This window comes from Sus scrofa, chromosome 1 (genome assembly GCF_054392235.1).
Source record: "Sus scrofa isolate SSC_HxYL_T2T_F1_AM1 chromosome 1, Sscrofa_HxYL_maternal_Yorkshire_Landrace_v2.0, whole genome shotgun sequence".
Taxonomy (NCBI): Eukaryota; Metazoa; Chordata; class Mammalia; order Artiodactyla; family Suidae; genus Sus; species Sus scrofa.
Window position 1 is genome coordinate 178,812,304 of NC_139383.1, and position 288,358 is coordinate 179,100,661.

The 288,358-nt window shown below is 48.2% G+C and overlaps 1 long non-coding RNA gene across 9 annotated transcripts; it reads right to left on the reverse strand.

The window, feature by feature from the left end:
* Positions 1–87,893: 87,893 nt before the first annotated feature.
* On the reverse strand, positions 87,894–235,524 carry LOC110262000 (uncharacterized). 9 transcript variants are annotated; one of them, XR_014841375.1, is made up of 9 exons: positions 235,298–235,524; positions 187,761–189,574; positions 186,595–186,768; positions 183,041–183,213; positions 182,421–182,519; positions 179,010–179,204; positions 177,641–177,757; positions 175,582–175,703; positions 87,894–88,584 (listed from the first exon to the last, which is right to left on the reverse strand). It is a non-coding gene; the product is annotated as an uncharacterized LOC110262000 (long non-coding RNA). The 9 variants fall into 9 exon arrangements; XR_014841369.1 differs by lacking the exons at positions 87,894–88,584; positions 179,010–179,204; positions 182,421–182,519; positions 183,041–183,213; positions 186,595–186,768 and adding exons at positions 146,325–146,974; positions 147,644–148,268; positions 163,029–163,129 and having other exon boundaries at positions 189,437–189,574; XR_014841370.1 differs by lacking the exons at positions 87,894–88,584; positions 179,010–179,204; positions 182,421–182,519; positions 183,041–183,213; positions 186,595–186,768 and adding exons at positions 170,203–171,186; positions 171,729–171,804 and having other exon boundaries at positions 189,437–189,574.
* Between the last annotated feature and the right edge of the window lie 52,834 nt (positions 235,525–288,358).

Sequence of the window (288,358 nt, forward strand, 5' to 3'; positions counted from 1 at the left end):
CTCTGTCTGTGCTACGGCTGCTGGAAGCAGGGCTTGGAATGCCTTCAGGAAAGGTCCGCGTGAGAGGCCACCCTGGCTGGAACGCTCTGGGATGTAAATGCCACCCACAGACTCCCAGAGACAGCGGGAGCAGGTCCACGCACAGCGGGAGGGAGGGTGTGGGCACCTGACAGTGAAGGTTGTCAGGCCACCAATGGCAGTGCCTCTCTGAGTGGTCCCTGGTGGTCCCAGCGCCTGGCCAGCCAAAGTGCAGCCCTGCCCAGGCAGAGAAGTCATTTCAATCATCTCTGAATGACCTCAGTGGCCAGGTCATTGTTGTAATGATTATGATCACCATGCACAGCTTTAGAGTCAAGTTTAAGATGGAAGTTAATCCTTATAGCAGCCCACGAGGTAGGGCAGGTGCTGTGACCACACTTCCCTTCTCCTGGTGGGGAACTCCCAGTGATAGTTGACCTGCTCCCTAAGGCTGGTCTCCAGGCTGGATCCTCACCTCCTAAAGCCTGTTCTCTGTCGAATATATGTGCCCCACCCCCCCATCCCAAACCTGAACCTCACATAGGGCGGTAGCCCCAGAAGCAGAAGGGGCTTGTTTGAAGCTCCCATGCCTGGGGTCACTACCAGCTGGGTGATCATCACTAAGCCCTGTCACTTGTCTGGGTCCCTGGTGGTTCATCCTAAGAGGGATATAAGGAAAGCCACCTTGAAGGGTCATAAAGAATACACAGAGAGGGAGTTCCCATCATGGCGCAGTGGTTAACGAATCCGACTAGGAACCATGAGGTTTCAGGTTCGATCCCTGCCCTTGCTCAGTGGGTTAATGATCCGGCGTTGCCGTGAGCTGTGGTGTAGATTGCAGACGCGGCTCGGATCCTGCGTTGCCGTGGCTCTGGCATAGGCTGGTGGCCACAGCTCCGATTAGACCCCTAGCCTGGGAACCTCCATATGCCGCGGGAGCGGCCAAAGAAATAGCAAAAAAAAAAAAAAAAAAAAAAAAAAAAAAAAAAAAAAAAAAAAAAGACAAAAAAGAATACACAGAGAGAAGTGACCCTCTCGGCACACCCTAGCACCTGGCAGTGCTCAGTCAATGCCAGCTATTGGTGTGGCTGCTCCGTTAAAACACCCTTTCTGTGGGGACAAATCCTGGACCCTTCTCTGAGGCCAGGCTTGTCCTCCCTGAGGTGTGGATGAGCAAATAACAGCCTCTCTGTCTGTGGGGCTTCTGACTGTCTGATTGTTTTCATGTGCTGGATCTTCTGTCGTCCCCTAGGGAAGCTGATGCAATGGGATTATTTTCTGCACTTGTCGGATAAAGGAGACAGAGGAGCTTGGCAAGGGCATCAAGAGTGGGCCAGCCAGGACCAGAACCAGAGCTTCGGGTGCTGGCTCGATGGGATTTTCCTGCAATACCACCCTGGTTGCCTGTTCATGCTTCACTTGAGCTCTTTTCAAAAACTGAGATCGAGTTCCTAAAAACTCCCCAAAACCATACCAAACAGACAATTGCCCACCTGCCCAGGCCTAGGCTGTTGGCCCCAGATGCCAGTGCTATGTGCTTATTGAAGCTGACCAGGTGCTGGGCTGGCCATCTTTGCCACACTGTACCAGTGGTCTGTGTACCTCTCATCGACCCAGCTGGCCCTCCAACTCTCTGTAATCCAACACTCAACCTTTCGTTTCTGGACCTTGTGTCCCCTCATTCTAGAACCTCTCCAAGGTCTCACTAGCTTTGCTCCTCTGTGGTACCCAGCGGGCAAGGGGGCCACGTGGTCCTGAGGGAGCAGTTTCACCATTTCTACAGCCTGCCGGCCTCCCCTGGGGGTGCCGAACTGAAGCCCGCCTGGTCGGAGGCTCTGAGGAAGCTGCTTTCCTCTCAGTGGCTGGGACCAGCTTCTGATCAGAGAACACCTCTGAGGCCTTTCGTGGTGCCCCTTGCCCTCCTCAAGCAGCAGGGGGGAGGGCGAGGACGGGGAGCTGGGTGGGGCAGGGGGCAGAGAAATGCGCCCCCTGGTTCCAGGGCTACCCTCTTCGCCAGGACCGTTTCTCTCAGAGCCAAGCGGCTCAGGCCCAGCGGCAGCCGGACCCACCTCATTTTCCAGAAGCCTTTAGAAGTGGGGGCTGTAGACACCTGCTGCTTTCTGATTCGCCCCAGGAGAGGCAGCTGGAAACGGCTACCCACACCTTTCTCAGAGGGCCTCCCACAGCCTCCTGCGCTGGTAGGAAAATAAATCAGCCTAATCAAGTCCCTAGGGTCCAGACAGGGCTGGGGAGCTGTGGCAGAGGCTTCTGGGCCTGCTTTGTGGCTCCTGGCCTTTGATGCTCTTGGCTTCTCTTTCTTGGCGCATCCAAGGCAGCTGAGATTCCTGGCTGTGGGGCCAGGCAGGCCCAAGTTCTAGAAAACCCTGTTCGTCCACTTGCTGTGTGACGCTGGGCAAGGTACTCAGCTGCTCTGAGACTGTGTTCCTTGCCTGAAAAATAAGGTTGTGAGGCTAGAATGAGACAAGAAAGCCTAGGGCTGGGCATAGGGTGAGCCCCATAACCAGCAGCTACTTTGTCACCTCCATTTCACAGGTGGGGCACTTGGGGCCAGGATCTATGACCTAATAAGTTTCGTTTCCGGGCTCATTTACAGAAGGCTTCTCTCCCCCTGTGTTGAGTGAGCTTGTGACCACCCAAGGAGTGGGGGCCGGGGGACGGGGGGGCAGCCGTCTGGCCAGGGTGCTGGCAGATAGAGCCCGGATCTCAGTGAGCACAGTTTCAGCCGAGAAGCTGGTCAAAACCAGGGAACAAAGAAATAACTAGTCGGAGAGAAGCTGGGCTCCGATGAAGTGCCTGCACAGTCTGAGAGAGGAGGCACCAGTGTGAGCCCAAGGACTTGGGGATGGCTTCCTGGAGGCTGTGAGCCTGGCTTTATGATCAGGACATCATTTGGGGACCAGAGTACGGAGGCCTCTTCAACAGGGTGGGAATAGCACAAGCCAAGATTTGTTTGGCATACCTGGTACAGGAGGGGAGGGGACATAGGTGACAAGCCTATAGTTCTGGCCTTGAATTCTTGCTCTTCCTGGGCCTCAGAGGGAAGAGGCCTAGGTGGCCCTGGCTTACATTCACTGAGTTCTTTTTGTGGGCAGGGAGATGACTTTATTAACCCCATCACACTCCTATGAGGGATCCACGCTTTATAGGCAGGGAGCTGAGGTATGGGAGAGGATTGGCAGCTTGCCTGAGCTCACACAATTTTCAAGGATGCAGGCAGCCTGGAAGCCCAATGCACAGTCCTGCTGTTCAGGTCCCCCCCATCCCAGCCTAGGGTGTGGTGGGTAGGGGGAGCGGGCAGCAGGAGTAGATCACTGGCAGTGGGAGCTCTGGGGCCCTGTAAACTGTGCTGCCGGCTGGGCTGCACAGAGCTGCCATTAGCTTTGTTAACAATGGCGTCTCCGTGGCAACCTGCTGGGCCTGCCCTTGAGACAGTGCTGGGAGCAGCTCCCGTCAGTCTGCACAGCTGCCTGGTTTCCGCACGGGCACACAGGAGAAAGCCCTGGGTCTTGCATCCAGTGTCTGAGGGAACTGGTGCCACTTAGCCTCCCTGGCCTCTCAACTGTCTCCATCTGTAAGGGGACATGGCATGCCTTCAATACTGGAGACAAGGGATGAGAAATGCTGGCATTGACAGAAGGGCCCAGATGCCAGGAAACATCTGCACTGGGCAGGCACTGGGGTCACATTCAATGTGGACACTGGCTTGGGGTGGGGACCACAGCTCTGGGGGTGCACTGGCCCCTCCTCTCCAAGGCCACAGCCATAGGGGGCAGCAAAGCTGGACTGACTCCCAGAACAGTGCTCGTCCTGCCCCTCTCAGGAAGAAGAACAGTCCTCAGCCTTGGCCTTGAAGAAGCCACACAGACCTCAAGCATGGATCTTGCTTTTGGCGCTTACAGGCCCTGAGGTGCCCACGATGGCCTCCTCATGGGCTGAGGCTGCAAAGAGGAGAGGGAGACAGGTGAGGGATTGAGGGGTCAGAAAGGACCCCGGCAAGTGCTGGATGTCAGGGGCTTGAGGGGGCCTGCCAGGGCAGTGGCCTGGGCTTGGCATGTCTACCTGCTAATTAATTCATTTCATTCTCAAAGTGGAAAATCACCTTACAGCTGGCCCTGGAATCTCTCTAGGGAAGAAAACAATCTCTGTTGAGAAACATGTGTGGAGGAGCCCCTGGGGTAGAAGGGGAGCCCTTCAGCGGAGGGGCAGCTGCTCCGGGAGGAGGGAGGGGATCTGGAGCTGATGGATCAGGTGGAGGGGCAGGATGCCCAGCAGTGGCAGCCAAGTCTGCCTGGGGAGGTGGCGAGGTCGTGGGAAGTCAGAGATGGAGGTCCCAGCCTCCTGCCCCCAGTGAGCACCAGGAGTGAATGGGGATTCAGAGGAGGGCTCTGAGCTCCCTCTGGTCACAGTGTTGGGCCCTAGGGCCCGGGTCTCACAGGGCAGGGAGGTGGGTCATGCTTAATATCTCTCTGCAGATGGATCCTGGCCCAAGCCCAGCTCCGAGCTCCTAAGAGGTGGACTCAGGAGTCAAAGTCAAAGTTCCCTGACTTTAAGCTTACTCACTAGTCTGGTTTGGCCAAGGGTGAAGGGTAGCAATTATCCACGTTCATCTTCAAAGCCACCTGCTCTCTCCTTCCCTTCCTCGGGCTCCTCGATATCTCCGATATCTCCCTCCCCCTGACCCCCATCCATGCCCTGCGTCCCAGTCAGAGGGGAAAGGATGCTATAGACCCATCCCAGTGAGGCTTTGGTGACACCCCTTCTGCCCCCAGGTGGGGTCTACTTTAAAACAGGCCCCTGAAGAGGGCAATGCTGATCCTCAAGGCAGAATTTTCTTGCGGGGGAGGTGATGTGTGGGCAGAGGGGGGTCCTGCAGCTCTGGGCACTGAGAGGAGGGGGACAGAGGATGGGGCAGCCATTCTGACACTGAGAAGCGAAACGCAGGCATGCCAGGATGCCATAAAGCTCAGTCTAGCACAGCAAAGTGGCAAAAAGGAAGAATAAAACAGCCGTCTATTTAAAAGAGTAACGACAGGGAAAAATACATTTTCATCAGCTCGTCTTCTCGCGGCTGAGTCCCCGCAGCAAGCTCCAAATTCCGACGTTAGGAAATAAATCAAAATAACTTTGCAGTGTTTAGCCTCATTTTGCCGCATCGCTCAGCTCTGAGTTAAAAAGCAACAGGTACCGTGGTGTCTCTCCCAGAAACACAGGAACGGTTTTAAAATGCAATTATGGGGGCTGGTGGAAGGGAAGGGGAAAAATGTTTTTCTTCGATTGATGTATGATTGCCCCCATGCTGTTTGGAATCGTATTTTCGCTGAGCTCTGCTAAGAAGTGCTATTTGCAGGGAGCCTGACAGACGGAAGCGATTGGGTTTGGCAGGTCTAAATGTATTATTTTAGCAGGTCTCCAAGGAAAGATTCCGGGAGGGGCGCTGGCCTTTTAAAGTACAGAGGACAAGGGGCTGCTCAGCCTCCATCCTGCTTGTCAAGACCAATCAGCCAGCCTGGAAACAGCCCCTGATCCTTCTGGAGAGGCCTGCCTCCCCTCTTCCCCCCGCCACAGCCTCTTCTTCCCTCCCCTGCAGCCCTTGGCTCCCGCTTGACAGGTCCCATCAGTCATTTGTTCAGCCAGCAAGGACTTCCTGAGTGAATCTGAGGGGCTTGCCACTCTGCTAGGCATGGTGGGGCTGACGAGGGGGCTTGGGTCAGATGGGGGTGATAGAGGCCGGGCCTTCGGGAGGCTCAGGGGAGAGGAGGGTAGTGTAGCCTAGAAGCCTGGAGCATCTGGCACATTGGAATATTCAGGAAGTCATCAGTGACAGTGGAAGGAAGTCACGCTTCTGAGTAGAAACGTCCATGAAGAAATGGGACAACCAGGAGTTCCCACTGTGGCTCAGTGGGATAAGAACATGATGTAGTCTCCGTGAGGACTCAGGTTTTAACCCTGGCCTAGCTCAGTGGGTTAAGGGTCCAGTGTCACCGTGAGCTGTGGTGTAGGCCACAGATGCAGCTTGGGTCCCTCGTTGCTGTGGCTGTGGTGTAGGCCAGTGGCTGCAGCTCCAATTCGACCCCTAGCCTGGGAACCTCCATATGCTGCAGGTGCGGCCGTAAAAAGAAAAACAGAAAGAAATGGGACAACCAGGGGTACCCAAGGCAGGATCATGACATGACATGAGTAGGATAATCATCTAAGGATCAGTGCTAACTGTTTGAGGCCCTACTATGTATCAGGCACTTTACATGTATTCATTCATTTCATCACAAATAGACTTGACTATTATCTCCATTTTACAGGAGAAACAGAGACAAAAGGGGATACAGCCTCTTATCTGAGGTCACTCAGCCTGTGGGTAGCAGAGGCCAGATCGAAGCCCTCTTCTCCACTCAGCAGTGGGAAATCCAGCAGGGGCCAGGCCTGGGATCAGACCCAGGCAAGGCTGGACGAGCAGCCCAGTAGTCTCCTTTACTGGGCTCTTACAGTGCACCAGGCACTGGGCTCAGCTAGGAATAAGGAAATGAATAAAACCCAGCCCCTGCTTTCAAGAAGTCAATGGTCACAGGAGGAAAGTGGCCACGTTAAAAAATCACACACACAATAGAGGGTGATGGTACAATAGCAAAGAGTTTTGCAGGGCACAGAAGTAGCACAGAGGGGTAGCTGATTACATTAGTCTCCTTGGAGGGTGAGGCAGGGAAGACTTCCTGGAGGAAGTGATGTCTAATCTGAGTTTTAAAGGATGAGTAGAAGTTGTTATATGGATAGAAGGGGCAGGTGCACGGAATAGCAAGTGGAAACACTTGGGAGAGAGATGAAGCTGGGGTGGAAGGAGATCATGAAAGGATTTGTAAGCCATCCTGAAGGGTAAGGTGGGATCGGTGATGGGAGAGGTTGTGAGGAGGAGGGAGCGGTTAATTCTAGCTTGGAAGTTTAGGGGTGCTGGGTTAGGAGCCCAACAGTATCTAGTGGAGGCAGGAAAGCCATGTGTTCTCTAGATCTGGATTTCTGAACCTTGGCACTATGAGAGTTTGGACAAGATGGTTCTTTGTTGTGGGGGCTGCCCTGTGCATCATAGGACAGCATTCCTGGACAGCACCCACTATATGCCAGTAGCACACACCCCCTCCCCATTCCCCACCCTCCTGAATCCTAACAACCAAAAATGTCTCCTGACTTTGCCCAAAGTCCCCTGGGTAGCAAAATTGCCCTGATTGAGAACCGCTACACTAGACCATCATCATTTAGGAGAAAAAGAGGAATGCAAGAAACAAAACAGCCACAGTGCTTTCTGTGACAGATCCCTCATTCTAGGGAACATTTGGGGAAAGGAGACTAAGAGGGTTCAGGGGAGAGGACTGAACCCTCTTGTGCAGACAGACAGACATTCAGATCCAGAATGGCAAATACAGTCTATGTGTGTCTTTCGCCTTTGCCCAAGGCAGACATCACAAATCAATCACGGTGTTCTTTCCCACTGTCAGGAATTCTGGAATTCTCAACACAGGGTTCCAGGCAGCCACCACAGTTCAGTGTGGGTAACCCAAGACAAAATCTGTTGCCCTCCCAGAGTGAGTCTTCTCTGAGAAGAATTCTTTTCTCTGACCCAAGGGAACATCCCTATTCAAAGTGCTCCTTTCGCCCTTTAAGCATTCTTGATTCAAACAGGGGAGAGGTGTTTTCTTGGTGAGGCTAAGCATTGTCCCCTCCATCTTCCTCTCTCCAGAGGAAGCACTGGTCTTAGGACTGTAGGGCCCAAAGTGGAGAGGGCACATAGCTGCTTCCTCAGTTCAGGAGGAACCTAGGTGATGAGGGGGTACAGGGCACATGGGAACAAGGGGCAGGAAGTGGTTTTGGTGGGTCCAGAGAGGGGTGATGTGCATAAAGCTTGGCAAGGACTGCTCCAGGGAAGAGAGGGTTAGACTCCATCGTCTCCCAACCCCCTCTGGGCATCTAAGATTCTCTGAGGTATTGGTGAGGGTTGGAGGGGGGGGTCTGCCTAGCTTACTTATCCCAGGGACCATCTGAGGGGCTCAGGCTCAAGTGTCCTTGGTCCTGCATTTCCTGAGCCCCTGCCATACCCCAGGCACCAAGGACTAACAATTTACTGCTCCCACAGTCTCCCTATAGATAGACCTCACTGTCCCATATTGCAGGCGGAGGAAGCTAATGCTCAGAGATGTTACACAACTGCCCAAGGTCACACAGCTAAGAGAAAGCAGCACAGGTGTCAAATCCTAACATCACCAAATATGAGTGGGTTCCTCTAGTACCCCAATCCCTTAACCCCTTGGGGCCCACCTTTCAGAGGGAGAAGTAAGGGGTGCAGAGACGACAAGAGATCTGAGAGGCCACATAATCAAGTAGGTAATGGCTCTGGAGCCAGACTGGGTTCAAATTCTACTTCTGCCACTCATTAGCTAGGTGGCCCCAGGTGAGTTATTTAATTTTTCTTTGCCTCGGTTTCCTCGCCTGTTACTTGAAGTTAATAGCTCCTAACTTGCAAGGTTGTTGCATGGGTTTTAAGAACTGAGAGCTTGGCACAGTGCCCGGCATGTATGAAGGGCTCAGAAAGTGTGAGCCGAAGCCACCTTGGTGCTCAATACACATCAGTCCCCTTGCTCTGTCCTGGTCCCTTCTGCTGCACAGGTGCCTCCCCTTGGAACCCTTCTTAAGGAAGCTTGCTTGGTGGTGTGTGTTTCTGAGTCTGAGGTGTCATGGAAACCGATCTCAGCCCCAGCCTGAGCCAAATGTCACCGGAAAGGCACAGCCTGTGGTTTGCTGACACCCCAATCCCACAAGCCCTAGAAACCTGCCCCAAGGCAGAGGGCCCCCTTGGGCAGATCACAGGGTGCTGGGAAACCAGGAGGGAGGCGTGGAGTGTGGCCACAGGCCTGGGTGCTCAAGGTGGGGCTGGGGAGGCAGCTGGTAGAGCAGGTCTGGGGAAGGGCCTGTGCAGAAGGCGTGGGTAGCCCCAGGTGACTGGCCCTCTGTCAGTCTTGGCTTAGAAGCGCCTCCCCTCTGTCTAGGAACCCCAGTTCTTGTGTCTCTGCCTCCTCCCGGAAATAAGCTAGTTCTCCAGCCTCCTCGGCAGCCAGGATGCAGCCATGGACCCGGCCCAGCCTAGCAGGTGTTCCGCTCCACGAACACGAGGCTGAAGTGAGGCCTGAGCAGAAGCAGGTGCGGTGAGGCCCTGCTTGGCAGAGATGCCTGCTGACCCATCTCCTTTCCAAGGGGCAGCTGCGGGCAGGGCTCAGGGGTGGCATCAAGTGTGCTGGCTGAAGCGTGGCCTCCAGATTTAGTCCTGGCTGTGCAGCCTCCACTTTGGGTCTCTGGTCTCCCCAGAAACTGATTTTGGGATCCAACTAAAAAGCTGTAATAAATTCTGTTTCTCCTTAAAACAGGCTGTTGTTTCCTCTGCCCCATGTGCCCTGACCCCAGCCTCTAATTGCTAATGGATTTTCCTTAGGGGAATCCAAACAGGGTTCTGAAGGACAGCTCTGGCTCTGCTTTTTGTGCCTTTTATTTATACAGGTAAGGTCAAGTTGAAATCAACACAGAGGGCTGCCTTGGCGTGTGTGTGTGTGTGTGTGTGTGTGTGTGTGTGTGTGTGTGTGTGTGTGACTACCAAATGAGGATGTGTAGCCTGAGAATGAGCTTTGGGGAGGTGGGGGCAGTCCCGCTGCCTGGCCTTGGGGACAGGTGGGTTTGGGGCTGAATATGTAAAGCCATGTTCTTCCTGCTCACATGTTTCCTCCTCCCTCTGCGTCCTAGTGCAGGGCCTTTGGCGTGTACCTCCCTATGGCCTATCTGGGCTTGAGTAGCACCAACCATGAGAGGCCAGACAGACAGACAGACAAGGAGCTCAGAGGCTTGGGCTCTGGTCATCTCCAGGTCCCCTCTGGCTGACTGACCCCAGGCCTGTGTCAAGATCTGTGGGAGAACAAGGCAAAGGACTCCTGCCACAACCAGATGCCAGGGATGGAGGGCACCTCTGTGGTCACACACTGTGTTAGCCACCATGCTCTGCTTTACAGTAAAATCGAATGCTGCCCAATCAAAGCCCAGGTGCTCTGGGGGACACCCCTCCAGCTCTTCCTGGGAGAGATGTCCTGAAAAGGAAACTGCAGCCTCTCTCTCTCTCTCAACACACACAGACACACATGCATACGTGCACTCTCAGACTTGAACTGTGCAAAGGGCCTTTATCCCTCGTCACCTACAAAGCCTGCTGTCACCTCTCCTGGTCTGGAGGCTGATCCCACTCATCCCTCAGCCTCCCCTTGAAGGTAACTCTCAGACGGGGTCCAGTATCAGTAAAGTAAAGAACGTTCTGGACGTCGTCCCACATGGCAGTCCCAGAGTGGGAGTTTCACGTGGGTTGGAAAGTCTGGTTCTAGCACAGGAGGAGAGGGACCCAGAGACTGTGAGGGAAGGAGGCTGGAAAGGTCACGAGAGAGGGAACTGAAGAGGAAACAGGGGGACTGCTGGGCGGGCAGAGGAGTGAGCGTGGTGGACTGGGATAGGCTTGAGGCAGCAGAAGAAAGTGGGAGATGGCAGGGGTGAGGCGGAGCACCCCCTCCCCAAACGCAGCCCTGCATTCACCCTGGGTATGGAAATGAAAAGGACCCATTGAGCACTGGGCTCAGCCCTGCAGCGGCTCTCTGGGCAGAAGCCTATAGCCTTCTCCCTGCTCCCTGGTGCTGCTGATGACCCTCGCCCCCAGCAGCCTGCACAGGCTCCAAGCTGCTCTGTGGCCCCGAAACCATGAGGAACAGCTGCCCAAAGCATTCTGTATGTGAGAGAGAGAGCGTGTCCAAGAGATGGTGGGTGACGCTGCGCGTCTTGTGTGTTTGGGAGTGAATGTACATGAGAACCACCGCAGCCTCCCTGTTAGTTCTTGTTACCTCCCTGTAAGATTTTTTTGCTATAAAGCTTCCTTTTTTTTTTTTGTCTTTTTGTCTGTTTAGGGCTGCACCCGCGGCTTGTGGAGGTTCCCAGGCTAGTGATCCAATCAGAGCTACAGCTGCTGGCCTACACCACAGCCACAGCAATGCAGGATCCGAGCCACATCTGTGACCTACCCCACAGCTCACAGCAACTCCAGATCTTTAACCCACTGAGCGAGGTCAGGGATGGAACCCACAACCTCATAGTTCCCAGTCAGATTCGTTTCCCCTGCGCCAAGATGGGAACTCCTGATTTATTGTTCGTGGTACACACCCCTTTCCTTTCTCCAGCCAGCCTCCTCTCTCCCCTCTTCCACCCTGCTCTTGTTCTCTGTCTAACTCACACCCTGGGCTTTTCTCGCACACCCTCTGGTCTGCCTTGCACTGCTCGCTCTTGCATTTCCTCTCTCTAATTCCCCTCTCCCTCTCCCTCTGCTTTGCTAGAGAGATGCTAATTGCACCTGCAATTACCTAATTGCCATGGCAATTAGCCAGTTGCACTCTATTTGGAAGGTGCAAATGGCAAATTGCAGGCATAAGGAGGTAATTTTAGGCACAAAACTGTGCCTAGAGATCTTGGCCTCAGCCCTGGGGGCCAAGCGGAGCCAGGATTGCTGGAGAGAGGGGGTCTGGAGTGTGAAGGCCTCTCCCAGCCCAGGGAGGGTGGGCCCAAGGCGGTGGAGTGGAGTGTGGGTAAGGTCAGAGGGTGGGGAATTGCCCTCTAAGCCATTCACACAAGCTATAGCACTGGGCGAGGCCAACCTGCCAGCTTTAATTGCTGTGCTTTTCATATTATCACCAGTGCTGAATGAGGGTGAATTGCTGATAGTCAGCAAGGTCATTCAAGGTGCTGAGAGAGGGGAGACGCCTGACCCCAATCCCACTGTGGCACGGAGAGCTGACCATGAGCCTTCATTGGTCGGCCACTTTGGGGTGCAGGATGGAGCCCCCCAGGCAGGATGGTGGCTGACCTGTCTCCTGAACAGTGGCATCGTATGACTGGAAGAGTAAATGCTGCCGGATTTCATAGGTGGGACCAGAGCCTGGCCCCTCTCAACCCCCTTCCTCTGGGATTTGGTATTGCTGGGGGACGAAGCATGATCCCCCCACCCAGGGCAGTCTCTCCCATGGGCCCAGGGCCCAGGGCCCAGGGGAGCCACCTTGCTTTGAGATCAGGTGGTTGTAAATCTGGACCGCAGGTCTCTTGGGTGGAGGAGGGCTTAGGCTGTTGAGGGGCTTGTGGGAGGTGACAGGACCTCAGCTCAGCTCTGCCCCGAAGCCTGCACTGAGGTCTGTCTGGACCCTGGGTATGGACAGGATGGGAGCTCCAGGATACAGGGGAGTCCATCTGGGGGGATGGGGCTGGGAGCACATAGAGGAGAAACATTGCTGCTGCTCTGGCAAGGTCAGGGCTCTCTTTCTACATAATTTGTGTGTGTCTGGGGTGGCCTTGGGTGCGCTGGCGGAGAGATGGGGAAGATGGGTGTGGCGCTGGCTGTAGCCCCACCACCTGGAATACCCTTGAGTGAAGAGGTTCCTGAAGGAAAACTGTCCCTACAACGTGCCAGATATGAGCCAGGAGTAGCTCGCTGGGCTCCCCTGAACGTGGGCTCCTGGCTACACAGGGAGACAGACGAAGGTAGCATTGTGAGCACGGCAAGGACAGAACAGGGCAGAGTTCGTCCACTGACTGGGAACTTAATCAAGGTGTGTTGAAGGAACAAAGGGTTGACTGGCTGAATGAGTGAGCAAGATGCTACCTCTCTGAGCCCCAGTCTTCTCATCTGTGAAACAGAGGCTGGGCTTGGAAAATCCAGCCTAAAGTGGTCCCTTGTGCAGTCCTTCTCCCCACCTTTGCTCACAGGATCACTCTGGAGGTGTCCTCCCCTCTCTGCACCAGAATCCCCCGTACCCTAAGCCATCCTCCAAGTCACCCCTGCCAGCGCGATTTGGTACTTAGCTGGGTACTGCTCTGGACCCAGAGAACTTTGAAGCCTGTGTCTTGGGTCCTTGCTTCCCTGCTGAGGGAAGGGGATGCATTGCGGACATTTTTTTTTCCCTTGCTCTATTGTGGAACTCTGCAAATAGGGGTGGATTGACTGGCTTTTAAAACCCCAAACCAGGAGTTCCCATTGTGGCACAGTGGAAATGAATCCAACTAGGAACCATGAGGTTGTGGGTTCAATCCCTGGCCCTGCTCAGTGGGTTAAGGATCAGGCATTGCCGTGAGTTGTGGTGTAGGTTGCAGATGCAGCTCGGATCCCCCATTGCTGTGGCTGTGGTGTAGGCCGGCAGCTGTAGCTCCGATTAGACCCCTAGCCTGGGAACCTCCATGTGCTGCGGGTGCGGCTCTAAAAAAAGACAAAAGACAAAACTAAATATAAAATAAAACAAAACCCCAAACTGCTCAAGCCTCTAAGGAATGAAGCGTGGGTATCAAAGACCCCCTCAATTCCACTCACTGGAGACAGGGATGGTTTGGGGGAGGGCTCAGAGCTGGAGTCAGAGAGGCTGGGCTGGGTTGGGCTGAAGCCAGCAGCCCCACCTTCCCACCCATTCCGGTCCCTCCACGCGCTGGCCTCCAAGGGACACCAAGTAAACACAACAGCAAGTGTCCGAGGCTGTGAGTACAAGCTAATTAATTCACCAGAGGGAAGGAAGGCTATAAATAAATGATGGGAGTGGAGGGGATGGGAGGGGGCAAGTTTATCCACCAGCCGGTTTCACAGAGTCTCTGCTCTGGCAATACAGGTTAATGAGCACAGGCCTCCTTGCCAAGATAATAGCGACTAAAAATAAAAAAAGAGAAACGAGTCACCCTCCCTGGTGAATCAGACGCCTCAGATTGTAATTTCCATGCTGATACTGTAATTTTCCTGTTCCTCTTGCTCCCCTGGGGCTGATGAAAACGGAACCCCTTCCCCCCAAAGGAGGGACAGACCCTATTCTGGTTTATTCTCCCCCACCCCCGCCCCCTGCCCAGGAAGGAGGGGTGGGTAGGCTGGGAGTGGGAAGGCAAAGGGAACCCAAGCCCAGCCCTGGGTGGCCAGCCAAGAGGCTGAAGACAAGTGGCCATCTGCTGAGCGGAGGAAGAAATGAAGTTTGGACTTGTCCAATGACCCGACCCAAGTTGTACGCAGTGGCGGGGGCGGGGGGAAAGGGGCGGCACTGGGGGGGGGCCGTGTGACAGCTATAACTCTGTCTCTCATGTCTCCAGATCCAAGTCACACTCTGGTCTACCTCCTCCCTCCCTCAGATGGGGAAACTGAGGCACAGGGACAGAAAGGGACTTGTCAAGAGCCTCCCAGGGGAACAATGGCAGGGGTCTCAGAGAGTGGGGAGCCCAACGTGGGACTCCTCAGCCAGTGCTGTCATCTGCTCACCACTTCCTATTGTGGTCATGAACTTGTCCTCCTGAATCCTTCCCAGGCCCATGTCTGCCTCACCCTGACTCTACATCCCACCTCCCCGACCTGCCTTTCCAGGGAGCTTGTGAAATACCACCCCCCTATTCCCAACTCTCTTCTGGGCCACCAGAGCAGCAGATGCAGATGGCCAGAAGGTTCTTGTCGCACACCCCAGTCGGTGGAGGTCACCCTTGCTGGGGACAGGTGCAGGAAAGCTTCTCTATACAGCGCCTTCGTGTAAACTGAAAAAAGGCGCCCCCTGTCTGCAGATACAGCCCAGGTGGGGCTTTAGGCTTGGCTAGTGGACCCAGGGTGGGTTTCAGGTCCATTTGCCCCTGTACCACACCCCCAATCTTGTCAGGGTGACTTTGAGCAGTGTACACCCCGCATAATCTTCTCCGATGGCCCCGCCTCTGTCTTCCTGGAGTTCAGCCAAGCTCCCCCAAACTCTCCAGGACAGTAGAACTTTCCTGACAGTAGAAAGCTAAATGTGGCTCTCCCTTCCTCCCTCCCCTAACCTCAGCCCCCTCCCCCTGGCAGATGCTGGGAAAGGAAAAAGACTGAAATAAACACGAATCACATCAACTCTTTCCTAGAGAAGACAATGGAGCTTGGGGACCTGGCCCCTGGGTGGCAAAGAAACCGGCCTTGGGAAGTGAACACAGAAACAGCCACAGCAAGAAGGGCAGCTTCATTCCAGACTCCAGCCAGCTGACCCGGGTCAGGACCTGCCCCTGCACATGAGGATTTGTTTTGTCCCATGGGCCCTGTGTCTTGGTAGCATTTGTGGGAGGAGAGAGGCCTTGCTCTGGACCACAGGCATGGGAGGTGGGCAGGGGGAGGGTGTGCCACCTGCCTGCTTGGGCACTGGGGATGCCCATGGGTGACTCCCTGGGCACCATGACAGGCCAGCCCAGGACAACAGGGTGCCCGTTCTACCACACTCTCATTCCATGGCATTTTGGTGGCAGATGTCAAGCACAGATTAAAAACCAGTCCGTCTTTCTATTATTACCCCTAATTACTCACTCACTAGCTGAAGGCTCCCTGCAGAGGAAACTAGCTCCATCTCAGACCCTGGGCCTCATGGGCCTGTGGAGAAATTCCTTTTTCTGTACTTTTGTGCTTTCTTCAATCCCCTGCAGCAAAACTGCTTTCCTCCAGCCCACCCAAGGTTATGGGCGCACTCGTGTGTGCGCACACCCCCTCCCACCCCATCCCTTCAGAATCCTTGCTGCTTCCTGGGCCCTGGCTCTCAGGAGTGAGGCTAAGGTTGGGCCTGGCTCCACCCACACAGCCTCCACCTCAGCTCCCACCACTTCATCTGGGGCAACGGCCCCCTTGGGGGCTTCCTTGCTGCCCATGTCTGCTGGTCTTACCAGCAAAGCAGAGGGCCAAGGGCCGTGAATTGACTGTCCTTTCACATTCCCTCCCCTCTCAGGGATGGGAGCAGTGGACAGGTTGTGGGGAGCTGGTGAGGTGGGGGAGGACAGTGAGGGGTGCACTGAGGAACTGAGGAACAGGGCAGCTCCGATGGAGGCCCACATGGGGCTCTGGCATAGGTCCAGCACCCCCTGTTGAGAATCCCTGCATAGTGGTACCCACAGCCCTGGTCCTCATCACCCAAACCGCAGATGCATGGGCATCCACGCCCATCCTCTTCTCCCTGTCTCCACCACAGACGTCCCCCTGCTCAGCCTGGACCTGTCCCTCCTCAGACCCCGTTCAACCCACTAGCTCCTCATCTACTGTGTCCTCAACCTCACTCCTGGGCCCTGGCCCACAGCCTCTCCTGTCTTGAAAACATCTCCTTCTTGACCTGCTGGCCTCTTTCAGCCATTGCCCCGCCCTGGCCCTTCTTTCACAGCCAATCCTCTTAACCAGGGGTGTCTGTACAAGCGTTTCCCACTTCCTCCCCTCCCACGTCCCTCAGTCTGACTTCGGCCCCTCCATGCCCCAGAGGCTGGCCTTTCACGGCCACCTCTGACCTCTTTGTTGCTAAATCTAGCGGACACTTTTAACTCCACATCCCACAAGGTCTGTGGACAGGACCTGACGCTGCTGACCACTTCCTCTTCCTAACACACTCGCCTTGGCTGCCGGACACCACAGTCTCCCCGCTTTCCCCACCTTCTGACGCTGGTGGATCCGCTGGACCTCAGGCCCGGCATCCTCTTCCTCAGGCACAGTGGTGTGGCTCAGAGGTCTGCTCTCTGCTGCCCTCCCTCCCGTGCTCCCATATCTCATGTGCCATCTCTGGGCTACGACCCCACTTCTCCTGACCCTCAGGTCGGCATCCCGCTGCCATTCGGACATCTTACTGGGCGCCTCAAATTCAGCACATCATCCTTCCTCCCAAACCTCTTCTTCCTCTGGGCCAGAAATGGGTGCCACTTCCTCCCAGTTGCAAGGCCAGAAACCAGAGCATCATCCTGGATGCTGTCCCACTTTGCATCTAGATCACTCCTGACCCTTTCTCTGCCCCGCCTGCTTCCCCAACCCCAGGTGGGGTGCCCTGTCTTCCTCCCTACCTCACTTATCCCCCCCCACCCCATGTCCCCAAAGCACAGCTGGAACGAGCATTTAAAAATGCCTCCTGGAGTTCCCACTGTGGCTCAGTGGAAACGAATCTGACTAGCATCCATGAAGACGAAGGTTCAATCCCTGGCCTTGCTCAGTGGGTTAAGGATGCACCGTTGCCGTGAGCTGTGGTGTAGGTCGCAGACACAGCCTGGATCTGGCATTGCTGTGGCTGTGGTATAGGCTGGTGGCTACAGCTCTGATGTGACCCCTAGCCTGGGAACCTCCATATGCCCCAGGTATGGCCCTAAAAAAAAAAAAAAAAGACATAAAAATGCCTCCTGACATTTCTTCAAAGAAGACATACAGATGGCCATCAGGCACATGAAAAATTGCTCAAAATCACTCATCATTAGAGAAATGCAAGTCAAAACTCCAGTGAGGTACTACCTCATACTGGTCAGAACAGTTGTCATTAGTAACTCTACAAATAACAAATGCTGGAAAGGGTGTGGAGCAAAGGGAACCCTCCTACACTATTGGTGGGAATGTAAACTGGTACAACCACTGTGAAAAACAGTATTCCTCAGAAAACCAAATATAGAACTACCATATGATCCAGCAATCCCACTCCTGGGCATATATACAGACAAAACTACAATTCAAAAAGATACATGCATCCCTATGTTCATTGCAGCACTACTCACAATAGCCAAGACATGGAAACAACCTAAATGTCCATCCACAGATGAATGGATTAAGAAGATGTGGTACACAATGGAATACTATTCACCCATAAAAAAGAACAAAATAATGCTATTTGCAGCAACATGGATGGAACTAGAGATTCTCATACTAAGTGACATAAGTCAGAAAGAGAAAGATGGAGTTCCTCTTGTGGCTTAGCAGTTAAGGAATCCAATTAGGATCCATGAGGATGAGAGTTCAATACCTGGCCTCACTCAGTGGGTTAAGGATCTGGTGTTGCTATGAGCTGTGGTGCAGGTCAGATGCAGTTCAGATCCTGTGTTCCTGTGGCTGTGGTGTAGGCTGGCAGTTGTGGCTCCCATTTGACCCCTAGCCTGGGAACTTCCACATGCCACAGGTGCAGCCCTAAAAAGAAAAAAAAAAGACAGAAAGAAAGAGAAAGACAAATACCATATGACATCCCTTATATGTGGAATCTAATATATGGCACAAATGAATCAATTCATAGAACAGAAACAAACTCATGGACATGGAGAACATACTTGTGGTTACCAAGGGGAAGGGGGAGAGGGAGGGGAGGGAATGGGATGGGCTGGAAGTCTGGGGTTAATAGATGCAAACTATTGCATTTGGAGTGGATAAGCAATGAGGTCCTGCTGTATAGCACAGGGAACTATATCTAGTCACTTGTGATGGAGCATGATGGAGAATAATGTGAGAAAAAGAATGTATATATATGTATGACTGGGTCACTTTGCTGTAGAGCAGAAATTGGTAGAACACTCTAAGTCAACCATAATAAAAAATTTTTAAAAATAAAATAAAAATGCTTCCTAGATTCTAACACTCTTCTGCCTAAAAGTTCTTGATAGCTCCCTGTCACCTCAGGAACAAGTTCAAAGTTCCTAACATGTCCTGCAGGGCCCTGGGACAGCTGTACTCTCCTGTCCTGCACACAGAAACAGTGCCCACCCTGGGGGTCTCCTGCTAGCTCATAATCTGTCTTTCTTTTTCCTTTTTTTTTTTGGTCTTTTTAGGGCCACACCCACAGCATATGGAAGTTCCCGGGCTAGGGGTGGAATTGGAGCTACAGCTGCTGGCCTACGCCTTAGCCACAGCAACGCCAGATCCGAGCCTTGTCTGCAGCCTACACCACAGCTCATAACAATGCTTGATCCTTAATCCACTGAGTTTGGTCAGGGATTGAACCCGTGTCCTAATGGATGCTAATGATCTGTCTTTCCCACAGAACTCCTGGGACTTTCTTCCCCACTGCTTGTCCTGGCTGGTGGGTACTCTGTCCACCTGTAGCTCCCAGCTCAGCAGTCCCCCACCCCAGGGAATCTGCCTGGAGCTGCCTTCCTGGGCCAGATGCCTCTCGGAGCCCCCATACTGGCTCCCTCCTAACCCTTTCCAGCCTGGACTCAATGCCCTCTTCCCGTGGCCATGGCCTGGGGTCCAGAGCCCTGGCGCTGCATCAAGGTGCTGAAGGGAAGTGCCTCAAATACCTGGGTGCTTGATGCCTCACTATTAGCCGATGGCCACAGTCATGGCCTGAGAAGGAACTCCTACCTCACCCTCATTTTACTTTCCACACCGACTTCAGTGATACAACTGAGGAATACTTATACCAAAAGAACTTCCTGAGCATGTGTGGCATTTGGGCCCCTATGTGGTGCTGGGGTCACAGCCCTGGCCTCAGGCAGCCCCCAGGCCACATGCGTGAGCTGGCCTGTAGAGCCAGCTGCCATGAGTCTGGAGCCAGACAGGGGCGGTGTCATCCTTGCCTAGAGAGTTCCACCCGTCCCCTCTCGGGCCTCCCCCTCCCCCTGAATCTACACCTCTGGAGTGTCCAGACCTCTTCTTGACCAGCTTCTGGGTTGTCCCACTCCCCAGCTGGGGGCAAAGGCCCCTGGGGGCAGAAGCCAGATTCTCTTTCCTTTTAGTCACTCAAAGGGCCCAGAACAGTGCAAGGCCAAGCATCAGGCCCTGCACTATTGGAAAAGCAGGTGTCTTGTAAATAAAAAACAACTCCCCTGAGGGAATGACCAGAGGCACATATTCTAACAGGGTAAGTGTCCCCTTGAACAGGTCCCCCTGCCACCACACTCCCATCTGCTCCTTGTTCTGTAGGGTTCACCAGCCCAAATCATAATCATGATGGGGTGGTGGAAGGGGGGCGATCCTTGTCTGCAAACTGGAAGGAAGGGTGCTGGCTCCTTCAGAAGCTGGTGCCAGGATTCAGTGAGAGGGAGTTCCCTTTGTGACTCAGCAGGTTAAAAACCTGGAACCTGATTTAGTATCTGTGAGGATATGGGTTCGATCCCTGGCTTCGCTCCGTGGGTTAAGGATCTGGCATTGCCATGAGATGATTTGTAGGTCACAGACGTGGCTCAGATCAGTGCTGCCATGGCTGTGGCATAGGCCGGTGGCTGCAACTCTGATTCGACCCTTAGCCCAGGAACTTCCATATGCTGCAGGAGCTGCCCTAAAAAAAAAAAAAAAAAGGATTCAGTGAGAGGATGCATGGGGGTTCTGCATGGCCCTTGGCACCCAGGAAGGAAGATTTCAGCAGACAGCATCTCTCAGAATTTTCATTCACAGTTACAGATATTCCCATTGAGAGGACAGTCAAGCTTGGGGTCTCAGAGTATCTGGGCTTCTGTCTAAGGGAGAAACACATTTTTCCCCCTCAGGGTACTTCTTTTGCCTCCTAAACTCAGCAGCCTTATGGACCTGCAGTGATCCCAGCTCAGGTAATCAAACCCCAAATACATGTCCTGGGGGCCAGGAGTACCACCCCTGCTTGCAGCTGCTTTGGGAACAAAGCTCCAAGACCCCTTCCCTGGCATTTCTCTCCCCGCTCAGACCTGTATGAACCAGAGACAGCTGAACAGTGTCTTGTAAATATGCACAAAGGAGATGGCTGGGGCCTCTGCAAGCTGCCACCCCCTCAATCAATAGCCCTCCCCACCCCCAAGAGATCAATACAGCTAATGCAGCAATCCGGACTGCCGTCAGCCTGGACCATGTGCCCTGTGGACCTGCTGTTTATTTTCCTCCCAATTTCTGTTGGAGCCACCAGCCTTCACTGCTTTCTACACCCACCGCCCCAGGTGGCATCCGGCATGACTGCTGGCCTCCCTGGAGCCATGACCCTGGAGGGCAAGAGGGAGGAGGGTGGGCTGGGGAGCTGTCACCCTTCAGCTGGCTGATGTGGAGGTCTTAATGAATATGAATTGCCTCCCCCTCCACGGAGCCAGCCCCATCAGATTCCTTCACACCTCGCCGAGCCCAGAAAGGTTACTCAGAATTAAATGTAAATCACATATTTACTGGTATGAATCAGATCACAGTGTCACTTTCTCACAACACAGAGTTTAATCACGCCACAGCCCGGAGGGTCTCTGCTCGCCTGTGGCCACACCTGGGCTCACAGGAGATCCGCTCACACCCTTCCGATGTGTGTGGGGAGGTTTGTGTGTGGATGCCCCCAGAGCCTGGGAAAGGGCAGCAGGCACAGCAGGAGACCCAATACTGTGCATCCAACCCTTTGGTGCCCAAGTCACGGCTGCCTTTTAATATCACATCAGTTGGGAGCAGTCACCATGGGTTAGGCTGCGCTTTGCATGCTGTGGCTATTTAATAAATGTTGAAGAATCACAGCAACATCACTGCTAAAAGGCTGCTGGCAATGACCTCCCTGCCCAGGCTCTGGTGTGTTTCAGGAGCCAGGGGAGAAAGGAGAGATGCCAGAAAGGGTTTTCACTGCTGCTGCTCTGTGTTGGGAAGCTGCATGGAAGGACCACTGGCTTTGCAGTCATGAGACCCAGCTCAGAGCCTAGCTTTGCCTCTTGTTCAGCAGTAAGATTGGGGCAATTCGCTCTTCTACAGGTTCGTTGTCTGTAACGGAGACACGACGCAGGCCCTGTGGCTCCACGGATGTGCTGCATGTGGGGGCATTTGCCAGCAGTAGAGTACTCAGCAAATGGGAGGAGCGACCAGCTCAGTGCAAAGACCAATGGACAGGAAATAAGGGGATCCAGGTTTCACCCTGATCCTCCCGCCTAATGGCCATGTGGTCCTTAGAACAGCCTTCAGCTCCGCTCGGCTTCAGGTTTACATGAGCAAAATGGAAATCGTGAGCCTTTCCTGATGGAGAGGGGCTCCACTGAACGCAGGAAAGGCAGGTCTTTGTGCAAACTCTAAAGTGTTGAGCACAGAGAGGGGGCTCTGAGTAGGCTTCTCCCTCAAGGATGTCACAGTCCCTCCCTTCCCCCACCCACTCAATGGGAGGGCTGTCTCCAGTCTGTGGGCTGGGAGAGCTCTTTACAGCAAAGCACTGTGGAGGACCCAAGCTTGCTTGTCCTTTGCTTAGGAGGACACATCAGTGTTGGGGGCTCCTTAGTGGCTCCAGGGCTTCACAAGAACGTTTGATGAAGGAGTTTGTTCCTCTGCCAATCTTTGTGCCAGAGTGCACTTCCCCGCCCCCCTTAGTTAAATGGCCAGATTTCTCAAATGGAGAATTTCCTAACTGGATCACTGTTTCCCAGAAAACTAAGCCCATGATGTCTCCACAGGCAACAAGTTCACATCGTGTGCGTGTGTGTGTGTGTGTGTGTGTGTGTGTGTGTGTGTGTGTGAACCAAGAAAGAGACGTCATTTCTTCATGTATCAGGAAGCCTCTTTTCACCAATTTTAAGGAGCAAAGCTCTCTTGGGCTTAGAGTCAAGACACCTTCTTTTTTATAGTCAGTCTCAGTCTTGGAAAGGCTCTGCCATTGTTTATGGACTCAAGGTTAAGGAAATAACTACTGGATTTAGAACTCATCTGCGAACCCTTAGCTGAACATGAATAGGAAGTGAAATCATGCCGTGAGCTATTTCTCATGAACCCTAAGTTGCTGGGTTGTATCTATAAACAAGATACCTTTGCATCCCATGGTCCCATCAGGCAAGGGATAAAGGGAATTTCATGGGACGAAGCATGGAAATATGGCCATGTTCTTTCAGCAGTGTCTGTGAGTGAGAGCTAACTCTTAGGGATTTGTGCAGAATAGGTTATCATCATCATCTTCTCTACTGCCCTCTCGCTAGGATTTAGGGAGGACAGAATGGATAAAATGGGGGGGGGTCGGTAGGGCGGTACCCTTTAATCTACTGCACAGATGCACAGATGGTGCCGGCATCACATTTGGTCCATCCATTCATTCATGCTCAGTAAATATTTATTGAACATCTATTAGTGCCACACATTGTGCTTGGAACCAAGGAAGCAAGTACACTTACAATCAAGTCTGATCTGATTCCTGCTCTCCTCCTCATTTCTGTGATTATATATTAAGGCATAAGATACAGAGGCTGTGAAAGCCCAAGTAGCTTTAAATCTGACTAGTGACATAAGGCATAAACCACCAGAGTTTAATTAAATAACCTACAAGCAAATTAAAGTACGTTGAAATAATTTTTTTTTTTTTTTTTGCTGATCAAATTGGCAAAGATGAATACACCCACTGAGACTGGTGGTGCACAAAAATGAGCACACATCTAGGACACTGGTGGGAGTGTGAATTGATACAACCCTCAAGTGGAATCAATTGAAAATATCTTTTAAAACTAGACAGGCATGCCTCCTGGGAAGCTGTGTTTTCCTGTGTAGGAATTTATACACTGTGGTCCTCTCTGTGATTCCAAAGGATTGGAAACAACCTACACATCCATCTTAGGAAAACAGTTAAATTGATAATGGCGCATCCATTGAATGGACTCCTAGACAGTTCTAACTTAATGAGGAGATGGTTAGAAGACAGTTCTAACTTAATGAAGATGGTTAGAATATACTGTTGAGGAGTTCCCGTCGTGGCGCAGTGGTTAACGAATCTGACTAGGAACCATGAGGTTGCGGGTTCGGTCCCTGCCCTGGCTTAGTGGGTTAACGATACGGTGTTGCCATGAGCTGTGGTGTAGGTTGCAGACGCGGCTCGGATCCTGCGTTGCTGTGGCTCTGGTGTAGGCCGGTGGCTACAGCTCCGATTCGACCCCTAGCCTGGGAACCTCCATATGCCACTGGAGTGGCCCAAGAAATAGCAAAAAAAAAAAAAAATGACAAAAAAAAAAAAAAAAAGAATATACTGTTGAGTTAAACTAGTCAGGGACAGAACTAAACTACCAATTGTGTTTTAAGAAATGAAGGGAGGTGGGAAGATTCACAGATATGCATGCATGCACATGTGCTTTTATTTGCTCGTGTAAGCATGAAAGTTCTCTAGAAGAAGTTATAAGAAGCTAAGCACAGTAGTTTTCTGCTGGAAAAGAAATTAGCGATAGAAGAGAGGCTGTTTATTGTATACCTTTCTCTATCTTTTTAATATCTTCAGTTTTGGAAGTATTTTAGCATCTTATTTATTAAAAAAAATCAAAAATTTAAAAAAGCAACGAAAAGTTTAATATCCTACTAGATCGTATAAGCTGCACAGGATTAAAGCAAGGTAACATTCTGAGATCAAGAGAGGGCTTTGCTGTGTACTCAGATTGTGGTTTAGCTGCCTGTCACTGGGTCCATCAGTCCTCAAAGGTCCAATGGTGCTTGAGGTCTCCACGGCAGGCAAGGATGCTGAGTGCAAGCATCCACAGAAGACCTATAGGACAGAAACCCTGGGGTTCCAGAGAAAGATAATTATTTTCATGGCAGAGAATGCTTACTCTGGGTACCATGTGAAATTGGCATGGGATGCCAATCTAATGGTACCTGCCCCATTAGATGTGCCAAGTCATAAGGTTGGGCAGTTTAGTTATGAAGGAAATGGTACATTGGGGATCAAGCCCAATTGTGTCCAGAAGGTGTGAGTAAACATGTGACCCAGGCTGTTGCATACATCAGCATTGATTCATCTCATCGCACCCCTATGACCTCCCAGGGAAGGGATTCTCTCTGATCACCTGATAGGGGAGGGGAAAACTTGGGCCTGGTTCACAGATGGATCAACGTGATGTGTCATCATCAGTTGAAAATACACTATTTTCAGACCATGCTACAGACCCAATCTGGATGGTCGGAAGGGACAGACATGAAAGGCACCCCCCCCCCACCCTCTGCGGGCAGAGCTGCAAGGAAACGAGAAATGTGACCTGAGGAAAGGACATACAAAGAGGCAGTGGTAAATGGCTTGGCTGGTTGGTCAAGGCTGGGAAAGAAGGCAATTGGAAGATGGGGGCTAAGAATGTCTGAGGAAAGGTATGTGCAGGAACAGGCACACGGCAGGCAAGTCTTCTGGTCTCACATTAATGCCCACTGGGGGGAGGGGTTAACAAACGGAAGGGCAGGATGTGGGTGCCAGCCACCCTCTCCCCAGACACCTTATCAGCCGCAGTGGTAAGGATGGGAGCCATGAAGAGCCCCAAGAGCATGGGGTCCCTCTCTCCAAGTCATGTGGCATTGCTGCTGCCATAGAATGCCCAACCTGCTAACAGCCCTCAATGAGAAGGCATCCCTGCAGAAGACTAGCCCACTAGTTATTGGTGGGTTGGTGGCATTGGAGCTTTCTATCTCTAAGGGGACAGCGATACATCTTTCCTAGAGATTTATCCTCTCTGCCCTCAACGCCTCCACAAGCACCACCATATAGAGCCTTATCTACCTACAGAGTTTCCCACATGTCAGTGACGCCCATCGAGGGACCCATTGTATGACAAAGGAAGGGTGACAAGTGGCACATGGCTATCACGTACTTACTACCTGGAAGCATGGGCCTGTATAATGGTGAGGTGGCCTGTTAAAGGCTGAGCTACGGTGGTAGCTTGAAGACAACCACCTGTGGGTTTGGAATATTGTCCTTCGGGATGGGGTCTAAGCACCTAACCAACGGGTGGTAAATGGGGCTGCTCCCATTGTTGGAATTCATGGGTCTGGCGGTCAAGGGCTGAAAGGTCAGTGCTGCCATCACTCCCAGTGACTGTCTGGGAGAATTTACACTTCCTATCTCAACAAACCAGGCTCCTTGAGTAAAGGGGTCTTGGTCCCCAGGCAGCTGACATTTCTACTGTGGGACGAATACTTCCTGCAGGTGACCCTGTCAGGGTCCCACAGAACTTAAAAGCTGTGACAGCCAGCTGTCACTTGAGGTGCTCATGTCAGTGGTCCAGCAAGCAAGGAGAGGGGTTTTCATACGGGCAGGGGTAATTTACCGTGGTGACGGTGAGGGGCAGGGCTGTTGCTGCCAGTGAGGACAGGGATACTCTGCGGGGGTCAGGTGGTGGTAGAGGGTATCTTGGTGCCCCCTTGCCTGATGAAAAGGGTTTGCAAATGAGCAATTACAGCAATAACATCTCAATGAGGCCTTGGAGAACTAAGGACTCAGACCCCTTAGGGTAATGGTCTGGATCACCCCATGCACCCCCCGTAAGCAATACAGATCAGCCAAATTGCTGGTTGAGGATGAGGGGCGTGAAGATGGAGCAGTGAAGGGAGGAGGTGGTGCATGTGCACTAGGGCCTCGGGAGCAGCTGCAGCAGCAGGGGCCATGCCCTCTTCCAGTCCCCCTTTTGCCATGTCTTCCCAGAGGCCGAAAGGAGACTCCGTGACTAAACAGACTTGGACTCTCCTCTTGGATGGGACAGAAGTGAGAATATCCTGTTTGCACCAAACACGGCTGCCCCAGGCGCAGCACAGGAGTGGGACAGGGTAGGAGGAAAGAGGCAGATCTGGGGGTTAGAGTGGAGGTGCAGGCACTTGTTAGGCACTACTTCAGCACCTCTAGACTCAACCACCTCCTGAATCTTAGATACTTGTTCCTGCCACATCCCCCATGCCACAGACAGCCCTGTGTGACTCTGATAAACTAGGGTAGACACGACCCCAAATCATTCCATGTCATGTCTGTGCCACACACACATCACTCTTGCTCTGGGAGTTCCTGTTGATACTGTGGCCTGAAATCAACAAGACCCATGAAACACTCATCCCTGTATCACCAGGAAGCTTGGGGGAATAAACACCTCATGGCAGTCCTTTGAGCAATGGGACACAGGGGTGTCTGGGTAGTCTTCTCCCTTCGTTCTCCAGATGGACCAGCCTAAGATGCAGTTACCATATAGTCATTTGAAAGACCTCTTCCTGAGATCAACCAGCCAGTCAAATTTGACACCACGGTGTGGCCCACATTCTCGTGTGAACTTGCAGTCTCTTGCCTTTTCCTCTCTCCAGCTTTGCTATTCATTGACCTCACTCCTCTGTCCCTGGAGTTGCACTCCTTAAAAAGCAGTGGGACACAAGCCTTTCCTAAAAGGATTTGCTTCCCAGGGAACTTCGGTTCAGGCAAAATGTCAGGTCCTTTGAAGATTTACCCCAGAGCTAGGCAGGCAGTACCATGATCATTTCTCCTTTCTGTAGTAGGGGAAATTTCAGCCATTGAAATAGAACCATATAACAAGGAAGCAGCACAAGCAGAACTTGAATCTGACTCTGATGCCAAGTCCAGGCTCATTTCAAGGTGCCTGGACCACTTCCCTGAGCAAGGCTTTGGGTGGGGCAGGCCTGGGCATGGGATGTGTTGGGAAGGAGGCATAGGATCACCTGGGAGGAACTTCTTGGGCTGAAGGGAAGCAAAGGTTGGTTGGGGCCGTGAGATGGGGAATGAAGTTGCCCCTAATAAGAGTATGGTGGTGTTTGGGTCTAAGTCTTAAAGCTAAGAGGATGTCTCAAGAGCTCTCTCTCCCTCTCTCTTTTTTTCATTTTTATTTTTTGTCTTTTTAAGGCTGCACCCTGGGGCAAATGGAATTCCCAGGCTAGGGATCGAATTGGAGCTGCAGCTACCAGCCACAGCCACAGCAATGCCAGATCTAAGCCATGTCTGCAGCCTATGCTACAGCTTGCGGCAATGCGGGATCCTTAATCCTCTGAGCGAGGTCAGGGATCAAACCCGTATCTCCATGGATACTAGTCAGGTTCTTAATCAGCTGAGCCACAACAGGAACTCCTATGAGCTATATCTCCTTTATTCCTTGTCTCTTAGACTTTCAGAAGCCCCAGAGGGTGGAGGTAGAGAGACCTGGCACCTATTTTCAGCAGGGTTTCCATTCTACACTCCTGGGAAGTCTAAGTGCTCCGAAACACATTGACAAATGTGTCACAGAATGATAGCTCCTCCTGGGGGCCATGGGGTGCTGTATTATCATTGTAAAGGCACATGGTACATGTGTGGGCAAACAAAGGAACAACAAAAATAACTTGATTAACTTGAATCCAGCATTATTCAAAGTATTAGACCATGTAATCTTTCCAACATTTTTTCCTTCTGAATAACAAATATTTACATCTCGTGGCATGCTCTGTTTTACAGAGTGGTTTATAGAATAGTGTTTGGAAAAACACTGAGATAATTCAATCCCCTCATTTGACTGTGGAGGAAAACCACAGACCAGAGAGGTGACTCAGCTTGTCCGGAGACACACAGAAGGAGCTGGCAGACACCCTGATTCCCTGGTCAAGGCTCTTTCTTTGACCTGGGAGAGATTTCTGCTGCATGAGGGTTGCCAAGCTATTAGTGAAAATGAGTCCTAAATTAGCTGCAGAAAATAAGGTTTTAGCATTGGAAAGTTTTTGACTATTGAAATTGGGGGTGCAAATGAGTATATGTGCTATAAATTAGAAATCAATTAGCAAGTAAAGGAGCCCAACAAATGCTATCATTATAACTTGTGGCACCTCTTGGGGCCTCAGTTTCCCCTCTTGTGACGGGAGGTGGAGGGGCCAGGCTAGCCAATTGCTAAGCATCCTCCCTGATGTGATGGGATTCTGTGATTTCAGAGACAAGTGTCAAACAGCAGAGAGGTCTGGGGACCTGGGTGGGGGACTCTCTCAGGGCGGGGGAGACCAGCTGGCCCAGCGCACAGTCCCTGGCAGGCTTCTCAGCTGCCCACCAAGGAGGGTCCTTGTCCCCAGATGACAAGTGTGCATCTCACATTAGCTTGCAAGGCAGCACTGATTAGTAATTAAACGGCTCTAAAAAAAAGAAAGCCATTAAAGCTAATGCCATCAAAATCAGAACCTCAGACGCTGGTTCATAATTATGAGTGTACCTCGAGACCCACAGGAGAGGACATTTCCATTTTAATATGCGCACAGCACAGCTATTACTGTCTCCCCTCCCCACCCCTGCTCCCACCATTAGGGGACCTGCTGCTGAATTCATTGATTTTCCAGTTTTACTCTGATCCTGGAGAAAGCAGGTCATCCTGCAGGAAGGCAATGGAGAGGAGTGAAAAAGAGGCTTGGCATGAGGTTGGAATTAGCCATGGGCAAGGTGCTGAATCACCTTGGCGAACTTCCTTTTGCTCCTCTTTAAACTGGGGGTGGGGAGTTCCCATTGTGGCTCAGTGGGTTACGAACCGAACATTTCCAAGCACATGCGTGCTCGATCCCTGGCCTCGATCAGTGGGTTAAGGATATAGCATTGCTGTGAGCTGCAGTGTAGGTCGCAGATGCGGCTTGGATCTGTTGTTGCTGTGGCTGTGGCAGGCAGCTGTAGCTCTAATTCAACCCCTAGCCTGGGACCCTCCATATGCCATGGGTGCAGACCTAAAAAGACAAAAAAAAAAAAAAAGTAAAAAAATAAATAAAATGGGCATGGCAATACCTGTCTTGGAGTGTTGTGCTAGAATTAGATGAGCCAATGCTTTTCTAAATAACACATAGTTGCTGCTCAATAGCAGGTAGCATCATTAGACCAGGTACCCAGTGCTGAACAAACACTTACTCAATGTGTCCTGAATTGAACACCTACATGTGGCCAGCACTATGCTGGACACTGTTGGGGACCTGGGAGGAGAATGGGGGGCTCTAGAGGAAGTTCGTTCTCTATGGGGGATGAGATGAATGAGCACAGACTCACTGGGCTCATTCAAACCAGAGGCTCTGGGAAGCTGGTCTGCACTGAGGGATAGTCACAGCAGTAGGTCTGCAGCCTGGGGAAGAGCTGGCTGCCCTGGAAGGACAGAGGGGACTCACGGCCCCTGGTTCCTGCCTGGCCTCATCCTGGGCGCTTTATACACCTTACCTCATTTGATTCTCATGGCCATCCCCATTCTCATTTGACAGATGAGGACGCTGAGGCTAAGAGAAGCCAGCCGGCTTACTCGGCATCATGGAGCTAGGACGGGGAAGAGCCAATGGTTACAGGCATCTGTGAGGCCCCACCGCCCATGGTCTTTTCATGGCACGGGCTGCCTGCCAGGCAAGAGTGACTTGAATTTACACTGATCCTTGGTGTCGAGGCTGCAAAGGCAGGAAGAACAGGTGACTGAGGTTCTTGAATGCCAGGCTGAGATGCGGACTTGGCTCAGAAGGCTTAAGCAAGAAAAGTCAGCCCCCAATGCTCACAGGACCTCACAGTCTTGCCTCTGAGCCAAGGCAACCCTTCTCTTCCAGAGCTTGGGCTGCCACTGGAAGCAAACCTCCCTGTTAATCATCCTGCCAATTGTTGTGGATTCCAGAATAGGGGATCTCTAGGCTCTCTTTTCAGGCTTTGGAAGAGCGAGCCAGCTAACAGCCTGGTGAACCTGACAGTCCTGCATTCTAGACTTCTAGAACGTGGTTCATTGCTGTGTAACTTTGGGCCAGTCACTCTACCTGTCTGGGCCTCTATTCCCTATTCTGTAGAAGGAGAAGTGGGGTGGGATGGGGATGGGGGAACAAGTCAAGCTCTTCTGCCCCTTCCAGCCTTCATTCTCTGATTCTGTGTGAGCCTCTACATTGGCTGGAGGACTTTCTTTTGTTTTAATAAAATACCTGCCCTTGGTCCATGGGCGTACTGCGATGTTCATTCTAGCTCTTTCCTCCAGAGACTTAACTCTCGAAGAACTAAGAACCAAAAGTTTGGGGGTCTTTTTTTAAAAAAACATAAAATGTCAGGACCAGACAGGCCATTTTCAGACGGTCCCTGAGGCCTAGTCAGCTATTAAAGATGGAAATTATATATTCATAACACAGGATATTGCTGCTTGCTTATTTATAACTTGCTCCATTTCAAGAATATTTATTCTAGACGAGGAGGCTTGATCATTTTCATCCAATCTACTCCTCATAGCTTGGGGCAAGAGAAGGAAACAGCTCAATTGAAGGAGAGGCTTTCTATTATCGGCAGGTAAGGAAAGAACACAGCTCCCCTTCCCGCAGGCCGGGAACACAGCCAGATTGGGGCTGGCGGCCAGAGCCTGGGTCTGCCTCCGCCTCCTGCGACCTCCAGCCAGGACCTCACCACCCCTGGGCAGAATCCGCTCAAACGAGGCAAAGCACAACATGGATGGGGCAAAGCGGCACAGGCTCAGCCCTTTCCTTTGATTGGGAAGAGGCCGAGGCTCAGAAGATGGGTATGTGGTTGCTTAAGGTCACAGGGACAGAAGGACACGGACACACACACACACACACACACACACATACACACAGAGGCATACACACACCTGGGCTGTGATCCTAATCCCCTAGAGTCTCAGGCCAGGACTGGTTCAAAGAGGGAAAGGGAAGCATCGAATGCCCCATATGCACCAGTCTCTGGGCTAAATGCTTACTTAGGCCAACAAGATTTCCTTAAGCACTGACTGTGTGTTCTGCCTTGTGCTGAGCAGTGCTGGGGGATCATGTAAGAGGAGGAGGCAGATGATTGAAGAAAGCTTCCCTTTGAGAAAGTGAGAGCTAAATACTTTGCATCACCAGCCAGTCTGTCCCACCAACTAGAACATACCTCCCCACCTGGTGGGGGTGGGACCCTGACATGCTTGTCCCTGCCCTGGAGGGGTGTCCAGTTTGGAAGGTATGTGGGATGGTTCTCCGGGTCCTGGCTCCCCCACCCCGCTCTCAGGGGGAAGGAAGCTTGTGTGTTGAGAGTGTGGGAGCTGGAGGTCCAGGGAGGAGCAGAGGCTGCCCCAAGGTCACCTAGTGTAAGGGTGAGAGGTGGCTGAGCCCACAACAGAGGCAAAGGGTTCGGCTTCCCAAGGGAGGCTGGAGCAGTGAGCATGGGGGCGCGAGGAAGGGCAGCCCAGGCACTGGGGAGCAGGGAGGGTGAAAAGTCTGTGGGTGAACTTCCAGAGCAGGAGGAGAAGGACAACCTGTCACAGCCTCAGCAGGACAGCTGAGCGTGCCAGTGCCCACTGGGAACCAGAATTCATCTAGTCCTGGACTGTGTCCTCACGGGAGCAGGGGCATATCCAAGGTCACATACATACACACTCACTCAGAAACACACACCTAAACACACACTCACACACACATAGACATGTGAACACACAGACACACATAGACACCAAGATGCCCATGCAACATATACACACTGACACACATATACCCAGACAGCGGCACCCATGAATGCACACAGACACATTCACTCACACACAGAGACATGCACGTGGCATACACACATACAGATGCACACACAACAGATGTGTACATGCACGCACACCTGACATATATACATGTATGCACACAGAGATACACACAACATACACACTCATATACGTAACACACACATACAACATACACAAACACACAGCTCCTTTGTCTTATGACCTCCAGAGCTCTTTTCACATATTGCTTCCTGTCTAAACCTGAGAGTAGTTTATTGATTCTTTGGTATTAAAAAATTTATTTCTGCATTTTTTAAGCCACACTTCTTGCACAGGATATCCTAAACCTTAATATCAGATAAATCATAGTGACATGAGGTCTTGGGCAGGGGGTGATTTTCTTTTCTAGTCCTCTTAATCAATAAATCATTTGTAAATGCCTTTAATAGAGATAAATGAAAACCAACTTTTCCCTTATTCTAAAATCGGTTTTTTCAACCTTTAAATATGGGGTTTGTCAGCCCTGGAGTCTATAGATTCTCTAAAAAACAGAAAGCCCCTCTCTAGGAATTTAAGATTGCCTCGGCTTCCTATCGTCCCCACCTGGTCACAGGGCACCCTTTTGCTGTGAGTCAAGCAGCGTAAGCTCAGCTTTTCTCCTCACCTGGCAAGGTGTTCCATCCTAGAGCCCCTAAGGAGGCATGCTCGTTCTCCTTTGCATCGTGAAGGAAACATACTCTTTCTGATACCCTTCTGGTGAGCAGAGCCCCAGTGAACCTCAGACCAAGCATCAGTCCCCTCTCAGGAATGGCCAGCAGTCAGCAGCGCTGGGCAGGGCCCTAGACGAGAGCTCCATCTTGAAACCACTGTGCAGCCGCAGCCTGCACTTATCAGTCTCAGTCTCAGCACCTCCTACTCCCCAGGGTCCCTTCTGACAGCAGCGGGGTCTGAGGCTATGACACAGGTGCATATGAGGCTCCAGGGGGTTCCCGAATGGTGTTTGCCAGGATCAGGCTAAAATGCATGACAAATAAGCTTTGAAAGGTTATTATTATCTGAGACTTGCCAATCGACTCAAAAGGACAAGACCACATCCTCAAACAGGGGGTGAATGGATTTACCACTTGATATTTGCCTACAACATTGGAATTTAAAAAGCTCTTTTAAGACAAGGCTTTCCCTTGAGGCTCCCAACACCCCTGGGAAGAGCACACATGATATTTTTATCCCAACTCTGCAGATGAGAGGACTGAGATCTCCAGAAAGAGCACACCTTGCTCTAGGTCACGCCAACAAGTGGATGGGCCCAAGGCTCACACCCAATTCAAGGTCTGTGATCTCAGGCTTGGAACATTCCAAAGGGGGTCGGAATGGAGGTGGAATCTTCTAAGTCCTGCCTGGGTGGTGTGAAAAGACTGATTGAGCCTAAACGTGGTCACCCATCTTTTGCCAAAGGCACTGCTGCCCACTCAGGGCACCAGAGGAGGCAGGGCCCATCATCACTCTATTCCTGACACCTGCATGTGCCCAGCACAGGATGGGATCAGATCCTAGTTGCAGAATGAACAGAGGAATGGATGGTGGCAGGTTGGCTGGATACACACATAAGCTGATGAAGAATGGTTAAGGGCTTGGGAGTTGTACAATCTTAACCTGCCTCCAACTTCTTCATTGTGTGCCTTTGCACAAAACACTTAACCCCTCTGAGCCTCAGTTCATTTGTCTGGAAACGGGTAATAGCATCTCACGGGTGTGATGTAAATGATGCTAGAAATCCATGCAAAGCCCACAGCACAGTATCCAGCATGAAGATAGGCTTCCATCATGGAAGTTACTTCTACCTGCTCCTGCAAGGGCTGGGATTGCCCACCAAGCTGCATACCTACTTCAAGTCCTGCCCACTCTTGGTCTCTGCCAGCCTGTGGGATCCTTGGCCAAGCTTGGCAGTGGGCCGGTCATTACTCTGGCCTTGTCTGACCTAAGTAGCTCATGGGCCAGGCCCTGGCTCTCTTTCCCCTGCTGCCAGAAGCAAACCAGACCTCCAGGGCCAGAATGAGTACAATGACTGGGTTCAGTCTTTTAGGATCAAGGCTACTGGGAACATCTGTGCTCTAGGGGAGACCTAACCCTGTGATTAGCACAATGCATTGGAAGAGAAAGAGGAGGAAAATTCTTCCCCATCTCTGCCCTTCTTCACCTCTACTCCTTCAGAAAGCTGGTGAGTGAGGGGAAGGACCCACCCCTCATATGCAGATGTGACAGAGACAAGCAGAGTGGGAGGTCATTTCAACTGTGAGAGAAAACTTCCCCAGACAAAAGATCCTCTTCCATTCACAAACTCAAACCCACAAGACCCAGGCTGGCTGGACTTGGAACATCCTTGAAGGGTCTGTGGCCCTAGGCTGACTTGGGCAGTGGACCCTAGGTAAGGAGTCCAGAGCCCTACTCTTCCTCTGTAAAGGTGATGTAGCCACTTTATTATCTGCTCAATATGTCCTTTGATGGGGACAGACCTGCTGGGCTGGCCTGGAATATTAGCTGGGTTAATTGTCCCTTCAAATGAACAACCAGTTTAATCAAGGACTTAATGCCCTCAGCCTTTCAATTATGCCTTCCTCTGGACACGTGATTCCATTACCGCCCCAGAGCCTTCCATGCAGGGAGAATGAGATTGGCTGGTGTGTGTGTGTGTGTGTGTGTGTGTGTGTGTGTGTGTGTGGTCATTGCCCACAGGCATTTGTTAAGAGCAGACTGTGGGTTCAGAGTCCAAGCTGGCAGACATCAGCTGACCTTGGCTTTGACTGCATGGCCTCATCAGGTATTCTGCCCTGGTCCATTCAACAGGGTTTTGTAACCACATCTCACCTGCAAATGGTGTGTGTGTGTGTATGTGTGTGTGTGTGTGTGTGAGAGAGAGAGAGAGAGAGAGAGAGATGGGGTGTATGTTGGGGGGAGATCTCTGTTGGGTTAATACTCTCTAAATTAAATTATTGAAATCAAATTCAACCCACGAAGACCCACATCGACATAACACATATTCACATAACCAAATTCAGCCACTGTTCACTCCACAAAAATGAAACCAGACCAATCAACTTTACTCCAGGGTTTTTTATAGGACTATATTAGAATGTTCATTTTCCAGCAGAAAAACAAGCTGTGGTTAGAAACAACCCACATGTTCATCACCAGGAGAATGGCTACATGCTTTACAGCACATCTGTACAATACTGTGCAACTATTCCAAAACTGATGTGTATCTCTCTTCACTGACATGTACATGATGTATTATTGTATTGAAAAAAGGAGATTGCAAAACTGCATGCTTACAGCATGAGCTATTGATGGAAAATTGTGCTTATTTAGATCTGTATGAGTATTTCTGGGCAGAGCCTTTGTCTGGAAAAACAGGCCCCCAAATTTTCCCACTGTTTACATCTGGATGGCAAGGTTTTAGATTATTTCGCTCTATTTCCATTTTTCTGCATTTTTTAGCTATTCCACAAGAGCATATATAATTGAGTTAAAGCAATGCAGTAATTTTTATTTGGGGACACTTTTCCACACCTTCCCAGAGTCCCACCCTATAGGTAAAGATCACCCTTCTCTCTTGAGAGATTTAAAGCCCTATGTGGGACCCCGGAGACAGATATGGCCCCAGTTCTGTCACAAACTCCCTTTGGAAACTCTTGGACATAATTTTCTCCTCCAGAAAATGGTAATGCACTTTATTTCAACATCTTGAAAGGACTGTAATTTGCTCATGATGATAAGCATAATACATGCTCACTGATGAAAATGTTAGAACATCCAGAAAAGTATAGGGAAGAAAACACTGCCCCTAATCACACAGCCAAAGATATCTACCCTTAACATTCTGGTGTATTTCCCCCTAGTCTCTTTTTCTAGAAATAATTGGGATAAGGACTTGGAGGCAGGTATGAGCATGTGCGCTGAGGCTGTAGTGAGAAGCCCTGCACTGCCACAGATCAACTGGGTGGCCTTGAGAACACTCCACCCTCTCAGCCCATTTCTTCCTTTGTACCCTGAGAATGACAGCCCTCTTGCTTTTCCCATACAGCATCTCACGAGATGAGAACTACAAAGCTCTAGCTCTGTTCCTGGTACTGGGGAAGCATTATGATTATCCTATAAAGATTTGTTCATAACCCCTCCCCCTCCCTCACCCAGCACCTTCTCCGTTTCTTCCATTTCAGAGGATGATATTCAGGGTAGTCAGTGGTTCCTGGCCCTGACTTTACACTACAACTATCTGGGGAGCTTATAAAATACCCATGTCTAGGCTCCACTCCAGAATAATTAAATAAGAATCATGGGGGTGGAGCTCTGACATTGGTATTTCTGAAAAGGTCCCCAGGGGGCCCTAATGTGAGCAGGGCTGAGAACCACTGGTGTGCATCAAAGTTTAGAAAGGCTAGAGCTAAATAAGGAGAAGGGGTTATTGTAATGAATCCAAAGATTTCTCTAGGGGTGGAAATGGGTTCTCTGACTCCTCCTCACTCTTACATGATCCTGCTAGTGAGGCAGGTTGGCAAAATCATACTGTCTTACTCAGAGTGGGCCTTTAGGGCTCACCAAGCATGTTCTTATGACCTCTGGCGTTCAGGGTTCCATGGTTTTAATGAGTGTTGACTCTGTGCCAGACACTGTGCTAAGCTGGGCACTTAGGAGCAGAACAAGAGAACAGGCGTTCCCTCCCAGTGTGCCAGCCTCTGGGGAGGGTGGTTTGGCCATATCCATCAAAATCAAAATCTACACGCCCATTCCAACCATAGACACCTAGCCAATGGACATAAGTTTTAGAATGTCTCCCCAAAGAATGTATATAGCAGCATTGTGAGTAATAGCCTAATACAGGAAACAACCTAAACACCCATTGAGAGTTGAATGGAGGAATACATTGTGGTATATCCATACAATGGAACACAAATAGCAATGACAAAGAAAAGGCTGAAGCTAAACTCAACAACGAGAACAAGTTTAGACACACTGTTGAACCAAAGAAATCAAGATCAAGAGTATATTCTTTAGTGGAGAAAACTCTAATTTGAAAAGATATCTGAACCTCACAGCAGCATCATTTACGATAGCCAAGACATGGAGGCAACCTAAACATCCATCAACAGAGAAATGGATAAAGAAGATACGGTGCATATAAACAATGGAATACTAACTTATCCATAAAAAAATGAAATAATGCCATTTGTAGCAACATAGATGGACTGAGACATTATCATATTAAGTAAGGTAAGTTGGACAAAAACAAATATCCCATGATATCACTTATATGTGGAATCTAAAAAATGATACAAATGAACTTATTTATGAACCAGAAATAGATTTGGAGACAGAAAACAAAATTATGGTTATCAAAGGGGAAAGTGTGGGGGAGGGAGAAATTAGGAGTTTGAGACTAACAGACACACACAACTATACATAAAATTGATAAACAACAAGGACCTACTGTATAGCATAGGGAACTTTATTCAAGATCTTGTAATTACCTATAATTGTAAAGAATTTGACAAGGAGTGCACAACTGAATCACTTTCTGTATACCTGAAACTAACACAACATTGTAAATCAACTATATTTCAATTTAAAAAAAGAGTACATTCTTTATGATTCCATTTCTGCAAAACTCAGAAACAGGCTAAACCAATCCATAATGATAGATGTCACACTAGTCAATTATCTTGGAGGGTGTGACCAACTAGGACAAAGCATAAGGAGGTGCTGGAAGTGGCCTATGATGACCTATCCCTTGAACTGGGTGTAGTTACCCAGGTGTACACACATGCAAAATTTATTGAGCTCTACCCTTTATCTTTTGGAAGCTAAACTTTGATGAAAAACGATTTTAATGCAAATAAAATTTATATATCCTTTGCCTCATTGATTCTACTTCTGGCAATATTTTTTTCTATAGATGTATTTGAACATGGAAGTTATTATATATGCCTAAGATCATTTATTGCAACATTCAATGTAAGAGCTAAAGATTAGAAAAAATACTGTATAATTACTTAATATGATAATGTCTCAGTCCATCTATGTTGCTACAAGAGGGGCTGGTTAAATAAAGTACAGTTCCTCTTAACCATGCAACATGATGCAGCCTTGCAAAACCAGAAAAGATTGCCAAGATATATCTTTAAAAAAATCAAGATGTAGAGATGAATAAAGATTGTGCTGTCTTTGTACATTAAAAAAAAAAAAGGTACAAGGAGATAAAAAGGGAGAGAGAGAAGGTGGGGAGAGATTTGTTTCTATAAAAACAAAATAAAACGTCTCTAGAATGACACATATGAAGTGAATGAGATTGGTTGACCATGGGGAGGGGTCCTGGGTGGATGGATGGGGTTAAAGGAAATTTTTTACTGTATACCTTTCATGCTTTTTGAATCTTGAAACAGTTACAAATTTTGAATAAATTAAATTAAAACAGTTAGCCCTCACTCATCTCCTTCAAGGCCCATTTCTGAGGGACAGAATTTGAACGTTCACCTTGGCCTGTGACGTAATCCCAAACCTAACTGCCTAACCCGTTCTCTGCCACACCAGACATAATCCATCTCCTGGTGCCTCTCGAAGGTGACATGATTCCCACACTTGCCCTAGACCCTTGCACCAGCCATTCTCACTTTGGGAAATGCTCCTGCTTTGCCTAGTGTCACCTCCTCTGGGAAGCCTTCCCAGATTCCTCCATACTTCTGGGCTCCTGCAGCCCAGCTTTCTCAAGTTTCTTTTTTCATGTATCATTTCCGAGGTACCATTTGTTATGCTGTTCCTAATAATTAATGTCCAGGTCTTTGTGCTCTGCTGTAATGTTGGCATATAGTCCAGTGCCTGGAAACAGTGTCTGAGGAATGAATAGATGGATCATTTTTACCTGCTGGGAGCTGATGAGCAGCTTTGGTTTCTTACAGAACCTCTTTCATTTCCAAATTTTGTATAAGGACAAACTGTGCCTCTGTTTTCTCACCTGCAAAATGGGATTACTAATGATACTTACCTCCTAGGATTACACTGTAGGATTAAACGAGTTACCGTATATAAAGTATGTAGGAGTGTATTTGGTATCACCAGTTATTATTACTTCGTAGCACTGAATTGTGATCAAGGAACTATATCCTTGTACGTGCAAAAAGCCAAGGGCAGCAGGTGTGAATCCAGACTTCCAAGTCTCTGTGACTCACTACTCTTTTCCATGAGTGAGTGTGGGGCAGGTGTGGGGCTCAGGGATGGAGGGGTTGTCACAGCATCTGGCCCTCCATGCCCAGCCCTGCTGCCGGCCCCTCTGTATCCTTCTTCATGATGCAATGTGCATCATGTGGGTGGGAGGGATTTGGTACACAAGGGAGGGGCAGAGGCACATTTTGAATGAGAATCCTGAGTCAGAACAGAGTACCATCCTAACGGCTGGTTGGACAGTTGTATTTCAAACTTCAAACCCAATGATGGGTGGGAAATGGGGGGTAGAGACTTCTCTTTGCATCTCTTCAAGCCCCTCCCCTAAATTACTGCCTGAAATGAGTCTACGAGGATATCTGAACCTTGTTAAGGTCCAGTTTTCTCATCTGCCAAATGCCTTATAATTACTGTAAGGAAGAAAGAAAATGATAATTCAATGAAATCATGTGGAAAAGAACTTGGAACCTGTTATGCATTAGCAGAGGTTGGCAAACAGTCAGCCTGAGGGCCAGACATAGTTTCCTTTGAGTTACATTAGTCCTAGCAGGGCTGTCTATTTGCCCCAGTCCCCACCACTCCCTATTGCTTACTCTAGTCTGTTCCACATTTACCTCATCCCTGAAAGCATGTGAGTTTGCCACTCCCACTACACAATATTAGTTATCAACGTGCCTGCTCTTCTGCCAAATGCCAGCCTGAAGAGCCAGTCAGCAGGGGAGAGATGGTGTGGCTCTTTAATGTCTGGGACCTCCTTGCTCAGCCCAAGTCATCAGACTGCACTGAGGTCTAGGCCAGAGCCCTGTCAATCATTCCTAGTAGTTTTCCATGAGCTGAGAAGCCAGAGCCACATGCTTCCAAGGAGACATGCCTTCCTTTAGCCTTTAGGTACAGAGCATAAATTTGCAGCCTCCTAAACAAGCCAAATTCCCAGTCTGCTGGAGCCTGGAAGACCAGATGCTGACTCCAGAATGCCTGACATTCCAATGTTATCAACACATTCCTCCCCATTAAGCTTAAGTTGCCCTGTAAAGCTGAAGATCTATGGGAGGGGTAGGAGAGGGAGTACAAACTGGGCTGGGGTTGGTCTTTAAGTATAATCTTGGTGGGAAGACTGGTTCTATAAGCTGAAGACAGAGCAGGTGAGGGAGGGGATGAGGGGCTGTGGAAAGAAGGAGAGGGGCAGAGAGGTGCTTGGAGATGAAGTTTCCAACCTTTTATTTTATTTTGGCTATACCCAATGGCAGGCAGAAATTCCTGGGCCAGGGATCGAACCCAAGCCACCAACAGTGACAATGCTGGATCCTTAACCTGCAGAGGCATCAAGGAACTCCATGAAGTTTTTAACCTTTTAGAGGGCAGGAGTGATGGCAGGAGGGAAGAAGGAGAGAAGAGCCTGGAAGCAGGGTGGACACTCAGGCCAGCGGCGGCCCTGGAAAGAAGGTGTGGGCAGCCGGCTCCACAGTCGGGGCCGACAGCATCCTCTCCAACCAAACCTGTAGGGTCAGAGGTGGACAAAGCAGCTCCCAGACCACTTGCCCTGATGCCCTTCTCCTTCTGCTGTCTTCCTCCCAAACCCCCAGAAACTCAAGGAGTAAATGGTAACCTTTCTCCTGCCGAGAGGACTCTGCTCCAACTGGGACAGGGACAAGGGTAAATCAGATCCCTGGTAGAAAATCTAATCTGGTCTGTTTTGTCAAGGCAGGGGGACAGGTGCACAAGACCCAATAGGACACCTCAGGACCTCTGGTCTTATCACCAACTCCCATTCCCCTTAGGGTCAGAAAAAGCCATCTCCTTTAGGGGTAGTTCCAAAGGGAGGGATTCGAGAAGAGTGAGGTAGCGAGACTCTGACGCCTCCAGATCTCTCGCCTTCACTGTGTGAGTCCAGGCAAAACATTTAGCCTCCATCCTCAGGTTCCTCATCGGTAAAATGGGGATATTTATAGCCCTTCATAGGGTTTCCATGAAGATGAAATGAAGGGATTCTAGGGCTGGGTTTGGAGCTGAACCTTTCAGGGTATATCAGACTTTGACAGGTGTTCCAGGCAGGGAACAGAGGCCAGGCGGCAGGCCTGGGGGATAAGGGCATGTTTGTGTGCAGATAAAGAAGCTGGAGCGTAGTCTGTGGTGGGGGGGACTCCTGGAAAGGCAGGCTATGGCTTGATGTGGAAGGGCTTCACAGCACAGCTAAAGACTGGGCTTTATGCTATAAGCAATGGAGAGCTACTGAGAGATCCTTGCATTTAAGAGAGGCCTTCAGGGGCCAGAGAAGTGATTTGCCTCAGGCCGCAGCGGATGCCTGGGTTAATTTCCATCTGGCCAGATCATCCTGCGAAGAAGCCACCTTCTTTAGGTCAGCTCCTTACAGCTGCTCTCGACCTCTTTCCTTTTGCCCTTAGACCCTTTCTGTTTCTATCTCGGGCGAGGACTTGACCTTGAAGTGAGATAGACCTTGTCCAATGTTCCAACGTTAGCAGCTAGGCAACCGGGTGAGACCCCGAGCTACACAAACCCCAGTTTCCTCATCTGAAATGTGAGGGAATAACATGGATGCCCCAGGGTTATGAGGGTGAGATGAACTGGTGTATGTGGGTCCTGGACCCAGCGCCACGCCCACAGGTTCTGGCTGGCACCAGACATGCCCACCTCTGCTGGGGAAGCAGGAGCCTCTGCAGCAGGGGGTGTTGACTCAGCCACCGCAGGCAGCTTCCAGCTCTCACTGCTCACAGTCGCTCTCCTCTGTGGCTCTGAGAGCCGCGAGGGGGCCGATGACCCGTGCCTGGAAAGCTCGAGACCAGACTCAGGCCTATTGGAAAACTATGAAACAATTATGAACCGCAAGGAAACTGACTTTCTCTGTTTGCCTTGGCAGAGGCAGAAAACCCACATCGAGGCTGAATTTAACCTGAAGAGAAGACAGGGAGGAAGCCGCTGTGTGTGCCACAGGTCCTAAGGAAAGAACGGGGGTTTTCTGTGGACCTACTAAGGGCCAGGCATGGCACTTGACACCTTCATCTGTGCAGCAGCAGTTCCTTATGCCTCCTGAGTGCAAGCACTGAGGTAGGAGCAGGGACACAGCCGTGAAGAGACAGACAGGGTCCCTGCTCTGGGTGAGGTGGCCAGCAGATAAGAGGAAGTGAAAACAAACTCATGAATCATCTCAGGTATGGGTGCTGTGTCAAAGGACAGCAGGACAGAAGTGTGAGGAAAGAGGCATATTCAGAAAGGCCTCTGAACAAGGAGAAATGATCTGAAAAAGAGGGAAGAGCATTTTTGGTGGCAGGAACTCTGCCAGAACACTCAACTCGATCCTGTCTGCTCAGCCTCACCACAAGTCTGCGCTTTCCACGTTGTGCCCGTAGTGCAGCTGAAGGAACAGGGTGGCCAAGAGAAAGTGTCTCACCTAAGATTAGGGCAGTGGGAAGAGTCGATCCAGCCCTTCCAAGCCCATGTTCCTCCCTGCGTTTCTGGTCCTCCAGCCCTGGACACAAGCCAAGGGACCCAGCGTTGCACACGTCCTTCTCCCCAGGCTCAGTGAGGTGAAGAAGTGAGCGTGCCTGTCTCAGATCCCCTACTGGAATGACCCATAAGCCCCCAGGGCCCCAGAGCCTGGCACAGTGCCATGCGCAGAGCGGCTGTCTCAAGCACCAAGGTAAATGATGTACACCAGTTCAGAATGTCACCCTAAAAGGTGTTTCCCCAGAACTTCCCCTGTGAACCTGGGTGGCTGGGAGTCACAGGGGAAAGGCAGGCGCCCATCTGCTTGAGCGACAGAACCTGGGAAACGTTCCAGCCTGTATGGCCCCATCTACCAAAGGGCTCTCAGGAGACCCTGCAGAGCTGTTTCTGGTCTAAGAGGGGCAGGAACATCACGAGACTAGTGAGCTGCCATCCTTGTTGCAGAAGGTGACAGGCTGAACACGAAGTCTGTTTGGGCTAATAGCCACCTCTCCTCCCACTCCTCCACAGCCCCCTTTGCAGGCTTAGTCCAGACTTGGAAGCATAGGAGCCCACGAGGCAAGGAGATGTAGGTACAGAGGGCTTTGCAGAACCTGTGGGATTCACGTTGTAGATGAGGTGGTGGGATCCAGGGCCAGGGGTTGGCCAGTTTCTGAAAATTTATTCATGCATTCATTCAAGGACAGTGGGTCTCAGTACTCAGTAACCTCATTAAAAAAAAAACTCTGACTTTTTTTTTTTTTTTTTGTCTTTTTGGGGCCACACCCGAGGCACATGGAGGTTCTCAGGCTAGGGGTCAAATCGGAGTTGTAACTGCTGGTCTACGCCACAGCCATAGCAATGCCAGATCTTTAATCCACTGAGCAAGGCCAGGGATTGAACCTGCATCCTCATGGATACTAGTCAGGTTCTTTAATCACTGAGCCACGACAGGAACTCTGGCTGACATTTTTTTTTTTTTTGTCTTTTTGTTGTTATTGTTGTTGTTGTTGTTGTTGTTGTTGTTGCTATTTCTTGGGCCACTCCCGCGGCATATGGAGGTTCCCAGGCTAAGGGTCGAATCGGAGCTGTAGCCACTGGCCTACGCCAGAGCCAAAGCAACGCGGGATCCGAGCCGCGTCTGCAACCTACACCACAGCTCACGGCAACGCCGGATCGCTAACCCACTGAGCAAGGGCAGGGACCGGACCCGCAACCTCATGGTTCCTAGTCGGATTCGTTAACCACTGCGCCACAACGGGAACTCCTGACATTCTTTATGATAATGAATTGTCCTGATGTATGGGTAATAATTAACTTACTCATACACACGTCCAGTCATGGAGATATTATAAAGTGCATCATCACAAGAGTAGTTTAACACCTTAGTACATCCATAGACCAGCAACATGGGCATCATCCAGAAGCATGTTAGAAATGCAGACCCTCAAGCCCCTCCTCAGACTTGGAATCAGAATCTGCACCTTGGCAAGATCCCCGGGTGATTTGTATGCACATGCGAAATTTTTTAAAGAAGGTATAATTATGACTCACAGAAAACATAAAATGAATCTGGGTCAAAGATTTTATTTAACTCATCAATTAACGAGGAAACCACTAAGATGTTCTAATCATTTATAGGAGAATGCAAAGAGTAGACACAAATTTAGGTCATCAGGAATCTGAATTAATTTACAAATAGATTCAGAACCCGCAAAAAAAATCCAGAGAGTAATAATCAGTTGCGTTGCAATCGGCTATAATTCGCATGTCTATGAACAAGAATCGTTTACATCGCTCTCAGTTTTCTACAACTTCAGGGGTGTAAAACAGCTGAGATAAGGAAAGAATGTGAAAGAACAAAAGCCAGAAGGGGACTCTGGATAGGATACCAAGTAATCTGTTTCTTTTTCTCCCCTTTCTTTCTCTCCCTCCCTCCCATCCCATCTTAATCTTTCACAGTTTTTCCTGACATACACTAAAACTTAATAAGCCCTGTCCTACACCACTTCTGTCTTCTGGCATGCATGAACCCAGAGAGCCTCGCTACATGAGGGCTGGAGGGAACTTCTGAGCAAACCCCCGGGTGCTCAGGGCTCTGCTTGGGAATCAGCAGGGGGGCCCAATCAGGCCCCAGGGAAGCCCCTGATCAAGTAGCAGAGCAGAAATTCAGAGGCCTTATGGATCTGAGTCAGGGAGGGGACAAGGCTAGCAGTCAAACCATCTATGCTCCAGCCTCAGTGGGCCATTGCTTTGTCACCCCACCTTGGGGGGCCCCTGCTCTCTCCCTGAGCCAGCACACCACAATTTCCCCACCTGGAAAAGGAGATGTATGATTAGGTGACACTTAGCCCTTCCACTTGGCAGCTCAATCACCATAGGCCATCTTGAATTGCTCACATCTTGGAGCCCAGGGCTCCCTCATCAAATTCAGTGACGTTTGATCTGGCTGCCCAGGAGAACCATCAAGATGGCTTTTCAAATATCAACTAAATCAGAATCTCTTGGGTATGAGTCCTAAGCTTTGGTAACTTTCAGCTCCCCAGGCAAATCGCATGAGAACCAGTGATCTAATCCCTTGAATCTCCCTATTGCTCAGAGTTAAAAAGGGGGCCTCAGAGGAAACACATTCCTCCCCTCTTCTGGTCTAAAGTCTTGGAAGCCCCTCAGGCAGTAAGAGCCTTAGGCATCACCTAGCACCTGCACCCCAAATAGTGTTTTTTAAAAATAATTTCTGATATTAAAAATTTTTTTTTTGTTTTTTTAGGGCTGCACCTGCAGCATATGGAAGTTCCCATGTTAGGGGTGGTCAAATTGGAGCTGCAGCTGCCAGTCACAGCCATGTGGAATCCGAGTTGGGTCTGCGACCTATACCACAGCTCACAGCAATGCCGGATCCTTAACCCACTGAGTGAGGCCAGGGCTTGAACCCTCATCCTCATGGATACTAGTTGGGTTCGTTACTGCTGAGCCACAGTGGGAATTCCCTCTGATACAAATTTTTAAGAATCTTGTCTGAATAGAAAAGCACATTGTTTAAACAAAATCAAACAATACAGAATGGCTTCTCATCTACCCTAAATGTCACCATATTTGGTTTAATCAACTTTACTGAGGTGTAATTTACATACCATAAAATGCATACATTTAGAGTGCACGGTTGGATGAGTTTTGACAAATGCATTTTGCCTTCCCCCCTCCCCCCACCCCGGGTCCCCATCCCCACCCCCGCCACACTTCCCACCAACTCCCATGAGACGTCACTTTAAACAGTTTTCATTTTACTTTCTCTGGTGGTTTCCCCTTGTCATGTGTTCATACTGATACTTTTAGATTTATCTATTTTAGATAAGGTGACCTATCATTAATCCTCAACCAGCAGACTGTTGAAAGCAAAAATTCCACAGGACAAGTGCAAAAGGGGACTGTCCTGGGCTCATCAGTGTATCTGGTTAAGCTAACCTTCACTATTTATGCGTGGCCTTGATGGACAAGGATTCAATTTATATACCCCATCCCTAGCTCTCTTCCTCTTCCTAAGTGTTGCTAATTCCTGTCCCTGTTTTAGTTTCTCTGTTGTTTAACTATGTACTTTTTTTTTTTTTTTTTTTTTTTTGCTTTTTAGGGCCGTACTCATGGCATATGGAAGTTCCCAGGCTAGGGGTCAAATCGGAGCTGCAGCTGCTGGGCTACACCATAGCCACAGCAACGCTGGATCCTTAACCCATTGAGCAAGGCCAGGGATAAAACCTGCATCCTTCTGGATCCTAGTTGGGTTCATTACCACTGAGCCATGATGGGAACACCTTAACTTTGTAAACTGAAGTAATATTTGTAACTTCCTACTGCTGGGCCCATTTGGTAGGGCCCTATTTTCCTTTCCTTTTCTATTCTCTTCTACCTCCCAATTTCTTAGCTCTTTTGTCCTGATGTTTATCTTGTCGAGGTTGATAGCATGTGCTTCTATTTTGCAGTCATTATTAAGCCTTTCCTATTTTTTCTATAAGAAACCCAAGGTCCAGTGTTCACTTTGTGCGGATGACATAACTTTGCTTCCTATGAGCCTACAGTATATCATGAGCAACTGTAGCTCCTTCTCTATGGCTATGCTATGATTTTCCCTGGGTCTCTCCCAGGATAATGTTTCTAACATCAGCATTGAATGAATTTTCCTGACTTGATTTCTATCATTCCAAATCATGTCAAAATTTAGTTTCTTTCATATTTGAACCATCAATTTCTGATTGGATTTTTTTTTCTTCCTCTCTACCTCTTGGTGTTTTCTTCTGCTTTGTTTTAGGAACAGAAATACATGCCACTACACCATATTTCTAAAATTTTCTAGCCTCCTTTTATATATTGCTTAGAATCTATTCCTTCCTTCTGATTTGATTCTACCTTGGTCCCTGATTCTCTGCTCTTACTTGTTCTGAGAATTTCCTGGGCTGGTTGCCTACCAGTCATCCTGGAATTCTTTTACGTTAGATCACTGGATTAATTCTACTAGCTTTTATCCTTTGCAGTTTCTAAGTTGATTTGCTGAAATTCATGTTCAAATAACATCTCATAAAGGCACCATGGGAGATAATTTCTGAGTCCTTGAATGTCTGAATATGAGGTCTTTTTTTGTCTTCACTCTTAACGGATAGCTTGGCTGGGTATAGAATTAAGTTCAGAGCCATTTATACTTAATGCACTGAGAGGGAATATAGTGAAAAGGTTAAAATCCCAGTCTCTGGCATGAGGCAGCCAGGGTCAGATATTAACTTTACCATTTACTGGACCAGCAAGCAAGTCGCTTAACCTCACTGTGCCTCAGTTTTCTCATCTAGAAACAGAGATAAAATAGTACCTAAATTATGGAGTCATGACAAAGATTAAATTAATTTATGTATTTAAATTGGGTAAAATAGTGCCTGCATATAGTAAGCATCAATAGTAAGCTATTATTCTTCTGTCTTTCTTATAGCTAACAAGGATTATTATATTGGTCTGGTACTGCTTCATTGTCAGTCAAAGAAGTAGATGTTTTGGTTTTTGTAAGTCAATATTCTAGTCTCTCTAGAAATGTTCAGGATTTTTTATAATCTTTGTTATTTTTAAATTTATCTGTGTCTGTTTGGCACTCTTTCAGCCATTTCAATGTAAAGACCTCAGTGTCCCTTTTTGTCTCTGGTTATTTAAAAAATGTCACAAATTCTATGATAATTCTCCCTTCTCCATCTTTTTTTCTTATTTTGGAAGTCCTACTTATAGTTAGATGTTGAATGCTATGAACTGATCCTGTTTAAATTTTTTCTTTCATATTTTATGCCATTTGTTCAATGTTCTGAAGATTTTTTTTTTGATTTTGTATTTCAAATTTTCTATTTCAACTTTTTAAATTTTGTATTTCAACTTTTGGCAATAAGAATTTTAATTTGCAGGAGCTCTTTCTCATTCACTGACTGCTCCTTTTCTATGGCACCATGTTTTGACTTTTGGAACTCCACCCACTCAGCCTTTGCATCAGCCTTGTAATGACCTCAGTCATTACTGTGGAATTTGTGAGTGTTAGAAAAACATGGTTTTAAAACCTCTGTCATATACATTCAACCACTAAACTTTCTTTGAACATCTGACCAGTGCTAGGCACTTAGCTGGGTGCTAAGGACATTACAAAGATGAATAAGTTATGGTCCTAGTTCTCCAGAGCTCAAATGATACAGAGACAAACATGGAAATAAATAATGACAATACAATAGGAGCACAAGAGGTCCTCCTGGAAGAGTGAGCAACAAACAGTATTTTGGAGATCAAGGAAGACCTCACAAGGAAGGTGGAACTTGAGTGCTTCTTAAGGATGATTAGAAGGTTTCCAGACAGGGAAGTAAAAGAACATCCCAGGCAGAGGACACAGCTGGACAACATTAGGGAGAATGAGGGAACATAGGAGAGAGGGCACACATACCTAGGGCTGAGGTGGGATCCAGGCCTTGAAGGACTTTATGTGCCCTCAAGGTGTCTGAAATTGTCCCTTTGGGCAGTAGAAAGTCATCAGAGGGAAAGACATGGATGGGATAGTGTTCTAGAAAGGTCCCTCTGGAAGTTCTGGGACATTGGGTTTGGAGAGCATCTCCTCATCCAAGAGCTGTCCTAGATAATCTCCCCCACTCCCACTCAACACTAACTTCCTCAGCACTGAGGAATAGTCCTTATCTGTCCCTAATGAAAGTCTTTGGAGTGGTCCCCTAGCAAGGTATGAACCTCTACATGTAAACTATGCTCTATTATTATTATTTTTTCTTTTTACAGCCACACCCATGCCATATGGAAGTTCCTGGGCCAGGGGAACTAGAACTGCAGCTGCTGGACTATGCCACAGCCATGGCAACACTGCATCCAAGCCACATCTGTGACCTATGCCACGACTTGCAGCAATGCTGGATCCTTAACCCACTGGGCGAGGCCAGGGATCCAACCCACATCCTCACAGAGAATATGTCAAGTTCTTAATCTGCTAAGCCACAACAGTAATGCCTGGACTATGCATTATTATTATTGCTGCTGCTAAGAACAATTATAGTCCCTTACAACCATGGATTGTTTTTAGACGACGGTGTTCTCACATCTGTCACCTCACTTGTCTTTCCCAGTAGTTCTCTGAGGAAGGCAAAACAGATTCTTTCCCTGACTTTTCAGAGATGAGACCCTCTGAGGTAGATACTATAATTATCCCCATTTTACAGATAAGGAAATAGAGACACTGAGGGCTAAAGAAAGTTGCCCAAGATCCCAGCACTCATAAGAGGGAGAGCTAAGATGTGAGCCCAGGAAGTCAGGCTAGAGTCTGTGAGATTAACCACTGCACACACTACCTCTCATGTAGTTTTCTGTGTCCTCCTCCACACCTAGGAAAGATCTGGGCACACAGTAGGTCCTCAGGGAAATTCACTGAACAAGGGGCTGGAGGATGGAGAACAGTGTGGGCAATGATTAAATGGGCACCTATTCATGCTAAGAACTTAACAGGGATTATCTCATTCAGTGATCCTGCCAGTTGAATTGGTCTGGTTTCTGTCTCCATTTTATAAAGAAGACCCTGTTGTGAGGAAGTGGCTAAAACCTGGTCTCAGAGGAGGCTGTCTAATGTCTTAAGTCCTAGGCCATGACCCTCCTCTCTGATCTTTCCAAATTCCCCAGAAGGTGTATGTCTACATGGGACACCCCTGGCCCATAGCCTGACAGCATCCTGGACCCCCTCCTTCCATTGTCTTGATCTTGGCGGCCCACGTGGGCATCAGGCTCCTCAGGGTCTTTCTCTCCTCCTCCTCTGTCTAGCCCAGACCAAGCATGGTGGCTGCCTGCCAGGACAGCATATGGGCAAGACTCAGATGCTGCCAGGAAAGTCCTCCTAAGTGTCAGGAACTACTGACCTTGCTGTGACTGAAGTTTGCCTCCCAGGAATGGGGCAGCCATGGCACAAGAAAAGGCCTGGCCCTGTGTGGGAAGATCTGGCCAGAGCCCTAGCGCATCCCAGGCTGGTTGCTAAACCACAGCCCAAGGCCTTGCCTGGAGAAAGCTGGGAGACAGAAGAGGTGGGAAAGGAGCCCACAGCTCTGGCCCCAACAGAAAGCCCAGCAGGCACATTCAGATGGAAACTAGCCATAATTGGGTGGTACCTCTGGTGGCCTATTGTGGGGTGGCTGGCTGGGTGGTGAGAGGCCCGTGGCTGGAAGATGAAGTGGTAATGAAGTGACAGACAGGGGGCCTTGCAGGAGAGCAGACAGGCAGGTGGCCACGGTGTGTGTTGCATTAGCTACTGGTTGAGGATTTGCATAACTTCTTTGCCACCTCAGTGGGTAGCTAGGTTTAAAATAAATTCCCAGAGATCAGGCTCAGATTTCTACATCAGCATCCCCAGGCCCCAGGCAGACCTCTGGCACAACTGTGTGATCAGCAAAGTTCATCTCTGGCAGCCTTACCTTAGACACCCACTTCTTCTCCTTCACCTCTGAGAACTCAGGCACTACCCTGAATTCCCCCAGGAGCCTCAGTCCTGACAAATCCCAGTCCTTCTTGGCCTTGATCCCAGCTGCCAGTTTGAGGTCTGCTCAGAATGTCATAGCACAGCTGTATGGGGTTAGGGGAGCAGTAGCCATGGAAGGGACACATATAGAATAGAACTGATGGGTCAGGGGTTATGGCCCTTTAAGGTGCTACCATTCCCAAGAAGATATGGGGGCCCCAGAGAGCAGCACGCCCCCCAAAAGGAGTTATATTACCTAATGGTAGGATGTACAGCAGCTGGGCTAGCTGTGCAGGGCAAGACTCAAAGCACAAAGCGTGCTTGTCCATGAGGGTGGGCCCTAGAGGCAGAGAATTTCAGAGCTGGGAAGAGCCTACCAGCTGTTCCATCTCACACACTCCATGTTTTCAGAGCTGGGAACAAAGGCTTGGGGAGGTGAGATGACTTGCCTTCCCTCACACAACTAGGGAGCTGCAGAGAAACTGAGCCAACACTCAATTTCATGGGGCATGGCCCTGCCTGGCCACCGCCAGCCAACCGAGCAGGGGCAGGTTTCCCAGGCAGGGAACCACCAAGAATTCCATGCAGGCCATCCGGATTCCTAGAGACCACCCTCCCTGGCCAGACCCACCTCAGCCTTGACCTGGTAGCCCTGGCCCTTCCCTGCCAACCCTACTTTCCCACTTGGAGCTGAGCAGCCCGGGTCTTGAATCATTCCAGACCCAGCAAGGGTTGAGCACTTCTACTCTGGCTTACTGTGGAGGGTTTGCTGTCAAGCTGTGCTCCTCCAGGGCACAGGTTGACCTGGGATTGTATTTTTGGGGACATCAGACACACCTTGTCTTTGGTTATACCCAAGGCCCTATCTGCTTTATACATGGCTGCCTCACCTGCTAACCCACCCTCATCATGGTCTTCTCTCCATCCAGACCTACCACATCCTCCAGCTCACACTATTGCGTCAATCACCCAGCCACTGCTCCCTTGGTCTGAGACACAGTCTTTTGCTGTTCTCCCCAGCTTTTCTTTCTGGGCCACCAAATTTAGTAGTGCTTCCCTGCCCCCCAATTTCAAGTTCCAATAGCACCTTGTATATTCTTTATAGCATCTTTAATGCTTTGTTTTACTTTACGTACACTGTTCTTCTAGACTATGAGCTGTCACTGTGGTTTCATTTCAGTTATCATCCTATTCTTCAGAATCTATCTGTACCAACATACTGTTTAGTGAATGAGAAAAAAGATGGATGGAGGGATGGATGAGAATATTGGATGGATGTTTGGTTGGATGGATGGATGGATGAACATTGGCTAGGCTAGCTATCTGGCTGGCTCAATAGATAGACAGATGGATAGAAGGAAGGAAAGATGACTGTAAGAATAGATGGATGGATAGAAGAAACAAGTAGTCAATAGATGGATGGATGAATAATAGAAAGGAAGGATGGATAAGTGGATGGATGGGTGGTTCATCCATTTGATAGGAGAGCCAAAGACCTCCTATCTCTAATATCTGTGGAATTTATATTTTCCCAGTGCAGAGCCCTGACTTATGGGTAAGTTTCTGGGCCAGGGATAGAACCCATGCCATAGCACTGACCTAAGTCACTATTGTGACAATGCCAGATCCTTAACCCATTTTGCCACAAGGGAACTCCCCAGTGTGCTTTAAACTAGGTAGGTGTCCATGAAAGAAAACTTACACAGCTCTAGATCTCATCTTCTTCATCCATCAAGAAAGCCCAGGGGGAGTGGGATCAATATGGCTAAGGAGTAAAAAGTGGGGCTCACCTTCTCCCACAAACACATAAAAAAACCCACATCTACATGTGGAATGATGTGCACAGAACATCTATTGAATGCTGGCAGGAGACCTTAATCTTCCAAAAAGGGGAAGAAACCCTCCACATAACTGGGTAGAAAAAAGGGGTAAGAAGAAAAAGAAAGAGAAAAAAGGAATCGGGACAGGCCAGCACTCCTGAGCGGGAGCTGTGAAAGAGGAAAGGAACCCACACCCTGGGAAGCCAACTAACTGATGGGTAAATAGCAGAGATGGAGGAACCTAAAAGCCTAAGAGAAAGTTGCAGCAGCCAGACCGAGGAGGGTAAAGCAGAGAGAGAGCATCACAAACCACTGGTACCACTTCCTAGGACACCACAGCCTGAGATGCTTATGTGGGGGCTGGGTGCTAAGACTCAGGCTCTGGAGGTCAGTTCTGGGGAGAGGGCTAGGGTTGGCTGTGTGTAGACAGTCTGAGGGGCTAGAGAGCAGTGAGGCAAGGGCTGGGAAGAAGAGCGCTACAGCTAAAGGAACCTGGGATGATGTCTGGGCCTGTGGGAGAAGCAAGTTGCCATTGTTTGGGAGGGCAAGACCACCATAGGAATAACTACCACTGTGCATACACAGACTCTTGAAGGGTGGGGCTATGGGGTCAAGGCTCTTCTTGTGTGAGCTAAGGGTGACAGGCCCCTCTTGTGTGGGCTACTGGTAGCAATGCCTCCTGTGATGGCTAAGCATGACAGGGCCCCTTTTGTGTGGTCTATAGGTGGCAGGGGCAAACTCAGTCATCTCAGACTCCAGAGGTGTGTGTGTCCTGCCACCACTAGGGGTCTATGAAGAGCCCAGTCACCTTAGGGGTCAGCACAGAGGAGGCCACTGCAATCAAGCACCACCCACTGTTGCTCTCACTCTCCAAGGAATGCACATGCCCTCCTGCTGCCATTGCAAATGCTCAAGGTGCCTCATACGCATGCCTGAGGATCATTGCAATTTCGTAGGGCCCTGCAACCAGGAGCAGCCTGAACCACTGTCAGTCCTTGCCACTTTCAAGGCAACAACTAGTCACTGGCTATTAGCCCTGTCCATTGCCTTCATCTCCCTGGAAGCATGTGCAGGACCATAAAAATAAATAGTAAGCCCTCACAAAATACTCAGGGGTGCTCTCACATATAAAGAGCCCACCAAGACTACAGTAGTTGTTTTCCTTAAACTCACAGAATAAGAAAAATATAAACAAAATGAGGAAGCCCAGGAACCATTTCCAGTTAAAAGAACAGGAGAATTCCCCTGAAGGAGCAAACAATGAAACAGACCTCTGCAGTCTAAGAGATGCCAAATTCAAAAGGGAGGTAATGAAAATTCTGAAGGAATTAAGAGTAAGTACGAAGAAATTGAGAGCAGATATGAACAGTAATGCAGGTTAAGGAACTAGAAAATATATGGTGAAGCCAAAGAAATTAGAAAATTCATTTGCAGACAGAAAATCAAATGAAAAAACATGCAAGCAATATGAGAGATCTATGGGATAATATGAAACAGATCAATCTATGCAAAATAGGGATTCCAGGAGAAGAAAAGGAAAAGGGGATTGAAAATATATTTGAAGAAATTATGGCTGAAAACTCCTCAAGTCTAAAGGAAACAGATATCAAGATACAGGAAGCACAGAGGGCCCCAAATAAGTTGAATCCAAATAGGCCCACACCAAGACATGTTATAATAAAAATGGCAAAAGATAAAGATAAAGAGAGGGTTCTAAAGGCAGCAAGAGAAAAAAAAAGAATTAATAACAAGGGAACCCCTATAAGGCTATCAGCTGATTTCTCTTTGGAAACACTACAGGCCAGAAGAGAGTGGCAAGATATATTCAAAGTTCTAAAAGGGAAAATTTTGCAGCCTAGAATACTCTACCCAGCAAGAATAAAATTTAAAATAGAAGGAGACATAAAGAATTTTTCCAACAAACAAAAACTAGAAGAGTACACCAATACTAAGCCCATTCTAGAAGAAATACTGAAAGGGCTCCTCTAAATAAAAAAGAATAAGAAGAAATAGGATGGAAGAAATCTCAATTGGAAGGTAATCACTTAAATAAGCCCTATACCACAGATCTAGAAGGGGGAATTAAAAAAAATCCTATTATAAAAGTGACAATCAACACAAGGAACAGTGAAAGGTAAACATAAGATATTTAAAAAGGATATGAAAATCATAAATGTGGGGAAGGGGAGTACAAAAATCTAGACCCTTTTTTTTTAGAATGTGTTTGAGCCTATATGACTGTAAGGCTAAAGCAATCAGATATAGGAAGGGGTTAACATGTTTGAAAAACAGGGAAACCACAAATCAAAACCAAATAATACATGCACAAAAACTAAAAAGAAGAGGACACAGCATAACATAAAAGGAAATTATCCAACCAAAAAAGAAAGGAACAAAGGAGAAATATAGAGTCACCTGGAAAAGAAGTTTTTAAATGGCAATAAATACATATTTATCAGTAATTACCCTAAATGTCAATAGACTGAATGACCCAATCAAAAGACATAGTGTGGTAGACTTGATTTAAAAAAAAAAAAAAACAAGACCCTACAATATGCTGCCCATAAGAGACTCACCTTAGGGAAAAGGACACATGTGAAATGAAAGTGAGGGGATGGAAAAGATATTTCATGTGAATGAGAAAAAGGAAATCAGGGGTTGCAATACTCATCAGACAAAATAGATTTTAAAATTAATTCAATAGAAAGACAAAGAAGGACACAATTTAATGATAAAAGGAACAATTCAAAAAGAGAATATTACACTCATCGATGTATGTGTCCCTAATATAGGAACACCCAATACATACAACAAGTACTAACAGACATAAAAAGAGAAATTGATGGGAATACAATAAGAGTAGGAGCCATTAACACCCCACCCACATTAATGGAAAGATCCTCTAGACAGAAAATCACTAAAGCAAGAGAGATCCTAAAATGACAAAATAGAAAAGTTAGACTTAACTGACATTGTCAGGTAATTGCATCCAAAAAAAATCTGAATATACATTATTTCCAAGTGCACATGAAACATTCTCAAGGACTTGATCATATACTGGGACACAAAACTAACCTCAACAAATATAAGAGTATAGAAATTATTTAAAGTATCTTCTCTGACCACAATGGCATGAAACTAGAAATCAACCACAGGAAAAGAAATGAGAAAAAGCTTACTAAATGGAGACTAAACAACATGCTACTAAAAAGCCAGTGGGTCAATGAGGAAATCAAAAGGGAAATTAAAAAATACCTTGAGACAAATGGTAATGAAAACGCAATCACTCAAAATCTATGGGATGCCACAAAAGCAGTTCTTAGAGGGAAGTTCATAGCAATACAGGCTTTCCTCAAAAAAGAAGAAAAATCTCAAATTAAGAACTTAACCTACCACCTAAAAGAATTAGAAAAAGAAAAACAAAACCTAAAGTCATCAGGAGGAAGGAAATCATAAAGATCAGAGAGGAAATCAATAAAATAGGGATAAAAAATAGAAAAAAAGTCAGTAAAACTAAGAGCTGATTCTTTGAAAGGGTGAACAAAATTGACAAACCTCTGGCCAGATTTACCAAGAGGAGAGAAATAATTCAACAAAGTAAGAAATGAAAAAGGAGAAATCTCAGCAGATATTGCAGAAATACAAAAAAAAAAAAAAAAACCCATAAGAGAATACTATGAACAATAATATGCCAACAAATTTGACACCCTAGAAGAAATGGACAACTTTCTAGAGACATAGAGCTCACCACAACTGAATCAAGAAGAAATATATCAATTAACAGACCGATCACTAGAAATGAAATTGAGTATGTAATAAAAACACTCCCTATAAACAAAAGCCCAGGACCAGATGGCTTAAAAGGAGATTTCAGCCAAACATACAAAGAAGAATTACACCCATCCTTCTTAAACTTTCCCAAAAGGTTGAAGAAAAAGTAATATTCCCAAAGACATTCTATGGAGCCAACATCACACTGATACCAAAACCAAACAAAGATGCTACCAAAAGAGAAAAGTATAGGCCAGTGTCTTTGATGAATACAGACATTAAAATTCTCAACAAAATTTTAGCCAACTGAATCCAATAACATATAAAAAGGATTATACACTATGATGAAGTGGGATTCATCTCAAATTCACAAGGATGGTTCAACATGACAAATAAATCATCTTATACCACATTAACAAAATAAAAGTCAAAAACCACATGATCATCTCAATAGATGCAGAAAAAGTATTTGATAAAATCCAACATCCATTCATGATAAAAACTCTTACCAAATTGGGTATAGAAGGAACATAACATAATAAAAGCCATTTATGACAAACCCACAGCCAATATAATACTCAATGGAGAAAAGCCGAAAACCTTCCTGCTAAAATCTGGAATAAGACAAGAATAACCACTATCTCCATTTTTATTCAGCATAGTATTGGAAGTCCTAGCCACAGCAATCAGACAAACAAAAGAAATAAAATGTATCCAAATTGGAAGGCAAGAGGTAAGACTGTCACTGTATGCAGATGACAGGATACTATATATAGAAAACCATAAGGACTTCCTACAAAAACTACTCACTCTGTTCAATGATTTCAGCAAAGTAGCAGGATATAGGACTAACATTCAGAAATAGCTTGCTTTTCTGTCTTCTAACAGTGAAATATTAGAAAAGGAATATAAAAATACAATACCGTTTAAATGTCACCCAAAAAATTAAATACCTAGGAATAAACCTATCAAGACACCATAAAACTCCTAGAAGAGAACATGGGCAAAACATTCGCTGACATCAAAACACATAAATGTTTTCTTAGGTCAGTATCACAAAGCAATAGAAATAAAAAATGAAATAAACCAATGGGACCCAATCCAACTTAAAAGCTTTTGTACGGCAAAGGAAAACATAAAAAAAAAAAAAAAAAGACAACCTATGGGATGGGAGAAAATAGTTTCAAACGATGCAACTGACAAGGGCTTAATCCCCCAAATATACAAACAGCTCATACAACTCAACTGCAAACAAACAAACAAGCTGATTGAAAAATGGGCAGAAGACATGAATAGACACTTCTCCATAGAAGACGTACAGATGGCCAACAAGCACATGAAAAAATGCTCAACATCACTAATTATCAGAGAAATGTAAATCAAAACTACAATGAGGTACCATCTCCCACCAGTCAGAAATGGCCATCACTAGTAAATCTACAAACAGTAAATGCTGGAAAGGGTGTGGAGAAAAGGGAACCCTCCCACACTGTTGGTGGGAATATAAACTGATAAAACCACCATGGAAAACAGTATGGAGGTAATCAGAAAACTCGAAATAGAATGACCATAAGACCCAGCAACCCCACTTCTAGGCATATATCCAGACAAAACTTTCATTGAAAAAGTTACATGCACCTATACGTTCACTGAAGCCCTATTCATAACAGGCAAGACATGGAAACAACCTAAATGTCCATTGACAGAGGTATGGATTAAGGAAGTGTGGAATGGAATACTACTCAGTATTCACAATGGAATACTACTCAGCCATAAATAGGAAGAAAATAATGCCACTTGCAGCAACATGGGTAGAACTAGAGACTCTCATACTAAGTGAAATAAGTCAGAAAAAGAAAGACAAATACCATATGATATCACTTATGTCTGGAATCTAATATACCGCACAAATGAAAGTATCTGCAGAAACGAAATAAACTCATGTACATGGACAATAAACTTGTGGTTGCCAAGGGGGACGGGGAGGGAGTGGGATGGACTGGGAGTTTGGGGGTAGTAGAAGCAAACTCTTGCATTTGCACTGGATAAGCAATGATATATGGGGCAGGGAACTCTATCTAATCACTTGCAGTGTAACATGATGGAGGATGTATGAGAAAAAGAACTGTATTTAATATGTATAACTGGGTCGCCTTGCTGTACAGCAGAAATTGACAGAAAATTGTCAATCAATCAACTATAATTAAAAAATTAAAAAAAAAGAGAGAGAGGCCAAAAACTGCCACCCCTGCTGGATATACCAGGGCTGGTCTTGTAAGTCTATGACTGCATCAAGGGGGCAGGTTGGGGACACCACTCCGCCATCCTCCTCCAATCCCTAAACCCAAGCCAGCAGGGTTCAGGTCACCCAGTCATTCCAGGGGAGGGCAGCCGGAAGGTGATATTCTTGAGGAAATAAACACAATGTCATTTTGAATTACTAATTAGATGAGTAAGAAATTTCTTATATGGAAAAGATCTAATAACTTTTTTCCCTTGTACTTTTTAAGTGTTTAAACTTCATAAAAACTTTTGGGATTTTTAAAAATATTGCAAAAATAATTCAAAGAAATCCCCCAATGCTAACATTTTACCATATTTACTTGTTTGCTTTATTTCATTTCTCCCTGCAAATACACATGTATATGTCTATAGTCATCTGTAGATACACATACAAATGTGTATGCCTATGTAGGTATATGTATTTCTAAAGCATTTGAGAGTAAATTTAGAGACCTCTGCCTCTAAATACTTCAGCATGTTTTTAACTTAAAAAGACATTCGCTTTATAATCATAGTCAAGTTGTCAAAACCAGGAAATTAACAATTCCACAATAGTATTTCATCTACAGGCCTTATTCAGACCAACTGTCCCATTAATATCCTTTTTTCTACCCAGGGTCCAGTCCAGGGTCCCACATGCATTTGGTGGTTGAGTCTCTCTAGTCTCCTTTAATTGGGAACAGTTTCTCAGCCTTTCTTAGTTTTTCATGACCTTAACATTTTTGAAGAGAATCAGCCAGTCATTCTGCTGATGTCCCTCAAAGCGGGCTTGTCTGATGATGCCTCTTGAAGCGATTCAGGTTATTCAATGTTGGCAGGCCACCACAGAAAAAAATGCTGTCCTTCCCGGGGTATCATCTCAGGAAGGACATGAGGATCTGCCCCCTTGCTGGTGATGTTAAACTTAGTCACCTGGAAAAGGTGGTGTCTTCCAGTTTTCTAGTGCAAATTCACTCTCTTTCCCTTTGTAAAAAGGTAAGTATCATGTGAGGAGATGTCTTGGGACTACATGAATATTCTGTTTCTCATGATCCTTTTACCCACCAATGTATGCATCCATTGATACTTCCTGCCTGAAACAGTAATTGCTATAGTGGTTGCCAAAAGGTGATTTTCTAACTCTAACATTTCTTCTACATTAGTTGAAATCTTTCTATAAGTAAGAGCTTTTCCTTCTCCTTAGGTATTTATTCATATATGGATATCGGTATAGAATTAGGGGTTCCTTCTTTACTGTGGGTTATAATCTATTACTATAATCAATTAATTAACATCTTATCTTGAGGAAGTTCTAGCTTCCCAAGAAGTTTCAAAGAGAGTATACAAAGGTCCCATGTACCCTTCACCCAGTTTCTCTCAATGGTTGTGTCTTACATAACTATAGTGCAATGTCAAAACCAGGGAAATGGTGTTGGTGCAATGTATGTGCATAGTTCTATCACTTTATCCTGTGCATACATTCATGTAATCACTGCCATCAAGATACAGTTTGATCATCTCAAAGATCAGCCTTCTGCTATTCTGTAGTCACACCTTTCCTCCCCTCAACTATCCCTTGTTCCTGGGAATCATCAATTTGTTCTCCGGCTCTGTGCTTTTGTTATTTCAAGACTATTACAAAAAAGGAAGAATGCAGCATGTGACCTTTAGAAACTGGGTGTGGTTTTTTTTTGCTCAAATGATGTCCTTGGGAGTCTCATATTATTACCTGCCTCGAAATTTCATTCACTTTGACTGCTGAGTAGTAGTCCATGGTATGAATATACAAAGTTTGTTTAACCGTTCACCTACAGAAGATATTTTAGTTGTTTCCAGTTTGAGGCTCTTACAAATAAAGCTGCTATGAAATTATGTACAGTAGAGATTTTTGTATGGACATGTTTTCATTTCTCTGGGCCAAGTGCCCAGAAGTGCAATTTCTGGGTCATATGGTAAGTGTATGTTTGGACTCTTAAGAAACGACCAGACTTTTCCGGAATGGCTGTGCTATTTTACATTTCCATTAGCAGTGTATGAGCATCCCAGTTTCTCTGCATTCTTGTCAGCATTAGTATTGTTAACTCTTTTTAATTTTAACCATTCTGATATGTGCGTAGTGATATCTCACTGCGGCTTTAATGTACATTTCCTTTTTAAATATATTTATTTAAAAAAATTTTATTGCCATAGAGTTGATTAGAATGCTGTGTTAGTTTCAGGAGTGCAGCAGAATGATTCAGTTACACACACATGTATATATCTATTCTTTTTTAGGCTCTTTTCCTTTATAGGTTATTATAAGATATTGAGTAGAGTTCCTTGTGCTCTAAGTATGCCCTTGTTCTTTATTTTATATATAGTAGTGTGTGTCTGTTAATCCCAGACTCCTAATTAATTCGCATTTCCTTAATGACTAATGGTGTTGAACATCTCTTCATGTGCTTATCTGCTATTGATACCTCCTCTTGGACATAATGTCTCTTCATGTCTTTTGCCCACTTTGGATTGTTTTCTTTCTTACTGGTTTTTTGGTTTGTTTGTTTGTTTTGTTTTTTGTCTTTTTAGGGCTGCACTCATTGCATGTGGAGGTTCCCAGGCTAGGGGTCTAATTAGAGATGTAGCTACCGGCCTACACCACAGCCACAGCAATATGGCATCCAAGCCGCATCTGTGACCTACACCACAGCTCGCCGGGTCCTTAATCCACTGAGCAAGGCCAGGGATCGAACACGAAACCTCATGGTTACTAGGGTTTGTTAACCACTGAGCCACGACAGGAACTCCTCTTTCTTACCGTTGAACTGAATTTGCTATGTATGAGTTGGAGTCCTTTATCAGATAAGTGGTTTGCAAAAATTTCCCCCTCATGATTCATTTTCATGCTCAAACCTTTGGACTTTTAAAAGAAATTTCTCATTTGCTCATCTGACAAGTTGTTTTCTAGGCCCTACTATCTGCTTTTTGGGCACTTGTCTAGGAGCTGGGAACAGGTAAGACAGGTAAGGCAGGGTCCCTGCCCATGAGGTGCTCACAGTCCAGTGTCCAGGAGTGGAACAGAGAACCAAAAAATCATATTATTTCAACACAACACAGTCAGTGGCATAAAGAGACATGGCTAGGGTGTGTGGGAACATCTGGGTGAGGAAGACAGGCCAGGGAAGATGGGTTAAGTCAGAAGGACACATCTGCTCCAGTGGGTGGGTGAGGAACCAGAGGCATTCTGAGCAGAAGCAAGAGCTTGTGCAGATATACTTGAGAAATGCAAAGTCATGGCAGCAGGGCTAGGAGGCCAGAGGGCACTGTGAGGCAAGGGCCTTGGGGAGTTTCTCGGAATTGGGTTGGCACCTTAGGAGGCACTGCCTGGTCGTGTGACCTTGGGCTAGTTAGTGAACTTCTCTCTGGCTCAGTTTTCTCATGGGCAAAATGAGCTTAGTAGTGTCTGCTTCCCAGAGACTCTGGGAGGAGAGAAAGAATGAACATGAAGCATCTAGACCAGGGTAGGATTAGGAGCTTGATGACACTGGCCTTGGAAAAGCCATTTGGAAAAAACCAGGCAGAATTGGCTTGCAGGTGGGGACTCCACAAAGTCCTGCCCTTCCTGAGGTCTCTTTCTTGGGTCCATCCCTAACATGTGTCTTCCCACCCGAGGGAAGGAACATACCTCGTCTATATGAGATCTCTTGCCCTGTGCTGGGACCAAGCCCTGGGTCCAAGGACAGCCTCCACCGATTCACTCATTCTTCCTTTGGCTCCTCCCAGCAACACCGAGACTTCCCTGGGCCACCAGCCTAGCAGTCTTTTTAATTCTCAGCAGCCTTTCTTGGAAGAGTTGCTTATCTTCAGTGTCTCCACTTCCTCGCCTGCCTCCCTGTCACTGTTGCACTTGGTGTGGTCTGGCTCCCCGCCATCCACACCCCAGGGACTTCCCTTGGGAGGTCATCGTGGCCTCTGTGACCCCGACAGACTACACTATCTCACTTGATCTCCCTGTAGCATCCCAGAAGGCTGACCACTTCCCTTCGAAGCCATTTTTCTGGTGTGGCTTTCAAGATGGTGGCCTTGCAGGATCCATTGGCAAGTTCCTGTCTCTGTCCCCACCTCTGACATGAGGGTCGTCCCCCAGCTTTCTGTCATTATGCTCCTTCCTGGTGCTTATCTGTCCCCTATCCAAGGCTTCCATCAGTTTCTTCAGTCTGAAGCCTCTTGGGTCTCTGTCCTAGCTCCAGACCTTCACACCCACCTGTCTGATCCCTAGCCATCTGTAACTCAAGCCCCATGTACATGCAATGGCTGTCAACCTCCTCCCCAGACCAGCTCCTCCTCTGCAGCATTCCATCTTTCACTGAACACAGTGTTGTCTTCCAGCTGTCGAGAACAGGGTGAGAAAATGCAGGGAAAGTGATGGCTGGAGAGGAAAGTGATGAGTCTGGTGTCCACTTATTCCCCAGGAGACAATGGGACAGGGAGGCCAGGGAGCGGCTGTCAATGTGTGGCTGGAGTTTGGGAGAGGGATCAGGGCAGGAGACATAATTTGCTGATGTTCCAGCTGAGCTGGGGGCAGACCTAAAGCCTGGCTGCAAAGCGCTGCCCTTTCCCAGGAGCCCCTCAGCCAGGGGGCCCTTAGAGGCTCAGGCCTTCCACCTCTAGGTGGGTGGGCTTGGGGTAAAAATTATCTACAACGGTAGAGAAGGAAGGAAGGGATCTTCTTTCTTAAGCAAGAGGAAAGGAGATGGCCAGGCGAGAGGGAACTGGGATGTTGGAAGTGAAAGCAGCTACGAGTGAGTGGGGTGAGTGGGGTGGGAGGCACAGGATTAGGGACCACGACAAAAGGTGAACTTGATGTGTTTATGAGGTTTGGAGAGGAAAGACAGTGTTACCCTCCGCCCCATACCTCATTGCAAATGTGTGAATTTGCACTTCCTGCCTTAATCTGAGAAAGGCAGGTGGGGTAGGGTGGGGGGACCACTGATGACAGTGGTGAGATAAACAGCTTAAAAGATAATAAGTGAAAACTCCTCTGACAGATGGAAAGTGGAAAAGGGATATTGGTAGGCAAAAAGCAAAGGCAGGCAATTGTCCTACCTTGATCAATATAAACACTTATTGAGGGCACACTTGTGCTTAGCACTTCAGATACTTGTCATGGTTTATCTTCACAGCTGTTGGGTGCAGTGTATGGCTTTATCCCCATTTTACAGATGAGGAAACTGAGGCTCAGGAAGATAACTCAACTTGTCTTTGTCCACAGCGAAGAGGTGCTGTTGTCTGATTCTGACACCCATGTCCTCTCTGCTGCAGTTTTGCTATTTTATCTTTAAAAATAAAGTGATGCAATCATGTAGTGTAAATAGTCAACTAGTTCTATAGACTTCGTTAAGGAGAACAGCATTCCCCAAGTGTCCCCCCCTCATATACAAATACCTGCAACTTCTTTAGTAGGTTCATCTAATACTTCCATATCTCTATATGTTTGTATTGCTATGCCTTGATAATTCTATTTCAGGCATTGTTAATTGACTTTCCATTATGGAACAGTGGGTTTTAGTTCTTTTCCTCACACATGTACAACCTATACATACATTCACACGTCCTAGTCTCCATCCTCCCAACACAGTCATGTGGTTAACTTGCTTAGATCAATAGTCAGTGGTGACATTATCATGATCCAAAAAAGACCACTACTCAGAGCTGATTCAAGTAGTAAACTAGGATCAAGTTCCCTTTCCTGACACCTTTTATTTTCTTTTGAGTTGATAATTGCTTTTGCTTTTCCTGTTGTTTGCATAGCTCCCTTTTAATTTATTAATTCAAGAGGTGCTCAGAATGGCCACTAGGTGCTTAATAAGAATTAATGCACACCCATTTTTCTACCAGTTTCATTTCAACGAACAAGTGTTTCATGGAGTTGTTTTCTCTAGCTGGGACTGCCCACCATCTCTGCCTGGATCAAGGCTGTCATCCTGGGCTCTCCCATAATCATCATTTGGGAGATTCCCTTTGCATCTCTCTGTTTCATGTCCTCCTCTTTCTTAGCTCACCCCCATTCCCATTTTGGTTGGTATCTGCATCTTTTGGGAGTTTCCTGATTAATGCGTGCAGGAGCAAAATTTTGAGTCCTGTGGGTCTTTCTTCCTGGGCTACTCATCTTCCCCAGAGAAGAGTCTTGCAGTATCCTGCCTGGAGCATGTTGTTCCAGATGCAGCTTCTGGAAGTGATGGGAGACCATGACTAGGGAAACCCTGCACCAAGCATGTAAATGTTCCCTTACTCCTTATTTTCCATACAGATCTTTGCCCTCACTATGCCTCCTCCTTCTCCCCTCAGCATGGAGTTTCTCTCTCATCTCCAGGCTTTGGCCATGGGAAGAAATGGACAGTTGCCTGGCCATATGGAGCAGAGGCAAGGATCTGGTATTCTGATTGCCTCGAAGTGAGCTGCTTTCACTCTGTAACACTTATTTTTGCCCCCTCCCCTCACTTCTTCCAGAAGTACCTGATGCTTCCAGTTTCTGAGGCATTAAGGGTTCTTCTGTGTAAATCAAGTTGGTATACAGCTTTCCCCAATGCCAGCTTAGGGGTCCTTGACATTCTGCTAAGGTGGTTACCACTTGTCCACCTGCTTTCCAACAGAATTCTGTGACTCTTGCCTCTTCTCTCATTCTGATCTGTATGAGTTTGTGTCTTCTAGACACTTGTGTTCAAGCTCTTCCTTTACCTGGGAATCCAAGGCTGTTGCTCTCTCCCCAGACACAGGTATCTAGTCTGAAAGTGGGCAGGTCTTGTGTGCATGAGGTACTTCTCAGCCACAAGAGTCTCTCAGAGAGAAAGGAAATGAGCTTCTCAGTGTGAAATCAACACATTTCCCACCCAGGAGTCAAGACACCTAGACCTACACTGACTTGGTTGCTATTTTCCTGAGCAAGTCATCTTAGCTTTTTTGTTGCATCTCAGTGTTCCCTTCAGTAAAACAATACCAATGTCACCTGCAACCTTGCATAAAGACAATGAGAATCACACACATGCAGATACGCACTAGAGATATGGCTCGATGCATAGTCTCAGGCAACACGGATATCTGAGATGACCAGTCCTGCTCTCTAGTTCAGGAAGCACTGAATCTGAATCTGGGCTAGGTCCTCCAGATTCAGAGATGGGAAAAGCAGGTCTCTTTCCCTGGAGAAGCTCATGGCCCAGCAGAGGAGGTAGATGAAACAACAAAGGGTTGCAGTAGAGTGGGCTAAGCAAGACTGCAGTTCTTAGATGAGTGCACAGCAGAGGGAGGGACTGACTCTGCCCACTGGGGTGAGGAGCAGAGAAGAACTTCATAGGAGCTGGGAAAGACTGCACCAGTCAGAGAAAACAGAAGGACTAGGATGAGCAAAGGAAAAGAGGCCTGAATCTCAGGGCAGCCTCAGAGAGCAGCGGCAGCAGAGAACAGCCACATCACAGGGCTGGAGCCCTGTGGCTGGATGGGGGCCAGCTTGTGCCTGCCATCTGTGCCCTGCACTTTCTCCGTGACCCAGAGATGGGGTTTCACCTGGGCAGTGGCATGGTTGACTCTGCCTGAGGGAAGGTGGCCTCTGGCAGTGAGATGAAGGGTGGTCCAGAGAAAGGCCATTTGGAGCTCAGAGGTCTGTCATGATGCTTTTCCCTTAGGCCAAGGGAAGAAGGATGGGGCCTCGAATAAGGCAGGAGCAGGGAGATGAAGAGGAGACTATGGGCTTCGAGAGATATAGAAGAGGCCAAATTGTCGGACTCGAGATGAACTAACTGGATGTAGGAGATGAGAAAGGTGGAGGAGTATAGACTGACCCTTGAGCATCCCGTTCTGATGGCTGGCTGGCCAGCTGGGCTGTTCTCCAAGCCAAGGGGATACAGGAGAAAGAACAGGCTGAGCAGAGGACAATGAGAGAAAACAAAGGGTTTTGATGTGAGCACTGGGAGTGTGACAGGCCTGTGGGACACAGGAAGGGATGACAGTGAGGGAGATGAAAGTGTGATTCAGGAGAAAGACCAGAGTGAGCCGCCAAGTGGGCGTTAATGATTCAAGCAGAACCAGCAGCATTATCATTACCACTGTCACTGTGACCACCATCACCTCCCTCGTCAGGACCATCCATTCCACCTCCGTGACCAGCATCACTGCCATCATCACCTCCACCACCTCCGCCACCACCACCATCCTGTTCTTTGAAGATGAGTTCCATTCCCCCAACATTCCAGAAAGTATTCTCTCTTCCAGGACAGAGATAAATCCCCTGGCCCCATGCCTGCCCATGGCAGACATTCAGAAACTATGAACATGACAACCAGCAAGTGACAAGTGGACAGCAGTGTCAGGAAAACAGAATCCCTGGCTCTTTGCCCACCTCATCCAGCCTGCCCAGGGTGTCATTTGAGGAGTCGGTGCATCCACCCTCAGCCAGGCCCTGTGTCTGCAGAGGCTGCCACCTGGCATCACTGCAGCCGCATACATGGGCCAGGGCCCACCTTCTCAAACTGGCCAGACTATTGCATCCCTATGCCTGTTTTAATCAGTTGGTACCCAGCGTAGGAGTCCCTCACTCTGCCATCTGTCCTTCACTAGACCTCCGCCTCTTCTGGGCTCTGAAATTCTATCTCCTGGACAAGCCCTCCCCGTCCACTTCTCCACCAGCCCTGCCCTGGCCTTCCACCTCTCCTGCTTCACAATCCACCGCTTCCCCGCAGCCTCACCTGGAACATGGCTGTCCCCGGGGCTCTGTTTTTTCATGTGGCCCTCCTGCGTGAGGTACCTCAGTGGTGGTATGTTTAGGTAATGAGCCCCCGGTCCTCCTTAAGCTTCTCTCAGATCCCTCTGGCTATTATCATATCTCATCTTCTCAGAGGAGCCACATGCTTATTTCCCTTATGAAGTCGGGCTTCCATAGGCACTAGCTGTGTGACCACAGGAAAACCACTGACTTCTCTGAGTCTCAGTTTCTTCATCTGTAAAATGGGGATAAAACCTTCCCCATTATAGGGCTGTCATCAGCCTTGACTGACACAGCTCAGATGAGGCATCTGAGAGCTTGCCTGACACAGCCTAAGTGTTGTATACATTTTCATTACCTCTTTATTTCCCTACCCCACCACGCATCACCCCCAGATTTCATTCTCGTCGTCGTTGTCATTTATGGTCTTGATTAACCTATCCTTACATGGCATTCGCTAGATAAGAGTGGAGTCTGCGTTGTATATGTCTTTGAATCTTTTGTGGCTCTGTGACCGTAATGGGTGCTCCATAAATGTTGGTTAAACGACTGAGTGAACTGATTTAGTGGCTGTTCAGCAGCTGCAAATTCTTGCTCCTCTGGGAGCTGGGCTTAAAGAAGTGAGAAGGTACATCTTCCATCCTTGTGTTCATTCTCTAGCCAAACGACACTGGTTTGGGGGATCTCTGTACTCTGCTCCCATCCAATTGTGTGGCGATAGCAGGGCTGGCCAGATATTAAACAGTGTCATTTACTGAGATGACATGAGCTGTCTCCACTGGGCCCTTAAATGGGCCTGTGCTAATCAGAGGAGGCTTCTTACAGCAGCAAAGATTAGACCAGAAGTTCTCCAGCCCAGCTGCACATCAGAACCACTTGTGGGCTTTAAAAACCCAATGTCCACAGGCCAGACCCTGGGCCAATTAAATAAAGGTCTCTGGGGATAGGAGCCAGACATTAGCCATCGATATAGCTCCCAAGTGATACTCGTGCAGCTGAGCTTGAAAAGCTGTGGGTTAGAGGCTGTTTTTGAAAGACTAGAGTAACAGGAGGGTGAGACGCCGCTGGCCCTGGAGGTCTGATGAGATGCCCTGGGTGTCGCTGCTCGGCTCTCCACCGCTGCCTGTGTCCCCCCCTCCCCGACCCCCCACCTCCAACTCGCTTTCCCTGCTGACGAGACAGAACGTTTTCTTCCAGCACCTGCATTAATAACATCATGTATCCCCAGGGAGATTATGAGTCTCTCTCTGTTCAGAGCCCCCCCGCCCATCAAAGGCTGATCGTGCAGGGAGGGGACGAGCGGGATGTACACGGGTAACACCAATTAAGACAAATGTCAGCTCCCTCTCTGCAAGCTGCCGACGCTGGCGCCTGGTCTGGTAGCACAGGCTCCGAGTGGGAGAGCAAGAATGTTTTGCTGTAACTGTCAGGCTCTGACAGAAGGAAGCAAAAGGAGAGCAAGAGCAGGAGGGCAGTCCCTGCTCAGGTACCTGCTGGGGAGGGGCTCATAAGTCCCGCCCCTCTGCCCAGAAGCCACCCTAAAGGAGCCACTTTGGAAACAGGAAGGCTTGCAGCCCCTTCCTATGGGGGTGACAACTAGAAGCTGGCTTAAAGGGCTCCAGCAGCTCCCAGTCCCAAGGGCCCTAGGACTGGCTGTTCCTTTCTCAGAGGCTGTGCCATGGTGCCCTACCAGCTGAAGGGAACAGCCCCTCCTATGCCAAGTGAGATCCCCGGACCAGCAGCATCTACAGCGCCTGGAGGGCTGCTGGGAATGCAGAGTCTCAGGCCCACCCAGCCCTCCTGGGTAAAAACGTGCAGATAAACCAGAACCCCAGGGACTGGAACACATGTTAGTGTTGGAGAAGGGTCAGAAATGTGGACCTGGACTCAGAGGGAAGATAGAGCAATGGCCTGTTGGGGCTAGGAAGACTCTCGTCTGGGGCTCGAGGCCTGGCTCTGCTCAGGACCTCCTGGATCTCCGTGGACAGGGCATTTTGGCACCAGTTTCCCTGTCTGTACAATGGGGACAAGGATGTGGGAGGAGCAACTGATAGAAACACAACAGTAGGTTGTGATCATGAGGGGGAACAAAAAATAATAGTGATAATACGAAGCATGTGGTAGGCCCTTCAGATGTCCCTGGACTATGCTAATGGATTTATGCAAATTATGTCACGTCACGCTCACATGTCACTGACACACTATTATTATCCCATTTACAAATGGGAAAGTGGTGGCTCAAGATGATAAAAGAATCTCTCAAGTGCACCCAGATAATAAATGCTGGAGCCACATGGGAGTCTAACATGCTTAACCATTATGCAAACACTGACGCTTCCCCCTCAAGGCTACCCTCTCCCCCCACTTTCTCCAAAGCAAAGAAGCCTGCCCTTTCCTGGGCAACCCTGGGCTGCCTCCAAATCATAGGGATGCTGCCACTGGAAAGATGGGTTCTCCCAATTACAAGCCAGAGGGGCCTGCCCCCCCTCAACCAACACCACCCCACCCCGCCTCGTAGCCTGTGATCCTGGTCACATCACTCGCCCTATGGATGGGTCGGTTCTATAATCTTGGCCTCCTATCTTCCTCACAAGACATCTTGGGTCAAAACAGAGAATAACAGTGAGTTCTTTGAAAAGCTGTAGGCACAGAGCCGTGGAAACAAGGAACTTTGGAATCGGAGACAGCCGGGTTCAAATTCCAGCTCTGCTATTTCTTCTGGACACAGGCATTTTATTTTAGCTCTATGGACCTCAGCGTACTCCTCTGTAGAATGGGAATAATAACAACTTGCCTCCTAAGGTTGTCGAAGAGATTAGAGATGGTTTGTTTAAAGGCTCTAGCACAATGCCTGGCACGTAGTGGACCCTTGAGGAGTAAATGCTCTTCTTATCATCATCATCGAACTCATCCTATAACAAGGATGGGAAGGGTCTAGTACCGAGGACACCAAAGAGGGACTGAGTTCACCGAGCCAGCAATCTGTCTTGGGGCTGCAGGCACTCAGTCAGGTGCCCAGAGCTGTGTCTGGCTGGGCGTGGAGTGGGGGCTCTCAGAAATTCCTGCCACCAACAGCCACCTAGTTAGCCCAATTCCAGAGAGTATTGTCTAGAGAAATTATTTGGAGAAAAAGTGATGACTGGCTTTTTTTTTCTTTTTTTTCTTTTTAGGGATGTACCCTTGGCATATGGAGGTTCCCAGGCTCAGGGTCAAATTGGAGCTGCAGCTGCCAGGCCACACCACAGCCACAGCAATGCGGGATCCGAGCCATATCTGCGACTTACACCATAGCTCAACCCACTGTGCGGGACCAGGGATTGAACCCACATTCTCATGGATACTAGTTGGGTTCATTACCACTGAGCCACAACAAGAACTCCTGTTGTCTTTTTTTTTTTTTTTTTTTTTATTTAAACCACTTCAGATTTCAGATGGAAATTACCTCTAGATTTTTTTTTCCCCCTTTTCTCTACTATTTAGAACGGAGTGCCCCAAGCCTTTTTCTGGTGACTTGCAGTCACGCGTGTGAGCCACGCCGGCTGCCCTGCGCTGTGATAGGGGATGCCCTCAGGGCCCTGGACTGAGAACAGAGCCCCACTTGGCCACAGGTGGCTAATAACAGATCCTCGGCAGCCCCTGGCCTTGCGGTTCAGACACAGAAGGCCCCTGTTAAAATGGAAACATCTGAGCGGGAAGCACATTAAGACATTGTGGTCCATGACCTCCTCCGAGCGAGCGAGCGAGAATTGATTTCTTGGATTAACAGCAGGTATTTGGCAAGGTCCCAAGGTGGGGGTGGTCTCGGTTTGAGAAGCATTGAGAAGGGAGGAGGACAGGACTTGGCCTTGGGGCTTCATCTGGTGCAGACAGGAAGGGATTCAGACCTGCCCAGGGGATTTGCTAGTTTAGAGGACACCACAGTCAGGGTGGCTGAAGGGTGAACTCCCCTTGTCATCACCAAGGACACTTGGGACCCAGGGACAAATATCAGTTCATAAAAAGGGGGTATGTTTGGCAAAGACTTAAGTGCTAATTAAGGGCTGGGAGCCCCCGGCTTCCCACAAAGTAAAACCCCATTTCTCAGCCTTGCACACACGGTCCCCTCTTGCAAAGCAACCTATATCTCTATTTTTATCCACAGAAATAGCTTTTTAAAGCCAGTGATTTGGACGAAGACATGGAAAGCATGTGCACCAAATTTGCAGATGACTCAAAGCTGGAGGAGATGAGAGAATTAAGGTTCAAGATGATCTCGACAGTCGAGAATGTTGGGTCAAAAGCAACCAGATGAAATTTAATATCAATAAATCTAATGTCTTGAATGCAGGTTCCAAAAATCAATTGCACAAGAACAGGATGAGGGAGACCTGGCTTGACTGCAATTCACATAAAAAAGATCAGGAGGTTTTCCGCGGTGGCCTCAAGTTCAACCTGAGCCAGCTGAGCGACGAGGCAGTTTGAGGAGGGAAAAGAAACATGACCATCACATCCTCGAGCTTAGGCTGCATTAACCCTTGGTGTCGGGGGAGGGGGTGGTCACTGAATGACTATATCTGGGAGTGTCAGGCCCAGAAAGAATAGTAACAAGAGCTAGTACTCGGTAGGTACTCAGGACACAGCGCATTTGGCACTTTCACTTGCCCAAGTTCACACGGCCAGTGGGTGGTGGGTCCCTGCCCTTGACCGCTCCGCTCTGCTGCTTCTCTGTCAGACAACAGCCTGTCTACTTTCTCTTCTGCATTTTACAGATGAGGAAACAGGACCGGAACCACGAGCACGCTTTGTCCACGGTCACCCAGGGAGCAAACTGCAGACTCAGGCTCTCTTGGGACCCTCTACTCAATGCTCTTTCCCTCCTCCAGGCTGGGTGGCTGCGTGCTCACCTTGAAAACACAAAAACCTGTGTCACGTTTTGTGCGGCACTTACTCTATGGTGGACTCCACCCCTACCCTGCCTTATCCGACGGGATAATGCACAAGATGTAGCCTTTTCTTTGTCAACAGGAGTCACAGTCAAGGTGAGCAATTACTGTGTCTCATTCAACCACAGCGGGATAGGTACACTGCAGAGAACCTGAGAATTTGGATCAAGTGTTCCTGTTCATGTTCCCATGTTTGTTTTTTCAATCGTTTTCCAGTTAAGCTGCTCCTGGCCTCAGCTCAGGTCTCTACTTCTTTCTAATTTGCCACAATCCACCAGGCATTTACATTAACGAGACGTAAAAGGAGTTTCTGCTGTGGGCCAGGCCTAGCGCTGGTCTTTCACATCTATTATCTCAGTTAAATGTCTTGACAACACTATAAGCTGGATTATTGCTATTCTCAACTCATAATGAGGAAACTGGCTTCATAGAGTGACCGACCATCCAGTTTTCCTGGGACTCAGGGGTCTCCAAGGACATGAAGTTTGGCATTTGGAAACCGGTACAGTTGGAGAAACGGGGCAAAGTGGTCACCCTGGGCTCAGAGAAGTTAAAGAACTTGCCTGAGGTCACACAGCTGGAAAGTGGCTGAGCCAGGATTCAGAATCGGTTCCCCTGATACCAAATAAATCTTGGTGGAAGTGAATGTGAAGTAAGAGGGAATAGAGTCTGAGGTCTGTCTCAGACTCCTGGACCGCCTTCTGACCGGCTAGGATGTGTGGGCAAAGGTGGAAGGAGGCCGCCACAGTGGTGAGAGACCCCCAAATGAGGTTCCCCCAAGAAATGAATGAAGGAACCGAGGGAAAAAAGAGAGAGGGGAAGGCAGACAGGGAGGCTGATTTGCACCCATCCAAAAGCAGCCATGGGCTTTGTTGCACAGCAGAAATTGGCACAACATTGTAAATAAACCATACTTAAAAAATAAATAAATAAAAGGCTGCCAGGGGAAAGAAAATAGTCAAGCCCTGAGGCCCTGCTGGTACATCCAAAGCCAGGGAGCAAAGTCACTAGGCAGGTGATTGTGGCTCCATGTCAGAACTTCCCAAAGATTGGGTCCATGGAAGGAGGGTGATGGCCTTTCTTCCATTGCTGGAGGTGGGCAAGGAGAGGCTGGGTGACCCTCTGCAGGAACCCTGCCCAGGCATCCTCCAGCACATGTGAGGCTGGCCTGGATGAGCTCTCTGCTCCCTCCCCACTCTGGGATTCAGGCAGACCTGGGCTCTCTTCCCTGCAACTGTAAATATTTGTGCATTCCCAAGTTATAAAGTGGAGCTCTTGGCTTCCAAAGGTCAGGATGACAGGCTCGTTTGGGGAACAGTTTGCTTAGTGTTTCTTTAGGCTGTGTTTCCAAGATTTCTTGTCATCTGTGTTTGGAGTGGACACAAGCGGCGGGATCTTTTTCTTTTTTTCTTGGGGAGGGAGGATTGTTCAAGAGGAAGGGATGAAAATGGAGCTCACTAAAGAATGCAGAAGAGAAGTCTCGAAAGGCAAAGACATTTCCTCTACTCCACAGTAGAGACACACTCCCACATTGCCTCTCTGGGTACAGAATCAGCCTGGGGAGTCTCTCCCACTGCATAGGGCTCTCGGGGTGGGGTTGGGGCTGGAAGGGTTACCCCACTCACTCCAGTGGGTCTGGTCCACCACCTGTCTATGGAGGTGGAGGTGAGTGGGGAGGTGAGGCGGGAAATCAGGTCCTAACCTCACAGCTGGTGCACCTGACTTTTGGCTTCTTCCCCAAGAGCTGGTTCAGCACTGGGTGGCTCAGCGGTGGGGAGATGGTAAGGTCACGTGTTGGCTGAGAGTTGGAGGAGAGCCTTATCTTTCTGTGTGGCTCACAGCGTGCTTTTTATCATTGGTCTCGTGTCCTTCACATTCTGGCTCCTCTGCAACCTTGACATCCCCCTAAAAACACAGCTCTGAGGCGGCTGATTTTCCAGGGAGCTCCTCCCATGGTCTATAAACATGCCCCACTTTGTCACACATATGTCCTTTCCCACGTGCTGTTCCCTTTCCCTCTCCATGCTTTAGCTTCCATCTGAAAAGGGGGAAAAAATACTATCTGTCTCATAAGATCGTTGTGCGGATTTGAGGAATTAATATGTGCCAGGCCCTCAGCATAGTGCCTGGCATTCCAGGGCAGCTGTTGCTGTTCTTATTTGATTTGATGGCCAACGTCTCCTCCTCCTAGGAGAGCCCAGGGTCACCTGCTCTTCCTTGTCTTCCCCAGATGTAGCTTTAATCTTCATTGATTTTCAGGCTTGGGGTTTTGCTGTTTATTGGCAGGCTCTGTGACACTTCTCCTTTGGGACACGTTGCTGTCCCGCTAGATGGGGGCGAGGTGAGGGGGATGCCCTGGGGCGAGCAAGTCATATCCAGTTCTGTGCCTGGAGCACAGCATCCAGCACGTGGCAAGGGCTCCAGAAACTGCTGTTGCCCAAATGAATGGAAGGATGAGTAAATTAGAAAACAATGTCTGATGGTCCAGAGAGCTGGCCCTGCTGGTTCTTATTAGGATGATGTTGTCTTAACCTCAAGGGACCCTGCTCGGTGCATCCCCCCCACTCCTGCCCCCCGCTTCCCTCCCCACACTGTTGGACAGACAGCTCATTTTCCCACTTCTCCAAAATGTTTTGGATTTGGAAAATAGCAATCGTTTAGGAAAATGGGTAATTACTGAGGGCTCAATCACGGAAAACATGTAACTCCTGGAGTCTTTAGTGAAATGTCAAGGACTTGATTAGAGCGAGCCCAGTCCCTGGTGAGCCGAAGAAAATATGATCTGTTTGTCCTAGAGGGGAAGAGGGATCACTCTTTATTTACAAACCAGCCCGGCTAATCCCTTCTGACAATATGGGAAGTCACTCTGCTCGGCTGAAGTATTATTTCAGGGCTCCCTTAAGGAAGAACTATCTTCTACTCAATTAAAGCAAAGCCTGAACTTGCTCTGACCCCATCATTCCATGGCCAGGAAAGCAGGCTTGGCTCTTTCCAGCGGGCTTCAGGCCGAGTTCTTTTTCATCGGGACATCTCCAGCATTTATTGGGGTGAGAAACAGGGGAGGGGAAGCCATCCCTCCCCAGTTCCCTTCAGCCTGGGTTGGACGCTGGAAGAGAAAGGAATTGCAGAAGAGGGAAAGCCACCGGGCCTTCAGGCATTGCGGTCCCTTGGGGCCGCCTCTGCCAGCCCAGCTCCAGGTGGGGGCCCAACACTCAGAAGCGATGAGCACCCCCCGCCCCCAGTGGCAGGTGAGGGCCCCCTCAAAGGCCTTCTAGCCCACACCTGCCTCACAGGAGAACTCAGCTTCCCCTATCCTGTTCTATGTAGGTCAGCGCCGCCAAATCAGGACCTGCCGGCCAAGCCCCGCCCCGTCTGCAGGAAAGAGCGTGAGCAGGCTCATTACTTAGCGGAGACCAAACTAAGAAGCATGATCTCACTGGAAAAGCACACACTTGGAGCCTCCCCTCCCCCTCCCCCAGCCCCAGCAGCCCCCCGGGGAATCAGGAGAGAGGGGGGCTTAGCTAGGCCAACTGCAGTAGGAAGGGGTACGTTCACTGAACAGATCATCTGTGCAGGAAAGTGTAATTTTCTTCTTGCGCTTCTCAATTACAAAATAATAAGATTGTTAAAAATCCAATAGCATGAACGTCAATATTGGCAGGGGCAGCCGCAGGAAATTTAATTGCACGATGGGTGCCAGTTAGAGATGGTATGTGTTCTTCTTGGCTTCTCTTAATTCTAATTAGGATAAAATTTACTAATCTTACAGACTCACAAACAGCGGCCTGTCACCAGGCCAGGCCTGGGTCCTGATGATGTTGGCTTCCTTTTCTGAGTCCCTGGCCTTTCCTTCCCCCCTAAACATCATCTCTGATTGGGGCTCTTAGCTGGATGTGAACATTGTCAGCTCTCTAGTTTCTTTGCCATGTCAGAGGACCAGATGTTTTTTATTTGAGAGCAAATTGACACATTAAATTACACTGTGCAAACATTAAAGCCAGCCGCGGGTAAACAGGCCGAGATTCATTGAATTTTACGGGTCACAATAATGTTTATGTAATTTTACAAATTCCTGCCCCGCTGCTGAGTCTCTCCAAGAAGTATTAATTTAAGAAAGATGGGACCTGCCCAGAGGCTCCTCATGGCATCCACCCACCTCCCTGTCTCAGAGCTCTTCCTGAGGCCCAGCAAGTTTAGATCTGGGCATCAGAATTTCCCGTACAGGGTGAGGAACCACTGCTAGGGCTCATTTTGTCTTGAAGATGTCTATGTCCATGTCCGTGGAGCCTTAGAAACATTCTCGGTCTTGGACATCTGTTGGATTTGCCTGTTCAGGATCCATCCATTCCTTCTCTTGATATAAGTACTTCCATTTACCTCTAGGAGCCATTGTTTCTGTCTCAGTATCAGTTTCCAAGATCCCTTTGGGGGCGGGACTCACTCTACAGTCCCCGGGATGGGCACTTGATGCACTCCATTCAAGGCCTGGCCAATCCAAGCCTTCCCTTAGCCCCTGGCCTTGCTAATTGGTTCAGAGATGGGAAAGTGAGTAAATCCTGGCCAATGAGCATTGGCCCCAGCATTTTTACAGAAACTGGCAGAACAAGGGGCTCTCTTTCCGCTGGTCTCCTTAAGCGGCAAAATGTAAGTTGGGAGCTGCTGGGAACCATGTGCAACCAATTGGGAAAAGGCTGCCCGAGAATGAGGCCAACACAGAAGAAAGCAAAAATGGAGGAGGCTCAATTCCCATGAAATTTTTTTTGAGCCCCTGGATGCAGTTGTGGATTGAAGTCCACACCTGGGCTTTTGAGTTTCGTGACTTAATAAATCCACTGTTTCTGTTAAGCCATGCTGAGCTGAATTTCTGTGGCTTGCACCAAATGGTCTTATTCAATGAAGCAAGTGATCACCCCTGACCTCTCTGGAGGGAATAGGCCCCCTCCCCCACATTTCCTGCAACACCGGCATCATCCCCATAGGTCCCTCTCTCCTCTCTGATTCTCTAGGGCCCCCCAGGACTTCCTCCACCCTCCACTCCAGCTGGGTTCTGTTCCCAAATACACCCTGCTTTTCCCTCCTCCTTCCCTTCTCTTATTTTCCTCTTTATTGCCTGCAGTGCTATTTCCTCCCATCTAGCTGTCCATCCTTCAAGGCCAAGTTTAATTTTCTCCTTCACAGGGAAGCCACTTTACCTATACAGAACTCTCTGCTCTGAATTCCCAGATGCCCTCAGTAGGTTCCACATCTTTTGGCCCTTGTAGCAATTAAAGACATCGATTTTTTTTATTGCTTCATGCATTATACTGTTGGTTTTTTATCTCCTGTTCTCTATAGCCTAAAAAATTTCTGGTACAGTGCTGGGCACGTGAAAGCGTAGATTATTAGTACTTGAAGGCATCTTAGAGACTGTAAAGATCACCCAGTCCCCACAATTTACAGTGGAAAAAAACTGATGCCCAGAGAGGTGAACTGACTTGCCCAAGGTCACAGGTGAGTTTACGGCCAGGCCAAAGGTAAAATTCCAGCTGAATGTTCTTTCCTCAACTTGCCATCATGTTGGTCGATTTATTTTCTGGTTAAGTGTATGAATAGCTTGAATTGGGTTGGCATCGTATCATCTACTAATGGTACTGAGTCAGCACCTGTGGGAGAATGGTGGACTTGGACAAATCAAAAGATCTGGGCTGTGTGACCTTGGACAAGTCCTTTTGCCTCTTTTTTTGATTTTTTTTTTTTTCATTTTTACAACTGCAAAAATGAGAGTCTTGACCTAGATCTGAGGACAGAAATGTTTTATTTGTTGCCCTCTCCTGGTGATGGGGGGCACTGCCCATAGAGCTATGGGGTTAGGATCTGAAAGGGGCACCTGGCTCTGTAGGAAAGAGGGCCACGGTCTGGTAGCTCTGCTCTCTCAAGTTCAGGAGCATGGGGGAGGGCGCTGTCAGCAGGCTCACAGGTAACTGTCCCATTGGAGGAGATGATTTCTGAGGTGTCCTCCTACTCTGTTATCCTAGGGCATTAAGTCCTGGAGCAAATGCAAACATGGAGCTCACATCCATCTTTGGGCCCCATCAAGTCCCATCAGCTGTGGGCAGCTTCTCTGTATAGTCTTCCCATGCCTATGGCACCAGGAAACTTCTGGACTCCCGGACCCACACCTGCACCCAACAAAGGTTCACTCGGGCCCTACTCTAGAGCCACTGACTAAGAGAAACCTGGGGTGTGAACTTGGTAAATCCAGTGTGGATTGGGTTAAGTGAATGAAAGGAGACAGGAGGGTGTGGAGAAAAGCTGTTGGTTGGGGAACTCTGGGGGGGGTTGAGAAATACATTTCTATTTTTGCAGCCATTACCTTTTGGCAAACAGACATCCTCCCAACCTCCAAAGGGAAATAGGGACATGGAGCAATAAACTGTACAACTCTGGTGTGGGTTCCGTGGAGGCCAGGGTCCCCTGAGGGAGCTTGTCTGTCAGTCTGCTCCTACCGGAGGAGGACTGCACATGCCATAAAAGTCCCCATCGCAGAGGCTTACATGCTGTCCTGTGCCTGAAGGTATGGTTTTTCACTAGGATCCCTTTTCCCCTCACTTTACCCATCTTTCAAGTAGGCATAATCGTTCTAATACTGGAAGGTTGTGATGGAATAATCCACTGAAATAACTCAGGCGATGTGCCTGGCACACAGGGCCAGGTATGTGCTTGGCACTGTACCTTCCTCCCCAAACCCAAGTCCATTCCCTTCCAGCCTAAGGAAGTTCAGACACTCATTTAACAAGCCTGCCCCTGTGTGCAGAGTGCTAGCAATGCACAGAGGAGCAAGATACAGAATACTAGGCTCTCTTTCGGTCACAAGGGACAGGAATAAAACCCAAAGTAGTTATAGCAAAAAAGGGGGGGGGATGGAGATCTTCTGGCTTGTAGACATATAGACAAAATTGCCATCAGGCATGGCTGCATCCAGAAACTCAATGATGGCACTGGGGCTTGACCTTTTTCTCTCTTCATCTCTCAGCTTGGCTTTCTGCATGTCACAGGCAAGGTGGATATTAGAAGCCCTTGTCAGTTTTACAAATCCAGAGCAGATAGAAAGAAGGTTTCTGACAGCCCTGGTGTGAGCCATGTGCCCATGATGAATCCAATCACCGTGGTTAGGTAAGATGGGGTATTCTGGTTGGGTTGGTTGGGTCATGTGGCCAGGGGAAAGGCAAGGTCAGCCCCATCCAATCCTCATGGAAGGCATTCTCTTTAGAAAGGAAAGGTTCTTCTCTTAGGAGAAGCTGGATGGGAGAAAACCACCCATGGCTTTTGGGCTGGAGGCGTGTCCTCTTTCAGGAAAACAATTAGGATGCACACTGGAGTCTTTGCGGCTTTCCTTTGTGATTTCACGCACAGCGGGCCCTCCTGTCCCCCTGGCTGATCAGGGAAGATGACAACTCCTTGTTGGCACCTAGTCCCCTCCTATTGCCCTGTCCAGGGGCAGGGAGCCAGTGACAGTGTAACCAGTGTAAGCCAGAGGTCTCTGGGTCTCTAGTTTTCTCTAGAGAACAGAGTGACATGATGATGCTGACCGCACAGACCATGGCCCAGGGCCTGGTGGCCAAGGCTTCTGAGGCTTGTGGTTTGATTCCTGCCAATGTCAACTCCTTTCTGTCTAACTTTAGAAACCCATGGTTGGCTTCCCTTGCATCAAAGAAGTCAAAGCATTCAACTCCAGAGGGTGTGTATTTTTAAAACAACAACAACAACAAAATCAAAACAAAACCAGAAAGGGAGAAAAAAAAAAAATCCAATGCTCTTTCGAAGCCAAAGAGACTTAGCACACACAACCCTGAGCTTCGGGGAAATGCCCAGTGACTGTGGTCAGCCGGAATTAAACACTCTACTCTGTTTTTAAAGCTAAAAAAAATCCTAAATGACCTTTAATTAGTAGAGCCCCTTCTTTCCTTCCCATCAAAGCCAAGTGTCTCAGGCAGAGCTACATTTCCTAAAAAGGCCTGGAGCTGGAGGCTAGGCTCCCTCACCTTGCACATTGTAATGACCTGCAGACAGCATTCCCGTCTGGCTTCAGGGTTCAAGGCTGTGCTGAACAGGTGCTGGTACAGGAGCAGAGGGTTAGGACGGTGCCCAGGCCATGAAACCGCAGGGAGGAGGCCTGGAGGTGCCCAGATCTGCCAGATCCCCACTCTGCTCTTTTACTAGCTGTGCACCCTTGAGCAAGTGCCTTAAACGCTCTGGTCTCTGTTTCTCCATCTGTAAAACGGAGTTCCCGATACCCGGCTGGCCCACCTCAGGGTGAAAGATGTGGGCATTATGAAAAGGCCCAGACCCTATACAAAAGGATGAAATTGTTGCTAATGTACCAATTGCCTTCACTCTTCTTCCCCCTCGTCTTCATCCTTTTTATTTAAACATCCCTCTGCGTTTCTCTGTCTTGGCTCCTCTCCTCAGTTCTTCTCTTCCTTCTCTGTCCCCTTCTCCCTTGTCTTGTGAGCACATCATCTGTGTGGTTTCCAAGCAACAGGAAACTCAGAGGTGATGCTGGTGCTAGGGAAGAGGGGGTTTCCAGAAAGGACTGGGCTGGAATAGCACAAGCGTCATCAGCCGGACACTCTATTTGTGTATCTTTTCCAGGTCATCTGGTTTGCTCCAGCCCCTGGGACACAGAGCTGTGAGAAAGCATGCATCCTTTCAGATCCAACTGGTGGCGGGCGTGACCCTCCAGGAAATTTTCCTTTGCTGGCTGCCCGAGTTGGCCAGACAACTTATCCTCTGATTGGGGGGTCACACATCACCCCAAGAGAATGGTGATTTTTTTCTGAAGGCAATGGCAGCAGAGGGAGAGGGAGGAGGCTTAAAATAACACACACACACACACACACACACACACACGTGCGCACATGCAGAAGACCAATGTGTAACACTGATGGACTCACACAGACTTCAGGATTAATTTATAGATGCTTCTTAAGCTGAAGTGACTCGTTCAGGCAGCTGGGCCAGGCCAGGCCACGCTTCTTGGGCTTTCCATCTGCTGAACCATTCCCGCCTCAGCCCCAGCTAATGTAGAGGAAGAAAAGTGCTGACAGTGGCCACAGGCCATGGTGGGATCATGCTCCAGGTCTTTGCACTCAAGCCGCCTGGAATGGCAGAGTTCTAATGATTTTTTTTTTTTTAACTTCTTCATTGTTTTGTTTTTTAACTGCAGCAAAATCTTCAGAGGGTGCCATATACCTGTCTTTTGTGTGTAATGCAACGACTTTTGATGGACGTATATACCACGTCACCCAAGTTACAAAACATTCCATTGCCCCAGAAAGTTCTTTTGTGTCCCTTCCAGTTACAGTCACCCCAAAGGTGCCATTCTTCTGATTTCTTTCACCATACCCAAATTCTAGAGCTTCATGTCAGAACAATCACCCTAGGTTTATTATCTTGTATTATTTTTTTTCCACTCAGCCCAAGGTCTGTGAAGTTCATCCAGCTGTTGTGTGCATCGGTATTTGAATCCAATATCCTCTGACTCCTAGCCCAGCATGTGAACCCACACCTGTTGGTTTGCCTCTGTTCACTGGCAGTTCTGTTGTTTCCAGTTTGGGGCTATTGCGAAGAAAGCTGCACCAAGCATCCATGTACCAGACACTGTGTGGACACAGGCTTTCATTCTCTTCAATTAAAAATCTAAGAGTAGAACTGCTGGATCATAAGGAGGCAAATATTTAAAATTTAGAAGAAATTTATCATTGAAGCAGTTGTACTGCTTACACTATCTGCACAAATGTGGGGGAGTGGCAGTCCACCAGCTCTTTATCCTCACCAAGGTTTCATGTTGCTGGTCTAGGGCCTGAACCCATGGCATATGGGTCTAATCGGAGCTGTAGCTGCTGGCCTACACCACAGCCACAGCAACACAGTATTCGAGCCATATCTGTGACCTACACCACAGCTCACGGCAATGTCGGGTCCTTAATCCACTGAGCAAGGCCAGGGATCAAACCTGCAACCTCATGGTTCCTAATCGGATTTGTTTCCCTTGCGCCATGATGGGAACTCCTGCTGGTCTTTTTAGTTTTAACCACTCTTGGGTGTGAACAATGGTAGCTCATTGTGATCTTCATTTGCATTTCCCTGATGACTAATGATGATGAGCACAGCTTCCTGTGTTTACTGGCTATTCACACACCCCAGAGTCACAAGCATTTTCTCCTAAAAACGTTATTATTTTTTTTTCTTTTTCTTTTTAGGACTGTACTTGTGGCATATGGAGGTTCCCAGGCTAGGGGTTGAACTGGAGTTGCAGCTGCCAGCCTACACCAGAGCCACAGCCACAGCAATGCCAGATATGAGCCACATCTGCAACCTATGCCACAGCTTGTGGCAACACCACTGAGCGAGGTCAGGGATGGAACCCACATCCTCACAGAGACAATGTTGGGTTCTCAATCTGCTGAACCACAGTGAGAACTCTTTATAATCTTAACATTTACCTTCAAGTCTATGATATAGCTCAAATTAGTATTTGGGTGTGGTGAGAGGTAGAGGGCTAAGTTGGTTTTTACCATATATATCCAGGTGTTTAATATTGTTGCAAAGGCTTTTCTGTCCCATGATATTGCTTCAGAACCTTGGGTGAAAATCAATTCACTGTCTCTTTGTGGGTCTATTTCTGGTCTCCCTGGTCTCTTCTATTTATCTGTCTTTCCTTATGCTGATGCCACACTGTCTTGATTACGTAGCTTTACCATAAGTGTTGAATCAGGTAGTTTAAGTTCTCCTCTCTAAATCTTTCTTTGGCAATATTGTTTTAACTATCTATATCTTTGCTTTTCCATATAAATTCTTAATAACGTGTTTCTTGTCATTTTCTACAAAAACATCTGTGGAGATTATACTTGGAATTACTTTAAATTTAGGCAGAATTGATACCTTAACAATATTGAGTTTTTCAACTCATCAACATAGAATATCTCTTTACTTACAAGGTTTTTTAAAAAATATCTTTCAGCAGTGTTTTGTCATTTTATGATAAATATTATCCATATTTTCTTCAATTTATTCCTAAGTATTTTGGGCATTGGAATATTAATGTAAAAGAGCACTTAAAATTTTATTTTCCAATCTTTTGCTGCTAGTGTATAGACTTGTATAGATTTGGTTCTAGGAGCTGCTTTGTAGGTTCCCTAGGATTTTCGATGTAAAGAATCACGTTATCTGTAAAGAGAGTTTTAATTCTTTTGTTCACATTTTAATTCCTCTATTTCTTTTTTATTATTATTATTCTACCTTATTGCATTGTCTGAAATCTCCAATACAAAGCTGAACAGAAGTGGCAAGACCAGACATTATGGCTTAATTCCCATCCTAGAGGAAAGCATCTAATATTTTAGATTGGTTATATTTATGGTGTGGTTAATTTTTTTAGATACCCTGTATGATATTAAGGAAGTTATCCTCTATTCCCAGCTTTCTGAGAATTTTTTTATGATCAATAGATGCTGATTTTTGTAAAATGCTCTTTTGGACCTATGATCTTATGATTTTTCTCTTTTATTCTATTAATTTGGTGAATTATATTGTTTGGTTTTTTGAATATTGAACCAACCTTTATTCCTGGGATAAACTCCAAGTGACCATGATGTATATTACCTTTTTTTACATGTTGCCAGCTCTAGTTTGTAGATATTTTATTACGGAATTTTGTATCTGTATTCATGAAGGATATTGGATGCTATAACAAAAATACTATAGTATGGGTGGCTTAAACAACAAACATGTATTCTCATAGTCCTGGATAAGTCCAAAATCAAGGCACTGGCAGATATGTATCTGGTAAGACTCCACTTCCTGGTTCACAAAAGGCAGCTGTCTTCTCTCTATGTCCACATGATAGAAGAGAGCTCTTGGGTGTCTCTTTCATAAAAGGGCACTAATTCCATTCATGAGAGCTCCATCCTCATGAAATAATCACCCCCCAAAGGCCCTACTTCTTAATACTATCACATTTGGAGTTATAATTTCAACATGAATTTTGAGAGGACATAAACAGTCTTTAAAAATCTGTAATTTCCTTTTCTTGTATCTTTGTCAATTTTAGTATCGCAATTATGCTGGCCACACAAAATGAGCTGGGATATATTCTCTCTGCTCTATTTTCTGAAAGAATTTGTCTAAGATTGAATTACTTTTTCCTAAAATGTTTAATGATATTAATGAGTGATACCATTAGAAACTGGAATTTTCTCTGTCAGAAGATTTTTTTTATAGGTATGTCAATCTCTTTAATAGATATAGAGCTGCTCAATATTCCATATATATGCTGTGTGTGTCAAGTTGTGTTTTTCAAATAACTTGTCCATTTCACCTAGGTTGTAAAATTTGATAGTAATAATGTTGTTCATAATATCCTCTCATTATCCCTTTATTTTATATGAGACATTGTGGGTAAGACATTGCAGAAACTCTGGATTCTATCACCTTCTTCTGAAGAATGTCGATTTTTGTTATGGCTGGTGGTTAAGTTACTAGATGACCACTTTAAATTTGTAGAGGCTTGAGTTTGCACTTTCTTACGGCATATGATATTCTTAGTTTTAGGGTAAATCCCTTGGTTCTGGGACATAGAGTTTATTCTACTAACTCGGTGAGACTTAAATTCCTGATGATCTCTCTGTACCAGCAGCTGGGTCACAGCTGAAATCTCTGCTCAGCTTTTATGGTCTCCTGGTTGATACTTTCATTGGGTTTCTTGATGTCACCCCGCTGCATGCACAGTTCAGGGGCAGTCAAGGATTGGAGGGCAGTGTATATGCAGAGTTGGGGTCTCTCCTCTCAGAGTTTCTCCTCTTTCCAGGATTTCTCTCCTTCCTTCCAGCTCCTCTGGCACCCTTGAGCTCCAACCTCGGACAGCCGAAACCAGAAATGGTTTTCTGCTTAAGTCCTGGCTACTCCATGCCATGCAGACAGGCAATACAGTGCACTTGGGGGAAGAGTCATATAATCATGAATCACCCAGTAATGTTGTCTTTTTTCAAGGGCCAATCCCACTCCAGTTTCTGCCTGGTTTTGGCAGCCTTCCAATGTTTTCAAATACTTGTTTCGTATATTTTATTCTTACATTAAACCTCTATTATGTGGGAGAGTTAGTCCAACACAAGCCACTCTGACATTATTAGCCCAGGAACTTAAGCATGTTATTATTAAAGTTGGGGAAAGCATGCCCAGAAACCCTTGCCCAATACCACAGCATAGTTACTGGCAGAGCCAAGTCTCAAAACCTAGGTTTTCTGGCTCCTCTTGCTGTATTTTGGTGCTAGGTGACCTCACTAAGGGCTGTTGAATGAGATCCATGTAGCCTCAGGGAGCTTCACTGCGAGTATCAGGTGGAAGGCAAAAAGGAACATGAGAAATTATGAGGTCAAGTGGACCAGGTTATTCAGGGCCACCAGAGAGCCAAGTAGTAGGCCACAGAGGCAGAGGCTCACGCCACAGTCAGACCAAGAGCTCCAGGATTCCACAATGACTTAAGTACCACCTGCCTGGTTTTACATCTGTAGTCCAGACCCACTGGCCCCTTAGGTTCCATCTGTTCAGAACTGAACCATCATGGTTCTCCCTCCAAAATGCCTCTTCTCCTGTGTTCTCTTGCTCTGATCAAGGCCCCACCTTCTGTCTCCCTAGGTCTCCATCCTTGACTTCATCCTCATTTCTCTTTGAGATTCACACAGATTCCACATCCTGAAAAGCCCAGGAGTTCATCTCCTCCTTCGGACCTCTCTGGTCCCTGATTTTGGTCTAGGTTTCTTCCCTTCTCCCTGTTTTTTTTTTTTTCTGTGAAAACCTGACAGGTCCCAGCTCTGGTGAACTCCTACATTCACCCTCCCCTCAATTCCACTTTTTTCGGAGTTTGGGTTTATTTGTTTTCCCCCTTAAACCCAAAGTGTGATCCTTCCCTTCCATCCATTCAGGGTGCTCACAGCCTAGTGGGCAAAATAGACATACTGACATCTGGCTGTGATTCAAAACAATATTTATGAAGAGTAACTGTGAGCCTGGAGGCCCATCATGTCCTCTGTATGGCCCACCCTCCCCTCTACTAGAAGATGGCTTCTGAGGAGACACTAAGGAAGAAAGGGGAGCCTTCTCCATCCCTCCTGGCCTCCACGCCACCCCCACACCACACCCCACCAATGCAGAGTCAGGAGGTCTAAAATTTAACATGTTGGCTTCAAAGGGGAAAAAAAAAACCAAGCTTACATTTTCAGAGATGTAGAAAATAAAGAGCAAAAGAAGGAAAACAAAACCAAAATATTTCAGTAAGCTATTTATAGGTATATGTATAACTGATTCACTTTGCCATGCACTTGAAACTAACGCACCATTTTAAGTTGGCTATACCCTGATACATTTTTTTAATTAAAAATAAATAAATAAGGTGTTTAAACATTTGTAGTAACTGCTACTTTATAATAGAATCCATTTCTCAAAAATAGGGGTAAGAATTCCTCCCAGCCACCCTCTCCAAGATGCTCATGTTAAAACTAGGGGTAAAGATTGACCTAAAGCTCTTCAAACTTCAGAGAGTAAAGAGGGCAGAAAGGGAGGTGCTGGACACGACACAGAACTTGCCTGCACTCTTGTTCCCTGCTCTTTAAGGGAGAAGGTGATTGTTATCATCCTAGACAGCTCAAAGGGTGGCTGCTTATCACAAATTAGACAACAAATGGGAAGGCCCTTTGAGAAATTTGGAGTGCTCTGACACGTGAATTATTATCCCATGGAAATCCTGAGAAATTGGATTGCGATAATCATTATACAACTACAGATGTGGTAAATTCATTGAATAATAATAAAAAAATTTAAAGAAAAAGGAATTATTATCCCATTCGGCCTCTCCTATGAGAAATCCCTTGCTTCTGGGCTCCCAGACCAGTTAATGTTCCAGAGACACAAAGTAACTTGAAGAATTGAGGCAGGGACAGGCCCAGAAGGCAGACATTTACAATATTTCAGATAGACAACAGGAGTCATCACGAATTCTAGGAGGCAACAGGACCGTACAGAGGCCCCCTTAACCTCACTGGACCGTCCAGGATGGCAAGTGCCAGGAAGGCCATGAGAACCGGAGGACTGAGACCTGGGCCCTCGCCTGGTCCAAGCACAGAGGTCCCGGCCCACGTTTGGACCACATGTCCAAATGAGAGGGAGGCATCTTGGCTCCATCACTGCCCCGCCATGCCCTGCTGGGAGCATTGATCGCTCCTCCAAGTTCAGTTTCTGACCCTGCTCTCCATTTTGCCTTCTGTCCCAGAGTTGCTGGGAGGGCGAGATGCAATCAGGGAGGCAGAAGCTCCTGGTAAACTCCATGAGCTGCATACACTTACACTGTCATCAGCATCATCCTTGCGGCTTGTGCCCTGGTGGAATAAGTCTGTCTGTGCAGGCAAGACCTTTGAAGGTATCCAGAGTCTGGCAGGCCTCCACCTAAGTCAGCAGTAGAGTGTGGTTTTCATCAGGAAGACTGGCGGGAAACCAGATGCCACATCGCCTGTGGGGCCCCAGGATGAAGTCCCAGCCCTGTCAGGATGACCTGATCCCACACCATCCCAACTTCCTGTGTCCTGACCTTTTCGGGCTCCAGTATCCACATGGTGCTCACTCTTGGGGTGGCCTGAGGAAGGAGGTTTTTGTTTATTTTTGTCTTTGTTTTGATGGGGACTCTTAGGAAAGGCAGCAGGGGTCAGATTGCCAACTGGAACCCCAGGCTGTCCCCGTAATTGTTTTCTTTTGTTTCCTTCAAGTCCTCAAAACTGTGTCGACATCCATTTGGAGCCGCCTTCCACCCAGCACACACTGGCCAACTTTCTTCAATTAATGAGCTGAGACTGCCATTGAGAGCCTCACTTTTCACAGCCACAGCAGGGACTGACCCTGCCACAGGGATAAGATAAAAAAAAAAAAAAATGTTTTGCCAGTGCTCCATCTGTGAAATATAAGCTATTAAAAAGTGGACATGCCAGCTTGCCTGGCCGGTGCATTCCCACCAGTGACTCTTGTTTTGGCTGGGGCTGGACTTCCCCCTTCGCTCACCTCTGAACTTGGCTTGCTTGCAGCTTGTGCCTTTGCTCAAGCCCAGCCCCCATCGAAGCATGCACTCTTGGTGACCTTTCAGCTCATCCAAACTCAGCCAGCCTTTGCAGCCCATTCCTTTAGATCTTTCATTCACTCAACCAACATTTATTGAATGCACACTGTGCACCACGCTCCTTTTTCATTTATTCATTCTGTAAAAATTTATTAGCTGCATAAGATAGACGCTGGCCTTATCCTCATGGAGCTCATGGGCTTGGAGGGACACAGGAAATTTAAAAGGTGACTCTAGTGTGATGTGGTGGGTTCAGGGCAGTGACAGACATGTGGACAGGGTGTTCGGGGGGTCCTGGGAAGGGGCGCTGACTTCTGGAGAAAGGACTGTAATTTAAAAATGTTTTCATGATGACAATTTTCAAACACAGACAAACCTAGACAAAACTGTAAAACGAACCCCATGTTTTAACACCTATCATCTCACAGCCAAAGCCAAATAATCTTTTCACCTCTACTCCTGTCTCCCTCCCCTGCCAAGATCTCATGCTATTTTTAAGCAAATCCCAGATAGCATAGTATTTTATTCTTGAATCCACAGCCTTTCTTACCTTCCTTCTTCTTTGGCTTAAGGCCAGCATTATAGATCCTATGATTAGGGAGCAAACAAGGTGTGGAAAGAGTACTTCCTGGCCTTGGTGTTCAACAAACCTGAGTTCAACTCCTGCCTCCCACAGCCATATGCCATGTGACATTGGTCAAGTTATCTAACCTCTCTGGGTGTCCCGGTCTCCATCCATAAAAGAAGGATAATATGACCTAGCTTCTAGCATTGTTCTAAAAATTCAATGAGATCGAGTATGTAGAATGCCTACCCCAATACTAGTCACGTGGTTGGTTTCTGTCAACATGTCTCCCCTCATCCTGGTTTTCCCTGGATGAGTAGGAGAGAGCTACAAAGCAGCTGAGTGTGCTCCATGATGACCCTTCACCTCTGAGGTTCTAAGATGAGACTGGAAGTTGCTAGAGGGCAGACACCTGCCCTCTCACGAGAAATCCCAGTTAGATTTCTCCAAAGAAGATATACAGATGGCCAACAAACACATGAAAAAATGCTCAACATCGCTGATTATAAGAGAAATGCAAATCAAAACTACCATGAGATACCACCTCACACCAGTCAGAATGGCCATCATTAATAAATCCACAAATGGCAAGTGCTGGAGGGGCTGTGGAGAAAAGGGAACCCTCCTGCACTGCTGGTGGGAATGTCAACTGGTACAGCCACTATGGAGAACAGTTTGGAGATACCTTAGAAATCTATACATAGAACTTCCACATGACCCTGCAATCCCACTCTTGGGCATCTATCCGGACAAAGCTCTACTCAAAAGAGACACATGCACCTGCATGTTCATTGCAGCACTATTCACAATAGCCAGGACATGGAAACAACCCAAATGTCCATCGACAGAGGATTGGATTAGGAAGATGTGGTATATATACACAATGGAATACTACTCAGCCATAAAAAAGGATGACATAATACCATTTGCAGCAACATGGATGGAACTAGAGAATCTCATCCTGAGTGAAATGAGCCAGAAAGACAAAGACAAATACCATATGATATCACTTATAACTGGAATCTAATATCCAGCACAAATGAACATCTCCTCAGAAAAGAAAATCATGGACTTGGAGATGAGACTTGTGGTTGCCTGATGGGAGGGGGAGGGAGTGGGAGGGATCGGGAGCTTGGGCTTATCAGACACAACCTAGAATAGATTTACAAGGAGATCCTGCTGAATAGCATTGAGAACTATGTCTAGATACTCATGTTGCAACAGAAGAAAGGGTGGGGGAAAAAACTGTAACTGCAATGTATACATCTAAGGATAACCTGACCCCCTTGCTGTACAGTGGGAAAATTAAAAAAAGAAAAAAGAAATCCCAGTTAGGCTCAGCCCAGACAACCTGCGATGGGAAGAACCCCTCTCTGATGTCAGCCTCCTTCACCTACTCTTTCTGTCCCGTGGACCATTCACTAGCCACACTCCCACCATCATGTGGTTTCACCAAAGACAGACATCAAATAGATTTTGCAAAGTTCAAGTCAAGAAGTTGGCCCTGACTTTCACCTCCCATGGAACACTGGGAGGAGGGAGCACTAGCTAAGGGGAATGCGTGCACCCAGACCAAGCCTCCTAAGCTTGCTTTTAAAAAGCCTGACCTGCCTCTGGCGACGATTGTAAGTGCCAGACTCTTCTCTGCTCTGGGTGGCAGCCGGCGATAAAGCCCCGGGAACTCAGACAAATGTGACTGACGCCAGAGAGGAGTCCAGGGCCTGGCTGCGCCGTCTGGGGCCAGCTTGGTCTTGGACCTCACTGTGTGTTTACAAGTTTCCCTTTGACAATTCAGTTTTGAAGATGGGCTTCATTAAAGGGCAATTATAGGTTAAGTAACTTGTTGGCTCGCTGCCTAATGTGGAAAACTCGGCTGTGACAATCAGATAATTCTGAGATTAAGCAAGACAGCAATTGCTACTGAAAGAAGAAGCTTAGCAAGAGGATAAAAGACTCTCCCCCGCCATGACCTCATCCCAGCTGCCCCGTCTGGGCAGGAAGTCTGAATCCAAGGAACCAGCAGGCTCTGAGAACCTCTGGCATCAAGGGTGACCTCTTCTGGGAAAGGAGACAGCAGAAGGCAAAGTGCTTTCCCATCGGGGTGGCAAGGTGCCCCCTTCCTCTTGGGCTCAACTCTTCTGGAGCCTTCTCACTTGTCTCTGCCACGGCCTCTGTACCTTGCTCTTTGCCACCAGGCACCTCTGCTTACATCCTCCCCTCTCCCAACTATACACCTAGAATGACATCTCTTTTCACTTCTCTATTCTTGAAGCTTCCCGACCCAGAAAGGATGATGTACTTCAAAATTCCTGGAGCACTTTGTATCAGATAGTAAGCTTCCTACTATGTGTCAGAAAATTCCATCCCAAAACATGACTTAGGCAGAAAGGGAGAGATTTATTGACTCGTGTAACTGACAAGCCCAAGGATTGTTGACTTCAGGCATGGCTGGATCCAGGGGCATTAAACAATGCCCTCTCCTCTGCTTTTCTCTTATATAGTCCATTTTCAGAGGCTCTTTCCTCATGGTGGCAAGATGATCATGAGCCATTTAAGTCCATCAGAAAAGAGCCTGGCATCCTAGTGTTTCTGGCAAAGGTCCTAAGATTGGACTTGATTGGATAATGTGAGTCACATGACTGGGTGAACCCAGTTCCCTGACTGGATGTTCTTGGGGCACATGCTGTACCACAGAGCCAGGTTGGAGCCTTATCAGGAGCACATGGCCTAAGGAGGCATAGATCTTCAGGAGGAAATTTGGATGGTGTTGTCAAAAGGGGAAATAGATACTGAGAAGCCAAAAACCTAACATATTTCTGTTCTCTGCCATGCATTTAAATGTCAAGTCCATGAAAACCCCTTCTCCCCAGAGAGGTTTTTAATTTTTTTATTTTTTAATTTTTAGGGCAGCACCCACAGAATATGAAAGTTTCCAGGCTAGGAGTCAAATTGACCTATACCACAGCCATAGCCATGCCAGATCTGAGCCGCATCTGTGACCTACACCGCAGCGCATGGCAATGCTGAATCCTTAACCCACTGAGCAAGGCCAGGGATCGAACCCGCAATCTCATGCTTACTAGTCAGATTCATTTCCACTTAGCCACAATGGAAACTCCATCCCAGCAAGGTTTTTAGTTCCAACAGAGAAGTGGTCCTGAAAGCATGATCCCCAACCCCTAAGAGGCATTAACATCACCTGGGAACTTGTTAGGAGACCGCATTCTGGGGTCCCACCCCATACTTGCTAAATCAGAAACACTGGGGTTGTGGCCCAGGAATCTGTGTTCTAACAAGCCCTCCAGGTACCTATGATGCTCTAAAGTTGGAGAACCAATGTCGTGGATCTGGACTGCTGAGTGGGAGGCTAGGGGTGAATCCTAGGCCACTGCAGGGAGGGAGAGGGTGGGTGGCATCTCTTATCAATTTGTTCGTTCGTTCCAACAATATACAACCCTTTACTGAGTTCCTGCTCTGGGTCAAGGTCTATTTTGGGTGCTGGTACCACAGAGGTTCCATTTGTTCTGCAGTCAATGCTGCACATTTAGAGAGTGTGTCCAACCCCTCATTTTGCAGATGTAAAAAATGAGGCCAGACCCAAGGCACGGAGGTGGTCAGTGACTTGCCCAAGACATGTCAGGCCCAGGCACATTCCCACCAGCAAAAGGGTGGGAGAGGGACATAGGGAGGGGTGCTAGGGCTTCGGTGCAGCTTCAGGGGCTGAGAGGGGCTGAGAAATCAGCAGCAGGTGAAGTTCAGACAACTCGCCACAGGTCAAGTTCAGCATTCCTCAACCACAGGAGAGGCTCCTGGGAGTCTGGCCAGAAGTAGGATGGAGGTAAAGAGGGTACTTTCCTATATGACCCAGTACTGGGATCAAATTCTGGAGGGGCAGGGTTACAGCCTTGGAGACAATGAATGACAAAGGCCTGTTCCTGAGTGACAAAGGTAGGGGCTGTGGCATCACAATACCGATAATAACAAGAATGACCAGGAAAAGCTTCCTGGGTACCTGGCACACGTTGTCTTGGTAAATTCAAGCAACAAATACATCCCCACATCACAGATGAGGAAACTAAGGCACGAAAAGGATAGATTCTGCAGCTCAAGGCCACAGAGCTAGCACGTGGTAGAGCCGGACTTGGACAGAGGCAGCTGGATTCCAAAGCCCACATCTTGAGAGCATTTCCACCCCTTCCTTTTTATATTCTAGTTTTTCTAGCATATGCACATTTTTGAACATTCACAAAGGTAGAGAAAACAGTTATATTGACCAAGCAATGTACCCATCACCCAGCTTCAGTGCTGATTCACATTTTGCAGTCTTTTTTAAGCTATAGACCTACAGTTTTTTTTTTTTTTTGTCTTTTTAGGGCTGCACCCGCGGCACATGGAGGTTCCCAGGCTAGGGGTCAAATCAGAGCTGTAGCCACTGGCCTAAACCACAGCCACAGCAACACCAGATCCAAGCTGTGCCTGCGACCTATACCAATACCACAGCTCATGGCAATGCCGAATTCTTAACCCACTGAGCGAGGCCAGGGATCAAACCTGCATCCTCATGGATGCTAGCTGGATTCATTTCCGCTCAGCCACGATGGGAACTCCTAGACCTACATTTTTGAGGAGGGGCCTGGAATATTTCAAAATAAATTGCAGACCTCATACCATTTCAATGCTAAACACTCAAGTATGAAAATCTAACAGACAAGAATATTTTTCCTTGTAGCAACATGGACGCAACTAGAGATTCTCATACTAAGTGAACTAAGTCAGAAAGAGAAAGACAAATACCATATGATATCACTTATATATGGAATCTAAAATGTGGCACAAACGAACCTGTCTACAAAACAGAAACAGACTCACAGAGAACAGATTGTGGTTGCCAAGGTAGTGGCGGGGGAGGGAGTAGGATAGACTGGGAGCTTGAGGTTAGTAGATAGAAACTATTACATTTAGAATGGATAGACAACAAGGCCCTACTGTACAGCACAGGAAACTATATTCCATCTCTTGGGGTAGACCATGATGGAAGATAATACGAGAAAGGGAATGTATATATGTATCTCCAGTTATGTGCATGTGTGTGTGTGTGTGTGTGTGTGTGTGTGAGATGTGTGTATATATATATCCAGTTTTGTCACTTTTTTTTGTATAGCAGAAATTGGCACAGCATTGTAAATCAACTATAATTTTTAAAAACAATATTTTTCCTTTGCATAGCCATTGTGCCCTTATCCCACCTAACAAAATCAACAATGACCTCTGGAGATCATCTATTGCACTGTCCGGGGTCAAATTTCTCTGACCAGCTTAAAGATGTCATTTCACAACTGGTTTGTTCCAGTCAGGGCCCAAGTAAGATCTACTTACTGCATTTAGTTGTTCTCTAGGCTTGGGTCTATCTGATGCTATGTCCCCTCCCCGCTTCCCATGCCAATGATTCATCCTTCCTTTCATAGAGGGGAAACGGAGGCAGGGTTCAAGGGGCAACACCACGACTAGAACTCAGCCCACTCAGCTTCACATGGCTCCCCACTGACAAGTCAGAGCCCCCTCTCATTTATTCTCTTCTATTTTTGAACCAACAGAGAAGTTAGCGAGAACGGGCATCCTCACGCACTGTGAGTTCTCAGGATATAATTCACTTTAATCTTTTAAGCATTTGACAGTATTTGCTCGAAAGAAGGAGCAACAAGTACATAATTATTGCACTAATTAAGCTGCCAAAAACACAAGCGTGCGGCAAGAGCACCTTTGAAACGGGGAGCCCACGACGCATTAGCATCTGCTGTAAGCTTATTAATCACCTAACAGGCAATTAGCAAGCTGTTACTGTTTGAGGCTGCTATGTAAATAAATTCTTGGGTTAATTTCTTCCTCTGATAATAAAGAAAACATTATGAAAATTAGCTAAGCGACAATGTAAATGATCTTCACTGTTAATTATATGACGGTGTTACATATGCAAGGACCCCAGCGCTGATAAGGGCCCAGTTCCCTCCCTCCCCATCGCCCACCCCCAGCCCCCACCCTGGCTCTGCCGATTTAAAAATAAAAGTGTTGACACAGGTAATGGGGGTAGGGGAACCTCAGGGACTGGAGTCACAGCTGTTTGCTTGCAGCTTGCCCAGAGCAATTGCCAATGCTGCAAACCAGGACGAGGCTGTTTCCTTGCTGGAACCTGGGTTGGCCTGTGACCACAGCTGGCAGCAAGGGAGCAGGGAAGGAGCAGAAGACCAGGCCTGGGGTCCCATAGGTTTCCATGCTGGGCTGAATTAAAGCAACCTGGGATGGTGTCATTGCCACCATGTGGCTGTTCCTCTATATGTGGTATCTGCTAGCCTGGAGCCTCCTGGCTCATTCATCTGGTCAGGTAGGAGGAGCCCTGGCTCCAGAGTTCAAATCCTGCCTTCAGCACTCAGAGGCTATGTGACCTTAGACCAATGACCCAATTCTCCAAGGCTCAGTTTCTTCCTCTGAAAAATGGAGATGATGGTTAAAAACACTTAGGGTGGCTGTGAACAGTGAACTGGGATCCTCACAAAGTCCTAAGCACAGTGTCAGTCTGTGCTGGGCACCCGATACACGTTCACTATTATCACCATCATTGATCTGGTCATTAATTGTGTGCAAGGGCCAGGAGCTCAAAGGGGAAAGGGCTGTAACCACCCTAGGACTGAGACAGCCAGAGCCTGGGTGTCAAAATAACCAGCCCATCAGGCAGCACAAACCAGAAGCCAAAGGAGAAAAACAGACTAGGACTGACAGCAGTGGCCAGAGAGGAGAGACAAAGCCTGTCCAATGTCCTGGGGGACAGGGTCTTGGGAGCTGGTTCTAAAAGTCCAGTGGGGCATTGGGTAACAGAGCAACGACGGGCTTTGGCATCAGATAGCAGTTTGTCTACCTGTGAGAAAGCCCTCGGCTTGAGCTTTCCGAATGGGTATGGAGATGGACAGACGGATGGGACAGTCTCAGGCAAGGCCTGACACAGGTGGAGACATAATAAAAATGGGTTCCTGAAACTATAGGATGGCGGGAAGCCCAGCAAGGCTTCTCCAAGGCTCACCTCCTGAGGGCTTCAAGGTCCCTCAAGCAGAGGAGAGGGGCCATGTCACACTGTTGAAAGTTGCTCTAATGTCAGCATCTTAATGACCAGGTCCTGATGGCAGTTGCCTGACACCAGCCTTGCCTAAGCCAGTCTTATGAGGCAGTCAAATGGGGAAAAAGGACTTACGGTCCATTTAGTTAAAGAAACACTTGGTTACACAGGTGTCATTTACTGCAGGACTTTTCTGAGCATTTATACGCTTTTATGCCCAAGTTACAAACGAGGTGTAATTCCTTCTACACTTCAAAAGCCCCTACGATCAAGAATAAGACCAGCAATCCATGTTTTAAATGGATGATGTTGTACTTTCTTATATGCCAAAAATGCATAGACCCCATGAGCCAGCAATATCAATCCTGGGTATACGTTCTAGTCTGGAAATTTTTGCCCATGTGCACCATGACCCAGGACCACACTTCCAGATAAAGTAAGAGCAGAGAAGTCCTCTGCCCCTGTCCCTGCTCCCTGGGGACTCAGGCAAAGGCAAGCTCTTTTGCACCTTCGGATTTGTCCCATGCGATGTAATATACACATATCTGTGTCTAAACACTGAGACACCTTTGAATCTTCAAGACAGGGGGTTGATAGAGTAGATACATATTTTCTACTCTTATCTGACTCCAGACCCCTCATTTTTCAGGGGATACATGTTAACCTCCTGGCATTTCAGGGATGTAGTTGGTAAAGTACAACACAGCCTGTGCTGCTTCTGCCCCCTGGAGCCACCCTGGCCCAGTTTCTCCTTTACACCATGACAACTCCATTATAAGTGGAAGGCCCTGCTCAAGTCCCTTATTCTTCTCTCCTTTTCCAGTTAAGGGTCTTCAGCTCTTTTAACAAGGTCTTTGACAGGCTCCCCCAGCCCTTCGCCTGCTCTGCCACTCCCCTCTCAGCAGTCTGCAAATCCTGATATGCTTTTTGATCTGTGACACCTAGAAATAAACAAATCTTGGGAAGCTGCCCAGGAGCACAGAGGGCTGTGAGGCCGTCACTCCCCAGGCTCTGGGTGTGTGGCCTCTGCTAAGGCTGTCTGTGTAAGAGGTGAGGCTTCCTTGTTTAGGGGCTGGACCACGCGACTGGCTTCTATTGATCTCATGGTTGACAGATGCCACGCCCCCGCTCCATCTCTCACCCCAGCCCAGGTCTCTTACACAAGACCACGGCCAGCCTCCCACATCCTGTACTTAGGCAATCGATTTTTCTGAACCTGAAACATAAAGCACCACATTCATCCCTGTTACGCTCTGTCCTGCTACAGTGGCCGCTGGCAAGACCTGCAGGACCATGAGAATCCTAAACTGGTCAGCACAGGAGAAAGTTACCTTTAGGCTGGCTCTGCCACCAACCAATGGGGGGCTTTGACCAAGTTCCATCTCTTCTTAGAGTGGGAAGGAGTGAATGATTCTGAACTCCCTGGGATGTCACCCTGGGATGTCACCCCAGCTGTGTGAAAGGCCTGCTTTCTCTGCTCCATCCAGCTGCTGGCACACTCATGTTAATGGGCTCAAGGCCTGTGACAGAACTTGAAGGCCACCAGTGACCTCCCTCTAGGTCAAATGGAACCCATCGGGGTTATGTTTGTTCTTTGAGCCACTTGCTGATTTAGGATCCAACCTACATTTGGGTCTATCTTCTGTTTATTATTCTGCTTTTTTCTCCTCCTTTGACTCCAACATGTGGAAACACCTACTGCAGTGTCTGGCCTGAAATCTAAGAAAAATCTGTGTCCCTTTGTTTCTTTTTTCTTCCACCCACGTCTTGCTGCAGCAGTGGTCTCTGTCCCTTAAGCCTGGCCTTCTATACCTGATAAGGTTAAGATTGGCTTTGAAAAATGGAGGAGGCTTGGAAAAATGGAGGTCATTTCTCCAACTGACCACTAGGGGCGCACTGAGTAGTCCTGGGTGGTCCCCAGGGGCTCGACCTTGGGGGTGGGGATGAGGACTCCATATTAACACCCATCCGTCTTGAACAGGGAAAAAAAATCATTGGGCTTATTTTGCCTTAGACTTGGGATAGGAACTAGGTTTTATTTCCACTCTCTGTGGTCTAACTCCACTGGAAAGACCATTCTGAGCAGCTCAGGAAACCTTTCTTCCAGGATCCATGGAACACAGATCAGGAGTGATACACTTTCTACAAAATAAAAATAAAATGGAAAAGTATCCTCCAATACATTTATCTAACAGGTGAACAACAAAAAAAATATACTAATGTGACTAAAGAAAGAGATAAAAATACTTGTCTTTTTCCATGAAAGGGACAAAATTCTCTCACCAGGCTATTGGGATGATTAAATACAAGAGCATCTGGTCTGTCCTGGCATGTTATAGGTATTTAATCTTTTGCCTTTTCTCTTGTATGCCAGGGACACTGGTTCCAATTATTCTGGTGTTAGGGCTGGAGGGAGCCTTAAATATATGCTAATTAATTCTCTTTTTACACTGAGACCCAGGCAGAGAGGCTAGCAGGCAGAACCACGTTAGCTCATCCTTCTCCCACCTGGAAACTTTGCACACTCATAAGGTGATAATAAGACCTAACTTGAATCGAGGGCTGACTACACATAAGCACTTAATTCTATAACAGCCTCGTGAGGTTATTGCATAATAATTATTAAAAATATTATTTTTCGAAATTTGCAGATGAGGAAACAGATGCAGAGGCATTCAGAGATTTGCTCAAGTTCATACAGCTGGACGTGGCAGGACAGGGCTTGGAAGCCAGCAGACTGGCCTCAAGGGCTGTGCTCTGATTCCTGCATACACCATCACCTCTTTCACAGCCTCCGAGGCTAAAAACCCTCCAGGACCCAAAGGGCCAAAGCAATGACTGCGACGGAACCTGCTTCTCCTCTCGTCCCCTGCAAGTGACTCTCCACCCAGCTGTTGGCACCATCCCTGTCAACTGTTTGATGGCCCTCGGGAGGTAGAAGAAAGGGAACCCAGAAGTCCTTCCTTCTGATTGTTTTGTTGAGGTAAAATTCACAAATATAAAATTAATCACCATAAGTGTGCAAATCAGTGGCGTTTAGTGCATTCGCAATGCTGTGCAATTGCCTCTATCTGGTCCGAGAACATTTTCATCATCTCCAAAGGAAACCCCACAGCCGTTAAGCAGCCCCTCCCCATTCTCTCCCCCCGTTTTCCAGCCTCTGGCAATCACTTTCTGTCTCTATAGACTTGCCTATTCTGGACATTTCATCTAGGCGGAATCATACAATATGTGACATTTGTGTCTGGCTCCTTTCACTTAGCATGCTTTTGAAGTTTATGCAGTGTGTAGCATGTGTCAGCGCTTCATTCCTTTTTACGGCTAAATAATATTCTCCAGTAGCACTTCCTAGTCAAAATGGAAGGCAAGGGTCCATTCTACCTTTGAGCAGGGCTTTCCCTGGAGCCAGACAGGTGGACACAGGTGCATGTGAAAGGAATTCAAAGAGGGAAGAGGAAGACAGAGAGAGAGAAGGAAAAGGAGGAAGAAAGGGAAGAGACCACATTTGAACAAGAATGAATGCAAGTAGCAGGACTCAAGCAGACGCAGCTTTCAAGCCATGAAGGGGTATTTTGGTGACACTCCAGTGTCAGGAAATAGTAGACACCAGAGTTAGGTGGCCTATCTGGGCACAAAGCCTCAGAATCACATAGACCGTGCTGTACTTCCCCGTCCACCCACTTTTCTCGCAACCTTCCCTCCTTTCACATGTGTGCTTAGGCAGGGCTGGCGCCCTGCAGGCGCATGAAGATGGTGGAAGTCCCCTGGTCCTCCAACTCTGCCCCCACATTTGGAGTGACCTTCTTCCTTCCCTCTGCTGGGGGAGGCTGGGTGCAGATCAGGGTCACTGCAAAAGCTGGCAGAGCAGCCTATGAGGGACCACAGAGAGGCCAGGACCCCCACTACTTAGCTGTGGGCCAGGGCTTCGGTCCCACCCTCAGTAATCCAGAGACAGGTCAGGGCAGGTGTGCCTCCCACATTAGGCAGGATGTGGGGGGAGGGGGCAGCGAGGGGAATGGCAGCCTTCCTCACAGCAGGACAGGATGGAGGATGGGGCTTCTCTGGGAGGGTTTGGTCCATACAGATACCCCCCACTTTCCCTAGAGTTTAGAGAGCCCTTTCTCCACACCTGGGCTTAGCTTCTGCCAAGACAGGGAGCCTGACCAACAGAAATATTGACTCATGTCAGGTTCGAAATCTTTTGATATCCCAGGTTTGTTTTAGTCGAATGGTTGGGGGAATTATAGATTCCCTTCCGATTCAAACTGGTTTTCTAAGGGTCTCTCATTCCACCTCCCTGTTTAGTTTTGAACATAGGTTTGGAGCGTGGCTCACCAGAGAAAGTCATATTTGGGTTGGGTTCAAGAATCAGCAAGAGTATGCAGTTAATTCTGGTCTGGACTTGAGGCCAGGGAGGGGACAAAGATGCTGTTCACAGAGCAGGCGAAGGGCACAGTCACCGCCGCCTGTTTTTGGCCTCGCCAGCTGTGGGTCGGACCCCTCCCCCCAGCCCCCAGCACCACTTGCATTTAGTCCAGAAGCCCCGGCCTTCAAACCCCAGCGAGTCTCCAGAGGGCAACACTTCGATTGATTTTGAAACTGCGACAGTAAAACGGTTAATAAAAACCTGATAGATCTGTACTGAGGTGCTTTCCACATGGCGTGGGCCCTGCTTCAATGAGTGCTATTCATCATGGCTGGGCGTGGATACCCAGGCCACCTGAGACACAGGAGAGGGCGTGTAATCACTGCCAGGCTCCGGTAGGGACCCCCACCCTCCCCTGTCTGCCTCGGCCTCCAGCGAAGACCTAAATGTCTGTCTCGGGTGACCTGGCTTCTTTCTCTGAGGGAACAATTCTCCACGTGGGATTCCTAAACCAGCCACCGCATCCCCACCCGAGAACCTGTTACAAACCCAAATTCTTGAACTCCGCCCTTCCTCCATGACCCCCAAACTCAGTGGGTGGGTCCAGCTCTTCTTCTAATCTCCTCCAGGAGATTGCAATGCAACCTCCAGTCTGAGAACCTTGCAGCTCTGCAAAGCATTCCCCACCCCTCCCCCACCAATCTTCAGACAGTCTGGGTTTTCCAACCTAATACTTCCTCTCTGTCAAAAATTACCTGACAAATCCCCATACACACAGGGACTGAAAGTTACATTCTCTATGGACAGGGGTTTGCATTTGAACAGAGGACAGAGTGCTGAGTCGTCTCCAGCATGGGAGGCTGCTGTGTCAGCTGACTGAGGGAGGGCTCTCTTGGGGGTAGGGTGGGTGAAGGATCACTCATGGCCTCAACTTTTCCTGCTGGTTCAGAGAACTGGGAGGTGAGAGGCAGAAAAGCACAGAGGTTATAAGTGTGTGTTCTGGAGCCAGCACACCTCGGTTCAGGTCCCAGATGGGCCTGGGGCTGGCTGTGTGATCTTGGGAGAGTCATTTTATCTCTCTATGCTCTTTAGTTCCCTCATGTGAAAACTGGGGGAGATAACAGAATGTATCTCATAGGGCTGTTTTGAGAATTAAATCATCAGTGTGTGTAGAGTTCTTAGAACAGGGCCCTGCACCTCTCTCAGGGGCTGCCAGGGGCACTCTCAGCCACCGCCCTTGGGCCCTGGGCTCTGAGCTTCTTAGACGACCCTGCCCAAGTGCTCCTGTCCTTGGAGAAGCAGAAAACCCAAGGCAGAGGCTTGAGGATGGTGACATGGCTCTGTGGGTTCCACTTTTGCCCTGAATGGGAGAGCAGGTCCCTGCAGCTACTGGGCCCCTCAGGGAACATTGTGATGGCCAGGAACCATGGCCTCAACAAGCTGGCCTGCTTGAAAGCAGAGGGTGGCAGTGGTGGTGGCGAAGCAAGAAAGGCCACCAAGAGGGGAGAAAGAAGAAAATAGGTGGGGACAAAGAGAAAGGACACAAGAGAAAGAAGAGGGGGGGAGGACAGGGGGAAAGAAGGAAGTGACCAGAAGGCAATTCCGGACAAGATGTGCCTTTTTTTTTTTCCCTCTTTTTTTTTTAGGGCTGCATCTGCATCATATGTAGGTTCCCAGGCTAGGGATCGATTTGGAGCTGTAGCTGCCGGCCTGCATCATAGCCACAGCAACATCAGATCTGAGCTGCATCTGCAACACACACCACAGCTCATGGCAACGCCAGATCCCCAACCCACTGAGCAAAGCCAGGAATCGAACCTGCGTCCTCATGGATGCCAGTCAGATTCATTTCCACAGAGCCACGACAGGAACTTCAAGACATGCCCTTTTTGATCCTCCTGTCCTTCTGCAGCCCATCAGTGAACCAGGTTGCATCTAGGAGCAAAAGCTCAGCCTCTCAGGGGGCCCAGCCTTAGCAAGATGCTAAGGTGAATCTGCTTATCTCTGTGTTGGAAACCGGAAGCAGCCACTCCAGCTCTAGGGGTTGACCAGGGAGCTGCTGAGGGCCTGGCTGTGAGCAGCCCACACATCTAGAACCTGAATCCCCATTGAGGAAGCTGTGCAGGTGTTCTGACCCAAGGCTGGTTTCCACCGGAGCGTGGCTCACCTAGAGTAGAGAAGGCAGGCCTCAGGCCCTCTGTCCTTCAGCACCAGCCACAGCCAAGGGTGGCACTGTCTCCCCTCACTGGCCCACCTTGGTTTTGACCAGCTTCTGGGGATGGAGGATTCTGGCATTCTGCTGTGCCCAGCCAGCCTCACCTCTGGACTCTGCAGAGGGCCTTTGATGCAGTTCCTGACACCCCAGCTGATGCTGTTGAGCCTCACGGGCCTGTGAGTGTCACATGTCATCTCCATTTTAAGTTTTGTCTGCAGTCTATGGATTGAGAAGTTGTGTCCTTTGAACAACAACAGGTCATGGGGAGCGTGCCCGGGAGAGCCAGGAATCAGGCCTGACTAACACACGTACTTGTCCAGCTGGGTCCCATTCAAAGGGCCCAGTGAGGAGTTCCCATCGTGGCGCAGTGGTTAACGAATCCGACTAGGAACCATGAGGTTGCGGGTTCGGTCCCTGCCCTTGCTCAGTGGGTTAACGATCCGGCATTGCCGTGAGCTGTGGTGTAGGCTGCAGACACGGCTTGGATCCTGCCTTGCTGTGGCTCTGGCGTAGGCCGGTGGCTGCTGCTCCGATTCAACCCCTAGCCTGGGAACCTCCATGTGCCACGGGAGCGGCCCAAGAAATAGCAAAAAGACAAAAAAAACAAAACCAAAACAAAACAAAACAAAGGGCCCAGTGAGAGGATTAAAGGGGACAGCCATACTGCTCACCAACCAAGCACCCTGGAACAGGGTGCACTGCCCAGAGGAAGGAACACTTTCTCTGACTTGCACAAAGGTGCCCCAAGGGGTGGCAAGACCCTGGATTCCCAAGGGACACACAGCCACCATGAATGCTATTCCCATCCCGGTAGAAAGCTCATCCTCTGCCTTCCAACCCCCCACTGCTCAGCACTTTACAAAATAGCTGTGTGTTTTGGGCCAAGGTTACACAGTGACTGAATCCAGCCCACCTAAGTGTTTTCTTTAGCCCCCTCAGGTTTTTACATCCTCCATGCAATTCCAGTGCCTTCAGATGAGAATGTGCCCTCTTGTAGGTCCCGGCCCACCCCTCCCTCCTGTCCTGCCTGTCTGGCCCTGCAGGCCCTGGACTCTGACTCATATCCTAGAGGAACCAGATGGCTCAGGCAGCCCATTGGTCTCCAGGAAAACTGTGCGGGACACAAGTACTTGGTTGCTCCCAAGCAAATGTCCATTTGGTCTGGCAACTCTTAGCTCAGCGTGGAGTCCCAGCCCCACCCCCTTGCAGCCTGGTCTGCCCCTGCTCCCTGAGGCGAGGTCTCTGGGGTCTGCAGGGGACAGAGGATGGGGTAGGTCCAGTGAAGCCAGAGAGGCCTGATGAGCCCATCCCGGGGAAAGGTAACTGTCTGGGGAACAGCAGGAATTTTAGGCTGGAGTCCAGGGCATTCAGATTTCTGGAATCTACCCCCCAAGTCCCTGCTGCCCAGGTTGTGCTCTCTGTCCCCTCTGGCCATTTCCCTGGAGATGAGCAGTACAAGCCCTCAAATGCCAAGGCCTGAGTATTTGTCTTCCCAGATCTGAGTTGGTGGGGAGGGAGGCTGGGCTCCATTCTGCACAGCAGGGAAGGGATGGCTTTAGTTCAGAAAGACAGCATATTTTAGCCCCAGAAAGAATAAACAGGGTCAGTGTGGAGGGGGGGGCCTCCAGGGACTAAGGGGAGGCACAGGAGCTGTGTGCAGAAGGTCCCCCCGCTGCCAGACCCTGAGACTGGTGGGTTCCTGCAGATGCTGGTGACACAGACTGTCCTACCCATGTCGATGCTTGCCCTGCCATCAAAGCCCAGGGTCAGGTGCTTGCTTGTTCTGGAGGGCCTCAGGCTCCGCTGGTGCACCAGCGGGTGGGATGGAAGCTTCTTTCCTTGTCCCTTCCCAGCTCACCTCTGCTTCTGCCGAGTAGCACCTCACCCTGGCTCCCAGATTCCTGGTGTTTACCACATGGTTCTCACTGTTACCTGGATGCACATGGTTTTATTTGAGCTGTGCTTTTATTCTTCGTGTGCATCAGAAAAATAGAATGCATATATCAAACAGTGGTTTAATGGACTTATTGCCCAGGATGGGGCTAAGTTAAAGGCCTTGGTTGATACAGACACACCTTATTTTATTGTGTTTCGCTTTACTGCACTTTGCAGATAGTGTGTTTTTCACAAATTGAAGGTTCGTGGCAACCCTAGGTCAAGCAAGACTTGGTGCCATTTTCCCAACAGCATTTGTTCATTTTGAGTCTCTCTGTCACATTTTTTATAATTCTCACAGCATTTTGAACTTCTTCATTATTATGGCATCTGTGATGGTGATCTGTAATCAGTGATCTTTGGTATCACTACTGCAAAAAGACAACGAAGGCTCAGGTGATGGTTGGCGTTTTTTAGCAAGGAAGTATTTTTTTCTGTTTTAAAATAAGTTTATTTTAAATAAATACAACAAAATATGGACCATTACAAAATTAATTAGAACAAAAGTTGGTCTCCCAAGAAGACATACACATGTCCAACAGGCACCTGAAAAGATGCTCCACATCCCTAGCAATCAGGGAAATGCAAATCAAAACCGCATGAGCTACCATTTACCACTTCACATCAACGACCACAACAAAAGTCAGATACGTGTTGGCAAGAATATGGAGAAGTTGGAACCTTGTGCCCTGCTGGTGAGAATGTAAAATGAGTAGGGCCATTGTGGAGGACAGCCTGGCGGCTCCTTTAAAGGTTAGGCAGAATTACTCAGCAATTCCCTTTCTGGGTGGATTCTCAAAGGAATGAACGCAGGGAGTGGAATAGATATTTGCACACCGGTGTTTACAGCAGTGTTAGGCAAAGTTGACAAAAGGTGGAAAGAATCCAAGTGCCCCTCCAGGAGGAGTGGATACACAAAGTGTGGTCCATCCACCTAGCAGAACATTATTCAGCCTTAAAAAGGAAGGAAATTCTTTTCACGTGGTTTTTTTTTTTTTTTTCTATTTTAGCACTGGACCCACGGCATATGGAGGTTCCCAGGCTTGGGGTCGAATCGGAGCTGTAACGGCTAGCCCATATCACAGCCACAGCAATACTGGATCCGAGCCATGACTCCAACTTACGCTACAGCTCACAGCAACGCTGGATCCTTAACCCACTGAGCGAGGCCAGGGGTTGAACTCACATCCTCGTGGATCCTAGTCAAGTCCGCTAACCGCTGAGCCACGAAGGGAACTCCAAAAAGAAAGGAAATTCTGACAGGCTACGGCGTGGATGAACCTTGGGGACACTAGGCTCAGTGAAATAATCTGGTCACAGAAGGACAAACATTATCTGATTCCATTCTCATGAGGTCTTAGAGGAGTCAGATCCATAGACAGGAAGTAGGAGAGTGGGTGTCAAGGACTTGGGGAAGGGAACTGGGGAATTAGGGTTTAATGGGGGCAGAGTGTCAATTTGGGAAGATGAACAAGTTCTGGGGATGGATGGGAGGACAGTAGCCCAACCAAGTGAAGGTGCTTAATACCACTGAGCCGTGTATACTTAAAAAAATAGTTAAGAAGGCAAATTTTGTTATGTGGGGTTTTTTTACTATAATTTAAAAAACTTTCATTAAATCCTCTGCAATAAAATTTTTTAAAATTGCACAGAATTCTACACACACGTGTGTATGTGTACGCATGCATGTAAAACTGAACCGTGAAAAGCTCTATGGATTGCATCAGTATCAATTTTCTGGTTTGATATATTTTCTAAAATTGAAGTATAGCTGATTTACAATCAACTCTATATGTTATAGCTTGAGGTGTACATTCTGTCCTATGTTGATGCAAAATATTGGGGAACTGGATGAAGGAACACGGACCTACCTGTACAATTTTTTTTAACAATTTCTTGTGAATCATTATTTGAAAACAAAATGTAAAAAAAACAAAAAAACAAAACAAAACAAAAAAACTCAACATGAATGAGCCATCTAAATATAAAGCATAAAACCATGCAGGTTTTAGAAGAAAATATAGGAGAAACTAGCATTAAACTTGTCTTAGACAAAGAAATCTTAGATATCACTTCAAAAGCACACACACACACACACACACACACACACACACACCCCTAACAAACGCTGCTATTAAAGAATGAAGGACCGGATCCAGACTTGGAGAATATATTTGCAAATCACATCCAGCAAAGGACCTTGTACAGGACTGTATACAAAGCTGTCATAACTCAAGAGTGTAAAAACAAACCACCCAATTTTTAAAAAGGGAAGAAAAAATACTTCACCAAAGAGGATGTTTGTTACATTCGCAGGAGAGTCTCTGAGGGACCCAACGGTCGTGATGCAGGGAGAACAGATGGTGGTTGCGGGGGTCAGGACTGTGGAGATGGCACCGTAGGGAGGCTGGGGGTGGTGGAACTGTGCCCACCTCTGGTGCCTGGAAGAGTATAAAGATGGGGAAGAGCTCATAGACCACACTAACTCCAGTAAGCTGGATGAGGTCTGGAAAATGGCCCATCTTTAGTTTATGTGACTGCAAATGTAAGAAAATCCAAACACCGGTCACAGTACCAAACTTGGGGCTGGAGGCTGTGTCCTGAGGCGTCTCTTTTAGTGGAGTCACAGAGCCCAGAACACAGGTGAGGATGAAGAGCACCATTAGGGTGTGGGTGTGCCAGAAATTTGGTGCTTCCACCTGCGTAGTCCCATAGACCTGGGACTCGGTGGGAACAGCCCCCCAGACTCCCCCAAGCCTGCCATCCAGCACCTCCTCCAGCGAGGCCTTGACCACGGGCACAGGGGCTCTGGCTGTGGCCCCTCCTTGGTGCATTTGCTCTCCCCCTCTGCATGGCACCCCACCCTCGGCTGCTCCACCCGCTGCCTAGATCCCACACACCCAAGAGTGACCACCAGACCTCCATGCCAAGGGCTCTGGGAAGGGATTTCCGTGCTTGCTTTGCAGGGTCTCCCACAGTCAAGTATTTTTAAAATCAAAATCTATATTACTTTTGTGGACATGATGCTGTTGCGTACTTAATAGACTACAGCATGGTGTAAACACAACTTCTGTATGCACTGGGAAACCAAAAAACTCATGTGACACACTTTACTGTGATATTTGCCTTATTGTGGTGGTCTGGAATCAAACCCGTAATATTCTGGAGGTGTGCCTCTATCCCAGACAAGGGCAGAGCCCCCACCTGGTGTGGGCTGTTCTGACGCCACCCTGCAGCTCATCACACAGGCTCCGCCAGGAGACCTGGGAAAGGTGGCACCCAGTGCATATGCGGAGGACACCATGTGCCGCAGGCTCACCCAGGACAGAGGAGCTGCTCAGGGTGCCTGGTTTCTGCAGCTTGTCTCTGCTTCTTTCTTCTAGCAGCCTTCACCCTTGCAATTCTCCCCTTTAAGGGTGCATCTGGGGAAGCTGGGTTTCTAGGGAAGCCTCAAAATTCTGCTCCCCCAAAACTAAAACTTGAAAGAGCAGAGGTACAAGTGAAAAAAGGCCTCAGGGATGCACTGGCTCTGGATCATTCCTTCCTTTGGAGCCATGAGACCCTATAACCCCAGTGGAGCCCCTTAATCCCTCAGAAGCTCTTTCTCCTCCTCCCTCAAGTGGGTGTCACATTGCTCATTTTGCACCCAGTAGGGAGTAAGATGATGCAAGAAGGGAAGGGAGAAGTCCACAGAGCCATGGCAAGGGTTGGACTCCCCTCGTTTCCTGGGCTGCCTGCAGATCAGCCGCAACCCCTCCATTTTGCCACCCAGAGCTCCTGGGAAAACCCAGAGAGGGGGACAAGTGGCTGAAGAAACAGCCCCTGCAGCACCTCTCAGCGCTGCAAAGGTAGACTGCCCACATGCAGTTGCTGGCTTTGTCAAGGAAATTACTTTAGCCCTGCATCATTTTTTATGTGCCTGTTCAATAAAATAATTATTGATGGCCTCATCCATTTAAGTCACAATCAAAATAGCAACCAGGATGAGGCAGCCCTATATTATATCACCAGAGCGAGAACTATTTTCTATCAATTCGCAAATACATTCACATTTAGGTGAAAAATTATGCCATCTAGGATCAAATATAACAGAGGCTGGGAGCCAGGAGGGAGAAGGCCCAGGTCTGAGGATTTCTTCATTATTCATTTAGTGAAGCCTGTGGGAGAGCAGAGAAGCAGCCCTCTGCCTGCGAGCAGGTGTCAGTGGAGGGCAGTGAAGCAAGGCCAGTCCCCAGCAGACTTCAGGGATGCTGGTCCCATTTGGGAGGCAGAGGGGCAAAAGGCATTGGCTTTTACAAGGAAGGAAAGATGAACACGTGTGAGTTACTGTTTCCCAGGTGTTAGCCATGTGCCAATTTTCCAGCCATTATCGGAATCCAAGATGGCAGCACGGATGGAGGAAGAGCCAAAAGAGGGAACCTGAGGCAGAGTAAAGAGAGAGATGGAGGGAGAAAAGAACATTCACCAAATGCCGCTGTGTGCCTGGCGCCGTGCTGGGTTATTGGAAGCAACCATCCCACTGAATCTTCCAGTAACCCATGAGGCAGACAGGGGTATCCCCATTGCTGCGGGGAGGACAGGAGTCTCAGAGAGGGAAATTCACTCCTCTGAAAGTGCACAGCTTGTAAGGGTCAGAACTCAATATTCACATTAAATCTGTCTAAACTCACTGTATTGTGGAACGTGGTCTCATTCAATACTTCTTGGTATGTGAGAGTTAAGGGTGCAGAATTGGGATTGTTTGTTTATTAGGGGATTTTGTTTGTGTGTTTTGGAAGGAATGTATTAGGCCGAGGCACCAGCACAGTTTTCGGAGAATTTAAGAGAAGTGAGAAGAAATAATGGATAAATAGACTTGTGGTTGCTCTGGGGAAAGGAGGGTTTGGGAGGAATGGGGTGATTGCTAACAGGTATGGGGCTTCTACAATTGATGATGGTTGCAAATGGTTGTAAATATACTGAAACCACTGAATTGTACTCTTTTAGATGGGTCAATTGTACAATATATGAATTATATCTCACTAAAACTGTTAAAAACAAATCCAGACTATGCATATTTCTTGGCCACGAAGGCCTCTGACGCCTTGCTCACCCTTTCTGATGGCAGCCTTTAACCTGCCCTTTGACCTATGCACACAAATCTGTCACCTAGTTAGTTTCATATTCTTCAGGTACCTGCCTCAGGAGAGCCTCCTAGGGGAGGCTCTTCTGCCCACCCCACCCTGGGCTCCCCACCCCTAGGTGCTCTGTTTCCCTGATTTGCATCACTGATGTCTTTGGTCACTTCTTTCCCTGATTTGCATCAAAAATCTCATTGGCCACCTCCTTCCCTGATTTGAATCACTGATCTCATTGGCCATCTGAGCTGAACCCTCCTACAGCTAGAGCTGGGGTAGGAGGGCTGTGCTCCAGGGCCCTGAGACCTGACAGCATCCCCCAGGGAAATCTCCTCTGCCTGGAGTCAGGATCACTCCCATGGCCAGGACCAATCACATCAGCCTGCCCAGCCCTTCTTGGCTGTGAGAATTTCATGGTGTACTAGTCTAGAATGTGGCCCTGGGACAGATGACTAAGTTTAAATCCTGGCTCTGGGTCTTACTAGCTGTTTATAGGCTAAACTGTGACCCGCCTCACCCCAAATTCACATGTTAACCTCCTAAGATCGTGGCTATGCTTGGAGATGGGGTGTTTAAAAAGGTAATTAAGGTGAAATGAGGTCATTAGAGTGAGCCCTAATCTGATAGGACTGGTGTCCTTATAACAAGAGGAAATTAGGACACAAGCACAAAAGGGAAATCTTGTGAAAACCACAGGAAGAAGACAGCCATCTGCAAGTCAAAGAGAGAGGCCTCAGAAGAAACAACTGCTGACATCATGATCTCAGACTTCGAGCCTCCAGAGCTGTAAGAAAATACACGTCTGTTGGTTAAGCCATCACACTGTGGTACTTTGTTATGGCAGCCCGAGCAAACTAATACATTAGCTGTGTGACATTGGGCAAGTCATTTCACCTCTCTGTGCCTCTGTTACTTTTCCTGTCAAAAAGGAAATAATACTAGGATCTACTTCCTAGGGTTGCTGTGAAAATTAAATGAACTAGATGTCTAAGTGTCTAGATGGTGTCTAGTATCATCCAAGTGATCCTATTATTATTATTGCTATTATTACCATCATTATTCAGGGACATAGTTCAGTGAAAAATTCCCAGTACCAACAATTTAATCGAAGGTCAGAACTTTATGTTCATAGCTATTCCTTTCCTTTAGAGTCACTGGAGTACGCCAAGATAGGGGCAAAAATACTAGGATTTTTTTTTTTTTTTTTTTTTTTGCTGCCTTATTTAATATCGGAAAAGCTGGACACCATCTCTTAGCAGTGGTCAAATAACATCAGAACATCATACAACAGACTCTGCGCAGCCATTAAGCGCAAGAGGCAGTTCTGAAGGCTGGTATGTGGATATACAGGAATAAACAAGTATACAGAAACATAGACAGATGTGAAGATCGCGAGGCTTAGAGCAATGGGATCGGACAACTTTTGTGCAAGTACATAAGAATGCTATATTAAGCATGTATAGAAATATCAAGGCTGGTTTGTATACTTTATTCATTTTTTTTCTAGAAATAGGCTGTGGACAGAGGTAACCTAGGAGAGAGACTGGAGTAGCAGCAAGGAGATTTTAACATTTTATCTAATATTTTCCTGAAAGGAATGATTTCCTTTTTGAAAAAATAATGTTCCAGGGATTATCTGGATAGTGGATTCTAGGTCATTTGGTTTTCTAGCCTTTATTGTTCCGTATTAAACAACATGACAACAAAGGCCTTAAAGAAGCTCTAGTAAAATGACCCCTGACGCCAGAGGCACTGCCCTATCAGAGTCCAGACGTGGATTTGATTATTTGCTCATCTCTGTCCCTGCTATGAAAAGGTCAAAGGTCTGGGTTCCAGCACCAGTTCTGCCACAGGAAGTCTTTAAGTCTATAAATTGCCAGGGCCTCAGCACCCCCATCTGTAAAACAAAACCTGCAGTGGCTGCCCTGACGACCTCCCTGAGGGTCAGGTCCTGCAGGATGCCTTCAGGATGGCAAGGAAAACTGCAGGGTCCAAGGAACTGGAGAAATGAAGCCATTCTGGGAACCCTCTATTTTTATGACTGTCCCACCACTAATCTCCCATCACTGGGGCATTTGAGCAGGTTTTAAGTGCCTGCTATGTACAAAAAAGAGCTGTGGACTAGGAAAGGACGTGGTCAGAGGCAGAGACTCTCCCCCAGAGGGTTTCTAATCTGGTGTGCAGAAAAAATGCAGGGCAGAGTTAAGCTCTACAAGGATGCAAAGAAAGGGGGAAAGGTTTCTTCCAGCTGGAGGATGCATCCAGGTAAATCTTTTGGAAGTGGGTGAAAGAGGGTCCTGTTTGTACCTGCAGAGATGTGGGGGAGGGGATTCCAGTTGGAGGAAACAGCATGAGAAGAGGCTCAGGTTGGCAGAAAGAGTGAGAAAGAGCCACCTCTGAGGTTCTCAGGGGGTTGGGACAGGAATTGGTCCAAACAACAGCACCCACTGCCCGGGCAGGCTTCCAGACCCCACTGGGTGCCACCAGTCTCCAAGTCCTGGCACGCTCCCTGGACAGACTTCCTCTGCCTCTTACCATCTCACTGCACCCCTGGGCCCCATTCCTAGGTCTCTGCCCCGCTATTGAGGGACAGCATCCCTTTCCCCTCAGGGACCTATCACACACCTAAAGGCCACACACCCTTCACATCCCTTTTGGGGAAAGCATGTCTGGGGACTTGCTCTAAGTTCCAGCCCACTTGGGCCAAAGGCTGGTGTCCTTCATCTTTATCTGCTGGATGAGACCTGGTGTGTGACGGAGAAGCCAGGAGTGGCCTTTCATCTTCCCCCAGCAGCCATCACCTCAAAGCCACCAGGCCTGGGAAAGGAAGACCTGCCCAGTGTCACATGGCTAGTCAGTGGATGAATCAGGGCTGGTCCCTGAGCTCCTAACCTACCCGGGGAAGGCGCATTAGGTCTCTCCATCTTCAGTGCTAGGGAGGATCCTGCCCTCCTGCCCTCAACTCCCTAAACCTCCACCATCGGATAAGAGGTGATAGTCCCCCACTGAAAGGAAAGCAGGAGTGAGGAGGAGCCCAGCTAGGGCAGGTGTTACTGTCCTGCACCTCTGCAGGGTGGCAACACTCATGCAAACCTGCACAGCGCCGTTCACAGAGAACTTTCTCACCCTCAGCTCGTACCTTAGGAGGCCAACTGGGTCTGGGTGAGGGAGGTTGAGTTCTGAAGCCTGGGCCCCCACAGGTGCAAAGGCCCCCCCAGCAGGCAGGAGGAAGCAGCTTGGGAAATGAGAGCCATTGCTTCCCAATAAAGGTCTCAAACTTGCACAGCTGGATAAAGCTGGGAACGGTGCTGAGGCCAAGACTCTCAGCCTCCTGAGGATTAAGTGTCAAGCACCAGGGTCGCCTGGCCGGCTTCCCTCAGGCAGCCCTGGCCTTCTAGGCTCTGAGTCAGATTGCAATTCCAGAGTCTCCACCCACAGAGGGGGAGCCCCAGCCATCAAGGAGGTCTGGCCTCAGCTGCTCTCAGGGCGCACAGGTAAAGAAAGAGCTCCTTGAAGCTGAGAGATCCCAAGAGGGCTCCAGGAGCATGATGTAAATATCGTGATTGAATAAATGCCCATCTGCACAGATCCCCAGTGGAGCTGGAGCCTGTAGAAAAAGGCTGAAGCCATAAAATTAGGTTGCCTGCAGCTACCTGGAGTTGAAGACTTTAGCCCTCTGGTTGTGGCCAGCAGGGATCAGGGAAGGTGCAGTGCCACTGTGGGGTGTTCCTCAAACCACATGGGGCAGTAATGGGGAGAGAGGGTGAGTGAGGGGATCCTCTTCTGGGGAAGGGTCAGGGCCCCCAGGTGGGTCCCAGATAGCACCCCTCCAGGCTGACCCCCTCCAAGGGGCCTGGGGAAAATTGCCAGAGCAAAGGCAAGTTTGCAAAGGAGGCCTATCTGCTCAGCGGGGGGGTTATGGCCTTTAAGGGAAAGACCCCCTAATGGGCTGAGCGGGATGGAGAGCAAGGGATGCAGCAGGGAGGCCCAGACTAGAGAGGAAAGAGAACCAGGAGGAGGAAGGGAATCTGCCCCCACCATGTGGCCATGCTGGGCTGGTGCACCTGCCCACCTGAGGGCTTCCAGATCAGGGGACCCAGCCTCTTGCAGACAGAGGGCATCTAGGTACAGGTCTCAGCTGCAGCCAGAGAATAGTTGGAGCCCAGGGGCACTTTTGGGGAGTCTCCTGCTTTCTGGGGGGTCTGACTCCCCTGTGAGCCCATCTGTGCATCCACACATGTGCACACACAGACATGTTCATTCGGGAAAAGCTTATTAAGCATATTGCCCCAACACTTGCTCCAGTCATGGGGAATACAGCAGTGAAGAAAAAAACAAACAGACAAAAAAAACAAAAAACAAAGAGCAAAGCCCACCCCCAGAGCACTTACATTCTTGGCAAAAGATGGCCATTAGAAAGGAAACACTATCTGGTCATGTACCGTCCGCTGTTTAAATTCATTTCCAAAAAAAGTAAAAAATAAAATAAAATAATAAAAAAATTAAAAATTAGGCACAGGCCACTAATTTCACTCTTCTTTCTACCCAGAACCCACTGTAGATCCTTAGGAGCCTGAAGGCTGAACAGCCCTGCCCTGTCCCCCTCCCCCAGTTAGTTTTACCTTAAGTCTTCTTCTTTCTCCTCACCCCCCACCCTGCTCCCTGCACACACCCCCATCACCTCTAGGTCTCTCTCCAGACTGCTCTGTCTCCGAACAGGGACCTGGAAGCAGGGAATCAGCTAATCTTCAAGGCTCACACCTGCTCAGGCATCTCAAGGAAAAACCCTGCCCACTGTGAACAAGCTGATGGGTGGGCTCCGAGGGCTGGCTTGGGGGCAAGGGCTGGCCCCCCTGCAACATCAGCCAGGTGGGTTTCCTGTGCCCCTAGACATCCCTTGGCACTCCTGGTACCCAAATGATAAGAGCTGCCATGTAGCGCACTCCTTCCAGCCAGGCTCTGGTTAAGGGCTGATACACATCAGCTCATTTAGGCCCCCAGGAGCCATGGGCAGTAGGTACCATCACCATAACTTCATTTCCCCGGAGAGTTCACAGAGCACAAGGGACTTCCCAAGGTCACAGAATAGGAAAGTAGCAAGGTCTAGACTGGAAACCTGGGTCTGCCCGACCCCAAGCTCATGCCCTTGACCCTGTCTCTGCTGTTTCCCTCCAACCATTCCACCATGGAAATTTTTTTTGTCTTCGAGTGGTGACCAGTAAAGCCCACTGCATGTGTTACCCAGGGGTATTTGTACTTCATATACTTCAAATAACTGAGTGTCTTTCTAGATAATGTATCTGCAATGGTGGAATTTCAGACTGACGGGGGCAAGGTGATAATTTTCATTTGGGAATAGGGCCTCCCCAGAGGTCCCACAGCCAGCTCAGGCAGGTGGATACCTCCTCTGCTCTCTGCACCCTCCCTATCTCCAAGTTAAGCAATCAGATCCTTCTCTTCCCTGTTCACTACTCACCTAGCTTGGCTCCAAGGCAAATGTTCTAGACCTATTAATTATCACAGGATAATTAGGAATGGGGAAATCCAGGCACAGATAAAATCAGGGCTTTCCCCCACCTGCCCCCACATTCGCCTCTGGTTTCCGTGAAATCCCGGGATGTGCTGTATCTCCCTGTCCTCCCCACCCTGCAGCTCCTACCAGATCCACCCGGGCCAGTGCCAAAGAGCCCCGAGGAGAGCTGAGCCCTGCCTGGGCCTGCTCCACGCTCCAAGGTCACGTCCACATGACATTCCCAGAGGAAGCCTCCTCCCGCCCACCCCAGAGGTCTGAGTCCTTAAAAATCCTCCTCCTTGTGCCTCACCCTCAAGGCTCAATGTATGTCTTTCACCCCTCCTGCCTCCCCTCTCCGGAGGTAGGAAAATCTGGATAACATAAGGGACTTTAACCAGGCATCTAGCACCTGAGAATGGGCCTCTTAATGTCAGGATGCCCTCACCCCCATCCTGAGATAGTCGGCAAAATTCTTGATAAGTGTTTGTATGGTACCTGCCTTTATCTGGGAAGACTCCAGAGCTTACGAGGACCTCCCCCCACCCCCGCCCCCAGCAAAGTCTCTGCACTAAGGCATCCCTGCAACCACCTCCTATGACACTTTACAAAGAACTTAAGCACCTGCGAACTCCTCTGAGGCTTGCAGCTACATGGAAAGGCAGGTTCTGACCTAGGGGTTGGGGAGGGCCAGCCTGTAGCTCAACTGTCTGTTCCATCCCAGTGCTGTTATTTGTTATGGCACCTCAGTTCTCCTACTTGAAAAGTGGGGTCCCGGGGCATGGGGGGAGGGGGAAATTGGATGAAGGCTGTCAAAATGAACAAACTTCCAGTTATAAGATAAATAAGTACTAGGCACATAGTGTACAGCGTGATAAACGTAACTGACTCTGCTGCATGTTATATATGAAAGTTGTTAAGAGAGTAAATCCTAAGAGCTCTTATCCCAAGGAAACAACTTTTTTCTCTTTCCTTATTTTTGCATATAGAAGAGATGATGCAGGGTTCACTAAACTTACTGTGGAACCATTTCATGATGTTTGTATGTCAAACCACTATGCTATACACTTTAAATGTGTCCAAGGCTGCAGCTTAATTATATCCCAATAACACTGGAAGCCAAAAAAAAAAAAAAATGGGCTCACAATAGTCTCTACCACACAGAGTTAGCAGGAGGATTAAAATAAAAGAAGTTCACAGAGCTAAGCACTAAGCAATTATTCCTGGCCTACAGCAGGTGCTCAATACACGTTAACTACTGTTGATCACCCCATTTAGGAAAGGAGACTAGAGCTTGGAGAGGCTAATGGACTTGTCTGGGGTCACAATGAGCACAGCCCCAGCTGGGAGCCCTTCCTAGCACAGAGACTTGGGTGGGATTTTGAGAATACTGTCGCCAGCAGGTGCTGGCGGTTGTGTGGCTGATGGTGGAGGTGTTGCTGGGGTCTGGGACAGCCCAGAGGACTGCCATCTCTGCTGGGGCTGGTGGGGCAGGGGAGGAAGAGCTCAGGAGAGCTGCACTCTTGTTCTGGCACTGCTCAGGCTGGGCAAGCCCCCTCTCTTCTCAGAATTCCTGTTTCTTACCGGTGAGATGAGGTGGGGATGGGACCAATCTACAGGATTTTATCCCATAAAAAAGGAACAGATGGATGGGGCTCAAGAGCCCTAGGCTGTCTCTGAGAGTCAGAACCTTCCAAGATGCCATGGGCTGCCTTGGGGCTACCGGGAAGCCACCAGGCCTAGGAGGAGTTGGGCAAAAGCTGAATGACCACCTGCCCAGGGGGTAGAGTTTAGTCAAGTTTACTTGAGTTTGGTTGAGTCCCAGATCCAGTGACCTCCAGTGAAACCTCCTGAACAGCCTGGGGCCAGCTGAGGACATCTAGGATCCAAACTGCCAGCCTCAGAGGAGACTAAGGGACACAGCCTCTTAGTTTTCTCTTTGGATTATGAAGCCTGGTTTCTCCAAGGACCCTCAGTCATTGTCACAAGCAAGAAGCACAACTATGGACTCAGGCTGAAGTTAGAGTCAACCACCCCTCCCTTTTGGCGAGACCTGTGCATGGGCTCTCCCTTGTCATCCTAGACACACTTCAGGACAGGGGAAGCTCTGAGGATGGCCCCAGGCAGCCCAGCCTCCCTTCTGGAAAAACGGTTCAGAGCTGTGAGGAAGCACCCCAGCTTCAGAAGACCTCCCTGTCCTGGGGGACCCTGAACAGCACTTGAGCACAGATCCCGGCTGGATGGGGTGGAAAGCCACAGTCTACAGAGCCCACCCAGCTGCTCACATCAGGAGATGTGGTCACGGCAACCTAGGCATCATTGTGGATAGGACTAGAAGCCTGGTTCTGCCCCTCCAGGATGGTGGCAGCGTGGCACCAGAATGAAGAGCACGAAGACCAAGCAGAGGCTCAAGATGCCTCCAAGGTCAAAGGTAAGGCAGGCTGCTTCAGGGAGGGAGCAGGGAGAAAGGAAAGAGAGAGGGAAAAGGGGGGAAGAAGAGGACAGGAGGGCAGGAGGGAGGGAGAAGGGGGAGGGAGGAGGAGGGGAGGGGGCCCCTCAAACCTCCCCATCCCCCCTTCCAGGCAAAATATCCTTTCTCTTAAAAAATAGTAATAATGATCCCCCCCTTTACCCTTTCCCTTTCTGAACAAGAGCTTTGTAACACTAGATGGCTGATCCGAAAATAACTATTTTGCCCTTAGACAAAAACACTTTTTTTTGAACAGGAGAAGCTGAGATATTTTGAAAGCCACCCCCGAGGCAAGAAGGTTGTGCATGAGGCGCTAATTGTCAGCGCTCCCCCAGGGCAGCCCCACATTGGCCTGGGTCCTGGGGGAGTCTCGCTCCGCTCCCGCGCGCTCCGCCAGCCCAGCCAGCTCCCCCAGCCCGGCGAGGAGGAGATAAAACACAGGAACACAGATGATCTTACATAACCGAAGCGGGACTGAACATTTTCAGCAAATTACCTCTGTTATGAGCTCTGCCATAAAATCGCCTCACAAGTGAATTTCGTTTTTCTTCCCTCCGTGCCCAATCAATTAGCACATGAGTAATACCAAGCCCATTAGGACAAACCGATGCCGGGGGAGTTGTGTCATCTGCTATAGAAATGATTGCTTAATATACCAGTTGGCTCCGAGGAGCTCTTAGCCACACACAATCTTGCCATAATCAATAGCAACAGTCAAACGACGCTGTTTCCAATGAGAACACTGCTGGGCAGCGCAGGAGCCGGGCCCAGTGTGGGGCATGGAGCCCAGATACCACCACCCGCCCCCGCCTCTCTCCCTGCTGCCCTTCCAAGCCAGCAGGAGAAGCCTATGGTGACTAAGAGAAATGGAAACTCGGGGAGAGAGACAGAAAGGCACGGGGACGGGCGCTGCGGGGATTTGTATCCAGAAGGGAAAAGGAGCCTGCCTTCTTCTCTCCTCCCTATTTCCTAGCAACCGCAGAATGGGCTTTCCCAGGGAACACGGAGAGGCTCCAGGGCCATTAAAACCTCTGTGGGGTGGAGCCTGTGGGATGATTACACGTGTGTGTGTGTGTGTGTGTGTGTGTGTGTGCGCGCGCGTGCGCACGCACTGGTATATGAGGGTATAAACAAGGCCAAGGACCTGCACCTACACGTATGAATGTACACGTGTGTGCACATGCGGGCGTGTATCCATGTGCATGTGAACATATACCTGTTGTGTCCTTGTGCCCCCATCACTCCCAGAATGCAGCCATCCCACAAAATGAGCCAGCTTGCCACCTCAGGTTGGCACAGCCCAGGGCTGGGGAACCCAAAGGTTCAAAACCAAGAGCATGCAAGAGAAGGGAGGCAGCAAATCACAGTGGTTACCAGCCTGGGCACAGCATCCTGGAAGGATACTGGCTTCGGAGCTAGACCACTCCCCAGCCAGGGTCGGGGCCCAGGGTCAGGGTGGGGTACTTGATCTCCCTGGACCTCACCTGTAAAACCTGTCCACCTATCTCCAGAAGCCTGGGCTGGGAGCCAGTGCACAGGAAGCACTCAGCATGGCGGCCAGGGGCTCCTCCACTAAACCAAAGCTGTGGCTCGTAACCCCGGTGCTCCCGCATCTTCTTGCATGCTGAGACCCCAAACTTCAGCCTCTCCCTGCTCCTCAGGAACCAGGCATGGGAACTATTCCATTTCCCTCTCAGCTCCTCAGGGAAGATTGGCCATATCCCAGGGAACAGGCAAATGCCAAAGGGATTAAGGGTTTACAGCCTCAGCCCCAGACCCTTCTCCCACTGGATAGACCCCTCTGCCCCTGGCCAGCAGGAGTGGCTCCCTGGCAGGTAATTATTAGCTCCCAGAGTCAGGCAGTGTGCTTTCAACCACCTACAGGCTCCCAGGCCTAGGGGACAATGAGAGGAGGAACAAGGGGGACAGTTTTCACAGGTATAACCCAGACGTCCAGCATCTCAGACATAGAGTATAAGGGCCACAGGCCTTGGGAACCCTCTCGTGGCTCCCCTCCCCCTATACAAGTGAGGAATGAGGGTTCCAAGGTCAGCAAGGGAGCTAGAGCTGGGGCCTGCTACGAACCCAGAGATGTGGGTCTGGAGGTGAGATTTCGTTTCCATGACAGTGGGTGGGAGGGAAAGTGAACCTGGGGCTGACGGATATCTGGGTGTTGGGGAAATCAGAGAAATGGGTGCAGAAGTGAGTACCCAGGCCTTCGAAATGCTGCATTTTTGGAAACACACTGATAAGCCTCTTCCCCTCCCTGGCCTCAGTTCACACATCCATGCAATGGAAGAATGAACCATGTGAGCTCATGGTGCCTCCCAGCTCTGATGCTCTGGGATTGGGCTGAGGCCAACCAGGGGCAAAACCGATGTGAGCTGTCATCTTCTGGGCAGGTAGGGACGGAGAGGAAGAAGTGGCGAGATTCTGGGGAGGTGCGGCTGCATCCCCAAGGCTAGGAGGCGCTCCTCCTCACCTCCCACCCCGGACTGTGAGTGAGGAGGGAAAGGCTTCCTTGGACTTTCTTAATCACGTGTGGGTAACTCTGGAGGGGCAGCTTGGCAGAGAGGCAGGGATGTGCTTCCAGATCTTTGCCTCACTTGCTGTCCGCTCTTGAGTGGTTACATGTCTTCTCCAAGCCTCGTCTCCTCCCCTGTGCCATGGCATCAAGGGTAGCATCTCCCTAGGATGCTCAGAAAGAGTCAGTGAGGTGCAGTCTGGGCCTCCCGAGTACCGGTCACTGCAGCGACCAAAACAAACATCCTGCCCTCACAGATGGACATTGGAGGTTGGGCAGAGGGATGAATCAATAAGAAAAAGAGAAAGAATGTCAGGGGTGGTAAGTGTTTTTTCTGTTTTTGTCTTTTCTAGGGCTATACCCGTGGCATATGGAGGTTCCCAGGCTAGGGATCTAATTGGAGCTACAGCTGCCGGCCTACACCACAGCTGCAGCAATGCAGGATCCAAGCTGCATCTTCGACCTACACCACAGCTCACAGCAACGCCGGATCCTTAACCCACTGAGCAAGGCCAGGGATGGAACCTGCAACCTCATGGTTCCTAATCAGACTCACTAACCACTGAGCCACTGCAGGAACTCCAGGGGTAGTAAGTGTTGCAGAGAAAAACCAAAGAGGGACGGGTCAGGGCAGGAGCGGGGATGGGATGGGGGTGCAGTTTCTGAGGCCTATTGGCCTCACTGCCCTCATTTGCAAAGTGGGCACAAGACCACCCCACCTTACCACCTCTCGGGGTTTTATTAGGGAATAGTTGTGGTCCCCGAGGCTTTAGGGAGTTTAAGCCTGGGGGTGACTCGTCTGAAAGGGATAAAGAGTATGCAGCTCCTGTGATTGTGGGTTAGGGCCTCAGATCAGGACCAGGATGCCCCCACCCACCCCCAGCCACTTTCACTACCGAGCCAGGACCCCATTCCTTGTCCCTTCCTCCACCATCTATCCATGCCCTAGAGAGGACGCAGCTCCTCTCCTTGCAGGGACCTCTCTCCAGTCCGGAGCTCCCAGCCTAAGCTCGTGCCCCCGGACCCCCTGCCCACACAGAGCAGAAAGGACCCAGCACATCGGGCCTCCAAACACTTCACTCAGAGGGACTGTTTTAGTGGGTGGAGCATTAGATGTGAAGACAGGTGCGGTTTTTAGTGCCAGCCCTGCCCCCAGCTGCCACAACATCACAAAATTCTTGAGGCCACTCGATTATATCACAGAATTCCTGTTAGGGAAGAATCAATGTTCAACTCAAGGTAAGTACCTTAGTAAGAGCAGAAGGGGCATGAACTTCTAAACAGAGGCTTGAGTGCTAATCCCAGCTCAGGAGCTTCTGTGTCCCCCGGATCTTGAACCAGCTCTTTTCTGAGGCTGCTTCTTCCTCTGGGAAGTAAAACCTGCCCACCCGCCCTGGAGCGAGGGGGTGCTGATGCAAAGATTAAATGAGCCAGGCAGGTGCTAAGTTCTGCTCCCTTTGTTGAGCCCTGCCATGAGTGAGGCCCTAGGAAGGATGTGGAATGATCAGATATTGCAGCAGCCAGACCTCAAGATCATCCCCAATGCCTGCTGGCTCCCCTCACACATCGAATAGGCAGACCTTTGTAACCTGTTGTGTTTTCAGAACAGACGGGGTATGACTTCTGAAGCTGCGTCCTTCAAGACTTTGCTGCCTTTGCCTTGCTCTCTTGGATCATCTACTGTGGAGGAAGCCAACCTCCAAGTCTTGAGGATACTCAAGCAACCCCACAGAGTGGCCCCTGTGGCAAAGAACTGAGGCCTCCTGCCAACAACCAGTATCAACTTGCCAGCCAGGTAAGACCCATCTTGGAAATGGATCCTCCAGCTCAGTCAAGCCCTCAGGGGTCTGCAGCCCAGTGGACACCTTGACTGTCACCTTGATCTGACCCACAGCAGCTGGGTGAGATCACACATGTTTATTGTTGCTTTTGGCTGCTACATGTGTGATGGACAAGGAGCAATAGATACGTCATGCAGATGTGGTCTCTGCCCTCTTTGACCTGGGTTCTGGGAAAAGAAGACTGCACAGAGAGGCAGTAACAGGAGACAATGTGTGGTGAGAAACCAACCCATCACAGCATTAGGAGCGTCTTGTGTGCAAGGTCCAGGGGTCGGATAATGAGAGTGATTATTCCATTCAGAGACCTGGGAGGGGATGGATGAGAAAGTATCCAGGAACACAGACCACACTCTCTGATCAGATGTGAGGAGAAAGGGGAGATGCCTGTCCCAGGCCTGAGAGTCAGATCCCGGGCCTCGCCGCCGAGGAGGGGTGAGTGAGCAAGCGAGCTGGTCCACATTTGACGGCACCGTGTAACTTCAGGCCTGGTGCTCTACCCCCTTGTGTGGTATTCAGATCCACAAAAGCCCAGGGGCTTCCAGGGAGGGTGACTTTACTGTGAATTTTTTAAGAAGAGGGGGAAATGGGTTCCTTTGCTCTCCTAACAGCCGGCCACCCTCTGATTTTCACAGGTAATGGGGCAGGAAATTGCCCGTGGCGAATGATCGGGACCTGTTGCTTGTGGGTGGAAATGGGTAATGAGAACTTAAATTCAGGCACATCCCCCATCGCATTAGGGAGGCAGCTCGCAACAATGGTTAGGATGGTTTTAATATCCACCGATCGGGTGGCTACCCTTCTCCTGCAGCAACCTCAGACTCATTAACCTAGCAGTCCTGCTTGGCAATCAATCTCTCATGCTGGTGGAGTGGCCTCCATCCCAGAACTCTCCGGGGGCTTCCCAGGACCCAGAGATTTGAAATAATTAAAATTTGATACTGCAGGCTGCAACCAGCTCCCCTTAAGCGAAACTCAGATAACCCTTCAGATTTAACTGGAGTGAAGAGCTCTAACCTTCCAGCCCCTAGAAGAAGAATAGGACTGGGGCCAACCCACTGGGGCAGATTCTCTTTCCTTTTACCTCCCTGGAGAAGAGGTGCTTCTCCGAGGCAGTGTGGTCCAGTGAGTGGAGTGTCCAGGCCCTGAGGCTGGCTCAGTGGCCAAGGACCACGTCATCCAGTCACATCCCTTCCCAGGCATGGCTGTCTGTGGGGACCAGAGGACCAGCCTGGCCCTGTTCACTCTGGTCCTCTGTCATTGACGACCTGTGGAATTTTGCCATGTGTTCCCCTGTAAGCTCCCCATGTTTCCCCAACCCAACTTGCCTGCTCCTACCCAGCCACCGTTTTTCTTTCTCATGTTGGTACCTCCTTCCCCTTTACATTTCGCCTGCAAATCCTGTCATCTCGCCTTTGAAAATACTTCCTCCATCCCACCACGTGATCTATGCCTAGATTACGGTGGATTCCTCCCCATCGGTTGCCTCCCCCAGCCCTCTTCCTTCCAGTGAGTCTCCCCTCAGACATAGCTTTCAACATCTCGTCCTTGTGCTCCTAGACCGCAGGGGCTCCACAGAGCACGATGCTCTCCATAAATCCTCCAAGGGGGGGCCTGACCTCCCGGCTCCCCCAGCACACGCCCTCCATCACCGTGGCTGCTTTCCTTCCTCAGCACCCCATCACCTGCAGGCTCTACCTGCTTCTTTTTTTTTTTTTTTTTTGTCTTTCTTTTTAGGGCCACACCCATGGCATATGGAGGTTCCCAGGCTAGGGGTCCAATAGGAACTGTAGCCGCCAGCCTACACGAGGGCCATAGCAACTCGGGATCTGAGCCACATCTGTGACCTACACCACAGCTCACGGCAACACCGGATCCTTAACCCACTGAGCGAGGCCAGGGATCGAACCTGAGTCCTCATAGCTGCCAGTCAGGGTTGTTAACCACTGAGCCACAACAGGAACTCCTCTACTTGCTTCTTTTTTTTTTTTTTTTTTAATTTTCCCACTGTACAGCAAGGGAGTCAAGTTATCCTTACATGTATACATTACAATTACAGTTTTTCCCCCACCCTTTCTTCTGTTGCGACATGAGTATCTAGACATAGTTCTCAATGCTATTCAGCAGGATCTCCTTGTAAATCTATTCTAAGTTGTGTCTGATAAGCCCAAGCTCCCGATCCCTCCCACTCCCTCCCCCTCCCATCAGGCAACCACAAGTCTCTTCTCCAAGTCCATGATTTTCTTTTCTGAGGAGATGTTCATTTGTGCTGGATATTAGATTCCAGTTATAAGTGATATCATATGGTATTTGTCTTTGTCTTTCTGGCTCATTTCACTCAGGATGAGATTCTCTAGTTCCATCCATGTTGCTGCAAATGGCATGATGTCATCCTTTTTTATGGCTGAGTAGTATTCCATTGTGTATATATACCACCTCTTCTGAATCCAATCATCTGTCGATGGACATTTGGGTTGTTTCCATGTCCTGGCTATTGTGAATAGTGCTGCAATGAACATGCGGGTGCATGTGTCTCTTTTAAGTAGAGGTTTGTCCGGATAGATGCCCAAGAGTGGGATTGCAGGGTCATGTGGAAGTTCTATGTATAGATTTCTAAGGTATCTCCAAACTGTTCTCCATAGTGGCTGTACCAGTTGACATTCCCACCAGCAGTGCAGGAGGGTTCCCTTTTCTCCACAGCCCCTCCAGCACTTTTTCTTTTCTTTTTTTTTTTTTTTTTATCTGCTTGCTTCTTTAACCTGGCTTCACACCATTCCCCACGCCTGCCTTCCATCCATCCCCTCCCCCTCCACCCCCATCTCAGTGTGTCTTCCCAGCAGAAGCTGGACCTACCAGCTCTGTCTCCTGCTGGTCCCTCCAACTGGGAACGCCTGGCGCCCCAATAGTACTGGCCTCCCCACGTCACATGGACTCTGGCCTCCTTGAGTGTCACTGTCTTACTTCACTTTAATGTTTCCGTTTGAAAGTTTTGTTTCTGCAGACTGACAGGATCTTTAAGACGCCTGTCATCCACAACCTGGCAGGGACGTGCCTCGTTCAGGATAAATACACAGCTAAGATTCCTTTTTTTTTTTTTTTTTAATGATAGGGCCTCTGCTCTTGAGAATATTCCTTGAGGAATATTCTACTAAATTTGTATCCACAGAATTTAGAGTTCAAAGAGACCCAAGAGACCCCTGTCTAGATGAAGAATGAAGCCCTGTCCTCAACCTACCTGTTTGGGAGGCAAATTTGTAAGATGAGAAGCAACATTCACTTTTTTCTGGATCTCAAACATTGAATAGGAAAAAAAAAAACCCTAAAAAAGTCTGAGCAGAAGATATTAGTTCGGATTTAAGCATTGCCGTTTGGTTGCTGTGTGACTTTGGGTAAGTCATTTGACCTCTCTGGGCCTCAGTGAGGAAGCTGTACAAAATGTGCTCCAAAGTGTGCATTTTGCTTTAGAATATGTATATGTGAACACACATATACACATGTGGGCACACACACACACACACCTCATTATTTTTGTAGAGCTTCTCTAGGGTATTGGCTCCTGGCTGAAAAGAGGAGGAAGAATGTCACCCACAAGCCTCCTGATTCTAAGCTGCCCAGAAGTGGCACCCATCCATCTGCGGCTTCCAGTTCCTCACACCATTGCCACCAGCTACCCTTTCCTCCCCACACTGCCCCTGAGCCAGGCAGCTCAACCCCTCTGATGCCAGACCAGCACCTCAGGATACCCAAACCTTCCCTGAAACCTGACCCTGGCAGGGAGGAGCTGCAGTGGGACCAGGCTCCATTCCAGAGAGGACCGTTGCGGAGAATTACTGCCTGAGGCCTCGGAGTCATCTGGACAGGTGGCATCTGACTTAAAGATCTCCACGGCCAGTCAGAGGGCAACTCCCCTGGCCAGGCCCCTCCCCCGTTGCAACCTCAGTGCCTCGACCTGCATCACTGTGGGAAGCCAAGCCCAAGGCTTCCAGGCCAGGACCCTGGATGGAGACTCGGCAGCCTTGCAATCTGAAACCATCTAGTCTCCAAAATCAGTTCACAGGTTGTAGGGCTGGTGTGGGTGGTGCCTGATTTGCAGGAATGAAAAGGGCAGAGGTTGCTATGGACCCACAGTAAGAGGAAGTTCTGAGAGAAGGAGGCCCAGAAGCAAGCCCCTTCCCCAGGGACTCTTCAAGGGCATTTTTGGGCAGGGGCACCCACCAGCCCCTCAGTGGGTAAAGATCTCTCTTCCCCAGCCCTTTATTCTGATGGAAATGGCCACCCATGATCATCAGGGAGCACTGCTGGGGAGGAGGCCGCTGGACACTCTCTGAAACAGCATCCAACTTCCAGAAACATGGAAGGCCATTAATTATCAGTCCTCAGGCAGGAGCTTTGCTTCTGTGGGAAGATGAGGCCCTGAGATGCTCTCCTATGTAGAGCTGCAATTACCCACTAGGTTATCACCTGCTTGGTGGGTGAGAAGGGGCCACGGGCAGGCCAGCAGCGCAGCCTTCGCCTCCTACCCTCCCAGGCACAGAGGCAGAGACCCCCAAAGCCAAATTATTATAATATCATCACCATTATCATCTATTAAAAAGAGCCCTCATCATGGCAGCCCACCTTCCTAATGGGGGTGCCTCATTAAATTCCCATCGCAGGCAAGGCCAAGGTTTGGAGATCAAGAAAAACCAGGCACTGAGAAAACAGATACTACCTCGTCCTTATTTGTGACACAGAGCATTTTATATATATGAAAAGCCAGCCATAATTTGCTTATAAATAATTGACTTCTCCTAGATTAAAATCTCTGGAGGGACTCAGTTTATTCACAACAAGGCGCTTCTGCCTACAGTGCAAATTAGGCCCTTTCAAACCTGTCTTATCTCCACCCCGAACGTTATGAAGAGTGATTTTTTTTCCTTCATCCCCTGTAATAACCTTCAACTAACCTTTAAACCGGAGTGAATAATTTAAATCTTATTTTCATATCAATGGAGGAGTCAAGCCAAGCAATTATCTTTTATCTGTATATTCTGTCGTCAGAGCGGCAGGCATAATCAAGTTTTCCCAAGCGAGCCAGATGAGAGAGAGAGAGGAAGAGTGAAGGAAAGTGAGAGATGGTATCTGAAGACATTAACGCAACAATGAATTATTCAATAATGAGTACAAGATCTGTCATAACACAAACACACACACACACACACACACACACACACACACCTTTACATCTGCCCATTGTTCCAGGCAAGCCAAGGCTGGCAGTCTGGGGGAGGGGGCGCCAGGAAGGGGGTCTGGGCTAAGCATGACAAATTGGCAGATCATCTGCTCAATTAGGACGGAGAGCAGGTGCACGGGGTGCGTTTGCTGCCTAGGACCGCACTGTTGTGGGCCAAACAACAGGCTGAGGAAAAACACCTAATTTGCGTGACAGTGATTTAAAGCAGCTCAGCTATGATTGTGCTCAAAGGGGGCGAGAAAGGATTTCTGGGCGGGGGGACAGGGGGAGGGTGGAAGAGAGAAGGGAAGATAAAAAATAAAATAAAAGGCGAGAAAAGGTTGAAATTCCCCACGGTGCTCATTAAAATTCTACTGCACGCGTTTCTTCCCTGGGTCCCCCTGGACTGCCCGTGATCATTTTTATTAATTCATAAAATATCGCACCAGTGATTGAGGCGGATGATTAGTGGAACCGACAAACAGAAGAGCTGGTGAAATATTGCAGCCGCTGCTACCAGGTCCCTCCCAGTGAAAACACAGACGTCATATGAAAATTCATCCTCCAACTGGGCTGTGGCAGCCGGGCTGGCTGGGGGAGTAGGCAGAGAGACCAGAGTGGTCGCCACTGCTCCTGCTGCCCCAGCTGTCTCCCTTGTTTAGACACCCAAAAAGGTGGTATCAGAAGACATTTTCCAACCCCATCTCTTGGTGTACGGGAAATGCCTGCTTGAGGCAGAAGCATCCTTCTGTCTGGCTCCCCTAAGAAATGGATTGTTAGGCATTGGCAAGACGCAGCTTGGAGATTTCCACTAAAAGCATAGCTCCTGGCTGGCAGGTGTGATGGCTTGTGTGGGATGATGGTGGCACTCACAAGAGCCTGGAGGTCCCACACTTCTCTGGTGCTCTTTTGGACATGTCCAGTCCCCCTGCCCCTTCCCAGAAATTCCATTCAGTGGCCATAGAGGAACCCCATCCCTGTGCACCACCTAGTACCATCCGCACTGGACAGGTAAGGAAACTTGTGGCTGGCCAAGTTCAATAGCAAGAATGAGGTCTCAAGGTTGCAGGGATAGAGGTCCTGGTTGCAGGGAAAGCCAAGTCAAATTTTGTGTGAGTTATAATGACTGATCATCCTCTCAGGATTCTACTCTCATTCTTTTTCCTTCTAATTTCTGATATCATTTGTACTAATTGTTCACTTCTTCACTTGAGTCCATATTTTCAGACACATGATGTACTTAGTGATATGAGGTGGGAAGAAAGACCAGATCTGCTTTACTTAATACTGGCCTCACCCCAAAGCCTTATTAAATTAGAATCTCGGAGTTCCCGTTGTGGCACAGCGGAAATGAATCTGACTAGTAACCATGAGGTTATGGGTTTGATCCCTGACCTTGCTCAGTGGGTTAAGGATCTGGTGTTGCTGTGGCTGTGGTATAGGCTGGCATCTGCAGCTCCTATTAGACCCCTAGTCTGGGAACCTCCATATGCCGCGGGTGTGGCCCTAAAAAGAAGAAAAAAATTAAAATCTCAGGGGCAGGGCCTAGGAATCTGCACTTAGCCAGCTTGCTAGGTGAGTCTCACTCACTCCAATTAGAGAATCACAGGCCCAAAGATATCAGAGCTCAAAACCCTGGCTGTACTTCAGAATAACCAGAAGATCTTTTGAACAAAAATAGTTTCCTAGGCCCCACCTCAGAGATTCAGATTCAGTTGATTTGGGATGAGACCCAGTTACTGGTATTTGTTCAGAGATTTCCAGGTTTTTCCAGTGAGCAGCCAGGATTGAGAAACACTCAGCTCTGACAATACTAGAGCATCTCCCTGATTCTCCCTCCGGTTCCCATACTAAATACAATCCCCTCCATACACCCATTTATACAATGCCACTAAACTTGCAGAAAAAAAAAATAAAAGAGGTAGAATGAATTACTTTAAATATATATTCATGATGCCATTTATTTTAGAGCTTGGACACAGAGTCCAGGCTAATTTGCATGCACAGATGAAATATTTCAGTTTTTACTTAGAAAATAGCAATGCTATCTATAATGTGGGAAGATGTACTCAGTTCCTGTATGTTACACTCATCTCGATTAGCTTGTGTAGACCGAAAGCTTGCTGGGCATACGCTCTGCATTTCATGTATTTGTGTAGCTTCAACGGGGATCATTTTAGGATTCTGAGCTCCCAAATTGAGAAGCACACAAAGGCAGTTTTCATCTTCTAAGCTTGATTCAAAGTAAAACCTTGTTTCTCTTGAGCAAGTAGTTTATTTATTTATTTATTTACTTATTTGTCTTTTTTGCCATTTCTTGGGTCGCTCCTGGGGCATATGGAGGTTCCCAGGCTAGGGGTCTAATCGGAGCTATAGCCGCCGGCCTACGCCAGAGCCACAGCGACGTGGGATCCGAGCCACGTCTGTGACCTACACCACAGCTCACAGCAACGCTGGATCCTCAACCCACTGAGCAAGGCCAGGGATGGAACCTGCAACCTCATGGTTCCTAGTCGGATTCGTTAACCACTAAGTCATGACGGGAACTCCCTTGAGCAAGTAGTTTAATTTTAGACTGAGTGGCAGTAGGAATTGTAAAACTGATTGGGTTGTCTTCTTTGCTTTAGCCACTCGGAAACTCAGGGCCAAACTTGCCACTTGCATTAAGCAAGGTTACGGTATATTCTGTGTTTACTAACCTTCATCTCCCCTTTCTGCCTTAGCATGTAAGTATGTAAATATGGATAAAGAAAAATTGACAAAGTAGGAATGTTTTGGTACCTGTTGGATACTCATCTATCATCTCCTGGACCAGAAGGTCACAAAATCCAATGCCTGCAGGGACCAAGCTATACTAAGTGAGTGGAACAGGCCTGGGGTGCCCTAGAGTGGGGCTGCGAAAACTGGGGAAGGAACATATACCCCATTTAAAGTCTCAGAAAAAAAACTTTTTTAAAGGTAACCACTGCATCGGTCAGTCAAAACACATCAGCAAGCCAAGTCTGGCCCACTGGTAGCCAATTTCCCAATCCATGCCCAGGGCCGAGGCCTCTAGGACACATAGAGAAGAGGCACTTCCCTTGTTTTGGAGAGATTGTTTACATCAGCAGCCAAATCTTCCTCCCTTATTTTTCACTTTGGAGTAACCATTCAAGCTTGAATGGGAGGAAAGATGTTCAATTCCTGATTGAAGGGAAGTCCGTGCTCAGGAAATGTTTGGTAAATGAGCTATTGAGCGAGCTTCATCCTTTCTGCTCCCAGAACTCTGCTTCGGAGAGTTGTGAGTTATTTCAAAAGCAATACATGCTCATTATAGACAAAATAGAAATATGGAAACAGGCCAAAAGGAAAACAAAAATACATATAGATGAGACACATATGGGCAAGATAACCATTTAACACCTCCATGCATATATTTCAGGCATGTGTGTGTGCTTGCGTGAGTATAGGGCATATATCTACTCATATTTCCAATTTATGCTTTTTTGCAGGGACTTCTTTCTTCTAGGGAGGAATTTATTATTTTCCTAAATTAGTATCTTAGTCTCCTAAGGAATATAGCAGAGTAGATGTAAGGATCACAAAACCTCTTCCAAAACCTTATTAATTAAGTAAAAAAAATAATAAAACAGCAAAAGGAAAATACTTTACAAAATTTTCAGAGAAAATTTTCCTTAAAAGTAGAAATGATAAGTCTGTACCTTAAAGGAGAAAAAATGCAGAACAAATAGCACCATGACATATCTTGAGGAAGTTACTGAAATGTTAGGAGTAAGTCCAAAATCTTAAGGTTATTTGGGGTGAAAATATAAATCACCTTTAAGAAGCAAAGGCAGCTGACTTCAAAATTCTTCACAGAGATATTGTGTCCCAGAAAACAATGTAAAAATATCTACAGACTTTGGAAATAGGGGAATAACCCACAAATTTTATACCCAAGCAAAATAATTTCCATTCATGTATAGGAAAAAAAAAAGTGAACACACAATCCCATCACAGACCCACATCTAAGAGAGAAAACTTAAAAATCCTAGAAGAGAATATCAAAGAAAATCTTTGCGACCTGTCCCAAAGTTTTATCAATAGGAGGGAGCAAAGGTTTACAAGTGAAAAGGGGCAACACAGAATGGGAGAAAATGTACACAATATGAGTATATGATAAAGGATTTGTGGCTAGAATGTAAAAAGAATATATATGACTCAATAATTAAAGACAACATAATTTAAACTCAGCTACTATTTGAAGAGACCCTTTAAAAGAAAATAATATGAAAGCAAAGAAAATATATGAAAGCTCTATAAGCACTTAAAAAATGCTCATACTCATTAATTATAGGTAAATGGAAAGCACAGCCACAAGAGGATAGCTCTCTATCCCTAGAATGTCTAAAATAAAAAAGACCAATAACACCAAGTGTTAGCAAGGATACGGGCCAAGTGGAACTCTCCTACACCATTGATGGAGGTGTCAAAAAACACAACCATTGTCGAAGATTAATTGACCATAGTTGTCAGGGTTTATTTCCGGGTTCTCTATTCTGTTCCATTGGTCTGTCTGTCTGTTTTGATACCAGCACCACACTGTTTTGATGACTGTGGCTTTGTTGTATTTCTTGAAGTCTGGGAGAGTTATGCCCCCTGCTTGGTTTTTGTTTCTCAGGATTGCTTTGGCGATTCTGGGTCTTTTGTTGTTCCATATAAATGTTTGGATTGTTTGTTCTAGTTCTGTGAAAAATGTCATGGGTAATTTGATAGGGATTGCATTGAATCTGTAGATTGCTTTGGGTAGTATGGCCATTTTTACAATATTGATTTTTATACAGATAGCCAGCAAATACATGAAAAAATGCTCAACATCGCTGGTTATAAGAGAAATGCAAATCAAAACTACCATGAGATATCACCTCACACCAGTCAGAATGGCCATCATTAATAAATCCAAAAATAACAAGTGCTGGAGGGGCTGTGGAGAAAAGGGAACCCTCCTGCACTGTTGGTGGGAATGTCAACTGGTACAGCCACTATGGAGAACAGTTTGGAGATACCTTAGAAATCCATACATAGAACTTCCACATGACCCTGCAATCCCACTCTTGGGCATCTATCCGGACAAAGCTCTACTTAAAAGAGACACATGCACCCGCATGTTCATTGCAGCACTATTCACAATAGCCAGGACATGGAAACAACCCAAATGTCCATCGACAGATGATTGGATTCAGAAGAGGTGGTATATATACACAATGGAATACTACTCAGCCATAAAAAAGGATGACATCATGCCATTTGCAGCAACATGGATGGAACTAGAGAATCTCATCCTGAGTGAAATGAGCCACAAAGACAAAGACAAATACCATATGATATCACTTATAACTGGAATCTAATATCCAGCACAAATGAACATCTCCTCAGAAAAGAAAATCATGGACTTGGAGAAAAGACTTGTGGCTGCCTGATGGGAGAGGGAGGGAGTGGGAGGGATCGGGAGCTTGGGCTTATCAGACACAACTTAGAATAGATTTACAAGGAGATCCTGCTGAGTAGCATTGAGAACTTTGTCTAGATACTCCTGTTGCAACAGAACAAAGGGTGGGGGAAAAAATGTAATGTATGCATGTAGGGATAACCTGACCCCCTTGCTGTACAGTGGGAAAATAAAAATAAATAAATAAATTTTAAAAAATTTAAAAAAAGAAGCAAAAAAAAAAAAAAAAAACCAAAACAAAAAACACAACCACATGAAAACCCTTTGGAGTTTTTCATAAAGCTATCTGTTACATGATCCCTTCATTCCAACACTAGGTAGTTACCCAAGAGAAATGAAAACATATGTCCACATAAAGACTTTGTACAAGCATGTTCACAGTGAATTTATTTGGAATAGCCCTAAACTGGATACAATGCAGCTCTCCATTAACAGGTGAGCAGTTCAACAAATTGTTATATTTCCATGTGATGAGACACAGGCAGCAATAAAAAGGAATAAAATCCTAATAAACACAATAAACATGGGTGAGTTTCACAGACGTCATGCTGGGCAGACGTCACATACAAAAGAATATATGGACTCTTGGAGTTCCCGTCGTGGCTCAGTGGTTAACGAATCCGACTAAGAACCATGAGGTTTCGGGTTCGATCCCTGGCCTTGCTCAGTGGGTTAAGGATCTGGTGTTGCCGTGAGCTGTGGTGTAGGTTGCAGACGCGGCTCGGATACCGCATTGCTGTGGTTCTGGCATAGGCTTGGCAGCTACAGCTCCGATTTGACCCCTAGCCTGGGAACCTCTGCATGCCACGGGTACAGCCCTAGAAAAGACAAAAAGACCAAAAAAAAAAAAAAAAAGGAAAGACTATACAGACTCTATACTCTATTACTCCTTATATATGAAGATTTAGGACAGACTAAAACCATTATTGTGATGGAAACCACCTCAGTGGTTGCCTCGGCTAAGGAGAGGTAGGGAAATAGACACTAAAGGGGTACCAAGGAAATTTTGGGGTGATGAAAATATTTTCTATCTTGGTTGTGGTAACAACGGTTAAGTGGATATAGACATTTGTCAAGTCAACAGCTTTTATATTTAAAATACAATGTGTGGGAGTTCCCGCTGTGCACAGTGGGCTAAGGATCGTAGCTGTGGTGTAGAGAACTTCCATATGCCACAGGTGTGGCCAAAAAAGATAAATAAATAAAATAAAATTGAATGTGTGAATTTTATTGTATGGAAAGTGTACCTCGATAAAAGCATAATTTTGTTAAAAAAAACAAAGAAATATAATACACATAATAAATAATAACTATTTTTCATAAAATAAAAAGATCTCTTACAAACCAATAATTTAAGAAAAATCAACCCAATAGATCACTGGGGCACGAATGTGAACAAGCAAATGGAATCAAGTCAATGAAGCACAAATAAATATGTGAAAAGATGCTCAGATTACTAATCATTAAAAACACGTAAAATAACAGTGAGACATCATTTCTCACCCATTAGATTTACAAATATTAATAAGATTTAGAAAACACAGTGTTTTCTGGGATAAATGGAAGCTGGAACTCTCATATACCTCATCTTTTTACAATGAATGTGATTTATTTTTACAATGAAAAGTTTCAAAAACAAAATCAGTTCATCCCACTCTTTTGTCTGAAACGACTTCACGACTCATCACCGTTCGTGAAAGTACACAGTCCTTAGCCTGCCAGCCAAACCCTCCATCCATGCTTTGGTTCCACTTTATGGCACTAGCGGTATTTTTTTTTTTTTATGCACATTCTCTCACTTAATCTTTACAGCAGCCGTATGAAGTTGGGTCCAGCTGGTCCACTGCTGGACTCCCAGGACCTGGCATCACGTCTGGCACATGACAGGTGCTCAATAAATATTAACGAACGGTTGTCTGAACATCCACATCACCTTCTTTTACTACCTATATATATCTCCCCTACCCAGCCTATCTCACTTTGTGATGTGCCTACCTTAATAGAAATGCTGTCTTGGTGAAGGAGTAAGAAGGAAGACTGGGATCTGATGTGTAGAGTTCAGCCCCACAGTCAGACCACACCACCTCAGGCATCTGTAAAGCATGGCCAGGATGCCAAGGGTAGCACCAAGATGACCTGGGACAAGTGGGACGGAACCACCAAGGCTATCTTGGATTCTAGAGTTTGTCTCATCGCTGAAGACCCTCTTCCTGTTCCCATGGTCATCAGGACCTCTGGGTGTTGACTGGGCATCACCCTGTCCCTCCTCTCCACCTGAAACCACCAGGACCTTACATTTCTCTTCTTCAAAGCCTGGTATACCAAATCCAGGAGACATAGCCTTAACTAGGGGAATGAGCCCCTGCTGGTGGTAGTGGTGGGAGGCGGGATCTTTGCATAGAGAGAACTCCCTTTCACCTGTATTCTCCTGGATCCAAGGCATATCTGACCACAGCTGCTCACACCACTGAGCACCAGGACTAGGTTAGTTGCACTGGTTGATGGAACAGTGGTCTCCCTTCCCACACAGTTCCCTGAACACTGAACCCAAAGCTTGATGGAAGAGGGTAGGCCCTTCAGAGGGTGGAGGCCCTAGTCCTCAGTCAGAAAGCTATGAGTTAACCAGGCACTAGCACTAATCATGCCATTGCACGGGCCACCACCTAATCACAGATTGAAGATGCCCAATTGGGAATGATGCTCTGAGCTGGGCTGGCTGCCAGCTTCTCCCAGTCTCTTCCAAACTTGCTTGGGCAGCGCTTCCAAGAACACAAAGAAAGAGGATAAAAGGGAGCATCAAAAAGTTCCCAAACAGAGGCATGAGTGAATAAGCAGTTGCAGGCACTGGTGGTTTACAGACACTGAAATTGGAGGCCCAGGAGAAAGCCTTTCAGTGAAAACATCTCTTTCAAACACCATCCAGGATTCTATTTAAAGAAGTGATTCCTTCACAAGTGTGGGTAGGGGGCTGCCGAGGTCTAGGATGCTTAGGGCCAATCAAAGAGGTGCCTCGGGCTGTAGGTTTGACAAAGGGAATCTGGAGAGAGGCATCCTTCAGAGAAGGAACAAGGCACTTGTGTTGGGCTCTGGCGCTGATTCAACTGCAGAAAACAAACAGCACAACCCGAACCCTCCAGATGATGTTGGAATAGAGAGAAAGACTCACAGGGGACAAGCACCTCCTCCTCTTTTGGAATCTGTCCCCTCTGGCAGCTCACTCTTCCTTCCAAAGACCCCTGCACACAGGCCCACAGAAGAGATCCCTGCAGAGGTTCCCCCACGACAGCAGACCCTGGGGTCCACTCTCACCAGGCACCAGGCTGGCCAGGCACTGACACTTGTTTTGTCATTTTGTGCTCACAACAACCTGTGGGCAAAGACAATTACCATCCTCGTTGATATGATCAGAAACAGGGCTCTGAATGTTAAGAAGCTGCCCAGGGTTACGTGCCTGGTGAGAGAGAAGACATGAACCCAACGTGCTCAGGTATGTTGGGTGCTATGTTCTTCCAAGAATCGTGTCTGAGGGGGCCCTGGGTGAAGACTTGGAGATCCCACGAGGTTTATTCCCTTCAAGGGCACAAATGGGCAGGTTAACAACCCGGCCACACTCCAGCAAGGTCTGAGGGGCATAAAATCAACGTACTTGGAAAGCGTGAAACAATGGTACTTAGGATGACAACCGCAGCACAGAGCTGTGTCATTTTTATTCTCCTATCAGCTTCTTATCATAAGGGACCAAAAGTTCAGAATACTATGGTTTGAGGAAAAGGGTTCTTTTCCAACAGAATTCCAGAAGCAGTGAGTTTTGATCTCAATTCTGCTCCCACCTGCTCTATGTGTGACTCTGGGGTCCGAGAAAGGAGGTGAAACATAACCTTGGCCTTGGAAAATGGCAGCATTTGGGGAGAATGGAGTGGAGGGCTGCCAAGGGCAAGGGCTGGAGGTGGGCAGACCTCTCCATTGAGAGCAAGGGTCTCCAGTCCTAAAAAAAAAAATGGAAACCAGCGATTCATGTAACTATGAGGTCTGAGGTTAACATAAGGCACAGATGGACCCAGGAGAACAAATTGTGTATTTGGAACTATCCATCTCTTTCCTTTGTTACCTCTACAAGTCAGTGCCTTTCTTCATATTGGTTAAAAAAATTGTATGGCCCCCCAGCAGCCCTAAGTCTGGTTCTTTATGGCTTGAAATTTAAAAGCAATTTCCAGGGAGTTCCCATTGTGGCTCAGTGGGTTAAGAACCCAACTAGTAGCCATAAGGACATGAGTTCAATCCCTGGCCTTGCTCAGGTGGGTTAAGAATCCGGCATTGCCGTGAGCTGCCATGTAGGTAGTAGAAATGGCTTGGATCTGGCATGGCTGTGGCTGTGGCTGTGGCTGTGGCATAAGTGGGCAGCTATAGCTCTGATTCGACCCCTACCCTGGGAACTTCCCTGTGCTATGGGTCCGGCCTTAAAAAGAAGAAAATAATAAGTAAAAGCAATTCCCAGAAAGAAATGAGTGGTGCCTGCAACACTGCAGTGGCATCATTCCCCCTAGAGGTTCCCCCCTTACCCGAGATGCTCACTGACTCTTGTTGAAGTAACATCTACTGTACTGACCATGATGTCTGTATAAGGTTTATCGGCCCACTCACCTCCCATTCTCAAGCCAAACTGTCACATAACACACTCTCACCAGAGAGAGTAGTGGCTATTTGATTAAATGGATCAGATGCAACGGGAAACTATTCCCATTCATAACTGCTCCCAAGGGGTGTCCCAGTTGGAATGAGTACCCCCACATCTGATTGACACCTCCAACATGGAAGGAGATGGGGGACACAACCTTCTTGACGGTTACAGTAGCTAAGAGATCGCGGGCACTGATTGACACTCTCCAACAAGAACCAACTTGGGTTCTCAGAACAAAGAAGCCTAAAAAGACGAAATCACTCCCTCAACTTTGAGAACACTCCCAATCTACCAGACCTTCCCGATTTCTTCAAGAATGATCTCTGCGCCAACTTAAATATTGCATTTGGTTGGGAGAGGAGGACCCACAAGCCCAAGATGGAAGTGAAATTATTCCACAAATATTGCTTATTTAAATAACATTTTAAAAAATAGATCATGTTCAGTGGTGAAGAACTACTAAATTATTGAATTCCCCGAAGCATCCTACAGGCTTTAAAGCAGCTCATGAAGCCCCATAAATGAATGTAATAAATAGTCAAGAAGGAACGCTGGGCTCCATGTCAGAATGCCTATACGAGCCAATGCTAAACATCTTCATGTAATCTTTCCACTTAAACCAATGATTAAACAGATTAAACAGATGATTAAACAAATAAAGATTAATGAAACAAGTAAAGTAATCAAATCTGTATGGGTGTATAAACGAATGATTCCAGACAATATTAGAACAAATTGTCTAAAACTAATAGCGAATGCTTCAGCTCAGTCCCAACAGCTTTTGTTGGGCTCTCGCTTGGATGTAATCAAAACATTTGTTTAAACTAAGATGGATATGAGGCGCTAAGATGTCAGTTTCTTGAAAGAGAAAAATAAAACAAAAGCAATCTTTGGTAAGGAGGCTAGCACCATCACCGGGGCGGCGTCACTGAGGATTCTGGGAACTTAGCATTAGGGAGCCACCCAAGTTTAATGTCTCTCTGTTTTGTAAAAGAGGCTCTGCCCGAATGATACATATAAGCAAGTGGAAAGAAGGTGGGGATACCGAAACCGACTTGAGAATTTAAGAGGGAAAGAAAAAACTGTTCGAATATTCTTCAGCTCTTTAGAAACCTCTTTTTAATTATTAGTCATTGATATGCTAATTACAATGCTGGCGTTTATCTGCTCCTTCTTTCCTAGAGAGGCCAACTATTGCCCATGTACTCTTGGAAGGAACAAAATGATATGTCTTCGCAAGAATGCTCTATTTAGAGTTTTTCTCCCATTAATTAACACTAGTGAGGTTTTTGGCCCTGCTTAGTTTCAATCCTGCTGGCTGATTCAGGGGTTCTAATTGGCCACTCATTTGTAATTCCCAGCAGAGAGAATCTAAATCCTTGCTAGCGTAAGTGTGGCCCTTGGACCAATGCGTGAGCCCTAAACTGTTGCATCAGGATCTGCATTTTAACATTTTTATCTCAGGGAGAATTTGAGAAGCTCTGATATGTGTATTGTGGACCCTGTAAAATGTCCTAGGCAAGTTGGCAACTGGATAAAGAGGGGGAAGGGCCATTATCATTCTTCAAGATAAAGCTCTGTAAGAAGTGCTTTGAAAAAGTTGCTTTGGGAAAAGTGGGTGGTGGGGCATCTGCTGCAAAGTTTCAGCCAGAACCACAGGACAATTCACTGGCACATGGAGCATGCTTGCAGTGTCCAATCACTGGGGTCTGTTTGCTGCTGTGTCTGATCTCACAGTGCATTCAGCAGAAGGGAGGTCTCGGTGGGAGTGCTGGATGGCAAGCTAAAGAAATTAGACTTGTTTAAGCAAGAAATGTGAGTTTCTTATTGGGTGATTGTTTGTTTGCTTTTTAGGGCCCCATGCGCAGTATATGGAAGTTCCCAGGCTAGGGGTCTAATCGGAGCTCTAGCTGCCAGCCTACACCACAGCAACACCAGATCCGAGCTGTGTCTGCAACCTACACCACAGCTCACGGCAATGCCAGATCCTTAACCCACTGAGCGAGGCCAGGGATGGAACCCGCAACCTTATGGTACCTAGTCAGATTCACCAACAACTGAGCCACGACAGGAACTCCTCTCATTGGTTTTTCATAAAGATACAGAATGCCTCTCAGAACCCATAGACAAGACTTGGCTTCAGGAAGACACTGGACTAAGGTCCGACAGCCCTCAGGGCTCCCTGTCCACCTCATTCTTCTGCTTCTGAGTTTCTGCTTCATGGTCTCTGCAAACCAGCACTTTCTGCCTCTGGTGGTTGCACAAATCGCACCTGCCTGCCCAACAATAGCCATGGACACATAGTAATGCCAGCCACCTGGATATTTTGTCTTCGAGGCCAAATTCTAAGTGCAAGATGAGAGACCCTGGATCTGTTTGGATGGTGACCACCTGATCAAGTCAGCTATGGGAATGAGAGCATGTAGAACAGCCATGCCTATGGGGAACCCAGTCTGGTGTGTGGTAGGTGTAAGAGACAGAGACAGACAGACAGACAGAGAGGGGTGTCCTCAGAGAAAGGGAAGCACAGTAACTTGCCCAAGATCACATAGTGGTGACATTAAGATTTGAACCCAGAGATGTCTTTACAGGCTTCAGCCTCCTCTGCTCCCTCATTGTTTTCTTCCTGGATCTCTGCCCATCTTTGCTCTGTGTAAGTAAGTGAAACTTGTCATCAGCCCCCTTCTTCTCTCTTCGTGCTGGCATCTCCCTTTCAGCACGAAGACACTGGTCTTCAGTGCTCACAGGTTGTCCTCTTGCTCCTCGGAAAACACCCTTAGTGCTAACATCCTCAGGCCCTGACCTCAAGCTGATTTGCTCCCTGATATGGTAAGGCAATCTATGTGACATTAGGGATGCTAAAGTGATAACGTGTCACCCTCTGGAGTAACTCATCTGTGTTTTAACAGAGGCCTCCTGGAGACAGTTGCTGCTCTAAAGGTAGAAACTGCAGGGCTGTCACTGCTAAGAGGGGAGATATTGGGGAGTGGAATTGCCTTTGGGGATTCCCTACTCATTCCCAAATCAAGCTGTTAAGAGACAAAAAGAGAGATCAAGATAGAGAAGGCCAGAGCAAGATTTGTTAAAATGTGAGAAACGTGTTAGAAACATAGAAGTCCAGCCTGCATGTGGCATGTTGGATGAGTATCCCAGGGGTGGAACTGGGGAATCTATTTTTAGTGAGCTCCCTACCTCGGGGCCCCACTTTACAGGTGATGGGCATGGCCAACCCAGATAAGCACATGGGAACTACCCAAGTGGCCAAATGGGGACCTACAGTGTCAGAGCAGGTGCCTTGGTCTGTGATCAAACAGCACGTTGGTGGGCACCTGAGGATGCTGGTTCTGCTGACTCATGTTCCAAAAGTATGCTCCCAAAGCAGGGCCAGAAAGAAAGACAGAGTAAAAAAAAAAAAAAAAAAAAAAAAAAAAAAAAAAAAAATTCAAGAGAAAAACAAAAGATAAACCTTCCTAGGCAGGAAAACATATCCAGAAATATCCAGAAGCTGATACGGTAAGGACTCCAGATCTGCCCCCTTCCCCAGGCCATCCAGAGTCCTCCTTCCTACCCCATCCCAGGATACTGACTCAAAGGGATCAATGTGACATGCTCCCCACCTGTTATTAATACTAAACACCCCAGAAAGGAAATGACTTCAGAGTCGGATGGTCTCATGTTCAAGCCTTTGTCCTAGGCTCCTGGTGGGCTGAGAATAAGCTCCCTGACATCTCCATGTCTCAGTTCCCATCTGAGCCTCAGTCACCCCAGATGCAGAGCCTAGGAAAAAGGCTGGCCTGCAGGTCATTTACCTTGGAAGGAATACAAGGAACTTGAGCAAAGGACCAGCCAGTGGAACATGCAAGATAGAATCCCATATAATCCTGTATTATGGTTGGGCACTCCTGGATGACCTTCTAAGAAGTCTATGAAATACATCATGTGACTGTCGTTCTGGGGGAGGAACAGAGAGAACATTCCTCCACTGGTTTCTATTCCTCACTGGTCAAGGGTGGCTCTGAGGCTTCCATTCTGCACACTGCCATGCACTTTTGGCATCACCAAAATCTTCCCCAGGGTAGGAAGTGAGAGTTCAAGAGCCAAGCTGGTAAAACCCTCTCAGAACTAATGATCACAGTGATTGGAGCAAGACAGAAACAAAGATTTTCAATGACACCACAAAGTATAAATGGATAGAGTTCCACAGAAGGTCATGACAGGAATTACAGGATACAAGAAGAGTTTCTGTTCAGAATCTGAGCTGCAAGTAACAGAAACCAGCTCTGGTTACCACAAAAAGAAAGGACTCTCAGAGTCACCATGCATCTGAAGAATAAGGCTTGGAAAGGGGGAAAAAAACTAAGGTAGCTGCAAATGACCAAGGAGCAGAGGGCACAACCAGCTTTTTGCAAAAACAGACTGCCTAGGGTTCTTGCTCCACAGCCACAGACGCCGGACTCTGTCCATTCAAATGGTCCCTATGTCTCTGACTTTTTCTTCATGATTCAGAGTTCAGACAGGAGCATCAGAATGATGGCACCTGGGCCACGTGGCCAATTCTTAAATGTTCCAAGATGAAGCATCTCGCCCTATTTGCTTTCCTAGGTGGAAGGTAGGGCTTTGCGTCCCATCAAAACTCACCCACAGGAATCTGGGATTGGACAGCCCAAAGAGTGAAAAACAACCACTACCTGCCACACGTGAAATGTGCCCAGTGTAGGAGCCAACACTTGATGGATGCTCAGTAATTAGCAGATCATGGTGCATGATGAAGTTGTTCTGACTTTCTCTACACTGTTCCAAAGCCCATCCCTTTCTCACACCTCAGGTGTGACTGACCAGTGGGTTTCTGGAAGGAGCAGAAGCTCTCATTAAAGCAAAGTGAAAGCCCCCTCACCCCAGGGAATTCTCCCCGTGGGAAGGGGTGGCTATGCTGACAGCCTCTCAACTGTGCTCCCTTTGCTTTGCCTCCCTGCAGGTGCACTTTGATTTCTGCTGCCCACAGAGATGTCGAGTCTCCTGAAGAAGTCTTTGCTCCACAAACGCCCTGGAGAGATCAAGGCTTTACGCTTTGTGTTAAAGAGGGAGGCACTGCCTAGCACCACCATGGCACGGGAGCATGTGATTACCGGAAGAGATTCTGGAGAGCATCCTCACTGATGAAGATGCCGAGTTCAGAAAACGTTGTCCAGGATTACACGGCTAGTGAACAGCAGGGCAAGGACAAGATTCAGTTCCAAAATCCTGTCCACTCTTCCTTTTGGATTGGTCAGACACCTGCCCCCCAACATAATGTCTAACCCAATCTCATCTTTAAAAATTGCCTTTAAAAAGGCTCATTGGACACAGGACCAGGGAGAACCCTAGGCTTGCCCCACCACTCATTCCTGAGCAACAGCCCTTTCTTCTCTGTAGGCATCTAATTGATGACATGTATTTCAAGTGACTATTACAATGAGGCAATCTGAAGCCATGAAGCTCCACAAATATGGCCAGACAAGGAATCCTTATCAGGACAAAAAACCATGTCCTTCTGGATCTGGAAAGAATGTTGGAGATTGTTAAGTCCAATTGCCTTGTTTTACCAAGGAAGGAAAACCCAGAGATGGACAGGGACTTTCTTCAGGTCACACAGCTAGTCAGTGGCAGATCCAGGCCTAGAGTTTAAACTTGATTCTCCATGGGAGTTCCCGTCGTGGCTCAGCATCCATGAGGTCTTGAATCTGACTAGCATCCATGAGGTCTTGGGTTCGATCCCTGACCTCGTTCTGTGGGTTAAGGATCCAGCCTTGCCATGAGGTATGGTGTAGGTCACAGATGTGGCTCGGGTCCTGCGTTGCTATGGCTGTGGTATAGGCCGGCAGTTACAGCTCTGATTCGACCCCTGGTCTGGGAACCTCCATATGCCATGGGTGCGGCCCTAAAAAGAAAAATAAATAAACAAAGAAACTTGATTCTCCAGGTTTGGTGTTTCTCCCAGCCCATGATGCTGGAGAGCATTTCCTGTACGAAATCACTCAGTTGTTTTGTCATCTCTAGCAAAGCCCTTTGGCAAACTTTCACCCTCCTTTGTCTTCAAAACACAGCATACTTTGAGTTCGCTTTGCAATCATCCATTTGCTGTCCTAAAATGACTGCAGTCTGATTTGCTTATTTTACCTAACATGGGTCTGAAATTTACATCCAGCTTGGGTGAGCTTCTCAAAAACAGAATCAATCCCTGGGCCTGCCTGTCTTTGAGTGGAGGCCATGGAGTGCAGACCAGTTACGGCCAAAAAAATCAAGGAGGGAAGGATTTAGCGAGCTTCTGCCCTCTCCACATTTCCTGGGTCACTAGAGAAGATGTTTCCATTAACAATTCTCACTGGTCTGTAACCCAAGAAATAAATCAGGTGTTCAACTGAACCACACTTCCAGGGAGGCTCCCCACCAAGTGTCAGGGAACTGGCACTGCGGGCACCAATATTTATAGAGCAGGTCAAGCAATGACACATGAAGGATGTTCTAAGAAACAGAGGTCTTCACGTGGGCAACATCAACAGGGGAGGATGAAGGAAGTAGAGCACTGGACATCTGCAGAACATTTCAAAGACCTGGAGGGCAACATGGGAGGGAGACAGGAACTCCCAGGGGACTTTTGACATCTGCTTGGTTACCCAGTAGTCTCTCCAAATTGAGGTGATGGTTGGTATTGTGGGTGTTTCAGCAAACAGCACACCTCCCAGCTTCAGCCCACCTTTGATTTCCTCCAGCACCCAGCACAATGCCTGGCACACAACAGGTACCCAGCAATCGCCTTAATGAATAGGGTTAATGGCATGAGGCCCTTTACGAAAGAAAGTGAGGCACGTTTTGCTCACCAAACAAAGCTCTGCCTAGCCAGGGAGTGCTTACTGAGTGATAGCAAGGCAAGGGCATGGCCCTGGGTGCTGAAGGGTGCCACCAGACTCCTGCCTTCAAGAGCAGGTGATTTGGCAGAGGAAACAAGCGGCACACACGTGGTGTGGCTGGTGTTTTTAATGTTTAATATACTTCCTCTTTTGCCTAATTGGAGGGTGACCTTCCTTGTCCATCCCAGGGAGCCATCTGCCTGGAAAGAGATTAGTCTTTGTTTCAAAAGGGATTCAGAAAGAAAGACTGAGGCAATACTCAAGTTACTGACACACAAAATAGGCTTATACGTTGGGGCAATAGTTTTGTAAGCCCAGCTATTGTCTCAAAGAGGACTTCTAAATTCCTTTATCTCCTCCATTTGCATACCAACTGCCTCAGTTCAGAGAGTTCTCCTAATCAGTGAAGGAAATCATGGGCCCTGTGTGTCACTAAGGCTCAGCAAAGATTTGGAGATAGAAAGGGGGAGATGTGGTGAGTGGAGGCCCCCTCTCCTCCCCCCACCCCCCACATAAACTGTAGGGCCCGCTGTGACAGGGAGAGGTGAGTCTCATCAAGGCAAGGAGTGGACTGCAGGCTCCACAGAGATTGGACTGCCTTTCCCCATCCCCTGACAGGACTCCATCTCGTGAGAGTTAAAGACAGACTGTGTCAGCCAAGGGTGCCCATGGACCCTGGCCAAGCCAAGGCTCTGGCAGTGAATGTCCCCATGAAGACAAGGCTGGAGGGTGAAGTGGGGGAGAAATTCTGCCCAGGGACTCAGACTCATCCCCCACCCCTGCATAGATTTTTAAAGATTTTTTAAGCCCCTCTCTCTATATACACCTGGACCCCATCTTAGCAAGTGCAGCAGCTGAGTATTTTTACTCAAATGAGTAAAAATTTTCCTAATGGAACTGTTTAAAATGATCAGAGCCAACTATATTCAATCATATTAGATAATTAGTTACTTTTTTTCCCCTGCTCATCAAGATCGGGAGGAAAATCTGGTTAGGCATGGAAAAAACCAACCTGTTATATTCTCTCTGCATATACAAATTGCTGTGTGAGGAATCAGATCAGCCATATACACAACCCCTAGGCAGGGTAGGGTATGATTATGGCCAAATGAATGGAAAGATAGGAACCTAATGGAAGTCCAGAGCAGTAAAAGGGGAGGATAGGATAAGCATTTCTTGTTTCTCTCTGACCAACTCTACTTTCTTGCTTTTTACAGTCTTCCTGCTTTCCCTAGAAGGACTACAACTCTCCCAGTCCACATTGTCAGGGTGAGGTTATCCGTCACAGCCCCCCTTCTCCAACCAAGTGTTAGGCAGATACTCCTCTGACCAATCAGAGAAGTGTCTATCAACTTGTATGCATGGATTGGTTCAGGATGGATACCCCTTTGACCAATCAAAGAAGTGTCTTTCAATGTCAACAGAATAATTGGTTCAGGATCCACCAGGCCCAGTCAGTCTTCCCTGATCTTTAGTATAAAGATGTTGAAGGAAGAAAGGCTACATCTTGCTTTTACATTTCAAGCCATAAAGAACCAGGCTGAGGGCTACTGGTTATATATTTATATTCATATTTATATTTATATATACATTTAACCCATATGAGGAAGGGCCCTGACTTACAGAGGGAAACAAATGAGATGAATAGCAAGAGACAAAGTTCCAAATACATAATTTGCTCCCCTGTATCCATCTGCACCTAAAGTTAACGTTAGATTTCACAGTTCTATGAATCACTAGTTCCCATTATTTCTTTTCAAGCTAGTTGAGTTTCTTATTACCGTCAAAGGAGAAACAGATTCATATAGAAATGCCAGGAAGGTTGCCTGGAGCAGGTAAGTCCAGAGCTAACCCTTGGAAGATGTGAAGTTTATTTGCTTAATTTTTTTGTTAACAGAGATGGAGAACTTAGAAATTGGACGAGTGGAAAATGAATGCAGGTACCAACAGCGTAGGAGTGCAGAGCAGAGCAGTGAAACCTAATGCCGGAGGTTTGATTGGCCCAAATTATCCAGACCCTGAATAGCCAAAAGAGGAGACCCATGAATGGCGTTTGAGCATAAAAATGGCAATACAGAAACAGTCTCACAGGAGGACTGCGCTGACTTTGAAGCCAGAGATCTCATGCAAAAAGAAGCTACAGCTCCCGGGGGGTCATTCCCAAGCATTTCTTTATATCACTGTCTACAGCCACAGTAGACCTTAAGGAACATTTTTAACAACTTTTAAAGAAGAGGAAATTGAGTTCCAGAGAGAGGCATGTGATTTTCTTGAGATCATTGCTAAGCAAACTAGTGGCAAAACTGGACTAGGATCTGAGTTTTCACATGCCTAGATTGTAAAAGCAAAGGTAGAGTCTCTTGATGCAACTTTTCTCCAAGACCAGGCAGAAGGCTTAATGCCCTTTTCAGTTTTCCATTGTTGCATAACAAATTAGCATAAACATAGGGCCTTCCAACAGCACCCATGTATTAGCTCAGGGTTCTATAGGTCAGAAGTCTGGCAGAGCATGGCTGGCTTCTCTGCTCAAGGTATGATACTCCTAGAATCAGGTATTGGCCAGGCTAAGTTCTTCTCCGGAGGTACTCAGCAAAAGTCCACTTTCAAGCTCATTCTTGTTGTTGGCAGAATTCTTTGTGGCTGTAGGACTGAGGACTCTGCTTTTTGGCTGGGCACTGGGGGAACTGCTGTCAGCTTCTAAAAGTCACCCTAATTTCTTACTCTGTGGCCCTTCCATCTTCAAGCTGTAAATGGTGTATTGAGTCCTTTTCATGCTTCAAATCTCTGACTTTCTATTCTGCAATAAGCTGGAGAAAACTCTGGTTTTAAAGGGCCCATATGATTAGGTCAGCCCCACCCAATTATCTCTACTTTAAGGTCAACTGATTAGGGATCTTAATTACATCTGTGAAATCCCTTCATTGCAGCATTAAGATTAGAAGTTGATCGAGAAATGTGTACACTAGGGTGCAGTAATCTAGGGGTCATCGCAGAATTCTACCTCCCAAAGGACCACAGTGCCCCTGGGAGGGACCACTCTTCAGGGGAGGCTGACAGCCTATTTCACTGAATTGGTGTGTGTGTGTGTGTGTGTGTGTGTGTGTGTGTGTGTGTGTGTGTGTGTGTGTGTGTTGGGAAGGGTGCAAATACACAGAAGGCAAGCCCATCACCCAGGCAAGCCCAGGATCTAAGGGTCAAAGAAAGGACCCCTGAGACAGCGCAGCCATCTGAGCAGAGCAGCACACCCTGCATCTGGCTTGTGCATTTGTGTTGTGTAATGGACTCTCCTCACAACTGAACACTGTGACCCACTCAAGTGTGCCTATAAAATTCAGTGCAGCCACTAGAAATACCTTGAGAGCTCCTTTATCTGTCATTCCTGAATCTATGACATACCACCATTTCTGGCCTGGTCCTTTCCACCCCTCTCTTGCAACTAACTCATGGACCTCAAAAGAAGCTACACCATCTCTCACCTCCTGGGCCAGCGTGCTCTGTTTTCTGGATAGCCTGGAAGAGTCATCGGAGTAGTGGTCTGGGAACCTGGCTGGTGACAATGCTGCAGCACTGTGGGACCCAACACCTCCCGGGTCACGGGCCTCAGTCATCTGCCAGGGTGAAACTCCTGGGTCCCATCCAGCCCAGCCAAGCACCTTTATGTCAGCTGGTTTGCCCATGAGCCACGAGGTAGATCTTCAATAAGTGGTAGGCACTTAGCTCGTTTAATCTTTACAGAGAGCTTGGAAGAGCTGAGAGGGAAAATCTGCTCAGAGAAATCTATAGGGAAACAAGGTAGAAGGCTGAACACACTGATGTTCTAATTCTGGCCTCTGACCTCCCTCTTTTCTACAGGGAGCACTCCCCCTTTGGAGCACCCTGCTCCCTGCCACCGTGGAAGCTCAGAGCCCCTGATGGGCCCCACAGCAGGAACCCCACAGTCTAGGAGGAGCAGCAACTGCTACACTGCCTTGTGCTCCACCAGAGGCCTGACTCTGATCCTCCCAGGCTCCAGCAGGTCGGCTCAGCTCCGAGCAGTTTGTTTTTTGAAAAGTCTCATAAATTTCCAAGAAACTTCTCCAGACAACTGTCACGAGGCTGCACCTGCCAAACAAACACAAACAGAGCTCTCCTCCACCAGATTAGTTACTTAATTAAGAAGAGAAAGAGACAAGGCACATAATGTGGAGATAATTACCCATCTTGCCAAGTCTCCGAGTGTAGCGTGGCACACGCCGGCAAATTGCAGCACCGCCGCTAATGCATATTCATCCAAAGTTGTAACTGCTGTGAACATTTTCCACACAGACAGCAATATGTTCAACCAACAATCTGAGCTCCCTCTCAGATTCCAGCATCTTCCCACACCCTTATCCTGCCTACCCAGGCTCCTTCCCTGTCTCTCTGTGAAGGAATTTGCTAAACAAAGCAAAGAGCAAACAAGTGACAAGTGAATGTGATCAAAACCCACTCCAGTGATGCTGGATCAATTTTGGACCTCGAAGTGAAGTGCTTGGGGTTTTTCCATAATCTATTGACTCATTGAATTTACTCTCATGTAATTGAATAACAAGGATTTATTACATGTTGGTGTGTTGGGCCCAGTGCCCACCAAGTGCCATGGAGGCACCAAGATGAGTATCAGGAGGCCTTACCCAAGAGGCTCATAGTCTACAAAGAGAGAAGCTTCTGTTAGCAAGGCAGGGTGGGTATTAGTTTAATTTTCCTTGACTGGTGGAAATACAAAACCAAAGAGGTTAAGACAACATAGTAACTAAATAGGTAGTATGGGCCTGTAGTATCTGACTCCAAAGCCTATATACAAGGCAGACAAGGGGAGATTCTGCCCCAGAGACAAAGAAAACAGAGAAGGATAAAAATCAGAGCCTGGGAAGGCCCAGGAAATGCGGGGTCTGCTCCCAGCTCTGTCACTTATTAATTTTGCTACCTCAGCCAAATCACTGAATTACAAAGATTACCAATCTTCTCATAAATAAAATGTAGACAGTGAGATCTAAGAACTAGAAATGCTGATAATATTAAAGAAAATCAGGAGTTCCCTGATGTCCTAGCAGTTAAGGATCTGGCATTGTCACTGCTGTGGCTCAGATCACTGCTGTGGCATGGGTTTAGTCCTTTTCCTGGGGAGTTCTGCATGCTGCAGTCATGGCCAAAAAAAGATTAGTAAAATCAGAGTCCTAAAACTGCTGTTTGGGATAGTGCCTGGCATGTGGTAGATGCCTCAGAAATAGTCACACCATTCCCTTGGCTGAAATGGAAGGACAAGGAGCAAGATGGGAGAATTGAAGAAGTGAGGCAGGAAAATCAGTGAGATGAGAGCCTCATGCAGGAAGTGTAATTTGAATGTGTCTTAATGTGCAGGAAGATCTCAGCAGACAAAAATGGAAGCCAGGACATCTCTGGTGCAGATAAACACATGGTGGAACAAACACATTCAGGGGAGAGTCAGAGCCTGGGAAAGGGTGGAGAAGGCGATTAGTCTGGAAGGTTAGGCTGGAGCCAGGTGGTATGGACCCTTGGCTGCCAGGGTGAGCAGTGTACAAAAAGGCATTTGGAATACAGTTTGAGAATTGACACTAAACTTAGCAAGTTGGCAGTCAGGCCTTTGGAGGAGACAGTCCATAAGGGATCTAATACATCCAGAGAAGAAAATTTGGCTTGAGTATTTCCAGAACATGCTCAAGTGGTAGGAAAATTGACAACATTGTCAACTTTGTCTAAAAGCACATTTAGACCATCCTTATCTAAAACCCTACTCTCTCTACTCAGCCGTCCTTGCCCTAAGTCCAGAGGGCCCATGAAAGACCATACCCAACTTATAAGAATGATAAATAAATTAGCTAATTTCAGAGGAACTGTGAATTGCCTTTTTCATTTCAGGTTAGGCCCTGAGGACCTCAAAGTTCATTTAGGAGAAGATTGTGGTCGACATCCCTAATGTAATTTTAAAAGATCAGGCATATCTACTAACCCTGCTTCTCCTTAACCCTATGGTATTGCCTCTTTAAATCAAGGATAAAAAATAGGTTCCAACTAAGATGGCAGCTCCAATTCACTGGAGCTTTCTGGGGTGCAGGGTGGTGAAACATTCTGAGGACATTTCTGGTTAAGAGGGAAGGGGTGCCACAATTGACAGCCAATGCCTGTCAAGGATATGGTGCTGAGGAGTAGATACATAGGGATTTGCCATCCTTGGCAATTATCCCTGGGTCTTTGGCTAGTTTAAACCTTCATGGAGTCTTGGATTATTTTTCCCCATTCCTAAAGAAGTAGAAAGCAGAAAAAGAGCAACGGTAACTACCATACACTGAACTCTTATTGTATTAAAAGGCAAAGGAACTAGCATTTTCTCTAATGGCTCTTCCATGGCTAAGGTTGAGGAACAGCCTACTGCAATAGTTCTCAATCTTCTCTGGGCATCAGAATAACCCAGTGGCTTTTAAAATGACTTGGTTGCCCTGGAGAGATTTGGTTTCAGTTGATCCTGGGTGGGGTCAGCTGTCAGCATGTTCTAAAGCTCCCCAGGTGGTTCTCAGGTGCAGCCAAAGCGAGCATATTTGTGCCAACTGTAAGCCCAATGAAGGAAGCAACATGGAGCCTGGATTTAGGCCCCACCATGAAGTTCCTCTTCCCAGAAGGCCTTCTGAAAGCTCTAGTCCTTGTCCTGGACATGCTGGATGCTCAGCTGTAGACATGAGGTTTGTGACAGGAGACACAGTCTGCTGGTGTTGTCAGATCCTGCAGAGAGGGATCTGAGCTGGGCCTGGGGTTGACAGGCCGGATGTGGATAGATGGACTAATGTGCTTAAGGCAAGGTAGGGTGTCACGAGATGTGGTTCAGCAGCTGGAGGCTGGCCAGAGCCCCAGAGGGAATGTGGGAGAGGAAACCAGAGGGGGCCTGGGACAGGCCCGAGTGGCCCAAAAAGAACTTTCTAAGGACCAAGGCGATGAACCTGGGGCCAGGTGTGAGTGCTCTCCAGATTTCTCTGCCTACCAAGTCCTCCTTTTGGGACTCCCACATCCAGTAGCTGCTGGCCTTGGGTACTGCCCCCTCCACTTGAGCTTCCTATTCCAATGAATGATTCAAAACCAAATTTTTCCTTCTGACCACAACTTCTTTCAATAAAGTTTAATTCCCCAATTAGCTTTTGGGACAGACTTTCAAGGACCTGCCCATGCAAGTTCACTAGGGCCGCCTTCCTTCCAGATGGAGCCCTGGGCTCCCTGGGCCAGCATCTCTCTGCCTGAGCCCCTCCAGGCTGGGCTCCCAGGACTGCCAAGAGCCTGTTGTTTCAATTTGGCGCCTACCCATGTTGCTTCTCCTGTCCCTTCCTGTCTCCCACCTGTTCACAGGGACTTCTAAATTAGTCATTTGTTGTCAAGGAAACGCTCTGCTTCCTCCAAGGTGTGAATCCTGAGGGATTCAATTGTGGGGGAGGGGAAAGTGATTTCCCCAGGGCTGGCTTGGTGCATCCATTCTTCAATACCTGGATGGCAAAGGCTAGAATGCTCTCTCCAAACGTGTGGTCCTCCTCCCCCCAGCATTATCATCACTGGAGAGATTTGGCCCCACTCTGACTTCCTGAGTCAGCACCTCTGACAAGGGGCCTGGGGGCTGCTTAGGGTCCTGAGACTCATGGTGGGAGGGGTGTCTGGTGGTTAGAAAAAATCATCTCCGCTTTTGCTGGTGTGCAGAATATAGTTCTTGAGGAGTGCATCATGTTCTCAAACTTGACCCTGTTGGGTGTTTCTCATAGTTATGTGTTTATCGCTTGATATTTGTAGGGGTGTGTGTGTGTGTGTGTGTGTGTATGTCACAGAGCTTGGAGAGGAGAGACACAAGGATTTAATACAGAAAACCAGAATTGTGCTTTGGAATATTTTCCCGGTTCCCTGATAAGCAACTTCCTCTTTCCTGGCAAGTTGTTTTGAGCTCTCGTAGTGAAAAGGGCGTTTCAAAGTTGTTCAAGACAAATCAGCATTTAATTAGATCTCCATTCCTGATATAACCAGAAGAACTAAAAAGCAGCAGTCTGAATCCTATTGTGCCAGAATCGGACATGCACAGCCTGGCCTGTTCCGTGGAGATCCATAGCACCTGTGCCCCATGATGGGTGGGCCGGGGGCTCCCTCTCTGTTTCTGCTTCTGGTGAGCATTGCCACTCAGCCCTAGGATGTTTTAGAAACTGCATGGAAAGCTGTAAAATCCTGTTCAAATATGGGAAATAATTACTACAGGAACTTGTTCTCCCCACAAACACTGCTCAAGCATCCCCTCCAAGCCAGTGGCTTTACTATCCACCAGGCAGACCCTATATTCTCATCCCCATTTCACCAACTGGAAGACAGAAACATAAGTGACCCACCCAAAGTCACACCATCACTGGGAGAGAGGGTTTTGTGTGCTTCTGAGAAATGACCCTTTTCCACCACTCTCCATCCATCCCCAAAGTCTTTTCTTTTTTGAACGGAAGCCAGGATTTGCTACGCTGTCAGTGACATCATGCGTGACTCTCGTAGCATCTGAAGAGGGGGACCTTTTCAGACCAACTCATTTTAATTTTTTCTGATTAAAAATACCCCCTGGTAAGTATGTCAGGGAGACTGTTAGGAGGAGGAAGGCAATGGTGGGAGAAGCAGCCAATTCAGGGAGGTTGGGCAGCAATGCCCCGGGTTAAAGGGACTGTCCACCCATTTCCTTCCTCCAACAGGTGGACACCTACATGCTCCGGGTTCTGGTGGGCTTGGTGAAGAAGCAGAAAACATGGCCTGCCACCCAAAAGCTCATATTCTGATGGTTTCCGTGTGTGCAGAATCCAGCCCGTCAGCCCATCAGGCCTTACAAAGAGGTGAAGGCTTTGCAGGTGGAAAGCAGGGGGTTATTGGGACAAGGGTGGTGGCATCTCAGGGGTAGGGGAGATGGTCTAGGAGAGCGTATCTGTGTGGCCCTTGAAGGCTCATTGCCAAGACGGTGAACAGGCAGACAGACTCAGCTCCTCAACAGACAAGCCTCATCTTCACCCAGCCAATGAGCTGTGTTCTCAGAACCCCTTTCCCATAACAAGGTGGAGCAGTATGGAGACAGGAGTCTTGCCCCAGTGCTCCCAGTCCTGGGAGCCTGACCTGAATGTGCTGTGTGAAGGATAAACCAGGCTGCTGGGCTGGGAGGGCCCTGTGCTTCCCTGCTTAGAAGTTGTACCCCAGGATGCCCTGTTTTACACTAGCCTGCCAGGTGCCAGCTGTGTATATGCGAGGTGCTTACTTTGCAGGACAATCGCTATAATAAAGGTATGGGGCAGACAAGATAATGACTGCGTTTTTACAAAGTGGGTTGAGAAAACAGGATGCAAAGGCAATGGGACTCTGACTCTGCACCAGGGTCGATGACGGCTCTGGAAAAGGCTTTAGAGGCAGCTGCACGGGACAGAGCCCAGAGGGGGAGGACTTGATAACAGGCTTCCAAAGGCCATGTGTCTCCCATGGGGGTTCTCAAAGGGCACCCCGAGATGCAGTAGCAAGGCCTCTGACCTGCAGACCCCTTGCTTTGTCAAGGGCTTCCTGACCAGGAGATACAGGGCCTGCCGAGAAGATGGGCTGTTCTTTCCTCCAGGTGTCAGAGACAGACCCGATCTCTCCACCCCCGCCCTTGAGAGACAAATGGAGCTGTCTGCTTCTTCCCACTTAGCCCCTAGGCACTCCTTCCACCATTTCTTGTGTCCTCTTCTGTCCTCCTCCGACCTCAGCAAGGGTCCTCTCTTAGGGAGATGGGGCTCACCCTTCGTGAGCAGAGACTCTGACAGACCTCAAGCTGGATGCTCTGCCTGTCTTATTTATTCCTCCGCTCTCATAATCTACAATCCCTGCCTCCTCTCTGTCACCTCTGCAGTCAGACTTCAGGTAAATCCTCACCTCTACCCCTTTTGAGTGGTGTGAACTTGGAAAAATTTCCTAACTCCTGAGCCCCCATCTCTGCATCCATAAAAGAGAGCTATTAAAAAGACCGACCTCTTTTTAAGTTTTTGATTTGTTTTGTGTTGTCTGTGTTAGGGCCTCATCCACTGCATATGGAAGTACCCAAGATAGGGATGGAATTGGAGCTGCAGTTGCCGACCTATGCCACAGCCACAGCAATGCCGGATCCGAGCCACATCTGTGACATGTGCCACAGCTCATGGCAATACTGGATCCTTAACCCACTGAGCAAGGATCAAACCCGCATCCACATGGATACTGGTCAGGTTCTTAACCCACTGAACCACAACGGGAACTCCCTCCTTTCGTGTTCCTGTGAAGATTAGATGAGATGATGCCAAATAAAAACGTGGCACTATTCCTGGCACTAGATCAACACATTTGCACATTATGATGTGAGCTATTATTATGAGCACAGAGAGTTATGAATAACTTGCCCAAGGTCACACAGCTGATAACAGCAGAGCTGGATTTGTACTCAGCTAGGGTTGTGGGTCCTTCCAACATGTGGTCCACCCCCTTCCTTTCTCTGACCAGCAATCAGCAGGATCAGCATCCCTGGAAATGCAAATTCTCCAGCCCCACCCCCTTACCTACTAGGTGGGAAACTCTGGGGGCGGGGCTGCAATCAACCTGTCCTTCAGCGATCCTATCATTGCTCAAGTCTGAGAAGCCTTGGTGCAGGGAACTACAGCCTAACATTCCCTCACCTTGCCTATTGCCCCTGCCCACCGCTCATGCAGATAAAATTTCAGAATTTTCCAAAGCCCATGCGAAGAAGCATTAGGCAAAGCAAATCTATAAGAGCCAAGAGAATGAGATGCAGAAGAACAATTAGAACCAGAGAGGAAGTTAGCACCACCAGGAGAGTGGTTATTTTGAGTGAATTTTTAAAAAACAATAACAACAGGAGTTCCCATCATGGCACAGTGGTTAACGAATCCAACTAGAAACCTTGAGGTTGAGGTTCAATCCCTGGCCTTGCTCAGTAGGTTAAGGATCTGGTGTTGCCATGATCTGTGGTGTAGGTTGTAGACTCGGCTTGGATCCCACATTGCTGTGGCTGTGGTGTAGGCCGGCGGCTATAGCTCCGATTAGACCCCGAGCCTGAGAACCTCCATATGCTGCGGGAGTGGCCCTAGAAAAGGCAAAAAGACAAAAAAACAAAACAAACAAAAAAACAACAACAATGTAGGGTGAGTCATGTCTTCATAAACCCATAAAATCGCTCTCCCTCTCCCTCGCCTCCTCTTCCCTCCTCTTCCCATGCACGGCCTCTTGGTTTCTGGTCCTGGGAAGGGTGACAGGCATGTCCACGGTATATGAACTTCAACCACTGTGAAGTTCTCCCCCCAGTGCAACCTGGCTTCTTGAGAAAGGGGGGTGACCAGGGGTCAACAGCTGCCACAGTGAGATCTAGAAAAGGGAAAAGAAAGACTGGCTTGTTTTCCAAGGGGCACTGGAAGAAAAAGCCCAGGAGACCCCATGTGCTTGTCATTGGAGGGAGCCTGAAGGCCAGGACAGGACTTGGGCAGGTAAGCTGGGTGCTTAGGAAACCAAATTTAAGGAGACACTTGGGAGTTCCTGTCGTGTCTCAGTGGCTAACGAATCCGACAAGGAACCATGGGGTTGCAGATTCAATCCCTGGCCTCGCTCAGTGGGTTAAGGATCCAGCCTTACAATGAGCTGTGGTGTAGGTCGCAGATGCAGTTCGGATCCCATGGTGCTGTGGCTCCGGTGTAGACCTGTGGCTACAGCTCCGATTAGACCCCTAGCCTGGGAACCTCCATGTGCCACAGAAGCGGCCCTAGAAATGGCAAAAAGACCAAAAAATAAAATAAAAAAATAAGGTGACACTTGACCAACCTTGCAAGTATGCACCTCAAGTTCACACCCTGGGAGCTTCATTCATCTCTCCCTTGCTTCCTGCCCTGCCTAAAGATAAACCTTGACATTAAAATGCTGGTTTCCCCCACCCCCCCGCCCCGAGAAGTCATCTGAGTCAGGTGATGTCATTTTACTCTTTGATTGGCAAGAGCTACCTGCATAGAAGTCCGGGAGGGCCCAAGGACCTCAGCCAACACCTGCTTGTGATGGTCCTGCATGGGGAGCGAGCCTGTCTCCCTGCACCGAGGCGGGATTCGTGCTGACAGTACAGCATCGCAGGGACCCCCACCTGGGCCCTCCCAGCTGCCAGGAGGCAGTGCCCACCCGTGCCAGCTGCCAGGCTGGCCTCCCTGGGCTCAGGAGCCGCACACCATGCGAACAGAGGCAGCAGGTGGGAGCCCCACTGGGGGAGGCCATGAAACTCACAGCCGTAAACGAGTTTATTATCGTTGTTAACTCAGGAAATAAAAGTCTCGAGCACTAATAAAACATTGTGTTTTCTGTCTTTATGTCTCAGAGCCCAGGTTTTTCCCATTGCCATGGGCTGCTTGGAGCCAGTGTGGCCCTCAGTGACATGAGCAGGGGCTGGCAGCTGGGGTCCAGAGTAGCCCCTTCCTCCATCATTCGAAACCCGCTTGGTTCTTTCAGGAGGTGTCAGGAGAGGGAGGCACAGCACAGGGACTTGGCCAAGAAGGAAGGTTTGTATGGAGGAAACATGCACAGGCCTTGAGATGTGCAAAGAAATTCTATCATTTCCTTTCTGTCCTAGTGTCATAAATATATATATATATATATATATATATATATATAGAGAGAGAGAGAGAGAGAGAGAGAGTGTGTGTGTGTGTGTGTGTGTTGAAGGCCCTTTACACTATGAGCACCTGACAGAGAATCGTAGTGACAGGCAAGTTTCAGCTCTCTCTGGGCCTCCATAGAGATTACAGGTAGGCCCTTGCAGTGCTGACATTCTATTAGTCCATGAGCAGGTTCTAAGCTGTGCCCCGAGGACAGGGTTTCCTTGGCCAGGTGTGCCCTAGATAAGTGTAAGGACAGGTCCTTCAGGAATCTTGGGCTCTTTTCTGGTCATGAGTCATATTTTGGTCAGGCCAAATGTGCTAGTTGCTGTGTCAAATACACTTGAAATCATCAGGGACTTAAATTTATTTCTTGCTCCAAGAAGGTGTTTCTGGTTGACGGGTAGCTCTCCTCCAGAGAGTGATCCTGGGACCCAGGCTCCACCCATCCTCCAGGACCTCTGCATTCCCTGAGAGAAGGCAGACTCATACCCCATTGGTGAGAACTAGTCACATTGCCCCTGGTGTTGCAAGGGCACCTGGGAGATGTAGTTCCTAACTGAGCAATGGCCTCAGTATGAGCTGGAGGATATGGATGTCTGGCAGGCAGCTGGTCATCTCTGCCACGGGCCATGAAGCTCAGCCTATTGGAGGGATGAGCAAAGAAGCCAAGGTCTCAGGCCTCCATCTTACAGGGCTGAATCTGTCTGCTCTAAGTCCTGGCATCTGTCCCAACCAGAAGGCTTTTTGTCACCAGGGAGCACCAAGGGAAGGAGAATGAAGAGTGACTCCACACAGATGCTCTGGGCTGTCTTTGCTGCTCCAAGGAAAATGGAGTTTCTCAGAGTACCTACTTCCCAGGTTGAGTGAGGAGTAAATGAGGTGATACACGTGTACACCCCCAGCCCACGGTATCTACACTGTGAATGTGGGGGGGTGGGGTCTCCCTTAGAGCCAGTGAAGCTGAAAAGAGGCAGTTGATGTGGGTGTGCAAAGGAGACAGTCTGCTCTGCCCTCTGTCCTAAGAAACGTCCCCAAGTCCGAGCCCGTGCTCCTTATATCCGAGCCCGGCCATGGCCTTCTGAGTTAGAACCGAATGTGTTCTTGGTTTAAAAGCATTCAAGCAAAAACGAACTGACACCAAACATCTTCCCTCAGACAATGACTGTGTACACACAATCACACAGAGCGAAGGAAACAGAAACATTTTTTTTTCCAGAAAAAAATATGCAGTTGTAGCTATAGAGTCTCTGTGCTATATTTAGTGCAGGTTTGGCACAATCTCATGCTGCCTTACTTTATTTGAAAGTTTAAGTACACCACTTCCAAAATAATCACCCTGCTAGGAGTTGAGAGAGAGAGAGAGAAATAGGAGGTGTGATGTTCAGCTCTCCAACTACAGGTGACAGTGGGGATGTGGGAAAGGACAGCCTGGTATGGACCATTTAAATCAGAAGTCCTATTACATGGTGCTATAATAAATATGGGCACCACAACTGGAGACAGCTTCAGGGGAGGGCAGGGGGCACTGTTCTGGGTCCCCTACTAGGTCACAAAGATGACCTTTCCTCAGTGGCCTCTTTGCTGGGTGATGGGCATGGGGGGTGCATTGGTGGGCGTGTGAAATGAGCCTGGCTTCCCCTGAGACAGGCTGGCTTTCCCACCCTCACTGAGCCCCCTGAAATCTGTGTGACCTTGACAGTTCTAAGAATCAGAAGTGAGGCGCTCCTGTCGTGGCGCAGCGGAAATGAATCCAACTATGAACCATGAGGTTGTGAGTTCAATCCCTGGCCTTGCTCAGTGGGTTAAGGATCCGGCGTTGCTGTGAGCTGTGGTGTAGGTCATAGACTCGGCTAGGATCCTGTGTTGCTGTGGCTGTGGCGTAGCTTCAATTTGACCCCCAGCCTAGGACTCTCCATATGCTGCTGGCGTGGCCCTAAAAAAAGAAAAGGTGAGTTGTATAGACGGTACACCCAAGGGTCTCCCACGTGGCCAGCCCAACACAAACTCTATGAAGCCAGCACTTAATGCAAAGGGAACAGCATGCTCTGTTAAGCTCTCAGGGGCAGCCACGTGTTCTACAGACTCTGCTGGGCACATGGTAAGGTACTTAATAAGGTCATTGAATGCAACTGAGGATGCTGCTGCCCCCCTCCTTTGCCTCTTCTCCCCACCCTCCCTCTACCCAGGCAGCTGAGACACTCAACATGCAAAGAACATGATCCTGCACTAATCCGAGGGCACTAACTCCACAGGAGCCTAATGGTGTGTCCTCTCCTCGGCCTGACTGAGTGGAAAGAACACAGACTTGGGAGTTGCCATGATCTGGGTTCCAATCCCAGCTCTGCCACTTACTCAGTGTAACTTGGGGCATATCATGCAAACTGCCCAAGCCTCACATCCCATGTACAAAACAGAGGACACACCTACCAGGAGAAATGATGCAAGAGTTAAACCAGAGGATGTAGTAGATATTAAAGAGAGGTCAGTTTCCTTTTCTCATGTGTTGTCATTTCTCAAGGACCTGGGTAGCCATCCAGCCTCACTTCTGTGCTCTACCCATGAACTGCCACCATTAGAACTTCATCTCTTAAGCCTCTGACCCTTAGAAAACTACAATGCCCACTGTGCCTGGTAGAAAGAGTGCAGAGTACGGAAGACCAGAAGATGCTATAAGCACACATATAGACATCGATTCTTAGGTTGGATGGCAAGGAGATCCTAATCCTAGTTCTAATCCAACCAGTTGGTAGAGGCTACTGGGAGTGGTTGTCCTGCCTGTTGTGTTGAGGAGGATTATGAGGTCACTTTGACTTGGGGAAGGCAGACCAGGTCAACAGGCGATGTCTCAGAATGAGCACGTGGAAATGCTTGGGTCTTGTGAGGTGTAGGGGAAGAGGGCTGACAGTAGCCTGGGTGCTTCTGATCATGGGTGCTTAGCACTCGCTGGCTTGTTCTTCCCTCCACCACCACCCAGATCATTCCTCCTGCAGGTTCTCCTGACTGCTCTTCCTAAGCATTTCCTGACCTTTGTTTTCCTTTCCTGGGACCGATCCAGCCTGACTGGCTCCCAGGCATTGGTATTCTTTACTGTAAGCCCACATCCCTCCTGCCAGAGCTGCCCTTGCTGCAGAGGGGGACGGTTTTGTGCATGCAGCCCCATGCCTCTGCATCCTTCTCCCCGAGCCTCATTACGATATTGTCGATATTCCCCTCGAAAGGGCATCTCTCTCGACGCCTTCGCTTTTTTTATTAATGTGTGTGAAGGCAAGTCAAGCCTGATTATCATGAAGACAATTGCTAAATCCCTCCTGGAGAAGGCTCATCCAGACTGTGTAGGCGGTTTAATTTCAGAGACCCATTAATTGGCAAAATTGCTTAAGCAGCTGCTCTTGGTGTCATTTCAGGACCACGTTGTGAGAAGCAGAGAGGAGGGGAGTGGGAGGGAAGGAAGCAAGGAAGAGGGCTTCCCAGTGGCCAGGCTGCCCAGTCTTGTGACATAGGCCACCAGCCCCGCAGCCCCCTGAGGTCCACTCTCCCCAGACAGATAGAGCCCAGTGATGCAGGAGGACCACACCATGGCCTTGGACTTGCTGTTCCTTCTGCCCGGCTCCTGGCCAGTCACTCGGCCTTCCCACCCCCGTGGACACACCACCATCCTCTCTTCTACTAGCTCCTTCGTCTCCAACCTCTTTCAACCAGTGGCAAATTCCCATTCATTTTCAACATTCTGTTCAGAGCGTCAACTCCTTCAGGAAACCTTCCAGGTTTGCTCCCATAAGGTTGGTCTCCTCTTCCTCCCTGCTGTCTTTGTTCCCTCAACACTCTATTGTTTCCAGGATAAGGTATTGTGGACAGGGTTCATGGTGTCTTTATCTCTCTACCCCCGCACATAGAGCCTGTTATAAATAAAGAGCTAGATAGAAGTTTGTTACAAGGGTTGTGCAAGGCTTAGGTGGGTGGAGCATAAAGTTGTCCATTCATTCAGCAAATGGGTGCCAGGCACGGTGCCGAGTTAAGAGTGTGGGAAAATCTGATGCGCTCTTGCGAGATGCGAAAGTGGGGAAGCTCTGAGGCTGGTGTAGCGTTTCCAGTTCAGGAGACTAGAGAAGGGTTTGTAGGGGAGAGGCCCAGAGCTGGGACTTGGGAAAGGGATAGAGCAAAGCTTTCTGATGCTAGAGCCTTTCAGAAAGCAAAAAATATTTTTTAAAAAATACCTAAATATTCTGGTTAACACCCAGAAGACAGACAATCCTGGAATGAAAATGCTTTTTAAAAAAGTATTGAAGTATAGTGTGTATTCAGTACAAAGCATATATATTAAGCAGATGCCTCCCTGAATTCTTATATTAGTGCCCACCTTACAACTGCCACTTGGATTAAAAACCAAATAGAAATCTCCCTAATGCCTCTTCCCAGTCAACGATGCCTCAGGAGTAACCTTATTTTTTTAAAAAATGTAATCCCTATAGAATAGTTTTGTCCAGAATCATAGAGAAATCTTATAGTTCTGGCTTCATTCACAAAACCTTATTATGTCTGCAAGATTCCTCCACGTTGTCTATAGCTATTGGAACAAATAGGCATTTCCTGAGTAGGCTCCTATGAACCCAATTATGGCAAAGACTTCTTCTTACCTATGATACATCCAGTTTACTCTTCTTTCTTACTAGCAGAACTCCAAATTATATAGGGTGATAACATGCACAGCTATGAGACTACATTTCCCAGGCTTCCCTGAAGCCAAGGGGAGCCAATGAGATGTCAGTGGAAGCCACTCCACAGGGCTTCTAAGGAGCTCTCCTGGGGACCAAATCAGCCCTGAGGCCTCCTCTGCCTCCCTCCTACCTGGGCCTGGTATGTGGATGTGACCAGCACTCCAGCAGCCGTCTCGGGCCATGAAGAGACTTGAGAATAGTGCCACACAATGAGGAATGTGGGCCAGAAAGCTAACAGAGCCTGGATCCCTAATGACATGCTGGAGCCTCATGTGAGCCCTAGACTGCCTTTCTCCCTGATACTGATACTTGGGTCTTCAGTTACAGGCAAGAGAACCCAATTCTAACAATTAGACCATGTTGGTGCCTGAAACCTCTTGGTTTCCATATGGTACATATGGATTAAAAGCAGATTCTTGGCCATGGCCCCCATAGCCCTGTGCAATTTGGCTTCCTTTCCAAGTTCTTCTTCCACTGCCTCCCTGGCTTTCCATTCACAGGGACCTTCTTTCTTCTCAAATATTCAGAGGTTTGTTTGTTTGTTTATTTATTTATTTATTTGCCTCAGGGCCTTTACACAAGATAGCCCTCTGGCAGGAGCACTCTTTACAACACCTGCCTGGTTTCTCCTCCTCTTTCAATCTCACAATAAGCACTGTCTCTTCAAAGAGGCCTTTCCTGAGTACCTGATCTAAAATAGATGCCCCTGATATTTTTCATGTGGGCACTTATCGCATTTTATAATTATATCGTCATTTATTTGTTCAAAGACTCTTTACACCCACTAAACCCTTAGCGCCATGATGGCGAGGACTATGATTTTGTTTTGTTCATTTTTATGTCTCCAGGGCCTACCGTAATACCTGGCATATGATAAGTACTCCAGAAATATTTTCGAGTTAATTAATTAATTTGAGGGAAATACAAAGGAGATTACAGTTCCTAGCTCTACAACAAAGTAGACTACGGACCTCAGCTCTACAATAAAATGAAAGAAATACTATATAGATGATACCAAGACAAACAAACAGAGGACTAAGAGACCGAGGCCAGATTGGTGGGCGGGGGGGCGGTGTCAGGGACTCAAACAAACAGGCAGTTCCGACAATCCAGAGAAGAGGAGATGAGTGGGACCAGGGAAGACTTTGTAAGCTGGGGACAATTATAAGAAATAGAAAGAAGGTGAAAAACAATCAGGATGAAAGTCTATTAATTAGGGTTGGGACCATTTTTACAAAAATGTAAAAATAACAATGACTTGAAGAAGACATACGATCATTTTACTCTCACATAAAAGACATTAAATCACCAGGGATATTGGCGCTTTTGTCTTGCTTCTCTGCCATCTTTAGTGTATTACCTGATGGTTGAACACGGCTGCTCATGCTCCAGCTACTGCATACAGAATCCATGCAGCAGGAAGAAAGAAGAAAAAGGGAAAGGGACAAAGGATGTATGCCAGGTTCTCTTACCATCTCATGGGCCAGAAGCTGGTTATAGAGTCTGTCCCGGCTTTGGGGAAGTCTGGGAAATACAGTCATGATTCTGAGCCCAGATGAATGTCAAGTTTCCACTATTAAACAAAAAGAATAGAGTAGATATTGGGGTAAGCTATCATAGTGTCTACTGTGGGGCAGGGAAGACATTCAACTTCTAGAGGTGTGGCAGAGTGCAAAGGAGGCCGTGATACCTTGAGGCTCCTCCCATCAGGAGGTGGAGTCTGCTTCCCCTCCCCTTGCACCTGGACTGGCCTGTGACTACTTGGACCAATAGAAGGTAGTAGAAGGGACAGTGAGCCCATTCTAAGCCTAGCCCTCAAAGGCCCTTGCAGCCTCAGCTCTTCCTGCTTTTCCAATATTGCTGCCACACAGACAAGCCTGGCCAGCTGGTTGGAGGATGAGAAACCACAAGAAGAAAAACCCAGGCACTCCTGCCGACGGCTAGATAACCAGCAGACATGCAGGCAAGGCTAGCCAGCCCCAGCCTAACAGCCAACAGAGTACAGATATGTGCACGAGCACAGACCGGCAGAACTAACCAACACACGTGTGAGCTGACTCAGTCGTTGTGTTGAGTCATTCGTTTTGGTGTGGTTTCTTAATCTTCTTCAGCAACAGATACCTGATACAGGTGGAAAGGCTGCAGGTGAAGACACACTGGAAGTGTGGGGGGCTGAGTGGAGAGAATTCTCAGAAGGCTGAAGCCAGGCCTGTTTCCCCCTAATAATCCCAGTGATGCTTATTTAGTCTAAAATAAATCTTCTTGGGAGCTGAAGATCTTCCCAGGTGCTTCAGTTGGAAGAGCACCGGAAGAGGGAGTCTCAGGCTCCAAAACTCGACTGCCCATAGCAACTGTGTGGCCAGGAGCAAGTCCTACCGCCTCTCCTGTCCCCAGACTCCCCTGGTGCCAGCAATGATGTGGACTTAAGCCTCAAGACCCCTTCAGTGGTTACAATAAGGCCAAAGTTAACTAATGAGGAAGCAAAGAAGAATAGGCTGGGACTGAGACATGGGAGATTGTTGGAAAAGCTGCAGTGATCAAAGGAGAAGGAAAAGAGGGTTCAGTGCCGCCTCCAAGTGGCCATGGACTTCCTCTGGGGGTCTTTCACGTTCTTTAATGGTGACGCTTACAACCACTCCTTGGCCTTCCCAGGCAGAATCACAAAGGGCCAAGACAAAAAGTGATTCTGATCTGCCTAAGCTTACTCGGGAGGAGGTAACAGCTAGAATTCCAGCCAAGCTCTCTGGATTTTGGCCAACTGCCCTCCCTACCACACTGACTGACCTGCCACCTTGTAAGCTAGAGTGACAATGGGTGTGGGACCCTGTGGCCCAGCTCCAGGGTGTCACACACCAGGCCATTCTCTCCATCCAGCTGGGATTGGTCCCTGGATCTCTATACCCCCTCCACATCAGAGGAGCAAAGAGCTTGTGGACACCCCAGCTTCACTGACCCATGATTGCTCTGGCATGCTCCCATGGTCACACAGCTCCCCTCCCAAAGGTGGGATGTGGTCAGTTCCCATCTCCTCCAGCCCCACTCTGGGCAACAAAATACTAGCCCAAGAGTGCAGTGGCACCGCCTTCCCATAGCCAGATGGGGAGTGGGCACACCTGCTGCTCCTGTGCCCAGAAACCTGCTGGTGACTTCAGCCCCCAGGGACCGCATGGGCTTTAGCTGGCCCTCCCCTCCCCCCAACTTGGCAAGCCTCATCTGGCTTCTGCCCAAATCCCTGGTTCCTGCTGGGACTGGTCACCTATTCAAAACCTTGGCTCAGATGAACCCAGTGACTAGCAGTGCCCCAAGAATAAGGGAGCAGATGCTCAGGGCTCAAATCTTGGCCCTGCTACTTGCTGGCTGTGTGATTCTGACAATTTTTGTTAGCCTCTCTGAGCCTCATACCTAAAATAGACTTGATAAAACCCCTACCAACGATGGTCGGAAGGATCCAGAGTAAATTTTTCTTTTCTTTTTTTTTTTTTTTTTTTTCTTTTTCAGAGCTGAACCCACAGCACATGGAAGTTCCCAGGCTAGGGGTTGAATCAGAGCTACAGCTGCTGGCCTACACCACAGTCACAGCAACACAGGATCTGAGCTGCAGCTGCGATCTGCACCTGCACAGCTCACGGCAACACCAGATCCTTAACCCACTGAACAAGGCCAGGGATCAAATCTGCATCCTTGTGGATCCTAGTCGGATTCGTTTATGCTACACCACAACAGGAACTCCCAGAGTAAACTTTTAAATTAGATAATGTACCTGATCATCTCCAGTTGTTCCAGAACATAGGGGGTTCATGTGCCCAGTACCACATGTTGGCTCCCAGCCCCATCCCTGCAAACTGCATTTCCTAGGCTCTCTTGCCTGTTGGCTTCCCATGAGGTTCATCCAAATAGAAACGCCAGTGGGAGAATGGAAGGCTAGAAAGAGGGACACAGCATTTGTCTGCTCCTGGCAGTGCCTCCAGCAGAGGCAGAATCTATATCCTGAGGGCAGCTGTGGCCCTGGGGTCTAAGGCAGCGTCACAGGTGGTTCTAGCAGCATCTGCAAAAGAGCAGACCCCCAGGTTGCTGTTGGATGGCAGCACCCAAACATGGCAGCTGGGCTGCACGAGGGCTGTGGACCACAGGTCCCAGGAGAGAACCAGCTCCCTGGGGTAAGTGTAAGAAGCTTCATTTCCTTTTGCCTTCTGACTTTTTAGCCCCCTTGTAACCAATTCCTTGCATTATATCTACTTAAAATATTTACAGCATCTCCAGGCTCTTGCCTGGGTACTGAAGGATGCTGTGGACGGCAGGTAGCACCCATCTGGAGCGCTTCTGACTTACTCTGCACATCTTTCACTGGACCCTAGCCCAGGCCCTTTGGGCTGCTAAGACCACCTAGGCACTCCTCTCAACACACACACACACTCTCTCTCTCACACACACACACACACACACACACAGCCTGAGCCTCAGATCAGACCCAGACTTGAAACCTTGGTTCTTCACTCTGTGGAGGGACCCAGTCCCTCTTTTCTATTTACTTCCCCTAGGTCCTTCCTTGGCCCCAGCAGTCCTCAGCTCACTCACTCCCCACCCCTGCCAGAGGTTCCCAGCCACCCCAGTAGGATAGAATCCTAAAATGCATACAGCTTCCCTCCCGGCCCTTGGACGAAGCAGAGAAGGGGATGGTTTCTGCTGCCAGCACAGCTCAGAGATGACCCTGAGCCTGGAGCAGCCCTGTCAGCTTCTTCCAGTCTAGCCTCTGCTCTTCTGAATAGCAAGATATTGTTATGCCCATTGTACAGATGAAAACAATGTGTCTCAAAGAGATGCAGTGACTCATAGTTTTCTGGGAAAAGCCCCTGTCTGACATCCACAGTCAAACCTTTCTATAGATTCCATCTCCCCTTCCTCATCTTAGGTGCTCATGGGGTCAACACCCTACCTCCACCCCTATTACACAGAGCCTTCAACTCAGGCTGAGTCCCAAGTCCTGGACTTTCCAATCCTGTGACCTCCAATACAATGCCTTGGGCTCGCTCTCTCTGTTGACTGCTCTTTTCTTCCAGGAAGAGAATTAAAAAAGGGTCAGTGGGCTGAGGTGTCCTCCATACCTTAGAAACACGTTTGTTCTAATCTGAAGCCTTCAGACCGTAGAGACGACCACCTCCAACTGTGGTAGGTGTGTGCTCAGCACCCTAGCAGGTGGCATCCGTGTGAACAGCTGCCTCCACCTGGAGTTGTGGGGTGCACATGTAGACAATGGTTGTGCCTTTGCAGAGACAGTGTTTAATCCAAGGAACACACTGGTAGAAAGACCAAGAGTCAGGAGACCTGGATCTGAGCCAGAATCGCCCACAAGCCTCTGACCCACTCTCTACAGAATTCTTCTTCCTCTCCAGAAAAATCAGGGCATATGTTTGTACAAAGCCAAACACCTACACATGTGCTGTCTCATTCGATCGCACAGCAGTATCATAGGGCCTCCTGGGGCTATCGGCTCCCTCCACCTGGGGGGACCCTTCAGCTGAAGCTCCAAGCTGGCTCCTCAAGGTGCCAGGTGGAATCCCAACATTTCCCCTGCCTGCCTGGGCCTGGCAAGTGGAGCCCAGGAACAGATGCCCGGCACCTTGTTCTTGGCGAGAATGACAGATTTGTGGGTCCCCTTCCAGGAGCCGCGCTCACTCCCCCGGTACACGCTGTGTCAGCCCATCCCGAGCTAGTGAAAATAAACAGTGTCATTATCCCTCCGCTGACTGCCACACAGTCTATTTATACCACTTAAGACACAGGATAAATGGCTTCTCAGTTTCATAATGAAAGGAATATTTCATTTTGCAGAGCTGAGGAACTGTTTATTGAGCATAAAAACAACATTTATACTGTGTTTTGATAATAAACTGATCTGGAAGTTGGTTCATTGAGGCGGTGGCTCACATCGGACTTGATTGTCTCCACTGAGGTTGGCATGGGTAGGGGGATAACAGGGTGCACGGAGCCAGTGGTCTGGGGAAGCTCAGGGCCCTGAAATGTCCTTTCTATTGACAGTGTCAACTCACTGAGTCCTCACAGCACCCCCTTAGGTGGCTGCCAGTATTATCTCCAATTCACAGGTGGGGAAAGTGAGGCACAGAGAAGCTCAGCAGCTTTCCCAGGTCACAGAGCCAGTATTAAATGGTGTCAAGTGGAATTAAATGCAAGCAGACTCCAGAGCCCATACTCTTAGCTACCATGCCAAGATTTGTTTGCAGCCTAAGAAAGCTCTAGAAGGTGGGAAGAATACATGGAGAAGAGGTGAGCCAAGGAATGTGGCAGCCTTAGATGCTGGAAGAGGCAAGGGAGCCTTAGAAGGAACTGGACAGGCTGACATTTTTATTTTAGCTTCCCGAGACTCCTTTTGGAGTTCTGACCTCCTGAACTGCAAGAGAATGCATGTGTGTTGTTTTAAACCACCAAAGTAATGGCATTTTGTTACAGCAGCAACAGGAAACTAGTTTAGTCCTACTCAGTCCTATTTAGTCTCCTAGTTTGATGCTGATTTCAAAACCGCTGTCCTGTGGACTCCACAAATATACCAGAATTTATCAGTGTCCTAATTTAAGATCAGAAAACTCTTATCGCTCTTTATGTAGTTTCACCACTGAGGAACATCCTGAAATTCAGAGAAGGGAAATAATTTGTTTAAAATCATAAGCTAACAAGGGTGAAAGTGGCACTTGAACCCATGACCTTGGTTTCCAGATGAATCCTTTGTCCCCTTCTGCAGACTCTCCCTCCTTTGGAGAAATGTGTCCACCCTCCCAAGAAACCTGAGAAATGAGAATTAGAACAACAATATATTGGGGGAAGGTTTAAACTCCTATCTTTTGTCAATTATAAAACGTTTCATTTCACATTTTAATATTTTGGAAATCAGAATGCATCTTACAGTCCATCGCCTATCACAGTGTAATTAGGAACATATATGAACAGTACTTTTCCTTTTTTATGGTACATAATGGTGTGTCTTAGATTAGACAAAATGTCCTAGAGATGTAGTCAGATCACTCACTAAAAGCACACTCCTTTGTTCCACTAGAAATTTTAGTGCAGCATTTAAGTCTCTAGGTACGCGTTAAGATAGCAGGAGATAAATCCCTGAGTCACCAGTTGAAGAAGAAGTGCCCAGCATAGCAAATATCAGATTTTTTAAAAAATACCTAAAGGATGGTATTTAACCAACAAGAAAATACCAAGATTACAGGATTTCAGAATAGAAGGACATATGCAATACTGAAGTACTGAACATTAAAACTGCAGTGTTTTTACGGGGGTCATCTTTGGGCAAAGAGGAAACCTGTCCTAGCCAGGCTATGTGACAGGGCTTTCACACCGGAGACATTCCAAAAACAGTTGTTGAATTAACTAGAGTCTAGAACTAAGGAGTGATCAATCTTTCTTGAATTCTCTTTCTCTTATATTTTGTTTTTCTCCCTTGCTTCCCCATTCCTTTCTATTTTCTGTTATACAAAGGCATGGAAGAAATTCTCAAAATTTTTAAATATTTACAGAAACTCCTCAGTTCTTCCTTCACATCTGCCTCCTTCCTATGCCCCAGCCTTTCTCTACAAAAGCAAGTAATGTTAATAACTGTTACCAAAAAGTATGAACATCTGTAGTGTGTCAGGCCCGACCCTCAACACTTTCCACACACTGTCTCGCATTTTGTTAATATCTTCTTATGGCTTTTATCTTGCCCTTCTTTGAAATTTAGTTGTTTGCATGCTTGTAAATCTCTTAAGATGGGGATTAAGTTTTTAACTCATTGTGAACCCTTTCCGCCTCACCTAGGGCTGGAACTCACGTTGAGCAAGTACTCATGTGAATGAATAGATGAGGGGATGGGTGGATGAATGGATGGATGGACGGACGGACAACTGAATACAATTATTTACATATTTTTTATTCTTAAGTCATTGAGAAACAGGCCAAAACAGAAATTCCCTACAACAACAGAGAGTTCGAGGTCACTGAGGTGAGGATAGATTTCACAAGGCACAGCCGATTTATTCAATACTGCAAATGACTAAAAATGATAGAGTTCCCCCAGAGTCCAGCCAACCAGATGGGTGTCTGCGCCTGGTCAAATACGCATGATATATTCTTATTAATAAAGCCAGACTAGTGTCCTCAGATTATCCAAGGAATACATTTGCCCACCCACAGCGATGGGGGAAGCGATTACTTATTAATAAAGCAATAGCTAAATCTAATTATATCCCCATCAGAGGCAGTTGGTAATAAAACCGGGCTGGTCTTCCAGAGCTCTGTGACCTCGCCGACCTCAAATCAAAGTTTAAACCATCCGTCAGCTTCCAATACATTCCCAGCACACCTACCAATTACGAGCACCCTGGTGCCGCTGTCTGCCGGGGGTCAGAGGTCACCACATGCACTAGATAGCTGGGAGCTGGAATGGGGCTTCAGAAATCTCATTATCCTGTTAACCATACATTTATCTGACAAGATAAAAGAGACTAGGTGACCAAGCTATCATTAAAGATTAATAGAAAGTATAAAAAATTCAGCTGCAACCAGCATTGCTGTTTAGAGCTTGTGATCGGCATGACAGGGTTATTAATCAGAGAGCCAAAAAGATTTAAGTCTTTGCTCTTGATATTTTCTATTTTTATTTTTAGGGTTTTTTTTTTTTTTTCTTCCCTCTGTCTTAAGTCATTACCTCGTCGCCTACCACCCCAAACGGAGGTCAAAGGAGCCTCCTGCTAATTGGCGCTTCTGCTTTCAAATCGTAACCCATCGGGCCAATTATAAAATTGCCAAGACTCAGAGGTGGCGCGGAGTGCGGCTGAGGGACGCTTGAGAGCAGGGGCCGTGTTTTGAGCTGCTTATGGAGCTGCCGCCCTTCCTTGCGTGCCAGGCCTGTTAATCAGCAGGGAAAATCAATAGGTTTTTAATTTAATTCAGCCCTGTAAGACACACCCAGGACCCAAGATGATTTCTCTTCATCTGTGATTCCATTTCAGTTTTACACAGAAGCTTCTCCACCCACTCCTACCCAGGAATCATAAGGCAGGCTCTCCTGTAAGGCTTTTTATTCTCTTTGGTTCTATCCCTAACACCCACCCAGCCCCACTACTCTGCTTCTTCCCTGGCATAACCCTTCACCTTTTTGGGTCATAAATCACTGTCCTTTTCTTATGCAGCCCTGGACTATGTGCCTCTGGACGACAGCTCAGTAGGCTCCCCTTCTGCCCAGGGACAAGGCAAAGGAGCCAAGAAGATGATACAGGGAGGGGAGGAAGCAGTGCCGGAGCAAAAGTGCACCTCCAACCTCCCCCATGGAAGGGACCGGAGCATCAGTCCCCAGAAGGCTCAGGAAGCGTGTTGACGGCAGATGCGGGGGGATCAACCAACACCCACACCCAGCAGGTCTGCCAGAACTCATGTCTGTGGCTTCTCCACCGCTCAACCTCTGCAAACTCAGCCAGCCTCTCTGAGCCTACTTCCCAGGCTCGAAAGTGGGGACGACCCCCTCCCTCTCAGGGTTGTTTGAAGATCAAAGGGAATCCTTGAGTCCAATCTCCTCTATTGTCATCACTTCCCAGCTTGCTCCAGCTTCCTCTGGGTTCCATTAAAGCTAATCTGATAAATCAATTAAGGAAAAATTCTATTGACCAAGCTCTGGTGAGTTGCCAGAGTTCAAGGACAGCATTTTACTCTTCGGGGCAACCTCGCTCTCCCCATCCACTCAACACTTCCCGCCCCAACACACACAGAGAGTGAGTTCTCAGTGATTGTCTGACCACCCCCACCTCCCTTCCCTGCAACACTTCGGGTCCCAGGCACACCTCCAGGAGCACAGCCTGGCACATGCCCCTGGTGAGTGCGCCAGACAGGTTTGGTAAAGAAAGGAATGAGTGCCTGGCCAGAGAGAAAGTCCAAGCCACCTGCTAGAGGAAAGTCAAGGTCAAAGATGAACAGGTAAGGCTCAGGAGGCAGCCCAAGAAGCCAAGGAAAGTGGAAGAGAAAGAAAAATGAGGAAGAGAAGGGACAGGTGGGGAAGAAGAGTACAAGGTGGGTCAGAGAGAGTGGCTTAGGACCGAGGTCATGAACAGACTTGGCCTTTAGAAAGATGTGACTCCATCTCTGTGGCTTAGGGCTGAACCTGATGGTTTCTAGGATGCAGCAACTCTGGCAAGGATGGAGATGGTGCTGCCAAATGCGTGCCTCGGAGCACTGCCCAAAAGAGTGTCTCATTCCCTTGGGAAGCAAAGCAGGAAGGGTAAGGCAGGAAAGGGCAAGCGGGGGGAGGTCTCACGGCAGGAGGGCGATTTAAGAAAAAAGTGACATTTCAAGGGACAAATGTTACATAGAACAGGGCAGAGGAAGAAAGAATGGAATTGGGACATGAGCAAAAACTCAAGCAACCTTCCAAGGAAGACTCCACAGAGATCTCCGCTGTGATGGTTAAAGCTTGGATATGATGGGTGATCTCAGGCACAGCCCATCCCACAGTTCCCACCCCGCCACACACCCCAGGGCCAGACCCAGTTCCACTCAGTAAAGGGAAAGGTAGTACTGAGTTTCTTCTTTCATTTCTCTCTCCTGATTCCCTCTGACTGCCAAATCTGTCTCATCTGCAAATATGTGTTTTATCTTCAAAGCATTACATGGCTAATTGTTTACTAGATTATTTACTAGATATGCATCTTAATATATAATTACATTTTAAAGTATCTTCTCCCCAGGAAAAAAAAAATGTATACATGTAAGGATAACTTGATCCCCTTGCTGTACAGTGGGGAAAAAAATAAAAATAAATAAAAATTAAAAAAGATTACTACTAGGAAATACATAGAATATAAGCTCCAGGAGCACAGAAACTATGTTGTAAATATGCTGTAACACTATACCTAGAGCAATGCCAGGAGCATAGTCATTTATTGATTGAATTAATTAATACATTAAATGAATGAATGCAGTAGCTTGACACTATTACATTTTTTCTGAAACTATAAAAAAATAAATAAATAAAGTATCTTCTTCCCAGAAAATAGTTTTTCTTTAGGCACCAATGCCCATTGTTTGAAGATCCTACACTTGGAGAATAGATCGAGAGAAACATAAAGAATCCATGACTCGGAGTGGGTTGGCCTTGCAGACAGACAAGGGGACAGCTTCCTTAAAGCCACATGCTCAGAAAAATCTCCTGAAAGATTCTGGAGCTGAGAAAGGTGTGTGTGTGAGTGTGTGCGCACACACATGGGCACACATGCATGCATGCGTGTCTAGGTACATCTGTATGTACGTATATGTGAGCCCTTGTCTGTGTGTTAGAGGAGCAAGAAAGAAGGAAAGCAGTATTAATTAAAAGTCTGCCATGTTCCAAGTGCTTTGGGCATTAACTATTTAATCTCCCTTTAATGTACCCATTTTACAGCTAAGGAAACTAATACTCGGAGAAGTAAAGAAACTTACTCAAAATCACTCTGCCTTTGTCAGAGCTGTTACTCCACAACTCATAGTTGGCCAAATCTTTGCTGTAAGTACTGAAGAAATCAAGATACAATGTTTTTTCCCATGCAGTGGCATCTAAATATTTTCTCATATCTATTTGCACATTTCACAAGCAATTTCTGAGTGCCTTCTATCTAGGGCATTGTGGTAGAAACTTTATATATGTTAACTAATACCATGATCACAACATTTCTGTAAGAAAGTTTACCATTCCAATTTCAGAGATGAGAAAACTGAGGCATTGAGAGATTAGGTAATTTCTCTATAAGGAGCTAAAGTTCAAAAACAGGCTTGCTTGACTGCAAGGCCCAAGTCTTTGACACTGCATTGCCCTGATCTACTTCATGATGATCCAGTTTTGAGCCTTGAGAACTCAGAATCTAAGTAGATAGGAAAACCATAAATATAAGAAAACTAGAGTTGTCTCACGATGATCTATATGTAAAAGACAGTAGCTACCCTACATCACCATCAAAACCCCTATTCTCTCCATCTTCCCACTCTCTCACCTTCAGTGGACTGGGTGGGCTAGATTTCCTCATGGTCACAAGATGGCTGCCACAGCTCCAAACATTATACACAGTCTTGACAACATGCAGTGGAAGCACTGGTTCCTCTGACCCGTTAATTCCTATGTTCTCTCTTTTTCCTTTTCTTTTTCTCACTTATTTTATGTTGTTTCTACTACATCTGTCTAGCCTTTTATCTGTATATATGTATAGAGACATGTTGGAAAGACATCCACCTAAAGTTAAAAAAATCCCAGGGAGCTCCATCAGAAGGTGTTGCTCCCTGGTCCAGGAGCCAAAAAATTGTATTTATCCTATGTTGGTACATTGTACAAACTGCCTTGCCCAGTGCTTCATTTGGAACAGTGGTGTGCTGGAAGCGGCTTCCACTTGCTTTCAGGACATGATTCTCTGCATGCTTCCCAAGATGTCACATTGGTACCTTGAAATCCACCATGGTGGGAATATTCATACCATGGGAACTGGCTAATGCTGTATGACAAATGCAGGGGTTGCATTTTTCCCTGTGGAAAGCTGGTTGTTAAGCACTCACCCACACACCCCAGCTTGATAGGTAACCTTCCCTTCCATGCCCTAAATCAATGCACTGATGTCAGTCTTACTCCCTCCCCCAAGTACTGAGCATGGTGCTTTGCTCAGGGCAGGAGCTCGCTCCTAGATGATCAGCTTCTGAAAATGCCATGTAAGCGGAAAGGCCATCCAGGAATCACTGTGGGCGCAGCCTGCCCTCGGCCCGCCCAGGCTGTGGGCTGTGCCATGCAGGTTCCTGCATTCTTCCTGGACAAACCCGGCCCCACCTGCTCAGAAAGAACAGGCAGGGCTTCACGGAACTGGTGATGTCAAATTGCCACAGGCCTCCCCAGATCCCCAGATCTTACACAATGGAGAGACTTAAGTGACTCAGGAGATGAGCCAGGCAGTTCAGGTCTTGGAAAACACAGGGTGGATGGTTAAACCGGCCCAAGTAGCATCGTTCATCAGTTTACTAGTGGGGTCAGAGGGGTTGCTCCAGTTCCCTAAAGCATTGTCTGTGCTTTTCAAGGGAGATTGCAAGTGACAGAGAGGAAAGCAAGAGGCAGGCCTGGGCGATGCTCCCGGGGATCCCTATACCCCCAGGAGTGCCGCTGTGACCCAAGCATGCCTGGGGTGGGTGGGAGTCCCCAGAGAACTGACAGGCTCAGCTGTGAGACCAAGCCACTCACACCGCAAGACTGTACACTCACCTGGACTCACACCTGCCTGTGCCCCTGAGGCCCCAACTAGAGGAGATCTGGAACAAGAGGCAGGGGCTGGATCCCCATCCCCTCTGTTCCCCATCACAGTGTCCAGTCTGCAGGTCATTCTGAATCATGTTTGTTGAGAAATAAATTTGAATTCTAGTTCTTTGCACTGTGCAACCTGTTTCCCCACAATGATAATGAGGTGCCTGCATTTCGTGGGCTCCACGATGTCCCTCCCACCTCACCTTCTGCTTCTAGGTTTGAGCCAGCCTTGAGTTCAGGAAAACCTGGGTGCACAGGGGGCTAACTGTCCAGACAGAGACCCAGGTCTTCACCCCTTCCCCCCCTCACCCCACCCTGTCTCAGCCCCTGTGCAAACCAGTTTCTGGCACCTGGAGCTGGCTGGGAGTGACAGAGTGACAGCCACGAGATGAGAGGGAAGCTCAGCACACCTCCCACACCACCATCCCTAGGCTTCCCTGAGTGGAAGGATGTCAGAGGCACGTCAGCCCCTCAGAGGGGCTATTCCAGGTGGACAAAGCAGGAAGAAGGCTCAGGGGAACCTGGACCCCACAAAGCCAGCCTCCAGTGGATGCGAGTTGAATCATGAAAGGGGTGCAAGCTGGTCTGCACCCCACCCATGGCCCTCAGGGGATGGGGGAGAAGGGGAGACAGAGAAATCTTTTTTTCTTGTATTTCCTGCCATCCCCATGCTTCATCATTTGCCTCCTTTCCTCCTTATCAGAACTCCACAGGTCAAACACTCTTACCCCCATTTTTCAGATGAAACTCAGTGAGGTGGTTTGTCTTGCCCAAGGTCACTCTGACCTCCGAGGCTGAGACCTTTTTGGATGACAGTTGAATGGGATCAAGCACCATGCCTTGAACAAACCTAGGAAGGAGATAACCCCTTGTGCACTTGCTCACCACCCTGATTTTCACATGTGAACAGTGACGGCCACTCCTCTGACCCCAACATGGGTGCACTGGGGCCTGGTGTTCCCTGGCTGGCCCGTGTCTAGAGCATCATGCAGGGAGTGGTCCACTTGGCGCAGCTGAGCACTGTAGTCCAGGGAGCCTTGAAGGGGCATGGGGGGGTTTCCACATGGGAGGATGAGGATGTGGGGTTGGGGGAAGGATGACGTGACTACCCCCGGGGAAAAGCCCACCAGGGACCCAGGCTTAAGCCAGCATTTCTGGGGGCCACAGCCCCACTGGGGAGCCAGCCTAAGGGACGAGCTGGGGGTCTCTGACTCTCCCACCTCTGCATGGTCTCCACATCCCTCCGCTGGTCTCTCTCCAGGTCCCCACTCTCACCCGCTTTAACTCTCCTACAGACAAAGGCTCTAATCTCCTTTCCCCCCATAAGAAATGGCTATAAGGACATGGTAAACTGTAGCCACAGTATCAGCGAAGACAGGCTTTGCATCCTAAGAAACCAGAGCCTAGATGCTCCGCCCACAGACCCTGCACATGGCCCTTCCCTCAGAGGACTTTTCTAGAAGGGAAGGGAACAGGGACCACAAATGAACGAACACAGTTTCAGTTTTCTTATACCTCATCCGCAGAAACAGGAACTCAAAGAAGCTGGTTGATTCACCCAAAGGCACCTGGGGCGGGGGGTGTGGGGGGTGTGGGGGGTGGAATTGCAGGAGCTGGAATCGGAGCCAGGTCAGCACTTAGGCTGTGTTGGCACAAGATCCTGCACTCCTGCTGCTCCTGTCTGGACAGACTCCTGGTGTATCTCCATGGGTCATCTCCTCTCCCAGCCTCCAGTGACCCCATCCTTTTCCATAGTTAGCACCTGTCTGGGGCACAAGCCTAGGAGCTCCCTCAACCCAGGAGCAGCCCTCAGTCACATCCTCCTCTCCTTATCCCCCCGCTTCTTTCCCAGTGCTCCTGGCTGCCTCTCCCTCCATTTCCATTTCCAGCACGTATTTATTGAGAGTCTATGACAACCTGCTTGGTGCTGGAGAGTTAGAGGTGAGTACGCAGGACAAGGTGATAGCTCCCACTCCCTGTGCTCAGAGCTGACATTCCTCTTGGGGGAGGCAAGGAGATGAACCCCTGATAAGTGATCAGTACTAAGAAGGCTACAGAAGCAAAGCAGGCTCAGCCGGCCACCTCCATGGTGCTCGCCTCCGTGGTCCTGCACTGCATCTGCCCTAACTGGTCCCCTCACTTGACTTGGGGAGCAGTCAGGGGGCAGGAAGACCTACAGGAAAAGAGCAAGGCAGGCTCCTTCGAGTGTGACATCATTTTAGGCTTTCTCACTCGCCATGGAAGGTCGAGGTTACCTCCAGGTACAGATGACAAAACTGAGGCTCCAAGAGGCTGCTCAAAGACATAGGAGCCCTGGAGACCTGTGCTAGAACCCGGTTCTCTTGCCCTCCAGCCCAGCAGTCTTCCCAAATCACGCTGCCTCCCAAGCCAAATATGAGACAGCTGCTTTCCCCTCATTGCCCTCCCCATTACATCTCCCTAACCTGGCACCACCTCCCCTCAACCCCACCCCCCTTAGCCCCTGCTGAGAGCAGGGATCCAAAAGTTCCAGAGACAATACCAACCAAGAGAGCAATCCCACCGGAAGGTGTCCAAGAGTTTCCACTCATTTATGACGCAGATTGGTTGCCAAACTGATCTCAGAGGAGAGCCGTATAGCCGGAAGTGGCCATAGACTGCAGCTAATCCAGCTGCCTCATTTGACTCAGGCATCTCTACTCCTTGCTCTCTCTCTATTCACAGAAATGCACCAAGTGCCGACTTGTGCCGTTTACCAAGCGAGGCGCTGCACGTATGATGGAGAGTGAGACAGAGGAGACAACTGACCTCGTGAAGTTCGCACGCTAGCAGAGGACTCGGGCAGAGATCCACGATCACAGACATCATTGCAGAATCACAGCTGTGATAAGGGCCGCGAACGGCAAGAAAGCACCGTGAGAGCACCTGGTAAGGGAGGAGAATGATTTATTCCAGCAGATCCCTGAGGAAGGAGCAATGAATTGGCCTTAGACAGACAAAGGGTGGAGGGGAGGGCTTAGGGTGTGGGAGGAAACATCATGGAAGGAACAGCCCAGAGGAGCGTGCATGGTGAGCCCTAGAGACTGGCCAGTATGGCTTTGAAGCAGAAACAGCGGGTGTGCCAGGATTGCTGGCAGGGCCACCACATGCCATGAGTTATGGGATGTGAAAAAGCATTTGGCCTCGATTCAAGGCCATGAAGAGCCTTAGAGCTTTCAAATGTGTCTCTATGGTGAGGAGGGAGCTGGTAGGTGAGGCTGGATGGGGCAGAGGTGGTGGTGGGGGGACCCACTGGAGGCTGCAGTGTGTCCACAGGAGAGATGATGATGCTTTGGAGGTAGGTGATAACAGCATGAGGACAAGAGATGGGTGTGCTCCCGAGATAGGAAATCACCAGGGCTGGGCATTGCATTACTGGTGGGGATGAGGGAGAGGGAAGTCAAGGGTGGTTCTGGGTGCCACTCCATGGATGAACACGGATAGAGAAGATCTGATCTTGGAATCTGACTGACAAGACAGAGCAGATGTACCCAACACCTCCCAGCCAGCCTTGACCCCAGACTCCTGGTCAGTTTCTCAGCAGGCAGCTCATGCTGAGCAGAGCCAAGTCCTGGGATGGGGTAGGGGAGCTGCTTTCTCCTGGTCACCCTAGACCATGAGAGCCTAGAGACAGATCAGTCATCACTGCATGCCCCACTCCCATCCCAGAGCGCCTCCCACAGCCCATGGTACACAGGGCTTGGATGGTCAGCCAGGGATCCCAAGAACACGTCTGAATTCTAATCTGTCTCTGGGATTACAGATCCTGGGAACTTGCTTTCCATCTCTGTTTAAAACATTCTTACTGGCGATGAAATGATAGCAGGCATGCAGAAGCTCTTTGGATAGAAGCAAGCATAAGTGAATGGAAAATATTCTTATGACAAAGCTTGGGGTGGGGTTGAGATATGAAGAGGAGAAGGAAGGGCCTCACAGGCAGGGGCACAGCCCAGGCACAGGCCTGGGGAGGGGACGGGACCAGGCGATCAAAGGGGGAGGTGACTAGACCAGCAGAGTGCTTTCAGGCACGACATCTTGCGGCTCAATCTTCCCAGCATCCCTGCGAACGTAAATATCATTTCCCCATTTTTCAGATAAGGAGACAGGTGAACACGCAGGGCAAGTTCTCCACACTCACCAGTTCCTAAGTAGCCAGGCCAGCTCTTCTCACTGCCAAGCCACCAAGCCCCTAATAGCTGAGAAATTGCTTCCTGGGGTAGAAGTTAAAAGTGGCTTTTAAAGGGTGACAGCTGCCCCAGAAGCCAGTGGAGGGGAAGAACTTTTAGTGGCCAGGACTTCTGAAGGTCTTCTAGTTTAATAACCCGGGGCAATTCTGAAAAAGAAATCAGCCTTTCTTGAGATGGGCCCCAGAAAATGAATGTGCTCTCTTCATGTCAAAAGCCCAAGTCTCACAGAGGCCAGGGGCAGGCCGGAGGGGCATGGCTCTGCCCACACGATTCTCTCTCCTGCAGCCGCTCTGAGGGGCAGGAGGCACGGAAGATACTGTCTGGTGATCAGCAACTTGGGTAAAACTTAATTGCTTCCCTGAACCTGAAAAAATATCAAACTGCATAAATAAATGTGCTTTAAATTATTAATAAAGGCATTTACATCTGAAGCATGAAAATTAATTTAATTTCTTATGCTAAACTGGCTGGCATGGCATGTGATTTGAAGATTCAGAGACACAAAGGGCAGGGAGGAAAATGATGGGAGCCATGTTATCTTGGCCATTTTGCATTTACGACCCTGAAAAAATAATAAGGAGGAATGAGTGGAAGGAAGGGGTGAAAGGAAGCTCTCCTGCAGACCCAGATGAAGGCGACGTATTGATGAGAAGCAGGAACACAGAGGCCACCTTTCCTCAGGCTTCTGTGTGTACATATGCACTGAGAGACTCTGAGGGAGCCTGGGTTCTGGGGAAGGATGAATTTCTTGGCTTTCTCAAGGGCAGGCATCCTGAAAACTGAGGTTGGGGTGAGCGCGTCAGATGAACCTGAACGGCCAGCTGGGAAGCATCAGCTAATGCCTACATGGCTTGGGCGAAGGGACCCAGAGACCCCCACCACCTGCCCACAGCCCATCCTGACACTGTCAGAGCTTCAGCCCTTCGGCTCCCAGAAGCATGGTGGTGTCAAACAGCTCTGCATCTGAATCCCAGCTTGTCCACTTCTTAGTTGAATATCCTTGGCCCAATTTCTCCTCTCTGAGCCTCAGTGTCTTCATCTGCAAAATGGGCTAATAGTGTCTGTCTCACAGCATCTTTGTAAGGATGCAGCATGGCATGTGGGGATTGTCAAACCCCAGATCCAGACACTATTGGGGCAAGTGATACTCCCACCTATGTTCTCCAATATTCTTGATATCCCTTGGTAATGCCCAGATACTTTCGTTTCATAGAAGAAAGATTAAAGAAGATGTTGGATTGGGGGCCTGGTCTGAGAAAGAGATGATATAGGGCCTCTTCTCATTTGGCCCCTGGGACTTGGTTGAACTCTGACATCTAGAAGCTTGAGAGTCCGAAAGTTCTGTCAGACTGTGGGCAGAAGCAGAGCTGCCCTGGGGCCCATGGGGGTGGAGAGGGGCACCCTCCCCTCCTCGGCCTGGAATGTTCTGTGTGCCGGCATTCAGGGCCCTGGCTAAGGAGCACGGACCCCTCATGCAGCAGTGCCCCTGCTGGGTAGGGGCAGTGGGCACAGACATGAGGATTCCAGCAGGAGAGGAGAGGTGGCATGGTTGCCACGAGTGACAAGGCCACCAAATAGCCAGGGAACACTCTTATCTAGAGGTGGGGGCCAACGAAAGCACATAGGCCAAGATTTCCTAGCTACAGGCTGGGGGCTGGGGGCTGGGACCCGGGAGTACATCTCTGAAATGCCTACCACCAGGCCAGGTATGGAGTAGGTGCCAGGACAAGTCAGCTCCCTTCCCACTCCCCTTCGTTCCTGCCTTGCTCATTGACTAGGCGTTGATCTTTTCCTTTATCTTGTCTCCAGAAGAGTCAGAGGTTAGGGTTCTGTCCTTTAAACCCTCGAGAGAACAAGGACTAATCCTAACACACCAACCAGCACTTACTAAAACACCAGCTAACACTTTACACAGGACCCTTAGTAGTTGAGTCAATGTTTTCACTTCTAATTCACTTGAGCCTTGTCGACCACCTTGTGAAATAACATCCCCGCTTTAGAGTGAAGGAAACTGAGGCCCAAGGAAAGCGACTTGTCTAAGATCACCTGGCTTTTAAGCAAACTGCAGAGCAGGGGTTTAGCACATGTGCTCCGATAGCATGGAGGGTTGGGCTGAGCCGGGGCTAAATCCCAGCCCTCCCTCTTAGCAGTGGCCATTGCTGGCATGGGGGGAAGCCCTTCCTGTATGCCAGGCACTGTGCCAAACGCTTGGCAAGCATCACCTGCACATCTTCACAAAAGCCCCATCATGGAGGCACTCCTGTCATTCCCAAGCATAGGAAGAGCACCATAAGCTAAGTTCCCTTTCCTCTAGTCTAGTGAGTAGAAAGTCAGGATTCCAGCAGGTCAGGCCAGAGGCCAAGCCTCTAACTATGAGTCCTACTGCCTCCCACTTAGCAAACTCCCCTTCCCCACCCATCGAACAGACCTGATGACCCTGAACGAGTAGAGCTGGTGTTCAGACCAAAAGGGACCAGAGCACCCTAGCACAGAGTGGGCGCTCAATGGACATATTTCTTTCCCAGGCCACATGGCTTCCTAGGCCCACACTGGGCCCAGAGGATGGAAATGAAAAGGCCGAGAGGGGTGGCTGAGCAAAGAATCCTCCGCCCCCCACCCTCCATGGGACCAGTACTGGCTCACAGTCTGGAGCCTGTCCCAGACCTGGGCATCTGCCTCAGCCCGGCCTTGGACCTCTCTGCCTAGCAAGGGCTGAAAAACACAGCTAAAAATATTTTACTATTCCTACCGGTGTCAAAAAGGACATGGCTTACTTGAAAGACTCATGGCTGTAGCACGACACGGGCCTGTGTTTGAACCCCAGGGGGCCTTGGGCAGGTTACTGCACCTCTGGACATGCCAGGTTCCTGCTGGGTGAGGCAGATGGTAGGGCTCCCCACCCAAGGTTATGGCCGGGTGTGGGTCAGGGCTATGACTTACTGCCAAGGCATCTCTGATTCTTCCACCACTGCCTTGGAAGCAGCCTTGAAGGCACCACAGGGGGTCCTGTTTGCTGGGAGACTCTGTCTTTAACAAAGGAGATGCTGGCTCCAACTTTTTTTAGTAGATTTTGTTTCTCAGATATTAGCTTTCCTAACTGCCTTTGAAAACACTTTCTAATAGCAACACAGCAAAAAAAAAAAAAAATTCTTAAATAAAAATGGAATGAATGCTTATTAAAGGCAGTGTATTACTTTAGGTTGCATTTATGATACAGCAGAAGCGGACATTATCCTTAGATTTTCCTAGCAAACAGCGTCTCCTTTTGTAATCATAGTATGAAGTCAACATTTATGTCCATTTTATAGGACTTGAAGTATAGTTTTATATTTTATAGCACACTAGAAGTTTATAGCTATTACCTCTCTCACACACACTGTTGGTGGCTGCTTTGATCTAGTCGTCATTGAGACATTTGTTGGGGACTTCATCGTCAGAAACTGCATGGCACATTCCAGTTGCTAAGAACAAATTGTTAAAAGAGCAAGCATTCCTAAACGCCACGCGTTATGTGCTGGGCTTGGGATAGGGTGGGGAATCCCTTTTTTTTAGAAATTGCTTTCACCCCCAGTGAGTCAAGAATTCTACTTGGAGGCCGGGAAGGGCTGAGCTACCCACTGGCTTCAGTACTATCCCCTCTTCCTTTCTGGGTTCCCTCTCTGACCCCAGGTGAGCACCTCTGAGCCCCCTGACATTGTATGTGAACCAACATATGTCTTTTTCTGCGCACATATAAAATAGCAAAAACCAGACTCCTGCTGAACTGGCTGTGGCTGTGCTCAACCCCAAAGTCCCGGGTCCTGGTCCCGCCCTCAACCTCCTGGCCCCTCCTCCTCTTGGCCCAAGGGCTCGGTTCATGGTTGGGTTGGGAATCTGGGTGCAGCTCCCCGGCTCCCTCGTCCCCAGCTCCCCAGCTTGCATAGGGGTGCCCTAAGCAAGGCCCCTCCTTTGCTCATCTGTAGGACAGGAAAGAGATACCTACTCCACAAGGTGGATGGGACACCCCCACAGGATCCTGGCCATGACAGTGATTTGCCAACTGTAAAGTGCTGTCAGTTAGCATCATTGTTCTATCTCCACGAGGGGATCACAGACACTCATCTAATTGGACTCATTTCTCCTAAAATAGCAGAGGTCCACATGGAAGGAGGAACACTTGGGGTTCAAAAGATAAAGTTACGTGAGAAGGAACGTCTCCCCTCCTGCCCCTCCCCCACATGCTCCTGGAGGCTTCCCCTCCTTCCCCACTTAGAAAGGAGCTGAGAAGGAAGCTGAGGAGTTAATGATCTGAGGGTGAGCCCACCAGTCCTGGGCTTGGTCTCCGGGGAACAGGGGCAGAGCTACCCCGTGTAACTCCCTGTCCTTCACTCCTGTGGCTCGGAGGTGGTGGTGGTGGGGGAAACAGGTGCTCACCCGGCCCACAAGGGGCTGAGACTGGGCCTGCTTAGAACCGTGGCCCAGGTGTATAAGCCTCATAGGGCAAACCCTGGAGGAAAGAGGGGGCAAGGGATTCCTCAACCCCTAACATGCTCCTTGCCAGGCCTACTCTAAGTAGTAGAATGTCAGCCCTGATTTATCTATTTGTTCAATAAAACATGTCCTAAGCAGTTACTATAAAGCAGCTCCTATGACAGTCACTGGGAATAGAGGGGTGAGAGGAGGAAGAGAAGGAAAATATAGACTAATGGTCTCATTTTCTCTCTCACATAAATTCTCCTCTGTGTCATACTGGGTTTCTGTCTCTCCCCGACACACACACATTCTCTCCACAGACAGACACACACACACACACACACACACACACACACACACACACACACCCTCACTCCCTGCTCTCCTGAGAGGCTCCTTGGCTGAGGCTGCTTTCTGGAAGCCAGAGGGAGCTCTGTGGGAAGAATAGGTGGATTCAGCAGACAGAACATCCTGCCCCTCCCCCTGCCCCCCTTTCCTCCCCTCCCCCATCCGGCCTTCCTCTAAGCCAAGCCCCTGGGGCCTGCTCAGGGCTTATCTCCCTGATGGACTGGCCTCAGTGGTTCACTCAAGCCTTTCTCTGCTTCTCTTCAGTTTCTAAGATTTAGCAGAAGAAAAAGACAGAAAGAGAAGCATGGGGAGCCCAGCTCAGGGCTGGGGGTGCCAAGGGAAAGGGGCCCCAGGCTCAGCTCAGAGCAGAAGTCACTGATGTGCTGTGGTCGCCTTGCGGTTGAGGCTCAGAGGCTCATGCAAGCGGTTGTGGGGAGCGCGATAACCGGCAAGCCGATTCGAAGAACTTCTGAAGGTTTTGTAATAAAAGGTGACAGCACAAAGCAGGAGATAACAAGGCGCCACAGCACCATGCCAAGAAGTTGGGCAGCAGTGACGATGGAGGGCGGGCCTGAAACCTGCTCCCCTCTGGCAAAGGAAGTGCCAGTGGGGTTGCTTGGGAGCAGAGACAAGGAATCCACTTGGAAGAGCTCCCTTGTTCTCAGCTGGGGTGGAGGTGCAACCGGAGTAGAGATGAGCTCAGGCCGGCCCTTCCTGAGAAGCTGGGAGTCCACCCAAGTCTCAGGGCTTCAGGCCCCCCGGCCATATAGGTCTCCTCACATGCTTGTCATCTCAGCGTGGCCATCACCCTAACCTGGGCAGTAGCAGGACAGGGGGACAGCACAGGGATGGAGACCCCAGCAAGGGGCAAGGCCAGGTGGTTCAGACACCCTCAAAGGACAGCCAGCCATGGAGGCAGGCACGCACCAATGCTCCACGGCCACGGGACATGTCCTCATTCCTTAGCTCGGTGTTCAAGGCTGCCTCCTTCTGGACCAGACTACCTTTCCAGCACCATCTCCTCCTCCTTGCCCCACTGACATGGATATCCCCCTCGACAGTTTGCCAGACACACCACATATCCAGCTCGCAGATGCCCCAGTGCCTTTGCACAAGCTAGTTCCTTTGCCTGTAATGTTCCTCCCTCTCCTTCCTGCCTGGCTGATCCTTCAGGAACCTGGTCAAATACCCTCTCTGCTGTGAAGTCTTCCCTTGGCCCCCAGGGAGGGGCTCACCCAGGCTTCCCACCAAGTTTGCCTGGGCCCAACCACTTTGCACCCCCTCCATCAAAACCACTTCCTTTCTTGTCAGTCTCTCTTCTAGTCTGTGAGGAGAGGGACCATGTCTTCATTTACCTATCACTTCCAAAGTCTAGGTCAGAGTCTGGCATGTAGCAAACCCTCAGTGTGGATGGATGGATGGATGGATACTTGGATGGGAAGAAAGGAAGGTGAAACTTGTTGGGCAGTAATTCACAGCCCACCACCTCCAATGGAGGGTGATCCTAGGACTGGTGCTTGCTCCTGGGCTGGGGGCCTGGGGTCCTACCATCTGTAGAAGGCCCTCTGCATCACCTCTCATGTCAGAGGCCCTGCCTAGGCTCTCTCCTCCTCCACCCTCACACTTTCAACCTTGGATCCCAAGTAAGCGCTTGATCCCTGCAAAGTGGCTTGGACCCCAAAGCCTCAAGGGGGTCTTGGGAACCCAGCTTTCCCCTTAGACAGCCCCCAGAGGAGGGTAATACATCCCCTCAGCAAGCCTCAGGCTGCTCTGCACAGAGCAGGAAGACGGGAGGGTTGATGATGAGCTGCAGGTCAGCATCATTACCCACTCCCCACCCAGGCCTGGCTACGCACCACTGACTCCCACGCCCACTTAGAGTCCTCCCGCTCAGGAATGAAACCCTCAGGACCCTTCCCATGCCTTGGGGTGACCTCAGTGTCCAGACCCAAGAAGATGTTTCACCCCCAGGGGCACTGGCACCAGCCTCTCAGTACCAACCCCAGTCTTGCCCAGAGCAAATGGGCAGGGCAAGGAGGTGGGGGCAAAGGCCGACCGAACTGGCTTCAACCAAACTTTGCTGGTTTGGCTCTGTCTGGACGGTAGAGGAAGTGAGTATTTCACACCTGGTGAATTGGAGCGGCCAGGGGTGTCAAGAAGCATTTTCTACAGCTGGATCCATTGCTGTGCACCCAGGAGACACCACCCCGCCCTGAGGCTCCTCATGGGACAGGACCCGACACAGGCTAGCAAGATACTCCCAGACAGACAGATGATGGGGCTATGACTTCCTGTCTCCTCAGCCCAGACCCAGCCCAACCCGCCTGGACGGGGACCTGCAGAGAGCTCTAGAGACAAGCAATGGTTCCCAGAGAACTCTGTCCACCTTGGGGTCCTTTCTCCTGAGTCCCTTGGAGCACTCTTCACGCTCCTGGCTTGTGGGCAGCGCGGCCTGCTGTGGGTGTCTTCCCTCCTGGAAACTCCCGTTTTCCCAACCTCCATGGAGCATCAAAGCCAGGCTGCCACGCCTCTGTGGAGGAGCCGCCGTGGTGGCCTAGGGTCTGAAGGCCTGTCTGCTTTGCCTTCGGAGGCTCGTGCAGCCAGCCCTCTGCTTGGCTCACTGCTAATTGCTCTAGACAAAAACAGGACTTTCCTATTCCTCTCACCCCGTGAAAATGAAATGCTTGCTCCTCAGAACAGCAGATGAAAGGGGAAACCCCAGCTGAAGACACTTACAGGGACTCTCAGCTCTGGGAAGAAAGGGCCCAGCACGGGGACCACAGCAAACTTCACCTGAGTCCTGACCCCTTGTGTGCCAGCTGTGCCTCGTTGGGACAAATCCCTTCTCCAAGCCTCAGGTCCCTCCTCTATAAGATGGTCATGAGCCCAGGATGCTGTGCACCGGGTCACCTGGAAGCGTTTGGTGAGATTCGGATTCTGAGTGTAGCAGGCAAGGCACATAGTGGGTGGTCAAGAGACAACCATCCCCTTCCTGCCCTTTCACTACCCAAGTAGGTTTAGGGTCCCCATCCGGAGCACTCAGGCCCTGGGAGCCACCCCAGTGGGTCTGAATCCAGCTGGGTGCGCCTTGGGAACTAACCCAGCCTGTGTGACCTGCCCTCTCCTTTCAGTGACATGGACCCCGTGATGGCTGCCACATCAGAGGGGCTGCATGACAGGACCCAAGCCGAGCGCTTGGTGCAGGGTTTAGCGTCTGGTAAGGGCTCAGCGAATGTTGGTGGCTCTGTGGTTGTTTTCATCCCACACACCCAAACAGAAGCACACAGCTCTCCTCCCTAATGCTAGCATCACAGACACCGTGGCCCCTGGGGCCCAGGAAGAGCCGGATGGAGGTGCTGCCCCAGCCCGAGGCTTCAGAAGCTGCTCATCAACCACATCTCCCCACTGAATCAACATCACCTGTGGGACACTCGGCACCACTGTGTCACCCACAAGGAGCCCTGCTCCTGGGGTCAGGTCATGAAAGGTGCCAGTGAGTTCCCAGAAAGCAGAACATATTTCCCTGCAAGCTCACTGGCAGGTGTGTGGAGAGGCAAGTCCGCTCTGTGTCACCAGCCTGTGGCCAAGGTACCTGGTGGGAAAGCAAGGGCTTGGAGCGGCAGCAGCGGGGCGGGGGAAACCCAGACACTCTTTCACAGCAGAGGAGCCCAGGCTCAAGAGGGGAAGTGAGCACACCCGGGGCTGGCTCACATCATCAGACTCTTGTCACTGCTTTTGCCACCTTCCCACGGGCCAGGACTCCAAGTCTTTCTTCATACACATACCCTGCACAATTGTGATCACTTTTGAAAGGCATCATTTTTATCCCCAACTTGTGACCCTTTTGTTTTTCCCCTTCTGGCTGTGGTCAACTCTTTTGAGGTGAAAGTCATATAACATACCGTGAACCAATTTGAAGGGTCCAGTTCAGTGACGTCAAGTGCATTCGCAATGCTGTGCAACCACCAGCTCTCTGTTTTCAAAACTTTTCATCACCCCATAAAAACACCCTGTCCCCATCAAACTCCCCACTCCCACCCCCTCCTCTGATCCCCTGGTAACCTCAAATCTGCTTTCTGTCACTATGGATCTGCTATTCTGGATACATCCTACAAAAGGAATATGGCCTGTGGTATCTGACTTCTGGCACTTAGTATGTATCCCAGGTTCCTCCACCTTCCTTCCCAAATCATATTCTCCACTCTATAGATATAATATTCATCCATTGATGGGCATTTGGATGGTTTCTTCATTCCTAAACATACAGAAATGTTGCAAGAATAACGTGATCAGCACTCATTTTCCTACTCCCCTGACTCAGCAACCAGTTTGGACTAGAGCAAGGCCAGTGAGGTGCTTGGGTGCCACATTGAAGGCTGGCCATGCTTCTGGGGTCCGCAGGTGCAGGGTGGACCCTGAGAGGGTTATTTCCCTTAAGGATACCCCTAGGCACTTTGGCGGCCTCAGCCTCAACCTGGCCCTGTTGGACCATTCTAATCTGTGGCCAGACTTGCTTTATCCCGGGCTAGAAACAGTGGGTTTTGCTGAAAAGTTTGAAGATGGGTTATGGACCACAGACACATGGCTGCTCAGCTGCTCAGCTCACATCAGCCCCTAAGGATGTTCTGCATGGTAATATCCATTCCCACACTGTGATGCCACAAAGCCTCCACCTCCCATCCATAGTCACATTTCCCAAGGGCCCCAAGTACATCTTTCACTGACTTTTTGTTTGGTTTGTTGTTCCATTTGTTTTTAGCAGGATCTGATGAAGTTTCCCACATCACATGTGGATACTGGGTCTTTTTCATGCTAAAATGGCCTGGGTTTCCCCCTCCATCCCATAACATAGGCCTTTTGAGGAGTCTAAACCTTATAGCCTTTTAGGATGGCCAACATTGTGAGTTGGTTTCTCTTGTGATCATTTAACATGTTCCTCTGTCCCCTGGAAATCCTGCAAGCTGGGGCTAAATGTTAAGCATTTCAGCAAGGACATTCCTTAAACGAGGTGTGTTCTATACGTCAGCTCACATCAGGAGGTCTGGGATGTCAGGTTGTCCTCCTAACAATGGATGATGCTAAGTTTGATTGATTGGATTCCCATGTAGACAGCATCACTCTCTGTTGTAAGGGTATATTTCCCCTTTTTAATTAGCAAGTAAGCTGGGAGGACTCTTTGCAGCTGCACAAATGTCCCATTCCCCAACAAGCCTTAACCCACAGGTTTTTTGGCATCCATTAATGACCCCTGCCCAAATCAAGAATTACCCTGGAGGCTGCGAAACAGCGACTTTCTAGACTTCTCGTTCCTTCCACAGTCTTCTGCTGTCAGTCTTTTGTAAAGACTTCCCTCTCTCCAGCCCACCCACCCCACACACTGAATTCATGGATTTTCTCTTTGTTTCATGTGAAATTTTAAGCAATTTTTTACTTGTTTACTTATTCTTTTTGATGCTCAGTCGTCCCAAATTCAGCCAGCAGGATCCCTTCAAATTCACCTCTGAATCTTTTTGATATGATCTCACTCATTTTTCAGCACATCACTCTTTCTTGGGACAGTAAGATGTCCCTGACTTACCATGTACTTTGCTTTCCCCAGACCTGGAATCAGCCATTTCTCCAGAAAGGTTTCGTTCCTTTTGGTGGGTGGTGGTCTTAGAAATCAAAACTAGACGTCAAGCGGTCTCATTGCTCCTGAGGGTCTTGCTTCTACACTCTTTCAATGGACAGAGATGGGAAAACTGAAATCAGTTCATAGTATCATCGGTTCAACTTTAACATTCTGTGTTTTTTTTCCCCTTAATTCTTTTTGTTGCTGTTAATTTAATATTTGAGTGTCTCTTCTTTGACACAGAGAATCTTCATTTCTAATAGCATTAACATATGCACATGTTTGCTTTATTTTATGAGACACATATAGTACTTTTCAAATTACCATATCATCATTATTAATAACAATAAACATACTAAGTAAACTTAAAACCTCTTTGTAGTTTTATTTGTCCTTGGAATACATCGCACCACAGATGTACGGTCAGGGTACTTTTTTCGAGTTATTTGAAATATTTTTGGTTGTTGTATGGTTAGGCTCTCAAATTAGTTTAGTCAGGTTTATTTGTTTATGTTTGTGAACCACTTGGGAGTTTTCTTTTAATTTTTTTTATTTAATTTTTTGACTATATAAATCATGTACATGGTTAAAAACACGAAACTATAGTAAAAACCATACTTGGGAACAGTTTTACTCCCAGGTCAACACTCTCACACCCCCCTACTAGTTTCTGGTTTATTACTGGTTTTTTAATATATGTGTATGCATATTTGTTCATACACATATATTGTTATTTCCCCTTCTTTCCTGTGAGATTTATGTTAGGGTGCAGATGGGAGTCCAGAGTTCTGGGATAGAAAACAATTTTAAAGGAGACAAATTTGCTTTTGAGTCTTAGATCCACTCCGTGCTAGCTGGGCAGCTTGAGCTACTTTTATAACCTGTCTGAGTCTGTCTCCTTATCTGTGAAATGGGATAATAACTCCTATCTTGTATGGTTTGGACTAGGATTAAGATCTTTCTCATATCACATTATGAAATTAAATTCGAGATAGAAACAGATGTAAAATGTAAAAAACAAACTAAAAAACTTTTAAAATACATATTTTTAAATATTACACTTTCCTGTGCGAGACACAAGACTGAGTTTGCTTTACAAAGATGCATTAAAAACAAAGGACATCCTAGCCAATGGGAAAGTCCAAGTAACAGACAAGGTGCGAGAGTTTGTAATATATTTAAAACACATCAGGTGCAATCACTTTGAGAAACTGCTTGGCAGTTTCTAATAGAGCTTAAACATACACTCACCCTGTGACCCAGTTTTTCCACTTGTAGGTATTTACCCAACAGAAGCAAGAACTTATGTCCACACAGAGACCTATGTAAAAATGTTCACAGCATCCTTATTTGCAATTGCCCCAAACTGGAAACCACCCTTGTGTCTATCACTAAGACAATGGGTGGCCAATGGGACACCACTCAGTAATGAACAAGAACCAACTAGATACTTTCAACAACATGGTTGAATCTAAAAAACAGCATGCTAAGCAAAAGAAGCAAGCCAGACATCTAATTGTATGATCCTATTATAAGAAGTTCAGGAAGAGGCCAAATTAATTTGATAAAAATCAGAACAACTGTTGCCTTTGGGGGTGTTGAAAAGAAAGGGGGCCTGAGGAAAGTGTAGGAGTATGGGAATGTTCTGCCCAAATCATGATTTGGGCAATGATTACATGAATGTGTACCTTTGTCAGAACTCTTCAAACTTCACTCTTAGGATCTACAGATTTAACTGTGTGTAAAATACACCTCAATTAAAAAGACAGTGGATTGGAATTGCCTGGTTGCTCAGAAGGTTAAGGGTCCAAGATTGTCACTGCTGTGGCTTGGGTCATTGCTGTGGTGCACGTCTGATCCCTGGCCTGGGAACTTCCACATGCCACAGTCGTGGCACCAAAAAAAAAAAAAAAAAAAAAAAAAAAAGAATAGATTAAATACAAGATATATAAAGAGCTCCTAAAAATCACTAAGAGAAGTTTAAGTATCATAGGAAAAAATGGGAAAACACTATAAACAAACAGTTCATTACTAAAGAAATATTCAAATTCAACCAATTAATGAGGAAAGAAGAGATGCCCAGCCTCTCAAGGAAAGTAGGAAACAAATTACAACAAGATTTTAACTTCTGCCCATCAGGTTGGCAAAGTTAAAAAGTCAATAATCTCAAGTGTTGGCAAGAAAAGAAATCAGGGAAACAATCACTCTTATGAACTATACATTGATGGAGGTAATTAAAAGACTATTTGGGCTCACCCATAAAAGTTTAGAACATACATGACTTTGACCTCTCAAAATCTATCCCAATGAGGAAATATTTTAAATAATAATATTTCTGTATCATGCAGTGAAGTAGTTCTAAGTGTATCAATATGAAAGTTCACATAACTAGGTGGACAAAAGCAAAATGCAGAACATATAGTAGAGCAGAGTCGCATTTTTATCAAAAAAAAAGAAAAACCTAAGTGTGTAATTACACGCGCACAAAGCAAATATCCAGAGAGGAGATAGGAAAAATTTGCTTTAAGTGCTGACAGAGTTATTTCTGGGGAAGTGGAGTAGGAATCAGCGGTGTTTGGTGAAGAAGTTCCCTATATTGTACTGCATGTTTTTAGTATTTTTTAAAAAAGCATTTTAAAAATTTTTATTATACTTAATTTACAATGTTCTGTCAATTTCTGCTGTACAGCAAAGTGACCCAGTTATATATATATATATGTATATAGTTTTTCTCACAGTATTCTCCATCATGTTCCATCACAAGTGATTACATACAGTTCCCTGTGCTATACAGCAGGATCTCATTGCTTATCCACACCAAAAGCAAGAGTTTGCATCTACCAACCCCAAACTCCCAGTCCATCCCACTCCCTCCCTGCTTGGACACCACAAATCTGTTTTCCACATCCATGAGTTTGTTTCTTTCCTGTAGATAGGTTCATTTGTACCATATATTAGATTCCAGATATAAGTAACATCATATGGTGTTTTTCTTTCCTCTCTGATCTTTATGATTTCTTTCCTTCTGCTGACTTTAGGTTTCATTTGTTCTTCTAATTCTTTTAGGTGGTAGGTTAAGTGGTTGATTTAAGATTTTTCTTCTTTTTTGAGGAAAGCCTGCATTGCTATGAACTTCCCTCTAAGAACTGTTTTTGTGGCATCCCATTGATTTTGAGTGCGTTTTCATTATCAATTGCCTCGAGTTATTTTTTAATTTTCCTTTCGATTTCCTCATTGACCCATTGTTTTTTAGTAGCATGTTGTTTAGTCTCCATGTAGTCAGTTTTTTCTAATTTCTTTTCCTGTGGTTGATTTCTAGTTTAATGCCATTGTGCTCAGAGAAGATACTTGAAATGATTCTTACACTCAAATTTATTGAGGTTTTGTGCCCCAATATGTGGTCAATCCTTGAGAATGTTTCACGTGCACTTGAAAAGAATGTATATTCAGATTTTTGTTTGATGTAATGACCTGAAAATATCAATTAAGTCTAACTTTTCTATTTTTTCATTTTAGGGTCTCCTGCTTTATTGATTTTCTGTCTAGAGGATCTGTCCATTGATGTGAGTGGCATGTTAAAGTCTCCTACTGTTATTGTATTCCTGTCAATTTCTCCCTTTATGTCTGTTTGTATTTGTTGTATGTATTTGGGTGCTCCTATATTAGGGGGGTTTATATATATATATATATATATATATGTATATATATATACACACACACACAGATGAGTGTAATATCCTCTTCTTGAATTGTTCCTTTTATCATTAAGTAGTGTCCTTCATCTTTCTTTATGGCCTTCATTTTAAAGTCTATTTGTCTAATATGAATATTGCAACTCCTGCTTTCCTGTCTTTTCCATTCGCATGAAATATCTCTTCCATCTCCTCACTTCTAATTCATATGTGTCCTTTTCCCTGAGATGAGTTTCTTACAGGTAGCATATTGTAGGGTCTTGTCTTTTTATCCAGTCTGCCACTCTATGTCTTTTGATTGGAGCATTCATTGCATTGACATTTAAGGTAATTACTGATCAACACATATTTATTGCCATTTTAAACTTTGTTTTCCAATTGTTTCTATGTTTCTCCTTTGTTATTTTATTTTTGCTTAGATGATTTCCTTTTATTTTATGCTTGTGTCCTCTTCTTTTCAGTTTTTGTGAATGTATTATTTGGTTTTGACTTGTGGTTGCCCTGTTTTTAAAACATGTTAACCCCTCCCTATATCTGCTTGCTTTAGCCTCACAGTCACATAGGCTCAAACACATTCTAAAAAAAAACAAAAACAAAAAACCAGTCTAGATTTTCTTACTTTCCTTCCCCACATTTATGATTTTCATATCCTTTTTAAATATCTTATGTTTATCTTTTGCTGTTCCTTGTGTTGACTGTCACTTTTACAATAGGGTTTTTTTTTATTATTATTATTTCCCCTTCAATATCTGTGGTATAGGGCTTATTTAAGTGATTACCTTCCAATTGTGATTTCCTCCATCCTATTTCTTCTTCTTTATTTAGGGGAGCCCTTCCATTATTATTATTTTTTTTTAGAATGGGCTTAGGATTGCTGTACTCATTTAGTTTTTGTTTGTTGGAAAAATTCTTTATGTCTCTTTCTATTTTAAATGATATTCTTGCTGGATAGAGTATTCTAGCTGCAAATTTTTCCCATTTAGAACTTTGAATATATTTTGCCACTCTATTCTGGCCTGTAGTGTTTCTGTAGAGAAATCAGCTGATAGCCTTATGGGGGTTCCCTTGTTATTAACTTGTTGTTTTTCTCTTGCTGCCTTTAGAACCCTCTCTATCTTTAACTTTTGCCTTTTTTATTATAACATGTCCTGGTGTGGGCCTGTTTGGGTTCAACTTGTTTGGGGCCTATGTGCTTCCTGTATTTTGATATCTGTTTCCTTTAGATTTGGAAAGTTTTCAGCCATAATTTCTTCAAATACATTTTCAATCCCCTTTTCTTCTTCTTCTCCTGTAATCCCTATTATGTAGAGTGTCCCGCTTTATATTATCCCATAGGTCTCTTTTATTGTTTTCATGTTTTTTCATTTGGTTTTCTGTCTGCTGTCCTGAATGTTGATTTCCATAATTCTATCTTCCAAGTCACTAATTCGTTCCTCTGCATTATTCATTCTTCTCTTCAGTGACTTTAACTTAGCTTGCATCTCTGCAAATGAATTTTCTAACTTTTCTTGGCTCCTCCTGATATTTTCTAATTCCTTTCCAAAGAAATCTGCATTACTGTTCATATCTGCTCTTAATTCCTTCATATTCACTCTTAATTCCTTCAGAAATTTCACTATTTCCTTCTTGAACTCAGTATCTGTTAGACTGCAGAGGTCTGTTTCACTGTTTGCTCTTTCAGGTGAATTCTCCTGTTCTTTCAACTGGGAATGGTTCCTGGGCTTCTTCATTTTGTTTATATTTTTCTTATTCTGTGAGTTTAGGGAAAACAACTACTGTAGTCTTAAAGGGATATTCATATGCACAAGCTCCCCTGGGTATTTTGTGAGGGCTGACTATTTATTTCTAGGGTGCTACACATGCTTCCAGGGAGATGGAGGCAATGGGCAGGGCTAGTACCCAGTGCCTGGTTTCTGGGCCCTTGACAGTGGCAAGGAACTATGCAAAGATGGCTCAGGCTGCTCCTAGTTGCAGGGCCCTGGGAAGTGGCAGTGATCCTCAGGCAGCTTTAGATGGCACTTTGAGTGTTTGTCAGTGGCAGCAACAGGGCATGTGCTTTCCTGGGGAGTGAGAGCAACAGCAGGTGGTTCTTGGTTTCAGTGACCTCCTCTAGGCTGACCTCTGAGGTGACTGGGGCTTCAGGGGCTGCCTTTTCAGGGACCCCTAGTGGTGGTGGGCCATGCCCACCTCTGGAGTCTGAGATGACTGAAAGTTTGCCCCTGCTACCTGTAGACCATGCAAGCGCACCCCCATGCACTTAGCCCATGTAAGAGGTAATGCCACCCATAAGGGGCCCTTTTCCTGTAGCCTGCACAAGAAGTGCCTCACAGCCATAGCCCCACCCTCCAAGAGTCCACACCTGCACAGAGAAAGATATTCCTATGGTGGTCTACCCCTTCTCCTCTCGCCCTCTGCATCAATGGCAATTGCTTCTCCAGTGGGCCCAGGGCTCCTCTGGGGTTCCCTAGGCTGTGGTGCTCACTTCCCAGCTCTTAGAGCACCACTCTCTAGCCCTTCAAGCTGTCTCCACACAAATAAACCCTAGTCCTCTCCCCAGAACTGACCCCAAGAGCCTGAGTCTCAGCACCCAGCCCAGCCCCGTCCATGAGTCTCAGGCTATGGTGCCCAGGGCAGTGGTACTGATGGTCTGTATGGCTCTCTCTCCGCTTTGCCCTCATCATTCCAACTGCTGCACTTTTCTCAGAAGGTTTGAGGTCCCTCCATATCAGCTGAAATCCTCATCAGTTATATGGATTTCCAGTGTGTGGTTTTTTCCTTTCCCCTTTCACAGCTCCCTCTCATGAGTTCTAGTCCCATCCTGATTCCTTTCTCTCTTTTTTTTTCCTTTTGTTCAACCCAGTTATGTGGAGGGTTTCTTGCCCTTTTTTGGATGTTCAAGGTCTTCTACTAGCATTCAGTAGATGTTTGTGTGAATCGTTGTATATGTAGATGTTTTTGTTATGTGTTTGTGGGTGAAGGTGACTGCCACATCTTACTCCTCTGCCATCTTGATCACGTTGGGCTCTAGAGGTGTCCAAGGGTCAAAGTGCAGCAGGGCAGCCTGGTGGGAGGAGGAGGGAAGGGCGGGGGGGTGGGGGCTGGCAGGTGGAAGACAGGGATGCCTGGGTCCTGGATATTATTATTTTTATAATGAGATTGTATTCCTGTACTCCTAGTGTCATTGCAGAAGCAAATATAAAAGATCTTTGACAAACTCTTGGATGCTAAATAAGGATGAATGAAGGAATCACTGGAAACATGCACTTAGAACTCTATAGATATCCAACATCATGTGAGGAATGAAAGGATCCCACAGAAACATGTCCCATTCAGATCCATGTACATTCACCTTCCTGATGACCACGAGATGCCAATCATGTAATTGCAGTCCCTACTGTCACCTGACATGCACTGGAAAACATCTGACAACTGAAGAGTATGAGTGTTCAAATGTATGCTTACATGTGTGGTGGGTGTGAGGGTAAGGGTGGGGGAATCCTTTCCTGGAAATATAATCACATGGGTTACCAAGCCCTTACCAAGGACCCTGGCAGCCAGGTGTGTTTTGAAGATCAGAAATGTTATAATTTTCATTAGTGACAGTCTGCCTGTTGTATAGTTGTGCCAGCAGAGTTTGGAGCAGCACCTTATGGTCAAACACATATTTCTGCAGCAAAATGCATGAATGTTCATGCTGAAGATGAAGACTAGGTAGCCATAGGTTAGCCCAAGTCAGGTTCTGCTGTGAAATGAGCTCATGCCAACCTGACAAAATCAACTTTTGGCATTTGAGATCTGTGTGGACTTTGGAATTGGGGGTAAGGGGCTATACCAGAAGGTGATCTCTAACTAAGTCTTAACTTTTAAAAGTGACTTCTGATAACATGGAGGTCCTGTCACGGCTCAGCAGTTAACAAACCCAACTGGTATCCATGGGGACGGGGGTTTGATCCCTGGCCTCACTCAGTGGGTTAAGGATCCAGCATTGCCCTGAGCTGTGGTGTAGGTCACAGACATGGCTCAGAACCAAAGTTGCTGTGGCTGTGGTGTAGGCCGGCAACTATAGCTCTGATTTGACCCCTAGCCTGGGAACCTCCATGTGCCATGGGTGTGGCCCTAAAAAGACTAAATAAATAATAAAAGTGACTTCTGATAACATAACGTCAGCATGACATGCCTGTATTATAACATCATTTGCCCTCTCATGTATGAGCACACATGGATGCCATCGCATTAAGGGAGTGTTAGTGCCCCTGAAGCTGGCTTTAGTCAGGCCAAAAAATTACCCAGTTTGGCCCAAGTGTATTGAGATTAGGAGACCTACTGTTCCTACACTAGCTTTTGCAACTGTTTATTTTCTACTTACTTTTAGGAGATGATATAGGACAAAATACATAGTCACATAACACATACGCATGATGCGGGGTGGGCTGAACGAAAGCATTGCTGAAACCACACTCATGTCTAGGCTGAGATCTTCATTCTTTAATGGATGTGGGGAAATCCAAAGTCTGCACATGAATGTCATCTCCAGCTCATCTGGGTATAACACATAGAATTTCAGTACTGCCTGTTCTCATGGGAGTCTGGGGCTTGAATCTCTGCTACCCATGGGATGTGGAACCCCCAAGAGGGAAAAGTGAACCGGTCTCAGGTTGGTGCTGCCCCCTGGTGGATGAAAAAAGCAAATACAAATCCTCCAGGAGTAAAGGGTTCTCATTCTGATTCTCCAAAGACAAACTACCAAAAAACAAAACACCCCACATTCAAAGCAATGAATCACCATGAGCAAGAGTCAGCAGAGACAAGCAACAGATTTCAACCAGGGTTTCTCAACCTCAGAGCTACTGACATTTTGTACCAGATAACTCTTTGCCATGGGGGTTGCTCTGTGTGTTAAACGTTTAGTAGCATGTCTGATTTGGATCTTCAAAGACTTAAAATATTAGAATAATAAGATAGGCCATAAAAGAACTGTATATGAACTACTTAAAGACTCAAAAGATGTTTATAAAGGCTCAAATAGAACTTCTGGGAATAAAAAAAATATAACTTTGAACTTAAAAATTCAATGGATGTATCAGACACAGATAAAGAATTAATGAATTAGGGAGCTCCTGTTGTAGCTCAGCAGAAATGAATCTGACTAGCATCCATGAGGATGCAGGTTCAATCCCAGGCCTCGCTTAGTGGGTTAAGGATCCAGTGTTGCCATGAGCTATGGTGTAGGTCGCAGACGCAGCTTTGATTTAGCATACACAAACAGCTACAGCTCTGATTTGCCCCCTAGCCTGGGAACCTCCATATGCTGCAGGTACAGCCCTAAAAAGACAAAAAAAAATTAATGAATTAGAAGACAGATTTAAAAAAATTACCCCAACTGCATTAGAAGAGCAAAATAATAAAGGGGGGGTGGGAAGAGGTGATAGGATAAAAGACAGGAAAATATAGTTCAGAGTTTAAACTATAACTAACTGGAGCTCTAGAAGGAAAGAATAAAGAGAATGAGAGAGAGGCAGTATTTGCAGAAAAAATGCTTGACACTCTTCTGGATCCATATATATAGGAAGTCCCAAAGATACCAAGCTGTGTGAATGCACAAGTTGTCGTGAATTGGATGCAGAAAAGCTAAGAATTGAGCCTCAAAGGTTCATCATTGAAATCGGTGCACCAACTCAAACCAGGGGTCCACAGGAGGGCTATGGTGGCATCAATGGCACGGACATGGGAGTCTTGCAAAGGGACTAATCCATGTGGACAATCCTGTGGACAGGGACCTGAGCCTGGCCTTGAGGGATGTTCATACAGTGTTGCATCAAGAGACCTTGATCTGAGCCCTTTATTTTACAGAACAACCTAGGAGATTAACTGGAGGCGAATGTGAAAAGGGCAGAGAGGAAATGGGATGAGGCTCTAAGCAGGGGAAAGTACACAAGCAAAGGTGTGGAAACAAGACTAAACATCTCATGAGCAAAAGACCAACAGGAGTCCTGTTTGATGGATTGGGAAATATTTAAGGGAACAATTACAAAACTGATTGGATGGACAAAGTGAAACCAGCCTGAAGAAGACCCTTGAGAGATGAGCAGGTATGTTTAAACTTGAGATCATAGGCCAGGGGTTGGTAAACTACAGCCTGGAGGCCAAGTCTGGCCCACTGCCTGTTTTTGTAAATAAAGTTTTATTGGAACACAAGCACACCCATTCATTTCCATATCATCTATGGCTGGTTTTGCACAACAGCAGAGAAGAGTAGAGTCCATACCCTATGGCCTGCAAGAGCTAAAATATTTACTCTCTGGCCCTTAACAGAAAACGGTTGTCAATCCCTGATCTAGGCAGGGCAGCCAGCCAGCGAGGCCTTTCAGCCAATTGCCAAGACTACGAGGATAAACCTGGAAGTGGCTGAAGGACTGTGTGTTTTGTAAGAGGAGGAAGAAAGGTGCGTAACCTTTATGGCGTTCCCATTGTATACCATCCCTCTTCCTACATTATGATTATAACTTCTCAAAACCACCCTGCCTAGAAGTTGTTACTTTTTTTTTTTTTTTTAAGAGATGAGGAAAACGGGGTCCAGAGAGGTGAAGTAATTTACCCAAGGTCAGCCAGTGTTCCGGGCAGAGCTGAGATTCTGTTTCAAGTTGGTTGGATTCCAAAGCCGATGTTCTTCCTACCACACCTCACTGCCTTTCCAGGCACTGTGTATCCCAGACATGAGGGGATAGCCTCAGGCAAAGGAGCTAGCTACTGTGTGTCATGGCCAGAGATGGTTGGAATTAGGGTGTGGTGGGAAATATTCCTCTCCGCTCTTGCAAACAGATCCAGGGGCCCCTTCTGACCTGGAGCAGGACCTCTGGCCCAAGGCTCCTCCAAAAATGGTTCCCAACCTGCCCAAACATTGACTCCCCCCGGACCCCCTCCATCCCACACCTCCAGAGCCACCAGCCGGGCCAAGAATGTCTATCTTACAACTTCCTTCCAGCCTCATCTCTCAGCACGACGCCAGAGGCAGTTGGGAGGTATGATACCATCTCCATATCTAGGAACCAAACCTGAGGGTTGGCAGCTCTGCACAGTGCCACCCACGAGAGATGGCCCAGTTGATTTGCAGTGAAATTGCAACACAGCTTCTGCTCCTGCCCCGGCTAGATCCCAGGCCCTGGAGCCAAGCCCATCAGGGCTTGCTTCCACCCCCCAGCCTGGCTCCTGTTCCTCCCATGACTAATTTGGATCCTCATCTGACAGCTACCATGACCACTCTGCCCAGATAGGGCCTCACAGACCTGCTTCTGTGTTTTGCGGTCAAACTGGTTCTTGACGCTTCCCCAGAGTTCCAGCAGGGTTGAGTGTCTGTGGGGAACCATAAATGGCTGCCCCTTGGGGTTGAGCTGGTTGAGGGCTTGAGAAGCCAAGAGAAAGAGGAAAGTGTGAACTCTACCTAGAGCCTTGGTTATCTAAATAGTTGTGAGACATAATGGAAGTCCCCCACTGGATCCCAGTGGGTAGGTCTGTTTCTTGTCAGCTCCCCCTCAGCCAGAGGCCATGCCACGTCATCTCTAACCCCCTGGTGTGTCCATGAGGAAATGTGTGTAAACACAGGCAGACAACCTCCCCAGAGCAGGTGAGAGGAGCCCTGTGACCCCAGGCCTACTGACAGCCTCCAATGGACGGTTACAACACCCTCCTACTCGCCTGCCTTGGGAAACAGGGAGGTATGTCAGCTCCAGGGACCCTGGACCCACACCTGCCTGTGTGCTGAACTGCCAGCTGTCCCAGAAGCAGAGAGAGAGCAGGAAGTGAGAGACACCAGCCCAGGCTTATCCCGCCGGCCTTCCTCAAACATAGCCTGCTGGCTCCTCTGCCGTAGCCACAACATGTGCTCACAAGGGGGACTAGAAGAAAAGGGATGAGCAGAGCCAGGAGAGGACCAGGAAGATGAGATTTAACAGGCATCTATTAGATGCCAGGCTCAGCACCAGGCATGTACAAACATTGTCACGTTTATTCCTTCCCCAGTGAAACAGACATGATTTATTAGACCATACACATGCATCCCTGAGACAGAGCATAGAATAAGCATTAAAGACTGTGGAGCTAGCTTCCCCTGGATCCCAGCTCTGCCACTAACTGCCTGTGTGATCTCAGTTTACTCACCTTAAACATAGGGGTTAACAAATATGAATCATTTAACATGGTTGTTAGTGTGATTCACTGAGATAATGTATACAAAGGATTTAGAATAATGCCTAATACATGGAAAGTAAAATAGTTTTTTTTTTAAATAAAAGCATTATCCTTATTTTACTGTTCAGGAAATTAAGGCTCAGAGAGGAGCAGTGATCTGCCCAAGTTCACACAGCTAGAGAATGACAAATGCTGGGGTTCACCTCCAAGTCTATCTGATGCCATTAACCCCCATTTGAAGATTCTGAGTCCACAAGGGTTGAGACAGAAAGAGAAACTTGGGTGTCCTTGAGCCCCAGGGCAAGGTCACTGCAAAGGTAGCTGCCAGAGTGTGTGACTGTCCTTAGGAAGGGGACTGTCCTCTCACGAGATCATGGACGAGGTCCCATAGGAGGGGCTCAGGGCTTCTCAGCACCCCCGCAGCCTGAAGGGAAGCCAGGTGGGGTATCGGCTCTGGATGACAGGAGCCTCCCTATCCCTGAAGACCAGCCAATGATTATGCAGAAAGGAGTCGGAAAGAGAGCTCAGCCTCCAGCGGTGGTGAAAGAGCCCCTGACAACAGATAAACAGGAAGTCCTGTTGCCCAATACGGACAGAAGCACAGATGCACAAGTAGCCCCCACCCATGAAGAGTGGTACCAAAGCATCACAGTCCAGCCCAACATCAAAGGGACAGAAGCCCCTTTGGGTGGAGCATCCTTTCTCAGGCAGCCCACGCCCAGCCTCAGAGTGGGCCAGGCCTCTGGAGCCTGGGGGAAGATACACCTGTTTATCCAGCCATGAAGTACAGGTGATCAGACGCAGCTCCCAGGGCAGTTCCAAGGACTGAGGTTAGCTGACGGGATGGGAGGTAGTGCGAGCGCCCTTCCCCAGTACAGGGCTCATGACCCCCTACTCCCCACTGCACCCCTGATGCTCCTGCTCAGAGAGCTGGACTCAAAGTGAGTTTCTACTGAACTTCTCAGACCAAGGTTCCTGGAGGCAGAACTCTGCCTTTTCCCATTTAGCGTGTCCCCACCCCTCTCCCTAGCACTGCCTGCTGGCCCACACCTGATGGAGAGTAATAGTGCAACTCAAACATCCCTGGACAGGTGCAGCCACTGGCCCTGTCCCCACGTCCCTGGAACCAATGAACAGTCTGAGCTCTCCGGACACGACATCACTGACTGCCTCTAAAGGCATTGAGTTCTGCCCCACCAGTGGTTAGAGAGGCCAGCACCACTGGGAGAGGCAGTTGCCAAGGGGATTCAGTCAGTGAATAGGAGCCAGACTCTGCAGCCTTTGAAACCCTTGAGGACCAGCCAGAGCCTCTGATTCTGTGTTGTCGGACTTCGTGGCTATTTCACAGGCAGAGCCCAGAGCTTCCTTAATGAAAAGTGCTATCTACCTAATGAATGTATTTCTAGGGCATTCAAGTTCAAAGCCACCACAATACTGGCAGGCAGAAGGCAGAAAAGAATGGGGAGACAGGGTGCGAGCTGGGGACCCCCTGAGCTCAGCAGACCTTTCCACCAAAAGAGCCTCCTCACTTCCTGGGATCCCTGAAACCCAGCCCCCGCTCCCGAGCAGGCTGGGCTCTGATCACCTCCAGCCCCCTCCCGAGAGAGGCCCGAGGCACACCAGGCACAGGGCAGAGGGCTAGATCACGCTCACTCTTTGGATTCCATAATTGTTGCTCTGAAAAATCTGTCAGAGGCTTGGAGGGGCACCGAGGCAGCTCTTTGGAAAACAAGCAGACAGCAGTGAAGGGAACCAAAGCCTCAATTACGCCGGGGACAGAAGCTTTTGAAAAGAGATGGTTTAATGAAAAGGTGCTGTCAAGAGCTAACCATGAACAGGGCAGCCTGTCCTCAGCTGCTTTTCTCTCTGTCCTCGCCCTCCCCTCCTACTCAGGAGCCAGCACTGCAGGGCCCAGGGCCTGAGGATTAACCCCTGCAGGGGTGGGAAGGAAGGAACTGCAGGGCCAGGTGCACAGGCCAGCTTCCTGCAGGCTCTGCTTGTTGTCTGAAGTCTGTCTCCTTACCCAGCCTGTGACCCGGGGTTCTGGGCCTATAGTCCCTTGCTCATGTGCCACCCCCACACTCTCATACTGACTGACAGCCCAGGCTTGAAGAAGACAATGCAGTCATGGTATTTTTCTTTTCTTTTCTTTCTTTCTTTTTGGCTGCACCTGTGGCATCCAGAACTTATACAGCCAGGGATAGAACCCTCACCACAGCAGTAACCAGAGCCACAGCAGTGACAATGACAGATCCTTAACCCCCTGAGCCACCAGGGAACTCCTAGCCACAGTGTTTTTCAAAAGCATCATTCATTGGTGGTTTTTTTTTTTTTTTTTGCTTTTTTTGCTTTTAGGCCCACACCTACAGCATATGGAGGCTCCCAAGCTAGGGGTCCAATTGGAGCTACGCTATAGCCACAGCAACACAGACTCCGAGCCAAGTCTATGACCTACACCTTAGCTCATGGCAACACCAGATCCTTAACCCACTGAACGAGACCAGAGATCAAACCTGCAACCTCGTATTTACCAGTAGGATTTGTTTTCGCTGTGCCACAACGGGAACTCCTTTTTTTTTTTTTTTCCTGCAGCATTCATTGTTTGACAAAGGGGACTTTCAGCATAGATTTAATCTTTATTAAGTCCTTACTTTAGCATGTAATTTCTAATCCAATCTTCGGATCATCATTTGAGTTGCTTACCACATTATTACCATTTTACAGATGGAGCAACTGAGGCACAGGGAGGGGTAGCGACTTCCCTTGATCACACAATGAGTAAGCAACAGAACAAGGATTTGACATAGGTCAGCTGGCTTTAGAACCACCCTCTTACACTTTCCTCCCACTCTAGCCCTCTCTGGTAGCTAAACTGTCGTGGTCAGCCTTCCAGACAGCTCACCTGATGCCTGATTCTTGACCTCACCTTTAACCCTCAGGTACTTCCAATCCATGACTGCTCCCAGACTTGGTTACCCCACCGCTACCCACTCTCCCCAACGCTGAGCTTCCTGGGGCCGGGAGCTGCTGCCACCTATAGGCCTTATGTGCAAAGACACCTGAGCTCTAATAGGATCCCGGGGCAGAAGGGTAGCCTGGGGACCAGCACCAGCTGTGCTCTACCATGTAGCTAAGTGATGACACAGGACTGGGAGGTTTTGTTCTGGAGATTTCTGCATCTGGGCCCTTCTGCAATGACAATCTAGACCCCACAAGGAAAAAAAAAAAAAAGGAGTGGTGGCCTCTCCAGGGAGGCATCCACAGTGGTGGGAGGTGAGCCCAGAGAAGCCTTACCATTTGGGAGTCGGCCTCCTGGCTCAGTCCTGCCTAAAGACAGGAATTAATTGTGCTCAGAAAGAGTATTCCCTACTTCCGTACTACCTTCCTTTTCTAGCTTGCTAAAGACTTTAATGACTGCTCCATAATCCAGCCGGAGGAAATCCACGAAGCCGTGAAAGTCCCCATGCTTGCAAAAGATGACAGGCTCTTCTCCTCCAAGTAATTGGCAGGGTCTACACAGATCAGGGAGGGATCAAGAGAGCCAAGACCTTTGGGGACAAACAGATTTAGAATCTGCAGACCAAATTCAGACTGAGCAGCAAAGTTAAGCACTGTTGGCTAAGGGACGGGTCTCATCCAAGAGGCTTTATTTCTAGACATGCCGCTGGCTCACTGTGCCAGCCACAGGAGCCACCTCCTTGGGCCTCAGCGATGATGATGTCTGCAAGGGAGGGGCGGGGGAAGAAGAGAGAAAATGGTAGTCACCTTTGCACCGGCAGAGAGGTAGGATAATGCCAGGTGCTTTAGGTCAAATGCCTGCCAAGCTCCCAGGTGGCAAAGAGTATAGCCCTATTTTATCCTTTTTTTGGGGGAGCCACACCTGCGGCATGTGGAAATTCCTAGGCCAAGGATCTAATCAGAGCTGCTGCTGCCAGCCTATGCCACACCCACAGCAACAGCAGACCCAAGCCACATTTGCGACCTATGCCACAACTTGTGAGAATGCCAGGTCCTTAACCCACTGAGCGAGGCCAGGGATTGCACACATAGCCTCGTGGATACTAGTCGGGTTCTTAACCCACTGAGCCACAGTGGGAACTCCAGCATAGCCCTATTTTAAAAAGGCAGAAATGGACTCAGAAAGGTAAACCTGATTTCACACAGCTGGAGTGCAAAGCAGTGACAATGGTAAGGATAACACCAATGTGACAACAGGAGTCAATATCTATGGAGTGTATGCTGTGTTCTGGGCAACGTATTGGCTTTAAACCTTACTAAAAACTCCTTGGTAGGTATTATTATCCTCATTTTACAGGTGACGAAACAGAGCAGAGATCCGTAACTATCATCTAGTGCCAGGAGCCTCACCGTCTTTGCTCTCGTGTCCCAGAACTGTCATGAGGACCCGGGTCCTGGGGAACAGAGAACATGTTCCTCCAGAAGAAAGTGGCCCCTGGGCCTGCCTGTGCTACCTTTCTGGAGAGGGTTCCTCTCCAGCAGCATAGTCACTTAACCCCTGTTGATGGCTTGAAAGCCCAGGGTCTCATGCATGCTTATTATTGTTTTTCCTGTGTCCCCAGAAAGCTAGAATGGGTGGTTTCAGAGGTGCACAGCACAGCTGGGAAAAATCCTAGAAGAAGGGGGAAGGACTGGTTTAGCCATGAATGGGGAATGAATAGGTGAGGGGGAGAATAAATCTGAGATGGACAGTTAAGAATAGAAGGGTTGGGAGTTCCCTTTGTGGCGCAGCAGAAATGAATCCGACTAGGAACCATGAGGTTCCAGGTTCAATCCCTGGCCTTGCTCAGTGGGTTAATGATCCAGTGTTGCTGTGAGCTGTCGTGTAGGTCCCAGATGTGGCTCGGATCTGGCATAGGCCGGCAACAACAGCTCTGATAAGACCCCTAGCCTGGGAACCTCCATATGACGCTGGTGCAGTCCTAAAAAAAAAGAAAAAAGGAGAAAAAAAAAAAGAATAGAAGGGTTGGAGAAGGAGGGAGAGACAGAGAGATACAGGCAGACAGGCAAAAAGAATTAGAGATAGAGAGAAAAACAGAGAGAGAGAGAGAGAGAGAGAAACCAAAGCAGAGAGACAGTGAGAGGGAAGAGAGAAAACCAGCGATGATGGGAGAAAACCCTGACAATGTTACTGGAAGGCAAGGGGGTGGACTGGGGGAGCCTCAGCCCCACTGGTCCTAGGAGAGGAGCAGAAAGGCTGTTCTGGTCAGGGGACATGCAGACTCATCTCGGGGACTGTCCCCAACTTGATCAACTGCAAGTTGGTGCCTCATGGAGACTGGAGGGGTTCCCAGGGGGGTTCCCTCACGTGGGCAGGGGAGCTGTTGGCTCTTGGAGGTGAGTCAAGGGTCGGAGGCCCCAGGGTATAGATGTCTTTCCCACCTGCCTCTGGCAGCCCAGCCCAGAGTTCAGAAAAAATGAGCCACCGGAGCCCAGGCATCAGATCATTTTCAATGGCAGTCACTCTCCGTGAACCGACAGTATTCCCGGGGGTCCACTGGGCTCTCACCCCAGCCCCCCACAGGCCCTGCCTCCTCCCCACAGATCAGGGCTGAGGGCTTGGGCCATTGTGGGAGGGGGATCAGGCACTCCTCTGCATCAGACTTGGTCCCTGGTCATCTGTTCACAAGTGACTCAGCAGTGGCCCTGCCCTCATGGCTCACCAGCCAACAGGGGCACAAGCACAGGTAACAGTTCACCCAATACACGTGGTCAGTGCTGAGAGAGGCGTGTGGACGTCGCCGGGGAGGATAGGAGAGGCTCCTGCTCATGTGGCTGTCGGGAGGGGCTGGGGAAGAACCGGGCTCTGGAGGACAGAGAGAGGAAGAACATTCCAGCTGGGTGTGGGGCACAAAGGGGAGAGGAACGGGTGGTCTGAGTTAGTGCTAGAGTACAGGATGGATATGTAGGTGGGCTGCAGGGCGCCAGGGGCCCACCTAGACCCAGTCCTAGGGACAGGGCCAGCGAAGACCTGGGGCAAGTTTATGAAGTATCTGGCCCTATCCTCCACCCCACCCCCACAGAGTCTGTGCTCCTTCCTAGAGGGCCTGAGCAGAGGCAGAGGGTGCCCAGAGGCAGAGGGGCCAGCACTTTCCCCTAGCACAAGCTCAGGGCTCTGTTCCTGGGCAGGTGCTCAGCCAGCCCCTGTCGACCCATGGGCTCCTGCCTAGCCATCCTCCCTGCCCCTGAGCTGGCTAGAGAAGGGAAGACCCAGCCCTCGCTCCCATGGACATCGTCCCACACCACCTGCCACCCTTTTGGGTTTAGCCAAGTTAGGAAATGACATCGCAGGCAGAGCTTTTACTTCTAGGGATGCTTCCTATAGAAATCAAACATTCTGTGGCTACAGGAAAATCCTTGGCATCCCTACCTTCTATATCAAATGCCCCTGCGTCCACCGACTGATGCTTCAACAGTAATGAAATGTCCAATAAAAACTGACCCAGTGGGTTTCCCCAGCACCCACAGAGCAAACCCCAGGGATGACCTAAGTGAATGCAGTGAGGATGGAGGGGACAGGCTGGGGAATCTCGACTTCAGGGTAGAAGTTCAAGTACATAAGAACCAAGCTTAAGGGGATGGTTTTTCATCATGGTGGCTTTGTTGGGGGCCACTGAGCTGGTGCAGGGCTTTCAGACCCATGTCAGACTAGACCCCAGGACCTCATGCAAGATTTCCCACAAGCTTGCAGTCAGAAATCTCGATCTTTCAATGTTTCCACCTGGCCTGGGACACAGACTCAGCCAGTATCAGGCTCAAGACATGGCTTCTACTCCTTAGCCAAGACCTAGGAGCTGGTCCAGGAACCCTCCCATGCCTGAACACCTGGGTCTACTACCCCAGATCCTAACCCTTCTCTCTGATTTCTAGAAACTGGCATCTACAGGCCAAGGATCAGGCTGGGCATAGGAGAGACCAGAGGTAGGAGTCAGGTAGACTGAATTTTGAGACCCATCCCTTCTATTTACTCACCATGTGGTCATGGATGGGTTACTTAACCTCTCTGAGCCTTAACCTCTTTCCTCACCTGTGAAAGGGAGATGACATCCTTGCTTTCAGAGGGAGGATGTGTGGATGAAGCACACTCATGTCCAAACAGTCCTAAGCACAGTGGTGACTGGCCCCCAGTGGAGCTCAGTAAACTTTGGCTACAGTCATAAGCTGTTATAAAGCACTTGGCATGGAGTAAATACTCCACAAATAAGCACCATACAAGTGTAAATAATTATTAATTATTATGATGACTAATCATCATTATTGTTGATGATAAACGTGAGAACTGCTACCCAAATGCCAGCTCCCTCACTCAATCTGTTTGCAAAGAGTTTTTACGCCTCGACAGAAAAGAAATGCTCTGGGACCCAGAGCCAGTCCCAAGCAGGCAGATAGGGAGCAGCGCCCCCCACCCCCACCCTCCCCCCCCAAGCTCCTGAGCAGTGCCACAGGGGCTGGTCTCACCCAGGCAGGTGATGTTCATCCAAACGTTCATCCCCATCTGGCAGTTCAGGTTGCTTATGCTCTGCATCTACTTAGCTCCTCTGCCTCTGAGTTGTTAAATATTTTGAATATCAACCAAACAGAGCACCCCTTTGTGATTCCTTGAGTCCCCGCTCCTGTGCAACAAGGCAGACCAGCACGCAGAAAGTAACCCAAGGAAATCCTGGTCCAGTTCCCAGGACTCTTGCCTCTGGGATGAGGCAGGTAAGCAAGGAGCAGGCTCACCTGAGCGTGCAAATCTCACCACCCCCCTGAAAAATGAATCAGAGTAGGGCCCTCAGAGGTACCCGGGGCCTAAGTCAGCACCCGGCAGAGCGGGAATTCAATAAATACATGGCTGGCTGGATGCTGGATGGATGGATGGATGGTGGGAGGCAGGATATTAATCATGTCTTTTTGTTTTCTTTCTTTCTGATGCTTTGACATCTGAGGCTTTGCTCACCCAGGAGAGTCGACAACTCCTACCCTAGTCAGTTCTTAGAGATGGTAAACATGCAAACCAGCCAATTCAGAGCCCTTATCCCACCCACCCCTTCCTTACCCTGCCCCCCACCCCCAACTACCCTTTATCAGGCCCTCACATTCTGGGCCACTATCTACCTTCCCTCCTCACCCCAGGGCCAGGTACCAGATTATGAGGAACAGCCTCCATGCCCCAGAGGGCTGTGAAAATCATTCAAACTAGCCGATCCCAAACCTGCTTTCCTGGCCTCATCTGTTCCTTCCCTTGGAAACCACAACAAAGACTCGCTCACCTTTTCCCTCTCTCCTGCCTCCTGACTAACACTGGTCCTTCCCCACAAAGGCACCACAAGCCCCTCCTCCAGGAAACTGTGAGTAATACACTGTCTCTTCAATGGAAGTCATCTTCTGGTCTGTGGGCCTTACTATATCTGAATAATAATGAAAACCTACATTTTAAAACAGAGATGGGGAAGGATAGAAGGAAGGACAGAAGGAAAGATAGAAGGGCAGAAGTAAGCTGGGCCTCAAGTTTCTGTAGGAATGATCTGACCCATAACTCTGCTCTATGCTTTGAAAAAAGCAGCTTCCTCCTGGCAGGTCCTGGATGCTTTGCGGAGAATGTCCCCTTCACAGTGCCGGCCAGCAATTGACACTCTACCTTTGGGGACACACAGGCTTGGGTTTGAAGTATGACCCTTCCTTTCACTGGCTGTGAGACCTCAGATAACTGGCTTAACCACTCTTGACTCATTTCCTCAACTATTACATGTACATAAAAGATATAAATATTATAATATGCATCATCTCACTCTAGCATCAAAGAACTTGGAAGATAGGTAGCTTCCGGTACTGGAATGAGTTGATGCATGCGTAGTGCAGTACCCAGCTCAGAGCATGCATTCCGTAAATAAGGAATATCATTCCGTGGCTATTCTGCAGTCCTGCACCCTGAGTGCCATCTGGTAGAAAGCCTGTGAGCTAAATGTCTTCTTCACCCAGAAGACCCTATTGGGTGTCTCTTGGCCTCAGCCTCCCAGAAAGGTGTCCTGACCCCCCTGCCCAGCCCCTGACCCCGAGGTTGGGTTCAGCAGGCAGAAGGCTTTCTGTGCTGTGCAAAAGAGCTAGAGGGCCCTGCACTGCACTGCATGCCTGGATTTTCACAGCCTGGAGTCCTGCTGATCCCCTTCCTGTGGAGATGCTGTTTGGCTTGTCCTGCTGATTTTAAAGTGAGAAGCGGGAGGACCTTTCAACTGGAATCGCATTTCCACTTCCCCGTCTCCCCCGTACACCATCACTCAGTAAAAATAGCTAATTTTAAAATGGCTGCTCTTATGATGGACGAGATTAATGGATCTTGAAGAGCAGCCAGTATACCAACTGCTCCTGCAGCCATGATGAAAGCTAATAATGTAGAAAATTCTGCCAATTCCTTTAATTCATGAATATTTAAGCCTGTGAAAAATCTGTCAGATTATATCATTTTTTTCTGGTGATTTTCCGCCTAAGTACATTCGTGGCAGCCTGCCAGTTGCTCAAGAAACTTCAGCGGGAGCAAAATCGTTTTTGTTGTTGTTGTTATTACTACAGGGTGTCGTCTTCCTGCTGAATTTATGCCCCCTCCCCGTCCCAGGACAGAGTCAGGTTCACGAGACACAGTCACAGGCAACTCCTGGGATTTACCTCCACAGGCCTAGATCCTTCTAACCCAAAGGCTGCCAGGCGCCTTTGCGATCAGAGCCATGATTTTCAAATTGTGTTCCCCGGTACTCTAGGGTTCCCCCAAGGGGTCACTGGAGGGGCCAGACTGGAAAGACTGGGTGGATGGGGCTGTGGAACATGCCCTCGCTTCATCAAGCCGTTCCGCTTTCTGCACTGAGGTTCCATGTAATTGCTCCCTGGGAAGAAATTAAAAAGGGGTTGGGAAACCACCCTTTGGCCCACCCCCCTCAAATAACTGATGGAGAAACTGAACCCCCTCAAGGATAAGTCGTTTGTCCCGGTCACATAGAACATGAGCCACGGCACCAAGCCAGTGCTCTCACCTTTCCAGCACCTTCTAGCCAACCCCTTGACTGCCCAGTGCAGTCTGTGTGGGGCAAGCAGGAAGCCCAGCTCAGACGGGGTGGCCACATCTCCCCAGCCACCATGGACGGGCCTCTCTGGGAAGCCAAGATGTTTCCTCGCAGAAACAAGAGACAGACAATGAGCATGGTTAGCGGTGGGGAGGGAGGGGCAGCCCACTTCAGAGATGATTATCATTCAGGGACTTGGCGGGAGGAAGGAGCGAGCTGCTTTTTATAGGAACTCCAGTTCCTCGTTTCGTTCCCCTCGGGTGATTCTCCAAAGAAAGCCGGCTCGAGTCAGCTGGCAGCGGAGCCAGGAGGAGGCAGCAGCAGGGCTACGATGGCCTGAGTTCAACACTCGCCCCAGCTGGTCACGTCCTCACCGGGGCGGCCCAGACTCTGCCAGCAGCCCAGGTCAGCCCCCATCCAAAATCAACAAGTCTTTTGTGCTTCTCCTTTAGACACGGTATAATTACAGCAAACATGCATTGGCGGTGAGCAGCGAGCATGAGGCAACTGTTGAAGGATCTCAGATGCGCTGGCGGCGGGTCCTGGAGAGCAGCGCGAGGAACCGCAGCTCCAGTTGGCCCGTGCTGGCCCCGAGAACAAGGGATTTGCAGAAGTCATGAGTGGTGTGTTGGCACGGCATCCACTCCATGCCGTTCATCAGTTATTTCCTTGATCGTGGGTTGCGTTTTACCACCAAGCCAACCGACTGACTCATGCATCAGTTACTTAAAAAATAAATAAATACTCGGGGCCGGCTGTGCCTGCCGAGCTAAACACGTCAGGCTGCAGACAAAATGGGCCCCTGCTGCTTTCCCGGGTGGTTTCATTTTTCCTCTTTTTGTCTTCTTGTTTGAAAACTATGAAAGTGAAACCGCACACCTCCCCTCTGCGAGCCGCTCCATTCCCACGGTGGCTGGAGATGGGGGGGCAGGGCATTAACATCACCCCCAGCAGTGTTCCTGCTTCCATACACCAGGCTGGAACCCAGGCCCTGTGCAGGGAGGGGGCTGATGTGGGGTGACCTCAGCTTGTGGCCCAGAACCCACCCAGGTATGGCTGGCTTTATCCTCTCAACAGATTTATGAGGAAGATAGCAAAGAAATAAAAGCTTCTCGGTGTAACATTCATGCTCTGGGCCCACGCTTAGTAAGTGGCCGAGTTGGGGTTTGAACCCAGATTTGTCAGATTCCAGTGCACTTCTCCTTCCTGGACTCACCGTTCTATGAAGACTGAACATTTGGAGTGAGGTCCATGGGCTTGTTTATAGGATGACATGGTCCTTGGCCCCCACCAGGCTGACATTTAAGCTGGGGAGGCACACAGTCAAGGCTAAATTAGACAATTGATGGTTTCTCTGCCATTGTGGTTAGCACCTCAAGGAGAAGTACAGGCTGTTATAGCATGGGATGGAGGGCCCCGCCTGGCCTGGCCTGGGAGGCCTGAGGGATGAGTAGGAATTAAGTGGGCAAAGCATTCCAGGCAGAGGGAATGGCAGGACCAAAGGCCCTGAGGCCAAGAAGATGGTGTGCTGGGTGCTGATGGACACCCAGGGAGCCTGGAGCACATGGGGTGAGCAGGCCTTAAGGGTAGAGAACTGGGCAGGGGCCTCAAAGGCCAAGGGAACAGTGGAGGGCTTTATCCTAACAGCAAGGGGCAGCCATTGATGGGTTTTAAGCAGTGGCATACAGAGGTATGAGTTTTTTAAAGGATCCCCTTGGTTGCTTTTTTTTTTTTTTTTTTTTTTTTTTGGTCTTTTTAGGGCCACACTAGCGGCATATGGAGGTTCCCAGGCTAGCAGGCAAATCAGAGCTGTAGCTGCCAGCCTACACCACAGCCACAGCAACACGGGATCTGAGCTGCATCTTTGACCTACACCACAGCTCATGGCAACACCAGGTTCTTAACCAACTGAGCAAGGCCAGGGATCGAACCTGCATCCTCATGGATGCTAATCAGATTTGTTTCCGCTGAGACATGATGGGAACTCCGCCCTTGGTTGCTTTATAATCAATAGAGCAGAGGGGCAGGAGTGGGTGGGGGAAGAGTTACAGAGACTAGAGATGCTGGTGGTTCACAGTTTAGGGTCCAGCCAAGGGTACGGGCCACGGAGTCCTTCTCACTCCACCTCGCCAAGCCTCAAATATGCTCCTAAGGCTCCATCATGTAGTCAGAGTAGTCTCATGATGGGGGAGTAAATTTATAGATGTGGAGGTAGTGCTCAAAAGGGCACCTGGCAGCAAAGGGGTGGCCTTGGTTCTCTCACTCCTGTGCTCTTCCCTGTCACCAGAACCTATCTGGCCTGGGAAAAGTCAGCTTCAGCTGAAGCCAGGGCTTGACTGACTGCAAAGCTGCAGCCCTTACCTCTTTCCCCTCCTCTCTTCACACTGCTCTAAGTCGTTCTTTTGAGCAGTCCCTTTTGCCCCCTTCAATCAGCTTTGAAACCTGCTTAAACTGGTTTTCATCAATATTGAAAAATGACCCCATTCATGGCCCCCTGCTTTACCCTGGCTGAGTAGTATTCCATTGCACACAGAAACCACATTTTCTTCACTCATTCATCCAACGATGGACACCAGCTTGCGTTTTTCTCTTGGGGAAAGGGGAGCAGTTGTGGCCAGAAACTGCTCACCTTCCCGCTGAGGATGCCAGCAAAGTATTAGCAAGAGTGTCTGCATACAGCAGGTGCTCAAAACTGCTACCTGAGGCTGAAACAACTGTGTTTTGCCAACTCAGAGTCAGCTCCCCACTGTGTGACTCCTGCAGACAAATCCAATGGGGAAGACTTGGCACAAGGACAGGAGGGACGGCCAAAATCTCCTGCCAGGGGTGGGAACCAGGGCGGGCCTTCTCCTCAGCAGATGTCACAACCCAGACCTGAAGAAAGATTGTGCCTCCCTGAGGAGTGCCCCCCTCCCCAATTTGTTGTGGGGACCCAGCGTTGAGCAGAGCTCGGGAATCCATTCCAAACTCCTGCCCCCTCCCTGACTCGGCCACCCCTCCCTCCTTCCTAAAGACAGGGGGTGGGGGCAGAGGTCAAGGGCAAGAGAAGAGCTGCTCCCTCTGTCCCTCCCATGGCAGCTGGGCCAGTCCCTCATCGAGCTGCCTGGGGCACGAGGTATGGGGGCAGGTGTCCTCTCCTGCCCTCAGTCTGGCCCTCCCTCAACTGTTCCCACCCCCCTTATAGGACCGAGCAAGACTCAGATCTCCCCTTGGTGTAGGTTAAAGGGCGGGGATTCCCAGTGTACGGTGCCAGGGCACCAAGGTGTCAGCTCTGTAACATATCCCTTTGACTGCTGTGCCCCTCTGCCATGAAGAGCCCTCAGGGCCCTTGACGGGAGGGCAGCATCTTGACCGAACATCATCCTCAGAGCACCATGATCTCACTACAACTTCGAACACCCATTTTACAGATGACAGAGTGGAGGTTCCGAGGGCCTAAGTAACTCATTTGCCACTACGTGGGAATCTGTGGATGAAGCCAAGACTGTTCCTTACATGCTTCCTGGCTGGGTGGGGAGGAGGGAGAGAGGACCTCTAAGGGGCTCTGTCCCCATCAGCCAGCCTATGGTAACACCCCCAGGACTCAGCACACACCAGCCCTGCAGAAGCCTGGCACCACATCCTAACAGCCACCATGGGGCAAGAGTCTAGGGACTGAGGTCCCACAGAGATCCACTGCCAAGCCCCAGTGGTGGGCCGCACCCCACTGCCCAGAGTCCTTAGGCCCCAATACCCCTGAGAGCAGCAGCATGGGAAATGATGTGTGACTAGAATTAGTTCTCCTCAGCAGAGTTTTCGGAATCTTTCCTATCAGCTCCAGGCAGGACTGCCCCTGGTCCCCTTCCCCGCTGTCACCCCTCCTCCAGTGTCCCTCCACCCCAGCAACCCACTGCCACTCGAGCAGGCCTCCCTCTGCCTCCCAGTGTCAGGGCACACTTATTTATAAGAGCATGACGGGAGGGATGACAAGTGGGATGAATGCACCAGTGGGCCCTGGCAGGGCAGCTGCCTCGCTCACCAAACACACATCATGAAAACTTATTGCTCAGAAAACATCGTGAATGCCACTAATTCATAAATATTTAATGCCCCCACCACGGGGCAGCCGGGGTTCCTGCAAGGTGGTTAATTGCCTCCAGGACAAGAAGGCCATGTTCTCATAGGGTCAGGAGGCTTCCCCTCCTCCCTGCTCCTCGGCAACCCCACCCCCACCCCTACCCCAGCCCAAGTGCTGAGCCAGTGTTTTCACTTCCTGGCTGTTGGCAGAGGATGCCCTGCCCATCTGGCTGAACCCCAGGCACTGTCTCTGACCCAGGAGCTGTGCTCAGGATGGCGGCCTCCAGGCCCCTCTGTCAGCACTCCCAGACACCCCTGGTCAGAGGGAAGGGGGGCCTGGAGGAGGAGACAGGGAGGGGCCAGAGGAAACCAGGGTGGGAAGACACTGTGAACCCCAGTCTGAGGGGAGCTGGGGAGGGCAAGGGGGAGGGAAGGAGGGATTGAGAATAGGTATGAATTTGGTCCCCAGGGAGGCCCTGCTCGCCCAGTGGGCTGCAGGATCTGTACCCTGACCTGGGGGCCCAGGAACAGATGGAAAAAACTTGAATGAGGTGATGGGTGGAGGGCGCTGCTGATGCCTGGGGGAGGAGGCAGGCCAGCTGACTGTCCCCTCCTGTTTGGGATGGGCAGGAATGAAAGGAGACACTGTGCACACCAACTCACTCCCCCCCCTGAGTGGGAGCCCCGTGTGGACCCCTGCCACACCTCACCACTCCCCTGGGGTCTTTATGTGCCCCTCCCCTACTGCTCTCCATCCCCAGGCTGGCCTCCAGGACTGCAATCTCCCCAGGCTCTTTTCCAACTGGTTTCTGTTGGTGGTGCAGGGGGGCAGGGTTCAGCCATGAGGAGATACAGAGATGAGAAGGTGGGAGGAGACAGGGTGTGTCATTGGAGTCCCTGCATCTGCCATGACCACAGCGCCTCCTTCAGGATCCAGTTCTCACCAGGCCCCACAACACTGTTCCCTAGGGCCTGAAGACACCACTGGCTCAGAACTCAACAGTGGGCACATTAGCACCCATCAGTCCTGCCAACGGCCCCTGAACCAGCCTCGGTATCCAGGAAAACCATCCCAGGCTGCTTTTAGTAGTAAAAAAAAAAAATAATCTGACTAATGCTACAAAACTGATTGCCCATTTCCCTTATGCCGTGTGTTTGTCCACTCAAAAAATACTTAGGAAGTACCTACTATGTGCTGGTCATTGTCATGGGAGTAAGACAGGATGAGAAGCTAGCAGACACCTGACCATGCATACCTTGTAGGTCTTGCACAAGAGGTTTCTCTTTATCCTAAGAGTGGGTGACCAAAGTGTTTTTAGGGGAGAAGGATGTATGATCAGATTTGCATTTTGAAAGAATCTCTCTGGATGCCGCCTGACAAGCATACAGGTGGAGCTAGAATGGACATGGAGGCCACTGGGGGACCTTACGGCAATCAGATGGGACACAGCTGACCTTACAGCTTGAGATGGGACATGGAGGCCACATGGACTAGTGATGAAGATGGGAGAGGGGTGGATGGGGAAGTTGAAGAAGATGTTGAAGAAGTAAAATTGGTGGGGCCTGGTAAAGGATTTAAAATGAAAGTGTGAGGGTGAGAGAGAAAAGAGCCAAGGATGACTCTTGGGTTTCTAGATTGTACAAGAAGGTGGACAGGGTTGCCATTTTGTGAGATGAGGAACCCCAGAAATAGGACCAGTTTTAGGGACCAGCAGTGGAGGAAGGAGGGTCATGGTTTTGATATTCAACATATTAAAGGTGCAATGACATTGGAATACTCTTGAGAAAATGTCCGGCAGACTAATATTGATACATGAGTGTGGCACTCGAAAGGGGAATCTGACAAAAGTTGCAAAGTAATTCAAGCCAAGCAGGTGGGTGGGATGTGCTGAGAAAAGAGTTCAGTGAGGAGAAAGTGGTCCACACCCTGAGAAACCCAAAATGTAAGGCCAGGTAAGGGAGGCGAAGGTTGCAAGAGAGCAGGGAAGCAGTGACCCCAGGGGCTGGAAGAAAATCAGGTAAGTGTTGTGTCCAAGAGACACGTATTAAGAAGGAAAGGGCAGTGCCGCATGCAAGGTCAAAGGAGATGAGGACTGATCTCCATAGCAACGTGGAGATCACTGGTGCCTTAGCAAGAGCTATTCGGGGAAGACTGGTTGGGCTGGAAACTGCTTCAAGAAAAATGTGCTCACCATCTACTCCCTACCAGGCTCTGCGCTAGACACCAGGTACATGGTGGCACCCAGTAGAGATGCTCACCACGTCTTTCTGGCTCCCCAGTTGCCAGGGACATGATGGATTCCTGCTAGTGGGTGAAGCCATGTGAACTAGTTCTGGACATTGGGGTTGTGAGCAGAATGAATGGAAGTCACTTCCAGGCTGAGCAGGGAGGAGATGTTCCAGGGCTTTCTCTTCATTCTGCTGTGAGACTGGCAGGATTCAAGATGGTGGCTGCTCTCTCAGTTGGAGCCCCAAGGTGGTGTCATGATGAGCGCACCCTCCCTGCCATCTTCCCTTGGCATTACCTGGATCCTCTGCTATGGTGGCTTGTATTCTGCTCAATCTCGTCTGCTGATATTCCCCAACCAGTTGTATGAAAAATAAATAAATAAGCTTTCCCCATTGATTGAGATTTGACCTCAGAGCCAAGAAGAGTTCAGGGCACCCAGCAAGCCACAGCCCTTGAATTGGGAAGTCCTGCTGGAGCAGGACTAGGCATAAGGTGACCAGGGGTGGGGGAGGGTAAGAGACAGGAAGCAAGATGAAAACAAGAGGCAGCAAGAAGAAAGATTGTTGACCAAACTAACAGGGAGCTTTCACACTGAAATATGCTTTCTCTGGTCGAGAAAGGAATCGTTCTCTTAAAAGATAGGGAATTTTTAAGGATGAGACTTTATTGTCACCCAGACCTGGGTTCAATCTCATCTCTTTCGTTTATTTCCTCTATGGCGTTAGACAACGATGAACGATGTCTCTACCTCACCTGCTCTCCTGGTCCCACCACTTTCCTCCTCAGACTCTTCCCATTGTTCCACAGCTCCTAAGTGAAGCTGGAAAATATGTGACATGTGGGTTGTCACTCCCAGCTCCCCAGCCTATGGATGACATCACCAACTAAACCCAGCACTCTTCCCTAATAAACCAGATGCAGCCTCAGAATCCTTCTTAATACAGTACTCCAAGCAGCCACCACCAATTCATCACAGTTAGTTTTCAAGATGAAATGTTCTTGCTACCTTTAGGCCTCTAAATGTCCTCAAATGTCACAATGCAGGTCTATTTGTTGTTCCTACCTTACCTCCCAGAAATCTGCCTTATAAGCTCATTTTCTACTGCAGTCATATTGAGTTAGTGAGCATTCCCTAAACAGACCAAGTTATCTTATCCCTCTTTCCTCTTGCACATGATGCATTGTCCATCCCACCCCACTCTCCACCCACTCCCAACCTTGTCCTCCTGGGGACACCTCTTAGGTTTCAGTTCAAGTGTTCTTCCCAGGTCATGAACCCTGAACCCTGTGCATATTTCTGGTAAAGTACCACACACCTACAAGGTCAAGGCTGGCCATAACCTTGAACTGCATGGCCAGCCAAGCAGCCCCAAGAGGTGAAGAGGCTTGGCATGAGATGGCTCAAGTGCCGAGCCACAGAGTGCTTGTGGATCTGGCCGTACCTCCCAGCTCTCCAGTCCAGGGACTCTGGAACCCCAGGCAACAGGGCCTTAATAACCAAACCTCCATAGCTATAGGCTATGAAGTAGAGAGAGGAAAGAAACTGGTCTTGAGGTTGTGAGCCCTCAGCCCATGGCCATGACATGTCAGCTGAGGGGGAAGCAAGCCATGGAGTTCAAAATAGAGAAAGAGGAGGAAATGAAACCAACTCAGCTCCCTGGCTCCCCCCACACCGCTGCAGTGCATTAGAGGATGAATCAGCTCGTGCTCTTCATTTCTTCCCTCTTGGAGGTAGTGGTGGGGCTGGGGGGGGAGCAAGGTATATGGTTCCTCATGTGGTTGCGGTCAAGGTCGCTGGACACTTGCTTCAGCCCCCTCCCCAGCCTGTGAGAATGAGTTCCGCATCCTCTCACGCCTACCCCTCCCCACCCAGGCAACGCCCTCCTGGCTTTTGCTTCCCTCTCCCAAGTCCAAGTCAAAGCACTGTCAGCCCCAGCCCCCACCCCTCTGGCCCAGCCAGCCCTGAGCAGAATACAGGGCACAGTCTGAAACCACATCTTGCAACGTGATTCACTCCATCTGTGGAAAGTCTGATGCAATTGTGGGTAAGGAGTCATTTCTGCTGATGAGGAAACCACAGCAACCCAGTGGGGGTGAAAGGGCAATCCATCAGGGCCACTGGGACCCACCCCCAGAAAGGGAACAGCCATGGGACAGCCCTCAGGCTCCCCAGAGCACCCCAGCCACACCACAGCTAGGGGCCAAAGAACAGAACCCCGGTTGGTACATGGCTGCCCACTTACTGAGACACAGCGGGGCTGAGGCTGCGGGGGAAGGGAGGGCCACTGGGCCCAGTTCAAAGACACCAACTCTTTCAGGGCACCCTGGGATGACCTGCCTTTCTCCCTGCACAATAAAAGGTGAACATATGAGGTTCCTGGAGGAGGCCAGGCGACTGTGATAGGAAAAGCCTGTCTCTGAGACCTGGGTCTGGTGCCTGAACCAAAAATCGGAACCACCTGCTGCTCACCACCCTGCTCTGGAAACATCTGTCTCCTCGAGTGAATGAGCTCCCACAGCCAGAGCAGGTGCCCAGGAAACATACTGAACTGAATCTGAAGTCCCAGAGCCCTGACCGCCCGCACGCTATGACCCGGCTCCTCCACACGCCTGCTTTGGGTGCCTGATCTGCTGCCCATTTCCGGGGACCACAAAGCCCGGCTCAGACACCTGCCAGTGAGCCCTGAGCTTGTCCCCCTGGCTGTCATGGATCAAGCCAGTGACCTCCCCTCTCTGGGCTACAGCACCCAGACCTCCTCACAGCTTTGTGCTTGCTTCCAGGACTTGGCATGGGATCATGGGGTATCCTGTGACAGCCCTCGTTTTGGGTCCTTTTTCTGTTTTTGTATCATGTCTCCACCTTCAACACAAGCTGTTCCAGTCATTCCATCTAGAGACGCCAGCCCTGCTGGAAAGCAGCAGCTCAACGCCCTAGATCTTGACACCCCTCCTGCAAGAGAGGCCTTATTATCCTCCTCTACTGGAGAAGAAACCAGGGCTCAGAGGGCAATAAAACCCACAAGGATATTAGCAAGAGATGACATGGGGGAACCCAAACTGTCTTCAAACTCCCTGCCTAGAATTCTCTCCAGACCCCAACCACCTAACCCAGTTCCTCCATGGTGTCTCCTGATGAGGGCCAAAGAGATGAGGAGCCCTCTAGGAAGTGCCAAGGAGAAAGTAAATACAAGAAAGAACGGTTGGTTCACCATTCAGATCTGCAAGTCCCAGACCTGCAGCTCCAGGAGCCATGTGAAACAAGTGCCCCGTGACACAAGTGCCAAGGCCCCATCCTCACTGCCTGTACCTCTCAGGCTGGAGGGCCCCATGCACCATACAAGATTGACCCCTGGTGGACATAACCTTGAACTGCATGGCCAGCCAAGCAGCCCCAAGAGGTCAAGAGGCTTGGCATGAGACCATCCAAGTGCTAAGCAGCAGAGTGCTTGTGGTTCTGGCCATACCTCCCAGCTCTCCAATCCAGGGACCCTGGACCCCAGGCAGCAGGGCCTTAATAACTAAACCTCTCATGTGGCCACAATGTGTGCTCATGAGTCATGAATCTTACTGTAAGCTGGAAGGCAGGTAGTCTTAGTTCCTTTCTATGGATGGATAAACTGAGGCCACAGCAGTGGAAGAAACTCCCTAACTCCAGTCAGGGGACCAATAACAGATCTTACACTTGAACTCGAATTTTCTGATTTAAAAGGCCACCCCCTCCAATTTTCCTAAAATTTCCACCATCTGGGTCACTCAAGGCAGGAAAGAGGTGAGGGAACATGGCCTCTAGGACCCCCCACCTACACCAAATAGATTTATTTTAAAATAAAATAAATGGGAGTTCCCGTTGTGGCACAGCAGAAACGAATCCGACTAGGAACCATGAGGTTGTGGGTTCGATCCCTGGCCTCACTCAGTGGATTAAGGGTCCAGCATTGCCATGAGCTGTGGTGTAGGTTGCAGATGCAGCTCAGATCTGGCATTGCTGTGGCTGTGGTGTAGGCCGGCAGCTGTAGCTCTGATTAGACCCCTAGCCTGGGAACCTCCATTTGCCATGGGTGTGGCCCTAAGACGCAAAATAAACAAATAAATAAATAAATAAATGTCTCGAAAATAAATTCATCTGTTTGAAATTAAAGAATTTACCTTAAATAAGTGTACGTAAATATATTTATGTAAAATAAATACTTGCAGGATAGCTTTCTTCTCCCTTCTGCTAATAGCCCATAAGCATTAGGACAGTTGATCTGATAAGCATCAGGTCCAAAGGGGGTAGACAAGACTAGGCTTGCCAGCTTTAGCAAATAAAAATACAGAAGCTCAGGCACATTTTAACTTCACATAAATAATGAATGCATTATTTGGGATATATTATGCTAAAAAGGTAGATTCACACAGGGTTGCATGGCAAAGGTGGCAGGAAGTGGCAGATCCTGGACACATTCTGAGGATGGAGCTGGCTGGAATTCCACCCTCAGACTCTGCTCCCTTTGAGTCTGGTTTCTTGGCATCTTAGCTCTTCCCAGTCCTGCCCCCTCCACCATGCCTCCCTGGCTTTCCATTCTCAGTCCTGACTTCTGCTGTTTTTCGCCCCTCTCTGTGTCTTCCTCCCCCCACTGCCAACTGACCGGGTTGTCCCTGCTCCTCTTCGGCAGCCAGGGCCACAGAGGGCAGAGGGATGGAAGTCACTTTGCTGTTTTCCTTCCCCACCTCAAGGCCTTCATGCCCCCACTGCCCCTGGAGGACTTAGCCAAGTGGCCAATGTCCAGCTTTCCTGGGAGAAGCCTGTCCTTCTGAACAGGACCAAGAACCAAAGCAGGAAAGGCCTCCTCCCAGTCCCCCCACTTTCTGGATGCAGGAGGCCCACAGGCCATGAAGAGGCTGTTGTTCACCCCTCATGCCTCAGGAGGAACGAAAAACCAGCACCCCAGGCCGCCTGTACAGCACCTACCAAGCCCACTGCGAGAATATGCTCCTGGGTATCCAAGCCCCATCTGCACAGCACACCTTCTCCCCTGAAATGAACCTCAAAAGGAAATAGCAAAGCTCATCTTCCAGTGCTAGATCAGTGGTTTTCAAACTTATTCCCAAATTAGGCCACTGTGGGGACAGGGAGGGGAGGCCTGGGGCAACTAGAACCTGTTCCCCTACTTCAGCAACACCAGCTCCATGTATATATATTTTGTGAACTGTGGCTCCTGGTAAAATTCTTTTTTAGGGGAGCCCCTGCTGAAAATATTCACTGACATGCATTTGAGACCCATGGACAGGGCCATGTGGTGAGGCTTTGTTCTCCTGTATAGACTCCCTGGGTTTAGCTTTCCCAGCATCACAGGGTCTGACCCCTGCTCCCTCAGGAGGTTTTGTCCCCCTCCTGTCATTCTCCCTGAGACTTTAAGTCCTCGTATTGCCTGACCCTCTCTCTGAAGGTCTCCGTATCAGAATCCCCACAGCAGCCAGCCCCCAACACCACCTTGGCTGTGGATTACATGACCCATTTTACAGATGGGGCCACTGAGGCCCGGAGACAGCAGAACCTGACCTGGATGTGAGAATCTGACATATATGTATGTGTGTATGTATGTATATATGTATGTATTTTTGTCTTTTGAGGGTCACAACTGCAGCATACAGAAGTTCCCAGGCTAGGGGTCGAATCAGAACTGCAGCTGCCAGCCTACACCACAGCCACAGAAACACCAGGTCTGAGGCACATCTGCGACCTACACCACAGCTCACGGCGACGCCAGATCCTTAACCCACTGAGCGAGGCCAAGGATCAAACCTGCGTGGTCATGGATACTATTCAGGTTCATTAACTGCAGAGCCACAGCACAACTCCGAGAGTCTGACTTAGGATGCTGGCCCTCACACTGTGGGCTCACACTGTGGCTCCAACCCCAGTTGCCTGCCAGGATCCCCGTCCAGGACACAAGGGTCCCAAATCTTTGGATGGCTGAACTCCCACTGGAAGAGTTTGTTGCAGAGCTGGGAGCTCCCTGGGGGCCATGCTCTATCAAGCAGCCCTGACTGGCCTGTGGGGAGAATAATGAGGTTCCTGGGGTCCTGACTCTGGAGACCAATCCCCAGGTGGCCTCCTCCCTGAAGTACCCAGGGACCTACTGCCTATCACCTGTTACAGGGCAGGAGATACGTGCTGGGTGACAGCTTCTGGCTGAGAGTGATGCCCAGTCAATGCCAAGAAGGGATGTAAAGCCTTACTCACAGCAGCCTATTGAGAACCCACACAGCTGTCCTGGACTTCAACCACCAGGGACTGCCCCCTCCCCCAGAACTATCCAGTCTACAAGTCCCACCTTTCACTGGCATCAGAACCAAAACTACAGATGCTCAGATGGTACCCGCAAAAGTTCAGAGGACCCAGGGTGAGCCATGGCCCTTGGGACTGTTTGAAAGCTGCCCAGGTGACTTCTTCTGGACAGCCAGGGCTGAGAATCACCAGCTAGTCCAAACTTTCCCTTCCACGGAGCAGGAAACTGAGGCCCAGAGGGAGGAGCTGGTAACACCTTGGGACAAGGACCCAGAAGTCTTTGCACCCCCCAAACCAGGGCATCCCACAATCTTCAGGCTTGGGTTGTGACATGGGCAGAAGGCCCACCCTGGTACCCGCCCCTGGCAGGAGATTCTGGCCGTCCTTCCTGTCCTTGTGCCAAGTCTTCCCCCTTGGATTCTTTTCCAAGAGTCAGACAGTGGGAAGGTGACTCTGAGTTGGAAAAATACAATTATTTCAGCCTCAGGTAGCAGTTTTGAGCACCTGCTGTATGCAGACACTCTTGCTAATACTTTGCTGGCATCCTCAGCTAGAAGGTGAGCAGTTTCTGGCCACAACTGCTCCCCTTTCCCCAAGAGAAAAATGCAAGCTGGTGTCCATCATTGAATGAATGGGTAAAGAAAATGTGGTTTCTGTGTGCAATGGAATACTACCCAGCCATAAAATAAAGGACATCCAGCCATTTGCAATAATATGAATAGACTTTCAGGACATTATTCTAAATGAGCTGAGTTAGATGGAGAAAGACAAACCCTGTATGATCTCACTTATATGCAGAATCTACAAACATCAAACTCATATAAAGAGAGAGTAGATTGATGGTTCCCAGGGCCTGGGGTGGGGGCAGAGGTGGGGATAAACAGGAAGAGTTGGTCAACAGGTACAGACTTTCAGTTATAAGATGAGTAAGTTCCAGGGACATAGTGCACAGTCTGGTAACTGCAGTTAACAATCCTATACACCTGAAAGTTGCTAAGAAAGAAGATCTTAACAACAGCAAAATGGTAGTTATGCGAAGTGAAGAATGTAGCTAACCTTATTTTGGTAAACACCTTATACATATAGCAAATCATCATATGGTGCCCTTAAAACTTAGACAATATTATATCTCAGTAAAGCTGGGGGGAAAATGCAAGCTGGGTTCACACCGCTTTCGTGGCCATGCCCCACTTAACAAATCCCAAAGGTCCTGGTTTGGAATTTCTGTCTGACCAGCAGAGAGCTTCAGTCCGTACTCAGGGCAGGCAACTCTTGGTCCAACTCCAAGCCCAGCCCTGCCCGGCCAGAGCGCTGGAAGGACAGAACATGGCACTGAGAGTCAGGACACCTGAGTTCAAGTCCCAGTACTGCCTTCCAGTGCCTGAGGGGCAAATTCTCCTTCCCTGGGGCTCAGTGTCACCATCCATGAAATGGGAAGGGTGAACTCCATCCGGGACGTTCAAATTTGCTTTGTGCAAGACAAACCTTTCTTTGCAACAAACTGCCTGTGGGACCCACAGATGATCACAGATCTGCCAAAAGCAGCGGCAGGGCTCTCTGAGCTGGACCCATGCCCCTCTCCCATCCATTCACCCCCCGAGGACGCTCCCCAGAACTCCCTGAAGCTTCACTCTGCTTGGCCAATAAGGTCCCCTTAGGTTCTGTCATCCTGGGATTGATGGGGATGGGGGAGAGGGAGAGACAGGAGTGGTGGGACTGTGTCTGAACACAGTGAGTTTTAATAGCTAAAGAGGTAGTTTGAGAAGGAGTGGAAATGCAGGGGGCAACACCCTCAGTTCACATTCAGAAGATTCCCCTTCTCTGCAGTACTTGGGCATTCCAGCTGTAGATCCCCATGAATATTTTGGTCTGCTTCCTAATCTGAGAAATGGGCACATCAGGGTTGTTAGGAAGATGACAGAAGGCACGCAAAGGGCTCAGAGCAGGGCCGAGCACATCTCCAGCAGTTACTACTTGCCGCTGTGGTTTTCCGTGTTGTTATTTTGCTCCCTTGTGGTTTCTACGCTCCTTTGATTGGGTGGGGGCAGGGGAGACTCATCTAATTCTTAGAGCTGGGGGAAACCTCATTTTAGAGATAAAGACAGAAAGTGAGGCCCAGAGAACGAAAAGGCCTTGCCCCAGTTCAGGCGATGAGTCAGAACCATGCTGGGGCTCGGACAAGGACTCCAGCCTCCTCGGGGGAGCCCCCCCCCCGCAGGCAGAGTGCATGCCACCAGTTTCCCCCGCATCTCAGCCTGCGTGGACTCATTCCCACACACCCTCCGCCCACCAGTGGTGAAACCACTAACCCCTGGGGCAGCTTGGGCTCCCCCTGGGAGCATACCCTCCCTTCCCTGCAGGGCCAAGGCCTGTAATTGCACTAACTGCCACCCCTCCACTGCCCTAGGGGAGGGAGCCTGGGCTTCATCCACATGTCGGGTTTCCAGGGCAGAAACCTCAGGCAGAGCCACATCGAACAGCCTCGGCCTCGTCACCGCTCCCCACAAACCACTTCCTGCCCAGTTCCTGGCACCGCTGGCCTGAGGCTCGTGGCAGCTGCACAGCCCCGGTCTCTGCTACTCCACTGGTCCCAGCTAACTGCAAACCCACCCTCCCACCAACAGGCAGGGGCAGAAATCTACCTGTCCAGGTGGAGGGGCTGTAGGCTGGGTCACGGAGGCAGTGGGAAGTCCCACCAGAATAATCTAGCCCTAGCTGCTCATGAGTCCCCGGCCACCGTCTGTAATTTGCTTGCCCAAGCGTCCTCCACACCTCCCACAGCAGAGGGAGGAATGGAGATGCCAGGCTGGCATCCCCCTGCCTAACCACCCAGGGCTGGGGCTCAGCTGGGCCCATTTCTCCATGGGGGGTTGTCAAAAGAACAGAAAGATCAGAGGTTTTGAAAGTGGACAGATCTGAGTTTGGATTCCAGCTTCATTGTAGCCTTACTGTGACTTGATCGGTGGCCTCATCTTTCTCAGCCTAAGTTTTCCCACCTATAAAGTGGAGAGCATAGTATCACCTCTCCCAGGTGTGTCAGGAAGGGTAACTGAGCTAACATGCACAAAAGCCTACATAGTACTCGGCACATGGCAGATGCCAGTGAATACTAGTGTCCTTGCTCCAAAACCACCGTGGTGGTTTTGGTGAAGTGATGACAGGTGGCACAGTGTCATAAAGAGCTCTCCAGTGGGAGGAAAGAAACTGAATCCAATCCAGGGGCAGCCTCTGATTTGTTGTGTGTCCTCAGGCCTGCTGGACAACCTCTCCAGTCCTCAGTTTTCTCATGCATAAGTGTGGGAATGGGCCAGATGGTACGACAGGGTAGGTGAGGCCAAGTCCTGAGCCCCCTTCCCAACACACACACACGGACAAGAGGGGACCCAGGTCTGCACCTCACACTAGAACGTGTTTGAGCTTTGGGGCTTCCCCCGCTCCTGCAGTTCCCAAGGAGGCAGCCCTTAGTCATCCCATCTATGACCAATACACTTAGACTCTGAGTAAGGAGACACATCATGGGGCCCTAATCCCCTCACACCCAGAAAGCTGGGGAGAGGTTGGGGTGATGGGCCTTGAATCTGTGCCCTGCGGGAGAGACAGGGGATCCTCATTCCACCCTCCTTCCCAAACCAGTAGAGCAAACTGCCAGTGTGATTCACTTTTTGAAGACACAGAATAAACAAGCCAGAGAAGAGATTAGATCTTTGTTCCCCGGGAAGAAAGGTAGTCAGAAAAGCAGGGTTGAAAAATGCTGAAACCCAGGGTTGGCAAACAGAAAATTAGTGGCAGATTAATTTCATTGTCTCACTGGGGAGTGGAATCTTGTACATTAAGTAGAGGATTAAAGGGAGATTAATTTCCCATCTCACCAGGCTGGGCAGAGTAGCCTGGAGGGAATTCACGGGAGCTCCCCGCCTCTGGGGAGCAGGGAGGTCAGTTTCAGTGGAGAAGAGGCAAGGTTTGTCTTGGGGGTTATGGGGTGAAGCAGGATGGGCTGTGTGGTCCCAGGCCCTTGACACCTGGGAATAAAGCTCTGACCTTTCAGATGCCTCTACAGTCATCACTCCTCTATGTACCTTTCTGATCCTGCAAAGTTATGTTCTGATTCATTCCATCCTATTCACAGGCCCTCTGTGTACCCATTCTGTCCTTCCTTCTTTACAATAATTAATCTTTGTAAAATAGTTAGCTAAGTGCCAGCACTTTCCTTAGAATCCTTCTATTTATGCTTGCAAAAATCCCAAGGGGAGTCACTGTTAATATCCCTATTTTAGGGGCTACTCCGTGGAAATGAATCTGACTAGCATCCATGAGGTTGTGGGTTTGATCCCAGGCCTTGCTCAGTCAGTTAAAGATCTGGCATTGCCATGAGCTGTGGTATAGGTTGCATATGTAGTTTGGATCCCACATTGCTGTGGCTGTAGTGTAGCCTGGCAGCTACAGCTCTGATTTGACCCTTAGCCTAGGAATGTCCATATGCCGTGGGTGCAGCCCTAAAAAAAAAAAACAAAAAATCCCCATTTTAAAGATTAAAAAACCAAGGCAGACAGAAGTTAAGTGGTAATGCTGGTAAGAGGCAGAGCCAGGATTTGACTTCAGGCCATCTGGAAACCAAGTCTGTGCTCTTCACGCTTGCCTTTCCAAATACAGGGTTTGCTGACATGGAGTGTGCCTGTGCTACGTGGTGCTGTCTGGGCTATTCCTGGTCTCTGCCGCAATGGCCGGTCTCAGAGTGGGCCCTGCCCTGCCCACAGCCCTCACTCACATGCACCATGAGGTCTTGGCCAAATTAGAAGCATATCGGGCAAGCTTTGAAGGTTGTCACTGGGCCTGATGTGGTGTCCCTGGGCTGCAGCTGCTGCAGGTGGAGAGCAAGCCAGATCCAGCAGAGGGATCTGCCCACCCACAGAGCCAAACCTGGCCAGGGGTGGGTGCTGCTGCCGTCCTTGCTGTGGAGAGGGTGGGTGGAACAGCCCAGGGTCAGCCAAACCTCAAATGGCAGCCTGCTCCAGCTGCCTCCTAGGCCCGCGGTTAGGAGGTGGACCAGAGAGGGCTGGTCAAAGAGAAGGAAAGACTATGGCTTGCCAGCTCACTGCAGCCCAAACCACAGTGTGGCAAAGACAGGAAAGGCTTGATAAGACTCTGTGCTGAGGGCAAGGGTATATGCGTGGGTTCTGGAAGGAGCTGTATCTAGTTCTCTCTCAGGGATGGCAAATAGTCTTCAATTTACAGGTCAGTGCCAATCCACCTAGGATGCCAAAGTGACTCAGCCAGGAAGAGTTCTCTGATTGATTAGCAATGGCTGCTATGGGTGCAGCATCAGAGAGTGGCAGCATGATGGCAGCTTATTAACCATCCCTGTTAGCTCCATCACATGGCACTCAGAACCTTCCCCAACAGCTTCATCTTCCACTCCTCTCCTATGCTTCTCACCTCTATCCACTCCCAAGCGGCTAAGGTTCTCTTACCCTATGCTTGAAAATAATGGGTTATCATATGCTTTAGGCAGGCTTTGTACATGTTCCCACTGCCTCCGTCCTCATCTGCCTGGTGAACTCATTTTCATCCTTCATAACTCTGTCCTGGCATCACTGCCACAATCCCTACCTTGATGGAGTTCATCACTTTCTCTTCTGAACATCAAAATCAACAGAGCTAATGTTCCTGAGTGACTCCTGGGCCCAGCATGGGACCAAATTCACTCCATGTATCATCCTCACAACTCTTCAGACACTCTGCACTATGTTCTAAAACCATCCCGTTTTACAGATGAGGACCTGACACTGAATGATGTTAGAAATGTTCCCTAGGGAGTTCCTGTCGTGGTGCAGGGGTTAACGAATCCGACTAGGAACCATGAGGTTCGGTCCCTGCCCTTGCTAGGTGGGTTAAGGATCCGGCATTGCCATGAGCTGTGGTGTGGGTTGCAGACGCGGCTCAGATCCTGCGTTGCTGTGGCTGTGGCTGTGGCGTAGGCCAGCAGCTATAGCTCTGATTAGACCCCTAGCCTGGGAATCTCCATATGCCACGGGAGCAGCCCTAGAAAAGGCAAAAAGACAAAAAAAAAAAAAAAAAAAAAAAAAAAGAAAGAAAAAAAGAAAAGAAAAGAAAGAAAAATAGAAATGTTCCCCAGGTCCCCCAGCTGGGCCATAGCGGAAATGAGATCTCAACCCAGCTTAGTCAGGTGCAGAGCCCAGATTTTAGTCATCACACTGTGACCTGGCTATTGCCTCTCTCACTATGTCACACCAAGGGGTAATTTTTTATTCACATGTCTGTCATCCTTTCTTGATAGTTCCTTCCTAGATGATAGAGGCCATTTCTCTCTCCCATATCCTTGGCAGCTAACCCAGGGCCCAGCACACAGGAGACACTCAATACATGCTGGTTGACCTGGATCTGATAGAGTGGGGAGAGCCTACTTGCCCCGTTCCCTGCCTCAAGTTTGTCCCAATCTTCCTCCCAGCACTCGCCTCAGCCCTGCGTGTCTGATCTGGGAAGCGAATGCTGAGCAGAGCCTACTGGGGAGTTTCCACTGTGGCCTAGTCCAGGTTGGGCAATCTTTTCAATGTGGGAAATTTATCTCCCCAGAGAGATTGTAAACTCACGCTAGAAGACAATGTATACATCTTCCCTTTTCTTTTTGTTTTCTTCCCTGTTTTTGCTTCTTATTTATTGAGCGCTTCCATTTCATCCAGCCTGGGCTGGGTCTGAGGGACACCCCCTCCCCATGCAGTATAATCAGGGTGGGCTTTGTGAATAATCCACTGGTTTAAAACACAAATTCCCTGATTCTTCTCACCCTCCAGATTCTGATTCTATAGGACCAGGACGAAGCTCTGCATTGCCCAGCTTTGACAAGACATTTCTAATGCAAAGGCGTCAGCAGCCACTGTGCTGTAGAAATTCCCACATTGCCACTCTAGCCATCAGCAATGCAGACAGCTCAGTGATGAGCTGAAGGTCTGGTTGTGCAGGAAAGGGGGTGCAATGGGAGTTGTGGTCCTACCGCTGCCCACAGAGGCACCGAGGCTCCTAATTCCAGCGATTCCTCTTTCAAACTCAATTTAAACCCCTCTTCCCTGGGGAAAGCTCTCTGGTTCCTCAAGCTGAGTTCAATGCATCCTCACTTCTCCAATCACAGACATGTCCCACTGTGACTGCCTGGTTATTTGTCTCATACCCACCCTAGACTGTGAGGTCCTTGAGGGACAAGATTCTTATTAACTGATATTGTCCCACACATCCCTGGTGTTTCCATGCTTAGGACTGAGAGATGATGCTGACTGGTGGTTTAATTAGCAAGCATGCCCACCACCAACTATGCCCAGAACTCAGAGGAACAGCGACAATGACACAGGCCTTGAAACCAGCTAGATCTGGGTTCCCCTCTAGGGTCTTGCTATTAGCAGAGTGACCTGGGATGTATAACCTGCCTCTCTGAGCCTCACTGCTCACTCCTGCAAGATGGAACTAACTACACTAATGCCTTACAAGGCTGCAGGGAGAAATAAATGTTGAAGCAACGCCAAAGGGCCTGGGACTCCTCCTTCCCTGCCCCACCGAGACCAAGTCCCACCTCTTGTCCCAACTACCTGCCTAAATGTCCTCTTCCGGCACGGTCTTCCTGGATGAGGCCAACCTCCCCCTGCCAGGCCCTGGTTAAGGCAGAGATTTTCCGTCCATGTTCTTACAGAGATGAATCATCCTTTCCTCAAGGGAAGGCTCTTTTCTAAGTTGTGGGCAGCAAAGAATACCATTCCCCAAGAGGCCCCGAGCTGGAAGAGCAGGTCCTTGGCTCAGTGACACCCCTGCAACCTGGTCTCATCCTCTCCTGATGGGCATCGGGAGAAGGGTGTCCTCTTAGTATTTCTAGGGAGCAGCCAGAGCCTTTAAGCTAGGGAGCTCCCAACAGGCACCCTGGGTGTGGAGGTACCTTGTACTCCTGACTCACACATATTTAATGAGTGGCGTGGTCCTCCCAGCCAAAGGGAGGCCGTGTCCTGCACCAGCAAGGACAGATGATCCCCTTCCCTCCACATAGCTGTGGCAGGCATTGAAGATAATTCAGCAAAGTGAGATGCACTGAATGCAGAGGAGGAGCGATCTGGAGAGAATGTGTAGCGAGGAACTAATACGTTCTAAGTCCCTCCCCTGTTCCAGGCATGGGGCTAAGGCTGGTCACAGACACTAGTGTCTTCTTGAGTCTCCTGCTGATCCTCAAGGGCAGACTTGTTTTGCAAATAAAGACACTGAGAGAACATAAGTGGCTTGAACCTGGCACAGAATAAGTTAGCAAACTTCCAAGATCCAAGCCCCATCAACTTTGATTTCAGAGCCTTCTTCCTCATAGTACAAGCGAAGGGTGTCAGCTCTCCTGGGTTGAAATGTAGTCATCCAGCCTCTTCCCAGACAAACTCCATCCCACCCTCCCCTGAGGGGGTCCCACCCAGATCCAAGTGAGGAAAATCCCCAAGCTAGCAGGCCAGGAGACTGCGCTTTCCAAACCTGGCCCTGTCAGCCGAAGCTGTGAGCCATTGCCACTCAGGCTGGAAGCCATGTAACATGGTACTCACAGCCACAGCCTTAGTGGCTTGCGGACTCAGGTTTGAGTCCTACCCCCTTCGGCCTCCAGCTACGTGACTTTAAGCAAGCTACTTTGCCTCTCTGAGCATCAGTTTCTCCACTTGTGAAACTGGGAAAAGAATCTTCCGTTCAGAGGGTTGTTCTACAAATTAAATCAAATAAAGACTCCACAAAGTATCTGGCACACAGGTAGGGCTCAATTAGAGCTGGTTATTCTCATGTGTTCCTCCCAAGCTAACACGTCCTCAACCGAATGAATCAGCTCCCCCGTCAGCTGTTTCTGTTTTCTTCCAGTACCTTATCTCCCACCAGGAAGAGAGATAACTAAATATCTCCAGGCAGGAGAGAGAAAATAACTAGGAAGGACCTGGCTGCCTCTGCACGGTAGTTGAAATTTTTATGAAATGAGGAAATTCTCTCTCCCACTTCCAAGTTCCTGGGCTTAATGAGACCAGTCAGAAGGAAAACGTTGGCTGCTACTCTCAGGTGGGCACGTGGGCAGGAAAGGCAGCTAGTCCCAGGCCTCACAGAGAAGAAAAGCAGCGTCCCCTTTCCTCCATGATGCCAGAGGTCACAGGTGAAAATACTGTGAATTTTCTTATAAAGCGGCTCACATGTTAATGTACTTCTAGGTTCTAGGAACACCCAGGGTTTAAAATGCCAAATATAGAGAGCAATTCTATCAGAAGAGGAGGTATCAACAATTCAAGGCAGAGGCCCTAAGAGCATGTGTATAAATGCTTGGAGATTTCCTGAAAATCAGAAGCACCGGCAGCATGCTTTAAACATCCCTATGACCATTCAGCTGGCCAAATGTCTTGACAACGTGCATCAGAGTCTTGAACCTCACAGGCTCTGCCTCTGTAGACTAGGGGCTTCCAAGAGCAAACAAATTGCCTTTTACAAAACTTGCAAAAAAACAGTTCCATGTCTGGGGGCAGCAGATGAATAGAGGCACTTGATGCCTCCAGCGGAGAGGCTGCCCAGGTCCTGCATTTCAGGCCCTCTTTGCCAAAACCCCAGCCCTCCCCTGGACCAGCCATTAGAGTCATCATGGTGACCAGGTGACTTTAGGGGTGGGGATGTGGGCAAGTGGGCAAGAAGGAGTCCTATCACCTGCTGGTACTTTAAGAGTTCGATGCTTCCCCCCCACAGAAACCCAGAGTCACCCCAACCCCTCCTAATGGAGCCAGACTGGTTTAGATCCCAGCTCTGCCATGGGCTGTGTGACCTCAAGCAAGTCACTTAATCTTTCTAAGCCTCAGTTTCCTTCTACTGAGGACAATAAAACTCCCTTGGGCTGCCCATCCACTTCCTCCCCAAGATCCACAGCTATGGTCAGTGTCCCCTCCAGGGTCTCCTGCCTCATCCCAGGGGTCCCACCCTCAATAATCACTCAGCCTAGATACCACCTGCATTCTCTGTCATCCCTCAGCCTCAGCTCACCTTCGGAGAGCTTGTGAAATGTCCTGGCAATAGCTGGGGGGTGCAGGAGGGGAGCTCAGGTCTCTGTGCAGAGACCATGGGCAGCTTTGGGAGAAACTACAGCTAAACTGGAAGAGGCTCAGGATGTGAGAAGGAGGGACCTTAGAAGTCAGGGATCCAGTCCCAACTCCACCAACAACACACCAATTGTCCCCAAGCAAAACCCTCTCCCCTCTGGGCCTGGTTCTCCCTTCGCATGAAACAAGGGGTTAGACCAGAGCTGTGAACTTCCATCTGCACAGTCTGGGGACACATCCACACCCTTCATGGGCCCAGGAGGGCAAGGGTGAGATGGTGCAGGTTTCTGTGCTCTGTTTTATATATTGGGGGTTTGCAGGCAGTTTCAATTGAGAAAAACCAACTCTTGCAAACCGGTCTTACAAATGAACCATCCTGGGCATCTGCCTAGACCCTGGGTGGAGTAAGGAGGAGGTGGCCAGTTAAGCTGCTGAATGAATGAAGGAACGAGAGGGCCTCAGAGATATGATGGGCAAGCCTGATGGAAGGGCAGGTCAAAGGAGAAAGAACTGGCAAGCAAAAGGGGGTGGGTCTAGAATAGGAAAGAAGACAAAGGAGGGGGTAAACAGGCTTCTAGGGCCCCCCTTTGCTGCCTGCACATCAGCCTCATGAAAGCCTGGCTAACCCAGAGCCCCACAGCTCCACCATCTTTTGCAGCATTTTTTTTTTTTTTTTTTTTTTTTTTTTTGCCATGCCTGTGGCATGCACAAGTTCCCTGGCCAGGAACTGAAGCAGCACCACAGCAGTGGTAATGCCAGATCCTTAACCACTAGGCCACCAGGGAGCTCCTCTGCTCTGAGTATTTGATGGCCCCACAGGAAGGACAGAGCTTCCTGGTGGAGGCAGAGGCAATAATAAACCCCCTGGGTCCTCTCACGCAGTAGCCATGCCTACATCTGGGAACCAGCTGTGCCTTCCCTCCTCAACACCACCCCTTCCATCCAAGTGCCACTTGTCTATTCCAATCAAAGCCCAGATCATAAGAGCTCCAGGTCTCACATGGCTAACGGCCAGAGCTAGCACCACAGTGGGTTCCTACAGGCACCTGGCCTGGCCTCCATCCTACCTATGCTCCTCCCAGACCCTCAGCCTATTACCAACTTCAACCAGCAGTTTTCTCTCGGCAGAAGAACTTTCTGGAGAGGGTTCAATGCTCAATAGTGCCAGGTGCTGGCATTGGCCACCTCCACCATCTGGGAGACAGGCAGACCCATTTTACAGATGAGGAAATAAGGTTCAGAGAAAGCGGCTTACCCAAGTCCACACAGCCACTTGGGGAAGAAGCAGTCCTTGAGCCCACGATTCCAAAACCAGGGCTCTTTCCAACAATAACAACTGCTTACGTCATATCATTCATGTCCTATCAGTTGTCATTTGCTTGCACCACAAGATGAACCAGGAACAAAAAGTCAGATCAAGGAACAAACTGGAAGGCTTGAGACAGCGATCCTCACAGTGTCAAGTCAAAGGAGAAAAGAGACCACTTTTTGTCCGCACTTTCTGTCCTTCAGGGTGGGGCTACTTCCATCCTCAGTTTACAGGTGAGGAGCATGAGGCTCAAAGAGGCTAAGGAATTTGCCCCAAGTTTCATCACAGCAGCCTTGTCTGCATCCAGAAGACACACTCATTCGCCTCCCTACCCATCTCGCCGGGCTTCACACAGCATGGCCGGGGACCCTGCTGCTGTGCTCTTTGCTGAGAAGACACCAGAGGGACTGACCTTGAGGTTCCTGACCTTGAGGAGCCAGCAGCGTTGAGGAGGGAGGGTAGACCTGAAGTAGGAGGTAGATGGGCCCCTGGGCTGAGAACAGCTGGGACTTGTTAAGCTGAGTAAATTGGGCCTTGTTTCTCTTTGATATGTCAAGGGAAAAGTTAATGGCAGGCGCTGAGCTCTGCGGGAGTAGAAAGATGACCACTTCAATCACGCCTGGGGTCAAGGAGAGCTCCCTAGTTACACATGCGCAGTAAGACTCCTAGGGGTCAGAAAGGGAGGGGGTGCCAGGCCCTAATAAGTCCTGATACCATCCCAGCATCCTTTGCTCTGGAATCCATCTTTGCCAAAAGATGCGCATGCGTATTGGGGAGGGTCCTGTGCCATTCAGGTGTGAGAAATACAACAAGACAATTGGCCAAAGGAAAACAAAGACCAGGAAGAACTGTGCTAAATAAGTGCCGTAAATCACCTCTCTGGTGGCTCCTCACTGAGGAGGATGCCTGCACCCACGCTCCTCTTTAGAGTGTGTATTACTTCTTAGCTTCTGTCTTAGATAGACTGCTTCTCTGTGTGCTCTCCCACATGGTGTACTGTGCTTCCAACAATAAACTTTATACCTGCTTTCACAGTCTTTGCCTCCTTGAAACATTCTTGCTTTCAACAAGGGACAAGAACCAGGGCAATTCTACTCTTAGCCTCTAGTTAGTCTAGTGGCTAGGACTCCTGGTTTTCAACCAGGCTACCCAGGTTCAATTCCTAAGGAGAAAATTTAGCTCTCGCTCCAAGCCATCATTCACTACTGTCTCTCCAAAATCAGAACAATGTCACCTCCAGCAGGAAAGTTCCCGGACTCTCCTAGCCCAGGCTAGGACACAGTTACACACTCTCCTTGTCCCCCACACCTTCCCTTCGTGGCCTGAATCACAGGCCTCGTGAGGTGTCAGTGGGGTTCTCTGTTTGAAGTCTCTGTCCCTTTTCTAGAGTGTGCAGGGCCCAGGGCCTCCTGGACACAGAGATGCCCGTAAACACTTTGCTCAGTGGACAAGTGCACGGATGGATGGACGGGTGGATGATAGATAAGCGGGCAGTGAGGTGGGAGGTCAGAGAACCGAGAGAGGGTAGTGCAAACACAGAAACCGGGGCAAAGGGTAAGAGAGAAAGTCCCCCCACATATGTGGGTGGGGGAAACCAGCCAAGCGGCAGCCCGTATCTCTAGCAGTTTACTGGAAAGAGACAAGCCTGGGGCCATATGGAAAGAACAGTCAGGCGACCAGAGTCAATTTCCACTTGCTGACAACCTTGCTCAGGGTCCTGACCCCCCTGACCTCAGCTGTTTCTACTGTAGCCCAAGAAGGTGGGATTCACCTCACCGAAGTTCAAGGTCACTTCTGTTTCCAAAACCCTATGACTAGGCCCAGCAGCAGCTCTCAGGACTTCCTCCCTCAGACCAAAAGCCCCGGCCCCCAGGAGCCCTGAATCACTGCCGGGGCTGACCCTGAAGTGGCCATGTGGTTACAGAAACCTATGATTTTCCCCTAAATCACCCCAAGCCCACTTGGGGCTGCCAGGCCCAGCTGTGTCTTACAGCCACAAAGCCTGGCTGTGCTGAACCTTGGCTCTGGGACTTTGGGCAAGTCACTGTGAGCCTCAGCGGGAATCGGTGTCAAGGGGGGCGGGGGGTCCCTATCTGTGACTCAGGACAGAAGTTATGCCCCACCTCCCTTCCCCCACCCTCACCCCCAAGAACCTTGAATGCGGTTTACACAAGAACTTAGGCTCAGTGAAGCTCTAGGCCGCAAGGTCAGATGTTAGCCAGGAGAACGCTGTCTTTGAGCTGTCCTCCCCTTCCCTGGCCCCAGCCCCTCTTGCTCCCATAAATGCCCTGTGTCCTGGAAGCCCCATCTTTTTCAACGATCCTGGTGTCAGTGACGGTGGCTCCCATGTTCCTTCTTTCCCTGGCGTGTCAATGGAGAGAAATGCTCTGAAAGCCAAATCCAGGCTCTGTAAGGGGGAGTTTCCTGCAGCAATGAAGGGAGCTGGTAGGACAGGAAGCCATTCATTCAGAAACCTTCATTCAGCTGCCCACTCAGCCTAGTCCTAAGAAAGGTCTGGGCCCAAACAGCACCTGACGCTGGGGAGGCAGCGGCTCCAGCAGACCAGGAAGGGAAGGAGGACTTGGGGAGGGAAGCAGCTCCTCAGATGCCAGCATTTGAAACCCAGGGCGGGGGCTGCCCTGGGTGGTAGAAACAGCAGAGCTAAGATGCCAGAACATTCTCAGGGCTCCTCTCATCTGCCCCTCTCTGCAGACAGCACCTCCTGGTGGAGGGGGTGGATAAGAGTCAGCCCCAGGCGCCCCCACTCTTAACTGCACATAAGGCACTCAGCAGCTGTTCCCCAGGTCACGGTGGTGGGTGATGTGACTGTGGCAGAAGTGGGCTGCCTGACCGGGTTCATCTATGGGGACGTCTGAGGGCTGGGGATGGAGAACTTGACCTGGCAAAGCAGGAGATAGTGGGTCCCAGGCTGAGCAACTGATCTGTTCCCTGTGGATAGATAACTTCAAGGTAAAAGCTTTATCTTGCTTGGATAAAAGATAGCAGCCATCTATTTCTCATTCCTGAGGTCAAGGAGACCTCTGGAACTACCCTGTGCAGAAAGGTTCCTCGGGGTCAGAGAAGGGAGGGGCATCAGACTATAGCATTTCCGGTCAACTTCCCAGAAACTCTTGGGCTAAAACCCATTCTGAGGGCAGCGCCCTGAGTCAGGCCAAAGACAGATGAAGCAAGATGATTGGTCAGAGGATGCCCGGAAGGACTGCCCCATAGAGCGATTTAAAGGACCTCCAAAGGACTTGTTGCTCCTTTCCTCTCTTGCTGTTTCTCTACCCCTCCCTCCCACTGCTGCCGGTGCCTGTGTTTTCTCCACACCTGTCTTCTCTCTCTTCTCTCTTTAAATAAACACTTCATTGCCTCGCGACCCTAGTCTCTTCGCAGAATTCTTTCTCCAAAGGGACAAAGTGCTAGGGACCTACATCAAGTGGTTAGGGTTCAGCGTTCTCACCGGACAGCCACCCGAAAAGACGGGCAACACCACTCTGGGAGTTCCTGGATTAACATGTCTCCATTAGGAAGGCTCAGATTTGGGAACCAAATTCAAGCTCTCTGCTACCTGGCTGCAGAACACTCCCATTCCTAGTAAAATGTCAGCCCCTTCACTTTCCAGCTCCCAGATTCTCCCCCAAAGTCCCCAAACCACCCCCTGGTTTGGCCTTGGATGCCAGAACAGTGACCCCTGCTGGTGGCCACAGGTTTGCATCACTAGGCTCTGACACACAGGCACCTTAGGGCCATCTGGGCAGCAAAACAGGCAGTGGGCACAGACCAGAGGAAGCTGGATGACCAGAGACACCTAAGCCAGGTGGCTAAGTCCCAGAGGACCCCTTGGTTCCCAATATTCCGAGGCCTCCTGGGGTCCCCCAGGCTTGCCCGCCTCAGAGCACTTTCTCCGGCTCAAACAAGGCCTTCCAGTGCCAAGGGCAATTCTCTTCCCATCCTTAGGCTCTGCTGCTGGTCAGACAGACCAAAGCTGAATGACTGAAAGGCAGAGCATGCTCAGGGCTTCCTGAGTAACCCAGACCCTCCTTCTACTTCAACCAAAATCTCCTTGCCTCAGGGATGGTAACAGGAGAGCAATCTGATTAAAACGTTCACACTCAGGTGTGGCTGACTCAGGCTAGTGAGGGGGTGAGGGGAGGAGGTGGGAGAAGTACTGTTTAGGTGTCTTTCGCCCCATGGAGGGAGAAATCTGAGACCAGCCCATGAAACCAGACCTGAAGGCAGTTAAAGGGAAGGGACAAGGGATTTGCAGGAGTCGCTGATACCCCTGCCTGGGCAAGGACCTACACAATCTGTTATGCATATGGGAGGTTAATCCTAGAATTAGAGCCCCTCAGAGTGGGAAGGACTTCACCGGCCAGGGAGACCCTCGGGGTATGTACACACACGTGCACTGACATGCACACACACTGACACGCACGCACCACACAACCTGCCGGGGAAATATGGGGAGCAGAACTGTGCCAATGGAGATCCCTGTATCATCCAACACACGCCTACTGGAAATGCCCAGAGGGGCCTGGGAAAAGAGAGGGCAGAGGGGCTGGCCGGAGCCTTGGTGGGCAAGCTGTTCCATCTCAGTCGACAGAGAAAGGCCGGAAGAAGGAAGTGGCAATGGCCAAAGCCTGGACAGAGGTGTGTGTGTGGTGACCCATAGCGGAGTCCGCACCCGTGGGTTTTAATAAAGGATGAATCACAGAAGACACTATGACACAAATTACAGGGGAAGGGCCACAAAACAAGTCATCCTCTCTGCCCACCCAGTAATGGTCCTACAATCCTGTGGGAGACTGTACAGAGCGGCTAGTTAGGGGGCGAGAGGCCATCATTACCACCATGCCCACACGTCCACTATCGTCATCCCCTCCGTCTACTGATGAGTAGCGCTCTAGGCCAGGCACTTATGCTGGGCATCACAGGGCCCCCAGCTCTGACCCAGGCAGGGTCTCTCCCCAAGAAGGGGCTGTTGGAGCCACATGTACAACCTGAGTCGGTTCAGAACTCTAACTGCCTTGGGATGCCAAGGACAGAGCTCTGGAGGTAGGTTATCCACTGCTATTTGGGCAGACAGAGCAAAGCTGAGTGTCAGGCCTCTAGGCAGGGCCCGCCCATGGCGCAGGCACAGCACACACACGTTGAGAAAACTGCCTCTGCAGGCTCTAGGAGGTGGATGTGAACAGAGGGGCAGGAGGACTGGTATTTACTGAGCATGAGTCAGGCACAGTAAACAGGTATCTCATTTACTCACAATGGCCTGAGGAGGAAGGTATTAGCATCTCCAATTTACTACTGAAGAAGTAAGGTTCAGAAAGGTTAAAGGACGCACCAAAGCCACACAGCTAGAAATTGGTTTGACCTCAGAGCTCTTGGAGAAGGGAGGGAGAGCTGAGGTTAGAGTGGGTGGTGCCTGGTAGAGTGACTTCCAGCTTGCCCCGCCCCCAGCCTTGTGCTGACCCCTCCCACCCAGAGCTCGCACATACTCTCACCCCTCCCACCCCACATGACTTCAGCGTGCAGAACATAGCAAGGCGCTTGGCAGGTTTGAATGCCATCCGCCCCCCACCCCCAGAGGCAAGGGAGGGGGAATCAGGCCCTTCGAGACCCCCTCCCCAACCCCTCCCTCACCTCCCCCGCAATTTGCTGCAGCCTCTGCCTCCCCAGCGTCAGCATCAAAGATTCATCAAAGCTGAGGCCCAGCAAAGTGTGTGCTTCACATCTCTAAATGTGCTTCTTCCCAATGAAATATTCAGTGGAAAATGCAGAGTGTTAACAGGGAAACAGGTTCAGAAAGGGAAGAGGGAGGAAAGGAAAAGAAAAGAGAGCAACCTCTGAGTTGTGGTTCCACTGAGTCCACCCATATTTACTGAGCATCTGCCTCAAGTGGGACCCTGAACCAGGCACAAAGGTGGGGCTGCGGGATACAGTCGCCCAGGCTGTGCACTGCACAGCTCCAGAGACAACAGAAGTGGTTCTGCAGAGGAAGCAGGCTGGCTCCTATCCAGAGTGTGGGAGTCAGGATGCCTGGCTTCTTCTCTGCCACTCATTAGTCATCTAACATTCTCAAGCTTTAGATTTCTCATGTCCAAACAAGCGGTTACAGTACTCACTCCTCTCATCTCCCAGTGTTCAGAGGAAGATGTGCGCTCTGTAAACTGTTGCAGTAAAGAGAGAGAAAGCAGATAGATCACTCATCCTACAGAAAAGCCCAAACAATGGATTCAGGAATAAAGAGGAAGAAGGGACCGCTTCCAGCTGGGGAGACTGGAGGAGGTAACATTTGATTCAGGCTGTAAATGAGGAGTTTTTTAGGCAAGCCAGTGGGATACCCAAGCAGCCACCACAGGGCCAGGCAAAGGGACAGCGTGGGCAAAGCCCGGAGATAGGAATGAACAGAAGAGGATGTCTGATTTAGCCTAGGAGGAGCTGGTGCCGGGAGTGGGGAGGGGTTGGGCGTGGATTTAGCCTACATTAAGACAGCAAAAGACCCCAGGAGTGGGGGGGAGGGCCGAAGAGGTCCCAAAGTGTGGTGAGGTGTCAGGAGCCTGTTCACCTCTGCCCCACACAGGTTTTGTCACATTAGATGAGTCAGAGCCCCCCTCAAGCCTCAGTTTCCTCATCCGCAAAATGAGGATTTCAGACAAAGTGATCTACGAGTTCCTCTTGTGGCTGATTTGGTCTGTACTTCTTGTTCTGTTGACCATGGGGTGTCACAGGAAGCTTAGATTGACAAGACTTGCCCAGGGCTTCCCCTTTCCCCAGAGGGCGCCCACATCCCTACCCCACACCCTTATTTCAAAACACTCTCATGGGGCCTTCCTAGAGCGATGCTGCACCTTCCTCCTCAATGGAGACCAGGCTTAGCACAACTCCCACCTCCACCCTGCAGACAAGCCAGCAGCCCCCATGTCTAGAGTGGCCCCTTCACCATCCTGGTATCACTGGCTCAGACACGGCAACCTCCAGGATGAGCAGCTGTGCCCCACACTCCACCCTACCCCCTGCACACCAGCATCCCCAGTCAGATGGAACCTAAAGATAAGTCTCCATCCCCTAGTCAAGTGTGAGAACCTCTGCAAAAACCAAAGCAAAGCCTATGAAATGGTAAGTCCCCGACAGCTGACACCTGGACAGGGCTAGTGGGCCTCCTACTGCTGGGACAAAGCCCGCCCCTCCCCCATGAGAAGTCTGATGCTTTCTCAGCTCAGCTGGTGGGGCAACATGGAGAAGCAGTGGCTTGTGGCTTGGGCTTTGGGGTCAGTGGTGTGAGTTGAGATTCTCAACTCCATTCCTTGGTAGCCGGATGATCTTGACCTTTAACGACTTCTGTACCCTTTCTAAATCTCCATTTGCTCCCCCCACCCCCGTAAAATGGGAATAATATCTCCCTTCTAGGGTTATTGGGAAGATGAAATATAACTAGGTTTTTAAAGTACCCTACCCAGCTGCCTTAAGGCCCTGAACATAATAAGGGTTCAACAGATGGTATGCTGGTGGGGTGCCCTTGGACCAACTGGAGGGTTTGCAGCAAACCAAGATGAATCCTTTGAGGTGTTACTGGCTGGCTGGGCCCAAAGTTGCATTGCTAAGTGCCTGGCTCCACAGCTCCCTCTTCCTGCCGAGTGAGGTCACTACCGTGGCCGCGCAGCCCAGAGACTTGAGCACCCTCCAGTGGCTGCACCTCTCCTCTCCTGGCACCCCAGCCTAGTACCCACAACTCTCTGAAGACTGCCTGCATAGCAGCAGGTGGCCCTTCGGACACAGAAAGACACAGCAGCCCAACTGCAATATCTCTCAGCTCCTCAAGCCTATAGTCCTGCCCCCCAAATTAAAAGAAATCAAGTTTCTACCATTACCATATGTCAGTTATGTTAGAAACTATTAAGAAACAAAATAAATGATTTTTTTTTTTTTAAGAAAACCATAATAAGGATTGAGGGCGGGGAAAATTAGGGTGGAAAAAGAAGAAAAGGTCTGTTTTCCACAAGCTGCATTGCAGGGATTAAGTGAAGTGAAGACCAGGGAAATTTAGACAAATTTAGGCTATGTCTAAAAACTGGGTTGACAGAAGAAAGTCCAGCTGGGAAGGGGAACTTCAAGCCGTGGAGGGATAGCAGCCTGGCGGGCCTGTGTGTGAGCAGAGAGGATCTCAGGCAAGAACATACTTCATCCAGCCCCCTGCTCTCAGGGTGGGCAGCCAACCACCCCAGTGACAAGTGGCTGGCTTTGTCACTTGGCTGCAGCTGGCTCAGGGCCTTCCCTTTAGTGATGTCAGCAAGTGCCTTTAAACTCAAGGTTTTAGAGAAACCCCCAAATGCTCAGGTGAGAAAGACTGTTTCCTGAAATGAGGACAGACAGACACAACCCTGCCTAAGCATTCTGACAACTAACCCAAACACCTCCATTCTCCAGATTTCTGGGGTCCCCTTTCCTTAAATAACCCCATGCTTCCATCTGCTGTGGCTGATGGAGGGAGGACAGTGTTTCCTGGGATCCCCCTCCAAGGATTTCTGAGCCTCTCCATGCATTTAATGCAAATATGTTCCTAAGACGCTATGGTTGCTCCTGCCTTGACTTCCCCGCCACCCTGCTCCAGGCACAGCTCCACTACAGGGTCACTGCCTACCATCTGATGATTTGTTTCTCCAGGCCAGTGCACCCACCACCCCCTCACTGTGTCATCTCAGTTCTGGACACAAGCCACTGTCTCCATCTCTTATTTCAGCTAAGACTGAGCTGATATTTTAACACAATTTTACTGAAGGCTTAGGAGTAAGATATGTACAACATGGAGATTAATGACGCCTGCTACCAGAAGCTGCTAGTCTTAAAGCTCACAGTCAAAAACCTACACTGACTACCCAGCTCCTAGCAGGACTCCACGTGGAGGGGAATGGCCCTGTCTCCTGGAGCCCTGGGAATCTCCAGGAATCTGTACACCTTGCAGTCCACTCCTTGCGGCCTCAGGGAGAGGGGAAGATCCTCAGTGCAAGGCCCATGTCCTTTTCCACCCCAAGACATCCCTTTCCTTCTGGAGAGATCCCATGTCCCACGGATGTGGTCTAAACAGCAGGGCCCAGATGTGACAATTGAAACGATTCCCGATTTTAGTGTCCTGTTTGGTGAGGAACGTATAGCGGCAGCTCACGCCCAGTTCCACGCACGGTCACCCCCAAACCTGATCTGCAGAGAAGGGGGAATGCAGCTTCCACCCCTTGTTTGGCCTGGTTCTTGGCTCCATATATCTTGGGAGAAAAATGTAAGATAAAAGGATACAAACAACGCTGTTTGTGCAAGAATATTGTAAATCCAGGTATTGGGCGGGGCAGTGGGGTATAGATAGGATCCTAACTCCATGGTCCTAGACTCTCCTAACACACCAGATACATTTTAAACAAGATCCTGAACATCTCAGGCTGCAGACTCTGCTTCTGGTGCACTTCATCTGTGTTTCATAGATTCCCCAAGAAAAATGGACAGGTCCTTGTTGCCCTGACTGAAAGGCCCCAATAAAGAGGTGACTCCCAGAACTGCCTAAGAGGACGAATTCTCATCTCCACCCTGATGGCTTCAAACGCTTACAGGCCCCCAGAGGAATTTTCCAGCTCCAACTTTATTTTAATATCCAAGCTCTACCAGGTATCCCACAAAATACATGGAGAATAGAGAAACCCTTCATCAAATGTAGGGAGGGAGCAAATTCTTTTGTTCTTCATCATCTGGCTCCTTTCAATCCAAGATTCTCCTCTGGATTCCATTCTATCTATTATCTATCTATCTATCTATCTATCTATCTATCTATCTATTTATCTACCACCTATCTGTTTATCTAGCTAGCTAGCTACCTAACTACTTACTTACCTATTACCTCAGGTCAGCCTTTGCTGAAATGGCCATGTTTTGCCTTAAAGAATTCCCAAGCCTGATGTGCGTTTGCTCAGGGGTTAGTCTTTAAATTCTAGGTCTCACCCTGCCGATTCCTACAGCATTCATCTGCTCTTTTCCTGTCACCTCCACAGTCTTTAGCTAACACCCAGAACTAGGATGATTTGCTTTCTTTCAAAGTGTACCTTTGGCAAAATGTCTGCTTCTTCCTCTTTACTTACATCGCTTTATTCAATTCAGAATTGTTCATTTTTAAAAATTTGAAAATTACAGAAACTAAATACTCACCAGAAGAGAAAAACATCACTCTTAACTCCTTGCCATAATTATTTTCAGGGTTTTCTACAACAACAAACAGAAAAAAAAAAAAAAACTTGTGTAGTTTTTATTTTTAAAAATATACATATGTTCACTCTAAAGAACTTAAGCAAGGCAGAAAGGTTCAAAATCAAAGTTAACTATCACCCAGAAATAACCATTATTAACTTTAGGTAAACATCATTGCCGATAACTTTCTCTATATTCATATGAAGAGAAAGCCAACTAATTGGATACATATGTAGAAAGAAAGTTAGAAATACTTTAATAAAAATGGGATAATACCACACATGCTATTTTCATAAAAAGTACCAAATTTAATTTTACATGAATTTATCAGCAGAAAAAGAAGCCGAAGTGAAACAGAAGGAATTGTTGAACTTCAAACAAATGTGCTTGACCACAAAAAAAATTTTTTTTAAGATTCCTGTAAGGTTAACTAAAGAGATTAGGAAAAAAAAGCATTATATATTATAATAAATATTTTCTTAAATTCCATGTTTGTATTATAAACAATATCAACTGATCCCCCACTCTGTGTAAAGACACTAGTACTTTCATACCCCCTTGTATTTTCCTGTTTTTATTATGTTATTTTCATAAGGTTTATGATTTTGTGTTTGATAACCATAACTCCCACAGTTGTTGGAAACTTTATTTTTAAATACATTTGATTAAACGATCAGTCTCTCTTGATTCCTGAATTCTTTGCTTTTATTCTTAACTTAATTGGCTGGATTTCCTTATCAAGTGGAGCCTCACTAAAGGCTCACAGAGGAAGTGCTCAGACGTTCTCTTACATGTGAGAAGGCCTATCAGCCTGGTCTTTGTACTTAAACAAGAGCATGCCTGCGCATTATATTCTTAGGTGACACAGTCTCTCCCAGAGATTTGGAGACATTATTTTATGGTCTTCTGGGAACGGGTAAGCCCACGGTCAGCCTTATGTCCTTCTGCCAAGGCCCCCCCACATCCTCACCACCTCGCCAACCCTTACAGGTGATTTGATTTTGCTCTCCAGATACCCAAAGATACTGTTCTCTTTATCCCGGAAGTTCAAGAGCCTACTCAAGCCGTGTTCAGCAATGAGTATTTATAATCACATCTTGGAACACTGTATGGTCTTTTGATCTACAGGATCATTCCTTTCTTCATTTCTGGGACATTGTCTGGTCCATCTCTGATACATCCTCTTTATCCTTTGTTGGCTTCTTGAATTCAGGCCACACCCGTTATGCTCATATTGGAGCATCTCCATCTCAGCTGATATCTAGTAACTCCTCTCTAATTGCTGAAATCTCTTTTTCTTCTACCCCCACCAAGCCTGTTCTCTGTGTCAGTCACGTCTGTTTTATCTGTGTTCAGCTGTGTCGATTCCTTCCTGGCTCTTTCTAACTTTAGTGTTCATGAAGATTTGGGTCCTCCGTTTACATTTTTAGCTTTGCATCTCTATTCCATTCTGTTATTCTCTCTTGTCACTTAGAATGTATGGATTTATGAAGCTATATATGCAGCAGCAGTGGAGAGCCTCCTTCTATTTCAGGAACATCTTTTCTTCTAGGTTGGGTACTTTCCTCTCTCAGCTATAGCATGTTTGTGTGGTTGCCATGTGTTTTCTGTTTATCTCCCTTTGTTTGAATAGCTCTGGACTTCTTGTTTGCACTAATGTAGTGAGGGTGCTTCTCAGCACTTTTTGCTACACCTGAAACCAGTTGGTTTGGTCTCCTGACTGAGGCCTGGGTAAAGCATTTCTGGGCCCTGTTCTTCATCCTGGGGGATGGGGAAGGGATTGGGATGCGGAGGAGTTGAACTCAAGCAGTACACACTCAGAGCAATTGGACTCTGCTTTCTCTTCTGAAGTTGTTACATGACCTGGCCCAGGGTTTTCTCCACCTGCTTTAAGGATGTACTCCATCACCGTGGAGAAGAGCCTGAGCTGAGGGTCTCCCCTTGAAGCCTTCATTTCTGCTGGGGGGGCAGCTCACTCTCTGCTATCCTCCGTTTCACCTCTCCTGAAGCCTTCCCACTATTCACAAGATGGAAGAGGAAAAAGACAAGGAAACTCAGTCATTTTGCATATCTCCAGGTTGGGGGGTCTTCTTTGAAAACAAATCTAGATTTTTACCTACTGAAAGAGGAGCCTTGCTGTGCTGTCTCTTTTCATCCCACTCCAGAATCCTGTTTTCTTTTCTTAGCCATCACTGTTAATATTCACGGGACTGGGGCATGCCTTTCCTCCTGTGGTTGCTGTCAATGATTGCCTGCTTGCTGGAGTTTACAATTTTTAATTCATTTTTTTAAGCATTGCTGGAGGGAACTTCTGAGGTTTGGCTTCCATTTCGCATATTCCCCAATCTCTCTAAGAGTTTTTGTAGCTTTTTCAGTTTTAATAATAATAATCATCATAATTAACACGCATTAAGTGTCTGTCATGTTCCAGACCTTAGTTCAAGCCCTTTGGTATTCACTGCCACACCAAATTCTCCCAATAGTGCTTTAAGGAAAGTATTACTACTACTACTACTATTATTATTATTATTATTATTATTATTATTATTATTATATTTTGCCCTTTTTTTAGGGCCACACCTGTGGCAAATGGAGGTTCCCAGGCTAGGGGTCGAATCGCCTATGCCAGAGTCACAGCAACTCGGGATCTGAGCAGCATCTGCGACCTACACCACAGTTCATGGCAACGCCGGATCCTTAACCCACTGAGCGGGGCCAGGGATTGAACCTGCCACCTCATGTTTCCTGGTCAGATTTGTTTCTGCTACACCACAACGGAACTCCAAGGAAAGGATTATTAATTACTAGTAAAGATGAGAAAACTTTAAAAGTTTAAACAGTTTCCCCAAAGTCATCAACTAGTAGGGAAAGCCTGGACTAGGTATTACCCAGCTGAGAGGTGAAGAGAAACACCTTTATCTTGATCTCTCTATGCCTACACTGGGATGCCAAGAGACATCGCAGCTAGACTGGGCTTTATGGAAAGAAAGAAAACAACAATCTGCAGGCTGATTAGAACTTGAAATAACCCCTATCTTCTTCCTGAGTGACAGGAGAGCCTATGATTTCTTGACACTTCCTGTGTCACCTTAGAATGTCCCCTGGGATACAGTAGCTGGAGGGTCATTGCATTATGCCTGGCTTCAGGCTGTAAATGTGTCTCCTACTTCTTAGTTTTCCAGCTGAAATTTGGAAGCTTAGAGGCACAGTGATAGCCCAGCTTTGACCTGAGAGCAATTCCAAGATCTAGAAGAGAGACTGGAAATCCAAAAGTCTATACCTGAAGTTAAACCCCAGGGGCTCTACATCAACCCAGAGTCACCCAGACTATTCCATGAAAGCGAGTCTTGGGTGGGAACGAGCGCTTCCTTTCACAGGCTGCAATTCAACTGAACGGGCCCTTCTAACTGTAAAAACCTTCCCGATATTCATCTAAAAAATTCCTGGGAATCGTGCTTTCTGGCATGTTTGATTTTATATTAAAATCTTCCAGGAGAATTAACCTTCCAGGAAAATATGCTCTGTTTGTTCTGTGGTTTGCTGCCCTGGAACTCTCCCTCTTATGGGAGTGGGGGGAGTGGAGGAATAAGTGTCCCCCTCCCCAACCACCTCAGCAGCTATGGGTCTTTACAGTCTCAATTCAAGACAGGAAAAACTCACTGTCTTAGTCAACTTATGGAAGTGAAAAGGGGAGGGCTTCTTGCCTGTAGGATCTGCCTCTCTTGTCTCATCAGTCCCAGCCCACTGCCTGGACACACCAGCCAGCAGACAGATAGGGGAGGCTGCCTTTTCTAAATGCATCTCCCACCATCACCTCAGAGCAACCAGGGTTTTCACCTGCCTCCTGAGAGATGTTCGCCAAGGAGCCAATGAAAACCAGCTGCTAGGCAGGGTGAGGGGACCCAGACACAGGACCCCCCCAGGGCCTTCCCCGTTATGCATAATTCGGCCCCCAATCCCTCCAGAATCCAGGAGTTCCCCCAACACCCTCCGGCCCTAAGTCCTTAAGTCACTTCCATTTACAGAACTGCAGTAATGTGCTACACCACGTGAGGTACTTCGAATTCATTACCTTTCATCTCAGCAACCCTGCAAAATACATGGTCTTGTGCCCATTTTGCTAGTAGAAAACTGAGGGGAAGAGCCTTGCTTTCAGCCGCACAGTCAGTAGGGGACGCAGTGAGATTCAAACAAAGTCTGACCCTCCCCAGTGGGGACCCTGCACCTGAGGTGCAGAGGTGTGGGTCCTTACCTCCTGGGGCTCTGGGCAGTGGGCAGTGTGAAGTACACTAAAGTCCCCCTGCACTCCTGCTCTGAGAAGGGTCGCACGTGTGCACCTCCCTCCCCTTTCCTTTAGGGTCAGTTTTTTGCCATGAGAACCTCTGGTCTTCATGCAAATAGACTTCTAGTGGCTTGGGCCCCCCACACACCCCCAATCTGCAGGCCGACCCTCTTTCTGTGGCATGGCCCAGGACAGATGGGGACTCACTGGGCAGCAGGGTGCTTTCCCATGAGTAAGTTCTTGCCTATACCCTGTAGGGGTTCCTCTGTCCTCTTGCCATCATTCTGGACTCCTAATAACCCCTTTACATCACTGAAAACTGAGCTGGTGCTATAAAAACTGCAGATAAGTGACAGAGCCTACACCGCAGGGTTGCAGAGAAACACACACACACATGCACATGCACATGCACACTCGCATGCATGCACACACACTATGAGAAGTTGATCAGCCCTAGGGGTATCAATCGGCATTCTGTGCTAAGAGCCATGTGCACAATACAGGGAAAGAGAAACAAAAGAGGGACAAAAGACTCAGGATGGAGGCTAATCAGGGAAGGCCACCAGGAGGAGGCAAAATTAGAATTGAGCATGAGGAGTTCCGTGTCTTACATTGCAGTGAAAAATCAAAGGGGAACAGGGCGAGCCAGGTGCAGAGTTACGAAGATGCCAGAAGCTGCATCTTAGAGGAGGGGGAGAGAAGGTGATGCCAGGCAAGGAGAGGTCAGGCTGGCACCCAGGGCTGCTGTTCCACTTCTCTGTGTGCCCTGCTTCTCCTCACCTCCTGCCCGACACCAGCCACTGAGGAAGAGGTGACTGTTTCCTCTTCCTTATGGCAGAGGTAGAGATGTGTGACAGAGGTGTATGGTAATTCTACGTTTAACTCCCATTCCCTGGGAACAGTCATCGATAGATGCAGGAGAGGGCTCCCAGACTCATAAGGGTACTCCAGTGTTGACACCGCTTCCCCAAGCTGTGCCAATCAGGCTCTACCCCCCACCCCCAGTAGATTTAACAAGGAGATACAAAGAGGTCAGGGGATGGTCAGGAAGAGAGGGAAGGCTGACCAGCTGAAGGCTGCAGGGCACAGGAGCAGCCTGGGTCCTGCTCTCCTCAAAGCAACTGGCCTTTGACTTCTGGCATACCCCAGCAGTCTTCCAGTAAAGTTTCTCATTTTCCTTGAGTCCACTAAAATTGGTTTCTGTTCTTTGCAATAAAAATAACCACAGTTGATACAGAAGGGAAGGCGGGCAATTTTCTCATTGAGCACCCACGCGCGTCAGGAAAATTTCCCATGTCATCTCTCTTCAGCCTCCCAATGAGCACGTGGGGTAGGTATTATTATTCCTATTTTACAGGTGAAAAAACAGGCTGAGCTCCCAAGGCCAGGAGTAACGTGCCCAGGTGCTGCCTAGGAAGGAGTGGGGTTGACAACCAGGTTTGTCTGACTCCAAAGGCTCTTCCCATTCTTCCATTCTTCCCCGTGTCTCCCACATGCATAACCCCAGGCCTGAGTTGATATTATCTTGAAGTTAAACCCAGTTCCCTTTGAAGAAACCAATACCATTTTCTAATTATTATTTTTGGGGTAAAATACGCATACAATTTCTCATTATTGGTATGGAGCGCGTTCACAATGTTGTGCGACCATCATCACTACCTAGTTGCAGGATATTTTCATTACCCCAAAAGGAAACCCTGTACCCATTAAGCAGTCACTCTCCATTTCCCCTTCCCCGACCCCAACCTGGTAACCTCTCATCTACTTGCCATCTCTATGGATTTGCTGACTCTGGACTTTTCATATAAATGGAATCATACAACATGTGGCCTTTTGCATCTGGCCTCTTTCACAAAGAATAATGTTTTTGAGGTTTATCCACATTGTGGCATATTTCATTACTCCATTCCTTTCCATGGCTAAATAATATTTCATTGCCTAGATATACCACATGTATATTTATTCACTGGATGGTGGACATTTGGACTGTCTCCACCTGTTGGCTATTGTGAATAATGCTTCTCTGAATTCATGTATAGGTTTTATTTGAACATCTGTTTTCCATTAGGGTATATCCTAGGTGTGGAATTGCTGGGTCCCATGGCAATTCTATGTTTAACTTAATGAGAAACCAATATAGTTTTACGTCTTTCTTCTCTTGAAAATTTCCACAGCTTTCTTCCCAACGTCAAGACACCATCGCAAAGGACAAAGAAAAACAATGTTCGGAGACAAGAAAGAAACTCCTTATAAAATTCTCAAAAACAATCATTTCTACAACTGGTCGAAGGTTTACCACGGGCAGGCGCAACTCAGCATTTTATGCAAATTTCTCAAGTGCCCAGGACATACAGGAGAAGAGAAAACAGTGTCACCCTACCCTGGGACCTGGGAGGGGCTGGGAGGGTGTTCTGGCCAGGAACACACAGCATCAAAATTCATCTGGGGAGTTCCTGTCGTGGCGCAGTGGTTAACGAATCCGACTAGGAACCATGAGGTTGCGGGTTCAGTCCCTGCCCTTGCTCAGTGGGTTAACGATCTGGCGTTGCCGTGAGCTGTGCTGTAGGTTGCAGACGCGGCTCGAATCCCACGTTGCTGTGGCTGTGGCGTAGGCCGGTGGCTACAGCTCCGGTTGGACCCCTAGCCTGGGAACCTCCATATGCCGCGGGAGTGGCTCAAGAAATAGCAAAAAGACAAAAAAAAAAAAATTTCATCTGGGTCCTCACTACCCCAGCAGAGTGGGAGTGGGAGAAGGTTGTGGGTAATTGCACATTTGCATTTCAATTCCCAAATACAAATTAAACCCAAAATTGTCATCAAAGAAGAGATGACGATGAGGATCAAAGTGATTCCACACTCCTGGAAAAGAAGAGATTAAAGAAAGTGAATTGAACACAATTTTAAAGAGGTTTTAAAAGGTGTTAATGCAGGCTAATGCAGTTAATGAAAGTTTAAAAAAAAAAAAAGTGCTGCTCAATTAGCATTTTCAGCTAGGAGAAGAAGAGCTTTTTGCACCTTCCCTTATATCAAAGCTTGAATTCTTCCTCTTATGAAAAGACAGCCTCGATTATTTTAAAAGGAAGAAGAGATTAAAAATAGATTTATGATAATTGCTTCATCCGTAATAGTAACAATTTACTTCTCTGCTCCCAAACTCAGCCTCATAACATATGGTATATCTGGCTGCCCCAGCTGTCTTTGAATGAGCACCGTGAGAGGGTGAAGGTGAGATTTATAGAACCAATGATTAAATTCAAGGGTCCAACTTTCAGCTGGACTCTCCTCTTGACATAATGGAAAGAAGAACGACCACAGACAGACCCAGAAAGTCCTGAGTTTGATCTTTTATCCAGGTTCCATTGCTGAATATCAGTGTAAATATATGTAAGAAACAAGAACCAAGCAATCAGCCCTCCAGCATTACATGGTCAGGGCGTCTGCAAGGTGGTTTCTAGGGGAAGGCAAGGGCAGTGATGACGTGAATGGTCTCCCGGCAGTTTCTCCCTAGACAGAATGGTCTGAGAAGTACAAGGCAGCAGCGTGTACTAGGTAGGTGTTTTCTTCCTGGGAGGGAGAGGCAGGGGCATGGAGGGAAGGCCAACCAGGAGTACCAGGTGTTTATGGTTGGAGCCTCATGCCGGTAACCAAGGGCAATGGGACAGGCAGGTGGAGCCCTTCGTCAGGGAGGTGGCAGGAGGCAGAGGCTGGACCTTACATACAGTGGTGTCAGGGGGGCACAAGAGCAGAGTCCCAGTGTTACTGAAAGTGGTGCTTCACTGCTCTAAAGCCAGTAAAGAGGCAAGGGTGGTGGAAAGGAAAGTTTGCTTTATTTCAAAGACTGACAACCAGAGGTGTGGAGGGAGGTCGGGGAAGACTCCTGTCCAAAGGCCATTTACCTTCACTGACTGATAATCAGTAGGCAGGAGCTTTTATAGGCAGAGGGAGGGGGCTATATGCAGAGAGCACAACCGGCTCTGACAGTCCTCTTGAAATTGGCCATGGGGTGATCTGATCTTGATTGGTTTAAGTACAATTAGTCTTCAGTTCCAGGGTCCGTTTGTTTCCATTTTTTTGGAGTCCAGTTCTCAGAACTGTGGCCACTTAGGTCATGGCTACAGTCTAGCCATCAGGTAGTTAACTTCTTCCATTTGGTGGGGGTTTCAGTGTCTACAAAACAGCTCAAAGGATATGGCTCGGAATATTATGTATAGCCCTTGAGGAGGAACTAAATGTCCTTGACTTTATTTAATGACTAAACTATTATTATTTTGTCCTATTCCATTGCTTTTTTTTGTTTTTGCTTTTTTTTTTTTACTTCTCTGATTAAACTTATTCTTTGACTAAAGTCTTTCCAGAGACAAAAGGCAAATATATGGTTAGAAGCAAAACAACAGCTGTCCATCAGAATTCTTTAAATTTCTTACAAATATTTCTCTCTGAGATGCCTCAGGAGCCCTCTGGAAAACTCAGAGTTAGCTAGATAAAGAAACTTAGAATCTGTTATCAAAAGCAGCTCAATATTCCAGGAAAACTTTGTTCTCTTAACAGGGAGGAAAAAAATTTAATCTTGTATTAGTTTATTATTAATAACAAAGTTCATTTACCTAATTAAATCCAATCTAATCTGAATTAGTGCTGACAACATACAAAATTCTTTTCTTTCTCTCTCTCTTTTGGCCTTACCTGCAGCATGCAGAAGAAGTTCCTGGGCCAGGGATCAAACCCGAGCCACATTGATGACAATGCTGGATCCTTAACACACTGAGCCACCAGGGAATCCCCAAAATTCTTTCCTCAAAGTTCTTTTTTTATAAACCATCTCTCATTTTCTGTACTTATATTAATTTGTCCCATTTTTCCCATTCAGAAACAACCAACTGTAGGACAAAATTATCATTTTTTCCTCAGCAAAAATATCTGCATTCTTTATACTTTCTCCCGCCAATAACACGCATCCTACTTGCTTTACATACTGAAATGCTTCCCTTATCATTTTTACATATTACAATTTTTAACCCTTGAAAAGCTTAACAAGACCAAGAAACAAGTAACTGAACTATTGTACCAGCATTTTCTGATTGCCAAACTTAAGAACAAAATATTCATTTTAATAGCATAATTTATCTTTAATGTGGTACAAAATAAACCCAAGCCCTCCTTCCTCCTTTCCCCTGCTTGCCTTGAAGTTTTACTAATTAACCCAAGGCTCAAGTTTCAGGCAAAGTGGATTGTGTCTGTATTTCAAGGACATGATAAGAATTAACTTCCAACTTTCTCTTAGGCACATTTTTATTTTCTCAGAGTCAGAATTCTGAATAAAGTATTTTATCAAGCCGGATTTCTCTAACTGCATATGCAAAAAGAACCAGTTCTGGAGTTTCAAAAGAATTTCATCCTAACCAATTTTTTCCAGCATCTAAAGAATAGTTTTGCCAGTACTAAAACAAAAAAAAATCAGAGTTCTATTTAATGGATACGAACCTGACTAGTATTTATGAGGATGGGGTTTGATCCCTGGCCTCGCTCAGTGGGTTAATGATCCTGTGCTGCTGTGAGCTGTAGGTCACAGAAGCGGCTCGGATCTGGTGTTGCTGTGGCTGTGGCATAGGCCAGCAGCTATAGCTCTGATTTGACCCCTAGCCCGGGAACTTCCATATGCAGAGGGTGCAGCCCTAAAAAGGGGGAAAAAAATCACCTTTTTTTTCTTCAGTCATAGTTCGATAGCTGAAATTTTTCTAATGAATTGAACTTTAATTTCGCATTTTACAAAAGGCAACAGAACACCAGTCACACCAGTTGATTACACACTCACACACCAGAAGTCAGAACTATCACAAATCCTCTGGGAGGACGACAGAAACAGAGTCCCAAACAAACACTTCCCCAACATAAACGGTCCTCAACAATGACACACGGCAGAACCAGGTGGCAAAATGCCCAAACAGCACTTCATGTTCAAAAGAGAAGTTTGCTTAGGTGCACACAGATGGACTTACTCGGTCTCGGGGATCATCAGCTCCTCCAGGTGCATCTTTCTGCTCCACCAAGGGAAACTGTAAGTTGGCAGCAAGGCAGAAACAGGGAAGATCCCTGAAACAAATAGTTTTGGTAGCTACTAGGAATGTGCCCCCAAATCTCCTTCTTGGGTTCAACCAACCACGAGCGGCTGGGTCATTGCAAGCACCCTGCACTCTGTCATGGCTGATGGCTCTACTCAGGAAAACCCAGGGGTGCCAGGTGTCGTGAGACCACACCCACCCCACCCAGTGCCCCACAGTTGGGCACCCAAACTGTTTACTAGGGGGAAGGCCCATGGGCCCCACTCCATTTCACCAGCAGACAGCAACACCAGGGGCAGGTAGGTGCTGAGATCCCAGGAGACAACACAGAGGAAGTGAAATAGCAGGTGATGAGGCCCCAGGCAGAGTGCCAGTCCCTGCAAGGGGAGCTCCCAGGAGCCAGGCAGACCCTGGTCTCAGAGGAGCTCAGGTACCAAGCAGGTGGCACAGGGAGTGACATGGAGCCCTTCAGCATTGTCATCTTCTCTTTCATCATCAACATTACCATCATCATATATCATCATCAGAGTAGCTAACACTACCGAGTGCAGCTTCAGTACCAGGCAGTATTCCAAGCCAGGCACTTTACAAATATCTTATTTATTCATCACAGCACACCTATGAGGCTGGTACTATAATTATTCCCATTTTACAAAGGAGAAGCTGAGGCTAAGAAGAATGCAGTGAACAACCACCTAGTGAGGTGTGAGGTGTGAATTCCAGGCCATTGCTTTTCCCCACTCCAGGCCCCAGGCACAAGGTCAAGGCAAGCCCCAGTTACCATGCAGGGTTCCTTCAAGACCCCACCCAACCCTTCTGACCAAGGACAGGATAGGTGCTGGACCAGGGGCATGGAGGGAAATGAGTGGAGCCAGGCTTCCCTTGTGGAGACGGTGGGCGTGGGGGAAGGTCTTGTGAGTTATCAATGCAGTGCCCTCTTAAGCCTCCTTCGCTCTCTGCTCACCACCCTCATGGGAACCACCTACGGGCTGGTAGGACGCTAAGATCCCCAGAGCTTCAGGAAGGAAAGCCTCAGACCCTGGTGATATTTTAGCAGAGTTTGCTCAATTCATGCTTATCGGGCATGTGACCTCAGATAATTCCACAATCAATCATTCATTCAACAAGTCCCTGAATGTCAATAAAACACAGTTCTTAATCCTCAAGAATTCTCAACAGAGAAGGGCAGGGAGACTCTGAAGCAGAGAAGGGTAATATTTATAAAATGGTGTAAAATGGTAGGATAAGTGAGACGGTTGGAGGGGGTGTGCACAGGCACAAGGAAAGAGCACCAAACCCATGGGGGGGGGGTGCTTTCAAGGAAAGCTTCCTGAAGGAGGCAGTGCTGGGATAAAGTCTACGGCAGGGCTCACAGTGGGATCCTGGGCACCTCGCATAGGCTGCAGATCCAAATAGCTGCTGATGCATTTTCCACTTTGTTAGGCGTGAAGAGCACTTCCATGTCCTAGACTGTCCACAGGGGACCAAGTAAAGGAAGCATAGTAATTCCCATCACAAAGGGCTTTAGGCCTCCTCAGGCATCACAGATTTATTCATTTTCCTGATAAAATGTCCTGGGCTCTGGAAAGAGAGAGGAACAAGGCACCCCAGTACCCTCCCTCATAGGGCTTACAACCCAGGGCTCAGTTGTTTTTTTTTTGTTTGTTTGTTTGTTTGGGGGGGGGGGAGCTCAAGATTTAGGTGAATGATTTTAGGTAGAAAAGAGGAAAAATATCAGAAGTGACTGATTGGTCTTGGCCTGTCCTTAAGCACAAGTTAGTCTTTGAAAGCCAGTTAAACGCCATGGCAAATGGCCTTCAGAGCGCTAATTGTTGGAGACACCTGGAGAGGGCAACGGGGGCTAACTTAGGTCAGTGGTTTTCAAAATGGAATCCTCAGACCCTGCCCCAGACCTGCTGAACCAGAAAGCCTGCGAGGGGAGCCCAGCAGTGTGTGCGGTGTGTGGTGGTGATTTTGCTGCATGCTCCAGTTTGGGAAGCACTGAATTAGAGAAAAGCATGCTTCTAAATGGCCCTTGTCTGTGAGGGGTTGGGGGTGGGGTGTCTAGGAGGCACTCAGGAGACCTACGGGAAGGGGCAGCCATCCTCCCTTCTGGTCCTGGCCTTCAGGAGTCAAGAATAATGATGGTGATGATAATGGTGGTGCTAAGGATGCAGATGGAGACAATAGTAAGATGTCGCTGCTGCTACTGCTTCCCATCTATTGAGCACTTAACCGTCTGCCAAGTGGCATCCATGCATTTCTCATTCATTCCTTACCTATGAGGGTAACATTATTGTTACACCCCTTCTACAGATGAACAAACCAAGGCATGAAGACATAATGTTTCTTACCCCAGGTCGCACAGCTAGTCAGCTGCAGAGCTGGGATTTATTACAAAGGTCTCCCTCCAGAGTCCATAGTGCCATGGACCATCAAGTGATCCCGGTAGGTATCTGCAAAGAAAAAGCAATTGCTCAGTGCAAACACTGTCAGGATTTCCCAAGGATCCACAGGGTGTGAGGTGCAAAGGCCAGGAGCCAGAGGAAAATGAAAACTCTCTTCTGCTCCCCACCCTCAAGGAATTTTCAGCACAAACACTCTGCCTCCCACAAGCAGATGCATCCTTAAGATAACTGACCCTTGTCATTTGCAGATTTACTCTTGCCAATTTGGGTTGTTTGCTGGCAACCCCTAAATCCCAAAGTCTGCAATCAGTGACAGTTTTGCTGAGTCACACATTTAACTCCCAGGCCCCTCAAGGCCTGGGAGTGGTGGGGGAGACCACTCAGTGGGTGTGAACAAGAGCCTGGTTCGGGGCCCCTGTTGGCTCCGGTTCCTTGTTCTTGTCTGTTCAGGTGCAAGGGCCCCTGGAACATGATGGAGAGTTTACTTCCTTTTGGGAAATGTCCCAGGAAGGAAGCCCAGAGCTTGTGCTATGGTGATACTCATAACTCTGAGCTTCATGCAGATGTCAGGACACAGCCTCCTGCTGACAGGGTCTGCTGCCTTCTGCTAGTCTTTGCTTAGGACAGTATTAATACATTTGTATTTATGCTCCTCTCCAGCTGCTCCCAGGCATGGAAAGCAGCCATGTATCTCCACCTGTCGCTGCCCCCACTCCCGGCCCTACATTCTCCAGTCCTCACTCATTGCACTGCGGTGAGCATCTCATCCACATCATCGTATGTGCACATATGAGGGTACAAGCCCCTCAAGGGCAGGCCTGGTCCCAACTGTCTCTGTTTCCCCAGCACCTAACACATCAAGGTGTCATGGGAATGTATTTGTGGAATGGATATCTGCAATTACTTAGATAATGGTCTGCAAATGAAAATAATACCAGAATAAAGTCAACCCATTCTAACCTCCCCACCTCTGCCCCTGGTCTGTGAGGTCTGGCAATAGCATAGAGGCTGATTCCCTTTTTAACTTTTATTCCTACACTTGAGGAATTTGAATGAAGAATTTGCCTCTTAAGGCATCCACCCCACCTGCAAATAGAAGTCAGCACAGAGGCCTTCTATGTTGTCATTACAAGCAGCCATCCACCTGATGCCTAAGGCATCAGTGGCTGAAGGAAATCAATGATCACGTGAGCAGATTCCCATACACTTCCAGCAGTGGGAAATTCCCTTCCATTTTCGGATAATGCTGATGTTGGCACTTTTCCACCTTGTTCTGCTTCTCCCCTCCTCTCATGGGTCCTGGTGAAGCCTCTGCGACCTCAGAGAACCCACGTGGTTCCTCTGCCCACGTGGCTACTCCCCATTTGATGACAACCACTTTCACTGCAGCCACAGTCCTGCGGAATATCATGTTCTTTCTGTTCTTACCAGGGGCACTCGGGCTGGAAATGTTTAGGATGGTGGAGGGAAGACATGTTTATGTTCTTTATTCGTCTCCCAGGTTGGGCTCAAAACCCTCGCTTTATGTCAAGGCCGTGTCTCTTTTCAGTTTCGGGTTCCCTAGGGCTAAGGTCTCTGCCTTCCCCTTAATGAAGTTCATATAGCATCCAGGTCTCCGTGGGGTCCCGCGCAAAGCTGGCCTCAGGCCCAGGGCACAGGCAAGGAAGCAGAGGACTATCTCAGGTGGGGAGTGAGATGCCTCCCCCTGCACCATCCAGACTTTGCAAATCACCCAAATAACTCTCTTGATCCAGGAACCATGTCCTTGCTGGGGGAAGGGAGGTTTAAATTGGTAGCTTCCGAACATAACAAGCTCAAGACCAGACAAAGGCTGCGGAACAGCCCCTGTGGGAACCAGTGGTTTTATGAGCCCGTCATATTTACTATTATCCAATGAGTCATCGGCGGCGTGTTTTCATTTTGAGGCTGCTGGACGAATAGGCTCTCATTGGAGCCACTCTTAATCCATTATTTACGCCTGCTCTTTGTCCTCTCCAGCACAGCTTTGCAGACAGGAGCCTCACTCTCTATCCGCCAGCCTCATTGGCCAGCCTAATGCACATCCTTCATTTTGAGCAAAGCCTGTGGCACTTAAAAATAGCAAACTAGGCAAACACTCCGATTATGAAATTTCTAGCTGATATTTCCCTTGCCTTTCATTAGAGAGAAAGCTAGCATTAAGCAAACCCACAAGTCCAATGGGTAGAAATTAGGAACACTGTCTTTATGACGTCTGCTCAAACCTGTTTCCCAGGAAGCTTATGGTGGTATTGGAACAACTGAGATTGGCCATTTGAATCTATCTGTTGTGCCTAAAGATCGCTTTGCTAATGCCCAGGAAGGAGGAGCAATTAACCAATTAGCAAATGGTCCTCAGGTTTGCACTTACACTGTAAGACCAAATCGCCTATGAGTTTTCAGAAATGGCCTACATATTTTATGCCACAGGAAAGAAAACAGGGGTTTATGAAATTTAGTGTGACTCACTGAATCTAAATTTGCTTTATGTTATTGGCCACTAATGACCTGACTTCTTGGCTAAACAAGGAAACACTTTATTTTCTAAGCAGGAGGACAATCGATGTCTAATTGTCCTGCTGCTGCTGTGCTGCTGCTCAGAGGGCTGTGTCACCCGGGCCAAGCAGAAATCTGGCACGCCGGGGGTGGGGGGCAACTCGGAAACCCCTTGTGGGGTAAGGATGCTGGCCTGGGTGGGGATACAGTGATGGGTGGAACAATGAGTGGCAGGCTGGTAACCAGAAAAGAGTTGGGAGGCAGGCAGTGGATGGTGAAATGGAAGCACCTTCTAGGTCCAATTGGAACAGTGCAACAAAAATTGGCACTTATTTGCACTGGCAGTAGCAGCAGCCATGTTTTAAGAACTATCCTTTTATCAGTTCCTTCTGTTTCTGAGACCTGTAAGCCACCCCATACGTTGTTCTGGTTTCAGGACCTCTGGGCTGGCTCTCTAGCCCTCCCTTCAATTCCATGAGTTCTGCCACATCTTTCCAATACACTCTTTATGCTGATCTTAGACAGAGTGCTTTCTGTTGCTTGAACCCCATGCTCCCTGGCAGATAAGGACTGGGAAATGAAAACAAAAGAGGAACAAATACCAAGATCAAAGCCCAGCGGTCCAGGGGAAGGGTTAAATCAGAGAAGGAGACACCAGTCCAGGGCTCAGGACATATGAAGTCAGAGGGAGTACTCAAAGGACAAGTTAATGCATGCTTGCCAGCCCAGACATCATTCTATCAGGAAGATGATACTGTTGCCAGCATCTTAGACCTTTGCATGGTAAACTCTGAGTCACTCCCAACCCTGAGTCTTAAAGGTGCCAAATATAATGTGACAGCTTTTAATTCACCTAGTGCTTATTCTAATTTTGACCAATGGTGGGAGGTCAGGTTAGAAAGGTAAATATGTTTTCTGCCTAAGGTCATTTGAGAGTCATTGGAAGAAAGCAGAGTGTTGGATTTGAATTATGTATTTATTCATTAAACAAACATTTATTGAGCTCCTGTGTCTTGCAAATATCTGCTCTGGGCACTGGGGACACCAAGGTGACTGAGTCACAGGCCCTGCTTATGAGCTTGAGGAATAGGACAGCGTGCACACTGCACTACACAGTGCACAGTAAGTGCCAAGAGACCAGTGTACACACGGAGCTTAGAAGAGAGGGACCCTTTGTGTGGAGAAGGGCAGGGAAGTCCATGGGAGAAGCTGGAGTTGCAGCGGCTCCTTGAAGGAGAGAGCGGGTCTCTCTAAGAGCAATTCCAGACCCAGGGGCACACATGAAATGTGCAAGTGGGCTTCTTTGGCTGATACACCTTAAGTCCCACCAGGCAGGATGGGGAAGGCAGGCTGACATCAGATTGTGGAAGGCCAGGTTGGTATCTATACTCACCAGGGAGCCAGCAAGGGCTTGGATCCAGAGAGGGCTATGATCAAAGCAGTGACCTACAGAAAATCTCCTGGCAACAACCTGCTGAACAGAGGGGAAATGGGAGAATCTGAGTGTGGTTAAACCTTTGAGACTACTGTAATAGTCCACGCAGGTCCCTTCACCTGAGGCTAACAGTGGGAAGACAGAGATGAAAACTCCTGACAGTGGAAGGGTTGAGGGGCCTGACACTGGTGAGCAGGTAGGTGTGGAAAGAGAGGGTGAGCCAAGCGGGCCTGCAGGGCTTGGGCCAAGATACCTGCCCAGTTCCATTCAAAAAACACATTTCCTGAGCACCTGCTGTGTGCACAGCATGGGTTGGGCTGGAGGGGGAGGCATTAGTGTGGTGAAGGAAAAGACGGGAAGGCCCAGGTCCTAGAGGTCCTGTGACATCAACCCTAAGAACTGGGCCTGCTTCCTTCAGACCAGGGATTATCAAAACGTGCTCCGTGCATCCGAATCTCCTCTTTAGCAGCTGTAAGGGGAACCTGTGCCTCTCAGTTCCCCCACTGCCAGTTTATTTGTCTGAAGTCTTGGAGTAAGAGAAAGGAATAGCAACCCAGAGGAAAATGTATGAGTGTTACTAGAAGTGGCTACACCTGAAGCCCTTAAGATGTAAAAGGACAGTTTTTAAGAGGTTCTTAAACCTAATCCCAAGCCAAGGCCTTCATTGGGGTGGTTCCTAGCCTGGCTTCTAGGCTACCTCTACCTCCTATCCCAGGATTAGTTTCATCTCAAGACAACTGATAATGCTACTTATATCTGCTTCAGAACAAAATATACACCATCAGGCAAGGAATGTCCAGATAAGACATTCGTAAGAGTGCACAGTTCAGTGTCCCGAATCGTGCCCACATAACATCCCTCACAGGGGTCCAGCGACCCAGTCAAGGCTGAGCTGCTTTAAGACCAGGTTGTCCCTTTACCATCTCCAGTGTGAAGGGCTGAAGCCAGGCCCATGTGTCCCTTTGGCACAGTCTTTACTTCCTGTCTGCTGGGAGGAAAAGCTCAGATAAGAACAGACAGACACACACACGCTACACACACACATACACACACCACCACCACCACCACCACCACCAAACATCCCTAGGAGAAATAGTAATTGACTAGGGGGGTGGGGGGAGTTCCCGTCCTGGCTCAAGCAGAAACAAACCTGACTAGCATCCATGAGGACACAGGTTCGATCCCTGGCCTTGCTCAGTGGGTTAAGGATCCAGCATTGCCATCAGCTGTGGTGTATGTCGCAGATACGGCTCAGATCTGGCATTGCTGTGGCTGTGGTGTAGGCTGGCAGCTGCAGCTCCAATTCAATCCCTAGCTGGGGAACCTCCATATGCTGCGATTGCAGCCCTAAAATAATAATAATAATAATAATAATAATAATAATAAACCAATTGACCGGGGGGAACACACTTCCTCCAAATTTATTATTTATTTATTTATTTATTTAGTCTTTTTATTTATTTATTTTTGCCATTTCTTGGGCCACTCCCGCGGCACATGGAGGTTCCCAGGCCAGGGGTCCAATCAGAGCTGTAGCCACCGGCCTACGCCACAGCCACAGCAACACAGGGATACAAGCCGCGTCTGCAAAACTACACCACAGCTCATGGCAATGCCGGATCCCTAACTCACTGAGCAAGGCCAGGGATCGAACCTGCAACCTCATGGTTCCTAGTCGGATTTGTTAACCACTGTGCCACGACGGGAACTCCTCCAAATTTAAAGGGAATATTTTTAACTCCATGGGGAAGCAGTTTGGTCCCTTATACCCAAGGAGAGTATAATATTTAATACCAGCTCAAAACATCCTGTAATCAGGGCTTCCAGGAAAACACGCAGCGCCTGTGCCCTTGGCTTTCAGCAGCCCCTCCCAGGCTCTGCTGTGGAGACAGAAATACTTAGAGTCTCTAAAATGGTAATTCTTCTAGCTCAGAAGAGTTTCCATGCAGCACCCACTGGTCACCTTGTACGTAAAGATGCTCAGAGGCTCAGAAAATAAGAATAACCAGCAAAGGGTCAAACACCAAAAGCAGGGCTGGGATTCAAACCCAAGTCTGCCCATTCTCTCAACCAGTGGACATCTGGCCTTCCCTGTGGGTTGTTGAAGATGACCTTGACCTTGGGAGAGATGTGTCTAATATAAGATGCTCAATAAGTAAGGAGATTAAATGGGTAGAAATGTGTTTCTGTCTTATACTTGGGACTTGCCATCTAAGTCTTTCAAATTCAGTGTGTGGCCAACACTGGGCTGTGCAGCAGCGGGGCCTGGCACTCTTGACCTGTATGCAACAGCCCAAATGAAATCAGCAACCTTATTCAGGACTGAGTGTCAACACCACGGTGATGACCAGCATTAGAGACTCACATGGGCTCTCTCAAATCTGTTTCCCTTGGCTTTTTGTTGGAGGGAAATTCAGAACTGAGATTTTGAGTATAAATGTGATTCTTCTATCCCATCTCAAAAAAAAAAAAAAGTTGTAGGAGAGAATTAATCCTTTTTTATTGCATTTTCTCTGATTATGGAGAAAGAGGGAGGGAGGAGTCTGTTTACAAGAAAGGTCGGTTGGTTGGTAGGATGATTTTTTTCCAGGCTACAAACTCACCAGGGCCCAGAGAGGTCAAGTTACTTGTCCAAGGTCACACAACTTTTGGAGCAGAATCCTGCTGCCTGACACTCAGTAAACGATTCTTGCCTCCTTCCCACTGCCTGCATCATTACCTCCAAGACCACACACACATACGTGTGCACACACACTCACAGCCTCTCAGAACAAATTAAGTAGACTCTGGGGTGACTTGTCATAGCATCAGGCACAGCATCACAGGTGGGGAGTTCTTGAAAGGTTGTTAGCAAGCTAATGAATTCTGTAATGGCTGCTCAATAATTCCCAGGGCTAAGGTAAGCTCCCTGAACACACATTTTTCGCTTGAAGAAGATTGAATTAAAACCATGTGTGTGTTGCCCTTGACAAGCTGTGAGCCCTGCCCTTTTAGAGAACATTTCCTCTATGAAGAACCCATAGAGACAGAAGGCCAAAGTTACCTGGGGAAGCTGGCCTGAGGAAAACACCTGAGTCAGGTGACTAAAGGGCGAGCGTCATCTCCAACTCAAAGTAACCCCCATCATCCCCAGGACCACTGCTGGGGCCTAGGCAGTGGATAAAAAGCTCTGCGTATCCAAGATAGGCAAGGCTCCATCTTGCCTACTAAGAGAGGTTACAAAATAAGAAGCTCCTGCTTTGGTTGGAAGACACTGTCCCTCTTTGCTGACACCTCCCAGGGAAGACAGCTTTCCCTACCCTTGAGAAGCTCTCAAATTCATTGAAGACATATGAACCTCTGAAGCTCCTGGTTGGGTAGAGAAGACAAGGACCATACCCTTGGGAAGGGCCAGCCCGTGTGTGGGACAGAAGGAAGGGAGGAAGAGAGCACTTCCGGTGAGAACCCTCCAGGCTGATGGGGAGGACAGAGTTTCTGCTATGATTGGGAGGAGTCCTAACACTCGGGGGAGGTACCATCCCAGGAGTCCCCTCTCTAATAGGGAGTTCCATCAGAGAAAGTGGTGTCCACACAGTGTGCATCAGCCTTGTAGCCTCTTCCCCAGAGCAATCTCTCGTATGTTAAAGAGTAACTCCTTGCTGAACAACTCCCCTTTCTTTCCTCCCTTCAGCCCCTGGAAACCACCATTCCACTTTCTGTCTTTCTTATTTTAACTACTTCAGGTACCTCATGCAAATGGAATCATATGGTTTTTGTCCTTTTATGACTTACTTATTTCACGCAACATGTATGAACCTCATTCATGTGTTCATTCATGCAGCATATGAACCTCAACATTCTTCCATGTCATAGCCTCTTGCAGAAGCATCTTCCTTTTTGAGACTGAATAATATTCCATTGTGAGAATATATCGCATTTTGTTTATCCCTCATCCACTGATAGACACTGGGGTTGTTTCCATTTTTTGCGGAATGTGAAATGTGAATAATGCTGCTGTGAACACGGGTGTACGAGTATCTCTTCAAGACTCTGCTTTCAACTCCTTTGGGTACAGACCTAGAAGTAGAATTGCTGGATCGTACAGCAATTCTATTTTTACTTTTTTTGAGGAACCACCACACTGTTTTCCACACTGACTGTACCATTTTACAATTCTATCAACAGTGTAAAAGGGTTTCCTTTGCTCTAAATCCTTGCCAACACTTTCTGGCTTTTTGATCACACTCAACCTCCTTTAATTCTCAGAGCAACTATGTGATACAGGCATTCTTCCCCACTTCTGTAGATGAGAGATTGGAGTAAGTAATTTGTGGAATGCCACACAGCCAAGAGATGGGGAAGCCAGGGTTATACCCACACCTCTCTGACTCCTTGCTCTTCCTGTCCTCAGGCCGGGAGTTTTCAGTAGATTTGAGAGTCCTGAGACTTCTAGGAAAGAGTGTTCTAACTGGGGTAATAAGTCACACAAGCTTGAGATTTGGATTACCTATATCCAGGTGGCAGGTAAGTAATGGCTAATTGGGGGCCTTGTTGCAAGGTTCAAAGCCACAAGCTTGGGGAAGCTTCATAGAGGAGGCAGACTCTGCTCCTTCCTATAGGGCCAGCAGGTAGAATCTGGAGAACCAGGGAGAAGGAAGGAAGACTATTCTGCCCTTAGCAGGCAGAATCAGTTTTAAAAAGAATCAAATCAGTTTAAAAAGTAAAAGACAGTAACTCCAGCTCCCTTTAAAGAGGGTTGGGGTATAGAGTAGCTTCTATCAGAGAAAGATTACATGGTGGCCTGGATCCCCTTACTGACAGAGACTGATGCGGGGGGAGCCACATGGAAAAACTGATCGTGGTGAAGGGAAGCGGCCGCATGAGAGCCTCTGCTGGTTTTTGCTCTGCTTTAGATTTGCAGAAACAGGTCCCAGCCCAAGTAGAGGGTAGAGGGCCAGAAACTGCTCTTCTTAATAAAGGGAAGGAATCCTGAATTTCTGGGGGTAGCCCAAGGGAGAGGAGTGGAAGGGGAAGAAGACACAGAGAGGCAGAGATGTGGGGAAGTCCTGAGGGAGTGAGGAGACAGAAACCCAGGGGCAGAGGGGCAGAATTTCCTGGGGAAGGAGTGACATCCAACTTGAAGTTCACTGCTTTGCTGTGACACAAGTACCCACTCATGACCGCGGCAGAACAGGTCTAAAGTTGGGCTGCTGTAGGGTTCAGTGGTGGAAGGTTTGCCATTATTCATGAAATGGGGACACCTTACAGTTTTATTTAATAGCAAAAGGGGCCCACATACATGGGAGAGTTTGGGGAGCCAAATGGCTGGCATATAGGTCACAAAAGCAGGGGGAATAGTGGCAACCAAGTGTATGAAGGAGGTGGATGGCTTTCATGGGAAGAAGCCTTACCCTCATCTGCTGTGCTGGCAATTTTAATCTGAATTTATTCAGTGGGTCTGCGGCAGCATTCCCATGGCCTGGCAGCAGTGACAGTCACTTTTTAATAGCAGCTGAAGTTTGTACATCAATGGTGCCAACGGCCTGGGTGCAGTATTCTGAGCACTTCAAGTATCGAGTCACTTAATCCTCACCACCACCCAATGGCACAGGTTACTGCGCTTCTCTCCACTGTGCAGATGAAGAAACTGAGGCACAGAGAGGTTACATTACCTGCAGAGGTTATGCAATAAGGGGCATAGTCAAGACTCCCCACTTGGCCGTCTGGCTCCAGAGTCTCACTCCTGATAACTTTAATACACTGGCTCCCTGCAACTCCAACTACTGCCTCTTTCTTTGTTAGTGGATGGAGGGACTATTTGGAGAGTAACAGTGGAAAACCCACAGACCCTCATGATTTCATAAAGATTTAAGGATGTCATCAGTCCAAAGGATAAAATCAGGGTCAATGAGTGGAAGAAACAAGGACATAGTCTGTAGCTCAGTAGAAGCAAGACTTTGCTGATGATGAGCCATCCAAATGAACACATGGTCTCAAGAGGTAGTGAGCTGTCTGTCACCAGAGGGAAGCAAGCAGATTTCCCAATAACTTGGTATAGACGCATGCTTGGCCATCGGAGTTGTTATGGTTCTCTCCAACTCGATGTTCTGTGACTCTAGGAAATTTTCCTGACTTAGAAGAAATCACTCAAATCCAACACCAGGGACCACAAAAATCCACAGCCTTTGAGTTACCCTAAGTTTGTTGCATTGACCATTCCTGAAATCACCTTTCTCTTTCCTTGTCCACTTGGTTAACTCTTATTCATTCTTCAGAGCCCGACATGAATGACACCTCTGCCAAGAAGGCTTCCCTCCTGATTCCAGTCCTTCTAGGCACAGGGGTCACCCAGACCCTCCCCACTTTCTGCATCCTGTCTTGCTTCTCTCAATTACCACATCTTTCTGATAACAAGTCTCCCCCACTAGACAGTGAGCACCCAAGGGCAGAAACCAAGCCCTAATTATGTCTCTAAGTCCACCGCTCTCAGCATGGGGAAGGTGGTCAGTGCAATCAATTCAATTCAGCAAACATGTCTTTACTGCCAGGCTATTATGTTTTACTCTGGTTATCTGTGTTTACAGACAAGCCGTCCCCCTAGAACCATCTCACTTCCTCCTTGAACACCAAGCTCCACTCTCTTTCTCCCACTGTCTGACCTGTGCACATTTTGTAAATGATTCGTGGATGGACAATGCAGGGGCTCCCTCTAGGCTTAGGTCTCCAGGGTCCACATGAGACAAGGTAGCCAGACTTCCAATTGAGCTCTTCATTGTTCCACAGCCACGGGGGCCAAGAGCATGCCTTACTCCTCTGTGCCTGTGGTAGACACTTGGATACAGATTCCCCCTTAAAGAAGGTCTTGCTGGGGTGTGTGGGGGCTGTGGCAAGCAGACTTTGGGGGAGGTCAGCCCCTTCAGGGACTGCCTTGGCTGCAGAGGGCAACTGTACCAAGGTCACACCTCTGCCCCTGAGGACCCCGGCCAATGGTGGAGAGACAAGAAGCAAAGAGTTATCATGAAACCTGAGGTCACCCTCCTTCGAAGGCCTGCTTGGAAGGCTGGCATCTGGGAACTTGGGTTTTGGAGGGTCCCTGCCATTCCTCCGTAAAAGTGGCTCACTTTGCCTCAACTGTCCAAACAATATGCTTCACACCGACATGTGCTTTCCTCCTGGGAGTGGGGCACTGTGGCACGTAGGTGGCAGGCTGAGGGGCCTGTATAGCCAGGCCTCCCACCATCTCCCCACAAAAGCCCTGGGCCCTGAGTCTCTAATGCACCTCCCTGGTGGGCACCATGTCACACGTGTTGTCACAGTCTGTTGCTGGAGGAATTAGCATGTCCCGTGTGACTCCCCCAGGAGAGGGCTCTTGGAAGCCTGTGCCTGGTTTCCTCTGGCCTTGCTCTGCATGCCCTGCCCTGCTGCGTTTGCTTTGCGTCCTTTCTCTGTAATAGGTCATCACTGTGAGGACCACTCTATGCTGAGTTGCCAAATGTGGGGGCCTCCAGCACAGGGTGTAAAAGGCCATTTGTCCTCGGAGCCCTGCCAGAGCCAGGGACACACTCCCTCTGCCTGCTGCTCCTTCTACCCCCTTCCTTTCAAGGCTGCTTATCCCAAGGGCATTCCATAGTAATATCCTGACTGCTAAACCCTGGCTCAGAGCTCCCCTGGTAACCCAACCTTCAACAGATCCAAATGCAGCACTTCAGGACCAAGTCACAGGGCATTCCATTGTGCATGCATTTCATCATCACAACAGCCCTGTGAGGCTTTCCCAGAGGAGGAAACAGGAGCTGAGAGGAAGTAAGTGACTTGCCACCCACAGCCAGTGAGTGTTAGACCTGGACTGGATCTCCATCAAGATGTTTCTGAGGTCTATGCCTCTCTCCCAAACCAGGCTGCCTTTCACCTGTGGTTCTGAAGCTCCAGGATTCTTCCAGGTCTGAGGACCAGTGAGCCAGCATTTCTCCACTAAGTATTCCAAGAGGCATCTGGGAACAAGATCTGGGTAGTCCCAAGTGGAGGAGAATTCCAGTCCCAGGAAAGAAGGCAGAATATTCTTTCTCTCTGTGAAGGACCCCAAGAAGAGGGTAAGTAAAGAGAACTCCTGAAAGAGGGACCCTTGCAAAACTCATCTGCCAGCACCTGCACCCTCTGGCTGGGACCTTGGGCCTCTCAGGTCTCAGGGCCCGGCTCTGGAGTCTGTGCAGAGGACACAGTCATCTGGGGTCGTAACACCCATAGCGGCAGCCAGAGGAGTGGCCCAAAGAGAGATGGTGTTGAGAGGAACTTGGCTTCTAGCAGCAGAGGGGCTGCCGCTCTGCAGAGGCAGCCAGGCCAGCTGTCAGCTCCAGAGAAGATAGGGGTGGGGGGGGTTGGCGGGGTGCTGCTGAGAGACACAACAGATGGAGTCTTGGGGAGCTGGTGAACCCCATCTGTCCTGGGTGGGTCGGGGAGAGCCACCCTCCCCAAGCCAGGCACGGGTTACAAAGCTAACCCTTCTAAAGCCGCACTGGGGCCTGTGGCCAGACTATTCCACAGAGGTGGGTGGCACGAGGAGGCGTTTTGGGGTGCCCCAGAGCGCCACACTCCTCCCTGATCCCCCTGCACATTTCTGTGAGCTCCGTGTTACCAACAGGCCTGCAGGGCCACCATGCCAAGGACACTGGGGGCAGATTTCTCAAGCCCCCAGCCCCCAGCCCAACATCCAGGAGCTGTCCCAGGTTTAGGAAGGTCTCAAGCTTACGCCCTCAGGGTCTTCTCTACCTCGGCCGCCTGCCTCCAGGGCCCTGTGGCCACCTCACACTGAGTCAACAGGCACACCAGAAGTGGCCCCTTTCCCCATTCCACAAAACACATAAGCACATAAGCAGATAAATACATACATAAGCACACACACTTGTCCAGTTAGTCACATGTACGACTGAATTCACTGAAGACTATGGTGGGTCCCACATCACAGGCCTGACTGCCAGCAACTTTATTTTCTTATTTTTATTTTCTTTGTCTTTTTGCCTTTTCTAGGGCTGCTGCTGCACATATGGAGGTGCCAGCAACTTTAAAAGCTCTCCTCCTGCTGGTCCTGTTCTCTTGGCTCCTAAAATTCACATGCAAATGCAAGGGACCCAGAAAAGGCAAGACAATTTTAAAAAAGAAGAAACAAAGTGAAGTTTGTTTCAAAACTTATCATAGGGTGAGGAAAATAGGGAGATACTGGCCAAAGACAAACTTCTAGTTATAAGATAAACAAGTTCTGGGGATCTAATTACAACCTGGTGACTATAGTTAACAGCACTGTATTGTGTACTTGAAAGTTGCTAAAAGATCTCAAATGTTTTCACCACACACAGACACACACACACACAAACACACACACACAAATGGTAATGGTGTGAGGTGAGGAAGGTATTAACTAACCTGCTGTGATAATCATTTCACAATATATACATGTATCAAATCATTACATTGCACACCTTTAAATTACACAATATGTCAACTCTATATCAATAAACTTGGAAATAACTTTTTTAATTTTTAAAAAACTGATTACAAAGCTACAGTAATAAGGACAGCTGGGTACCAGTGTAAGGATGAACATAGAGATCAATGGAACAGAACTGAGAGTCCAAAAATAACCCATCATCTACTGTCCATTAATTTGAACAAGGATTCCAAGACGATTCAATGAAGAAAGAAAAGTCATTTCCACACAGGGTGCTGGAAGAGCTGTGTACCCACATGTACAGGAATGAGTTTGGATCTTTATACCCCATACAAAAGTTAACTCAAACTAAATCAAAGATCTAAGTGCAAGAGCTAACACTATAAAATTCATAGGTATCATCTTTGTGATCTTGAATTAGGAGACAGTTTCTTAGATGTGCTATCTGAAGTACAAACAACAAAATAAAAAACACAAATTGGACTTCTTCCAAATTAAAAACATTTCTGTGTGTGTGTCAAAAGACACGATTATGGAGTTCCCTTTGTGGTTCAGTGGGACTAGGATCCATGAGGATGTGGGCTCCATCCCTGACCTCACTCAGTGGGTTAAGGATCCGGCATTCCGGTGAGCTATGGTGTAGGTCATAGACACGGCTCAGATCCCGCATTGCTGTGGCTGTGGCTGTGGCTGTGGCTGGCAGCTGTAGCTCCGATTCGACCCCTAGCCTAGGAATTTCCATATGCCAAGGGTGTGGCCACAAAAAGCAAAAAAATCATGTTGCAACAGAAGAAAGGGTGGGGGAAAAACTGTAATTGCAATGTATACATGTAAGGATAACCTGACCCCCTTGCTATACAGTGGGAAAATAAAAAAAAAAATTTAAAAAAAGCAAAAAAAAAGAAAACAAAACAAAACAAAAGACACATTAAAAGTGAAAAGACAATCCACAGAATGGGAGGAACTATTTGCGAATTATATCTATTGTTACATATATCTAGATGAGGTTTACTCTCCAGAATATACAAAAAGCCCTCATAACTTAATAATAAGAGACAACCCAATTAAAAATGGGTTAAGAATATGAATAGATATTTCTCTAGAGAAGATAAACAAATGACTAGTAAGCACAGAAAAAGACACTCAATATCATTAGTCCTTAGGAAAATGTAAATTAAAACTACCTCACACCTACAAGGATGGCCATATTCAAAAAGATGAAGTCTGCCCATGAGGATGTGGAGAAATTGGAACGCTTAAGCCTTATTTGTGGGAATTTAAAGTGGTATGTTATGCTACAAGAGAATAGTCTGGAGCTTCCTCAAAATGTTAAATACAGAGTTATCACATTAACATTCCTTCATAATCGACACGGGGATGTGATAGGGAAGAAACAGAAGTCAGAGGAAGTTGTGAAGCTGGGATGCTAAGCCCCTGGGGGCTCTGGAGCTGAAATGATCCACCAGAGTTGTCCTGCATGGGACCAAAATAACCCTTCCTTATACTCCCACATGGGTCAGTCATCAGATGGGCCATGACCCTGGAAGGCATGACTGTGGGCCAGGCAGACTCTGAAGCTAGGACAGTCTCTAAGGGTGGCCTGCTGACCACCCTCCCAGCAGCAGAGGCAAGGCCTTCCTTGATTGGGGGTCTGGGTGGTGCGTCTGCCTGTCTAGCCTGCTGGGTATGGAGGGATCTGTTGTGCATGGAGCAGAAGCACCCAAGGTCCACCCATTAGGAGGGTGGGGGGATTGGGAGGTAGGAGAAGAGTGAGGGTGGGAAAGGACGAACAGTAAGGCAATAAGGACACGGCAAAGACAGATGCCTGGAGACGGGCCCTGTGAAGGTGGTGCCGGGGCAAAGGAGTGGGAGGCATGCTGTAACCATCTCTGGGAGGCAAGGGGGCCTCTGCTGTGAGCTGGCACAGTGTTCACCCTGGTCAGCTGATGCAGGTTGGCACCTAAGCAAGGCTGATGGGAGTTGTGCTGCTGGAGCTCCACGTCACAGTTGTACATTCAGTGACCCCTAGTGACACAGTGAGACTGCTGGTGTGCTGGCTGGCAGTGTTGGGGGGTGGGGGTCAGGGGGCAGGCGAGTGGGTCCAGCCTCTCTGGGAGGAGTAGGTTAATCCATACAGGGAAGCTCTGAGCTGTCCCTGAGTAAAGACCTCGAGGGCAGTTATGTACCTAAAGGCAGATTCAGGGTATGCGAGTGACCCCTGTTCACTGTCTCCCAGGGAAGGCTGACAAAGCAAGGAGTAGCCTAGAGTACCCCAGGTGGCAAATGAATGCTCAGGCTACAGCCCAGGTTGTGCCACTGATTAGTTGTGTGACTTGGGAAAAGTTCCTTGACTTCTCTGGTCTTAGTTGCCTCCGTAGTTAAGTGAGTTAAAAGTTAAAGCCTAGCTAGTCTCTTGGGTGCATTCAGAGCTAATCCACAGGACTCACCACCCAGCAGGAAACAAGTCAGGGTTGGGCAGTTTCTGAGGCTCATGCTCCCTTCCTCCAAAGGCCCCAAAAGGCAATCCAGGGCCGCCCAGGATGTTCACCACCACGTCTGAGCCCACCACACCCCACTGTTCCCACTCTCTCGGGCTCTAGCTGCAAATTGGTTCCCGTGATGAATACAAGCTGCCCAAATCACTCATAGGATGGCTCGGGAAAAAGCAATTAAATGCTTTCTTAATTGTAGGATGGCAAGAGGTTAATGAGTTACTATAAAAACCAGTCCCTGCCATCTGGTGGCTGTCACCAAAGCCCACATGCAGGGAGCCATCCCAATTTGTAAGACAGGACGGAGAGATCACTCCAAGTCAGGAGAAGGGGTGGGGGCGTGATGCCGAGGCTGGGGGCCCAGAGCTGTGAGCCCAGCACAGCCCAGCCGGCCTCCAGATGTCCCAGGCCTGCAGGGGAGCTTCAAACCAAGTTGGAGGGAAATCAGACGGAGCCAAAATCACTCATCAGCTCCAACACTGCTTTTCTCTAGGATTCAGCTCTAGCAAGGGACGGCCAACAGCCACTTGCTCAGTGCTAGCCAGTAGGAGAGAAGAGAAAAGCCACAGATGAGAGAGAAGCCAGCCAAGGCGCAGGGAGGGGCAGGCAGACACAGGGATGCAGACCCTGCAAAGACAAAGAGGTGCAGAGCAGCCTGGACAGAGAGAGACAGAAGAGAAAGGCTGAGGGCTGAAATGCCAGGAGGTGAAAAATAACAGTGACATAGCCAGGCTGTGAATGTGAGAAGCAGATGAATGGGCAGGTAATTTTCTAGAATCAAAGACAGGAAAGAACCTTGGAGGGTTTTGCTTTGTTCTGGGCAAACGTGTCCTCTCCAATATTCTGCAGCTCCCGGGAGTTAAGAGGATGGCCCTTCTCTCTTGGAGTATGTGAAAAATAAGGCCAGCCCCAGCTCTGCCCCTGACCACTACACACACACACACACACACACACGTACACACACACGCACACGCACGTTCATATATGTGCATAAACACAAGCAATACACACCACCCAGACACAGCCAGTTCCCACCATCCAGGAGCCACTTCTCCCTTTGTGGAGAAAGCCACAGGTCTCAGGCTATCTCTCCCCTTTGCTCTGGTCTCAGAGGTCCCATTTGCAGCCCCAAGCCTGGCAGATGCAGGTCTGGTTTTCTGGTATAAAGAGAAAGCAACTCAGAAAATCCACATTGGCCAAGGGACACACAGCCCTCTGATGTCCATGAGGCTAAACCAACTGCTGTCCCTCTTGGTCATCTTCTAGGAACTGGCTGGGAAATACAGAGGCTACCCCTCACCTATTCTAGGATCAGACTAGTCTTCCAGGATGAGACTTTGAGACACTCATTTCCCAGGATCCTGGAAGTTTCTCCTCCCAGAGCAGGTGCTAACTGGCCACAGCAACAGTACTGCAACCTACTTCAGTAAGAGCTGGAGCCTCTTCTTCTGGGTGTCACCCATTCCACCTTAACTGCTCCCACCTTTGAGGACTATGGCAGCTTGCTCCTTTAAGTCAAGGTCTTAGCTTTAAAAAAACAAAACAAAACAAAAAACAAGGAGTTCCTGTTGTGACTTAGTGGAAAATGAACCCAACTAGTATCCATGAAGATGCAAGTTCAATCCCTGGCCTCATTCAGTGGGGTAAGAATCCGGCATTGCTATGAGCTGCGATGTAGGTCACAGACAGGGCTCGTATCTGACAGTGCTGTTGCTGTGATTTGACCCCTACCCTGGGAATTTACATATGCCATGGGTGTGGCCCTTAAAAGCAAAAAATAAAAATAAAGATTTAAAATTTAAAAAAATTTTAAAAACCCCAAAACCCATGGTCCGAAGTAAAACGAAGAAACAAATAGGGACCCACAGCTGGATCTCCATTTTCTCCAGCACTATCTCCATTTTCCACATTATCTTGAGTCTTTGATTTTCCTTTTCTCTCCTACTCCAGAACCATTTGGCTGACCCATTTTTCAGAGGACTCTGCATCCACGGAACAAGAGACCCAAGGAGATGTCCCACTAACACATCCACCACACTAGGGGTTAGAGATTCCCCTAAAACCTCTATGGGAATTTAGAGAAGGGGCTGCTCCTGTTCTAAGGCAAAATTAGAGTTCTTTGCCTACATTGGGTGCCCAACTGGCACAAGAATTGACCATAATTGTCTCTTTTATTTCCAAGAATAAACCAGAATCCCAAAGCTATCTCTAGCTGGCCCCACCTAGCCAGTTGGCGGGTGCTTTGGGGACTCCTGTGACCTCAAGGTCTCCCAGCAGAGGCCTGCCAGGTCTATGAAAAGCTTCCCTGGGTCTGGTCTGGGCAGCAGCCAGGGTCCAGCAGCTGCACGGTCGCAGTACCTTTGGGCAACACCCAGGAGCCAGCAGGGCCTCAGCAGTAGTTCTGGGGAGTGATTTTGCCTGGGGTTCTTCCTTTTGTTCCTGTGCCTTTGGAAGGTCTGCGTGTTCCTCTTCCTGGTGATTCTGTGAGCCACCCAACAGCTTTTCTGCTTCAAAAGAAAAAAGAGCCTGCAGGCACACACATGAGAGAGAGAGAGAGAGAGCAATAAAGAGAGATGCAAAGCTAGTGACACAGAGACAAAGAGACAGAAAGAATGAACATATTCTAATCCCTGGAACTGTCATCAAGCCATGGGCACTGGTCTCTGTCCTTCTTCTGCTTCCTCTAGACTGAGATTTCTGGCTGCCCACACCTCCTCTGACACGGAGATACATATGTACAACTAACTTTGCTCACATTCCACTCTGCATTTTCCAAAATCTTGGCTAGAAGGGACACGGTCCATCCCCCAGCTCCTGGTCTGTTTGTGTTCATTCCTCCTCAAGACAGCAGGGCTGCGGGCAGGGAACCAGGCGGAAGCAGAGGTGGTCGGCATTCAGAGTCTGAGCTGTGACAAGGAGACAAATCAAATGCCACAGAAGTTTGCCCCATGATTTTAAACTCTTCAAAATCGACACACAAACACTGGCCCCAAAGATTTCTCTTTAACTTATTTTAACTTTAACTTGAGGGGTGATCTCCACCCAGCTGTGGTATTTACACAGTCAGGGAGCATGGCCACGCCATTTGAATTTCTTTTGATCCACCACCTAACTTTCAGGATGAGCTAGGTGTTGCTTTGTTAAGAAGGGTAACTCAATGCCACTTTGAATGAATGAATGAATGAAAGGAAAGAGTTTCAGTTAAAAATTGATAGTGAAACTTGAAGTGAATTTTAATAAGCTCAACCCTGTGAGAAAACACTTAAACAGAACAAACCACCAGAGATGACTCTAAAGCAAATGCAAAATTGAGGAAACATTCTGTGTCCACTCAGAATGTCAGGGAACTCAGAGTAAAGGACAGTTTGTTGTTGGAAGGAGATGTTGAAATGGGTGAGTCCCACTCAGTCTAGAGGAAGCAGTCTAGTCTGACGGCCACGGGGACTTGCTCTGGGTAGCTATGCCACCACAACCCTTGCAACATCGTCCCGACCAGCTAACCACAGCCGCCCGGTCCATCTTACCGGGCTGGTCAGCTACCCCGAGCTGGCTCCTATTGACATGGCTCCCTCCCTGCGATTCCTGGGTGGCAGTGGAGAACCTGGGCCCAGGAATGAGAAGGCTTGAGTCCTGGCTTCACTGCTTGCGGGCACTGCTTGCCCTCTCTGGTTTAGAATGGAAAGAATAACAGGAACTCTACCAGTATTCTTGGGAGGATTAGATAAATTAATCCATATAAAGGTGTATCAGCCCAGCTTCAGCCAAAGAAATAAAACCGGCAGGATATACATACGAAGAGATTTGTTGCAAGGAATTGGCTTTTGTGATGGTGGGGCTGGCTGATGCATCTGAAATCCACAGGGGAGCTTGTTGGGAAAGGCAGGCTGGAACTCAGACACAGGCTGAAGCTGCCAGCCCCAGGTGGGGTTTCCTCTCCTTCAGGGAAGCCTCAGCTCTGCTCTTAAGACCTTCCAACTGACTGAGTCTGGCGCACCCAGACTGCCTAGGATCCCCTTTACCGAACGTCACTGGTTTGAGACTTTAAGGACATCTGTCTTCACAGCAACAACTTAATTAAGAGCTGAAAACTCAGGCCTAGGCAAAGTGACATATAAAACTGCCCCATCACAAAAGGGTCACCACCAGGGCTGCCTCCTGGAAATTCATCACTCAGTAAAGTTCTGCTGTTATTTTTTAGGATTCTAAAGCATCTCCTGTGGAGTTGACATAATGAGTCAAGCTCTGCCACTTTTAGCCTCCACGTTGCATGGCTCATAGCATTCTCTTCCTTACTTCCAAATCTTCTTCCAAAGAAAAAACTCACGCCAAGGAACCAAAAGGAAGGTGACCCTCTTTTACTCATCCTTTCAGCAAGCACAACCTGGGCGCACTCTGCACCAGCCCAGGGCCAGGAGCTGTACAAGCAGATGCAGGTACACATCAGTCCCCAGCCTCCACACAGCAACCCACCCTCCTTGGTTCCTCTTCTCTGGTCAAGCACACCCTGCCAGGCCTGCTGTGGGCCTTCTTTCAGCGGTCCTACCTTGGCACCTGGCCAAGGGGGCAGAAACCCAGCCCATGCTCTGAACTATGCACCCACCCAGAGAGGCACATTTTCTAAATCACTCACAGGACCCAAGAAGCTAGTGGCACCCTGGTAGCGCATGAAACCATAGACATCAACAGAGGAGAGATGCTCCCCAGGGAGTCACATGCTCTTCAATGTGTGACATCACAGGGCACACACGTGATGCAGTGAAAAGCACCTCTCAGACCCTCAGAGCTATTCTGACCTGCATGCCCTTCTAATTCCCCATCCTGGTGGCCTCTGCCCTTCTTGCTCAGCCCCACTTCCCTTCACCTTATCTCCTCCAATCCCCAGAAAAATGATGCCCTGTCCAGTAGCAACTCTTGACCTACTCCTTCATCCCCGCCTGAAGCTGCCCTGCCCCCATGGCATGGTGATAGTGCCCACTCCTAGGACAAGCCCGTCCCAGGTCCACAGTTCTCTGTCAGTCTCTCCTCATCCAGTTCTCATCTTCCCTTGCAGAACCCATGATGCCCCAGAGAGCCCCTGACACCCTTTCTATGAGCTATACTTTCTAGTTACTTGAGTTTAGCCAAGCAACTTAACCTCTCTGGGCTTGAACTCCTCTTCTGCAAAATAGATATGATGATAAAACTCGTTTTAAGGAGTTGTCATGAGAAGCAAATAAAATAACATATTCAAAGTGTCTGACACATAGAATCCAGGCCATCTCCCAAGTGTCCAGCCTCCCTGGCCAGCTCTTGCCGCTCACCCTCCCTGCAAGCTTATATTTATCAAGTCTAGGAATCCCACACTTAACCCATCCGATTTCCTGGCATCCTGGCTCCAGCTTACCTACCCAGGACACCATGGTGCTAGAAGAAAGAGTACGTTTGCCTTTGTATCTGCTGGGGAAGGCCTCCTACCCATCAGTGGGACCCGGAATAACATGCAGGATTTGAACTGTTGGCATTATGATCAAAGGGAGAATGTGGGGAGTTTTATGACAAAGAATTCATTTTACAGAATGAGAAACAGGTGTAGCATTCCCCGTCTCCTCTCAATCTGCCAGTGATCCCAACAATATGCAGAGGACCCCAATCTGTACTGAACCCCAGCACAGAGGAAGCACTTTGTCACCTGTCAAGCACTGTATCAATGTCAGCCATTATACTGTAACTTAATTCCTCCAGCTCCTTGTAAATGCAGGGCCCCACTCCAGGCAGGATTGGGCTGCTTCTCCCCACTTGACCTTGGAGAAATCTACCTCTTCTCTAGAATAGGAGCATAGTGACCAAGGAATTTCCATATTTGGCACCCTGGGGGCCCCAGCCCTCATGCTGCAACACCGACCAGGGGCTCTAACTCCAGGCAGGTTTGGAAATCTTAGCGCTATGGGGACCTGGGGCTGGAGAGTTTTCCACTGGGGGTGTGCACTGCAGGATCCTCGCAGCCCTCCTCGTCCATCCTCCCCGGATGCCAGGAGTGCCGACTCCCCAGTGCTAAGAACAAAAAGAGTCTCCAGACGTTGCCAAAATTGCCTCCAACTGAGAACCACTGGTCAAGAGCTGTCCAAGCTGCTCACTGTGTTTCATGAGTTTCACCATGGCCCAGCCACCCACTGCTCTCCATCCACAGCACAAGCCTCCACTCCACACTTGCACTGGACAATTCACAGAGCCAGGTGGCCGTGGTGCCCAGGGCCTGCTTCTGAGTCAAGCAGCTGGAGGTCTTGTGAGCCTGTGACTCTGGCCACCCGGATCTCTGTCCTGCACTAGCCTCTGTGACGTCACTTGCTTGGGTCAGGACTCTTTAACTGCATGGTGATGCCCCACCCCTGACCAGGCTTTGGGGACTGGAGTAGGGTGTCATGGAAACAGGATGCTGGGAAGACAACAAAGAGAGAAATAAAGGTAACCTGGACCACACAGTGCAGGAGGCCTCAGCTCTCCAGAACCCATTAGGTGACCAGTTCACTCTCCCGCTCTATAATTCCACATTTTCTACAGTGATGACATACCACCTTTTAAATCATTTTCAAAGCCTTTATTTAAAGTAATACATCTACTGCTAAATAATAACTATCAAAGGCTATAATTCCTAAACTGGGATTTTTAAAAAAAAATTTCTAGTTTGAACTGGCTGTGTTATTTTTCCAAGATGTATTTTTGTTACCAGATGGGGCAATTTTTATTTCACTCAAGTCAAGTGGGCATGGGTAATAACATAAAAATAAAAACAGAAGGGAACTGAGCAGCTAGTTTTATTGTTTTAATCCCATCACTTTTGGAAGAAAATAAATCAGCCTACTCTCACTGCCCCTTCCATCATTCCCACCAAATTAATCTTTCTATAATTATTGCAGTGCAAACATACATGGTACATATTAGATATAGGGTCACATGTACTTCACCAAAATGTAGTTATGCTATATCTTTCTGCAACTTTAAAAATCACTTAACTTTTGGGAGTTCCCTGGTGGTCTAGTGGTTAGGTTTCAGTGCTTTTGTGGTTGTGGCCCAAGTTCAGTTCTTGGTCTGGGAACAGAGATCTCATATCAAGTTGCTGCATGCTGCAGTTTAAAAAAAATTAATTAATTAAAATATTATAAAATATACATTAAAAAAAACCAAGAAACTTTTATCAGTGACCCACTTTCCTTGGTGGGGTCTCAGGAAACTCACTGCCTGTTTCAAATACCAGCTCTGACTTCTCATAGCTGTGTGACCTGGTGAAAGTTAATAACCTCTCTGTGCCTCTTCTGAAACATGTGGACGACATTGTTTACTGTTGAGTAGGTGAAAGAAGGTCATGTATGGGGAAGAACTCAGAACAGTGCCTAGCCCATGGCAAATGCTCAGAAATTGTTACCCCTTATTGCACTGATCTACTTTGTTTGTTAAGCATCGATGAGGACTGCATTAGACAGATATACCGTACTCTGCCATGGAAATTTAAACTTTTATAAATGCTTGCTCTTGTAAGCCATGGTACAATGAATGCCCGAACACTTACATCTTTACTCATTCATGCCATGAGTTTGGAGGATAAACTCCTAGAGAAGAGATCGCTGGGTTACTCAGTAAGCACATTTTAAGTTTACATATCTATTGACAAATTACCCTCAAAATGTTGCGGGGATTTTTAACCTACCAACAGTGTGTGCAAGCTCATTCCTTAGCTCTCACCAATTCTGAAGGTTATCAATCTTTTAATTGAATCGGCAAAAATGAAAACAACTCTATAATGTTGTTTTCATTCAAATTTCTTTAGTTTTTAGTGCAATTTTTCTTTCAGTTTAGAGGTCAAGTAATTTTTAATTTTTCTCCTTTTTAACAGACCATTTATAGAGTGTGTGTGTACGTGTGTGTATGAGAGAGAGAGAGAGAATTACTCTTCATTCACTTGCGTTGTTTCTGATTGATTTGGAGAAATATTTGCTATAGTATGAATATTTACGGTTTCCATGCTAGATCTCTGGCAATGCTTTCTCCCAGGCTGTCATTTATGTATTTATGTTTTAGTTTATTTATAGTGCCTTTCATGATGCAGTTTTGTCTTGCTTTTTAAATTTTTCAGATGGTCCACTCTGCCAAACTTTTATTTTTGGCTTCTGGGTTTGGTTCCAGACTTAGAAAGACCTTCCCTACCCCAAGCTATAATATAGAGATATAAAGATCAAGCTTGAGATATATGACACATGCCCTTTACCTGGTCTTGTAAGACTATCTGAGAGAATATATATAAAACTGTATTGGAGAAGGATGTCAGCTCAGATTACATGTAAAACTAAAGAATCTTACATACATATAGTCCTCCATTGTTAATTAGTTAATATTTTATATTTAATGCACAAATCTTTAATCCATCTGGAATTTGTTACTGTGCACAGTGTGAAGCAGATACCTAATTTTTGTTTATTTGTTTGTTTTTGGCTATGCCCATGGCATGCAAAAATTCCCAGGTCAGGAATCAAACCTACTCCACAGCAGCCACCGGAGCTGCTGCAGTGACAAGGGAACCCCTTAACCTGCTGTGCCACAAGGGAACTCCAACTTGTGTTGTTGCTGTGATTGTTGTTGTTTGGTTTTTTTATTTGTTTTTTGTTTTTGTTTTTATTAGTACTAATTATCCTCTTGCAAATGGCAAGCAGTTTGTGCTATGGTTCAAAGTGTCTTTAACCTCCAAGAGGCTCATCTAAAGGACTAAGGGTCTCTGAACTTAAGTCAGTTTGGCCTGGAAGAAAAGTGGGCCAGGAAGGGGGTGGTCTTCCCTCACCTCTGCCCGCCCTCCCCTGCGTGTATTGTCTGCCTCGGCCCCAGCAGGTGTCAGCGAGGCTCCTCCACTCAGAGGGTAGGGTCAGGTGCGTGGGTGGGCTGTCGTGGGGGCCATGAACACTCCATCACTGAATACAGCATTAAGGGAATGGTCAGAGCCTGAGCTATTGCTACCCTGGGACCATAGTAAGTTATGTGCCCAGAGAAATCATTTTCCTGGAAGATGCATTTTAGGCAGCATAGAGGCTCTAGTGACCTTTATATCATCTGTTCCCAGGTCTCTGTGAATTTACACACACTGGCTTCCCACAATAGGAAGAAATCTAATTACCAGTGGAATAACTTTTGTGTGCCCACCCTGGCTGTAAATCCTCAGAGCTAGATTCCAAGGAAGGTGAACTGGCACTCAGACAAGTGACAGGCATCCTTCCTAATCCAGGTGTGGGCAGGAGAGCAGGTAGGTTTTAGAGGAACTGCAGTATCCAGGGAGCGGGAAATGGAAAAAACATCAGAATACCAGGGTTCTTCCTTCTACTAAACATCAAGATGTCTCCAGCCTCTTGATTCACATCTTTCTTCAGTTCCCCTGTCCAGAAACATGGCTTAACATGTATTAAGCCACATTCCAGGGACCGTTGGATGAATTTTAAATACAAATCTCCAGTTTTCCCAACAATGCTGAAGAGTGAGAATGAGTGTGCCCATTTCACTTGGGTCGAAAAAAGATGCAAGAGGTTAAGGAAATTTGCCCAGAGTGACATCTCCAGAAATGGCAGAGCCAAAACTGGAACCCCTCGCAGAGTCCACAGCTTGAGTGCTTTCCCAGCACCCTCGTTTCCAGCTGGGTGTAGAGAGGCCAGAGGGTGTGCATGAAGGATGCTTTCCTGGGCCTGGGGAGGCTCCCAGGGGTCTTCTCTCCTGTGGTCTTGGTGATGATAATACACGCACACTGAGTCGGCTATGGCCCTATGCACATGGCTGCCTGGCCCTCCACTGCAAGGGCTCCTGCCACACCAGGACCCGGGTCCTTCCAGAACTGTGTGCAAAGAGGGGAAGCAGGCCTGCCCGAACCACACACCACGTGTCTGCTTGGGCAAAATTTATACCACAAGCCAACTGATACATCAGATATGATGCTCTCTACGCTCTCTGCCTTGATGAAATTATCTTCATAATAACAAGATGTAAAAAATTAATAACATTGTGGCTTTTATAAGACTGAAAGTCTTCCATTAAAGCCAAATGAATTTAATTATTATTGTGTGTGTCATGGTGTTCCATTAATGGGCTGCTGATATCTGGAGAAGTTATTAAAATAAAAAGAACCATAATTCATGTATTATTTTATATTTAGTTCATTTGCGTTTTTTTGCCTTCATGTCAGCAAAATCTCCATGTTCATTTTCACAAAATTTTATTCTATTGATAGCAATCATCTAATAATTAAAAATAAAATGTAATTGTATTCAAAGGGAATAACTGTGAAGGTACTTTCACTTTTTAAATACCCAAAAATATAGGTAGAAATTGGAAAATTTTTTAATTATAATTCAATATGATTTCAGTAAAAAAAAGTTATTTCTCTTCTAAAATATTTTAAATTGCTAAAAATTAAAGGCAAAATACAATCATAATTAATGAATACAAACTACTTTAATCAAATATACTTAAAGCTGAAACTTTAAAATTTCTTGGACATTAAATATTTTTATAAAAATAACACAATTTGCAATTCTATGATTCGATGTCCATCTAGTTGCCAACCTAAGGAACTCATGTCATACTTCACCCATACTTGCTCTTAGCTGCATATGTATAAATTTCAGAGTAATATGAATTGTTTACTGTAGTAAAATATGCTTCTGTATCCACCTACAAGTGTTTAATTCTTATCTCCAGAACCAGGAATTGGAACATGAAGAGAAGCTAGAAAATGAATGTTTGGCACAGAAGAGAAGCAATAATTTGTTATACAAGAATCTATTGCATTCAAGCTGAGAGGAAGGATTTGACAAGTTAATTAATTCACCTTTTCTCTTACCCAAGCACTTCTCCGGCTCAGATCCTCCTGCTCTCTGAGGCGGTGACTGACTCTGACATTGCTGGACATGTACAGCACACCACCTTCACGGGGTTTGATGCGGTTTTCCAACACATAAGGCAAGAGATGTACAGAAGGTGTCTCTGGGACCTACATGATGATATTTATGAGAGTTGGTCTTTGAGGTTATAGATTGTGCTAGACCAGCTCTGAGCTCCGGCGGGGGGGGGGCAGGGGGGAGATTCAGGGCCCTCCAAAGTGTAAGGCCTAGAGCCAAGGCCCCTCCATTCAGAGTCTCAATGTGCTTGCCAGCAAAAAGAAAGTTTGGAGGAATGTCGGGATCTGCAAGGCCAGTCCCCAGGAAGATTCACAGGACTCAACATACGGTAATCTTCAAAGCAGTGATTTATAACTGCAAAAGGATACAACAAAAAATTAGCAAAGACAAAGGTGCAAGAGGTAACATCCAGGAAAGCAGGCAGAGCATCCAAGCACCTCTGCACAGTGGAGTCTCACCGGAGGCACTTCATTCCCCAACAATGAATTGCAACAAAACACGTGAAATGCCATCTCCCAGGGAAGCTCATCAGAGACTCAGTGCCCAGGGAAGGTGAGGGGGGCACCTCTGCCTGCCATGTGCCAAAGTTCTGACTTCCAGGAGGAAAGCAGGTGTCAGCATGAAGCACACTGTTTGGACAGTTTAGGCAAAGTGAGTCATTCTTACCAGGGAAGGGGGGGACCCTCCCCAAACCCAAGCTACCACGTGCCAGCCAAAGGAGGCCCTCTAAGGAGAGTAGCCTCAGGCAGCTCTACTCTTTTCTCTGTAAGAAGTAACAGGGGTGTGACAGGTGGAGGAAGGGGAGTCCTTTTCATTCCACCCGCCCCTAAATCCCACCTAAGGTGAAAGCCGGGACTGGCCTGCCTATGGGAGTCCTGCCTCATGCAGATTAATCCAAGTGGCCATGTGAGGTCTGAACGTGTTCATTTTTCACCTCACTGGGCATAACACCCTGTTGTAGACACACACTGTAACTGACCATCCAGTGTCCTAGAAGATAGTGACAGTATGACAACATTTTTATAAAGACCATATTCAAGCAAATCTAAATAACATACTATTCAGGAATGTCATAGGTGGTAAAACTACTATTTTTTTCAGTGACCACACTCGTGGCATATGGAATTTCCTGGGCCAGGGATATTGAATACAAGCCAAAGCTGTGACAACCTAGGATCTTTAACCCCCTAAGCTGAGCTGGGGATCAAACCTCAAGCCTCCACACGACCTGAGCCACTGCAGTCAGATTCTTAATCCATCATGCCACAGCGGCAACTCCAGGTTAAACTATTTTTACACATAAAGAAATTCAAGACAATTTTTACCTGAGAGGGGGAGGCATCCAAGGAAGTGATGGGAATCAGAGATAAGGGCATAGGTATTAATAATGTTCTTAAGATGGGACTAGGTTCTTGGCTTCATTTCATAATTATGTTTCATAACATCACATGAAGTTATAAATGCATATATGTCTTTTACATGTGCCAAAAATACATACTAAAACATTTTAATTTTTAAAAACTTACTATCTAGACAACGGTAAGGTGTCCTTTCTTGACTACGGACTCACTTGAGGTGGGATTCTCAGTGCTGGTCACCCTCAAAACCAAAAGGCATTATAATTTGATTGACATAGAAATCCATGGCCATGTTAAATCAAATGACATCAAGCTTAACATCCTCTTATTACTGGCTGATCATAAGCCATTGTGCTTTTCTCACTGGGGATCTTGTTTTTGTGAATCAATTAGATTTTGTGAGTCAATTTGATTTTTATTACTCTGCATTTCCTTGTTTACTTTAATTTTTAGGTGAATGACATAGTTTTGTTTTCAGAATAATTATTTTTGCAGTTACATTCCATTTACCATAAGTGATGCTGGCTTTCCATTTGTGGTACAGATGCAGTGTTTTCTTTTAAAATAAGTTTATACAAGCTAACGTTTGAGACAAATTAAACACAAGTGTTCATCAAATGATAGCATAAGTGGTATAGGGGTGTGACAAAAGTCATCTAAGAGGTGAGTGAATGACACAGCTTGGAAAGCATGGTACTACTAAGCAACCTCCAATACCTATTAGTCAAGTTCTACTTCATTAGGTTCCATGGGAGGCAGAGAGTTACAAGGATGTGTGTGTGTGTGTGTGTGTTGATGATGATCTTTATTTTTAGAGTTTCCACCTGGAAAAGCAACACACACCGTTATAGCCAAAGAAACAGCAGCGAGGTCTCGATGCCAGTGCCTACAGGGGCCACACAGAAAACTGAAATAGGAAAGGATTTAATGAACTTATGAGTCACACTGCCTTTTAAAACGCTTTCTAGACATTAGGCTACAACCATGCCCAGTACTTTCAAGGGCTGCTTACAAACCCATGGGCCACCCAGTCAGCACCACTGCTTCATTATACTATGTACACTTTTGCTTTCCTAGGGCAGGGAAATAGATATCAACTTTAAAATCATAAACCAACAGCGCAAGGCCATACATAATAGGGTCTGTCCAACTTCTGCACTATTAGGACTTGTGGAAAAAGGCCCTACCGAGAGCATCTGTCTTACCTGCCAAGGGAAGCAAGGAGCACTGTTTTATCAGATCTGAATGGACTGTGTTGTCCTACTAGAGGCAGTGGATGTGGAGAGGCCATGCTAGGACCATACCAAGAGGCAAAGCCCTCAGAAACCATGAACCAGGAGAGATGCAGACTGCATGCAGGCTTCTAGTGTTCTCACTTCCTCTTTCCTGCATTCCCATCAAGACCCATGGGCAATAGAAATGGGTAATGGGAAGCATTAAATAAACAATTGTAGGAGTTCCCATTGTGGCTCAGTGGTAATGAACCCAACTAGTATCCATGCAGATGAAGGTTTCATCCCTGGCACCACTCAGTGGGTTAAGGATCCAGTGTTGCTGTGAGCTGTGGTATAAGTTGCAAACGTGGCTCAGATCCTGTGTTGCTGTGGCTGTGGTGTAGGCCAGCAGCTGTAGCTATGATTCGACCTCTGGCCTGGGCACTTCCATATACTGCAGGTGTGGCCCTAAAAAAGGAAAGAAAAAACAAATTATATACAACACTGCTAAGGACCAGGCAAAGCAGAACAGCAGATGTCCACAATAGCTATATCCCGTCACCCAGACCCAAGGAGATGACCACCAAGGAGACCAGACCCTAAACATTTAATTCTGAGGCAGAAGTATATTTACTGTTAAAGCCATCTTAGTATCCAAGAAAATTACAGATATATTCAGAAGAATGAAGG